Raw genomic sequence first — 288,358 nt, forward strand, 5'->3', positions numbered from 1 at the left:
CTGCCTCTGGAAGTGATACGAGACATCCCATGTCCTTCGCTGAGACCACCGATTGGCCTCATGGCCCACACAAGACAACAACAGACCGCCAGGACCGGACCAGACCACCCTGGGAAGCATCAAAGCACCAGGGACAGGTGAGTATGATTTTTTTTTCACCTATCCTGGCTTATTTTTTTTAAAAAAACTTTTTGGGCGGACAACCTCTTTATGTTAAAGGGGCTCTATAAGCAAAATCATGCTGATAGAGCCCCACATATGCGTGAATAGTCTTTAAAAAGGCTATTCAGGCACCGTAAATGTTATATTAAACTACCCCCCCCCCCCCGTTTTAAAATAATAACCTAAAAAAGAATGTGCTCTACTTCCGCATCGTGCACGCTGGGCGGGCATTCAGGGTGTGTCTTCATCTTCGTCCACGCCTCTTCTTCCTCTGATGTCCTCCGGTCCCGTCCTCCTCCGGCGCTCGCAAACGGACACTGATATAAAAAAAATTGCGTGGGCGCATGCGCAGTAGCATGCGGCTTCTACTACGGCTACTGCGCAGGCGCCCAGGCCATTTTTTTTTATATCAGTGTCCGCTCGCGAGCGCCGGAGGAGGACGGGACCGGAGGATATTGGAGGAAGAAGAGGCGGGACGAAGATGAAGACACACCCTGAATGCCCGCCCAGCGTGCACGTTCGGTAAGTAGATCACATTCTTTTTTAGGGTATTATTTTAAAACGGGGGGGTTGTTTAATATAACATTTACGGTGCCGTTTAAAGGCTATTCACGCACATGTGGGGCTCTATCAGCATGATTTTGCTGATAGAGCCCCTTTAAACTTTGCTTCAGCTATATGATATATACTGTACATAACCCCAACACCATCCCCAATTTATAACAATTGTTGTCTTTGCCTACAATAGACAACATTGCTGAATTTCAAAGCTAAGATTAGGACCCGCATTGAAGTTTCCAATAGTTGGTAATGTTTTTGAACTTTCTTCTCTTCCCCCAACCCTTTCCTTTGTCTCCAACTTCCTTTAACAAAGTTAAATCTGTATCGGCTTCAGCCTCCCGTCCTATTCTCCGTCCCACTATATCAAGCCGCCATCCTTTATTGTAATATATTCTAAAACAAATTTGCTAGTAAAAACTTTCACTGCAATCTTTTTTTTTTTCTTTTGTATTATACACAATATGTATGAAATACTCGGAGCATTGTTTTATATTATTTGACATTTTCAATACAACTCGGCATAAATCTGAGCTCCATCATGTGTATCTGTAACGTATTGTGAAAGTCTAAGCTGCATATCTATTTTCTAGCCCATAAACTATATTCTCACATTCTGTCAGTTTTCATTTCTTTTTGGTTGTCTGGAATTTAAAAACAATTTCAAATCCCTTTGGTGTCTGAACTCTCGAGCCCGGAGCACTTCCAGTCGTAGCCCTTATTGTTACAAATTCTGAAATTTTCGGCTCCATCAATGAGACGTCTGCTAAGACTTTTGGGTCCTAATATATATATATATATATATATATATATATATATATATATATATATATATATTCCCTATCTGGTCTCTTTTGTGAGTCTGTAACCGTCTGCAAGAGTCAGCCGGCTCCGAGTGTACATTAACCAAATGAAAAACAACTGTAATTGGAATAAGCTGTATCCCACCGATTTTATGTGATTAAAAATGACCATTATGTACGAGTGCACAGCTGTAGTCTTGGATCTATTCCATTCCCCCAGCAACGCACGCAGTGAACATTGCCATCATTTTAATAAGCGCAGACATGAAGACTGAATTACAGCCCCCCACCCCCAGAGGCGTACGTAGAACAAAGAAGGTCCCGTAACAGTCATCTCAATAGGGCCTCACTTTTTAGAGCAATGGACACCTATGATATGGAAAAAATAATTTACATATAATCTACATATGTTACTGGTTACTTTGAGGTTGAAAAAAGTTACACTAAATTTTAGCTTGCAATTTCCATTCCATAATTCACTTTCAAACCTCCTGATATGCAGTTCGCAACCTGTTAATAGTATCAGACGTTTCTCATGTGGACAAATTTTGGATGTGAGGACTATGTGTCCAGAATGCAGTTGTCTTTACCAGCTCTCATATGTCAGCACTTCTTCAGTCCTGGAATGCTTTTCTGTAACCTGTGTGATCTGATCTCCCCTGTACCCAATTAGAACTTGAAAATCTTTCTGTGATCTCTCCCTCCTCCCCTGCAGACTCTGCTTCTTCTCTCTCTCTAAACTGATATAATCCCCACCTCCCCTGCATACTCTGCTTCTTCTCCCCTCTAAGGTGATACAGTCTCCGCCACCCCTGCAGGCTGTGCTTCATCCCCCTTTCTAAATTGATACAGACCCCATCTTCCCTACAGATTCTGCTTCATCTCCAGCTAAACTGATACAGCCCCCACCTCCCCTGTAGACTCTGCTTTTTCTCCCTATCTAAACTGATTCAGTCCCTACTTCTCATGCAGATTCTGCTTCTTCTCTCTCTCTAAACTGATACAATCCCCACCTCCCCTGAAGATCTGCTTCATCTCCATCTCTAAACTGATACAACCCCCACCTCCCCTGCATGCTCTGCTTCATCTCCTGTCTAAACTGATACAGTCCCCGCCTCCCCTGCAGATTCTGCTTCTTCTCTCTCTCTAAACTGATACAATCCCCACCTCCCCTGCATGTTCTGCTTCTTCTCCCATCTAAACTGATACAATCCCCACCTCCCCTGCAGATTCTGTTTCTTCTCCCTCTCTTAACGGATACAGTCCCCGCCTCCCCTGCAGGTTCTGCTTCTTCCCCCCTCTAAACTGATACACCCACCACCTCTCTCTGTAGAGTCTGATTCGTCTCCCTTTCTAAACTGATTCAGCCCCTACCTCCCCTGCAGATTCTGCTATTTCTCTCTCTCTAAACTGGAACAGCCTCCAACTCCCCTGCAGACTGTGCTTCTTCCCCCTTTCTAAATTTATACAGACCCTGCCTTCCCTGCAGATTCTGCTTCATCTCCGTCTCTAAATTGATACAGCCCCACCTCCCCTGTAGACTCTTTTTCTCTCTCTCTATACTGATTCAACCCCCACTTCCCCTGCAGATTCTGCATCTTCTCCCTCTCTCAATTAATACAGTCCCCATCTCTCCTGCAGGTTCTGCTTCTTCCCCTTCTAAACTGATACACCTACCACCTACCTCTGTAGAGTCTGCTTCTTCTCCCTCTCTAAACTGATTCAGCCTCTACCTCCCCTGCAGATTCTGCTTCTTCTCTCTCTCTAAACCAGGGGTCTCAAACTCGCGGCCCGGCAAACAGTTTTGTGCGGCCCGCAGAAGCATCCTACGACGCATAATACAGTTTAGGACAGGTCCTACGTCAGCGGTTCTCAACCTGTGGGTCGCGACCCCGGCGGGGGTCGAACGACCAAAGCACAGGGGTCGCCTAAAGCCATCGAAAAATACATATTTCCGATGGCTTTAGCCGCTGAGAAGCCGCGCTGCCTTTGCAGCAGGGAAGATCCTAGTGGAGTGAAGGACCTGTGATGACGTCGGGACCATGTGATCGGACTCTGGTGTGGGCGGAGCTATTCAGTACAGTGCCGAGTTACACAGGAAGAGAAGGCTGCAGTGAGTGGAGACTGGAAGGTAAGATGGAGGGAGGAGACAGCAAGTGTAAGCAAGGGGTGGGAAGGGGATGCAAGCAGTGTTTGAGTATGATAGGAGGGGATGCAGGCTGTGTGTGAGCATGATAGGAGGTTCAGGCTGTGTGTCAGCAAGATGGGGGACATCAATCTTAGGGCAGAGATGGGGGACATGATTCTGGGGGCAGAGATGGGGGGGACATGAATCTGAGGGCAGAGATGGGGGACATGATTCTGGGGGCAGAGATGGGGGGACATGAATCTGAGGGCAGAGATGGGGGACATGATTCTGGGGGCAGAGATGGGGGGGACATGAATCTGAGGGCAGAGATGGAGGGGACATGATTCTGGGGGCAGAGATGGGGGGGACATGATTCTGGGGGCAGAGATGGGGGGGACATGAATCTGAGGGCAGAGATGGGGGACATGATTCTGGGGGCAGAGATGGGGGACATGATTCTGGGGGCAGAGATGGGGGGACATGAATCTTAGGGCAGAGATGGGGGACATGATTCTGGGGACAGAGATGGGGGGGACATGAATCTGAGGGCAGAGATGGGGGACATGATTCTGGGGGCAGAGATGGGGGGGACATGAATCTGAGGGCAAAGATGGGGGACATGATTCTGGGGGCAGAGATGGGGGGGACATGAATCTGGGGACAGAGATGGAGGGGGGACATGAATCTGGGGCAGAGATGTGGGGACATGAATCTGGGGCAGAGATGGGGGGACATGAATCTGGTGGCAGAGATGTGGGGACATGAATCTGGGGGCAGAGATGGGGGGACATGAATCTGGGGGCAGAGATGGGGGGACATGAATCTGGGGGCAGAGATGGGGGGACATGAATCTGGTGGCAGAGATGGAGTGGACATGAAACTGGAAGCAGAGATGGAGGGACATGAATCTGGGGGCAGAGATGGAGTGGACATGAAACTGGAAGCAGAGATGTGGGGACATGAATCTGGGGGCAGAGATGGGGGGACATGAATCTGGGGGCAGAGATGGGGGGACATGAATCTGGGGGCAGAGATGGGGGGACATGAATCTGGTGGCAGAGATGTGGGGACATGAATCTGGGGGCAGAGATGGGGGACATGAATCTGGGGCAGAGATGGGGGGACATGAATCTGGGGCAGAGATGGGGGGACATGAATCTGGGGGCAGAGATGGGGGGACATGAATCTGGTGGCAGAGATGTGGGGACATGAATCTGGTGGCAGAGATAGAGGGACATGAATCTGGGGGCAGATGAAGGGTGTATATGTAACTGGGGGAAAGATGGAGGGGGGACATATAGTTTACGGGTGACTGTAGGAGGATTATACAGTGTGGGGGCACATGAAAAATGAATGGGCGGAGTCAACATAAAAGTGGGTGGAGCTAAATTTGCCGCGGTGCGGCCCGCCGACTGGCTGGGATCTTGCTCTGCGGCCCACATGCTGAGTTGAGTTTGAGACCCCTGCTCTAAACTGATACAGCAGGGGCACTCGATTGTTTTCCTGTTTGGTATTGTATTTTGGTATGCCCCTGGTTGTCACATATAACCCACACCTGGAGATGCTGATCGGAATTACATGCAAATTACATCAACTACTGCAAAAAGACAACCGTCTAAAATCCATATTTCCAGATCCCCCTCTCCTGTGCTACAGACAGCCACCAAACCTCAGGAATATGATTATTAGCAGCTCACTGTCACCTCCAACTAACAAAGGAACATTTCCATGTTGATAGAAGAGGTGCAAAACCTGCCCGCACATACTGACCATGGATAAAATAAAGATTCCATCCTCTGATCAACACTACAAGATCCCAGGTAACTTCACCTGCAGCACACCTAATGTAGTGGGGGCCTGTATGTAGGTGAGACAGGACAGTCACTGAGGATGAGAATGAACTCACACAGACATACGATTAGAGAGCAGAGAATGGACCTCCCTGTGCCAAAACACTTCTGCAATGAAAATCATAATATGACCAAGAATATGATGATCCTGATACTAAGAGGAAATTTCAGAATCAGAAAGGATTGCCGCATATGGGAGATTAAACTCATGATGACCTTCAACACTCTCCAAAGGGGGTTAAATCAGGCACAGGGTTTTATGACGTTTTACAACAACTAGACACCACGTCACTGATCAAAAGAAGCCATAAACCCAGAGAACTTTCCTGTGAACTGATATATATGTTTTTTTTAAACTGTGTATTTACATGTTCTGTTTTCCATCTAATTTGCATCTAACACTCCATTCCTGTATATATATGCCCACCTTCAGAAATTGTGCTATACCATCCTGATGAAGGGACCTTTATAGTAGTCCTGAAAGCTTGATATGTCATCAAAAAATCAACTACTGAGGACTTCTCTCAAAAAAAAATTTTTCATTTCATATCCACTGGCACAGTACAAGGATATTTTTTCTTTTATACACAACCGACCTTTATTTGCAATGTTTTGTACTAGTACAGAATTCTAGGTTGTTTTTGAAAGTCACTTGTAAGTGTAATAAAGGCTTCAGCCAAAAAGTTCATTGTGTCCTAGGCAGATATTAGATGACCAGTCAGGTATAATCTGATTCCACAGTCTAGTCCTATACACACAACACAAGGAGCTGATATAATACAAGTTTTATGAACTCTGCGACCCCCAACTTTATAAGACTTCATAGCCCATGTTGTAAATGTATTCTGCCTGTAACACAGGTGTGCAGTAAAATGACCTCCTCGCTGTTTGATGTATTCGCGCTGCTGTGGGAATATGTTTATAAGCTGCCCTGTTGGCAGGGAGCGGTGTGAGCTTTATGTACAGTACTGGGGAATATAAATAGAATGCTATGAAAAATGAATTTTGCAGGATTGTATTCAAGGCGCGTAATGCAGACACTCGGATTTAACTGCTTAATATCCACAGTGGCGGCGGCATATCAGACGTGGTGGGTGTCATACGGCAGGCATAGCGAAGCTAAGCAAATCATTCTATAGTGCAGTTTTATGGGATGAAAACTATTCTAAAAATATTATACAAATATTCTATATTTTATTAAAAAAATATTCAAAATATTCCAGATTTTAGATTGCAAATGACCATTAGGCGCCTTGTAGAGAAGCAAAGAATTGTGGCATTTTACAGTCAGGGCAAAGTGGATGGGATCTAGTGAATCCCATGCCCACGTTGCGGTAAAAAACGCGCTGCGGACACACTGCTAATTCCAAAATCGTGCCGTTTTTCGAAATCGTAGCATGTCAATTACTATTATTAACGCCGGCAGTTTCCTCATACCGTAGGTATAATTGAAACGGAAAGTTCACAGCGCTGCGGAAAGTGCTGCGGGAAGAACTGCGATGTGTTTTTCCTGCATCGCTTTTTTGCTGCGGGATGCCACGGGGGGCCCCAGCCTTAGGCACGGTTCACATTGTGCATTTGTAATTTTTTTGTATTTTATGTTTTTACCAAAGTTTCGGAACGCAGTTATTGGGCACACTGTTTTTATAGATGTGAAACATATTTTTACAGAAACAATCCCCAAAAAGCATGTCTTACAAAAACTACACCCAAAAGTGGGAGACCCTAGCCCATTTAGGGGCAGTTTCAGGGACCATCTGGGGGCAGGACTGACCACGAGGGAGATGCTACAACCTTTAGTTACCCCAGGATGACAAATAGTGTTAAGCTAACATGGGCACCACCGTGTTATCCATTTGGAGCACTCTTGTGTTGTCCATTTTCCTGGTCTCAGCGATCAGATTGGGGATAAGGGCCTACAGGCGGGAACTTTTTTTTAATTACGGTAGCTGTACAACATGCACATTTGTCTTTTTTCCCTTCCATACTTGCGCCTGGTCAATTGGGTCTCTGGTGCCGGAGTGGGTAGAGGGTAGCGAGCTGCCACCAGACACCTCTAGATCCAGCGTATTTCCTGTGAGAGCAGAAGATCAGACATACTGAAATGCAACATGCCTGATCATTATCTCCCCAGTTGGCCAGTTCCATTGAACTCCTTGGGTTCTGAGGGCTTTGCTCTTATCTGTGTGGGCTCCTTTATTGTTTTGCAGTGTGTACAGACTTCTCTCCCTTGATATAACACAGTGAGTATTGTTGGGGTGACTGTCCCTTTAAGCGGCTCATTATCCTTGTATTAGTCCTCGGCAGCTATTTCTGTCTCAGAGCAGGTTGGGCTGTAGATCTCTATGATCTGACTTCATCATTATGAATCTTAGCTTCCTTCCCGGCCCATAATGAGCATTGTCTACTACCGTTATATTACCTTTCTCCTCCTTTTTTGCCTCATTATTTAGTAACTGATTTCCCTTTCTTTACACAAGCTTCCCTCGAGGCCTCCATTGGCTGCGCTGACTGTCAGTGCTCTTATTAAGCATACATATAATACTGGTGGCAATTTCACAGCGGCGCTGCCAGATCTCCGGGAAGAATAGTGATTCTGCTGAATATTATAATTGTAATGACTATATGCAGATGTAGCAGAGCTGAGCGGATTACATGTCACATAACGGAGTAGTGTCATGTGACGTCACTGCAGACAGCGCCCCCCACACCACAACCATGGTATAATACTGGTGACTACTATGAGACATAAAAATTAGCTAATATTTATCTATTATCATATCTATCTCTCTCATATCTATCTCCTATCTATCTATCTCCTGTCTATCTATCTATCTCCTATCTATCTATCTATCTATCTATCTATCTATCTATCTATCTATCTCATATCTATCTATCTATCTATCTATCTCTCTCATATCTATCTATCTATCTATCTATCTCCTATCTATCTATCTATCTCCTATCTTTCTATCTATCTATGTCTCATATCTATCTATCTATCTATCTATCTATCTCCTATCTATCTATCTATCTCCTATCTATCTATCTATCTATCTATCTATCTATCTATCTATCTCCTATCTATCTCCTATCTATCTATCTCCTATCTATCTATCTCATATCTATCTATCTATCTCTCATATCTATCTATCTATCTATCTATCTATCTATCTATCTATCTCTCTCTCATATCTATCTATCTCCTATCTATCTATCTATCTATCTATCTATCTATCTATCTATCTATGTATCATCTATCTATCTATCTATCTATCTATCTATCTTTCTCATATCTATCTATCTCTCTCCTATCTATCTCTCTCCTATCTATCTATCTATCTATCTATCTATCTATCTATCTATCTATCTATCTATCTATCTATCATCTATCTATCTATCTATCTATCTATCTATCTCAAATCTATCTATCTCAAATCTATCTATCTCCTATCTATCTATCTATCTATCTATCTATCTATCTATCTATCTATCTATCTATCTCCTGTCTATCTATCTATCTATCTATCTATCTATCTATCTATCTATCTATCTATCTCTCTCTCTCTCATATCTATCTATCTCCTATCTATCTATCTATCTATCTATCTATCTATCTATCTATCTCCTATCTATCTATCTCCTATCTATCTATCTATCTATCTATCTATCTATCTATCTATCTCCTATCTATCTATCTCATACATTTATCTATCTCGTTCTTATCTACCGATCTATCTTATATGTATATATCTATCTCATATGCAAGGTTGCAGCTATAGGAAGAGTGGTGGTAGCAGTCACTACTGGGCCCCCGGCCCTGTAGGGTCCCCAAAGATTTCTCTGCAGCATAAAATATACCACTTTTCTAAGATGTACAAGGCAGGTAGAGGTCCCATTATAGATTTTGCATTGATGCCCTGCAACTTCAAGCTATGTCTGTCTATCTATTATGAAAAAACGGCAGCGCTCCATTACTTCCTTTCGTAGTCGTAGTTCCTTTTGTAGTGTTACCGATGTTTTGGCCCCATCTGGAACCTTTCTCAAGCAGCCTGAATTTGTTGTCACTGTTGTCTTCTGAACCTTTCCTTGTCACATTGCAGCTGGATGAAGCTACCGCTGAAGGAGCTTAGTTGTCTCTGAAGGACCTGGTAGTTAGTAAGGGATTACCGCTAATACATGTGAATGTCCTTACAGTCCTCTGCTGCACTATAGTTACAGATGGGTGATCCTCCCAAACCTTGTTTTGCTTCGGGTCGGGGTCCTTGTTTTCTAATAAGTTCGGACAGAACTGGAAGTAAAATTATTGTAATAATCTAGGGACTCCTCAGACCTCAGAGTATACCGTATTTTTCGGACTATAAGACACACTTAGGTTTTAGAGGAGGAAAATAGGGAAAAAAAATTTTGAAGCAAAAACTGGTAAAATATTTAATATATGGGAGTTGTAGTTTTGCAACAGCTGCAAGGCCACATTGACAGGTGACCCTGCAGCTGTACGGGGATGCATAGAGTGGTTTTTTTTGCGGGGCCAGATGTACTTTTTAGTTATACCATTTTGGGGAATGTCTATTTCTTAGATCACCTTGTATTGAAAAAAAAAACAGGAGGTGATTTAGAACTTTTATTTATTTCATATTTTTATTATATATTTTTAAAGCTTTTTTTTTTTATTTTTTTTTTACTATTTTATTCCCCCCTTGATCGCAAGTCCCATAGACGGCAATACAACTGTATTGCCGTCTATGGGCCATTCTGTATATTAGTATTACAGCTGGTCATAGACCCAGCCGCAATACTAATATATAGCAGTGACAGGCCCAGGAGCCTCATTAGGTCGGCTCCTGCGATATCGCCGCGCAGGAGCCGGCCTGCAACTTCACAGGTACGGGGCCGGTGGGGACCGGCCCCGGGGGAGAAGGGGCCACGGATACTGACCCGGCATCCGCTGTACTAGAGAGGTGGATGCCGGGGAGGGATAGACGCCGGGGCCTGAGACATCGCTACGATCCTCTGCCCTGCATGAAGCCAGCGGCGGGGGGACGGAGGAGCGGAATAGCAGCATCACTCCTCCCGCTGCTGGCTTCATGCAGGGCAGAGGAGGGCAGCGATGTCTCAGGCCCCGGCGTCTATCACTTGCCGGCTTCCGCCTCTCTATTACAGCGGATGCCAGGCGCCACATTCAGACTATAAGACGCACCCTTCTTTTCCCCCAAATTTTGGGGAAAAAAGTGCGTCTTATAGTCCGAAAAATACGGTAATAGGTGGAGGCCCAGGAAAGGTGTAAAAAATAATGAAACATTTGTATTTACCTTCCCTCATCTCTTCTGAGTCTTCTTGTGACGTCTTGGCCTCTTGCAGATGTCGTCTGTCCAGGGTCATTGCTGAGCTCTGCCTTGCAGTGACCACATAGAATAACATTCAGTGTCATGTTAGTCATTTATACCAGCTATAAGTATACAGATGTAGCAGAGCTGATTGTGTCATATAGGGTAAATCCTGGTGACATCACAATGTTTGGGGTATTATACAGGACCTTCTATATTACCCTGAGTCACTTCTGAGTTATCAATGTGCACAACAACAAATTCACCTCTGCTACATCTGCATTCAGAATATTTCTTGTCCCTACTACAAACAGACTGGCAAAACACCATAAAAGCTAAAAGAAGTATATACAGCCTACCGAGACTCACAAAACAAAGCATCAATCTTATCTAAGGCGCCGGAGCTCTATGGGGGGCTTTTTAGTTTCCTCCATGTAGAAATGTCATTGTCACTGTTCACACTGCCACAAATGGAGGCAATCTAGTATTGATTCTCTCCTCCTGCTGAGCGCCATTAGCCCCGACACAGTATAGACAGATATGTGCTCTGCCACAGGATCCCAACACCTCACTACATGTATATACCGCCATCATGTTATATCTGAGGATGGAAATATCTGCAAATGAATGTCACGGAATATTATACTGGACAATAATACAATTATACATGTCGTGGATTAGTTATTATGTAACGGCTTATTACCACTGTATAGAACACTAACATATATATATTCGGGTATAGCACCTATCACCTATCTATTGTATCTATTCATCTATCTTTACATACAGTCCTATGAAAAAGTTTGTGCCCCCCTATTAATCTTAATTATTTTTAGTTCTAAATATTTAGGTGTTTGCAGCAGCCATTTCAGTTTGATATATCTAATAACTGATGGACACAGTAATATTTCAGGATTGAAATGAGGTTTATTGTACTAACAGAAAATGTGCAATATGCATTAAACCAAAATTTGACCGCCGCAAAAGTCTGGGCACCTCAACAGAAAAGTGACATTAATATTTAGTAGATCCTCCTTTTGCCTCTAGTCGCCTCCTGTAGCTTTTAATCTGTTCCTGGATGAAGGTATTTTGGCCATTCCTCTTTATAAAACAATTCAAGTTCAGTTCAGTTTGATGGTGTTTTGGATCATTGTCTTACTGAAATATCCATCCCCGGCATAACTTCAACTTCGTCACTGATTCTTGAACATTATTCTCATGAATCTGCTGATACTGAGTGGAATCCATGCGACCCTCAACTTTAACAAGATTCCTGGTGCCGGCATTGGCCACACAGCCCCAAAGCATGATGGAACCTCCACCAAATATTACAGTGGGTAGCAAGTGTTTTTCTTGGAATGCTGTTATTTTTTTGGACGCCATGCATAACGCCTTTTTGTATGACCAAACAACTCAATCTTTGTTTCATCAGTCCACAGGACTTTCTTCTAAAATGAAGCTGGCTTGTCCAAATGTGCTTTTGCATACCTCAGGCGACTCTGTTTGTGGCGTGCTTGCAGAAACGGCTTCTTTCTCATCACTCTCCCATACACCTTCTATTTGTGCAAAGTGCGCTGTATAGTTGACCGATGCACAGTGACACCATCTGCAGCAAGATGATGCTGCAGCTCTTTGGAGGTGGTCTGTGGATTGTCCTTGACTCTTCTCACCATTCTTCTTCTCTGCCTTTCTGATATTTTTCTTGGCCTGCCACATCTGGGCTTTACAAGAACAGTCCCTGTGGTCTTCCATTTCCTTACTATGTTCCTCACAGTGGAAACTGACAGGTTAAACCTCTGAGACAACGTTTTGTATCTTGTATTTTGAACAACTATGTTTAACAATCTTTGCTTTCAGATCATTTGAGAGCGGGCTGTCCATGTTCGGCGACCATCAAACTTAACTGAACTTGAATTGTTTTGTAAAGAGGAATGGTCCAATACACCTTTATCCAGGATCCAGGAACTGATTAAAAGCTACAGGAAGCGACTAGAGGCTGTTATCTTTGCAAAAGGAGGATCTACTAAATATTAATGTCACTTTTCTGTTGAGGTGCCCAGACTTTTGCACCGGTCACATTTTGGTTTAATGCATATTGCACATTTTCTGTTAGTACAATAAACCTCATTTCAATCCTGAAATATTACTGTGTCCATCAGTTATTAGATACATCAGACTGAAATGGCTGCTGCAAACACCAAAATATTTAGAACTAAAAATGATTAAGATTAATAGGGGTGCCCAAACTTTTTCATAGGACTGTATCTATCGGTCTCATCATTTAGCTTTCATCTAAATTGTATTTCATATTTTTCTTTCCCATATCTGTCTATTTAATACCGATCTAATCCATATTTATTTCATATCTATCAATCTATTTATCCAAATCCATAAAATCTATCTATCTATCTATCTATCTATCTATCTATCTATCTATCTATCTATTTATCTATCTACAACCTTCCATTTATATCCATCTGTCGCTGTATCCACCATCTGGTTACAAGCATAGGACTTTGAGATTTCTCAGTTTAACAGGGCCGACATAAAGGATAACCTTTTGCCTTTACAGCCCCATTTTGACTTTCCATTACCCTCCGTTGCCCTTCCCTGTGTATTTTGGGACACAGATTATTCTATTTTTTCCGGGCTCTGCAAGTCTTTCCATTCCCAGCTTGCTCTGACGTTCTAATATTTTACCTGCAAAAAAAAATAAAAAAATGTTCCGTTTCCTTTCTGTCATTGGGCCGCCGCATCAAAGCAAACCCTGCAGAAGGGTGTTAAATGATAGCGGCCCGGAGAGCATTGTATCACAGAATGGCGCTCCTATAGATGTCAGTCTGATTGTATTTGCTAAAAGCACACAGACTCCTCTAAATTACCGCTTTACAGATCAGATCTGTCCTGGCCTTTCTGTGCCCGCTATGTGGATGCTGCGCGGCTGGAGCAAGGTTTTCCAATGCCAGAAACTCTTAATCCAAAGCTGATAAACTTCACAGAAAATCTGACACATCAAACATCTCTCTGAAGCCCGGCACCTCCTGAATCACCAGCGTGTCATCTTATATTAAGCCGTCACTCAGTGCTCTATGTATTATTGTTTACCCAGCAAAGAATATATTGTATATTTTTATGATACACAGTATATACATATATACTGGATATCTATATGGTGCATATCAACATAGATTATATTAAATACCATTAAGTTTTATTTAAAGGGAACCTTTCATCACCTCTTCCCACTCTTTGCACCCCGCTCTACTGATTCCAACGCGGTTGGAATTTTTTCTCTAGCCCCCACCATTCCTGAGCAATCAGTGATGTTAGTTTTAGCAGTGGGCGGTCCTAGACTACCTGCTCCAGCTGAGGATCACCCACCTGATAGAAGAGAGTCCGATTAGAATATTGGGTGCTGAAAGTACCAGAATCAATTGCTCAGGAATGGTGGGGGCTAGAGAAAAAATTCCAACTGCGTTGGAATCAGTGGAGTGCTGGCTATTGAAAGATGCAAGGAGTTGGAGTTGGGGAGATGGTGAAAGGTCCTTCTTAGGGAGCATTCACACGTGTATGCCGCGTGACCCTTTGCGTGCGTACACGCTCCCATTCATTTCAATGGGAGCGGGGAGCGTATGCGCCACGCTAGTTTGCAGCCGTGCATTTATTCACGGCCGCAAACTAGCGCGGCGCATACGCTCCCCGCTCCCATTGAAATGAATGGGAGCGTGTACGCACGCAAAGGGTCACGCGGCATACACGTGCCAAATCTCGCGGGACGTTACGCCGTGTGAATGCTCCCTTAAAGGGGTTGTTTAGCCTTTTCATACTGATGACGATAGGTCAGCATTAGATCAGTGGTGTCTAAAACCCAATAGCCCTTATTACCCATGAAATAATGCTTCTGAAGCTTTTTTTTCAATAACACTGCATTCTGCTATTCCTCTGTTGTTCCTCCTAGAAATTTATCATGATATTGACAAGTGGGTCCCTTCTCAGGGATGAAGGGGGGCTCTACAGTCGGTTCCAATTGGACAATGTCAATTTAAAGCTTATACTCCCAACTGGTAACACCCAGCTGTTTTATAAATACATTTCTAGAAGGAATAACAGAGGTACAGCACTACACAGAGTTCAAGAAGTGCTTTTTTATTACATGGTGAATACAGGTATTTACTACGACAGCTGTGGCAGATGAGCTTGGGTGCCATGATCCCTTTTCTTTTAGCAGACACAGCTTGGGCTATATTCAGGCTTACTTTGATATGGCAGCTCAGCTCGAGTCGCTGGACTGGGGCACAATGGCAATATCGGCAGTAACAGACAGACAACTGTGCTGCCATGTCAGGCATACGTGATGGTAATGAAGAGCTGCACATGTTCAGTGACCCCCTTCATTCATGTAAATGGTGGATGTCCCAGACAGCTGTTGGCTCTTCACAGATCATGTATTTATGGCGTATCCTAGTAATATGTCCTTAGTCAAGTAGACTATTCTCTCAGCGAGTCCTGAAGGGTCACATAAGAAAGGGTATGTGTCAACAGTATACGGCAAAAGGTGCTTTATTAAAGAGGCAGATATAGTGCCCTGTGCTGTCCCATGTGGCCTGCTTCTCAGATGACGGAGCTCATTGTCTTTGTTAGTGAACGGGAACTCCTATAAGAGACCACCTTGGTCTGAGTTCCTTTAGAATGCATTGAGAGTCTGAGTTCCGGTTAACTGAAGAAGACAGTGAGCTCCTGCAATTGGGGCAGGTCTAAGCAATACATTTGTCTGGTTAAGGCATTTAATTCTCATCGTACCCCACTGAACCACCTGTGTATAAACAACGTGGGGAGTGCTTCTTTAAGTACTAGAGGTGAAACAATTCTCGGCCTATGACTAGTTTTCAGATGGACTCGCCAATCCCTATTACGTTTCAATCATTTTAGAGTTAGAGTATTCCTTTTTCTTGTTGTCTACTGTGACCCTCAGCGATCGGGAAAATCCAGTAAGTGTTTCATTTCCCTACAGTGACACCACAGGAGGATTGAGGTATTACACAACACGAACTGAATTCAATAAGCTGTCTCTAGTTACAGCCATGTCAGGTCCTCCAGGGTGGGAGACACTCTTTGTCAACAGTCTCTCTGCAGACTGAGAAAGGTCCAGAAATGGAAATGCTATCTATTATATTATATGTCCGAACCGGGTAAGTAAAGTTGAAGACTTACATCTCAAGTGAATCTTGAGCTCAGTTTACTTCACTCTCTTTCCTACTTTTTCTTAGCGTTAATCTCTCATTCAGTGTCTGTTGACTATCACGTTCCACAATCTTAAGTTTTATCTTAAACGTCCCCAACACCCTGATAAGTTCTTAACGCTACAACTGATATCTATATATGTTATTAATAGTTTATCGCATAAAACTTACCAACGATACAAAAAGTCAGCTAGTCCGCCCAACCACTTCCTCCATACAGAAGCATGCTTGGCCGTCTGAGTGTTCAAACAGATTTATCTTATGGTTAAACCTAAAAGACGAGTCTAAGGTTGAAGCCCCACATCCCAATCCTTATAGAAAACTCATAACCCTTTAAGAAAAAAAAAGTCTCCTATTCATTTCCATTGGAGACTGTTGTTTAATTTTTTTTCTGCACATTGGTTTTAGACCCAGCAATGCCGAAAAAAGAAGTGACACGTCAATTAGTGCGGAATACCGCTGTTTCAATACAAGTCAATGGAAGGCTCAAAAACCTTAAACTGATGGCCATTACAAAAACATCATGCAAAACTTCATATAAAAATCATGGATTTTGGAGGAGTTTTTGAAGTCAACAAACTCTATATGAACATACCCTACGAAGATGACACCATGACATGGTACCAAGTCAGAAGGCAGAGGCTGTAGTCAGACGGAGACATGAAAGGACCTCACAATGAACATTCATAGGTTCGCCTACCCATTTAGTTTTGGATTGAACTTGGTCATGAGATTTTGGGGTTCGGGCCAAGCCAAAATTTTTTGAAATATTCAGGAATTCGAGCTGGTTTGTTCATCTCTAGTGAGGACTGGAAGGGTACATGCACAACAACAGACATGGCAGCGTCAGGATGGGAAGAAGCCAGGTCAAACAAGACCAGCTGGGTCAAATCCAGGAAAACGGAACAGGACATCTTTAACACCAAATGGACCTATTGCTCAGGCACATGAAATGGAAAGGGGACACTAGACACGGTGTTCTAAGACACAAGAGAGTGGGATGAGCCTCTTGAGGCTGAGGACTATGACAAAGAAGAAGATTCTGAACGCAACAGAGTTAAAAACCGTGACCTTGTACATGAAATAATAGTTAAAAATTTTAAGAAAAATGTCCTCATCTGAACCTAATGCTAAATCCAGCTCTGCCTATAAAATATTTGAAAAAGTAAACTTGGATTTAGAATTTAGAATCTTGCTAAAGTTGCAGGATGACGTACGAGATGGGATACATTTCATCTATCGCAGGACAGGGAACACATTCTAAACTGCGCTCTATTAAAGTACATGCCATTCACGGAGGCCGTCTACTTATCTTGACAGACAGTTTTGTCTAACCCGCTATCAAAAGTTATTATGTACTTAGGTTATCCTCCTATTATTTGCTAGCGCTTTGTTCTCAAACTGAAACACGCTGGCAAGATTTGCCACAAAATACAAGACTGGGAGAATATTGGAACAACAAAGCTATTAGAATATAATTTAAAGCACAGCAGAACGAGGACGGGAGACTGGAATCTGTAATAAGGCGCTCCTCGGGTTTCAATTATCAAATTTTTTTTTTTTACAAAAAGAAAATTAAAATGAAAAGAATGGGTTTAGCGGTCTGGAAAAAAAATGTCATCATGACGTCTGCTCCGCTCTGACATTAAGGCTGTGTACTCGGAATATCGCACAAAATCTCGGATCTTTTCGTTAAGAAATACGAAGTCAATTTTATTTTTTGACCTCTGATATCTTCTATCTCTACCAGAAGGAAGGGTGTTGGTTGGGTATTTGTAGACCTGCCTATATGGTCACATCATAAAGACCGTCCATATGGTTGCGTTGGGTAGTTGGGTGCCCATTCTCGGTTGGTTTCATCCATGCGTAGTAGTTTCTTACTTTTCTCTACCCTATTACTAGATGGACGTCTTCTGTTCAGGATCTTCATCTCTTGACCACAATGGAGCAACTTCAAAAACATCTCTTGTTCTAGACATGTCCTGCCCTGCCTTACTTTACACAGACAACTGACGAAGGCGAATGTTGAGAGTTTAAATTCACGAATATTCGCCAGGTTCACCTATGAATTTTGGTTCAGACCAAACTGACCATTCATGGGCTCCACCACTTGTGTTGTCTTCTTTCCCAAGCTTTTCTGTCATCTTCTGGTCCTCATCCTTAGTGGGTGACCACCAAAGCCTACGATTGGGCCTCAGCAGTCGCATGATTTCTGAGGCTTGTGATTGATATCTTTGATAGGTGTCTGGGGCCCCTGGCGTCAAAATGAATAGCGGGATAGACAAAACTGTCTGTCAAGATAAGTAGACAGCCTCCATGAAAGGCATGCACTTTAATAGAGCGCAGTTTAGAATGTGTTCCTTGTACTGCGCTAGATGAAATGTATCCCATCTTGTACGCCATCCTGTAACTTTAGCATTTCCCTATTTGTGAATTTGGCTTGACCATACTCAGGCTGAATGTAGATTAGTGGATGGATGAACCTGAACTCCTATTCACTTCAATGGGAAAGCTGGACAAAGCAGAGTAATGTATTTAGGCTATCTCTGGCGCTCCCACCTAAGTCAATGGAAAAGTAGATTCACCCATCCACCAAGCAACTCACCGACATTCAGCCAGGGTGCAGCCTGGCTGAATTCACAACAGGGGCAAAATACACCCTCCAATCCCGAGAATGGAAGTTTCAGCAGTCAGATCACTACCACCAAGTATATATCCTCTATTCTACGTTTCTAGAAGTCAATGGAAGCGTGGATTCGTCCATCCATCAAGCAACGCACTTATATTCAGCATGACGTCAACCATGCTGAATGTAAGTGTGTCCTTTGGTGGATGGAGAAATCTGTGGCTCCATTGACTTCAATGGGAGCACCGGAGATAGCAGTACTGTAGAAACCCCTACTGATCCTGAGAACTGGGGTATTCCCCCCTTTGTGAATTGACCACAATCATGCTGAATGTAGATTTGTTGCTTGGTGGATGGATGAATCCGTTTTTCCATTGACTTTAGAGTTGATTTGAATAGTATTCGAAACTTAGTTTTGAATTCCTCGCTCCCATAGGAATGAATGGGAGCGGGGGCGAACAGCAAGGGGTTAAGCGCCGGCAGCTCCCATTCATTCCTATGGAGTGAGGTATTCGAATACTATTCGCTCATCTCTAATTGACTTCAATGGGAGCGCTGGAAATAGCCAAAAGTACAGTACTCGGCTATATTGAAGTGAATGGGGGTGCGGGTTCATCCAGCCACCAAGTGACCCTACATTTACCTACCTTTATTCGAAACGGGGGAGACTCCTGTTCTCAGGATCGGTGGCGATTTTGAGCTGTTATTGCTCTGACCAATATAAAGATACATAAAAAAATCAATTAGTCCAGAATTTGGAACCTACAAACATAAAAGGTTCTAGTAACACATACAAACGTGTCCTCCTGGTGTCCACGGTCGATTTTCCATATCTCACTGTTTCTGTGTAAATCCAGAGCCTATCAGGGGTGCAAGAGATCAGGGCGAGATAATAATATGCAAATAACTTGGAAGAGAAATCAATAAATATTTTTTCAACCATTTGAGCTTTCAATTTTGGTGGCAATAACACGAAATTAGTGACAGCTGAGACCTCGGGTAGAAAGTGGTTCCAATAATGTTAATGAAATGCAGACAATAAACTGGAAGGAAATGACATGGTAATAGCAATTATGATATGGTAATAACCACAACAAACTGTATAGAAACGGAAAAAAAAAAACTAATTACCTCTAAAAAAAAAAAAATTCCTTGAATCAGAGATTTTTAGCATTTAACCTATCGAGCACTGAGACCTGTCGCGAAGTCAGACGTGATAAAGAAGACCTGTCCACAAGGTTCTTATAGGGTCCGACCCCCCCCCCCCCCCCCGATCTCTTATGTTACATTACAATAAACTGTGATCCGTGATCATACATTTTCGGGGATGGAGAAATGTCACAACTAGAGATGAGCGAACAGTAAAATGTTTGAGATTTGATATTCGTTTCGAGTAGCCCCTCAATATTCGACTACTCGAATAGACTATCAAACCCTATTATACTCTATGGGGGGAAAATGCTCGTTTCAGGGGTAGGCAACGTTCGAACAAATTATACTCACCAAGTCCACGAGTGAGGGTCGGGCTGGATCCTCCGAGAAGTCTTCTCTGTGCAGCGTCCCCGCGGCGTCTTCCGGCTCTGAATTCACTCTGCCAGGCATCGGGCCTGGGCAGAGCCGACTGCGCATGCCCGCACTACAAGCGGACATACGCAGTCGGCTCTGCCCAGGCCTGATGCCTGGCAGAGTGAATGAAGAGCCGGAAGACGCCGCGGGGAAGCTGCACGGAGAAGACTTCTAAAGGTAGGAGAAGAACCAGCATTGATTGGCCGACTGTATAGCATTCGGCCAATCAATGCTGGTTCTGCATCAAACTTTTACATTCAAACAGTGAGTGGTACTCGATCAAGTACGAGTAGTTCGAATACCGTAGTATTCGATCGAATACCTACTTGATGGAGTACTACTCGCTCATCTCTAGTCACGGCATACGTAATGGGAAACGCAGAATAAAACTGACTGAAGGATATTCGCGGAGAGTAAACTGAACTGGAGCTCCCAATGTCAGGCAGCTGTCGTAAAGCCTAATAGGATTATACAATGCTTTGATCCTAAAAAATAAATAAATAAGGGGGCATAGTCTTTTTATATAGTCTTCTATTTATGGGAATCCCAAGTAGAATCAATACCCTAAGAAGGGATTATTCTATAGAAAAAAAAAAAGTTCACACGTAGGGATTTGCGGCGTATTTTCACGCTGAATTTGACGCTGATATTTTAAGCTAGCAGAAGAATAAGCGTCCTGCTTATATTTCTGAAAGCAGAATTTTTCTGCTTGACAAACTCAGTGTCAAATTTATACGTGAAAAATATGCAAATCTGTTTCCCAAGATGTAAATAGGGAACCAGGGCCTCTGTTTGCTGCTCTCTGTAGCAGTATAATCCCCCCAGTGGAGCTAAAATGGCTCTGTACGCCTGAGAAGGTGGTCTCTCCTTATGGAGTGACATTATCCCCATAACCTGGTCTAGAAGTCTCTCACCTCTGCCAAGTCAGTTTTCCCTACGCTGTGCTGAAGAGGTCCAACCAGATTGAAACAGCTGTCCTCGGCTGAGAGACTGACTTGACAAAATACCGCATTATTGCAGTAAAGGCTTGCTGGAAAGTCGGGCATGATGTTCAAGGGAGCTACCCAGAGGGCAGCAAACAGAGGCACTGGTTCACTATTTACATCTTCGGAAACAGATTTGCATATTTTCCCATAATCCCCCCAGTGGAGCTAAAATGGCTTTTTGAATGACTCCATACGCCTGAGAAGGTGATCTCTCCTTAGGGAATGACATTATCCCCATAACCAAATTTCTACGTGTGAACTTACCCTTAGAGGGTGTATTAGAAAGTCCTCTTGTTGCTACGTTGTTACTACCCCCATGTGACTTATGAGGCCCAATCACAGTCCTCAGCAGTGACCTGGTGGCACAAGACAGCACCCAGAAGGTGAGTATAACGTTATTTTTTTTACACCTACCTCCAGGTCTCCACCTATTATTTTTGGGGTCTGAATATATCGTAAAAATTTCACTTCCAGTTCGCGGGTGATGAACCCTCAAAAATTTCAGATTTGGCTTGAGCTCAAAACTTTTGGAAAACTCGGGCTGAATCTGGTTTGGTCCATACAGGTTAGTTCATGTGCGGGGTCAGCCCTGCAAATATTCAGTCTTTACAAAAACTTGACGTATTTGTCTATAAAAAAACGTAGAAACCATAGAAATTTGAAAACACAGAAGCTGCAAACATTGTGCTAGCCAAATTTTGTGTCCATCTCAAAAATTTTGGCCACAACTGTACAGTGACATAGGCTGAGTTTACCATCAGAGGTATAAAGCGAGATGTGACCATAGCCAAACAATTTCAACCACAGCATGTCTGCTTATAACAACCCACCACGTTCCTAATCTCGAGCTACTTTGACGACTGTTTTTTTGTTTTTGAAGACCATCACAATTCTCTTCCCGTCTCCCTGTCCTTTGCCTGAAGCGTAGGTCTCTGGTTCATATCTCCGTCTTGTGGAGATCAGAAAGTTGAGGGTTAAACTTCAGTCTATTTTATGTCCACATGAGGTGGTGGCTGAATGACACCACTAAATGAGTTTGCTTTCCGAGGGGGCCGATGCCTTAAGGTGAATCTTATGTTGCAGCCATAAAGGTTTGGAGCAGTCAGGCCTGAAGGGTGTCCGTGAAATCACAAAGAAGGTCCTGCGGAGTCCGAGTAGCCGAGAGGTTTATCACTCGTCTCAGATAGTGACAATAAATCCTTTACTTTGTGTTTACTGAACTACCCGGCCATCAGCTCCAGCCGTCATCACAGGACTTGTGTTTTATTATTACTGACTCGCACACAATTTACCTGCATCACCCACAGCTCAGGGGATTGAATTTTGGGGAAATCTACTTAAAGTGATGCAATATATTTTGTTTCTCTACATGTAGAGAGAAAAGTCAATGTGTCCTAAAGCCTATCCTTCCCCATGCTACCACTTGAGATTTTAAGTCAAAGATATATATTAAAGGGGACCCTCACACCTTTAACTCTCTGCATCCTTTAATAGACACAGCTCCACAGATTCAGACGCAGTTGTAATTTTTTCTCTAGCCCCCACCGTTTCCGAGTAATAGCTGTTAGTTTAAGCACCAGATATACTGATTTTAAGCTCGAGTGGGCGGTCCTTGACTCTCTGCTCTAGCCCAGGACCGCCCACCTGATAGAGGCTAATTAGTATATTGGGGCTAAAACTATCAGCAACGATTGCTCAGGAATGGTAGAGGCTAGAGAAAAAATTCCAACTGTTCCGGAATCAGCGGCGAGGCGCCTATTAAAGGATGCAAAGAACTGGAATTACAGGCGATGGTGAAAGGTCCACTTTAAGACCAAAAGCTGCATTTTTTTTGTTGTTGTTGATTTTGATGTGTTTTTCTTGAGCGACAGCTTCAAAAGGAATGTGAAATATAAAAGAAGTGGCTATACTCCCTTCTGCTCCTCTCTACTCCTGGCCTTGATCCAAAAAAATCTTCTCCTCCTCAAGTCTTCTTCACGTAGACATAAATGTTTTTGTAACTGCCGACTCCCAGCTGTTTTTAGAACACATTTATTTCAATGTAAATGTATCTGTTCACAATCTGTGTTTTTTCGAGGTCCATTAAAATTTTTGGCCATTTTCAGGGATTCCTCAAGACAAATGGGTCCCAGACAAATGAATAACTCCAAGAAAAATGGATCGTTCCATGTTTTACATGACCATGGTCGTCTGAATATATTTTCAAGCATAGAATGGGAGGAAATCCAAGCAAACACGAGGAGAACATACTAACTCCTTGCAGATGTTGTCCTTGGCAGGATTCGAATCCAGGACTCCAGTGCTGCAAGGCTGCAGTGCTAACCACTGAGCCACCGTGTTGCCCCCTCTTCTGGGCCTCCTTAGGGCTTCCGGTGCTCTCATGGTGACGCCATTTGCCCAGGGTCACTGCTGAGATCTGTGATGTTGATGCATCATTCCCTTTCTGCAAAATAACAATTCTGAAGCACGTTTTATTTCCCCCCTCAGTGTTCCTCTGTTGCTCCTCCTGGAAACTTATAAATACTATGACTCTATGTGAAATGGGTGTGTCCTGCACAATCTGCAGTGATTGGACGGTGAGATTTCCAGGAGGGATAGCAGAGGAACACCACAATACAAAATGATAAGAAAATAATGCCCCAGATTAGAAAGCTACTAAATTGTTAGACAAAAAAAGACAAGAGAGATGATTGTTTGCCTTCCACGGGTATAACCACCCAGCTTTCTATGACGCCTAAATGACACCTCTAGTAAGTTATGCAGAAATATGATTTGCAAGGCATGGATAGGTCATCAATTAAAGATCGGTAAGGGACTGACACCCAGGCCCCCCACTTACCAGCTTTGTGAAGGGGGTCCAGTGTTTGTATGGGTGCTGCAGCTTCTTCAGTACAAGTACAGCGCCACACATTTTACTGCTGCTGTGCTCGGTATTGCAGCTTAGCAATGGAATTGAACTGTGATCAGGTCATGTGACTGAAGAACATGACGTCGCCACCACCCAACAAACTCTAGGAAATAGACCATAGTATTCTATTGTTTTACGCCCTGGAGGATCCTGTTACACTGGTGGGCAGGCCTGATACTAGACGCTATCGATGGGGGCCATTAACCCCTATAACCCATGTTTTATGGCAGCAGAGCCCCTATCTGAGGTAAGGGCTAGTTCACATCTGCGCCCGGGAGTCCATTTTGCAGGTTACCGTTTCCTGCACAAAACAGAGCTGCAGTACTCTTTCAAACCCATTTCATTTGAATGGGTGAGAAAGCTGTCAGTCCGTGAGCACCAGTGACCGAGTCGGACATGCAGTACTCTGTGTCCGTTTTAAAAAAACGGTTTCACCGCGGAGAGCATAAAACGCTCACCGGCGCTCACAGCCGGACTCGGCTTGACAGGTTTCCGTTTTCTGCATGCAGAAGACGGAAACCTGAGAAAGGAGTGCTGAACGCTGGTGTGAACCCAGCAGAGTAGTATATCTATAAGGGTCATCATCTCGCAGCCATAGTATCGACAGCCACATAATTCATAGATTGTAAGCTCTTGCGAGCAGGGCCCTCAGTCCCATTGTGTGAAATGACGTTCTTTGTTATGTATCTGTCTGTATTTGAACCCTACAAATTGTACAGCGCTGTGGAATATGTTGGCGCTATATAAATAAAATGTATTATTATATAGCCGGCCATATGACAACCCTGGGGTGAGATTATTTTACAGGGATCTGATCCATATATCATGAATCATATCTAGGAATGCACTAGGAATCTTTATGTCCCTGTGCATTTAGGGTGCTCAGCAGGGGGCGTCATTGCTTCTCCACCCCCCTGCTGGCACCCTGCACAGTACAGTACATGTCATCAGTCATAGTGAAGGCAGCCCTGAAGGATCTGTGATAATCTCACCATCTCTGACACATGTAGCCATGTTTGTGTCTTCAGGCAGGTGGACATTATAGATTGTGAAGAATGCCTTGCCCTGTAAGTGACATGTGGTACACTTATCTCATACGTATGTAAAGACCCTGAAAAAATCTGTATTAATCCCCCTCCCTTCTGATATTACAGGGGCCTTCTAAGACTCCTTGGCCATAGTGGGCACATAGTCTATAGCATTAACCCCTTCACCTCTTTTTTTCAATCCTAGTTTTGGCATCAAAAACTGCATTGACAAAACCTGCCCGCGCGTCTTTACCCTTATTACACGGGGCACGCTCGCTTCGGATAACTGGCCCATGTAATACGCCCGTCTGGCCTTTTCGTACAGGGCGACGCTATCAATGATTTCATTCTATAACTGAAAACAACAATGGTGATGTTATCGGACAAGAATCGAGCTGTGGCTGACGCTATCTCTAAGACCCATCTGCACTGCCTGCCAGTAAACTGTAGGATCCTTATCACAGGTGCAGTCCCCATACAGGCCACCAGGAGGCACAATGACCTATAGGCCAGCACCGGGGAGGTGTCAGCGGCTGTGCCATCCTTCTCAGGGTCTGGACTTTATAGCCTAGTCCTTGTAATGTCTCAGCCACTGCTACACTGTAACGCCACAGCCCTAGACATGAACTACAAGTCCCAGCACCCAATGTTAGGACTACACATCCCAGTATAACCCAAAACTGCAATAGCCCAGTGTGCACCAATGGCACTACAAGTCCCAGATAATGGGACTGCATAATACAGCAGCACTTGCAGTAGGACTACAAGTCCCAGCATACTATGATAGGACTATAAAGCCCAGTATAACCACTACTGTAGCATCCTAGTATAAATCATTAGCACTACAAGTCCCACCATGTCCTAACAGTGTAATGGGACTACAAGGCTCAGCAACACTGCAAATCCCAGCCCATAGTGACCAAACTACAAATCCCAGCATCCTCTAAGGCAGGGATAGGGAACCTTTGGTTCTCCAGCTGCTGTGAAACTACAACTCCCATCATACTCCAGTCACTTCCATGGGAATTCCAAGAACAGCAGAGCAAGTATGCATGCTGGGAGTTGTAGTTTTGCAACAGCTGGCGAGCCGTACGTTCCCTACCCCTGCTCTAAGGCTACAAGTCCCAGTCTATCCCAAATACCTAGCATCTTTGTATCCACCAGTGGTACTACTAGTCCCAGTATCTCCTCCATATTCCTACTCAATCCCTGTAATGGGGCAGCAGAGCCCTGCAAAACTCAGCAATCCCTAGGGCCGGACTACAAGTCCCAGCTACAACATATCTAATAACAGGCTAATGGTAGCACAAGTCCCAGTATCTCCTCAACAGCAGTCCCTATAATGGGCAGCAAATCTGATCAAGTCCCTACACATCCTAATACACAAGGTAATGGTACTACAAGTCCCAGCATCTCCTCCATATTCCTACTCAATCCCTGTAATGGGGCAGCAGAGCCCTGCAAACCTCAGCAAGTCCCAGCAGGCTACAACATATCTAATACTACAAGTCCCAGCATCTCCTCAACATCAGTCCCTATAATGGGCAGCAAATCTCAGCAATCCCTGGGGCTCAACTACAACACCCAGCATGTCCCTACACAAGGTAATGGTACTACAAGGCTCAGCATCTCCTTTAATGGCACTACAAGTCCCAGCATATGGTAACAGAGCTGGAGATCTAGGGCAGTCTGTAATGGTACTACAAGTCCCAGCATAGGGTATCAGACTGGAGATATAGGGTCGTGCTTTATCCCAACTATATACCCTCTTTGTGTTCATCAATTGCGCTACAAGTCCCAGCATATGGTAACAGACCTGAAGATATAGGGCGCCCCCAATGGTACTACAAGACTCAGCATGTTCCAGCATATCCTAATGGTACTATAAGTCCCAGCCTAGGGTGACAGAGCTGGAGATATAGGGTGCTGCACCCTCCCCGTATTGACTACAAGTCCCAGCATGACCACACTAGCCATCAGAGCAGCCACTACAAGTCCCAGCATGTGGCCGCCTATCCTAATGGTACTACAAGTCCCAGCATCCTCTGCTCCCAGTAGGAGAGGTTCTGCAGCAGCTGCGGCTCCCAGCGCCAGCCCCCTGCCTGGGACTTGTAGTCCTCCTGAGTGTGTGTGTGAGTGAGGAGGCCGCCCCTGGCAGGGCGCAGCGGAAGCCCCTCCCGGCACGGATGTGACGCACAGCCAATGGGAGCGCAGGCTGCGTGGATAGATGAGGTCACGGCTGCCGTGCGGGGAATGGAATGTGTTAGACTAGTGGAGGAGAGCGCTCAGCCTAGAACCCGGCGGCTCGTGCCGCTTCAGCCCGCTCTAGAACCCCTGGGATCCCGGAGCCGCCCGCCGAGCCCTCAGCACTCCCGCCAGCGCCTGTAGCTCGCCTCGCCGCCGCCAGCAGCGCTGCAGACCCGGGGCACGGGCGGCGGAGGAGCAGCGGGGGGATGCAGAGACATGCAGGGATTCGTCAGCTTACCTGTGAGACTCCCGTGACGGGCGCCGCCGCCGCCAAAGTTGATGAAGTGCCCGCGCCGCCCCGCCATTGTCCGTGAAGCCTCCTCCGCTCTCTCCCTGCACCCGATCGGGATCGTGCGGGGAAAGCTCCGGAACAAAGCAGATTGCATCGCCCAGATCTCGTCGGCCGACTGAGGATGAAAGATCGAAGGGGGGAAAGTTAACTCAATCGCCCACATGCGCTGGATCAGCCCGAGGCTTGGGGATAGGAATCAGCAGAAGGTGGGAGAAGAGAGTTTGACATCTTTCCACTTAGGAAGATGGCGGAGTGGAGCTGAGAGTGTGGACTGGCAAAGTTTGGGGGCTTCTGTCTTTCTCCGCGACCGCCAGCCTGAGCCAAAACGGACACATGCAGGCCAAAAAACGCTACTTCACCCTGCTCTCCGCCGGCACTTGTCTCGTCCTGCTCTTTTATCTGGGGGGGTTGCAATTTCGGACATCCAGGACTAGGGATGACCCCGGGGATCAGGTCCTGCCGCGGGGTGCTGCCGAGCACCCGTGGCCGCGTTTCCCGGACCCCCTGCTCCCCTTCATCCAATGGGATCAGGCGGAGAGCGAGGACTATAACAGTCAGGGGTCCCCTCGCCAGAAGAGGGACGCCAACGCCAGCGTCTACAAGGGCAAGAAGTGTCGCATGGAGTCTTGTTTCGACTTCTCCTTGTGCAAGAGGAACGGCTTCAAGGTCTACACTTACCCTCAGCAGAAAGGGGACAAGATCTCCGAAAGTTACCAAAACATCTTATCGGCCATCGAGGGCTCCAGATACTACACCTCGGACCCTAGCCAGGCTTGCCTCTTTGTCCTGAGCCTGGACACCCTAGACCGGGACCAGTTGTCCCCTCAGTACGTGCACAACCTAAAATCGAAAGTCCAGAACTTGCACCTGTGGAACAACGGTAGAAATCATCTAATTTTTAATTTATACTCCGGGACTTGGCCGGACTACACCGAGGACGTGGGCTTCGACATCGGCCAGGCCATGTTGGCCAAGGCCAGCATCAGCACGGACAACTTCAGGCCCAATTTTGACGTTTCCATCCCACTCTTTTCTAAGGATCATCCCAGGACAGGGGGGGAGAAGGGATTTCTGAGATTTAACACTATCCCTCCTATTAGGAAGTACATGTTGGTGTTCAAAGGGAAAAGATACCTGACGGGGATCGGGTCCGACACCAGGAATGCCTTATATCATGTTCATAATGGGGAGGACGTGGTCCTCCTGACCACATGTAAGCATGGGAAAGACTGGCAGAAGCACAAGGACTCCCGTTGTGACAAAGACAACGCCGAATATGAGAAGTAAGTGGTTTTGGCTAGGAAACCGTACGACCCACCCAAGTCCCCCCCCCTCCTCTATTCCCTTTTATTTTTTTTTTTGCAGCCGTCAGGTACAGTATCCCGTCTCCATATCTTCTGCCTTAACCAAAGACCTGCATTGATTTCCACATGTGTATCCGTCTCTATTGATTTTGTGATTCGACACCCCGGGGTGCTCGGCTGCTTTTTTCTTGAATTGTATATTGATACTGGCTCTCGAGGAGCTGCTCGTCTCCTGGAGGAATGCTTGACCTTTGCCCTGTGCTATATAGAGTGTCTGCCAGGCCGTGATGGTGTGCGGTCTACCGTTAACCGTATACAGGTCTATAGGTCGCCCGTAATAGTGGACTAGTCCGCCAGCTGGTGCAAAACTACCACTCCTATCAGTTTTGCTACAGTTGGTGAGCCCGGACGGTGTGGAAATCTGCTCCGAGTAGCCGGATCGTGGACAAGGAAGAGTTAATAATCGGTGCGGATGATGGTGTCGGTACGGTAGTAACTACAGGGGAACGCTTGCTAAGGCTGTGTTCACATCTGCATCGGTCTGAAGGATGATAAAGAACCTGGTGACCATAATGGGATGATAAAGTCTGACTTGCAGATGTGAACATGGTCTTGGTGTGTGAAGTGCTGCGGCGTGTGATGGCGGTATTTTATTATGATTAGGATTCGATACATTGTTGCTCGGTTATGGTTACATTGTAGCGTTGCCTTGATAAATCGCCTATAAGTCCCTCTAGATACTAAATCTGCAGGAAAAGTCCTGCTGACATCCATATGGCGGTATTTCTCATTGACGTGTAGTATACGCCCCCCCCCACGTTTCTAACCGTTAGTAAAATCACTTCTTCGGCTTCTTAAGAGCTTTGCATGTGTTACCAAGGATGCAAATGAATTCCCAAAAACTCTTGCCTACCCTACAGATCTATATTTGAGTCTACGAGGATATCGACCCCACCGTTGGGCAATTTACGGCGTGTTGGGCTAGCGTCATAAAAAGGAGGCGAACCTCAAGGACTGTAATCTGCTTTAATTGATCAGACACATTAGTCGCTCCGATAATACCGACATTACGCGTAAATAAAATCTTCCTCCTGGAAGCCGCGTAAGGTGATTGTAGGGTTTCCTGTAAGACGTTGGGGGGGGGAAGGGGGGGGATAGTGCCGGTGTTTCCTAATTCCGGAGGCGGTTGCACACACCTGCTCAGGTACAGCCACGCCATAAAAGTAGGTAGCGTAATAGGCGGGCGATTCTTTGAAGTGACGTGGGTGGATTGTGCTAGGGACGACCTTTGGATTTATTGTGGTGTTTGCTTTGTATCGCGTAACGTCACCTTATCGTGTCGTCCTCGTAGGTGATGTTGCCACATTTGCATCAATATGGGTTGAAATTGGCCCTTACGGTGTCCTATAGGGTCATTACACATGTTGTCTATCACCCTGAGGTCATTACAGTTCCATTCTCTGCCCTGGTTTCCTCCTACTTTGCATATGTGTCAGTCTTCACTGTCAATCTGGCATTCTATTCATGAACTAGGATTTGGGTAGTGTCTTTGTAATCTAGGAAGACATCACCTGTAGCCATTTCAGCGTGTTTAGGTTAACATTGACCAGGGCAGGGGGTCGGCACTACAACTCCCAGCACATGCCAGGAAGGTTGTGACCCCTGGACTAGGGACTAGTTTAACCCATGCCCCTAGGACTAGGGGCTACTTATGGGTCGCCAGCTCTGAGTGACCTGTTTAACCCTATCTAGGGTGTATGGTAGTCGTCTTCTGTTTTAGGATTTCGTACCTGTTGTTCTTGACACCTTCAGCCGTTTTTGTGGCTGAAGGTGTTAAAGCGGTAGACCGGATCGTAATTAAAACTCCCGTTTCCGTACCATATTGTGCGGCGTCCCGAGGGCACCCTCGCTCTGGTTCCGTCTGACAAAGGATCAGGGAATTGGTGCTGTAAGGCACAGATGTGGCATCAGCCAAGTCTACCCAGCGGGGAGCGAGAGGGATGTTGAAAGATCAGTTCCTGTAACACGAAGCAGGTATCTTCAGAGAGGAGCCCCTTTGATGTCGGCTACAAGCCCGGGCGCATTCGCAGCACCACTCGCTGTGGAGTGGAGGGGCCGTCGCTGCTGACAGTCTGGGCACAAGGCGTCGTAGTCTTGGTCTTTCTTTGACTGTTTCCGTATATATATGACTGATTCCAACCCTAGAATGTGGTTCACACCTGGTCTGTAACATCCTCGTGTGTTCTAATGGGCGCTGTGGGCTGTGGCACTGTGTGGGAAATAAGGGGTTAATGAGCCTTCACTAGCGAGGCGGATTGTAATACATTTATCTTATGGGGTTCCCGCTCCTCGTCTATGACGTCATGTGATTGCATCGGGACGGCAGGAATGGAAAGTCGCTTGCGGCCTTTGATAGCGGCGATCGGCAGATTTGGAGTCTTTTTGATATAGTTTGACCAATCTGAGTTTCTAAAATTGTAATATTGTAATCTGTCCGTAAGTCATCCACATCAGATCGATGGGGGGATCGAACACCCGAGACTCCCACAGGTCTTTTCACTGAATACCAAGCACAGCGCCATACATCGTGCAGTGGTTGTGCTTGGTATTGCAGCTCAGCCCTATTTTCATGAATGAGAACAGGACACTCGACGAAGAAATGCCTTGAAGCAGCTGATCGTTGGGGGTCAGTATCTTTAGTATAGGTCATCAATATTTACCCCCAAAGAAAATCCCCTTTAAGGTCTCGTGCATGACCCTAGAGTCTGGATGTTATCTGGGTCTGACATCCGTCTTGTCAGTGGATTAAGTGGAACAAGATGCAAAAACAGACTGTTGTATTTTTGCCATTTGGTTCCAATGGTGACCCCGCGGATCTGTAAAAAATACAACCCTGTGCATTGAAATGAATGGCTCCATTATTATAGTTCTGTAAGGGAGTGTACACATTGGGCTTTTATTGTAGCTGATTTTGATATTGATTCCACTTCCAAATTTGCTTCAAAAACATCTCAGTGGGTGGCAGGGGCAAATCTTTTGAGCGAGCAGGAAAAAAGTGTCTTGTCCTATCTGGAGGTGGGGTCCGCCTGAAAGTCCCATAGAAGTGAATGGGAGGTTCCAGACCCAGACAACCATTAGATGTGTCCTCACTACTCTGATGACAGATGGTGGGGGAGGAGTCAAGGATGTTCAATCCATTGATTGGTGGGTGTTGTGGTTATCGGACCCCCACCGACATAATATAGATTACCTATCCTAAGGCTATCAATAAGCCCTGAAGTCTAAAAAAAAATCCCCTTAAAGGGATTCTACCATTAAAGTAAATTTTTTTTGGCGTTCACACGTAGGACTATTCTTCTCCTACCTTTAGATGTCTTCTCTGCCGCTGTTCGGTAGAAATCCCTGTTTTCTTCAGCATGCAGATGAGTTCTCTTGCAGCACTGGGGGCGTCCTCAATACTGCAAGAGAACTCTCCAGCGCCACGTCCATCTTCTTCAGGAACGGGCTCTTCACGCTTCTTCTTCCAGCGCTGGGGGTCAAACTTCTAGGCCCACAGGCCACAAGAAAATGGCCGCTTACCGAACAGCGCCGCAGAGAAGACATCTAAAGGTAGGAGAAGAATAGCCTCTCTAAAGGCTGCTCCTACGTGCGATTGAGGAAAAATTAGATTTTAATGGTAGAATCCCATGGAGGGGGGGGGGGGGGGTCATGGTAGACCATGTGCACCCAGAAGCTCCGCACTATCCTGGTGGAGATAGGAAGTGGAGGCATCAGCAGATCTTCTGGGAATCTTCACTGAAATAAGTCTAAACATTAGAAGTTGGATTCTGGTTCTAATATTCCGCCCCCAGTTTTTCGGACCATTGGGTCATCCAGGCGTCCTGAATTCTCAGAATCTACTGAAGTAGAAGAGAGCCGGTGAAATAGTGTCAGGATCTTCTGAGCGCCGGGGAAGGTATTCATAGTACACCGGGAAGACGCATTCCAGCAGACATTCTTGGAGTGAGTTGGATACCTGCCTCCTGGGGTTTGTCCAGGCTTGATGGAAACCTCACCTTTCACCGTCACCTGACGGGTGTTTCTTCCATGAAACGTATTTCCATGAATTGCAGGAAGAAAAAAAAAACGTGCACAGTAGAGTTCTGTGTGCTATACATGGGGTTCTCAAATTTTTAGGAACCATTGCTGCCAGTAGGCTGAAGATAGATAGATGTATTAGCAATAAAATCAACTTTCACTTTTAAATTCTAGAAAAAGAATTACTACCAAATTTTTGGGTGTCGCGTTTCGCTCCATAAACTGCACAGCTGCGGCGTCACGCAATACGTTTTATTACTGCGTGTGTTTCTCCTAGGTTAAGTGAAAGCTTTTAGGATTGGTATTGTAATGGGGAACAGTTGTCAGGAACCTGAACCCCCTGGGTCACCATGATCGCTGATCTCCCCAGCAGCTGAACGCAAGTCCAGACGTGTTGGCTTTTTTTTTTTTTTCTTTGTGAAATTTCAATTTTTTTTTTTTTTTTTTTTTTTTTTTTTTTAGGTAGATTGTGAGCCCCATATAGGGATCACGATTTATATTTTTTCTCCTATCAGTATATTTTTGTAGAATGGGAGGAAATCCACGCAAACATGGGGAGAACATACAAACTCCTTGCAGATGATGATCCTGGTGGGATTCGTACCCAGGGTTCCAGCATTGCAGGGCTGCAGTGCTAACCATTGAGACACCGGGTTGGCCCCAAATTGCAGAATTTTGTAGAGCATGAATCAGAAAAAAAAAAAGTACAGTCCAAGTTTTTTGGTTTGGCTGTGGTTGTACGTCCACAAATTTTAGATGTGGAATTTGATTGTAAATTTTAATGGCCCACACTAAAATCTGTCTAAGGGCTCGTTCACACGGGACAAGAGGGGGCAGATTTTGGCGCTGAACCACGTCAGAATCCGCCTCCTCGTAATAGAGATCTAGGTAGACCGTTAGGTGGTGTTGCAATGTTCGGGATCCCTGGCGCCTTGTAGCTGTTTTTGTATCCGATGACTCCATCTCTATTACTATCACTGCTTTCCCTTTGGTAGGCGACTGTCACCCGCCACCTCCGTGTCACCCCGTAAATCTCCAGCCGCGGGTCTTTTTGCAACCTCAGACAAGTCACTTTGTGTCTCTCGTACCCCGAGCACCACAACAGATTGTAAGCTCGATTGGACGGGGGAAATCGTGCCTGAAAATGTCTCTGTACAGCACTGCGTAAAATTGCATGCGCTGTGTTAAAATAATAATGCAAAAAGTGTTGACAGGGCAGAAATCTATTAGAAATGTGATATGCTATTATATTGTGTCTCTGGCTGTTTCCAGCTCCCGGCACAGCAGGTGAACCGAACTGATTTACAATGGAGCGGTGACAAGATTGCAGTTTTGGATGAGAAGTGCGGCAGAGATAGATGGGGCCTAATCTGCTTTCTGATTTTCAGGCTGTGGGAGGAAGCACGACTTTGACAGTCGCCCTTGTTTCTCACGTCTTCTACCCCAAAAGCAAGTATCGTGAAATGCATGTCACTGACTTGCGTTCACGGGGCCTTTCTGCTATTTTTAGAATTTTTGGTTCATTTTATACCGAATTTTATTATTGACGTCGTAGGAGTTTTGTATATAGAAAAGTATTGCTGGAGTCTTAAAGGGAACCTTTCACCAATTCTGTCTCATTGCTTTAGGTAATAGTTGGCGTTTCACTGATTCTGGCTCAGTTGGAATTTTTTCTCTAGCCCCCACCGTTCCCGTGCAATCAGTGCTGGTAGTTTCAGCACCCCATAGGCTAATTAGGCTGCCTACAGTGGGCGGTCTAGGACTGCCCACTGACAGTAGAGCCTAATTTGCATATGGGGTGCTGAAGTGAATAGCACTGATTGCTCGGGAATGGTAAGGACTAGAGAAAAAATTCCAAATGGTCCAGAATCGGTGGAACGGAGTCTATTAAAGGTGCAAAGATGTGGAGGTAGTTAAAGTAAAGTTTATTCCTTGTTTTTAGATTTTGATTGACACGTAACGCTCTGTAGGCTGGACACGGATGTAACATGTTGGGATTAAACAGACCATCACCTATATTTGCAGATGTAATTGGAGTCAGTCACTGTTCTAATGTAAAAAACCCAAATTACCCTTTGCTGTGTCACTCGGGGGTCAGAGTTCTTTACTTTAAGACCACCCACAAAGTCCAGGTTTAAGACCACATTCGAATTGGGATTAACTTAATTTCACTTTTTTTTGTGAATCCTGTTCTTTCCCTTCTACTTTAGGCAAGTGTCTTAATTACGGTCAAATAACCCCCCCTGCTCACCATGGTGCGCCTTTTGTTTCGGAAAGGAATAGGATCAAAAGTTAGGGAAGCCCCGTTGTAGTCCTGGCCGGGGAACTACAATGGGGCTGAAGGAGTGTTTTTGGAGTGGGCTTATTGTCCTGGGCTATGGTAAAGTTCTATACACTAAGAATAATGGGCCTTTATTAAAAAGTTGGGCTTTTTTTTTTTTTCGTACTCAAATTTTTTGAAATTTTTTTTTGTCTTGAGCAATTTATTTTATTTTTTTATTAAAGTCTGGTATAGTAGTTCTCCACTTGCCCTTTTCTTTTAATTTGACTTCTAACTTTAAAAAAAAAATTGTTTGGAATTGAGCAATTTAAAAAAAAATTCTAAAAAATTCCATATTTTAGGCTACTTTTTTTTTTTTTTTGCTTTCCCTGTATGGAGGAAAAAAAAGTTTCTGCTTCAGTCCCTTTGCAAATATATTTTAGTTTTATGAAGTTTCTGGTTTTATAAGGTTCCTCGAACGCTCGTGTGTGTGTATATATGTGGCCGTCCTATAAAGTTGTCCACAGCTGACTGGCGGATGACATCATCCCTACTCCAATGAAACCCCCGAGTCTGTGTTCCTCTATATTTGGCTTACAGTTTCGAGCAACAAAGCATTTCCTGCGCCGCGGCATGATGGGAGTATTTCCCAGTAATTGGGATTAAAAGGTATGGCCGGTGTCAGTGTAAATATTGGGAACAAATAATGGATTTTAGTTTTTTTTTTTTTTGTTTTTTTTTTTAATTTTAACTTTTTTTTTACTGTATAGGATCACCTGTGACCTATATAGCAATTCTCTAATTTCACAGTTATATACATGTCTAAATTTTTTTCTGGCAGAAGAGCCGCGGCATACTGTGAAGTCTCGGGCCCGGAGGCAAAAGACAGATCCGAGATAAATTGTAGGAGTCATCTGACTACAGGCAGAAATTTATGTAAGCCGCGCCGGCCCTGCCCATACTTCTCCGTATCCCTTTAGTTATCCGGAATTTTTGATCATCCGGCCCTCTATTAGGTCTCAACTCCTGCAACAAGCGGGTCCCGTAAGAGTCGGCAGATCTCCTGGGCCTAGTAGAATGTTCCCACATCAGTCAGATTCTGCGGGAAGCTTCTATGCCGGTGAAATCCCCAAAAAGGGGCGCATTTCTTGGCCACGTCTTAAGACTTTAACAAAGGGGAGGCGGCTGGATACAAATTTTCAAGATTTGCTTCCACTTCCGGGTCACCTTGGCACGCCTTCCTAAATTTTGGCATGTACGATATTTGAAAATTGCCGTCTTTCGAATACGCTTGAACCCATGAGCCAAAAATTTGTATAAATTTTTGTCAGTTTAGGGTCACTTCTTTTAAGCAATTTTTTTTTTTTTTAAATTGCAAAAATTTAAGCTTTGCTGGCTTTTTATAAAAATTTTGGCAAAAGACATGGCACTCTAATGTTTAAGTAGGCGACTACAGTTTTGAGAGAAGTTGCAGTCTTCACGCTGAGCTATGTGAAGTAGAGTGAGGAAATATAATTCCAGACACCTTTTTTTTTTATTCCCGAATTTTTTTTTTCTAGATTTTTTTTTTTTTTTCCTAGAAACCCATCGGCGCGTACAACCGTAAAGCAGTTAAATAGAGTGGGAACATTGATAAAATGTCTGTTCCGCTCTCTGCACTTCTCAAAATATTTTATACTGATTATATGTCTGAATATGGATCAGGGAGAGCCAAACTCCAGCCATTGTCATGGCAACCTCCTGCCTGAATATATTGAAGCGTTTACCTCATGCTCGAGGAGAAGTGGCCTAGGCCGCTATTACGTCTTAAAGAGGCCTTGTGAAAGGCGTCATCAAAGGGTTAACCAAGTGGGCCCCACCTGGTCCGTGCTTTGTTAGGAGCCCGTCCACCGCTTCGGAAACGGGCACCTAGCCTTTGCTCTGTCAAACGGTCACGTTGCGAGAGCTCTGCGTGAACCGGTTGGAGTCGACCTCCGATATACACCTGCCCTATTGTGCGTGTTCTGTCAATAGGGTAATACCCTTTAATTCTATGAGTGCGCCTTGCGAAGGCACAATATGGCGGCGCACCCTGTTCCTACACTCCTCCCACCCAATTAAAGGGAGCCTCTTACCCAGAACCCGACCCTACAGATAGGTTAGAGTCTCCCGAATGGAACCGTGTGAATTGTTACCGGCGTTGCTGAGGTCGCCGTTTTGGTCAATATGCAAATGAGTTACGTTGAGGGTGTTGCCTCTTACGTCTTCGGAGCAGTGTTAATGGCCTCGTCGCTCCCAATAGCTTATTTGTCTATTGAGGCGCCGATCTACAAGGGGGATACACCGTTTGATTTAGGTGACCCTAACCTATCTCTCTCGGGGGCGGGGTTCTGGTGACGGACTCCCTCTTAAATCGTTAGTATCAATGGTAACCAATTGTCAGGCTTTCGTACCAGGTTCTGTTTCGAGATGCTTTAGAGTAATTAAATTTTAAGGTTTTTTTTAAAAAAAAAAAAAAAAAATGTGTGTGTGTGTGTGTGTGTGTGTATATATATATATATATATATATATATATATATATATATATATATATATATATATATGTAATATATATATTTTTTAGCTTTTTTTTTCTTCATGTCCCCATGATTACGGCTGGAGTCGCATCTCCGCTATAAATCTTGTTCAATCGGAGGCAATGGGGTTGAAGTTCTGTCCATTCTGTCACGCCATGTAATAGATATAGTATGGCCGCCCTGGAAGATGACGCACCTTTTGGCATTCCATTGTGTCCGGCCTTTCCTTCTGTTGCGGCGTTTTTTTGGGTCGGTGTCCTTGCTTTGTCGCTCTGATCTTTTTGTAGGGTGTATTTTTGTTGTCTGTGTAGGGTTCCAGAGATTCTATATGATAAAGATGTAGAGCATTCCTATACTGTGCTCCGAGGGTAGGGGGGAGGACGGGGAGGAGGTGGAGCACACGTGGAAACGACTGATACATTCCACTGGGCATTAGGATGTTTGCGAAAGGCTATTGATATACAGTGTCGCTGTGTCTACAGGGCCAGGCGGGGGAGGGGAGCCTCATAGTGGAATGAACAAGGTGCCGTAATATTGACTTCCCAATTTTTTTTTCCATATGATGGAATTCCCAAACTTCCAATAGACCAGAATGGTGCTGATCTTATGACTTTTTCAGTGCAATTTGTTTTTACGAAGGCGAAAAAGCGTAATGTGCGGCTTTAATAAGGCTGAAGAAGTCATTATAATTTTATGCGTAAGACGCCGTCACTCCAGATGGTGAACGCCGTTTTTCATCTTGTACTAATAAAATGCAACATTAAATCAGTCTCCGCTGTATGAGCCGATCCCTATCTTGTTGCCCCTGTGTAGCAAGCAAACATTTGTGTTCCGTCTCCCAAACGGGGAGTAGAGATGATATTGGTCCCAGACTGCCGATTCCTCGCCCGTGTTACCAATGTGATGATTATACGACTTGTACTTTGGTTATTACAATACATGTAGGATCTGTTAAAGCCCAAAAATTTCAGCTCCGACTGCAGTTAAAGGGGTGGCGCTGGCAGGAGTATTTTCGGCAAATGTTGCTACCTCTGTGGGGGATCACCAGAACTATTTTCTCCAATAGGTGACATGCTCAAAAATGTCCCCATTTCCTTTGGTTATGCTTCAATTGCCGATTTTGTGTTCTCCACCATTTGGGACACTTCGAAGGGAAAATGAGATATGGTGTGATATTTGGTGGGGTGACGTGGTATGTGGTATGTGACATGGGGAAAGCCGTAGAGTCACCTGGGGTTTTCTTACCCTTAGGCCTCTTTGATTGATTAGATATGGACTGGGTGTCAGCCATGTTTTCCGGCCCAAACCGAGCCAGTTCCTGGACACCTAGCATCATAGTCCTTCATACTGCTAGGAGTCCTTGCTTCCCGAGTCTCCACTGTTCCTGTATTGTATGGGACAGTAGAAGTAGGACTCCTAGCAACATGGATGACTAGGGGTCCAGGTCCCAAATCAGGGTTTGGTCCATGAGCAGACCAAGGTCTAGAATTTGGAGACCATTTCGAGGCTGAAGACCATCTCAAACTCCTCCAAATTGTCATGTGACCCTAACCTTGGACATCACTTGCAATAAAGGCAAATTCACGACCAAAATTTTGCCGTGGGATCCTCCACATAATATCCACCTCCCATTCATTTCCATCTTTTCAGCCAGCAGATAATGAAGCGGTCTGCCCCTTCGTTGATCCGATTCTGTCTGAAGAACCTATTGAAGTGATTGGGAGTGGGAACTGTTTTTGCCAATCTTTTTTTTTTAATGGCGGGTCCTACTGCAAAATCCACCTCTTGAGCTTACCCCAGGGCCCTGTTTACGTTTCTCTTTTGCAATGCCATTGGGGTCTATCGGTCACCATTTGGTCCCTTTTATATGACAGATCTAGTACCATGGCTTTCCTTCTAAACAAGTCAGTGTGAAGAGATTTATTTTTGTTAAAATTTTTGAGATTTACTATGCACCTCCTTGACGGAGTCCTTGGAACATTTTTCGTTCAGATCTCTGGAAACAAGTAAACTTCTTCCATACCTATAACCGCCTGGTGACCTCTGGTTGTGGGGGAGTGAAACTGATGGGAGTGGAGGCGCATAATTTTGTGTACATTTCCCAGTAGGTCATTGTTCATTTCATATTTTACTGTACGGCCAGAACAAGGAGCCAGTGTGCGTGTGATTTAACGTCCTCCTGACAACTGGCGTGTATTAGATGTTCACAGTATACTGCGTGTATTCCGAAAGAAATCAACAATGCAGGAATTTCTGTGCAGCCGGCGGTGAAGGCTCTGCCTGTTAAAGAACCCGTCTTCTGTAAAGCAAAGGGTGTCTTATTAAAAAAAGGTCTCCGAATAAATTTGGTCAGATATGTCACACATCTCCGGTATTTTTGTCATACTTCACAAAGTCATTATTGTGCCCTGAATTTTTTCCCCCAAGAATAAATTTTTGAAAAATTTTACGCCGTAGAGATGGAATGGTCATTAATTCACTCTTAAAGGGGTTGTACAGGCTCAGACTAAGATGGCTGCTGCTTTCCAAAACGGCTCTACACCTGTCCACTGGTTGGGGTACTTGCAGCTCGGCCACATTCACTTCATAACCTGCAACCGTTAAACCGGTATGGCATGATGTTTGGGAGCAAGGGGCCCTATTTTTATAATTCTGGGCAACCTCTTTAGGCTACAGTTTAAGGAAAACCGAAAAGACAAGCTGTGATATGGTCCTTGATTTCACAGCCATTTAGCATCTGTGGGGAACCCCTTGCCTTGGACCCCCACATAAGTTTGAGTCAATTTAAAGGATACCGAAAAATTTGTCCTAAAAAACCTGCCATGTTAATACTCATTGGCCCAGAGTTAGACAGGTGGCCTACAAATACACCAGTTTTATCACGGTGACTGATGCTGGGTGATAAATCTGGCATACCTTTAGATCGTACAGTATACGTTTTAGTTGGCGTACCTTGAGTCTAGAATTTTTTGTTCCTATTTTGGTGTTTTAAGCTGTGCTCCCTTTTATTAGCCCAAACTAGAAAGCACGAGCCATTCTACACCAGTGTCTTGTCATAACCACTATAGTAAATCTGGTCCATTGAAATAAAAAACTACAACGATGACCATTTCACGGCGCTTTCAGATATTCGTGTGAATAAGGCTTTAAGGGTAAGTTCGCACTGAATTTTTTTAATTTTTTTTTTTATTTTTTTTTCTTCTGCCTCCTTCACTTTCCTGGGGGTTTCAGGTGGATTGTGCCTAAAGATGGGTCATGACTTTTTTATTTTTATCTTCCTGTAGCTTAAATATTCTCCGATAATCAGGTGATAAGATGACGCTTCTTCCCATGTTTTGTTACTTTTTTATGATTTTTTTTTCGTTTTGTTTTTTTTTTTAAGTTTTTTTAATTGTTTTACTAGTGAAGTGATGTAGACCTGATATTTTATTTTTTTTATTTTGTGCAGTTCCCCCCCAATGGTCCTTCGTCAGACCCTCTCCAGCTCCTTCATGCTCAACCGAAATCACTTCAGTAGACTTTTAATAGGTTTTGACGTAAGACTCGGAGGTAGACAAATTAGGCGTGGGTTTGGTGTCTGGAGCATAGCCCTCTCCTATGTCCACTGATTGGCATCACTCCTGGAGAAGGTGGTTGTCAGATACCGCTCTGCGTGAGTCCGCTCTGTTTCCCATGTCCTGCCGGCTTTGATCTATTCACATCCTCCCCTCCCCCCCCTTGCGAGGAATGGGGGTACTTTGCTGCAGAGCTTTGTAGCCCGCAGATTCCTTTATGTACTAGGTGCTTGCATCACAAAGGCTAATTAACGGGGGACAGTACAGGATGCCGCTTTGATCGGATGTTTACCGGGTCAGGGAGATGTAGAAAAGCCTGTTGGAATTATTAAAAAGCTTTTTACGTTTTCCTTCATCTGCTGCTTGTACCAAGCGTAAAGCTCTCTGGCCCTCTCTTGATATTGCCTCTTGATGTTCTCGTGTATGGCGTCCGCTCACCTGCGGAGCTTTCATATGTACAATTTTTAATGGCGGAGAATATTAAGCTTGGAACTACTTTTTTATTTTTTACACCATTTCACAAAATTTTCTGTGGAAATTGTGTTTTTGTGGCCGTTCAAAAACATCGAGGTGACGGTTTTTCTACAAATAAAAAAACAAAACGACAAACATTTTGACAGAAAATTCAATGAAATGAGGGGGTTTATATATTAAAAAAAAATCCAAATTGAGAAATGTGTGACGAAAACATTGAAAAAGAAAAATGGAGATTGGAGAACGCCAAGGTAATTTTTTTTTTTTTTTTTTGATGGGTGGCACAATTTTTTTTTGTTCTTATAAGTCTAGTATTTTTTTCCTTATTTCCTTTTCTCCTTATGAGTAGATTTTCAATTCCATCACTTATGACATACTGAGCGCCATCTTTGAAAGACCACCCGCTAAAAGACAACTTTTTAAAAAATTTTTTAGATGGTGGTCTGAGATTTCGCTATATCTTGTGCCCGTTTTTTTTTGTAGTGTTGTCTAGAGAATTACCGTATTTTCCGGACTATAAGACGCAGTTTTTTTCCCTCCAAATACGGGAGGAAAAACGGGGGTGCATCTTATAGTCCGAATGCAGTGCGAAGCAGAGAAAGGCTTCAGATAGAGGGTACAGGCGGCGCAGGCAAGTTAGAAGACAGTCTGCGGCGCCCGGACTTGTTTATCATGCCCCTATACTGAAGCCCCTTCCTGACATCTGCCGTTTCATTACGGTAGATGTCGGGTCTTAAAGATGGCGGCCGAGTCTCCCCTGTACAGGAGACCTCATAGCTATGGCAATCACTCTGCAAGAGCGGCCACAAGTCTTAAGAGCTAATGCTCTATCGGTGTTAACCTCCCTCCCCCCCCCCTTCCCCCAGAAAGTTAAGAGACCATCAACGTGTTCCTGTGCCACGCCGGAGCCTCCCCGGCCAACCTCAATAGCAATATAGAGACTTGCAATCAAATGATTGCAAGTTCAAACCCCCCTAGGAGGGGGCAAATAAAATATAAAAAAAAAATAAAAATTGAGATTATTATCATTATTAATGTATGCAAAGTAATTTATTATCCCCGCTCTGTGTGAATGTGGATTAATAATACCGTATTCATGTGTTGTTGTGTAACCTCGTGTTTTCTCCGATTAATAATCATTTTGTATTTTTTTAACATAAAAATATCTCCAGCTTAACATTTTCTATGAAATTACGTTTTCCATTTATTCATCTTTTTCTTTTCTTTTTCTGCTTCTCTTTCCGCCTCTGTCGGACTGGTTGTTATAGTTTTAAGGGAAACTATGATGAGAAATGGGCCGCGTGTATTGGAGAAGACATTGCATTTAGGATGGTGCCATTTTACAAGAGCTCCTGCTTACATTAATCCTAGCGGATATATCAGGTCATATTTCACATTGTACCGAAGGCGAAGTGACGGAGTAGAAGGTTGGCACGGCTAATGGTGGTGTAGTACTACTACTATAGCGTCGGCTTTTAGGGTCGTCGTCGCTGTTCTTAAAGGGGCTGTGTCATAAAGGCAACCTCTATAGATGGAGGTCAGATTGTAAGGTTATGTTCACATGACCATGGCCGTTTAGCAGTTACCGAAAACCGATATAGTTGCCCGTTTTGTTTCGGTTCCATTTAATTTTTTGACATTTTTGAAGGCCGATTGACTTCAATGGGGGCAGCGTGGCTGCCAAAAATAAGGCACGTTCTAATTTTTGATGGGTCTCTTTGAATAGTTTGTCAAAAAAAACACCCAAATCACAGGGATCTGCATAAAAACATTACAGAAGTGGCCATCACACAGATGCATTTCCTCGTCTTGGTGGTGGGCAAAGCCGTAGCCAAATGGAGCGGTGGTTGTTTCCAAGTAGACTGTTGCTCGGTAGAGATGAGCGAGTAGTATTCGATCCAATACCTCGCCGCCATAGGAATGCGTGTAAGCGGCTCAACACCATCGAATATTCGATGCGCTTAACCCCTTGTTCGGCCGCTTACTTGCATTCCTATGGCGGCGAGGTATCCGATCGAGCCCTCATCTCTATTTCTCGGTAATGGTTGTGTGAGTAAAGCCATGTGATTGCCAAAAAATTGTATGGCCAGCTAACCCCCAATTTAAATTGCCCGCACCCAGACCATGTTGGAGTAATTTGACCGCCACTACATGGGAACCCAACCTCGCTATCGTTCTTCCGTTGCCTAATTTCTCCCGTCTTTGTCTGAGTTTCCATCTATGACCCTGTTTTTTGGCTCCAGGAAATCGTAAAATAACCGTAAAATTGAGAGCTAAAAACAAAACAAAAAAAGTTCTAAGAATTTTAATACCACTTTTGAAAAGCTTTACTATAATCTCTTCATCCTCGTATAGAGCTGCATCGCTGATGGTGCGAATAAACACCAGCAGCCAAAACATGGAATTAAAATAAATTGCTCGAGATAAACACCCGGGAGGGGGGGGGAGGACGAACAACAGATATCAACTGAGGATACGCAGGTGCTGATGTCCCCCCTTGTGGAAAAAAAAAAAATTGGAAGTTTTTTTTTCAATTTAAATTCTTAAATTTATTTTTTTTTTCCACAAATCCTTCAACAAGCAGATCACAAAAAACTACTAATTATTTTCCCGACCCTACAATTATTTGCTCAGTTCTGTGTTCGCAGACTACTTTCACAATCGATGTGTTGGGTAACAGTCTAGAAGCGCGTCCAAGCTCCACGTGGGATGCGTCAGACGTCTACTTTTATGTCTATATAAGAAAAACTCGCGTTGATGTATAAAATTGTATATAATTATCCTCGTTTAGTGTTTTTATTGTTTTTTTTTTATGAATGCAGATCTTTCCAGTCTTCTGGTTGTTGACCTCCTCTTTCCTTCGCCAGAGACGCCTTTTTCTTTTTCACGTGGCGAATTGAGCCGCGAGGTGATAAGAAATAAAAACATCCAAAAACTTAATCAAGTCAGTGTTTTTATTGAACTTAGATTTTTAGGGTTAGCTTTTTTTTTTTTTTTTTTACCAGTTCACATCTGCGTTTGGGGAGTCCGCTTGGGGACCCCCTGAACGGAAACCTATACGCATAGAAAAGCGGTTACCTGGGAAAACACGCGGACCCCATAGACTATAATGGGGTGCGTATGGTTTCCGCAGAAAAGTGTTGTTGAGCTGATATCTGCGGTGTACAGAGCCGGAAGCAGATGACTCCCTATACTGTGTAGTGGTCATGCTGTGGTATTGCAGGTTGGCTTCCTATCACTTGAATGAGTTGCCTTAGCAGAGCATGACCACTACAGTGTGCGGTGCCCTCTGATTCAGGCTCTGTATACTATATAGATATCAAGTGACTGGAGAGGGTATGGGACCTTCACTGATCTCATTCGTGACTTACTCGATGAGTAAGCCGTTAGTATGAAGTCTTGGTCAGCCCCTTTAAATTTAGACTTGAAATACCATTTGGTACCCATGGGCTAAGATGGTTCTGAATTTTTTTTTTTTTTTTTAACTGGGTACGTCCAAATTAACAATTTAACCCCCATCCCTAGGATAAGGGATAACTTGTATATTGATGGAGTTCCTCTACTTTCCTCCACACAACGGTGGTTGGACTTGCATTCGTTTCAGTCGGAGAATCCGAGATGGTTGAAGAACATCTCACGATTATCATTGGTGATCCCTTTGAAATGAATGGGTGGCCTGATCACCACTCCCCGCTTCCCCGTTGTCCTAATTGGTGGAGGGTCTGAGTGGTCTGTTAAGAAGGACCACCCCGAACACCCTTGTTATACCGAGGTCTTGCGTCAGACTATCGATGTATGACTTACAAAATTTTTGTTTTCAAACCAAAATAATTCCATTGTTTCCTACGATACGCTGTAAAATATAAAATTTTTGCTCTTTGATGTGCTATAAAGTCTGCAGCAATCTGGGTAACATCCTACGTGTCTTCTATCGGCGGCGGCGCCTCGATGCCGCTCACGTTTGTTGGCCTGCTTTTGATTCGGCACATTTAGATGCATATTAGAGTCATCAAACATCTCTTCAATGCAAATTGTAATCGGCCCTTTAAACCACATCAAACCTGCTCCGTCCCCCCCTCCCTCCATTGTCAGTTCTCGTCTTGTCATTTGTGGTGTTGCCGGTGACAGGGGCCGTTTGGTGACAGCAGGAGGGGTGTGTTCCATTTCCATCTATTAACAGCATTACAAGCGGCTAATTTTAATATTACGTCTCCCCGTTGTCTTCGGAGAGCGCTTTGTGTCAGGCTTAATTTCTGTTACCTGGACTTTCTTGTGCTATTAACGTCAGTGTGAAGAGGGAGCGTGCTGTTCTCCAAGATTTCTGATGTTTTTCTAGTGTGTTACTGTTTGTTCGGTGAATTTTTTGCATTTTTTTCAGTCTCTTTAATTTGGATTTATGTGACATTATTTGTAGTAATTACTTTTTGATAATATAATTTACGTTGGTAGTTTAGGCTCAACCGTGTTTGGGGAAGGCTTTGGCAGCTGCGATGTCGACAGAACATTACTTTTGCAGCATGCCATAAAGGGAGTTGTAAGAGTTGAACAGACTCTTGTTTTACTCCCTCTACTGGTGAAACAATTTAATTTTATAGTAGAAGTGTCTCTATTTTGTTTAGGCTAGACAGAAAATTATTTCCTAACAATACGTTCCCCTTAAGAGATTGTGTCTTCCAATTAAGGGCTAGATTATCTTAATGGAAGCTGAGGTGGTAGAAGAACATCTAGTGATGATCAGTTACAAACAGCGCCCCTCGCATTGGAGGACCTGTCCTGTATTACATATATTAGAATCTTTGTTTTTAATGTGTACCATGCCATGCTTAATATTTCCTGTGGTGGCGCTGTAGGTAGCTTGAATGCTTACCAGGTTTACCCAGCCGATCACTGAGAGGTCCCAGCAGGGGGTAGACTTCTATTAAGTCGTGAAGAACTCTTTGTAACAAGTGGAGATGGTCCATAAGGTGGTTGTTTTTGGTCATGCTGCCTACTCCCATAGATGGACAAAGATGGATCAGAACTGGGAACCATTTTAAGGGGAACCCTTACACCAAGAAAGACCTTTTTAACTCTGGAGCTTTCCTGGTCCTCGATCAGTACCAATATGTACCTACTTAATATCACAATATTACCCATGATTTGTCACCAGGCTACATGGACCAACGCTAATAATTCTACACCTATACCCATCGCCATAACATTCCTTACCTTTATGTCACTAGGTGCTGGAAGGTTCATGGACCCGGGTCAATAATTGCACACCTCTACCCATCACCACAACATTCCCTAAGTTTATGTCAATAGGTTTACAAAGGTTCGTGGACCCGGGTCAATAGTTCCACACTTCTACCCATCACTACAACGTTTCCTATATTTTTTGTCGCTAGGTTTTCGAAGGTACATGGAACATGTTCAATAGTTGGACATGTCTACCCACCACCACAACATTCTCTTTGTCACTAGGTGTTTGAAGGTTATTGGACCAGGGTTAATAATTGCACACATCTACCCATCACCGTAACGTTCCCCATGTTTTTGTGGCTAGGCTTTCGGATGTAAATACTTCTACACCTCTTCCCACCACCACAACATTCCCAATAGTTTTTGTCACTAGGTTTTCGAAGGTACATAGACCAGGGTCAATGGATCTACATATCTACTCATCACCACAGCATTCCCCATGGTTTTGTCGCTAGGTTTTCAAAGGTACATGGACCAAGGTCAATAGTTGCACACAGCTACCCATCACCGCAACATCCCCCATCGTTTTGTCGCTAGGTTTTCGAACGTATGTGGACCAAGGTCAATAGTTTGACATGTCTACCCACCACCACAACCTTCTCTATGTTTGTCACTAGGTGTTTGAAGGTTATTGGACCAGGCTTAATAATTGCACACATCTACCCATCACCGTAACATTCCCCATGTTTTTGTGGCTAGGCTTTCGGATGTAAATACTTATACACATCTTCCCACCACCAATGGTTTTTGTCACTAGGTTTTAGAAGGTACATAGACCAAGGTCAATGGATCTACACGTCTACTCATCACCACAGCACTACCCATGGTTTTGTCGCTAGGTTTTCAAAGGTACATGGACCCAGGGTCAATTGTAGCCTACACCTACCCATCACCGCAACATCCCCCATGTTTTTGTGGCTAGGCTTTCAAAGATAAATAGTTATACACATCTTCCCACCACCACAACATCCATCGTGGTTTTTGTCTCTTGGTTTTCGAGTGCATATGGACCTTGGCTAATGCTTCTTACACACATCTACCCACCACAACCTTCCCCCATGTTTATCACTCTTCTTTCAAAGGCACATCCGTCAGTGGCAATAGTTATATACATCTGTCCACCACCAAAACATTCCTCATGTTCTTGTCCCCAGGCTTTTGAAGACGCATTGAATATGTGAACTGCTGAGATATGTGAGAAGGTATTCTAAAGTAATAACGTCTTACTCCTTCCTGGTTCAGTCTCGACTGTAATCTTCCTCGAACAGATTTTCTCGGATTGAATTTGTTAGGACAAGTTTCAGTTTCTGGTGTGATTTGTCTGGAATATTCGTTGTGCTGTTTGTGCTTTCGCCACACCATACGTTCAAGACTCTGCAACGAAACGCTGCTTGTTAACTCTTTCCTACAAAGAAAACAAGTCAACTCCCTTTTTGAGTATTTTTGAAAAACAAAAACAAAAATTTGGTATCCTTTTTGAAAGGTTGATACCGCAACAATGTGTCACTTCTCATGTATTGAATCCAATGCAGTGCCAAACTACTACCTTAAACGTCCCGCCATGGCAGTGTTGAACCCCACAGGTTGGTTTGGGACTTTATTAGGTACCAAAGGGTAAGTTGACACGGAGATTTTTGGTCTCGATTTTGAGGCTGTATTCAATGGGAGCCATTCAGGTGTTTCCTGGTAAAATAAGCGACGCTCATTCTTCAGACCGTTTCGCCTCGCAGTTCGGCCTGAAGACACTCCAGACTAGGTTGGGCCTAATCCGGAGAGGAGTGCGCGGCTGGATGCTGGTGCAGTGCATCGGCATTCAGTTGCGGCTATCTGTCTTATGGACCGGAACCTGAAGCGGCCTCCGCCTCAGGTTCCGGTCCAAAAAATCCTGTGAGGACTTACCCTTATTGTATATAGATGGTGACGCCTAATAATTTATTCACGCCTCCTGTATGAGCTCCACGTTCACAAAGGGAAATATAAGCATCTGCCAACAGATGTGCACTGACTATATGTACTCACACCCTTCTGTGGGCTGAGGAATACATACTCCTTAAATCATACGAGAGAGAATGTTTTTGGGACATCTGTTCTCGTTCGGCACCAGATGTTTGTCTGGTGTGAGTTGGACTTTAAATGAATGCGTGTCTTCCAGGAAAGAATTTGTCAGGGCCAACTCTCAGTATCAGTTCTGTTTTGCAGTGTTCTTTTTATATAGCCTTCTTTCGGGAGGCCATTTTTAAACTTTTTGGCTTCTGGTGACCCATTCCCACCCCCCAACCCCATTGACTTCCTGGCGTCAATAGTCCCATAGTAAAGCGAATTCTACAACGTAAGTGTGAACTGAGCTTTAAAGGAGCTTTCCGCATGATTGACATTTATACGCTCTCCACATAGAAGTGAATGGTGTGGTGGATGAGCGTGTAGACTACAGCTCCATTCACATGGAGCACCTGGGAACTTTTTGCTCTGCATTCTCACAGTGGTCTGACACTTTTTAATCCTATGGATAAGTGTTTGGAACTTCTTATTTTTACATAAATTCGTTACAATATGATCGGTGAGGCTCCGACTTCTTCTAGATTGGTGAATGGTGGGACACTTTCCTGCACAACAGCGCCCCTGGTGACCAGGTAGCGGTAGTGCAAATCCATTTTATTTGAATGGGTTTGTGTTGTAGATCCCTTCCAAGCAGCTGGATGGGATCCACATTTCTTAAGTGGTGGTTTAACCCTTTCATTTTATGGATTTTTGGGGTTCCTACCAATCAGACCCACATGACACTAGTTTAAACTGCTTTTAGGTAAAGTTAAGGAATTTTTTTGGTCCTAACCCCATTGGCCAAATCTCCTGGAACGTTTAGGAGTCTCCCGAAATAAAGTGACCTTCTGGAAGTACCGACAAATCTCCCCCGGCTGGTGGAATGCCCCCGAATTTACCGGGCTCTCTGCCATTCTCTACATGACAAGGGTGTGGGTTATGTGTTGGACAGGTTCCAAAAAGGGACCACAAAAATGGGCATGGTCTTTTGGAAAGTGGGAGAGTCTACACATATTTTCCGGAGTGATGGCCAGCAAATGCTGGCTGGTTTGGTCTTCATACCGCTATAACCCTACACACAGACTGTGTTAAATTCAGCTCTACGACCTCTGTAGATAGACGCGTATTCTTGGACAGTTGCGTTCCTTGCGTACCACGTGGTGGTTATTTATGTCACCCCCGGAAAGCAGATTGTTCGGCTGATCATTCAAGTATTACTTTAAATGTAATATGACAACATAATGAAGCGGAAATGTTCCCCAGCTATAAATTTCGAGGAATTACCATGAAAAGTTATCCCGTCTCGCAGATGAGCGAATTCTTGGTTGAAGTAGAACTGGTTGAAATATGAGAATGTGGAATAATTTATTGTCGAGGCTCTATTTTCACTGAGTGGTTTGAATGCTTTCTACAGGAATGTTTGGTCTAAAAATACTTTTTGTGGTTCTTTACGGTAATTGGAGAATAATTGGCGACTTATTCACTCGTACATGTAGACAGGTTTTTGTTTTTTTTCGAAAAAAAGAAAATATAGACTTAATTTTTTTTTTTCCGCGCATATGCATTGGAGTCCAATAGTGGGGTAGTCTCGAATACAGTTTGGTGACTGGTTATAGGAGACTCATGCGGTACGTTATCAAAGGCAGCATAGACTACCAGGCCATGACTAATATGGTAGGTCACTATGTGCCTAGATATCGGGACGTGGATTTGGTAAGTGAAACCACCGATTTCCAACTTTGTAAATGGCTGAAGGTCTCGGGCCAGTGTAGTAAAGCTCTTAAGGGCGGGTTCAGAATTTGACACGGAGGCCGCCTCAGCTTCCGGTCCAAAAAATGGCTAGCCGTATCGGGATCCAGTAGTGGTATTCCAAATGAATGGGCTGAGTCGGGAGGGAGGTGTTACGAGGCGGATCCTCTGCGGCTGAATCAGCCGTGGAATCCGCTTGAAGAAGGGGCAGGTTGCTTCTTTTTTTGAAAACAAAACGAAATGACCGGCTCACCATTGATTTCAATGGAAGGTTTTGGTTTTTTTTTTTTTTTTTTTTTTTTTGAGCGGATTCTGGCGCAGATTGCGCGTCAAAATCCGGCCCAAAAAACCCCGTGTGAACCCGGCTTAAGTCATGATAAAGCTAGTGATTGTATTCCTATGCATGTAACTTTTTTTTTTTTTTACGACTTCAAACTTACCCCCTTTCCACAACTTTGACTCCTGACTCCATAGCCATGGTAGAAATGTTCATTTTTTTGGTGCCTAATTTTTGTGCCGCCCGCCACTGTACCCATAATAGGGTTTAACGGACCATAAAGTCTACCTTGATGGTGGCCAGTCTTTGGCCCACTGACCTGGGTGGGAACGTTGCTGTTGAATGTTTTTGTAGACCGTTGTTATGCAAAATTTTGACTTGTCTGGGTTAGAAAATCTATTTCGGGTTCCACTTACCTCTTTGAAGCAATGGCATCCCCTTGGTTGTTCCAAAGACCTTGTTCACCTATTGACAAAAACGGCAAGATCTCCGCAACGTGGGCAGCGATTCACGAGAGGAGAACTCAGTCTACCGAGCTGAGTGGATATACCGAGTTCCTGTGACCCTCCCTTTAATTGAATGTACCCTTTGGCCAAGTGAAGATGGCTGACCTTTTAATGTCTTAAAGGGATAGCCAGGGCAGATCTGTAAATTGGGGAGATCAGGAAGTCTTGGCCTATACGTAAAGGAAGAAAAAGGTTGAATGGGTTTTTCTTCCCTCCGTACAGTCTGTAATATGTTGGGATTTCCCGTCTGTCATGTAAATGATAGAACATATTTTTTTTTTTTGCCGCTCTTACAAAGGCTTCAGTAAAAAATGGGGAAAGGCACATTTGTAGAAACACTGGTTCCTAGAGCAGAACCAATACCCAGAGGCAGCAGGAATGACTAATCTGCGTTTCCTGTCGGTTTCCTCTTCCTCCCGTCCTCTGTGTGTTACTTATCGTAGATTATTATGTATCTTATTATAACCGGATTGTTCTACTCAGGGCAAAGCCATCGACGCCAACACGTTGATTGGAAGCCAATGGCAGCGACGCTTGGCCGCAGCGTTTGATAGACTTCCTGGATAAATTACTGTTTTTTGCTGATTAGAAGTAAATCACGTTTCGCTTCCAGTCTTTATCTGTTACTTGCTGCTTTGTGGTGGGAATAATAGAATGGAATGAATGATTGCAGCAGCAGGGGAGGAGCGAGTTGGTCTTGGGGGGAGGCAGTGACCTATGTGCTTATAGGTGGTTGTTGATGAGTACCAGATTGCGGGAGAAATGAATAAAAATGCAGCAACGACCCTATTTTTTTTTTTTTTTTTTTAATTTACAAAATTCTGCTTGACGTGTGTCTTGTATCGCTTTATGGCATGTTGCATTTCTGATCTGCCGTAAAGCAAAATTGTTAGAATTTTTGTAAATCAGATGAAACGTGGGACTAATATGTATATATCTATATATATTTAACATGATGCATGACTTGTCATCTGATCAGTCCTTTTTAGCGTGATGAATTTTGAAAAAAAAACAAAAAAAAACCTTTTATACCGCATGTGAATATAATAGTCTTGAGTCCTGGTTCTACCTGGGCAGGCCGCCTAAAGTCAAATGATAGATGGAAGCATAGACTTATATTATATCTACTGGCAAAAAAATTTAGTGAATCACTTACCCACTTTGAGATTAAAAACCGCAATGCGGATACACTGTGATTTCCAAAACCGTCATAGTTTTGGAAAGCGCACCATGTCAATTATACCTACGGAAATGCCAGCGGTTTCCCCATAGGTATAATTGAAGCAGTCCACAGAGGAAACACGTTACCGGTGCGGTGGTTCCCGTTTTTGCTGCGGGACGCCCCATGAGGCCTTAGCCTAAGGCATAGCCTAATTTCATCAAGGCCAAGTGGTAGAAAAGCAGCTTTTTTTTTTGTTGTTGCAAATTTTGCTGCAGTTTTTTGTGCCAAATTCAAGACTGGCTATAACAGGAGTAGAAAATACTTAGGGCTCGTTCACATGGGGCAAGAGGGGGCGGATTCTGACGCCGAATCCTCCTCAGAATCCGCCCCCTCACCATAGAGGTCTATGTAGACTGTTACCTTCCATTTTTCCGTGAGCCGGAACATGAGCTGGCCTTTCTTCAGGCGGATTCCGCGGCTGAGTCAGCCCCGGTGTCCGCCTCGCGACAGCACCCTCCGGACTAGGCCCATTCATTTGAGCCGACTTCGGAGGGGGAGGCCACGACTGTCGGAAGCCGTGACAGTCGTGGCAGGTGCATTTTGGTCCAATTTGGTCCAAGTCAAGTCATTGGCAGAGCATCCTGGAAGTGTCCAAATGGACTCGACAAACTTTTTTATATTTTTTTTACATTTTTTTTTTTCATATAAAATAGAAAATTCCATATTTGATTTTGGGGGAGAAAATAAAAAATGAAATCAAAGTCTCATGTATTGGGTGGGCTTACGAAATCCTCACGCTTTGCACTTCGCAGCAGTGACCTCTTTGTTGTCGCTTCTGTACTTGGAACATTGCAGCTGCTGAACGTTGCTTCATTGAGCAGCCTCATAAATAATATACATGTGAAAAACACCGCTTCCAGCAGCCGCTCTCTCTGCCTTTTGTCCTGGTGTTAACTGTAAGAAGTTTACTCAAGCAGCGCTGGAGATTGTTTTACTTCTCCTTGGACTTTGGCCAGATTCTTTGCTTCCTCTCGTTGGCCTCTCCGGCCTTCTTCTTCCACCAATCAGATTTCCCCCTATGTGACAAGTCTTGTGTTTGAACTACAATTGGGCACAAAAGCTGTCCGGCGGCTTCACTTAGGCCTTGCCGAGAATTGAATTCTTGACACTTCGTGGCCCCGTCTTTATGCGGTGGTGGGGGAGCTGGGAGAATGTGGAGATTCGGGAAGAATAAGGAGCTGAAAGGGCTCTCTGTAATGTAAATGAAGGTCTGAGAGCAGTGTATGTTTTCCTGGGAAATGCACATTGACTGATATGTAATGCTGTTTGCTCAACGTTGTGTGTGAAAATAAATTTGTTTGCGTCGTCTGACTTTAGACCCTCTCCGTTACCTTAAAATGGTCATACGTGGTCCTATGTTCAGCCTCGACAGGGTGGAAAACCGGCCATGCGGTGAGAGATGTTGAGAACTTCGGTAGTGATGAACCTGGAAGGTGACAGAAATCTAGTAGATGGTTTTTGAGTAGGGTTGAGCGATCGGGATCGGAAAAGATCGGATTTCGATCAGCGATCGAGTAAATTTCACGATCGCGATCGGAATTCCGACCCGATCTTTTCCAGCGGGATCGAGATCGGAGGTTTTCTCAAGATTGGCTCAACCCTAAAAGTGACTTTTCCCATAGAGAAGCATTGACTAGGGTCGAGGATCGGGTTCGGAAAGGATCAGATTCCGATCGGCGATCAAACAAATTTCACGATCGCGATCAGGATCGAGATCGGCTGGAAAATGATCGGAGATTGGATTTTAAAATCGATCTTGAAATCTTAAGATTGGCTCAACCCTATTTTTGAGTAGTCCTGATCTGACATGACTTTAATGAGCCCACATGGCAGATGAGGTCTGAAGGTAGGCAGATGTCTTACTGGCTGTCTGCTGATTGGTTGGGTTGGAATTCATGTTACGTTGTCTGATTTTTTTTTTTTTTTTTTTTTAGACCCCCTGTGTTACGTTAAGATGGTCATACGTGGACCTAGGTTAAGCCTCCAGGCCATGTGGTGGGAGATGTTAGGAACTTCGGCAGTGATAATGAAATCTAGTGGCCGTCAATGTATTATGGTTGATGAGTTCCGAAGGCGGCCAGATATCTTACTGGTTTAAGGATGACTTAGTAGGGATATATATTAAGACTAGCATTTCCTACGCTAGACTGGTACAGAATGCAGCAGAATTCGGCCTTCGGTCTCTTAACCCAAAATTGAAATCTACACCAGCCAAGGATTGATGAAAATTTCATATCTAACCCATGCCTGAATAGTAAATATGACAGGCCGTGGCATCTCCAACCTGGTCCAACTTGGTCCCTGCCCAGTTTCTTAAGAATTTTTGGATGTGGCTTAAAAAAAACAGTGGCACATCTTTGGAGCAAATATGGACCATGAGTGAAAACTGCACCACATCTCCACCATCTTTCTGGTGTCAGTGGATTGGTAGATTCCACCATCGTTCTTTCCTTGATAGTAATAGGATCCAAGACCTATTTGAAGGACTGATGGATATAAACTCCTTTCCCAGAGCTGATCCAATTTCTTTTGAGAAGTATGGCGTTCCTCAAACTATTTTTGGCTAGTTCTACCCCAGATGTTTGGTAACCTTAAAGAGTTGGCACGAGATTAGATAGGAGACCGAGGTGGTGGTTCTTCCAGGAGAAACCATGCCACTGGTGTCCATGGACTTGGTCAAGTATTACGGCTCGGTTTTATCCACTGCTGAGATGTAATACTCATTTAGTAGATTTCTAATGCCCTTAGGCTGTGGCCTGTTGTGTCTAACACGGTCCTCCTTTCACCTACTGAAGCATTTGTGAAGTCAGCCGTGTTGTGTAAAGGATGGACAAAAATTCAGTCTGGGCCCATCCTTTGCTGTCTCTGCAACTGTTAAACATGTCTAATGTTTCCAAAAATGGTCCAAAAAGTTTTTATATGTTTTTAACTGTTAACGCAAATTGTTTTGGGTTCATCTATGTTGTGGTGGTGGTGGTGGGGTCTATTGTCCAGTATGGTGCCTCTTCTTGCCATTTCATGTTATTTCTAGTCTGCGTTGAGCCTTATCTGTATTATATGTGGTGTCCCCGGACACGGCGGGATGCTAAATCTCATGTCAGACGGCAGGTGGGCTGTGAATCCGTCCATCCTACTGGTAGACCCTCACTAATGCTTTAATGACAGCTTATCTTGTATCTCTTGAACTGTATTCTGGAATTGCTTGCTGAGTGACAAGATCTTCTCCAAGCTGGATATATTATCAGTCGCGAAGACCTTTCGCTCCTCCATCAAGCAACATATTTCTCCTGTGTTTTTTCTCGATTTATAGGTCTAGTTTATATCGTTCTAATCTGACATTTGATGATCCAAAAATTCTGGATCAGAATGAGAAGACTGGACCAGTTAATGAAACTCTCGTATAGTAAATTTTTGGACATATTTTATTCTTGCCCATCTGTTTTTAGTGTTTTTTTAATTTTTATATGGCCACCTGAAAAGTCCAAATTTCTGATGATCCATTACATATTGGGAGAATTTGAGAATAGAGTCTCCTACATCCCAACTGGCACCAAGCACACCTGAAATGAAGACGCTCTTGTCTTTTCGGTCAGGCTACTCCGGTGCGCCAAGGTTAAGATCTACCCCAGTCAAGAATTGGTGTACAGTTCATGTAACACTCATGCCAAAATTCAAATTCTCCAAATTTGTCAGGTCAAGTGGTCCCCGACCCACTTTGCTCTTTGCCTCATTCTACCCACTTTTTCAAAAATGTCGAGCAAGGTGGAGAACAATGTGGCACATCTTTTGCCGCAAAAAAGGGTTGCCCACCAAAGATGCCCTCATCTACGCGAGTAGACGTCAAAGTTGGATTAATAATTCCCCCCATTGTGTCATGTTGATAATAGACTAAAAAAAAATAAAAATACTACATTTTAAAAAAACTGCAAATTTTTCAAAATTTTGTAAAAATATAAAAATTACACTCAAATGTTAGGGCGAAAACCAATATAGAAATTTTTGAAGCTCCTGTGAACAACTGCGGAGTTACTCTGTGAAATATTTGTATTTTTAGCAGGTTGTGCAAGCTTAGAATTTTTTTTATATCTTTTAACCATTCCCCCCCCCCCCCCCTTTAAGATTAGCATGTATCGCATTGTGTTCCGGATGATAATTATGTTTTTAAGTAAATGTGTCCACCATTATAACACCTCCCAGCGGACTGGAGCCTGGGGCAGAAATTTTTCTCCTAATCTTCTGCAGCAGACTTTAATGGTCAGACTGAATCTGGACCATTTAGATGTCAGCGCGAATAAAGCGCGGGGTAGGATTACAGTGTGTCACAGCTGTTACTATCATTAGATAACAATCCATATTAAATGACCCTGGAGATGAGGCCCTGGCACAATTATTCATTCTTTCATTATGTTCTCAGCCTGTGGATGGCAGGCAGGCAGGCAGGCGTGGAGCGTACAGTGTACCAACCTGCAGATGTCGGCCCTCACTCATAGGTTGGAGGTTTGCGATTTTGTAAACCTTGGACTTGCGGTCCCCTGTGCCCTCTCGGGTGCGTCAATCAGTGGGTAATTGAAGCAGTCGACATATACTAAATATAACAGCAATACACTGGTGTACGGATCCCGACGCCCTGCAGGTAGTGGCAAAAAAGTACTTGCTGGAAAATGTCTAGAATTTTAATGACTTTATATTTTTATGCATATTAAAATATTTTGGATTTTGTATGTTTTTTGAATGTGTTTTTTTTCTGTAAATTTTTCTGACATTACAAAAATTAAGTGTTCTGGTTCCAGCAATTTTGCTAATTTAGTTAATACTTTAAAAAAATAAAAAACACATTGAAGGAAATTTACTCCAAACATATGCAAGGTGCCCCATAATTATGTAATTCATGTGCATCTAGGGGCACCAGAACGAAAATCTATGCTAGGCAGGAATTGGTGTCAACTTCTAGTGGGGGGTATAGTACCGGTGAATCTGATGGACCGGAACATCGGCCCATTTAGATCCCCACTCTGTTCCACCCACTGTCCAAAAAGAAAATTAGCGAGCCGTGAGAGCCGAAATGCCCCATTGTGTGCCAACAAAGTGCCATTTTTTTTGGCCATGTTTTAGGCGTATCCTGGAGATTTGTAAAATGTGTGTGAAACTTTTTTTTGGTGAGGACTCTCACCGGCAGCCGGCCGGCGTCACAGGTGCTTCCATTCATTTCTATGGGTGAGTGCTGTTCGGATCGGCTGATCCGAACAGTGTTCACTCATCTCTAATGCTCATACTTCAGGCCGTTTCTCCTCGCGATTCTGCCTGAAGACACTCCCGACTAGGCACATTGATTGAGCCTAATCCGAAGTGGAGAGCGCGATTGGATTCCAGTGTAGTGTACCGACACTGTTCAGTCACAGCTACCCGGCTTTTGGACCGGAACCTGAGGCGGCCTCTTTCTCAGGGTAAGTTAAAACAGGGTTTTTTGGACCGGAACCTAACACCTAGTGCTGCAAGCCTGACTTTATTTCATCGAGCAATTTAAAAAAGTGAAAGTGGACAAAAACAAAAAACACCCATTGAGCCTTATTATAGCAGTGTCTGTCAAAAGATAGACCGTGTTCTTGTCCTACAAATGAATATGAGTATGAATTTTGTGCAACCCTTAATCTCTTTTTTTTTTCTTCACAAGATTACAGGGCTCTTAAAGGGAAACGTTCCAATTATTTACTGTATATACGTCATATACTTCATTGAAATATCTGCCTCCAGGACGTGTTATTTTTATTATCTCACACCCTTTTTGCCCCGGGTTAAGGGAAGGGATTTGTGTGAAAAGGTCAATGGTTGCTGCCACGCCGCTGACTCCCTCCCCCCAGGAGAGGCCCCTTCATGTCACTAGGCCTCAATGCGGTGCAGGCAGAGAAGCAAACGCTCGCTTTTACATTCAGCAGATCTGCAAGTCGGATAACACGGTGGCGATTGATCAGAAACGGTCAGAAGATTAAAAAATCTCTGCTAATCACATGCCAATCTTCCCCATAACTTGCGCCGCGCCGCCCTGTGACACGAGCGCAATTTAATTAGATTAATTCCATATTTTTCATCTTAAAGGGATAATATTTGGTGCACTCCCCTCCCCCCTACTGTGATAATATCTCCCAGGAGGTTGTAGGATGTTTTCCTTTAAAATTTTCTTCATCCTTCTTTCATTCAGACTTCAAATGTGAGATCAGATAGGCCCGCCGCTGGCGAATGCCCAGTTTCGTTTCTCTGTTATCTGTATGAGATAAGGGGAAAAAACTGGTTTATTTGAGGTCGCTCGCGGTGATATCTTCATCCTGCCTTAAAAGTACAATATTTTATTGTGGCGTGAAGGAATTGGGTTTCTTTTTTTGTTTTTAAATATAAATTTTTCCATCGTACGAAGGCGCTCTGCGGAGATCAAGGGATAATCTGCGCAATTTGTGTAATTTTAAGGCTCGTGTGGACTATTTTGGTGCTATAGGTGCTCCGATTATCTACTGGTGCCGGTTTGATATTGGTGGCATTGCTGAACATTATATATATATATATATATATATATATATATATATATATATATATATATATATATATACATATATACATATACATATACACACACACACACACACACACACACACACACACACACACACACACACACACACACACACACACACACACACACCATACCCATTGTACATTCGAGTGGTCATATAATTCAGTAAATTGTTGTCACGCTTCCACTTAGACCCGCCGACTAGTTATAGATATACAAATCATATATTTTTTTTAATTTTTTTTTAAATACATTTTTGTCCATGTATGCTAAAACATGGTGGCAAGTTGGCCGCATCTTGCCAACAACGGAGCCGAAGTATTGGATTTATCTATAGCTGATGTTCCTATACGCATTGAGGTCCTCCCTATGACTTGGACTTCATATAGACCCATGTAACCCAAAATATTCTGCCGCTCTTTCGGCCGCCATATTAGCGGTAGTACCGTGCCTTACAGAGTATGACACGGCCTCCATACAGGCTGTTTACTTGCTTAGCCCCTCTCCCTTTGATTCATGACTGGTTCTCTCCCATGGCTGCGTTTAATGGGCACTTACCCCTTTTTGGAATTTTTTGTAAAATGAAATTAAAAACAATTGTACGATTTGCAACGTGACGCGCGATCGAGCTTTAGATAATGTTGTGCTTCCATGACTTTGCTGCTTGGCCACACCAGCCTGCTGGGATTTTTTGCGTTTGGAGTTTGTTTTTAATTTTTATTTTTTTCTTTTCTTTTTGTGAAATAATGACTTTCGTTTCTTTGCTTGTGACAATACGAGACGGCCGGCGCTGTAAGAGCTGTTTGTTTGATGCATGAAAAGGATGTTTGTTTTTGTAATGCGGAGGGATAAAAGCTGGAAATCTGATTTTATTTTGCCATCTTTTGTTCTGTGAATCTTGGACGGGGGGGATAACAACCAGTACATTGTTGTATACGCGATTTTTAGTTTTGTATTTTTTTGAGATAGAAAATCTGCATACTCTAAACCCGTTGTACCCCGATGTCCTTTTTAATGGACAAAAAGGCGCAGTGTATCTGTAGGTTTATCAATCGGCATATGGCGGCCATTACAGGTCTCTTTGGGATTTTCACATAGAAGTTTCGCCAGGCTTTAGGGTACGTTGGTTTTGAATGTCAGCTTGAGATCTATCTATCTATCTATCTATCTATCTATCTATCTATCTATCTATCTATCTATCTATCTCCTATCTATCTATCTATCTATCTTTCATCTATCTATCTATCTATCTATCTATCTATCTATCTATCTATCTATCTATCTATCTTTCTCCTATCTATCTATCTATCTATCTATCTATCTATCTATCTATCTATCTAATATCTAATATCTAATATCTATCATCTATTTATTGAATTGGGTAAACACCAAACAGGCCTTGAATCGAGCTAAACTCCGAACAGGCCTTGTTGCCCCTGGCGACCAATCAGAACCCAGCTTTTATTTTTTAAACTGCTCTGGCAAGATGAAAGCTGCACTGTGATTGGTCCGGCTGTCCATCGCAACCCATCGCAGTGCTGCATTCACTTCTAGGGCACTAGAGGTGAAGACGATGGTGCGACGACGTCCATGACTAATACATAACAATGGGGAAGAGTCTCGCTTTGTTTTTCTGGCCGCAAGGGAAGTGAGGTGGTTTCCTGTGCCACTTTTTGAATGAACTTGGTGGTTTTTGGGTTATTTAAAGATATTTCATCACTGGGATGTTCCTCGCACTTTTCAAAGGTCATAAAGTTAATCTGTATAGATCTCTTTAGGTTGCAATGGACACAGCCAGGTTGTCGCGTTTCTAAACGTTGCGTGTCTGTTGTCAGATCTCTATAGGATACGCTTACCTATGCACCAATTTTATTCCCCCCTTATTGTATCCTGAATGAATCCACTCTTATAGTCTCTGGAAAAATACCCCCCCCCCAAAAAAAATGTATGCAGCTTCACTTCATTTTGCATGAATGAATGTAATAACAAATGTGTAAAGTCTGGTAGACTACTGCGACCTGTCCTGTGAGACCCAACAACTACAAACCCCTTCCCCCCCAAAAAAAACGGCGTCATTGTACAATTAGTCGTGAATGTTTTAAGCAACCGAGATATATATAAAAAAATACATCAGGAAAGCTCTTAATGTTTAGCCTGAGGATGTGAGAATTCTTGTTTTCCTGGAATGCTTTTGTCTTTACCACCTATCAGTATAAATCCACGGCTGGTAGGCATCTCCACCGAGCGCTGCGAGACGTGTTACCTGGAGGGCAGCGCTGACAGGCTTCCTACATAGCAACTGGTTGGCTTTGTACAGGGAGTATTGCGGCTTCCATTAGGTATGCTAATAAATAGCAGCGGTATTGCCCTTACTCTATGGCGCCCCCTACAGGGAGGTCTAAAAATTACACTTGTCGTATGTAAATGGATGTGTCTTGGGCAGTTGCAAGCTCTCAGTGTTCATGTCTACTGCTATGTGTACAGGCTTGTTCATAAGGGTCAAGGGATGTATACTTATATATAACCCGAATTTAAAGGGACAGTCCACGTTATATACCGTTAACTGCTGGTAAACCTAATGATTGATGAAAGGTCAGGGCAAAGGTGAACCCTATTGCACTCATGAATAGAAAGTCAGATATGGTATATGGGGTTTACCTTTTACCCATCATACATTTGGTAGCGGGGTGAGTATCAATCCAATCCAAATAGACTAAGGGCTCATTCACATGGGACAAGAGGGGGTGGATTTTTATGCCGAATCCACCTCAAAATCCGCCCGCTCACAATAGATGTCTATATAGACTGCTAGCGTTCTTTTTTGCGCGAGTGGTGTGTTCCCGCTCGTGCAAAAAAGAAGCAGTCTGCCCTTTCTTCAGGCAGATTCCGCGGCTGATTCAGGCTTGGCGTCTGCCTCGCAACAGCACCCTCCAGACTAGGCCCATTCATTTGGGCCTACTCCGGGGCGGGAAGCCGCGACTGTCTGAAGTCGTGGCAGTCGCATTATAGTCCCATTCTGACGTGGCTTCCCGCTCAAATCAGAACCACTAGCCCTAAAGCCTTATGCTCACAGCAGTGCTGTTTTTCTTGGCCTTTCTTCACTTGTACGTGAATTATGGACTTGCGATGACGGTCACATGGCCATTATAAAACCCATGAATTTCATTGGGTCCCTTCACATGGCACTGTCCGTTTTTGCAGACAAAGCCTGCATGTCAGTTTTTTTTTGATGGCCCATTAAAATCGGCCATGTGAATATACACATTGAGTTCAATGAGTTGATGAGTTGTCAAGATGGCCATTGCAAAAACAGTCATTATACAGCCATTTTTTTCAAGTCATGTGAATTGACCCTCTGTCTGTCTTTATTGGTGGCTAATATTTAACAATAAATCTGGTACATCTTTAGACTGCCTATTAGTTGGCTCCATTTTCGACGAAAAAAGGTACTAAAATTTTGGCAAAATTTTCTAGGCTAACAATATTAATGACCTTTCCTAATGATGGGTTATCAATATCTGATCGGTGAGGTTCTGACACCTAGCACTTTGTTCTCAGCTGATACACACTGGAGCAGGAAGCAGACAGCTCTGTTCTCTGTGTAGTGGCCAGAACAGGTACTACAGATCCACTCGCATTCATTTGAAATGACTTTAAGCTGCAGCGGCGCCTTCTTCAAGGTCCATTCACCCTATGGGGTTTGGCAGCTGTCAGGCCCCCACTGATCTGATATTAGTGATCTGTCTGTAGGATATTGTTTATCCTGGAACCCCTTTAAGCCTTTCTGATAACCCCCACGTCCTCGTCTGGTCAGAGGAGGCTTGCTGTAACTACTGGGAGGTACTTGCTATTAAAAGGGGATCCTCATAGAATAAAGTGAGACTACTGTAAATGTGGGGCCTACTGCAGAAGTGGGTGACTCTTCAAAGAGGGGGGGCGCTGCTGTCTGCCCTGCTCTGACTACTATGGGGCAGAACCAGTGACCTGTGAACCCGGCTCTACGTTGTTCCATCTCTAACTCTGAGAATAGGCAAGTGTTCCAGGCGGTCGACTGTAAGCGGATATCTCCTACTGCTAACCTATTATTAGCTGGATCTTGACTAGGGTATATCTTAAAACTTTTTTTTATAGTTTAGGAGGGTTTTCCCCCCCATTCATTCATCGCCAGCTGTTCTCTCATAATGAAATCTCTGTTCGCTTCGTTCCCCTCCCAGTTAATTTGCTTTCTCGCTGCTTCCGGTAAGTCAGATCGTTGAACGTGTTCTCACAGGTGACTTTTTTTTAAGTATCTGTCTGGTGGGTGGAGTCGTTATCGCTGTGCCCTCCATTGTAAGTGCCTAGAAGGCGAGGGGTTAATACTAGCGCTTTGTCGTGTGTTTGTGAATTGATGGCGTGCGTCAGCGACAAGTCCCAGCAGTCTCCTCGCTCGCTTCTCACAGCTCATAAGATGTATTTGCTCACTCCTGGTTCATGCGCTGATCTCCTGTGCGTGCAGGTCCATGCCATGAGCGTGCCCATCTCTGCCGTTCCCTTGTGCCAAGAGATTTGAGCTTTCTTAAGGCGACTGACAGCTCATGCGGAATGACTGGGGTTGGCTTGCAAATGATCTGTCATGTCTCGAAAATTAATGGAATGTAAATTTAGAGTATATTCATACACCGCGGACTCGAAACCAGTCAAGAGACCAGGACTACTTGTATCTATGATGGCGGTCCTGCCCGTGGTTCTACTGGCTGTTCTATAGACACATAGGGACTCCCACCATCATCGATAATCTAATATGTTCACCTTTAGGCCAGTGCACAAATACTTGGTCTGTATGTGGCCCATATTTCTCTGACTCTTTCTAGAATCCTAGACTTGGAGTATCCTACCTAAGTATGGTGCTGCGAGTCACTGCTCCACCTTGGGATACTGTAACCACGACAGGACAGTAGCCCCGCAACAAGTCAGTGACTAAGGGCATCATGGATGACTATGATGCAGAGTCCAGGTCTCCAGATGCAGTCTGGGAAGTATAGCCGAGATATAGGGTGCATATTCTGGCCCACAAAAGCCCGACTGTGGCTGGCCTTAAAGTTTATATATAGATATAATCTAAATAAACTCTATAATTCAGAGCTGTAATCACAATTCTGCTATTGGAATCTGTCAACGAGTTTGTTGTCAGACACATCCTTGCTTATCGAAATCCTATAATGACGTTGTGATCCCTTTTTTTTGTTTAAATGGTCCACGTAGATATGAAACCAATGGGATGCTGAGTGATTTCAGCTCTGAAGCCTGCACCAATCTGTGAAGGACTTATTATGGGAAGAATATGCAAATCTGTCTCCCAAGATGTAAACCGGGAGACAGTGCCTCTGTTATGCTGCCCTCTATAGCAAGTACCCTGAACAACATGCCCGACTTCCCAGAAGCCTTTGCTGCATGATGCGAGGTTATAACCAAATCAATTTCTCAGGACTTATTAGACAGAATATACATAAGGCAGAGCACAGAGCGTTCACCTTGTTGTACGTTCCTTCCAATGTTTTTTCTCTGCAGCATAATCGGTCGGCGAATGTTCACTGTATCTAGAACGTCCTTAGTTTACACTGCTTTAAAAAAATAAAAATAAAATAAAAACACACAAAAACGTTGCACTTTCTATTGAGAGCCATATGTTCACTCACATCGTGTAGGCAATGTTATCTTAACCTGGCTTCAAATAGACTGGTGACACTCGGCACTTATTGTCAAGAGTATTTTTATCTTCCTGTCAATACGCCTGTAGGAGTGTTTTTTTTTTTTTTTTTTTTACTTTTCACATTTGTACGACACTAGGAAATAAGCCGAGTGCGAAGGGGACGCTCGTATCTACCATTCCTTGTGGCCGTCCTGGATTGTTGAGACCAAATTTTTACATTTAGTGATATGGGGACTAAGGGTATGTCTATCGGGAATGGATAGAATCTTGGGTAGAAAATGTTGATTATTATATATTATAATTTCGAGTCATTTTATTTTGAAGTAGGTCATTTATTTTCCAACCCACTCTACCCAAAACTGTCCCAGACTCTGACTCCACAGTCCTGCTCGACGTAGCATCTCTGTGGCCCCCGCTGCATAAGGGATCTATAGATTTGAAGCTCCTTCGGCCCACCTTTACCCACAGATACCTGGCATTGGCATGACCTGTATCAGAAATGACTCCCAACACAGACTTTATAAGTTTACCGTTTTGTCGTATACAGATTCATGGGCAGGTCCTGATATAAAGGGGCACTGGTGGATCACTCAATGGACAAGGTTCTTGTAGATGAAACTAGGGTGGGCACTAGAGTAGAGTATATAAAGCCCTATAAACCCCAAGACTGGCTTGTAGGATCGGTCTCACATTATGTAAGCAGGTGCTCGTTGGGACATCTTCTTCGTCAGTCTTCGTAAGCAATGACAAGTGGCGGTTTTGGGACCTTGACAAGTTTCGGAAGCAAAAATTTCCTTGCAGGGTCCTCTGCTTGGACTAGAATAACTACAGTGTGTGCTCCCTTTTATAGCCCCATTTGGGGAAGTGTGTCCTATTGATCGGTCGAGACGGTAGGTAGACGACTACTCTTGTTATCCTCCACATTGTACAAGTGAGAGTCACCATCTCCCCCCCCCCCCCCCCCAGTGCAGAGACCCATACGGGCAGATGCAGAATATGCCCCCTTGTGCCCATATTGAGCATTGCTTCTGTATTTCCATGTAACGCAACCGTTTGGCTCCTTTATGAGTACGCCGTACATGAAACAGTTGCCGAGTGAGCTGACAGCACACTGAACCGCGCCAGACAGCTCTGTGGGAAACCTTCCTATTGTCGCAATTAGAAGCAGCCAACATTAAAGAGCGATGAGACATCTCTGGTTCCTTTAATCCCCCTCCCCAAATAGCTCCACTTTTCATTCCCATTCAGATTGTGTGCACATGTGGTGACAATGGCCGTTACCCACAATGCCGTGTGACTCTTGCCCGGTAGCCGTGTGAGCCATGGCCGGCTATGGACTGATATAGGCTCCTTTTTATCTCATTTTTAACTCTTTGTTTCGACTGTAAATTGTTACGTGACCACCTGCTGGTATTGGCGTCGTTTTTTGAAGGTAATGTGCCCGGCGGTTTATTACGTGCGCCTGTACGGGCACACCGCTGTGTTCCAGGATTGTGTTATTCTCCACCTGAATTGAAAAGAAACTTGGATGAGTCATTTACCTGCAGTAACATGTACAATATTTCTAATTATTCTTCGGCTTAATAAATCCTATTTTATGAAGTACGGTTATTAGAGGGGATTTGTCACCAGATTCAGCTTTTCGTGTTAAAGGGAACCCGTCACATTGACAATCTGCAGGCAGCGTGTTATAGAGCAGAAGGAGCCGAGCAGATTGATATATATTTTATGGGAAACAATCTTGTAGAACTTATTTATCGGTCTAGACCTCTGCTTATTCTTAGGAGTCCAGTGGGCGGGCCTACTCACTGGCAGCTATCTCTGTATACACACTCCTACAGAGAAGGCTTTCCGTCAGTGTAGGACCGCTGGGTCTAGAATATAGCAAAAAAATTAAAAAAACAAAAAACAAAGAACAAGTGCTTCTAATTTCACACCCAACTGCCCAGTTTCGGAGGCTTCCAAAGCCACCACCCTTAGGGAAAGTAGCCATCTCCAATTTTCCTAAATTTACATTTTGTTTTATTTTTGTACTAGGTCCATGTTTGAACCTATACTTTGAAATCCTATGCGAATATTTTACACTTTTTTTTTTTTTTTGTAGTCAACTCTCCCTTCGAAATTTTTTTTCTTTTTGTAGATTGTGAGCCCACATAGACCTCACAATGTATATTTTTTCCCTATCAGTATGTCTTTGGAGTATGGGATGGAAATCCACGCAAACACGGAGAGAACATACAACCTCCTTGCAGATGTGTTTTTTTTTGTCCTTGATAGGATTCGAACCCAGGACTCCAGTGCCGCAAGGCTGCAGTGCTAACCACTGAGCCACCGTGTGGCCCCACCCTTCTAATGTTTATGCCCATTTGCACGGTTAGATCAAGGCTTGCCTCTATGCAAGTTAGCAATGTTCTATCCCTAATTTTCAATTTTTTCAATTTATTTTTTGTTTATAATTTTGCACTTGTTTTTGCACTGGGTCCATGTTGAAACTCCTACTTTTCTATCCTCTTCGCATATTGAATTTTTAAAATTTTTCTATGAGGTCCCTGTATATTGGTCCCACTACCAAATGCCCTCTTTGGTTCTCCGCGTGCTAACTGCTCTTTGAGGAGTCCAGTAGTTTTTGCTTAATCTTTTTTGTCGTCTTCCTCCCAGTGGTGCGGGGCCCGCACTTCTCAAGTCTCGGTGTAATCCCAGCTTGCATGAGACTAGAAGGAAATAGCAGCAGGTCAGTTATGCAGGGAGCGGGGCCTGCAGAGACAATATATTTTCAGTAGCAATTTAGTGCATGATTGATCTCCCTGATACGGTTAGTGTACGCCTCATAGCCGCTCAGGTCCACGAGCGAGAAGCATGTAATGTGGGGATTTGATAGAAACCATCAGCCATTGCAAACAATGAAACGTAATGGGTTTTAATGTTGAGTTATCGCTGTGCCAAATATGTTTACATCTACCAAGGAAAACCGACTTCATTAACTTTTTAATGACACGTTCTAATCTGTCGAGCTAAAACGCCACAGAATTGGATTTACTGTAGCAAATCCGCCTTTCTTGGCTTATGTTTTTGTGCTAATATTCACAATTTGCATGGGCTTTGCACCCTGTGTCCTTGGATACAGACGATTGAGGGTGCTGCAAGGCATATGGAAATGGAGGAGCGTGTTTACATTTTTTAGACTCAGCCAATTTATATCTCAATTTTTGCCATCTTTGTGTTTTTGGTTTTTGTTGTTGCGTGCTGTACTTTTGAGTATTTTTGTCTTTGCTAGTAAGATTGTCACCTGATAAATAACGGATTTGTGCCCTTTATGCCAAAGCAGACATAGGGGGGTGTATGTATATAATTTTTTTTTATTATATGTGTGCATTATATTATGTGCATATATTATTCTTCCATTATATGCATTCTTACTTGCATTCTTAGATTTTTTTTTTATTTGTATTTTTTTCACTTGCTCGCTCTTGAACTTCATATCTTTTTCTTTGCGCTAGTTTCACCTGTGCCCCATTCGCACTCCTCTCCTGATCTGTCTCTGCTCTTGTTTCACTTGCTAACCATCTGCTTTCTTGCTCTCTGCCCTCTTGCTCGCTAGCTCTTTTCACTGGCTTGCTTCTCCGCTCATGGCTTCATTCTTTTTGCTTGCCCTTTTGCTTGCTCTTTTTCCTTGAGTTCGTTTGCTTACTCATTTTCGGCTGTCTTTTTACCTTCTTGCTTTCTCACTAACTTTTTTTTTTTTTTTTTGTTGCTTGCTTCTCTGTCCTCCAGTTCACTTGCCCGCTTCCTGTGTCTCGTCACTTGTTTTTACTTGCTATTTCTCTCCTTTTTTTTTTCTTTTGCTTGTTTATGCAGTTTGCTCTTCCCTTGTTTTTACTTGCTCATTGTCATTTTTTTCTACTCCTCTTTTTGAACCCTCTTTGCTCCCAATTTACTTTCATCAGCTTTTTTTTCCCCCTACTGTCTTGCTTGCCCCCTCTTTCCCCCCTACTGTCTTGCTTGCCCCCTCTTCCCCCCCTACTGTCTTGCTTGCCCCCTCTTTCCCCCCCTACTGTCTTGCTTGCCCTCTCTTTTCCCCCCTACTGTCTTGCTTGCCCTCTCTTTCCCCCCCTACTGTCTTGCTTGCCCCCTCTCTGCTCACTATCTCGCTTGTCTCGCTTGCTCCCTACCTCACCCTCTGCTCTCTTTAGTTGCCTCATCCTTTTTGCTCGCTCGCTGTCTCACTCCCTCGTTCACTTGCCTGCTCTCTTTAATTGGTACACTTAACTTGCCCATTGGGCTCGGGTTAATGATGTCAATATTTGAGCGGTGGCAGGAAGAGGTGGCATGACATGGCGATATTATCACCTCTCGGAGTACATGTCGCAGTTTTCACTTCTGCGAAGTTGTAAATAATCCTCACTTTTTGGATTCCTTCCCTCGATGTCGGAGGTGTGATCATTTTTGCTCCATAGCTGGTGGATCTCGGCGTTTCTGTATCCGTCTTGCCTGGAGAATAACCTGTTATTACCAGGGCAAAGGTTACAGATAAATGTACAAAATGTTTTATGTCCGGAGCCTGGGAATGGAAGACTTTGTTAAGCAATATCCCTGACGCCAAGATGAGACTGGCTGTTCCTCGGCAAGGCCACATTTTCCGACCCGGCTGATAGCTTGTGTCTCCGGCTGATATTTATGTTTGTGTTTATTCCTATTTTTTTTATCCTTATTGTTCATGTTTTGGACTACAAATGAGGGACCGTGTAACCCCCATTATCTGTAACCATCGGAGTCCCAGTGATTGGTCTAGTATATTCTTTGTATATGTGAGAACCTGCTATTCTTAGATATAAGGGGCGGCCTAATACTCCCCATTTCACATCAAAACAACTACCTAGCTTTACAGTAAATCTTTTTTTTATTACATTTTTGTACATTTTAATGTTTCAAAAAGGGCAAAATCTTTCACTATTTTTAGATTTCCATTGTAGTTGACCATTAGAGATAGCTATCTTTCTATGCAGGCTTCCTCCAACAACAACTCTGTGTGTGCTCTATCGGCAGGGGTAGTCGTAGGCACAAGCTGCTTAGTCCTGATAGTGTCCAATATATATTAGCCAAGTCCTAATACCTGACAGAGGAAATTGTGGGATTTATATGTATTTGTGACTCTTGTGTAGCAGAACGTGCCAACTTATCACAACGCATCAGCCGGTCAAGTGTTACAAGTAAGACTGTCAGAAATGTTCCAGTAGGTGCATCACGAGAGTCCAGCCAAACCGATATTGGTTCTGATCACCTGAAGCAAAAAATGTTTTTCCCTGCGTTGCTGAGTAGGGTTGAGCGATTGGGAAAGATCGGATCCCGATTGGCAATCGAGCAAATTTCACGATCTAGATCGACTGGAAAATGATCAGAAATCGGATTTTGAAATCTCAAGATCGGCTCAACCCTACTGTATATATAATATAAAGTTAGGGTTGAGCGATCAGGAAAGATCGGATCCCGATCGGCGATCGAGCAAATTTCACAATCGGGATCGACTGGAAAATGATCGGAAATCGGATTTTAAAATCGATCCTGAAATCTCAAGATCGCCTCAACCCTGTTACGCTTGCACCAAAGGAACACAACATTTCCTTCGTTGTTCCAAAGAACTTTGACAAAAACTTTTATAACTCAGCAACGGAGGCAGTGATTCACGAGAGAATAACGTGTTTTGCTTCGGATGCCCCTAACCTATCTATCTTTAGGGCTGGGGAGATAGGCGGGGCAGATTCCCTAAACACTGACTGGAGCGTTTCTAACTAGGGGCCCTTGTACTCGCTAAACACCTCTTGCGACCATTGGTTTACTTAAAAACATGCGCTATATATACACAACGCCATCTGTTCTTGTTCCTGTGAGCCAAGAAGTTTCTTTGGATTTGTTCTTCCGTGTACTTGTGGATTACAAGGGGCATCGTATAACAAATTTAGAAGATAAGGCAGCCCCTACTTCAGAGAGCTGGCAATCTGTTCAGTATGTATTTATGGATTTGCATATGTAACGTCGACGCTCCCACGGCTTCTCGTGTGTTCAGTATGTTATCATCGCGCTCATTCTTGTGGGTTTTTTGATATTCCATGTTTTTTTTTTCTCTTTTCCTGTACCAGTTTGATTAAATGACAGAAAAATTAGGCTGCGATCTCCTTGAGGCAAGGGCTTCTTTCTCTGATGTCCTACCACGTTTGTTTCACTTGCTCTTTGATCGCGGGGGCAGCATATGTCGACTAGCTTAAGGGCGTAGGCACGTGTCCAGACCTCGAAGCCGGGATGGGGTCTCTCAGTAAACACGGCCTTGGTACAGACAGCATCCTGAGGTGAATCTGTTATTTCCTCTCGCTCGTCATTTCCAATGAGGGAAATTTGTATAAGACCTTATTCGGGGGGGAGCTGAACAGTTTCCAAGTTGCAGTCACAGGTCTTTTGGAAATTGTGCTAATCTGTTTGCATTCTGATGCGACCATGTCCGGCCTTTAAAACACAGCTCTATTATTCATGCTTTGTGAATTCTCCATTCTAGCACAAAATGAGTTTGTGGTTTCATGGTACGGGGACCACTCCAACCAAATCTGCTAATTTTCGAGGCCTTCTGTCCTGGGAGTGAACTGAACAGCAGTTATTTTCCTGTCAGGGGTGTAATTCACGGCTGCTCTCTCGCCGCCGCTTATATATTGGAAGTATAGAGACTCGCCTCTGACGCGGCGGATTCATTTTGTAGCTGCCCACAAAGTAGATTTCGAGTTGGCGGAATTGTTGTTCATAATTGAAACGGCTCTCTAGGAAGATTGTAGGGTCTGTCAAGCGCGCTCATCAATTTTTGTGTTTCCCTTGAAAGTCCATTGTATGATACGACGTAGCGGAGTAGGGCCAAGTGTTAGGTTTACAGGTAGTATTGAGTTTTCGTTGACTTATTTGGGGGAAGTCAGAAAGCCAATAAATGTTGTACATCTTTGACATATATCCTTTTCTTGTTCCTTAGGTGCACCAATTTGTTTGTTCTGCTACCCAGATGTCCACCTTGGCTTACAAAATTGGGTGGAACGGGGCAGAGAACAAGGCGAGCTGGGGTTGCCTTGACCCTTGACTGTCACCAAATAAGTGGCAGTTCCTTCAGCCAGAGGCGACTTGCGCCAGCTAGCTATATTACACTCGCGTGAAGGACTTGGAGATCCAATCCTCTTTCTATTGGTGTTCCTTGGCCATGGTTCTTACTGGACCTTACAGGACATTGGCTGGCTCCAATGGCAAAAAAATAAGAGTTCAATAACTGAGGAATCTTTACTGTTCGAATAGGTCATCCATGTATGGACATGGGTGAATGTCACACCCCTGGGGTTCACAAAGACTAGCTGGAGATCTGCTGTCCATTCAGTATGCTACCACTGGCCTAGTAGACTGACGTTGTTGGTGTATCCCATTGAAGTTGGATGTATCCAATAATACGTCAATGGCCAAAAGATCTTTACTGTTAGTACAGGTCATGTATGTATGGTGTGAATGTCACACCCCTGCTATTTAGAGATTAGAGATCACCGTGCTACCACTGGCCTTAGAAGACTAATATCGTCTGTCTATCCCATTGAAGTTGGTTGGATCCAATGACAAAAATAACACATCAATGGCCAAAGATCTTTACTGTTAGTACAGGCCATGTATGCATGGCCATCAGTGGATGTCATACGCCTGCTATTTAGAGATTAGAGATCACCATGCTACCACTGGCCTAGTAGACTAATATCGTCGGCCTGTCCCATTGAAGTTGGCTGGATCCAATGACAAAAATAAGTCTTCAATGGCCGAAGGTCTTTACTGTTAGCGCATCCCATCTATGTAGGGGGCATTCCTGGGAATTGTAAAGATTAGCTGGCGATAGACGACCCTTTCGCTATTTTGTGTTGGGTACCACTGTAAAGGGTCTACGGTGCTGCAGAAAACATAAAAATATCCCCTCGTTCCTACTACGCTATATAATAGTCTTACTATACTTCGCTTTTTTTGTTTGTCGAAGCATTTACGGTTTTATAGAACTTCCTAAAACCCCGGGCTGATTTATACAATGAGCTCTATTATCCTTTATCATAAATGTACAATAAAAGCCATTTATTCTCCTCACATCATTTTTGACCTTTTCTCTTTTTTTTTAAGACTTCTCCAATAAACTTTTTTTTATGTTTTTGTCTCCCCACGTCGTCTTAGATTAACAGTTATAAATATATCTAGGTGTTTCTAGGACTGTAATGGAAAAATAAAATTTCATTTAGTGGTTTATGTTGGCGATAACAGTCTTGGTAGTAATCCTCGGTACTGTGTCGCGGGGCGGGGGAGTTTAACCTCTTGAAGTGCGAACTGTTTGGGGATCGGATGGAATCCCTAAACCGGGTGTCAAGGAAGCAAAGCAAAAACTGGATCCTGGTTCTTATATGTATTTGTCATGATGTTTAAGGTTTTTATTTATCACCCCAGCCCTGCAGATAGATAGGTTAGTGTCACCAGAACCCAGCAGATCACCCCAGCCCTGCAGATAGATAGGTTAGTGTCACCAGACCCAGCATATCACCCCAGCCCTGCAGATAGATAGGTTACTGTCACCAGAACCAGCATATCACCCCAGCCCTGCAGATAGATAGGTTACTGTCACCAGAACCAGCATATCACCCCAGCCCTGCAGATAGATAGGTTACTGTCACCAGAACCAGCATATCACCCCAGCCCTGCAGATAGATAGGTTACTGTCACCAGAACCAGCATATCACCCCAGCCCCGCAGATAGGTTAATGTCACCAGACCCAGCATATCACCCCAGCCCTGCAGATAGATAGGTTAGTGTCACCAGAACCAGCATATCACCCCAGTCCTGCAGATAGATAGGTTACTGTCACCAGACCCAGCATATCACCCCAGCCCTGCAGATAGATAGGTTACTGTCACCAGACCCAGCATATCACCCCAGCCCTGCAGATAGATAGGTTAGTGTCACCAGAACCAGCATATCACCCCAGCCCTGCAGATAGATAGGTTACTGTCACCAGACCCAGTATATCCCCCCAGCCCTGCAGATAGATAGGTTAGTATCACCAGCATATCACCCCAGCCCTGCAGATAGATAGGTTACTGTCACCAGACCCAGCATATCACCCCAGCCCTGCAGATAGATAGGCTAGTGTCACCAGAACCAGCATATCACCCCAGCCCTGCAGGTAGATAGGTTACTGTCACCAGAACCAGCATATCACCCCAGCCCTGCAGGTAGATAGGTTAGTGTCACCAGAACCAGCATATCACCCCAGCCCTGCAGGTAGATAGTTTAGTATCTCCTGCATCAAACGGTCTTTTTCTCTTGTGAGTTGCTTTTGTGAATATGCAGCAGAATTCTCTGGGCGCTGCCATTGCTCTAAAGAGGTAAGCGACGTCTCTGCAACAGAGGAAATGATTCACATGGGTGAAACACTATATATTTGAGGTGACCTTAACCTATCTATAGAACATTATAGTACTGTAGACTCTGCTGTCCTTTCTATCAAGACTTGCTCTTCTGGCAGGACCTAAAAATCACCAGTGTGAACTGAGTCTTACAGTTTGCGGTTTTTCTCTTTTTCTGCGCTGAATTTCTTGCTGGGTGACTCCTCCAGGTCAGCGTATTGTATATTAGACTAATATTACTCTGCATCTTGTTTATCTGTCCGCAACGCCTGCGCTTATTTACTGCGTGAACGGTTCAGTTTATTACATGATCATTTGTGTACTAGATTATATCGTTAATGACCATCCCCTAAATCCGTCATGTAACTGTGAACCGTGAGGGGCCCGGCTTCAGGAAAGGGGAAGCTCGTCTGGTCTGTGGTTTGTGGTCTTCTAATAAAATGTTTCGTCTGCTCATGAGCCGTAGGAATGGTGGAGAATGAAGTGCTGCGAACGATGATGGATGTCAGGCCGGAGTGCGAACAAGCCCTCAGATGGCCGTGCACGAGGCAGGGGTCCAAGCCATGTGCAGATCAGCTCTATGAATTTTTAGGGGTAAAGTGAATTAAACGTCACTCGTGCTTTTCCTTTTTAGATCCAAGCGCATAAGACTTAAAATCAGAAGTGCTTGTTATTTGCAAGGCACGGATCACTGCAGGTCTAAGTCCTGCCATGGCGTACGTCCAATTGTAGGGAATCAGATCACATTGAGTTTTATTCTCTGCATGGACTGGACAGTAAAGCCCACAGTACCTGTACAGTCTACTCAATCCTAATACTCAGTACTCGTGTATGTGTATACTCAATATATGTGTATTTATGTTGTGTATGCATATTTAATGTTTTTTTTATACAATATGTATATACACACACTCTATATATACACACACGTATATGTACGTACTGTGTGTGTAATATATGACAGCCATATATAAATTTAAAGGTGCTCTTTTGCCCCCTTTCATTATCCCAGTTTTAGTACATTTAATATTGGGCCCCATATATGAGCACGAGTTTTAGTTTTAGTTAGGAGACCAGGCCCATCTGTATGTTACTTCAGTAACCGTTCCTTTGACTGGTCACCATGTAATACCTAATTTTCCCTGTAGTGGCCGCTGCAGGGAAAATGTGTGGCTTACTGAAGCTTTCCTTGAGAAGAGTCGACCACCAGGAACTTCTTAAACCATGTCAACTTTATTATTAGTAGGAGAATCCCTCTCAAGGAGATTAAGGGTTTGTTCACTCTCATGCCATCTCCAAGTGTTAGCCATATAGTACCTATAGCACTACTGTACCCTGTAGATTTTATTCGTGCCATATTCCACCACAGTGACTGTCGCCACCTAGGCCTAAGCCTCCATACTCCAGAACCATAAGCGGACTCTTGTGTCAAAAGTGGACTCCATGTACCAAACCTGGTCTGAAAGTTTTATTTTTGATCTGTTTATTTAAGGCATGGCTTGCAATCCCATGAACATGTGATCACTCCTAAGGGGGCGCCAACGAGTATGTGAACAGGATAACGACAGTCAATTTTTGGCAAAGGGCGAGGATTGCACTATTAAATAAAACAAAGGACCGTGGACAAAAGAGTTGGCTTCACGGGTTTACATTACTCATCCCAGCTAAAGCATCCAGTATTCTTACCATTATCTGTGCTGGCTATCTGACAAGGCCGCAGTAATGTAAGGTCACAGGAAACCCAAACAGTCCCGATCTCCGCATCCTCTTCGGAAATTAAAAACCTTGATGGGCAAGATGATGGTTAGCGTTACCTTGGGGCTAGAAACTTTTTTTTTTTTTTTTTAAAGTAATATTTTAACCACCATCTGTTTTTTTTTTTTTTTTTTTTTCTATTTTATTTTGTTTTTTTAAATATATATATTTATATAAATAATAAATATAGATTTATTTATATATTACCGTATATACTCGAGTATAAGCCGAATTTTTTAGCCCAGTTTTTGTGCTGAAAAAGCCTCCCTCGGCTTATACTCGAGTCAGAAAAAAAAAAAATTATTATTTTTTTTTTTTTAGGAGGGTGAGGGGGTCTATGACCAGCCACAATATCAATGTATAGAATCTCCCATAAAATAGTGCAAAAAAAAATAAAAAAATAAAAGTTCTTCATCCCTCCTTTCCCTAGAATACATACAAAAGTAGAAAATGACTGTGAAACACAAACACATTAGGTTTCCCTGTGTCTGACAGTGCCCGGTCTACTGAATATAGGGGATCTCCAGTGTTCCTGTTCTGTCAGGAAGGGGTTAATAGGAGCACAGCAGATACCCTATAGTCAGCCAGGCTGAATTCCACGTGGGGGAAAAAAAAACAGTCCTCAAGCTCAGGGAAGGGGCAGACAGACAACCAAAACACCCCCTCACCTTCCCCAGCATCTACTGCACCCAAAAACTCCGACCATTTTCATTTTTGAAATTTTCCAGTAGCTGCTGCATTTCCCCCCTAGGCTTATACTCGAGTCAATAAGTTTTCCCAGTTTTTTGTGTTAAAATTAGGGGGGTCGGCTTATACTCGAGTATATACGGTAATAAAAATGCATATAGAATAAAAAAATAAAAATTATATATATATATATATATATATATATATATATATATATATATATATATATATATATAAATTTTTTATTTACTATATATATATATATATATATATATATATATATATATATATATATATATTTTTATTCTATATGCATTTTTATTAATATATACATCTATATTTATATTTGTATTTATTTTAGTTGTGTAGCGTGGCGCTCGGCCCCGGTGGTCACCTTACTGCTTGAGTGCCTATGGATCTGCTGACACAAACAAGAGAGGGTAGAATTAATGGGCTCATGTCATCCGGGCATCGTCAGTTTCCATGGCGACCGCTCCGTTATGGCTTATTGGCCTGCTCCTTGTATGATTAATATTAGCTGCGGACACTCGGGTGGAAGAAAAGCAGATTAAGTCAATTTAAAGAGGACGGTTATTGTGGCCATTACGTTATGTCGTACTAGGCCTCGACGTCCAGCCACAAATGTAGATTTTTACAGCTCGTCTCGATGAGTTTGTAAACCTCGCCACTGTTCGAAAATCAATATTTACTAGCGTTGGGCTCGTGACTTGCAAGTGTTTTTTTTCTCCCTAATAAGTTGCGTTTCGTTTGTGTTTTGGCTCCATAAATAGAATGGAGATGGCACTGTAATACCCGGCTCGGCGGCTGCAGCCACTTTAGGAGAAAGTCGTTTACATTATTAATCTCCATCTCATTCCATTCCCTTTGATATAGTTTTGTTCCGAGCCACCTGCTGATAGAAGAGAGGAATCGCTCTTTAATATGGCATGTTTTGACATGGAGCGTCTTTCACAAACATAAATTAAAGTCGTATTTCTCATTTGCAGACCTGGCAGTAAGTGATCCATGGTTTACAAACAAAAAAAAAACAAAAAATTGGATCCGCCAAGACGCACGTAATAGTTGGCGATGGGATATGAACAATATTAACCCCTTTTCTTCCCATTTCTTGACGTTTTCCTTTGGTTGTTATGCCTGTTGTATTACTTGCGGTTTCTTAGCAATTACTTGATATCTCCCATCTTTCTGACCACCGTCTGAGGTCGTGTAGTCTTAGTATAAAGAAACGGGATATCGTCACTCTATAGGGAGAGACCACCATATAGGTGTGTGCAGTCTTATTAAGCCATGAGCGCTCCACTGCAAAGGAACATGGGAAGAATATGCAAATCTGACTTCCATGATGTAATTAGGATGCCAGTGCCTCAACTATGCACACCAATAGAGGGCGCTGACTGAGAATGTGCAAGTCTGACTTCCATGATGTATTTAGGAAGAGAGTCTCAGTCAAATACACCTATAGAGGGCACTCCCTTTAACATCATGCCGACCTTCTCAGAGGCCTTTGTTTGCAATGATGTTGGGATTATACCAGATAGTCTTCTCAGCCAAGGACAGCTGTTTCGATGTATTTGCATCTCATCAGCTTGGCGTAGAGAGGACTGATCTGGCAGAGGTGAGAGGCTTGCACTTACATCCTAATTTCATCATGGAAGTCAGATTTGCATATTCTTCCCATATAAAAAAAACGCTCACGGAACGTTCTATCTCAGGGGTCCTCAAACTGTGGCCCAAGGGCCACATGTGGCCCGCCAAGCACTTCTGTCTGGCCCCGCCGACAACGCCGGAAGGCGTGCATTTATAATGACGCTCCTGGGGAGCTTGGGCCAGGCCATGGAGTGCACTTCACTTTACCTATTGGAGGGCACCACTCCCGATGTCTGTGAGACCTGCTCTGCCTCCGGCCCACTGTTTAAAAAGTTTGAGGACCCCTGTTCTATCTGATACGCTAGATTGACAACTTATGGTGCACAGACTTTTGTTAGATCAGTCACCCGGAACCATAAGAAGAATGGTTTAGGAAGTTAGTCATGCTTGTAGGTGGGGATCTCGAAGAGAAGCTTTCACCATAGGCTTGGACACCACCTAAATGACTCTTCAACCTCTAGTTGGTGTACAAATGGACTTTTTGTATCGAAACTTTCGGAAACTTGACGTTTGCCGCAGGGTCTTGGAATCTTGGACTTTGGGTTAGTTTAAGGTGCATAATTTGTTGCCCACTTACATCAATAGGACTTTAGTCGCTAGATTTTTCATTAGAGGAGCCTCTGACTGACCATGGCTGTCAACTCTTCATGAGTTGGACTATGGAAAAGTGAGTCTGAGTCGGTGGTTTGGCCTACCGCCCCCACAGCCCAGGTTTTAGGTCTCAGTCACCAAGAAGCACAAGAAGAATAGTTCAAGAAGTCATTGCCATGCTTGGAGTTGGGACATCCAGGTAGAGAAGAGGACTCCAGGTGGTGCACAAAAGTTTGGGAAATTTGACGTTTCCTTGGAGGTCCCTCTTTGCCTCAGCATCTTTCTGGAGAGATTCCGATGCAGTACTGAAGGATTATAAACTCCATAGTCACTTTCCAAAATCTATTAAGAATCTCAGGGAATTGGGGGTGATGGTTCTCACTGAGAAGATCAAGTGGTGGAGGCTTTATTTTTGGATGGTGTGGTCAAGTTGGCTCATTTTCACCAAACCAGAGGCTCTTCCATTCTGAAAAATAGCTTCAAAAAGTTCCATCGTTCTTTTCAGTTAGGCTACATTCACATGACTGAACTGATTCTTGTCGGTGTTTGTTTTTTGTTTTTTTTCCCCCTCCACGGCCAAGTCTCCATCAGCATGGCCTCCTTTTTCTTTCACTGATTCATTGACCGTGAGTCAGGACCATGAAAACGGAGCTGTCAAATGGTAGCGCATGTTATACTTTTTCACAGATCAAGGGCACCACTGACCCGTTAACATGGGTAATGTGACTAGAGCCTAACTCCTATTCTGTGCGCCATCTCCGATGACTATGGCGCAACGACCACTTATGGTCTACTTGGCATATTCTTTCACTTAACCATGAACTGGAATGTTTCCTTAAGTGCCTGATGTGTATTAACCTCTAACATACCAGCTCTACCATCTTCTAAAGTCCAAACGGCATGATCTCGCTTTACCCCCTGCTGCGCTTGACTTTATAGGGACAGGTTTTTTTCCCATCCTAACTCTTACTTAATTGGTTGGGGTCAAGCAGAGGTTGCGGTTGTATTAGGACTGAGCGCATGAGTGAGCTTTAAGTCGGGATCCAGCAGTGTCACATGACCACCGCCTCCCCCTTGTCTGGTTGATATATGTGCGGTTGGTAAGGACTTTCTCGAAACATTTACTTTTCTATGTTTTTTGACTTGACTAGGGAAGGAGTAATAACAAACGTCTCCCACAGCGCAGCGTAAAGGGAGTCTTATTTATGTAGCCGTGTGGTTATGGATAGTTAATGAGCGCCTCTTCTCAGATTTTCCCACAGTGGTGGAACATTTAGTTTGGAATATATTTTTGAATCCAATTTTTAGATGGGACGGGTCTTTGTCATGAAATTCCGACTGTAGTTTGTGTTTGAACTGTAGATAATTGGGGGTGACTGATGGGGTCGTTTAGTTTGTCGTTTTAAAGGGGTTGTACAAAATTTGGCAGATAAACAAAAAAATCTAACACAAAAATACTCAAATTTTTTTCCCCAAAAAAAGTTGAATCCTCAAGTATGAAGAGGATATCCAATTTCTTACTGATGGAGAGCCTATTTTGTGTTGCATTACGATCATAATTGGGAGATCTCTCCAAGAGACCACCTCTTTGAGAAGACCACTCCATCCAGACCACATTTTCTGTGCTGGATTTTTAGTATTCCATCTTAACCATTTTGTTTGAGAAGAACACCCACCTTTTTGATGCATTTTTGGGTGGTTGTCTGAGGTTTCACTGTCTATGCCCAGCCTTATCCCCTTTCCTCCACCTCACAGTCCTGTAACTGGCTGCAGCAGGAGCCTCTCCCCCCTCCTTCTCTACAGTAGGTTTAAGGCCTTCAAGATGGAGCAGATCAGCAGTAGGTTAACCCCATTACTCTTCAGGATATCTACAATATAATGTGGCTGACACGGAGGCCTATGATATTTCTTGTTTACTCTTATCCTTTATTTCTAGTTTGGGTCTTATTCCTTTAAGTCTACGTTCCCCCTGCTTCTAGATTCGATTTTGTCTTGTTTACGTGGCTTTTCGACAGTCAGAATAGTGTTAATGGCTCCATAGATGGGAAGTGACAGTGTTTTTGTGGTTTTTTTTTCTTTTCCTTCCCCATCCATAAACCCGTTCTTGTCGCTAGATATCTCTGCGCGGAGATTGACAATTTGTAGGAATGTTTTTGTATGATTTGTTAGGGATAATTGTGGCTACTTGGCTCCTGTGACGGAAATAGACATGGCCTCTGGAGAGTTTCTTCCAGGCCTTGTGGTGTCTGAGACACAGCAGGCAATTAATGATTCTGTCTGTGCGTATTCCACTTGTACCATAGATAACCGTTAGCACGTGAAATGAGATCCACTTGTAGCCGACTTGTCCCAGTTATGTGGAGGAAGCCTCTCGCTGCGGCACCTGTCCCTCATTCCTGTGCTATGTATGTTCTGCTGGCAAAGCTCCGCGCTACTTAAATGTCAAAACAGAACGATGAGCCAAGGCTTTTACAACCGGACCGTCCCTCTATATCCCTGCACGTTTCGTCATGGCTGACTGTCAGATATAGCGCTGTGTTGACGGAACAATCTATATAAATGAGGTTGTCTAGTTTAGAAAACTCCTTTTCGCATACCTTATTAGGGAACCCTTCATCGGGTTATAAAGAGTGTCTCTTACTCTGGAGGACCTTTCCTGACCTCCGTTAGACAGACAGCTCAATAGTTAAATGGACATGGTGTAATACGTGACTTCTCCAGTGGTGGCGCTGCAGACAAATTGAACACTTAAACTGAAGGTTTCTTCACAGATTAGAGATGATCGGTAGGGTCTCAGGACCCATTGGGGGAATTTATTAAGACTGTCACATCCATGTGTTACCCTTTGTTGTGAGCGTTGGCATCACAATTGGGAGGCTCTGACCGAAATTGAATACTATACCAGTTGGGGACTGATGTAGATTTTTGGTACAAATTGGATATATTTTCTGCCTATCTTGATCCTTGCCATGCCCCCCCCCCCCCCCTTTTTTTTTCCCTTTTCTCAAAAATAGTGATCAGTGCGGAAAAGTAGCACATTTGTTGGCGCATACTATTGTGTGCCAAACATCTGCCTCTTTTGGCGCCAGAAAACTAACTATATTAGTACATTTCCACCAGTGTGAACGACTTACTGTCAAGTAAACCTAATAAGACAGGTTTTTTTTTTCAATGTTATATTTCCACCGTCTTCCTACTCCAACTCTTTGCATCCTTCTATAGACTCCGCTCCACTGATTCCATCACAGTTGGCATTTTTTCTCTAGCCCCCTCCATTCCTGAGCAATAATTTTGGGTATTTTCACCACAATCATGCGCTCTACTGCCAGGTGGGCGGTCCTAAGCTGGGACAGACAGCCCAGGACCGCCCACCAGTCAGCAGAACGCAAGGTTGTGCTGATAGTTACAGAAATATTTGCTCAGGAATGGTGATTGCTAGAGAAAAAATTCCACCTGTCCCGGAATCGGTGAAGTTGCGACGATCGAAGGATGCTGAGAGGTTAAGGTGGTGAAGGGTCTCTTTAAATAAGTATTGATTGACAATTATTGTGGGCTATATACAATACGGTTTTAAATACTTGTTAGTCTATCCAACCATGAAAGCAATTTTCGGTAGCCAAACCCAAAAATTTACGGCGCCGCCAACTCTGTCCCCGAAAGACCTTACACATTGGATCATTACGTATGGAAATTTTATTTTCACATTTTATGCATATTATGTACCATTCCCTTTTAATCTAATGGTGTGTAGCTCTTTTTTCTTTCTATTTTTTATTTTTTTTCCTATGTCTGATCTCTAAGCAACAGAACTAGAAAACAAGTCGGTCCAAAAGTTTTCTGTAATTAAGAGCAGGAGCTTAATTCAATAAACCAGCAGCCTAATATCCACAGTCCTGCTCAGAATTAAATTAGTCTGACTTGATCAAAGAACAGAGGACTGCATGGCAGGTCTATGACTAATAGGCAAATCCACAAAACTCCCCGACAGATTTTTCTTTTTTCTATTTTTTGTCTTTTTGGTTTGTTTTGGCTGCCCTTAATCTTTCCCTGATAGGTGAGTCATGAGGTGAATGGGAAAAATCAAGGTTTTTAGGATTCCCCCAACACCCATGGAAAACGAAACGAAGCCCAAACAGTGTTTGAAAGGATCCTGGAAATAATGCGGTGGTTTTTGTCTTTTTGTTTCCCTTTATGTATTTTTTTTTTTTCTTCAAGATTATCAGTTAATTATAGTTCATTCAAGGATAGAGAATCTCACATCTGGAGAGTTCATCTAACCCGCACCGTGCATCTGTCATGGCCTGTCTTGTATTGAGCCAGGGTCTGTTTTCGACAGTCTCTGGTAGTCTTCATTAAGGGGTCATCTGGTGACCTTGTGGAATCAGGTTATCTCATCTAGGACTATTTAAGAACACCCGCTCACACCAGTTTAAATATTTTCTGCATATCAACAGTGTAACGTGAACCGCCTGACTAAAGGGAGCTATTCCTTGTGTTGAGACCTCTATCCTCTTCTGTCTTGAAAGATGCCCATTAGTCTTGAGATGGTTGTCTGATATGACCGAAAGTGGGAGACTTTTCTGAGGGTCTATATTTTAGACATTGATGGTAGTAGGTTTAGAATTACATGGCCATGGATTAGTCCAGAATTGTCATCTTTCTGTATCAATCATAAATGGATCGCTCATAGGGTTGAGCCGATCTTCAGGATCGATTTTTAAAATCCGATCTTTTTCCAGCCGATCGTGAAACTTGCTCGACCGCCAATCGGGATCTGATCTTTCCCGATCACTCAACCCTGTTCATAATATATGCATGAATAGGGTTGAGCCGATCTTGAGATAACCTCCGACCTCGATCCCGCTGGAAAAGATCGGGATAGGAATTTCGATCGCGATCGTAAAATATACTCGATTGAGACCCGATCTTTCCTGATCGCTCAACCCTATTAATGATATATACGTGAATAGGGTTAAGCCGATCTTGAGATAACCTCCGACCTCAATCCCGCCGGAAAAGATCGGGATCGGAATTTCGATCGTGAAATATACTCGATTGCTAATCGGAATCCGATTTTTTTTTTTTTCCAATCATTCAACCTTAATCGCTGAAGATGATCCCGGTGGTGGCCATAGACCCCACGATCGTCCAGTCGGAAGTGGACAGTCAATGAAACCTAAAAGCTTATCTAAATGCAGTGGTGACCTAAAAGGTAAATGTTCCTTATTTATAGTGCAGAATGTGTGTATCGCGTGAGAAGTCCTGCATTATGGCTCTAGCATCTACTGAACACGATATGGGCCGTTTAGGTTGTCGAACTTCAAGCGATTTTGTGTTTGTTGGTTGTGTTCGTGCTAATGGAGTCCTATGTAACTCTTGTTGGATAACGTCTTCATTACTCAACCAGAAAGTTGATTGCTATAGAAACAATTAAGTAGTAATATATACATTGTCACTATTTGCTCTTACAGTACAGGGATGACGGTAGTATCTGTGACCTTTTAATTAGACTTTGCAGCCAGCAGCCTGAGTTATTTCCAGTCATCTAATTGAATTTCACGGCAGAGAAGTATTGGGTTTTAATGTACAATAATGTGGCATTGAGGAGGTGGGAGACGTTATGCAGCAGTATTATATAGTTATATTACTGTTCATAGGAGCAGTATTATAGTAGTTATATTCTTGTACATAGGAGCAGTATTATAGTAGTTATATTCTTATACATAGGGGGCAGTATTATAGTAGTTATATTCTTGTACATAGGAGGTAGTATTATAGTAGTTATATTACTGTACATAGGAGCAGTATTATAGTAGTTATATTCTTATACATAGGGGGCAGTATTATAGTAGTTATATTCTTGTACATAGGAGCAGTATTATAGTAGTTATATTCTTGTACATAGGAGCAGTATTATAGTAGTTATATTCTTGTACATAGGAGCAGTATTATAGTAGTTATATTCTTGTACATAGGAGCAGTATTATAGTAGTTATATTCTTGTACATAGGGGCAGTATTATAGTAGTTGTATTCTTGTACACAGGAGGTAGTATTATAGTAGTTATATTCTTGTACATAGGAGGCAGTATTATAGTAGTTATATTCTTGTACATAGGGAGCAGTAGTATTATAGTAGTTATATTCTTGTACATAGGAGCAGTATTATAGTAGTTATATTCTTGTACATAGGAGGCAGTATTATAGTAGTTATATTCTTGTACATAGGAGGCAGTATTATAGTAGTTATATTCTTGTACATAGGGGCAGTATTATAGTAGTCATATTCTTGTACATAGGAGGTAGTATTATAGTAGTTATATTCTTGTACATAGGAGTAGTATTATAGTAGTTATATTCTTGTACATAGGAGCAGTATTATAGTAGTTATATTCTTGTTCATAGGGAGCAGTATTATAGTAGTTATATTCTTGTACATAGGAGCAGTATTATAGTAGTTATATTCTTGTACATAGGGGCAGTATTATAGTAGTTGTATTCTTGTACACAGGAGGTAGTATTATAGTAGTTATATTCTTGTACATAGGAGGCAGTATTATAGTAGTTATATTCTTGTACATAGGGGGCAGTAGTATTATAGTAGTTATATTCTTGTACATAGGAGCAGTATTATAGTAGTTATATTCTTGTACATAGGAGGCAGTATTATAGTAGTTATATTCTTGTACATAGGAGGCAGTAATATAGTAGTTATATTCTTGTACATAGGAGGCAGTATTATAGTAGTTATATTCTTGTACATAGGAGCAGTATTATAGTAGTTATATTCTTGTACATAGGAGGTAGTATTATAGTAGTTATATTCTTGTACATAGGAGTAGTATTATAGTAGTTATATTCTTGTACATAGGAGTAGTATTATAGTAGTTATATTCTTGTACATAGGGAGCAGTATTATAGTAGTTATATTCTTGTACATAGGAGCAGTATTATAGTAGTTATATTCTTGTATATAGGAGCAGTATTATAGTAGTTATAGCCTTGTACATAGGAGCAGTATTATAGTAGTTATAGTCACGTACATAGGAGCAGTATTATAGTAGTTATAGTCACGTACATAGGAGGCAGTATAATAATAGTTTAGTGCCAGCAACTAATCTTACCCTTTTCCACTCCTTTATTCAAAACTCTTGAATCTTGACAGATTTATTTATTTTTTTAAAGTTCTCCTTTAAGAGACAAAATTGAGGGTTATGACCGCACTCTGGTATTATAATGAACTAGTTTGTCGCACAGTTGTCCTACTTCATGTTGATCTTCCACTCCATTTTTATTCTTCGTCTTTCCTGCAGCTCCTGGCATTGAGTACACAGATTTAATCAGTGTCTGTTATCAATTCCGTGACTTGTAGGTTATGTTTTCTTTTAATGCGAAGAACATGGCACACGTGAAGATGTCATTTTATTTTGTTTTACGCTTCTCTAAGCACTCGAATGCCGAGTAAGTCTTGAAAAGTGGATGATGTCAGAGCCTAGCCGGGTCCACTCTACTCTGCAGTCTTGTACTCCCCGCACACACTAATTGAGTTGGAAGGCGGGTTCCCGGGAGGCGGCTGCTGTTGGTTTTGCATAGAGTTACAGAAGCCTGCTTTTTCCTTTGGCTCTGAAGTTATTTATCCCCAGTTGTTGCAGACTGTAAATGTTGGTAATCCATGTCACATGTAATAATTTTAGTATTTGCTGCACTTGCTGTTGTTTTTTTTAATTTTTTTTTTTTTATGTACTCCGGCAGTAATCTTTTGGTGCCCGCAGTAGCGGTTATAGATCTAGACTGTAAATTTTAAATGATTTATTAGATTGTATTAAACGATCCGGCTCTATTGATTAGATGAACCTGCAAGGATTGCATTGTAATGAAGCCTGGCACAGGATCGGCGCTTACAGAAAATGTAGCAGGAGATTTAGAGGATGTTTCTGAAGTCAAATGCTCTGCTGCAAAACCCGCTCTTGGAAGGGCAGGCTTCCATTTGCTACGTCAGAAATTTATTTGAGTTTTGCTATGTTTAAAGAGGACCTTTCATGTCCTCCTGCACATGCGGTTTTATATACCACTAGCTGAATTCAGTGCACTGTCCGCTTTCCTATTATGTGCCCCGGGCGGGAGATATAGGTGCTGTTAGTTTCAGCGCCGATCTCTGCCCACTGTCAGAAGGGCATTCCTGACAATCTAGCTGGACTGTTAGGAACGTCCCCCTTACAGTACTCGTCCATAGCCCTATACAGTCAGAGGGGGCGTTCTTTACCACCCAGTGATGACACTGAGCTATCAGGAACACCCTTTTCCCCCAGTACCAGTCTATGGACAGCTAAACTATCATATGCCCCTGGGCGTTCCTAACGGGAAAGTCAACAGCGACACTGTCGGCACAAAAGCACAATACGGACCTCTATACATCCTTAGGCCCTCATATTAGTAAGCCCTGGGCACGGAAGCGTAACCGTTCCTGTTTTGGATGTGCCATATTCACCCTTAAAAGTATTGCTCTTAAAGGGGTTTTCCAGGCTAAAAGGGATAGGTCATCAGTTCAAAATGGTGGGAATCTTACAGCAGACACTCACTGATCAGCTTTTCTTAATAGCTGCTACACAGAGAATAGAGCAGGAAGCAGACAGCCCTGTTCTGTGTAGTGGCTAAACCAGATTACTTCATCTTGGCTCCCATTCATGTGAATGTAAGCTAAGCTGCATTGACCTTGTTTGATCACTACACTGAGAACGGTGCTGTCTGCCTCCTGCTCTATTCTCTGTGTCCCAGCTAGCTAAAAAGCTGATCTGTGGAGGTGCTGGGGGGCCCTCACTGGTTCCATTGGGATAGGCAATAATTTTAGCTTGGAATACCCCATTAAGGGAGAATATCTCCTAAATCTGGTATTCCTTGGGTCACCATATGGTCTCCATAATGTGGCTATTAAAGGTTCTGAAAATGGGTGTTATTTTTGTTTGTTTTTTCTTCATGGCATTGACATGGAGACCATCAGTCTGTGTTGATAATGGCCCCGCATGTGATACAGAAGTAGAGGGTTAAAGGGGCGCTCTGTAATTATGGTGTGTTGATTGTATTAGTACATCACAGGTATGTGGTTGCGATCCATTGAGTGGTTTCCTTGGGGTAGTATGGCTGCTGATGGACACTAATGGAACACAAGGTTATTTCACAGTTCATCGGCCGAGGACTACGAGTACTTATTATGTGGAGTGTAAATGTGTGTTGTTGGTTTCCTCTTTGTAAGGATTCCTCTTAGATTCCCTTCTCCTGCATCACCTGGTAATTTTTTTGTGGACACGACGCTTTATTCCGAGAATTATCACTTTCTTCCCCCTTTAAGCTTATTCTTCTCAGCATAGTGAACCTATTATTAGAAAGTGACCGGAGGACTCGGGGCTGAACGTCACATCTCCTTCCAGTTCTTAAAGGAGATATCCATTTTCTGAGCACCGATTTATAGAATTATTTCCATAGAACTTGGTCTAAGGTCTCATTTTTCATAGTTCAAACCCGTATTTCAGTTTTCTCCCGGTGGTTATTGGAAACAGTCTACAAGCATGTTGTCAGACACACCCCTAAGAGCTCAGCTAAGTTCTTCTATTAAAGTAGGACAAGATCACTGGTCACATGACTTAGCTGAGGACCAGAAAAGAGCGGCTAACTCACAAATACGGGAATTCTACTTTTGTTTTTGGTTTTATTTTTTTGCAAGTCAGTGTCTCCTTCTAACCTTGAAAGAAATACAGCCAAGCTCGGCGTTGTCTATGGCTGCCGGGTGAAGGAATGGCAGACGTCTTTGCTCTTGGTGACTCGTGTCAGGATCTTGAGCATGAATATATAATGTCTTCCAGAATGAGGTCTTGATTGGAAACCTGTGAAACCCGAGCGCAGCGTGTCGCAGGCCCGCACGGTTAATAATTGATCTCCTAGACCTCAGGAGGTTGTCACACCCAAGTGACAGGTGATTTTCGATACTGCTCCTTTGTTTACCTGATGGGGTGACACAATATCCTCGGTTTCTTGGCTGCGAACGTCGAGTACCGTTTGCGATAAAGATATTTATTCATTGTACGTTCTTTTGTGGAAAATCTTGTATATATGTTATGACTGTAAATACAATCAGTATATGACCAATTAGGATCCATAGTTGGTGGCTGACCAGACGTCTGTACTTACTTTTTGCTTCAGTTTGTCTTGTTTTTTCTCATGGCAGTGTTGTCTGTTTTGCAGGTTTTTACAGACTATCTAAAAAAAACAAACCCAAAAACCTGATGCCTTTATTTCACTGCTTAGGGTCCAGTGCTCTTGGAATTTTTTGCAGGCAAATTTTGATTTGCCGATTAGAGTCGATCAGGAGCGGGATGCTGCAACGGGATGCCGAAACACTACATTGGCGACTAGCCGTGCAGAGAATTCACATGCCGGACAGGGTTTCCGCCGTGTGAACAGATCCTTAAGGGGTGTTCACGCATAGGAATTTGAGCCTGAAACGGAAATCGAAGCAGATTTAGTTTTTTCTTTTTTCTGTTTGTCAAAAAAACAAGGATTTTGACGCTGAATTTGGAGAAGTGCCACTGTATGGTGCCTTCATTAGGACAGAGCCAAATTCTGCAAATGTATTCTGACTAATTCTACATCCAATTCCGCGCCAAAGGTCAAGGTGTATTTTCCGCCTCCCATTCTTTGCGGTGGGAATTCTCAGACGCGGTCGGTCCACCGGAAACACTAACTCTTATTTTTCTCTGCTAGCTATTGGTTCACGTTGAAATGAATAGGATTCAGCATCAAATTCCTATAGGTGAATACACCCCCTAAGGTGACGGGACATGTGCAGTGCAGATTTCATAAAATTCTTTGGATATATGCCTAAAAACCTAGAATTTAGGAATACAGGATACCGGATCAATCCCGGGAAAGCCAACTGCGACACAAATTTGGCTCCCGCTACGGTTCTTGGTTTGCGACTAGACTCAATGTCCTACAAGGAGCACATCTAGCACTAGACTACTAGTATCCTTGGATCTGACGAAGGGCTATATCCCCGAAACGCGTTATCCTAACCATTAAAAGTTCTACTTCTACATTTGCGTCCTGAGGTGTGCGCCACCAGGTTTTTTTTATCTACTTTACAAATTTGGCTCCATATTGCATACCCAAGGACCCCTAGTTAGGGTCACCCCTGTATATTCTAATGCTGACCATGGCACTAGCGCAGGGTTCCATCCATAATCCCTTTTTATTATAGGTTTTTTTTTTTTTGTTATTTTTCTGTATTGTGCGTCATTTTAGAAATTTATGCCGAATTCCATTGAAATGGTTAACTGTCCCTTGTAATGGTTTTGGGCTCTCTTGGCGTGCGTGCAGGAGTTCCCTGATATCGTAAGAAGCCGTATACTGCATCACCGAGCCATCTGAGATGTGAAGCGAGGAGGGTGGAAAAAAAAAAACTTGGCACCATTGTGTGGCACGAGATGAAAGTAAAAATCACGAAATCGAAAACCTAATAAGTTATACGTGTCTTAATTAGTCTGCGCCCGCAGCGATCCGCACTGGCATTTATGTGTTTTTTGGGAGAAAGCATTATAGCACTTGAAAGTAAGATGTATGGATATTTTTTTTTTTCCTGAACTCGGCCTAGCAAGCAGATGGAGCTGGAACGGATCCATTGTAACATTTGGTTGGTCTGAACGAAGCCAAAATTTTTTTCCTTGTAATTAGAATGGTCCTCACACCGTCAATCGTTCCCAATGGGCAAAGCGTCTGATGTAAAGCCTGCTCTGCGCGGCGTATGATGATTCAATCTATCCCTTTAGAAAGTGAGTTCTTTTTACCTCGGCGGCATCCATTTTATAGGCTAGATGTATATCTACATATGGCGACCATGTGCTGGAGGGTGGCGCGGCCTAGACGTTCCCCGATCAGTGAAGTAGCGTTCAGTCTTCTGATGTTACTGAAAGGAGTAATACCAATCAAATCAAAAAATCTGGATATACATATAAAAGAAAAATGGCTGCTTCCTTCCAAAAACAGCGCCTCACCTGTGTTTAGTATTGATGTGAACGGAGCTGGGCTGCAAAACCAGACACGGCTCATGGGCAGATGTCGTCCTGTTTATTGGAGAAAGTAGTAACTTCTATAGACTTAAAGGGGTTTTCCAGGTATTATAGCAACCTTAGGGTCAGGCTGGGTGGGTGTAAAACCGCAACAAAAAAAATCATGGCTCTGTTGTACACTTCCACTCCTCTTTCCTTCCTTCACCAAAGTGGGGAGGCTTTGGTTTAGGGACCATTGAGGCCTGTCAGACCAATCACTGGCCTCAATGGTCCTTGGAGACTGATCGGTGATGTCACTCAAGTATGTTAACAGTTAAAGTTCTATTGGTCTCAACGGGCATGTGACCCTTGCCCTGCCCCCAGGAGTCCCTCGTCCACTCGTGATTGGATGTTGAGATCCAGGGCGTTATTGGTCTTTTCATCTACGTTTCCACTTTGACCAGGAAGGGCAGGGAGAGAGGAGTATGTGTTTGCTTTTTGTTTTTGTTTTTTTGTTTTTTTTAGTTTTATACCACCCCCGACCAATTTTTGTGGTGGTTTTCAAATTCAGAGTATACATTTTTATTTTATTTTATTCATTTTATTGTGGTACATTTTTACGAATACCAATAATAAATATATATTTTTTTTTTTTTACATTTTTTTTTTTAGATTTTTGATTATGATCTTGAACCAACTCCCCTTTGACTTCCAGGACTCCATAGCTACATGTGCCCTGACTCTCCACAGTTTTTTTTTTTTTTTTTTTACATCTCCTTTTCATGCTGATTGCATATGTCATTGTGAATTTCTCCATTAACTTCCCGCCGCATAGTAAATTAAATCATATTTCCATGGCCCCCGGAGGGGCAGAATGGCCTCGGCAGTGAATTTTTAAGGAGCTGTGTGTGCTGTAGCCGGCTGTGATCAGTACAGTAACATAATAAATGCAATGCTCACCATCACCTGGGCGTATGGCCCTCGTGTCGTATTAGTTAGGAAGAAAAAATATGGAATTTCCTTCTTATTTCTAATTATTATTTCCTTGACTTGTGCCTTTGGGATAAATCATGTGTGTCCATATACATGAAGAGAATAATTGGAGTTCTGGAAGATGATGAGCACTTGAAATCTTGTGGAAAATTCAGTAGATGATTGTTATGGTTAACGTTTATATAATGCCATAGTGGGCAGTATAATAGCAGTTCTATTCTTGTACATAGGAGCAGTATTATAGTAGTTATATTCTTGTACATAGTAGTAGTATTATAGTAGTTATATTCTTGTACATAGGAGCAGTATTATAGTAGTTATATTCTTGTACATAGTAGTAGTATTATAGTAGTTATATTCTTGTACATAGGAGTAGTATTATAGTAGTTATATTCTTGTACATAGGAGCAGTATTATAGTAGTTATATTCTTGTACATAGGAGTAGTATTATAGTAGTTATATTCTTGTACATAGGAGTAGTATTATAGTAGTTATATTCTTGTACATAGGAGCAGTATTATAGTAGTTATATTCTTGTACATAGGAGCAGTATTATAGTAGTTATATTCTTGTACATAGGAGCAGTATTATAGTAGTTATATTCTTGTACATAGGGGCAGTATTATAGTAGTTATATTCTTGTACATAGGTGTAGTATTATAGTAGTTATATTCTTGTACATAGGAGCAGTATTATAGTAGTTGTATTAATGTTGATAGGGCTAGTATTATGGCAGTTATATTCTTGTACATAGGAGCAGTATTATAGTAGTTATATTCTTGTACATAGGAGCAGTATTATTGTAGTTATATTCTTGTACATAGGAGGTAGTATTATAGTAGTTATATTCTTGTACATAGGAGTAGTATTATAGTAGTTATATTCTTGTACATAGGAGCAGTATTATAGTAGTTATATTCTTGTACATAGGAGCAGTATTATAGTAGTTATATTCTTGTACATAGGGGCAGTATTATAGTAGTTATATTCTTGTACATAGGTGTAGTATTATAGTAGTTATATTCTTGTACATAGGAGCAGTATTATAGAAGTTATATTCTTGTACATAGGAGCAGTATTATAGTAGTTATATTCTTGTACATAGGAGCAGTATTATAGTAGTTATATTCTTGTACATAGGAGCAGTATTATTGTAGTTATATTCTTGTACATAGGTAGTATTATAGTAGTTATAGTCTTGTACATAGGAGCAGTATTATAGTAGTTATATTCTTGTACATAGGGGCAGTATTATAGTAGTTATATTCTTGTACATAGGGGCACTATTATAGTAGTTATATTCTTGTACATAGGGGCACTATTATAGTAGTTATATTCTTGTACATAGGAGCAGTATTATAGTAGTTATATTCTTGTACATAGGAGCAGTATTATAGTAGTTATATTCTTGTACATAGGAGCAGTATTATAGTAGTTATATTCTTGTACATAGGAGGTAGTATTATAGTAGTTATATTCTTGTACATAGGAGCAGTATTATAGTAGTTATATTCTTGTACATTGGGGCACTATTATAGTAGTTATATTCTTGTACATAGGAGCAGTATTATAGTAGTTATATTCTTGTACATAGGAGGTATTATTATAGTAGTTATATTCTTGTACATAGGAGCAGTATTATAGTAGTTATATTCTTGTACATAGGGGCAGTATTATAGTAGTTATATCCTTGTACATAGGAGCAGTATTATAGTAGTTATATTCTTGTACATAGGTGTAGTATTATAGTAGTTATATTCTTGTACATAGGAGCAGTATTATAGAAGTTATATTCTTGTACATAGGGAGCAGTATTATAGTAGTTATATTCTTGTACATAGGAGCAGTATTATTGTAGTTATATTCTTGTACATAGGAGGTAGTATTATAGTAGTTATATCCTTGTACATAGGAGTAGTATTATAGTAGTTATATTCTTGTACATAGGAGCAGTATTATAGTAGTTATATTCTTGTACATAGGGAGCAGTATTATAGTAGTTGTATTAATGTTGATAGGGCTAGTATTATGGCAGTTATATTTTTGTACCATAGTGGTCAATATTATAGTAATGTAGATGTGAAAAATCACGAATATAGAGACTTGGGTTCATATGCTGTCTATGGTTAAATCTGTTTGGACTCTGTTGTCTCCCATTGGTTTTCTGAACCACAGCATATTGGTGAACAATCTAACTTGTCAGCGCTGTTTTGGTAATTGAAACTAAAATGACAAGTTTTCTAAAGGACAGGGCCACACGGTGGCTCAGTGGTTAGCACTGCAGCCTTGCAGCGCTGGGTCCTGGTGTTCAAATCCTGCCAAGGGCAAAAAAACCCATTTGCAAGGAGTTTGTATGTTCTCCCCGTGTTTGCATGGATTTCCATCCCATATTCCAAAAAGACATACTGATAGGGAAAAAAAAGTACATTGTGATCTCTATGTGGGGCTCACAATCTACATAAAAAAAAAAAAAAAAAAAAAAAGTTTTCTAAAGGACTTTTTTCTTCACAGTAAAAATTGTTTGCCTTGTAATTTTAGGCTGCTATGATCTATTATTTCATGGTCTCTTCTTGACTAAAGAAGTGAAATGCATACAGAGACGTTTTAATGTCTATACAATATGTATACAGGTCAATGTTTTTGAAAAATGTTGGGCAGACTCGTCCCCGGGGAGCAGCAGGTGGCAGCACATTCTTGCTGGCTGTGCCACGTCTCTATTTTTCATACGGTGACCTGCACATAATGCGGAGGGTTTTTTATTCTTGGGTTTTGCATACCGTTTATATGTCTTGTGTTCTCCATTATTTTTCCTTTTCCTCCCGTCTAGTCACAGACTGAATCAGCCCCGAAAACAAATTCCTTTAACTTGATGCAGGACAGGCTTTTCAATCATTTAATGGCTGTATATGGTATTAATACACTCTGCTTGATACGTGGACCCCGGTGTGTATAATTGAAAGATCCTTGCTTTGTGGCAGTGAAGCGTATTCAATTTCTTTGCATTCCCCTGCTAGGTAGGAGTCAGTCACCCAGAACAGACTATGAATATTATGCAGAAAATCCCAAATTTATTGGCACTTCATAAATGTAATCCGTTCTCTTCTATAAGAGCCTTGTATAAATTGTCCACATTGGACATGAATAGACTGGATGGTATGCTGTGCGTTTTTGGAGAAGACCTTGGTACACGCACATATCACACATGTAATATAGTATAATATCTCAGATCAGCATTATCACAGTCCTGCACGTTATAAGACGACCACCAACTTCACCAGGTAAGATGATCGTCCGCCATATACAGATGCGTCCACCCATAAGTTAGACAAAATTTAGTTTATGGATAAGTTCACACGGAGTTGTTTGGTCCGGAACCTGAGGCGGGGGCCAAAATACGGGTAACTGCGACTGACTGCTAGTGCAGAGCATCGGCATCCAGTCGCGCACTCCGCTCCGGATTAGGCCCAAATGAATGGCCTAGTCGCGAAGGAGTGTCTTCAGGCGGATGATGTGAGGCGAATCCGCCTGAAGAATGAGCATGTCGCTTCTTTTTCCGGACACCAGCTCCCGTAAAAAAGAACTGACCGGCTCCCATTGATTTCAATGGGAGCCATCTTTTTGATCAGGATTTTTAGGTGGATACGGACTCAAAATCCTGACCCCAAAACCCCGTGTGAACTTACCCTAAAAGTTCTCCAGGGAGTCTCTTTTTGTTACTTCCTCTGGGCGTTTTTAGATGCTGGGCCTAGGGGTTACTTGCTGGTTCTGAACCTTGGTCATGAGACTGAACCCATCATCTAGCCCCCAGGTCACTTCACCGCCTCTCTCAGGAGCCACTTACAAAATGGAGGGTCTTACTCGAGTCTAAGAGCTCCCCAGCCATTGTAACTACCTACGATCACTGGGATCAACACCCCAGATGGGTTTAATCACTTGACCATGGTTTGGGACCTTCCCAAAACCCTTAGGTAGAGCATCCAAAACCATCTGGAGGAAGTAAATGAAGAAAGACTCCGTGGAGAACCACATTAACCAAATTTCAGCTAAGGTACGAGTGGACACCGATGTATATGTCACTATTGAACATCTCGTCTGGAGAAGCCGGGGGTCTTCTTAAAGAGAGTCTTCTATGCCAGGGCTATCATGTTATCGACTTCTAGATGACCAAATTCAAGAGTAGGAAGTAAATTTTTAGTTTTTTTTTTTTTTTTCATACAGTAGCGGAGCTATTTTTGTTCCTGAATATTTTATTAGTCGACATTGTGGTTTAACAAATAATAATCAAAGTATTTTATGTTACTGGTATAGAAATGGAAGATTTTGCCTGAGGCAAAATCCATCTGAGAATAAAGATTACTAGTGGGTGGTCTTCATTCTGTCACAGATTTCCTGTCTGAACGCTCGGGTTTGTGACCTGTCAAGATATTTTATAGACTCCTACAGGTTTGCATGTTCCGTAGGCTTGAAAAGAAACTTTTGTTTACTGCCAGATTTGTAGATTTTGTATGAATTATTTTGTACAAGTGCTCTGTGCTTATGTACATGTACAATGGAGAGCAATCATAGTTCATGCCGCTTGCCTTGTTGCCTTAAAAAAATGGAAAATAATTGCCCAAACGGAGTTGTGCGTGGTGTCCTATATGGGCTGTGAGTTGCCCCCTCACCTCCACAAAAACACAAAACCTTTTTGTTTTCCCGATGTCTTATATGAGCAAGAACACACGAGCAGCCTACAGACTGTCACTGTGAATCCAGGGCAGATTATTTATTTTTTTTGTGCCTTGGATCTGGGGAACCTGCAGGTTTAAAACTAGGTTAATACATTCATCGAATATCCTCCTACCAGAGGTGTGCGGCACAGGAAATTTAACTCGTGCCTCTCCTCTTGTAGATGAGTGGTACACGGATTATATTAGTCCAATTAAAATTTTTTAAAAAATTTAATTTCTAGCCAAATTAAAAAAAAAAAAAAAAAATTGCAAAATTTGTTTACAAAATTTAATCTAATTTTTATAGATTTCAAAAATTTAAAGCTTTCAAGTTGTCTTTTCTACTATTTAGTTGCTATTCCCAATGACTAGGACCGCAAAACTTTATGTATCACAAAAAAATTGACCACTGTCTTTAGATATATTTGGTTTAAATTTTTAGAATGGGGGTCGACTCAAAAATTTAAGTGGAATATGTTCAAACAATCGATATAATGCCCTAAAGACCTGGTGTATATACCGAGGACCATTCTGTACCAGGATCTGGCTTCTACTTCATTGTGTATCTGTAGAGGAAGAACAGTTGCCCCTCAAGATGTTTCCACTCCATTTGCTTAGAAGAATGTAAATCTTTATCCAGTTCCTTTTAAGGTCTGTTAGTTCTCAGAGGCCAAAGAGCAGGAGTATCTTCCATCACCGTTGGCCTGCCCTTCTGTCCCCCGCTCATTGGGGCTGGCCGCACATTAATTGTACCTTGGCTTACGAGACTTGTCCATTGCTTTACTAGATTGAATACCCCGCTCTGCCACACAGGCTGACCCGGTTATCAGAATTAAAGAAATGACACTTTGATCGAAAAGGATATTACTGAAAAGAGCAACGTGGAAAGACTATTAGTTAGAAACGTGTCGCTCAGGATGATAGAAAGATACAAGTATTAAAGCAGAGTCCCAATTATCCTCTTACAAGTGCCCGGGATACTGGGAGATATCTCAGAGGTAGCTCAGTTGGACGCAAAGGAACCAAATCTGATTTTCTTCTATAATCTATATACGGTATATATATTTTTAAACAAAAAAATAAAAATCTCTAAATTTCTGCTGTTTACTTGGTATACACCGTATCATAGAAACCAAGAAAACAGCGCCCCTGGCTTAAAAGTCGATTAAATACAAAGAAAAAAAATTATTCAGGGGTATTTTGGAAAATTAATTGTTCTTGAAATGGCTTTGTTTTGTGTATTAAACAATATACAGACTAAAAGATATAGATTAAAAGGGACATGTCACCATGAAAATGTTATCCAATCCATCAGGGGCATGTTGTAGAGCAGGAGGAGCTGAGCAGATTGATATATAACATTATAGGAAAGGATTCAGGACAGTTTGGTACTTATTGATTGAAAGCTGTGCTCTCTCTATGCTTAGAAGTTCAGTGGGCGGTGCTAATCAGTGATCGACTCCTCTATGTCCCGCCCACACGGCTGCTAACCATAGAGAGAACAGGGATTTCAGTCTGTAAGTATCACGTTATTATGAATATTTTTCCTATAAAGTGATATATCAATCTGCTCAGCTCCTCCTGCTCTATAGCATGCCACCTGCAGATCGGACTGAATTTTTCAACGTGAAAATTTTTCTTTTAATACCCATCAAATAACAGTGAACCCTTGGCTTTCTATTGTTGAATTGTGTGTACAGTATGATGAAACCCGCGCTGCTCTTCTGAAATTAATGGATGTCTGACCTGTAAATAGTACTTGAAGCTAATTAAAAAACCTAAGATGATTCCTATTAGTCTTTGGGTAATGAGTTTCCCGTTCTTGCTCACAGAGGAGCGCCGAGCACTTATTGCAGATCATCTTTCTTCTGTTTACATCACACATGGCACCAGGAATGTTATCAGGATGATATATGGGCGACTTCTCCCCTGTGTTTATAGGCAGCCGAGTATTTAAAGTATGTGGAAATCTGTACCTGCGAGTTCTTGGAAAGCTTCTAGTTATGCACGGACTGCTAGGAAGAGAGCAGAAATCCATATACTCAATAACGGTGGAGGGTTCTTATCTGATGTGTAATAATGAGATATTCAGCGTGATAAATACTAGTACTTTGCATTTTTTTTGCTGCCAAGGCTCCTAAATTATTAAGACTCTCTGATCGCCCAGTTCTGATGCATCTTGGGAGGTCCCACATGGCAAAATTGAAGGGACTGGCGTAGAATTCAGATAGAACTCCCACGAGCTTTATGGTTAATTTGTTGGACCGAGACGTGACCTGTCCGGGCTGCTTTGGTGTCCGTTGCTCACTTTTCTAAAGTGTCAAAGGTCATAAAATAAAAAAAATACGCCACTTCTGTACAAAATGGGGTGCCTCATTTAGTAATTTACCCCCATGTCTCTCTTAGGGTAAGTTCATAAGGGTTTTTTTTGGTCCGGAACCTCCGGTGCATCGGCATCCAGTCGCGCACTCCGCTCCGGATTAGGCCCAAATGAATGGGCCTAGTTGGGAGGGGAAGTGTCTTCAGGCGGATTCGCCTCGCGACAAAGAATGAGCATATTGCTTCTTATTTCCAGGAGCCGAAACAAACGGCTCCTGGAAAAAAAGAACTGACTGGCTCCCGTTGATTTCAGTGGGAGCCGTCTTCTTGCTCAGGATTTTGAGACGGATACGGCCTCAAAATCCTAACCAAAAAACCCCGTGTGAACTTACCCTTAAAGGGGCTGTTTTTTTAAAGACAATTTTATTCCAAAAAGTTCCAGATGAACCCTTTAATTTTATGGTCTAATTTTATTTTGTTTTTTTGTGAAGGGTGTAGGACTGACAAGGAGTCAAATTTTTGTGCTCTTATCTTAATGAACATCAGTCGACTTTTATGTTCTTGAAGTGACAGGTTTCTTTGAATGGAAATAAATCAAATTTTGGGAAGTTTAGAAGAAAGGGCAAATAAAGTATAATTTGTGACCTGGGTTTCTAAATTTGTCGGTTTTGAACTCTGGAGTGGTGGAGAAACTGGTTTCAGGGAATCTTAGAATATATGCCCTGTGGCTATGTAAAGGGAGGAATGTGCAGTCGCATGCATCATCCGTGGTAGCAAATCTTGGAGATGACATCACTTCAGGGAGCTGTGAATGTACTGACAGCTCGAGAAGTGGCTGCTTATCAAGACCTCAGCAACATGCTGTATATATATATATATACTTCTGGGAGGAGTGAGAGGCCATATGTTGGTGTGAGACCCGAGCTCGTGCAGGAATTAACAGGATGGCCACAATTTTTGAGTGCAGACATTCTGTTTTGGCATGGAATGGATGAATCCTTAGGAAAACCACCAAGAAATTTAGATTGTTTGCTTTTGAAAATCTATTTTTGTTGCAGGGTTGCCTGGTCACATGGTGTTGCGCCAGCACCTTCAACGATCAGCTGTAAACCATGGATGAACCTCTCAGCAAGTGTTTGGTTTGCCTACAGCACCTCCGGTGGTAAAGTGAAATATTACAGAGTACACTTTGACGTTATTATTGGGTCCTCCAGAATAAGAGAAGCTTTTTCTAATGGAGATTGGTCAACACTTCAGCCAGTTTTTGGTGGTCCAGGAAGTAGAGTAGTAAAGGTTGGGGGTTTGGAGGTCATTGAGGTGTGAGGTATTGCATCTTTAAAGGGATCGGCCCAATATTTTAGCAATCCACATAAAGGGTGGATTACTTGCTGGTTGGTGAGTGATCACAAGAATGGAGGTCCCGTTTCCTTGGTTGAATGGAGTGGCAGCTTGGGTTCTCAACTGTTTGTCAGTCCATAGCAAATTAATCCTGTGCCATTCATTTAGGGTTCACCACTAGGGTTGAGCGATCTTGAGATTTCAGGATCGATTTTAAAATCCGATTTCTGATAATTTTCCAGCCGATCCCGATTGCGATCGTGAAATTTGCTCGATTGCTGATCGGGATCCGATCTTCCCGATCGCTCAACCCTAGGCAGAGAACCCAAGTCATCGTAGGAGTCCCAGTGGTCAGACCCTCACGGTTAGTTATTCCTTATCCTCTGGATAGGAGACAACCTTAAAATTTGGGCCATTGCCTATTGGATTTCCCCTCCTAGTTCTGAGTAAGTTTACTTGCCGGAAAACCGCTTTAAGACGGGTAGTCGCTTCTGACTAGACAAAGGAATTTCTGAAGAATACACTTCCGTTTTTAGTCATACTTTCCAGCATTGTCTCCAATATTTCCCAGTCTTATCTCCTCTCAAAATTCCAAATTTCTAATGACCATGTGTCTCCATTTAACTTGTGAAAGTGATGAAATCTGTAGGGACTCGGCGTTGGCTGTGTTCATTATCAGCCAACGTGGATGTGCCGGGTTCACGGCGGCCTCGGCTAAGATACTGGGAATAACAGTGAGTCATAATGAGAACATGTGGTCTCTACAGGAAGACGTCTAACCTCATTTTGGCTTTGGTTAGCTCTGAAGAATCTTAGACTCATATTAACTTGTTACATCATTCTTCTTTCCTAGTCATTGTTTGCTGAATGTAAAATTAGTCACAATGCTTGTATATCGTGGCGTTGCTGTGACCCGAAAGGTCACCCTATATAGTAGCCCTATATACAAATTACTGTTATTTACGCGCGTAAACTTGCGGGTGAACGTCTACCGTGTAATTTTTAGGTCCAACATTGAGATGATTGATCATGATATCCTTCTGTAGTGGTTGAAGTCCATTTTCTGATAAGAGTGCCAAACTATTATGTAAAAGATTACATTCTGGCTGCCTACAAGTCTCCATTAGGGGGTGCTAAAAGTAACGCACTCACAATTTTATTTTATTTTTTCCTCTGGCCCATTAGAAAGATGGTAGCCGATGCAACGTAGGCAGTAATCTTCTCTGGAAGCTGTATATAGGAGTTATTCCTTCCCTTCAGGTCCTCAGCTGGGTCATGTGACCAGCAATCCAACTCACACAGCCTTCCAATTGTGGACAGGAAGTCCGTTTCTCTACTTATTCCTATTAGACTGTCGTAGGAGTCAATAGAGAAACTGACTTCCTGTCCACACATTGTGCTAGCAGTAGCTATATTTGTGAGTTATCCACTTCCCTCTGGTCCTTAGCTGCGTCATGTGACCAGCAATAAGCCTCTCCAACTGATGGCGCCTTATGTGTGGACAGGAAGTCAGTTTCTCTACCTATTCCTATGAGACTGTTGTAGGAATCAATAGAGAGACTGACTTCCTGTCCACACATTTGTTCTTGCATTTGAGACTTAGCTGTAGCTATATTTGTGAGTTATCCACTTCCTTCTGGTCCTTTAGCTGCGTCATGTGACCAGCAATAAGCCTCTCCAATTGATGGTGTCTTATGTGTGGACAGGAAGTCAGTTTCTCTACTGACTCCTATCCTCCGAACTGACTTCCTGTTCACACTAAAGACGATCTCAATTGGAGAGGCTTATTGCTGGTCACATGACACAGCTAAGGCCCAGAAAGAAGCCTGCACACATTTTTAAAGGTGAGGGCTAAGCAGGCAACATGGCCGAAAGGAAGTGACAGCCGAAGCCACCTGATTGGTTACAGAACAGGATGTTTCTTTTTTTTTTTTTCTATATTTTCTCATTTTCTTTTTCTTGTAAGAAATTGTAATTCACAAATCCAGCTACTGCTAAGTCTAAAAAGTAGCAGTGCCCTTAGTAGTCAATGCCTCCATATTCACAGTGAAATCTTCCTAACCCCGACTCTCTGCTTCGGCACAGCCATTTTGTATCTTGACAAAATGGCAGCTGACGTTCTTGGGACCCCGTGGCCAGAGATGAGCTATGCGTTATACTTCTAGCGTGCTCATTTACAATGGCAGTCAGCGCTGTACATCCTTTTCATTCCTCCAAATACTATTCCTTTTAATTAACCTCCCTCGAGCAACTATCCTCTTATAGACAAGGCTGTTAATTCTGGTGAGTGATGTCCGTCCAACGCGTTATAATGTTCAAGGCCGCCGCACGCCAAAGGGGTTAATTAGAAAACCAGAGGTTTTAGTCGTCTTTGTCTTTTATATCCCGCTGCTTGTTTTGAGGTTTTCACGTTTTGCTGTCTTTTTTTTTTTTTTTGTATTTCTTTTTGATTGAAGACTCCTCCAATTTATTACCCTGACAATGCTGCAACTTGTGTGTAATCCGAAAGAAAAATCATGCCAGTGTTTAGGTGCCCTTCTTGGGGTATATATTGGGTATATGGAGCTTACCAGCTTATTATAGGACCTGTCATTTCTCCAGACTTATGTTCATTTTAGTCTTATACTATTCCTTAAAGGGATTTATCACATGAAAAAGGAAGTATAATCTGCCGGTGGCATGTTGTAGAGCAGGAGGAGCTGAGCAGATAGATATATAGATTTGGGGGAAAATAGTCAGTAGATCTGGTCATTTTCTATGCTGAGAAGCGAAGGAGGCGGTCCTATCGGTGGTGGCTGTCAGTTACTGATGGCTCCGCCTCCTTAATGGTTCAGTTTAGAAAGATTCCACGTTGGTTTTCATGAACAAAATAGGTAAAGGACTTGGTATATTGAGAAAATTTCTGCAGGAACTAGAAAGGTTGTTCAGTATCTATTCATTTCAATGAGGATAGTGTGATGCATCAGGTGCCCTCCGGGGGCGCTGTGGGAGAATTGAGTACTTGTTGCCGGGCTCAGGTGACAGCTGATTGCTGGAGTCCTATTGGCAGGAGATGCATAAAGATAGTCCAAAGTGTACATGTTATATAATCATTATATCTATATGTGATGAGAGATATAGAATATATTTAGTGTGTAAATTTTTTATTATTTTTTGAGTCTTTCCCGCTGCTGTAATTTCGCCATCTTGCTAATACATTCAGGAGAGGCGTTTGATTGCACGTCTTCCTTTCTCGGCCTCGTAAATCACCGACCCGATGTTTGCAGCAGTCTGTTATCCTGTAATATACAGTGTGATGAGGGAGGGGATATAAATCACGGTGCGGGGAGAGCGCAGGCTGTGGATGTATGTGACACTACTGGAATTAAACAACTTTATTTATATTAGTCGTGTACGTATACAATCCCTGGGCCGCACCTGTGTGACGATAAACGACTGGTGATCTATGGTGGGTTCCATGTATACATCTCTTCTGGAGGTCGGGATCATTTATGCTATCATTAGGGCCTCTGGCGGTGTTTTTGGCAGCAGATATAGTGCGGTACGCAGCGTTGCAGTCAAACCGTGGAACTCAACAAACCCCAGTGAGGCCCGTGAAGCTCCGTAGTACTCTGACACAGCGTTGAGGCTTCCATTATCAATGACCTTGTATGTGTATAACGTGACCTTGAGTTTACTAAAAATGGGCAAGATGAAAGTTGAAACCATTTTTGGGAGATTTTTTGAAATTCATGGATGGCACCACCTAAAACTAGCGCAGGCTTAAAAACATGGCAGATTTCTTTATAAAACACTCCAAAAATGGTAATGTGATTTAATTTAAGATTACTCATGTTTGGGAGACATCAATTTTTTTATTTTTTTTTTCTCACCATTTTGGAGTTTTTTTTGTTTTTTTTTTGCTTTTATTTATACAAGTCTCTACATGTACAGAATATTGGATAATATTTATACATTATGAGGTGGATACATATTCATGTGGGTAACCACTTGGGAATTGTTCTAGAACTTGGAAACCAATAATATAAAAAAAAAAAAAAAAAAATCCATGATCACAGGATTTTATTGCCTTTTTTTAATGGTGTAAAAATGTCTTCGATCCTTGACGTTGAGGCACCATGTATTGGAAAAAAATCCTATTTTTAATGTATATAATATGTATATTATTACGTAATGTTAAAAAAAATATTGCGTGTGTCAAAAAATAAAAAAAAGATTGTTTACCCCGTTACCACCTCAGGAGTTGGTAAAAAAAGAAATGTTGGCAGTTTACACCGATTTACAAGACGTCTCCAGATTCACAGCTTGTCATCTCCCTTAAAAGGCCGATAATGAAGAAAAAAAAACTCCGGAGCCATATTCTTGTGAACCGCAGAGTTGTCCTTCGGTGGTCGCTTTCCTTCACCTCCTCCTTGTCAAACCTCCTTCCATACTGTGACACTTCCACGGCTCCCCGCTGCAGCGGGATGAAGGCAATCCAGCATGTTCTGATTATCTTGTCATAAGACAAAGGGCCTACAAAGTAGACACAAGTGAAGAATGGGTCGTCGGGAGCCGAAAAAGGCCTGGGGAGCGGATGCAACATTAACGTATGATGCACATAAAGCGCAGCTTTGTTAGGGAGATTTATAGGTCTCGGCAGAGCGGAGTAATCAGAGCAAGGCGAGATGCGGTCCGGCGTTCTGCATCACCGTATTCATAGGCCTCTCAAGTGTCATGATTCGCGAATGCCTAATTTAAAAAAATAATAATAATAAAATATATTTTTTTATTAATTTTTTTATTTTTCACGTCTACAATTAGACAGCCATAAATATTCATTGAGCGTCTTAATATACAAAATAACCGGTGAGACGTCTTTGTCTATGAAGCCATCTCGGATCGAGGCCGCGAGGAGCGGATTCATTGGTTTACGCTCATTTGTATGTATTTATACAGAGTCTATGTGTATTAACAATAACCCGCGCTCGTGGGGGGTGCATGGCGGTTCCGCTGGAGAATATTCTGCTTTTGTATATAAAGTATGGGGGGGAGAAGAAGATTGAGGAGATGCGTTAACGCAGTGAATTACAGCGGGAACAGATACAGTGTCACATCCTTAATGGCCTCGGTGACCTTGTTTGAGTCAGACGCTGCTTTTTTGGTGTTTTATACGTCGCACATCTGTTTGTGTTGACGTTATGAATGTTCCAGTCTGTCTTGCGCATGATAGGCGTATTATGCTCAGCCGGGGCATTCAAGGTTAAAAACCTCTGTTCTGTGGCTTATTTATAGACTGTGGAAGCGGCAATAAGTTAAAAGAACAAAAAGTAGACGAAAAACGGGGAAGCGGTGACTAAGAAGGTTGTGGTGCTTCGGCGTGGAGACAAAAGGCCCATTGACACCGGGCGAAAACTGAGCAAATGTTCATCTGCGATCATTGCCCAATGTCACCAGGACTCAGTGCCAACCCAGAGAGGGTCCCCTGAAATGAACTGTTCCTCTCGCCCTGTGACCCTGTTGCCAAGATATTGCTATTTTTGTCAACATGCAGATGAGTTCTATGGAGCAACAAGAGCGTCACCACTGACTTGTTCGGGGCAATGTCAATGCCATAGTGCGCTGTTTGATTTGGGTAATCCTAACTCATCGAAAAGCAGATTCTGTCCCATGTAAATGTGCTCTAGGAGACTCTTGAGATCCAGTGCTTATGCCACCCTCATGGTCTTAAAGGAGAAGGTGCAAACATTTTGTAGCGTATGGGTGCATTCACATCAATGTGAAGGCAGTCCTGCTGGAGGACCAAGCAGTAAGACCTCATGGACATCTGGACCACCACTGATATCAAGTGACCCCATTGACTATTGTACCTGGCAAAAAGTTGCAAGTGCAGGAATTTTTTATCCACAGCCTTCTCTTAGTTGGGTGGACTGTTGTATATTTACAATCCACTGGTCGAGTTGCTCTTGCGTCGGCATGTGTGTCGCGATTACCGGGATCATCCATATTGTTCTTTTTGGTTTAGTTTCTTGTGTATTTTTTTTTTGTTTTTTTTTCCCCCCCTCGGTCTGCAAACCTTTTTGATAATGATCAGAGCTCCAGCACACAAACCTAAACCTCATCCAGTAAATTTGTGCCAAACTGTGAGAAAATATGGCGAAATTTTTTTGCAATTATTCTTTGTAATATTCATGAAACTTCACAGCCTTGACCCAAAACTAACTTGCCTTGTATCATGATCCAACGTGTTCTGGTATGCCGAAAGATGTATGTAGTCCGGGCAATCGGGCACGGTTCTGTACGCTGCGCCCCGATCACAGAGTCTAGCGAAATATTTTCAGTTTCCTTTTTCTGTAAATCCAATCCAGTGGAAAAATCAACATGTGGAAGCGCCGACAAAAGCTTACGAAACCACCCAAAAGCCTGCTTTGTGCAGTGGATTTGGGATTTTGCGACCATCTGGTAACAATTGGTGCCAGTAAAGAGAGTGTGCCAGGGATGGGGCTGGCTGTCAAGTACAATTTTTATTTTTTTTTTGTACTTTTGTTTTTGTTTTGTTTTTATATACTTTTTCCTTTCTGCTGTTCATTTTTTGTTTCCAATAAATTAAATTCTCGGAAAGTTTTGCAATTTGTTCAATTACTTCTGCCGATTTTTTTTTTAATTTTTTTTAATTTTTTTATACAAGCTGTTTTTGGATTATTGGGCACATATTTACTTCACAGGCTAGTGAGGATTTTACGCAACTTTTTTACGTTACCATAGGGACGGTACAATCGAGCCTGACACGCTATCAAGGGGATGACGATAATGGTTTCCGTCTGGTATAGGTCTGTCGTGCTAAACAAAAAATAAATGAATAAAAAAGCAGAATTTACAGGATTTTTGTGAGTTTTGGAAAGAATTTGTGTGACAGGCTCCAAAGAGAACGCAGCTTAAGTGAATAATTCTGGGGCATTATTGGTTGGAGCTGTGCTCAGTTTCTCTACGGTTCCTCTGGGAAATGTATACATAAATTGAAAACTGGATGTTATCGTTCCCCTCGCCCACAGGACGCGGCCTTACGCTTTCTGACACTGTCTATCAGCACTTCATTGGGTGGTGTCAGAATGTATAGTCACGTATCCCAATGACAAAAGGAATGGTAAGCGTTCCAAGAAGAGTAACTGAGGAACAGTGCTGAATTCTTAGAAAATTGGCTTTGTTGTTTTATGCATAGTCTCTTCTAGTAAAATCCGTACGTCAGGAGTGCTGACGGATCCTCTTTAAAGGGATTGTGTCTCCAGACCCCAGCATATCAATCCAGCTCCACCGATAGATAGGTTAGGATCACCTGAATCCAACGCAGTTTTCCCCGCCTGAATCGCTTCCTCCGTTGCAGAGAACCCCTTTTTATCAATATGTAAATGAGCTCCCTGATCAATGGCGGCGCCCTTGTTCCTTCAAAGGCTTTATTTGCACATTGACAAAAATGGCAATAACTCTGCAACAGAGGAAGCGATTCGCGAGGGGAAAACAGTGTTTGATTCAGGAGACCCTGACCTATCTATCTGTGGGGTCAGATGGATAGGTTTGGGGGTCTGATGACACTCCCTTTAAGTAGAATTTCTGTGTGTCTGTTTGTTTTGTTCTTCATTCACAATGCGGTCATAGGTAATGATGATTCCGCAGCTAATACCATTATGCACTGTTAATGTATCCTCAGCAGTTACCACTAATCAGATATTAAATATGATCTGTGAGGCTCTAATTAAGGCCAATTAAGGCAAATCTGACTGAGAGTTCTCGGTGCATGCTATATGTGTAGGCTCGGTGGTTACTGGGCTCGTGTGCTTGACGGTCTCTGCTATAGTATGTTACTCCAGTGCCCAGTATTATTCCAATGGGAATTTTATGGATTAAAATTTTTTAAATTTTTTTTTTTTTTTTTTTTTTTTTTAATGTTGCGACTGGAAAACTTTACAATTATATCGTTCCTTTTTTTAACAGTCCTAAGCGGCCATTTATAATGGTTTCTGAGTACAGTAAGACAAACCCCTAAGGGGGCATTCACACGGAGGAAGCTGGCGCCGATACTGGCACGGAACTAAAGCCTTCCATTGACTTCATTGGGTTCCATGCAGAAATCGGAACATTGAAGTCAATGGGAGGCTTTATTTCCACGCCGATTCTGACACGGGTTATCGTGCCAGAATCAGTGCCAACTTCCTCCGTGTGAATGCCACCTTACCCAGGTTTTCAATTTTCCATACTAAGTATCCTCTTTGCGAAGACCACCGCCCCTAAAAGACCACTTTATAATGCAATTTTGGTAGATTGTCTTCATGATGTTTGATTATTGTTAAAGGGAATCTGTCATTGCCATTTGGGGCACTAAATCACCCACAGATCCTAGTATAATATAATCGCCCACAGGTCCTCATAGAGCAGGGTGTCCCAAATCGCCCTGGTGTAATGCCAACTGTGCCTGCATTAAAAAAAAAAAAAAAAATTCTTGCCCTCGCGCATGTACAGTTCAATAAAGACCGCATGTGCCGTATCTCTGTCACTTGCACAGTGAAGCTAGATTGTACGTTGTGTTTCACTGAAGAACTGCGCATGCGCCGGGAGCACCAGAGAGGAGTCTGACACTGACATCGGACTCATCTCCAGGTATTATTATTATTATATTTTTTTTTTTGTTTTTTTTTGTTTATGTAGACAAAGATGCAGGTAAAGCCAGGGGATTTGGGACACTGAACCCCCGCTCTATAAGGACATTGTGTAATCCCGACAAGTTCCCTTTTATCGCCCGCCCCACACACATGCAATTTTCTTTCTGTACAAATTAATTTTTTCCTATGCTGTTCAGTTTACCTTTTGACTTTAAGTTTGAACTTTTTTTTTTATTTATTTTTTTTATTATCGTCACATTTTAGCAGCGACAGCCTTTCATATGCCATCAGCAGAAATAATCCAAAATAATCCAAAAATCTAAAATCCAATTGCCCCCGGTATTCTGATGCCTCAGTTCAAAGGAGCGCGCCGGAGTCGCCTGCACTCGCTGATATGACAAGTTATGAAATAATCATTAATGGTAGGTTAGATTGTGCGTCACTGACAGTCGCCTGTGATGTCGCTCTGCGGGATAGTAGCTTCAAAGTCACCGAGCGATGTAGGGGGGGGGTTTCTATAATGCATTTTATCTTTGTCATTTGCTATGGGTTATTGGTAGAGTTTATTCTTATCCAGGCATAACCGAAACCTAATCTTAGGGGTCAATACAACCAAGCAGAGGAGCGATTGCAGCAAATGCACCGCAACCTCTAATGTTAGAGCCTGACTTTACATCTTAGTCAGATTATAGTCTTCCTTAAAGGGAGTGTGTCACTAGAAAATCACTAGTTAAACATCTTTTAAAAGAATATTTTTTAATTTACATTTTTCATGCCTCTACTGTATCCAGCAATTTTCACTCTGGCCACTAAGCCTAATGATACACTAACTTTGCTGATTCTGTAGAGATGTTCTTTGCAAGAGTAACCTCATTTACTATAACTATTCCAATAGTCACAGCAGTAGTCATGAGGGAAAAAATTAAATCAGAAATATTTTCTTTTTTCTAGTTTTTTGGGCTAATTTAAACCTTCATTGGGGGGGGGGGGGGGGAAACCCTCACTTCCAGCACTCAGTTTGTGCATGTCCCTTGTTTAGAGGCTTGGGCCGGGTTCACACAGGGTATTTTGAACCGGAATTTGACACGGAGGCCGCCTCAGATTCCGGTCCAAAAAACGGGTAACCCTGACCGGATGCTGGGGCAGTGCACCGGCATCCACACATGGCACTCTGCTCCAGATTAAATGAATGGGCCTAGTCGGGAGGAAGAAGTGTCTCACAACATCCACCTAAAGATTGAGCATGTCACTTCTTTTTTTGGGAGCCGGAACAAACCAGAAAAAAGAACTGACCAGCTCCCATTGATTTCAATGGGAGACGTTTTTTTTTTTTTTTATCAGGATTTTAAGACCGATTCCGCCTCAAAATCCTGACCAAAATACCCTGTGTGAACTCGGTCTTTGGAGGCTTCTTTGTCCAATCACCGCCCCCAATTGGTCACATATTGGATACCGTTGACATATCAGTAGTGACATCACCAGCACCCATCATCTCCAATCGCTGGTCTCCACCGTCTCCTTGGGCCTCTACACTTCTGGCCAAGACAGTCCGTGGATCGGAAGGAACAGGGTAGACACTACCAGAACTGAAAAGTCCTAGGGTTCATGAGTCTTGGTGGAAACGTCTTGCTTTAATAAAGAGGCGTTCAGCAGCTCGATATAATCTGCACCGTCTGCCATTTAATTGTATATCTGCAACAGTGAACGTGCAAATACTTAGATTACCTTCCCTAAAGCTTCAACCACTTTGCTCTTTTTTTTCCCCAGTCAGTTGGCGTTCTCGGTAATATTTTGCGCGTCTTTTTTGGGGGTCTTACGTGTGACATTGTGGCGGTTAATTCCACTTCTGTTCTCCCTTGGGCAGAAGTTTTTGTTCATGACTTAAAAGAGCATCACTGGTTTAGTATTACTCTAAGTGACCTATGGGGTATAATTCAATTGCTAGCCTTTAATGCTTGGTGGTTGTTCATATAGTCATAGCGGGGGTCTTCACATGAGACTCAAGAAAAATGCAAGGTAATCCTATCCAATTAAGCCGGGATTGTGAGTCAGGGCTGGAATGTCTTAAAGTCGATCTGTCACAAATCTGATATTAATCAAGCCGGGTCCTTATGTAAATGACTAATTTGTTTCTGGCTAATATTCTTGGCTATGCTTCCCGACGGCTACGTTGATTGAATTTCTTAAAGGGGCTTACCACATCAGTTGTCGTCTGTATACCGCAGTAGAACTAATTTTTGGGAGCCTGGGTGCCATATACCTTAGCCGTGTGAAGGACAGTGTTAGACTATTGCCATATGAATGTTAAAAATTGCCACGTGAGGATTTTTTTAAATTTTTTTTAATGCTCTGTTTTGGTGGACCGTCCAAAAGTAGTGTGTCCTATTTTTGTCCATTACTGATCCCGCAGTAGACTCAAGTCTATTATAGATCTGTGAGAACTGGTCCCAGACAGAGACCAAACAACTTGCCAATCACTCCATCACCACTACAGATATTGGGATTCACCACTCGTGGGCTCCCACTATTATCCACTTGGTATTTTTTCATGAGCAAGAAGGTTAAATTGTGGGATCAATTGATGGTCTCATGTACATGGGGGCAACCAGAAGGGGAAGGTTGGTGGGATCTTTCCATTCCTTACCATACCAAGCATTTTGGATCTGACCATGCCTGATCCTTTACTTTCACGGGAGATTGGTCCCTGTCAGAGGTATCGGAGTGCCTTTCCCCATAAAAAAAACCTGCCTTCATCACAACGCCTATATCGTAGAGGTTGTCAAGTGGGGAAAATCTCATCTGAATGAGCTAATATTCAACAGTTCTTTATAGGGGATGTCCCTGGTCCCCTATGATTAGGCCCATAATAGAATCATATTGGTTGGAACCCACATGATAAAATCACTAAGGGTCCAACTAATGGGATCCCCACTGATCATAAAAATGAGGGTCCCAAGTCGCCCACTTGAACATAATGTGCATTGCTACTGTACTCAAAATCTATGGGGCTCATGAAGATGTCCATGAAGATGGGCGCCCCCTTCCCACTGAGCTATCGGTATGTAGTGAAAGAATCCCTTTAACAAAAAGGAAAAAATTGGACTTGAATGTTGGATTATGAATGGTCAGTGGTCATATACTGTAGCCCCTATTCGCATGACCACTTAAAATTTCCGTAAAAAGAGTATATTGTTGGTGACGAGGGTATACACCGGCCATGAGAAATCTGGTCTAAACCAGGGGTAGTCTTCTCGGAGGGATTTTTTTTATTGGTGGATTCATTCTACTCCACGTTAAAGTTGGCACCAAAGTTGCTTCTGAATACATAGATATCGCTTGCCCGACACCGCTATTTGATAGTACGAAAAACTCTTCTTTCCACTCACCAGATGCCTGTAAACGGAATAAAGTAAAATCCTTTATATCGTTGAAGTGTGTACAGTACTAGAGGAAACACAAAGATCCAGCTAAAACTGTGACCCTTGTCCATCAATATTTATAGCTGCGCGCCGTTCCTTATCTAGCCCGAGGGCAGTGATATGGCAGCTTCTGTTCTTCTGCTTCGTCCTACCATCTCCTCTTACTCGCTCTAATAGCTCTGTAAATTGAGGCCCTACAGCCAATTTCTGAATCTCAATACAGCAAATATTATAGACCTCTGTGTGTTTGTTTTATTATTTAACCTTGGCAGCGGGAGTAAGGTTGCACACTTGGCAGAGACCTCTCCGACCGTGAAAAGTAACTTTGAAAAGAACTTTGGTCTTAAGAAAAGTCACAGTGACCTAAAGCAACTCTTCGTTCACTAGGGGCATTGTATTTTTGAAGTCAACCTAGGATCTACACCAGTGGTATTCAATTATATTTTTTGTTAGTTAATATATATTCGGTGCCCTAAATGTAAAGTTGTTCTAGATACCATATTATGGACCCTTCACCGACTCATTTTAATAGGCGCCGCTCTACTGGTTCCTACACATTTGGAATTTTCTTTCTAGCCCCTATTGTTCCCGAGTTATCACTTGTTCCAGCATCCAAATGCTAGTTACTATTTCTGCTACCAGGGGGCGGTCCCAGACTACCTGCCTGCTCCTGCTCAGGACCGCCCTCTGGCAGTAGAGAGCCTTTGGGTGCTAAAACTAACAGAATTGATTGCTCAGGAACAACTGGGGCTAGAGAAAAAATTCCAATTGTTCCAGAATCTTTGGAGAGGAGTCTAGTGAAGGAGACACAAAGTTGAAGTTGGTGAAAGGTCCCCTTTAAAAGAATGTTCTGACCATTGACCTTAAACATTTCCATAGATTGTCATGTATGTCGGCAAGATGAAAAAAAAATTGGATCCAAATAGCAGTCCCGGAGCTGATTTTTTTTATAGTGGGGATCAATCGCGAGGACCTTGTGAAACTGCTTAGGTGTGAATAATGTGATTTACTTTCTAGTGGATTAATATGCTGAATGCATAGCCGGAGGGTTGACACTTGTATTTAGCAAACTGATAGGCTGAATGTTCGCAGTGGATTATGTTTAATTTTTATTAGTGGGAACGTTTGTTTGGGAAAGTGCGTATTTTATAGAATGTAATGCTTACATTTCATGGTGTCTTACAAAGCTTAGGTCTATATTTACTGAGGCTTGTTGAAAGGCGAGCTAAAAGTGCTGAGGTAAATGTCTGTGTACAGATTTGCGTTCTTCTTAAAGTGTACCTGAACGTTTCGATCATTTTTGGTTTTCTGGCAGCATTTGTCATAAATTTTTGGAACCAATTTTGGCTTCTTTCTATGAAATCTGTTTTGTTGCTCTATTGCCAGCAGACATTTGTACAGCACTTCTCCCTGGAGTTTGGGGTTATGGGCTCTTGTAGAATGCAGGGACCCTGAGGCTGCGCAAATCACTTATTTCAGACACTATAAAACCTAGAACAATGGTTCCCGTGTCCTATCGAAAATTAGATTCACCGATTTCATATGGTACAAAGATGGCACATACGGTACCTGTATTTTGGGAATTGGGAGACTCCTACATATTCATGTCAGGCCCAACAAAATTTCGTAGCGACTCAAATGCTGCCAGAAAATCAAAATTTGCTCGAATTTTTGGAAATCTGTGCTATCCAAAGCAATATGTGTTAGGGTGGGATTGGTTGAGCAGGTTCATGGATTTATAGTGTTGTGGGAAAAGATTTTATATAATTTGTAATATTGATGGAATCCTTGCTTGTTTCGCTTTGGAGTCCATTGGGTGGTCCAATCGGTAGAACATATCCTCTCCTATAGGGAAGATGGACAGATTTTGAGCAGGACCACACACTAGACTCCTAAGCAGGACAGTATGACGGGTTGTCTTTACAGGGAGTGACCCTTGCGGCAGATTGGCTATATGTGAATTTGGTAAAATACAAATTTTGCAAAATAGCATGGTTTCCTAGGCCTCATGCACAAGGCAGGCCTATATACCATGGAGTCCACTTAGTTGCTGTATGGGACCATATTGTGACTGTACAATGCCATGTCATAGACTTAATTCTGTGGTTTTTAATGGGTCAAGGCAGAATTTTTTTTTCTGCCTCGAAGACCTCTATAGGTGTCATGGTGGTTGTATGTCGCCATATTACTATAACCTACATGAGCCCTAAAACACAAAGCCTAATAGTCCACGGCTAAACCTTTTACCATAAGAATCGTTGCCAGATTTTGAATATAAGATTCTATATTGACAAAGAATTTCCTCACTGAGTGTGTTAGAGTCGGCTGACATTCACAGAAAACACGAAACTATGCGTTTCCCGGGCCGGAGTCATAACCCCTTTTTTGCATCGTCCAGTCTCAGTATATAGACATGTTAATACCTGCTGATCTCTAAGGGAAAAGCTGCCAGATCCTCTGGATATTTTCTAAATGCTTCAGAGCGCTCATGTGGGATTATTTCGAGTGAATTTAATATCTCTGGCATGGAGTAAATTGGTTTTAGGAATATAAAAAAGGTCGGCAATCCCGAGGTAAACGATCTGTGCGAAATTTTCTGTTTAAATGTCTATATCTAATGAAAATGTGCTCGGTGTTAGACCGGCATCTGCGGTTTTACGGGACGCACTATATGATTATTTGTATTGAGAGACGAATATTGCCGCAAAGCCTGAGTGCTTGGTGTGTAGAACCAGAAGTACCACATTAACCGTGATCTCGGTTACACATACTCGAGTATAAGCCGAATTTTTCAGCACAGTTTTTGTGCTGACAGTGCCCGGTCTACTGAATATAGGGGATCTGCAGTGCTCCTGTTCCGTCTGGAAGGGGTTAATAGGAGCACTGCATATACCCTATATTCAGCCAGGATGAATTCCAAGTGGGGGAAAAAAAACCCCAGTCCTCAAGCTCAGGGAAGGGGCAGACAGACAACCAAAACACCCCCTCCCCTTCCCCAGCAACTACTGCACCCAAAAACTCCCACCATTTTCATTTTTTAAATTTTCCAGTAGCTGCTGCATTTCCCCCCCTCGGCTTATACTCGAATCAATAAGTTTTCCCAGTTTTTTGTGGTAAAATTGGGGGCCTCGGCTTATATTCGGGTCGACTTATACTCGAGTATATACGGTACATCAGGAGAGTCGGAGAAGCCTGTATATGCGGGGAGCAATTCTTACCATAATTTTGCCTCTTTATAGAGGGAACCTTCCCAATGATATTTGAAGTACATACGACCCATCCTAAAAAATACAGACCCAAGACTAGGATAAACCTTAAAGAATAACCCAAAAATATACACCAGTCCAGACCCCTTTGAAGCAATATGGACCCTAGACTAGGACAAACCTAAAGGAATGCAGACCGGACCCCGTAAGAAATTCGGATCCAGAACCAGACCCTCCTAAAGGAATACAGACCACGAACCATATTCCCGAAAGCAGTACAGACCTCCGACTGGATCGCTAAATTTATACAGACGCCAGACTTTGCCAATACCAACCCTATTCACACCTTGTTGCCTCTACTGGGGAATCCTTAAGCCACCCTGATGAGTTAAAAGGTGACTTTAGCCAAGGTGCCCGCTCAACCCTTTTTGGGTTTCCTGGACTGTTTTTGAGAGTAGGGTAGTATAACTTTAGTGGGATGAGGACCTGATGCCCCTCTTTTGAGGTCCTCAGCTGTTAGACCCTCACCAGATCCTTAGACATTTATGGCAAAACCATAGTATATGCCAATGTTGGGTAAACTTCAATCTATGGATAATATATAGGGCTCCAAGTTGGCATTCTTCTATGAGAAGATGGAAATCTGACCGTTCACGCCTATGGCTTTTAGTGGTTAAACAATTTGTCTGTGAAATATGTTGACTACCTGGCAATCGGTGTCCTCCCGACGCCCCCCACGGCATGAGGATGGGATGCTACCTAAGTTCAACATGGCCCAAGGTATTTCTTGTAGTAAAAGTAGGAATTTCACTTATTTTGTGTGTGGCGGGGGGGTGATCTCAGTGCCGCGTGTTACCGGCCATGGCTGTGTAGTAGTATTGGCGTGTTTGGACAAGACGTGTAGGGAGGATGTGGCGTTTGTGTGATTTTAGCCTCCCTTTTCCTCTTAAAACCAGTTCTGTAAAGTTGCGAAGTGGAATTTTCATGTGTGAGAGTGAAGTTCTGCTCCACCCATCGCTTTCTCCTTCAGTCTTCATTTACATTCATTTACTGTAGAGTAAAAAAAAATCAGCAGAAAGGAAACTACCACAATTTTTTTTTTTACATTTTTATTTTATTGTAGAGTTCCTCAAGTCTCTTGTATATGATTCTGGTATTATGTCTCCGGCACCTCCAGGGGTTTATGGTCCTCTTTGTCCAGTTCAGTAGATCGGTGACAGATTATGGATATTGTGATCTTAAAAAGTTGGCTTAATTTTTAGTAGTAGACTTATAAGAAAGGCAGAAAATGCCCTTGGTCTACAATATAAAAGTATTATACTGTGCTGAGATATCACTTGAAATTACAGGCCCTTAGCCTGAGGCTGCACTACTGAGAGATTCTTATGTCCTCGTCTGTTTGCTGTCAGGTTTAGTCATGTCATAGAGACCTTGTGCGACTTCACACCACAACTGTAATCAGTATTCCCACACACACACTCCATCCATGGTCCTTATTCCCTTATTCGAGCCTGGTCATCTGCATCGGTAATCCTTTTGGGTGAGTCCACATGGGGACCCGCCGAATGGACTACCAAATATTTTGTAAGCGGTGTGCAGTGAAAGAACACGGACCCCATGGACCAGGGGTGCCCAATACGTCAATCACAATCTACCGGTCGATCGCAATGGACGTATGGGTCGATCGTGGGATGCAGCCAGGGATCCGTGGTGTCTTCTTGTTCACAGTGCAGGCTGAGAGTCGACTCTCAGCCTGCACTGTGAACAAGCACTCTGGACACTTGCAGGCCGCTCTTAAGGATGGAGGGGGCCGGGGTGCTGTTTGTTCACAGCGCAGGCTGAGAGTCATCTACGGACACAGGCAGGCAGACCCGCCCTGGCCCTCCCACAGGCCCGCCCCGGCCCCGCCCACAGGAAGTGGGTAGATCTTTTGATTTGGTCATATAATAAAGTAGCTCACATGCTGACAAAGTGTGAGCACTCCTGCCATGGACTATAATGGGTTCCGTGTGCTTGCCGCGAGATCTCTGCAGGGAACATGCGAACAGTAAAGTACTTCACAATCTACTTTCTTCTCCACATGACTCGTGCGGAAAGCACATGGACCCGATTATAGCCTATGGCGTCCGTGTGCTTTCACTGCATACCACTTGCAAATGCGTTTTATAGTCCATTTGGGGGGTCCCCATGCGGACTCCCAGAACGGATTACCAAACGCAGATGTGAACCAATGAACCAAGGGTTACTTTTGGATATTTTGCTTCAAGATAAAATCTAAAAATTTTAAGGTGTTATTTGGAAGGCCAAACCCAATCGTGTGTTAATAAAACACCCTGATTGCCATGTTTTCTTTGTAATTCTCCATTTCACCTGCGGGGGTGCTGTAGGGAAAGGAAAAACTTGCTGCCAAGTTTCCCCACACATCAGAGTTTGTCAGCAGGACATTGTGGCATCGGCTTATCTTTGGAAATGACCCTGCTAACTATATAAAAAATAAAAAAAATTGGGCAACCTTCTTGATTTATAGTCATGGCAATCACATCCACTCCACACCCTGCAGCATTGAACGTCCTTCAGCTCGAAGGTTTGTTTTATAAGAAAAAAAAATGTAAAAAAACAAAGCAGATATTTTCGTAAATTTAATTTTGCCGTCCTTTGCGATGAGCTTCTCCCCTGAGAATCGAGTTTTTTTTCCCCGTGTCTGCATTTTGACGTAACGTCCTTGATGTGTAATAGAAAGCGATCGGAACACATCCTCGCTCCTCGCTGAACCCACAGCCTTTATGGAGAATACTTAGTGTTTAACTTTTTAATGGTAAATTGCTTGAGAAAGTAATAAAAAAAATGAATTCCCCAGCTGCGGCCGTGAGGTTTTAGGTTTTAATTAGTTTTAGATGTATGTTGATCGGCTTTGATAAACTAGTAAAGAAATGCTTCACGGTTGAAACTCACGTCCAACCTTTTCCCCTCATCTGAATAACACAAAAGAAGCAGCGCGCGGTCCTGGGTGATTCGCTGCTAATTCAATCTTAATTGCGTTTCTGTCTGGCAGCGGCTCGCGGGGGATCTGCAGGGAGCGGTGGTCTCTGACCTGTAACTCTCCAGCTGGTGCAAGACTACAACTCTCGGCGTGCGCCAACTGGTGTAGTTTCAGAACAGCTGATGAATTACCCCCAACCTATGTTATTGGGCAAGGTGTAATGTCCATATATAGGGACAGGTAGTCCAGGACACAGTTGACCTTGGCCTAGTTTGGTTGACGGCTCGAACACCAATTTTGGGCCAGTGGAAAAGTACTTGGTAGAGACACTTTTTGTATCCAATTTTTTTTCTTTATTGAGAATAGTTTTTGCTCTTTAAAGAGGACCTTTGTTCACCTACATCTTTTTTTCATCCACTGATTCTAGCACAGTTGGAATTTTTTCCTTCGCCCCCACCAGTTGTTCTTGTTCTGCAGGCTCTGTGCTCTCTTCCGTTCCTGGATTTCTCGGCACATTGGTGGTCGGGGTTTCACTTGCTCTGCTATCTGCTATGCATTACCACAGTATAAAGCTGATGTAGAAACTGATGTAGCAGAGCTGGATTTGAGTCAGAGGTAATGGAGTCCTTATCTCAGGCCTTATCAGCCAAATTCAATTAAACCGGCTGATAAGTGGAAAAGCTGAAGATAGCACAGTATTCCCGGAGCTCTCACCTCCCCCTCCCCTATCTGAGGAGCTCCATTGCTTGTCAGCCCCTCCCCCCACCAGAGCAGGCAACTACATCACTGGGAAAGTAAGTAGATAAGCCCAGTGGCCATAGAACCGCAGAGTCAACAATGAAGTGAATAAATTAAGATAGCGGCCAAACAAAGCTGTTTTGATAAAGCAATGTATTTAGGAAAAGTCTTAAATCCACATAAACTAGCAGTATAGATAGGATGCTTTTCATGGGACAACCCCTTTAAGGGAACCGCCACATCTCGACCGCTTCTTTCCATTTATTCTACTAGGGCAAATGATCAATATAAAGAGGGGCAAGCGTAACCCATTCAGATCTCCCTTCGTGCCAAACCCAAGAGAGTCACTAGCCGCATCTCTTGCTCTGGTAGGTCTGAACTGGCCTTGTATTTTTATGTATTGCCGGTTGGATCTTCCCCCGATTAAAACAAACTGTTTACCCGGGTAATTGCCTCTAGTGGTGGCATTTTGAGTAATACCTGTTGCAGCCCAGTGTACATGGAGGTACCATGAAAATCAGGACATTTTAGGTGTCCTATTTTATTGGTTTCTCTGGTGACCTCAAAACTATAATATTTGTGTGTTTCCCTTGTTCCTAAATGTCCTGCACCCCTCCATATACCATCTTACACAAGTCCTCCTTGCCTTCTAGAGGTATATAGGTCTCACGATCAGACTCGGTATTAGAGCACGTAGTAGTTATTACCAGTAATGTTGTGCTATTCCGATGAAGAAATGCCACCTGATTTTCGGCTCATTTACTGGAATGACATCCAGTTATTCTTTATGGTTCCTGTTGAGGTTGTGATATTTTTAGATCTGAAAATATTCAGAAGCAACAAGCAATTTGCAGACCTAGTCGTCGTCTCATTGTCTTTGTGCGCGAAAATGACCTTGAGGTTTGTCGTATCTGAGTTTGCGTAGTGTAGCCTAGTACTCTACCTAGCCATAGCCAGTCCTCGAAGGGGCCATTGAAATCGGCACGGTCATGGGACTATAGCCTTAAATATCACTTAGAATTTGCCTTCCCCACTTGGTTGGCAGTGTCGCCTCCATCGTCATTGAGAGTCCATCCAATGTACTACGAAAGGTAGAGTTCCAGATCAGACCAGGACTACCCTACTAGTCATAGCAGAGCTTGCACCCATTTCCATAGCCTACACGTATGAGGTTGTACGGTTTTTTTTGGAAACCAGCTCTAAGTAAAGCCGAAAGTAAGGCCAGTCAACAATTTCTTGACTCTTATGGTACTTTTGTAGCCAGGTAACAAGGCAAAGTGGCTCTAAATAGTTCACGCACCCCAGGCTCCTAATAAAATAAAAGTATCCGATGGAGAAGTCTTTAAAACAATAACAAATAACCGCTGCGCGTTTTACGGGCATTATTAATTTACGCCATTTTCATTGCACTTCTTAATTGAGCAATTAGTAGTCATGAACAGTCGCAGAAAGCCGAGGACAAGCGCTCGCTTTGAAGATAAGAGGACCATTAAGTCCTTTCCTATTCCTATTGGTAGAACAGGCATTGGGGGGGGGGGAAAGGGGTCGGAGGAATCTGCACAGGTGCGCGCAGGTATTCCTGGAGCTGGGGAGCCAAATGCCATTACCTGATGTAGAGGAAATTTTATCCACCTGGGATTCAGGGATTAAGTCTTGGATTGCAACCATTTGCTCAAATTTCATTTCCTAAACCTTATCTGCAAGAATGTCTTTTTGTTCTGAAGACGGGGTGGTGGGGGGGAGGGGGGATGAGAAGCCGCGGCTGTCTGGGTCACAAAGACCCTGATTGTGTGTTCCAGTTTACAGAGGGAGCCAAATGCTGGTATTACAAGTGTGGGCATGGAGATAGGAGGCAAGGAGGAGATACCGATGGGCACAAGGAGTTCAGGATTTTTTTTTCTTCCCATTAATTGCAGACAAAGTGTGTTAATTTAGAGTGGTTTCTTAGACTTGCGTATTGAGGACCTATTCTTGGATACCCGAGGCCCCCTCACGATCAGCTTTTTGAAGATACTGTGGCACTCATGAGTATTGCAGCCTCTTCCCTGTGCCGATGACATCACATGGTATGGCAGTCAATCTCGCTCAAGTGAGTAGGCCTGAACTGCAATACCAGGAACAGCCACTACGATATGTATAGTGCTGTGCTTGGTATTCAATGAGGAAGTCAAAGTGGATATATGCAAATGGATATTGGGACCAGTAGGGCCTCGTTCACATGGGGAGCGGATTGGTGAATTTTGGTCCTGAGAGTGACGCGGGAAGCCGACAGTCATGGCTTCCTCCTCTGGAGTAGGCTCAAATGACTGGGCCTAGTCCGGAGGGTGCTGCCACGAGGCGGACGCCGGGACTGAATCAGCCGCGGAATCCGCCTGAAGAAAGGGCAGCTCATGGAAAAAAGTAAGCTGGCGGTCTACATAGACCTCCATTGTGAGGGCGGATTATGACGTGGATTAAGCACAAAAATCCGCCACCTCTTGCCCCGTGTGAGCCCTAAAAAGGAGCTTTTGGATCAAAATCCAAGATGGCCTAACATCAAGTCCAGTCAAGCCCTAAAAAGAACTTAATATCTGTGATTCAGAACGTTCTCTGTGTAGCTAGATGGTGAGGTAGCTGTGATTTGATTGTGGGTTTTGATTTTTAATGCAGTACCTGCAAACTTGATGGAACCCTCTTGCAGTAGTGTCAACAGAAACTAAAGATACCCATACATCTCCAAGAGTAGTGGCTGTTGGCTGATAGTGTTTCCTCCCTTCTCCCCCATTCACATGCATGCTCAGATTGGCCTAGCATGCGTGTGTTCCAAACGGTCACTTAAGAAGAATTAGTTGCTATTATCAGGCCAGCATGCAGTGTATAGTAACTTACTAAACCATGCACGAACTGCTGAGAATTATGGGAAAGGAATATGAAGATTGGTGCAAAATAGAACTTGCTCTAGAGCCACCTATTAGAACGCAGCCACCTATAGATCAATGCTTGCTTTTGCAGAAAGCTGGTGATATAGTCTGGGAATAAGGCCAAGGTATCCACAGACCGCTATTTTGGGGTTATTGCCCCTCGTCAGTGGGTGAGAGGTCATAGCTGTGGGTCAGAAGGAGATGTCGCCTTTATCAGGCCAGCATACAATGTGGAGGGACTCGGTAGACAAAGTAGGCCAAAGGCTGGAGGTGAGTTAGTAACTACCTGATGGCATTATATCCGTCCCTTCTTTCCCCAATATCTTTCGGGAACAGTCGTAATTGGGGTTGAGCGGTCGGGATTGGAAAAGATCGGATTCTGATCGGCGATCGAGTAAATTTCACGATCGCGATCGGAATTCCGACCCGATCTTTTCCAGCGGTATCGAGATCGGAGGTTATCTCAAGATCGGCTCAACCCTAAAAGTGACTTTTCCCATAGAGACTAGGGTTGAGGATTGGAAAAGATCGGATTGCGATAGAGCAAATTTCACGATCGGGATCGGCTGGAAAATGATCAGAAATTGGATTTTAAAATCGATCTTGAAATCTCAAGATTGTCTCAACCCTAGTCGTAACCTTCACACACCTCTGATGGGTCAGACGACTCTGCTGTTGCTTAAATGGGCGTGTAAGTTATATATCGGGAGAAGAGGACAGCCTGGACCTTAAAGGGATATGCTCTACATTATTATCCCAACCCGTTTTCCATTTTCCTATTGATACTATAATTGAATATCTCCTTATAATGAAGATTTATTTTCCTGCGGAGTACAGACCCCCCCCCCCATGTGACACAAACTCCACAAGAGGCAAAACAGCATTAAACTCGTTATCAGTGTGACATTCACGCGGCATAAACCAGCGACTGACTGAAGTGTAAATAGATTATAACACCGCCTTATCGGATTACACACACGGTATTATAACGGGCCCAGAATGACGCTCAATAATTCAATTATTAAGATTCATTGATACCACCGACCCGCAGCCCCGCACCAGGGAAAGGATCGATTCCCTTGAGTCGAACTAAAACATTTTACAGCAGTGACTGGACATGGTGGCTACACAAAGTTGAGTAGATTTCTCTGGTACATGATGGTGCGCCATTTTATTTCCTCTATAGTTAATATATCATATAGTCATTTCCCAGTAATGACCGTTTTGGTTTTTCTGTTACAACACAACACTGCCCCTAGTGGATCTTATAGTGTATTGAACAATTTTTTTACTTAAAGGAATTTTCCATTTTTTTTATGTGGCATTGAAAAACGAGCTGTTCATTCCGCTGATCTGTCTATTTTGGCAAAGACTCGTGAAATAAAAATTCTGAAGCCATTTTTCTCAAAATCTGAGTAAATATTCAGCAGGTCGTTGCCATTTCTCTTGGCAATGGGATAAATCCCTAGACTTTTGCACTCATTGGACAATGTCAGACTTTGTAGGGACATCGCCCCCCAAGATGTTAGCATCCATTTTGCAACCAATTTATACATTTTTAGGAGGAACCCAGCATATCAACCAAACTCCACAAGGAGCAACATTGCATATTAACGACAATATCTCAGCAATGGAGGCAGCTGAAGGAAACTCTGTTCACACGGGGGGTTTTTGGATCGAAACCTGAGGCGGAGGTGACCCTATACTATCCGTGGGGCTTGGTAGGTGTTGACAGACTCCCTTTAAGGAAGGCATAGCTATCTAGTAAGTACTCTACTCTTTCTACAGTGGGGTCTTCAGTTTGCCTGATGTGATTGCATCCTTGTCTAAGGCAGCCCATACTCCTTAAATATGTCGGCTGAATGTGCCAATTTCAACACATTCGGTCTACCCATCTGCCGTATATGGGGGACTCCCGACCTCCCCCATTAATAGATGTCGGGAGTAGAGATGAGCGAGTAGTACTCGAACAAGTAGGTATTTGATCAAGTACTACGGTATTCGAAATACTCGATCGAGTACCACTCACTATTCGAATGGAAAAGTTCGATGCAGAACCAGCATTGATTGGCCGAATGCTATACAGTCGGCCAATCAACGCTGGTTGTTCTCCTATCTTTAGAAGTCTTCTCCGTGCAGCTTCCCCGCGGCGTCGTCCGGCTCTTCGTTCACTCTGCCAGGCATCGGGCCTGGGCAGAGCCGACTGCGCATGTCCGCTTGTAGTGTGGGCATGCGCAGTCGGCTCTGCACTGGCCCGATTCCTGGCAGAGTGAATTCAGAGCCGGAAGACGCCGCGGGGAAGCTGCACGGAGAAGACTTCTCGGAAGATCCAGCCCGACCCTCACTCGTGGACTTGGTGAGTATAATTTGATCTAATGTTGCCTACCCCTGAAACGAGCATTTTCCCTCCATAGACTATAACAGGGTTCAATATTCGAGTAGTCGAATATTGAGGGGCTACTCGAAACGAATATAGAATCTCGAACATTTTACTGTTCGCTCATCTCTAGTCGGGAGACACGAGGATTGGCCAACTGCAGTTTGACTGCCTGATCCTTTTGTTGATGGCAAGACAAACCTCTGCAAGAGGAGTCTAGAACCTGCTTTCTCCCCTCTCCTTTGGTCCATATGGTATGGTCCATACATCCCTTTCTGCATCCTTCCACTTTTTGGACAGGTCGTCAGATTTATATAAGCTATTAACTAGAGCACTTGGTGGAGCGGCGGCGGCGGCGCCGGTGTAATAGATAGGCCACAGTTTGTTGTCATTTATCTTTACCTGTGCAATGCTAAGTTGCTCTTGGCAGAAGAACAAATAGAATATATTACGGCGCTCTATGAGCACGGATCGTAGCCTGAAACCAGCAGAAACTATTACGGGGAGATATTTTATGGCTGGTGATGGCTTCCTTTGATTAGGAATTAATTGGCTTGCGCTGGATTGACTGTAAATAACGCACCTACTTCCAAGAAACATATGGCATTAAATGAAGACGTTGTCGGTTTGAAAACCTTTTGTCTCTTTCGTTGGTTTTCACATGTTCTTCGCAGCAAATGGATACAGTGATTGGAAGCGCAACGTCTCCGTCCTTTGTTCTATCAGATGATGAAAGGAGGTTTCTGCCGTCCGTGTTGGAGAGGCATTACTGTACATCACACAAGGCTTCCCTATAGTGGTTGGGCTGCGGGGGCTGGTCAAGGCGATCTTGTTTTTTATGCTTTTGGGGCGATCGGGTCGGAGGTCTCCGGTTATGTTATCTGTATTGAGTTGGTAGATAATAACCATTGTGGGTAACGTTGCAGTCGATGGCATTTATTGGGTGTATGATACATCTATAGCACAACATGATTGTCCAGGGGGGTTAAATTTACCTACCCGTGATGGTTTCTTCATGCTGGACCCAGGGAATCCAATCATGAAACCAGCCCCTGAACCATGGGTCAGTTCACCCCATCCCCCTTCTCCTGGTTTGTCCTACATTGGGGGCTATATTTAAGCATAGGTAAATCACAGGAGAGGAGGGAGGGGGAAGAAAGACCGTGGAGAAGGAGGCTGGTTCTGATCACGTGATCCGGGGTCGGAACCAGCATGTGAAATTATTGGGTGAAGGAAAGTAAATTTAACTCCTCGCCACCCACTTTAAGGGCAATGTGTCACCAGATAATATATTTTTGACGCTTGCAAATATTGTAGGGGTTTTCATTGCAGCAGTTTCCAGACAGAATTAAAATAGGAGATAACACCTCCATAGATAACACCACTGAGCTCTCATTAGATCCAGTACTGACCATAGATGATGTCTCAGCTGATCTCCTCCTCCTCCAACCATGTCTCAAACTCTACCATTGACCTCAGAGTCGGCTCCAGATTCTTGCTGCCTATGGCCATGACTGTGCTGTAAAGCAGATCACTAAATGCTGTTAACAGAGCAGAGAAGCTCCGGCAAGATGGCCGCCCCCATCATGTACATTAAATAAAATGAAAAAATCTACAATCAGAAATGGGGTTGAGCCGATCTTGAGATTTCAGGATCAATTTTAAAATCCGATTCCCGATCATTTTCCAGCCGATCACAAAATTTGGTCGATCATCGATCTGGATCCGATCTTTCCCGATCGCTCAACCCTAGTCAATGCTTCTCTATGGGAAAAGTCCCTTTTAGGATTGAGCCGATCTTGAGATTTCAAAATCCGATTTCACGATCATTTTCCAGCCGATCGCGATTGTGAAATTTGCTCAATCACCGATCGGGATCCGATCTTTTCCAATCCCAATCGCTCAACCCCAATCAGAAAATTTAAAAAAGATTTTGCTCTCTGGTTTAAGTAAATAAATTAAAATTCCTTTAAGTAATTTGAGGAACTTTTCTTCTGGTTCACGTTGCTCAACCTCCAAGTTTATTCTTGCTTTTCAGTGGAACTCCCTCGTGACCTCTGTGACCAGGTCAAGTTTCGGGAACAGATTTCTGATCATACAGCGTATTTCTGGACACGTCGGTGCGCACATTACTCTCCTATGGAACGTGACCATCATATGATTTCTCATGCAGAATAGTAATGTGGTAGAGGACGCGTCCCGTTCCAGCCTGTAGTCTAGCACAGGACGGCCGGGCTAATCTTCCTCCTTTCATGCATGGTTGGTTTGGTCTCCTTTAATATAGCTAAGAGTTGTGACCTCTGACCGCCGGTATAAGGAGCAAGTCATATGATTGCTTGTGATCATGGAAGTGTGTATGATCGGTGTAGCGAGGCCTGGTTTGGCGATTGATCCAACTTATGCTTATCTCATGATGTGTAATATCCACTATAGTAGAAGACGTGGAATCTCAAGAATTCAAGGGTTACTCCGACCAGATGTGATTATCACATCTCTGCTGAACACACATCAATTTACTAAAATAGGGTCGCCCACATTGCTTGACTTCATTTTCATCTATGCCATAGACTTTGGAGTGGTTGACCACTACTCCTATGTGTGGTTAGAGAAAACCTTGGACTTGGAGGTCCTAGTCTGGTAATTATTGCTGGTCCTAGTAGTTGGACCTTTATCAATCTATCAAGTATCACTGTGCCTAACATGAATCAATACTTTTAGATCGTTGGGGATCGACACTTGGCCCCTTACCGATCACCTGTTGGGTTCATAGTATACAGAGCCATCCATATACTGTGCTCAGAACAGCTGATCGGAATGGGTCGGGTGGCGGATTCCCACCACCTGATGACCTATCTTGTGGACAGGTGGCTAAAGGTGCGATTCATGATTTGGGATTTTATGGCCTATCCTTACAGCATAGCTCTGGTCCCTTTCTAGTGCATTACCAACACCTGGCTACTATATAGGGGTCATATCCAGCTGCTTCTGGCGCAATGTTGTATATGGTACGAGTATCGTAAACTGTCCCGCATATTTGATTGGTGCAGGGGGCAATCCATTACATTTTTAAGTTCTTGTGTTTCTACAACCGGATGCCCTATACCCGTGATGGCGAACCTATGGCACGGGTGCCAGAGGTGGCACTCAGAGCCCTTACTATGGGCGCCTATCCATGGAACAGATCATACTGTGTGAGAGCCACCGTGGAGCAAATTGTACTGTGCGGGGGCCACTGTGGAGCAAATTGTACTGTGCAGGGGCCCCTATGGAGCAAATTGTACTGTGTGGGGACCACTGTGCAGCAGATTATACTGTGTGGAGGCCACTGTGGAGCAAATTGTACTGTGTGGGGACCACTGCGCAGCAGATTATACTGTGTGGGGACCACTGTGGAGCAGATTATACTGTGTGGGGGCCACTGTGCAGCAGATTATACTGTGTGGGGGCCACTGTGCAGCAGATTATACTGTGTGGGGGCCACTGTGCAGCAGATTATACTGTGTGGGGACCACTGCGCAGCAGATTATACTGTGTGGGGACCACTGCGCAGCAGATTATACTGTGTGGGGACCACTGTGCAGCAGATTATACTGTGTGGGGGCCACTGTGCAGCAGATTATACTGTGTGGGGACCACTGTGGAGCAGATTATACTGTGTAGGGATCACTGTGCAGCAGAAAGCTCTATAAAGCCCCATTCGTAAGCCCATACAGGTCTGTAATTGTTGATCTGCACATTATTAAGCTTAAATTGCCGTGTTGACACTTTGTGATAAATTCGTGGGTTTTGGGTTGCAGTTTGGGCACTCTCTCTCTAAAAGGTTCACCATCACTGTCCTATACAGACAATTAGTGGGAACCCAAGAATAAATCCTCCACCAGTCTATCAGTTACCACCGATCCCGTACATGGGTGATAATGTCTTCCGGTCCGAATACCCCTTTAAATGACACATTCAACACTACTACATCTACACTGTGGGATTGTTTTCCTGCTGCGAAGGACTGCTATCCATCACACGTGTTAGTCGGGATTGACGGCATGTTGTTTTCTGAAAGTGAGGTGTAAATGTAGCGTTTATCGTCGTATTTTCCCCGTGTATAAATTATATGTAAACTTCTTTTTCCATTTCCCGACTCCGGCTTCCAGTCGGGTGCTGTCTGTCAAGATTGTTGTGGCGTTTCAAGAACCGTACAATTAGATCATGGCGTACTGGTTATATACACTTCTAGACGGGAGGGCGAGGACCTGGTAAATACTATGTTAACTCCGTACGCTGCTGTTAACATATTCCTATAACGTGTGCTTATATTCTACTTCTGATGTACGTCATTGACGGTTATCTGTCACTATGGGACCAAATCAATGGCCTCCTAGGGTCTCATCAGAACCAATTTGGAGAACTGAGGCCTATAGATTTCTGTGCTGCCATATGCTTCTTTCTGATGATGTAATACAAGTGGTACTGAGCACCATATGGTGGCACACATCCAGTTTCTACAAAACAATGTAAATGGTTGGACTTGATGGAATTATTGGGTAGACAGTCGCGGACATCGACTGCGTCTCATACTAGATAATTGTAAAATAACCTTCCGTCAATATTTTTGTGGTCATTTATTAATTCTGTCTGGAGTGGATGGGCTTTGAGCGGGTTTATTGTAACTGCGTGTTTGTTTTTCCTTTTTACATTAGCGTTAGGAGTACGAGAAGAATTATGTATTATTGAGTTTCAGACATGGAAATATTCTGTCTGCTTACATTGATCAATGAGAATAGTCATTTACAGTAAGCCTTTGTAGTCAGACAAGATGTAAGAAGGGGAAAAAAGAGATTGGATTTTTATTTTTTCCTATTGTAATTTTTTTTTTTATTTTGTCTCTGAACAAGATGAGAAGCTTTGTACAGGGTTTCTATCCTTATTTCAAGACTTACCATTGCGTTACAATGGATTTGGCTTGGGGCTAAACCTGGGAAGGGAGTTCAAAAAATTCCCTGTACAGGAATCTCCTTGTCTCGAAATATATGAGTAGTCTCCATTCACAATAGCTGAAGTAAAATGGAGGTGGTGACACCAGGACATAGTGTGAGGTAGACGGGAAGAAGACCTAGTCAATGGGAACTGGGGTTGTGGCACGCAGCAGAGGATGGGACTGGCGAGGCGGTAGACATGGTCAAGTAACTGGATCTATGTGATGAAATCAGGTTAACTTGGCATAGGTTTGAGACCTAAAGGACCTTATTGTTGGGAGAGGTCCTCAAGAAGCTGCAGAGCATTAGCTGGGACAAAATGCCACCAGAGTTTCCAACTGGAGGGCAGTGATGGTGACCAAAATGAGGAGGTAGGGCAGCTGGGAATAGGAGAGTGGGCAGAGACATGTGGTTGGTTGCATGTTGTTTCAGCCATTTGGAATTTTCTTCTCTAGCCCCCTCCATTCCCAAGCAACAAGTGCCTGATGTGTTTGTAATGTCAGGAGGGCAGTGTCAGGCAGGGGTGACTCAGAGCTCCAATCAGAGGCAGACAGTTTTGACTCAGAATCACTCCCCTTTCCTGCCCCTGCCTGACTCCACCCTCCTTGACAGTACAGAACTTAAATAGTATATCAGGGACCAAAACTAACAGCAGTGATTGCTCAGGAACGGTGGGGGCTAGAGAAAGAAAATTCCAACTTTACCAGAATCACTGGAGCGGCACCACTTATATGATGTACTTGGACTTGTTGGAGGTGGTGAAAGGTCCTCTTTAAATAAGAAAAAGCAAAACTTGTTCCATTCCGGTTCCTGGATGATGGGCACATTTTAGGTAGAGCAATCAGTTATTTGGACATGTAAAAATTTGAAGCACATTCAGCCCTCCAGCAAAAGTACACTTTCATCGTGCCAGTCACGTCTCCTTTTCCAAAATGTTCTTGCTAAACATTTTAGCTGCCAGTTACGGGAAGATACACGTCTGAACAAGGTCTTCTCCTGGCTTTGTTTTTCCTCATTTGAGTTTTGCACGCTATTCAGAACATATCCAATTTTTTTTTTCAGACTTGTTTATATTCCTGCTATCTCGTTCCTTCCAGTTTGCCCACATTTGTGTGTTGGATTCTTCCAAATTTTTTGTGCGTAGGGCCTTATCGACGTTGCACCACCTCCCACCCGTGGTCTTCGATCAACACACGTTGACTAAATTTTTAGCTTTGTTGTTTCGTGTTTTCTAAGACGTATAGAATCCATTCAAGAGTTTCTCATAACTTCTGCCATATGTACCTAGAAGTCCCCAGTGTTTACCACCGGAACCTATAATTTCGTGCTGCAATAAGCCTTGATTATAGACATTTGATAGCGGTGCCGGTGTAATCTGTAGGAGCTAAGAAGAGTTGTAATTAACCATTTCAGAATATGATAGTTTATATCCAATTACTTTAATGTGAAAAGATTAAAATGATCCCATCCGTTTAATCCTTTTGTGGTTTAAGACTGCACAAATCTCATTTAAATATAAGCTCTTTTCTATATTTACCCAGAGATGGGAACGCAGGAGCATATGCTTGAAAACTCTGAACGTACCATAAATATTAGTTGGTTGAGCAGATTGTGGCCAGATCTGTATAAGGTGCGAAAGCATAGAAGTTTATCCAAGTTTTTATGTTCACACACTTGGCTATTTTCTCTACTTGAGTAGTAAAGTTGGTTCATCTGTTCGTAACGGGCTATACTTAGTAGGCGGACAAGTTTGGGGTTCCTGTGGTTAACATTTGGACTGTATGAGGTAGCTCTTCCTCTCCCTCTACCAGCAGGAACTCCCAGCACCTTCCAAAACACCACTAAACTTCATCCTTGTCTCTTTGTTTCCATTATTAAAAAAAAATAAAAGCTACTACTTCTGTGTAAATTTTTTTTCAGCCTTCTACTAGTTTGAGAGTCATAAGAAGACTCCTTGGAAAGCCGGATCAGTCCTGACCCTGTTCTGTTTTACACTCTTTAGGGTTTGCTCATACTTGACATTCAAATTACGATTTCCCCCCCCCTCCCCCCCCAAAAAAAAAAAAAAAATGGAGCAAAAACTACACTGGCTTGCCATGTTTTCCGAAAAACTGTGACTAGAGATGCGCGAACACTGTTCGGATCAGCCGATCTGAACAGCACTCACCCATAGAAATGAATGGAAGCACCTGTGTCGCCGGCAAAGTCAGCGTCACAGGTGCTTCCATTCATTTCTATGGGAGCGTTCTGTTCGGATCGGCTGATCCGAACAGTGTTCGCTCATCTCTAACTGTGACATATTCCTATTTCAGATTTGTAAATCCATGTGACAAGGCTGGTGTCCACTAGTTTCACACTAGCACTGTGCTCTCCATTGTTCAGGTGCACAAGCTGGACTCCTAAAACAGCCGTTACACATGAACACCGGCCAACCCCATTGACTATAAGAGAAAACGGAGAGTCTAATGGATACTTTGGCGCGGATGTGAACCTAACCTTAGCGGTAAAGGGGTCCTCCAGGCAGTATTTTAACTTACATATGGGTTTTTTAGATGCTTCAATTTGGGGTTCCAGACTGGTCCAACTCTGGGTCGCATGATTAGGACCCTTCCCTTGCCCTTGGGTCGCCCCACCTGTTCTCTCTCATTCCGTGGGTAGGTAGGACCTACCCTAGAGAACCCCTTTATATCCGCATCCATACCTCTCTTCTTTCCCTCAGATCTATAGTAATGAGATTTCCAGCTAGGACGTCTCTCAGGGCTAATGGTTTACGTACTGATCTATCTTAGAATAATATGTATATTACAACATGATATTGCTGTCTGCTTTTCTCCTTGTGTAGTCTGAGGGAATCGTAGATGTACAAGTCAAGGTTACATATGGTGTATTAGTCATAGATAAAGCGAAGTACAAATTGTGATTCCTTGGAGGGGCGAATTTCGCTGAGAGAACCTTATATTCCCTCTAACAAGGAATGGTCTATATCAGGAGTAGGCCTTGTAAATTGGCAGACACTCGCTGTGCATTTTTCTTGGCGTGAAAGGCGTAAATTCATTATCTCTTGGTCTCTGTGTATTAGCAGCTGTCAACTATTGTGGTTTTCTCACAGTTTTGTAAGGGTGTGTCTTAGAAGACCGACCTGATGGTTATGTATTTTTATTCCCTACTTTTTAATAACTTGGCGATTATCGATAGAAGGGAAGGACTGACCAAATACCAGACTGTTGTGAATTTATAGCTATCTATATAGAGATATATAAGTTCAGTGCTGTAATAGGAAGCAGTAATATGGGAGTAATAACCAGGGAGACCTGGACAGGGTTGGATCTTCCAGTTGGCCACTAATAAATCGAGGCCCCAAGGTCCAGCAGAAGACAACCTCATTTAGGATCCTGGGTATACATGTTCTGTATAGTCGGTGGGCCGAGGGAGTTCATGTCCAATACTGGTCCTAGAGGAGGGGGCATTCTAGCCATCAGCAGTCTTCATCCAGCCAATAGGATAAAAGGTAGGTCAGATCATACACTCCAAAAAGTTGACCCCAACGCTGCTCCATCCACCCTGTACCAAATATCTTTGCACAAATCACTGGAAGCGAGTAAAAGGCGTCACACTGAATTGGATGAACGAATCGTAGGGATATATTGTTGTCACACACAGTCATGACCAATGTAGAGTAAAGTTTGAGCAATGTACACGTTTCTCAAGTGACCTTCCTCAGACTCCAAGTCCAAGAGTAGGTTGGAGAAGCAAAGGAGTTGATTCCAAGATGGAATAAAGAAGGCGCATAGAAGAGTGGTATGACCAAAGTAGAAGTCACCTTCTACTTGCGATTTGGGGCCGGAAACCCTTTTAATTCTTGATAAATTTTTGAAAAACGATTACATCATAGCTTGATCAATTTCCACGGACTTCTTCCACCCAGACAACCACCTACAACTAGATGACCAGTATTAACATAATAGTATTAATAGTCCCCATGGCGTAAAATAACGGTAGATCACCCCTAAGTCTTGGACACCCATTTGCGTTTGTCAAGAAGTCAACAAAAAGACATCGGGCCTGAGCTAACAACACTTGTCTACCATTCTAAGTAATGAACACGAGTCTTGTTTACCGAGAACCTTAATCTTCTCGGTACAAGCCGTTAATGAATCTGGTTTGCGTCATGTGATTGCTGCCGCCTTGATAAACATTATATTTGGCTTGAAAAAGGTCAATTAACTGGTCTTATCACTATTTTCCATCCTCTGCGCGAGCCGAGTGAGAATTTCATCTAGACGGTGAATGTTCTAATCCCAAGTAATTGACTGGCTAATATCATACTTGAGTGCAGAGCGACCTGACACAGCCGGCTAGCCGGGAAAATTTCTGCAGCGCTTTCGTAATAGATTAGATGAATAGTGATATCAATCAGGTTATCTTAATTTTATGCTGTTTGTTACCTGCGGCAACAGGTGCTCCGGTCTGCGGTGTAAAACGTATGTGCCTCCCTTCATTATTGATGATGGAACTGTTAGACTGGGGAGTATCTGGACATACACAGCTGTTATTACATATGTTGTGTTAGATTTCTTCCGGTTCTAGCTAAGCGGAGGAGCGATTTAGAAGATCACGCTTGATAATATCACTGACTTCATACTTATTATTAGGAAACCACCTGGGCTATCAGGCTATTGTTCTGAAAGTTCTGCAGAAATTGGAGGCTTAGTTTTATGTTTTTCCGTTTAAGAAATAAGAATGTAGTTTGGACATAACTATCTAAGCTTCTCTAGAAAAAATAAACCCACTATGTTGTAAAAGCTGCATAATTTCTATAATACTGCCCCTATGTACAAGAATATAACTGCTATAATACTGTCCCATATGTATAAGAATATAACTACTATAATACTGCCCCTATGTACAAGAATATAACTGCTATAATACTGTCCCATATGTATAAGAATATAACTACTATAATACTGCCCCTATGTACAAGAATATAACTACTATAATACTACTCCTATGTACAAGAATATAACTGCTATAATACTGTCCCATATGTATAAGAATATAACTGCTTTTTTACCGACGTGTAGAAGGCTGATGGGGATTAGACAATTAAGTGTTCTAAACTGGGTTAAAGTCAGTAGTATATAAGAGATCGAGGCAACACATTGTGTAGGCTGTATTCCGCTATGATTAAGGGACACTAAAAATCTGTCCTGAAACGCGTCAGCGGTTTTTGGTTTTATTTCCACATTTTTCTATCTTTTTCTCACTATGCTCTGTTGTTAAACCTCTGAATGTATTCACCCACTTGGGGTGAGTCCTTTTAAAAGTATGAAATAAAGTTTTTTTGAGTTTTAACCTCCTCTGAGCTGCAGATCCTTCAAACTTTGTTTGAATCCTTTTTGGAATTTTTTCTCAAGAATATAACTACTATAATACTACCTCCTATGTACAAGAATATAACTACTATAATACTACCTCCTATGTACAAGAATATAACTACTATAATACTACCCCTATGTACAAGAATATAACTACTATAATACTACCTCCTATGTACAAGAATATAACTACTATAATACTGCTCCTATGTACAAGAATATAACTACTATAATACTACCCCTATGTACAAGAATATAACTACTATAATACTACCTCCTATGTACAAGAATATAACTACTATAATACTACTCCTATGTACAAGAATATAACTACTATAATACTACTCCTATGTACAAGAATATAACTACTATAATACTGCTCCTATGTACAAGAATATAACTACTATAATACTACTCCTATGTACAAGAATATAACTACTATAATACTACTCCTATGTACAAGAATATAACTACTATAATACTACTCCTATGTACAAGAATATAACTACTATAATACTGCTCCTATGTACAAGAATATAACTACTATAATACTACTCCTATGTACAAGAATATAACTACTATAATACTACACCTATGTACAAGAATATAACTACTATAATACTGCTCCTATGTACAAGAATATAACTACTATAATACTACCCCTATGTACAAGAATATAACTACTATAATACTACCTCCTATGTACAAGAATATAACTACTATAATACTACTCCTATGTACAAGAATATAACTACTATAATACTACTCCTATGTACAAGAATATAACTACTATAATACTGCTCCTATGTACAAGAATATAACTACTATAATACTACTCCTATGTACAAGAATATAACTACTATAATACTACTCCTATGTACAAGAATATAACTACTATAATACTGCTCCTATGTACAAGAATATAACTACTATAATACTACTCCTATGTACAAGAATATAACTACTATAATACTGCTCCTATGTACACGAATATAACTACTATAATACTGCCTCCTATGGACATTTACTGTACTAGTCTATATAGCGCAGTATATTCACATTCATAGGGTGTATTACGGTAACGGTCTTGTAGAATTTGCTTACCTGGCTAATGTTGCGCTTCTCATTTTCAGACCTACGCTCTATAATGTTCTCGGCTATACGTTCCTACACCTCATGGGAAATGTAGTTCAGCGTTTCCGTAGATTTTAGTCTACGCGGAGTGTGTAGGTGGTTGATCAGCCCCATTGTTAAGGTCGTGATCACTGTGCAGAATGGAGCGCTATGAGTGAAATTTAAGGTTTATGGATGCTATTAGATTTAATGAAGCCATAAGACAGAATGTTGTTGGAGAAGGAATGTGTTACTTAGGTCCATTATAGGGTTATTACTGTAATTTGGAAGGAGCCGGGATTAAATCAAACCTTTCTATTATGGAGATTGGGCTGATCTTTTCCGGACCCGCTCCGTTATTGCTTCTCTTCCAGCTAATTTGATTAGCACAAATTGTTTCTGAGCAAACTTGGCCGGTTCCATCCCCGGCTGCGGTGGGTGTGCGGGCGCTCGCCGTTACCTGGTAACTTGTTTCCTTTATAATGTAGCATCGCAGCGGGCGTCATCTTCTGCCGTGTTTGCTTCCAGGATCTTATCTCAGCCTGGGGTGGCATTATCTTTACTTTTTTTTTTTTTTTTTTTAGGTCAAAGTAAATGCTTAGAAATTCTAGTGAGCACCAGGGCTCGCAGGAAGAAGGTGGGAATCATAATCCTCGGGTTTAATTGTTGTTTGCTAATGGGCAAACAGTTTGACAAGAGGTTGCTTTGTGCATTGACGCTTTGGCTTTGGGCCAGGGTACAATTGGCGAGCCAGCCGGAGGGCGGGCAGTACAGGGGGAGGGGAGGGGGCTCCCAGGGAACAAATTCAGTCAGATTTAATAAATGGGAGACCCAGGGAAGTTCCAGTGGAGCTGAATCGGTGCCAGCAGTCAGCTATACGTCATTTATCTCGCTCAGACTGACATTTTAATAGCTTGATTAGTTTAAGAAGAATACTGTTTTTGTATCTGCCCTCCATTATGCCCCGGATTATAGGAGCGGGCTTCCTCCATCGGGGCTTCGTCATGATTGGTTATTAACCCATTGGCATTGTTCTAACTGGTCCGCTAATGGGCGTCTTCTCTCCGGAACATCCTCGCTCGTACAACAATAGAAGGTCCAGCCTTTTTTTATTTCAAAAGTTTTTTGTTTACATTTTTGTAACAGTTTCGCACCATTAATAAAGCGGAGACTTGCTTTAGGTAGCGTGATACGTAGGAAGGATATAGCGTAGCCATGTGTTTGGCACTGTTTTTCAGAATTAAAAAAAAATAAGTAAAATCCTGGAAACTTTTTTTTTTTTTTTTTTTTTTTTTTTTTTTTTGCTCTGTCTATATGGTTTTTTTTTTTTTTTTTTGGGGGGGGGGGGGTGTAGAGTGTGTGGTTTTTTTTTTTGTTTTTTTTTTGTGTGTTTTGTCATGTTTAGGTTGTACCTCATGCCTGGAACATTAACATCCAGTGGCCACTGGTAAAATACTGACCTCACTGGCTCTTGATGCGATGAATATAGAGAAATCTTTCAATAAGTGGTAAGAGGAGCCCACTACTCTGGAGTATGAGGAATCTTTGCTCAGCATAGGGAGCAATCTGCCAATTAGTCATAGGAGGAGCCCACTACTCTGGAGTATCAGGAGTCTATGCTCAGCATAGGGAGCAATCTGTCAATTGGTGGTAAGAGGAGCCCACTACTCAGGAATATAAGGAATCTATGCTCGGCATAGGGAGCAATCTGCCAATTAGTCATAGGAGGAGCCCACTACTCTGGAGTATCAGGAGTCTATGCTCAGCATAGGGAGCAATCTGTCAATTGGTGGTAAGAGTAGCCCACTACTCAGGAATATAAGGAATCTATGCTCGGCATAGGGAGCAATCTGCCAATTGGTGGTAAGAGGAGCCCACTACTCAGCAGTATGAGGAATCTATGCCCAGCATAGGGAGCAATCTGTCAATTGGTGGTAAGAGGAGCCCACTACTCAGGAGTATGAGGAATCTATGCTCAGTTTTTGATGCACTAAATAGGGAGAAAGCTGTCTATCAGTGGTAGGAGGAGCAGACCACTGATTGCAATTTGTGCCACCACTTTCACTTCTGATTTTTGTTTCAAATTTTCCATTTTTTTTTTTTTAAATCAAATTTTATTTAGGCTTTTCATCCAGCTCTATTGACCCCGATAGTGACATTTCCTCAGTTATCTTATCCTTTCGTACAATCTTGAATCCCGCCTCTTTGCCTTCCTCCTTCTTCCAGCCCTTCGCACCATCATTTTTTTTCATGTGACAACCAGTAACTGAATTGTCAGTGTAGACTATGCCCTCTATTGTATGTGGGTCAATTTTTAATAAGGATCCAGAATGGGCTTCGTTTTTTTTATATATATTTTTCTTCCTCCTTGTCAGAAGCCATAGCGTCTACGTGTGCCTGATGATTTAATAAGAATTTAGTAGATATTTGGCTACAAAGGAAGCGACTATAATTGGGAGCGTGGAGAATAGAAGACTGTCTTTATGTGGTTGACTGGCCTAAAATAGATCAATGTTGAGGTGAGAGGAGCGGTAGACTAACAAGATGGCTGACAGCTCCTTCACCTTATGGTGGAGAATGAAGTGAAGTGAAATCGAACACGTTAAAGTCTCGCTTAGTAAACCGCCTGAAGGTTTTTTTTGGTGACGTAGGGGGTTAAATTTGTCAGCCCCCGCCGCCTCTGAGCTTGTCTTGTAGACAAAGTACCTCTTTCATAATCCCTTCTGTATGATGTAGAGCATGGTCCCCGCACGACCTTTGACTCCCTCAAAATATCTTCCATCTTGTTTCTCCGAAACACTAATCACTGGCGTGTTGATGTATATCTCATGTCCACATATTTCCCCGGCATTGTGCAGATAGAGATTTAATCCACATATTAATCTGTGTGACTGATGAGAGACTTGCCAAGCCACAGACGATCTGTCATCCAAACTATGTGAGATATGTCTTTGGCCATCCATGAAGTATTTTAATGATTTTTTTTTTTCCTTTTTGTTTTTGTCTTTTTTTCATCTTTGTGATTGTCCGATAGGCGTGGGAATATTCTTCCAGAGAGACAAATATTTCATTTTTTTTTTTTTTTTTATTAAAAAAAAAAAATTCCAAAAAGTTCACAGAAATTAAATTAAAATAAATTCTGCTAAAAATATATATATTTTTCACAAGATTTTGTGTTCACTTGTTTTTAATCCTACAATACAAAATCTGATTTCTTAATTTCTTATTTGCAATTTTTTTGTTTTTATGTTTGTGTATATATTTTATTTTATTTTATTTTTTCAGTTTTGTTGTACTGCCAGCACCTGAAGACAATCTGAGGAAATATTTTTGCGACTCGGAAGATAAAACATAAAAGCAAAATCTTCTCTTTGGTGATGAAAACAGGACACTTTGTTTCTCGAGAGCAGCGATTCCGCCTCTGAATTTCCATTTTCCATGCCATTTACAAGAGATTTATTTTTGCTGATGGCACAGTATTCAGACATATGTCACTGGCACACAACATGTTCATTCACAAACCCTAATGATCTGGGAACACGGCGTTACTACAGGAAACAAAGAGCTTTGTTTAGTATATTGTTCAACTATTTTTTTTAAAAAAAAATTCTATGTAAAATCTTTCTATACAAAGTTTTTTTTTTTTTTTTTTTTTTTTTTAATTTCTACATTCTTAAAATATAAAAGGAATTTTCTGGACCCCCATTAGTTTTTCATACTGTTGAACAATCCACAACCTAGAAAGGATATACAGATTGGATTTGGTTCTAAGGCAATTGCTGGACACGTACTGCTTGGCCTGAAGAAGACACAGGCCGGTGTTGAAACGCGTAGCCGGTTCATGTCCTTGGAGCAATAAACACAACCAATTAATCGTAACCACCCACATCATTTATTTTTTAAGTTTATTAAGGTTTTTGCTGCCATTAGCGCTCTATCATTTCCTGGTTTTTCTATATATCCTTTTTATTTTGCATCACTCGGTGTCCGGGTAACAGCTGCAATTGGTCTGGTGGGCTCCTGACTGGAGTCTAGGATTTCCATTAGATGGGCGCCAGGTCACCATTTTTAAATTTCTCTCAGCAATCCACAACATAGGTCATCAGTGTGTGATTGGTGGGGGTCCGAGACTTATGGTTTTGGAAGAAGCTCGGCTCCTATTTAAGTAATAGGCACAGAGCTGCAGTATCCTGGCGCCGCTACTATACAGTGGATGGAGCCGATAGCTTTGATCCTGTTACTTACATGACTGTAGCTTCTGAAACCTGGAGGCAATAGGATCAGCAGCTGATCAATGCCAAGTCAGGGTGTTGAAGCTCCACTGATCAGATGGGTCAACTGTATGAAAAACCACTGAAGACTTTAGTTTTGGTGGAGGCAAATATTTTTTCTTTATTTTATTAATTGTGTTAATCAATGGTTTTTGTTTTTTAAGATAACTTGATGGGTTCCATAACCATATGGTCTTTGAGTAGAGTAAAATTTGCTTTGTTGAAGAGCTGATGAGAGCCAACTTTTTGAGCCTGAATGAGTTAAAGGGGTATTCCCATGTCGCATACTCACCAGTCTTCACTGCTGTAAAATCTTCTTTCTTCTTGGTTTCTTGCATCATTTGGTGGGCGTGGTTTCATATGCAACCTGCTGTTTAGCTCCGCCCCCAAATTTGTGTAGCTCCGCCCACCCATATTGGACTATGAAGTACAGGCAGCAGCAACTCCATTCTGTGTTACATACAGAGACTGCCTGTCTCTGCCATAATGAACACAAATGAGTTAGCTAGCCTGATAACTGGGAGAACAGAAGACAGTTCAGAAATTAATGCAGCTCCTCTCCTCTATCTGAGAGCAGGAAGCTAGGTCACGTGGTGTAGACACAGGAATAGCTAGAAACATAGGCTCGCTCCCGTGCACTTAGCCCCTCCTCCCTCCCCTTGAGAGCAGCAGATACATCACTTGACTTTTGACCAGATAAGTCAAGGGATGTGTCAACAATGAAGTGAATAATGTAAGATAGTGGACAAACAAAGCAGTTTTGCTAAAGCAATGTATTTAGGAAAAGTCTTACATCCACATTAACCAGCAGTATAGATAGGATCCTTGTGATAGGACAACCCCTTTAAATCCCTTTAATAATAAGACTGAATTGAGTAAATATAATGCGTACCATTTTTTGGCACTTCATGGAAGTAAATTAAATAGGTTGACGCTATGGATCGTAGAAGCCAAGATTAAGACTTGATTACCTGGTTTTGATCAGTGACCATCCCTTTGGACTCCATGTTACTTTTCCATTCAGTCATGTAGAACTTCAATTTTTCGGTGTCTTTATCCGTTGAGTTGTATTTTCTTCCTAAACTCAATAGACATACTTGGAACAATCATACAACATCGTAAAATCCGTAGAGGTACCCCACCCCCACCCCTGCGGCTGAGTTATGTTTTGAGGCTGGAGTGATAAAACCAGCGAGGGTGATATACTGTCCCCTGGCCGGCTAGAATATATGGTCTATGATTTTAGTACTTGGATTTAAATTTTACCGTGAAGACAATTTCTTGGAAGCCGAGATTCAAGGTCAGCTCAGGTGATTCTCAAACAGGGGAAATGGTTGTAAGGATGGCTTCCGCTTGATATACGGCTTCTAGCTTCCCAAAGGCGCCGTGGCCCAGTCCCTGGGTTAAAACATCTTCTGAAATAGTGTGCTTAAGAAGACTAACACTCCTTCAATGGTTGTGCACATGCATATACATTTCTTCAAGATTTCATGGGGTGTGGAGCGAGTCTTAAAATTGCAGGAGCTTTAGGACAAATAATTTGCCGGCACAAGGGGAACCGTATTATAACTAGGGCAGTAGAGTATTTTTTATGACAAGTGCGATGATTCTTTTTAGGTGGCTTTGTTCCTGATCATGGCTGTCAACCATTTATGAAGGAGATGGAGTAGGAGTCGGACGGTGTAAAAAGTAAGGAGTCTGTGCCGGGGCTGTGACCCACCGACTCCATAGCCCTGCTTTTGTCTATGGTTGACAGTGGAGAACCCTTGTGTGGGTGACCTCAAACAGATTAGTATCTGAGATGTTCTTGATCTTATCTTCTGGACTTTCCCTCCTCTTGTTTGTCTTGATGTAGACATGCTCACCTCCCATATCTTGCATCATTCTAGAAATCTTGAGGCTTTCTCAAAATCCTTCCACCGAGTAAGCCTAGTTGACTCTGTCCAAACACTTACCTTGTCTAGTGGGGAACATCATACCTATAACCTTTTCCCTTTAAGCTCCTACCAAGTACAAGTACGACTTGTTTGGCCAGTCATTTTTGGATTTTGTTTTCCATTTCGCCTACAAGTGAACTAGAATGATTCCCAGTCTTCCCCGGGGCCGAACATATGAACATCACTGTTTACATTGCATTTCAAGGCTTGTGAGTTCATTCTGCTAGACATTGGGCTTAGTGTGCTCGTGGCGAGACGTGAGTCACCAGGTAGGTGTTCAACCATGAGTGACCATTGACTCTCACGATCATGAGAAAGTAAAGAGCAAACTGCAACTTTTCGGAGGGCGATGGAACTTCCAAAGATCTTAAGGCTCCTTTTGGCCTTGCATTCACCTTGAAGGGGAAGTTGATGACCCTTAGTCTGCTCATCGCTCATCCGTTTTCCTTCGCCGCTGCTATATTTATATGTCTGGACTATATTTCTTCACTGTATTTTTTTTTTTATAGCTTGGAGACTATGGGAAGAATTTAGGGTAATGGAGAATGTTCTCTGTGAAGATATAAATAATATGTAGTGTAATGCTGGAAGCATTCACATCTTACTGCTCTGTTGTTCATATTCCAGGGAACAAATCTTGGGCACTGTGGGAAGTCGGAAGACGCGTCTTGTCTTACACATATTAAGATGTATTCTAAAACAATTTATAAGAAATGTTTTTGTTTATACATCAGTCTTTCGGAGTGTCTTATTAAGGGATCGTTCACACGGGGCAAGAGAGGGCGGATTTTGACGGATTTTCCACCTTAGAATCTGCCCCCTCACAATAGATGTCTATGTAGACCGCTAGCTTACTTTTTCCCGTGAGCGGTATGTTCCAGCTAACGGAAAAAAGTGAGCCGCCCTTTCTTCAGACAGATTCCGTGGCTCATTCACCCTGGGATCCGCCTTGCGACAGCACCCTCCGGACTAGACCCATTCATTTGGGCCAACTCTGGGGTGGGAAGCCGCGACAGTCACGGTAGGAGCATTTTCACCCTATTCTGATGCGACTTCCCGCATCGGAATCGGGACAAAAATTCTTTGCAGCAAAGTGCTAAGTTAAGACTTCCAGTGTTTAAGTACCATCATGATACCTGGGCAAGGAATTAAGACCTTCATGAAAAATACAATATTAAAGCTCCACGTAGCTATGTTGACTTGGCTGGTCAAGGAAGGTCACTTTTTCTTAGATCTTAGTATTTATCTAGTTCTTGACTCGAGATCTGCATCTTGCTATGGCGTCTCCAATGCATATAGGTAGGGAAGTGTTCAGATGAGAAAATCCTTTAAACTTAGAAGATTTGAGTGGTTGTCAGAAAAGAATAACCCCATATCCATAGACCAATGTCTTCCACTGCTCCAACTCAGCAGATCAGTATATAGTCCTCTTGTAGAAATGGGGGTGATCTCTTCTTGGCTCATCACATTCGAGACTTGAAAGACTCGTGCAGGATATATAAGATAGTGTACTAAATATTGATTTATATAAGGATACCATTTTCCTGTTTTTCTTTCAAAAAATTGCCACACTTTATCCACAGGTGGTCTATGGTATTGCACCTTAAGTGGACAGGTGTGGCACGGTAGCAATGTTTTTGTTACCATCTACAACCCCCTACGTCCTATCTGATATTTCTAACCTTTAGTTGGCCACGTAGTCAGATCCTACCGTGCACTTTTGTCACATTTGTGTTCTGTAAACATTCCGATCGATTCTACCGCACTTGGCCAACACGGAGTGATGGGAGACGGGCACTCGACATAAATCTGTGCTCCTGTGTGATGCCGCATTGAATTGCTTGCTGGTAGCACGCGTCGGAGAGATGTCTTTTCAGTCCACTTGTTTGGGCCTGTAATAATAATTTTTTTTTCTTCCAATGTGCATTTAATCGAACAGACCAGTAGGAGGTCAGGCTTCACACCGCACCACCGTAATTACCACCAAGTGAGCCGAGGGCTTGAAAGTCCATTTTCTGTAACCGGCAAAAGTCTCTCTTTTTTTTTTTCTCTTTTTAGCTGCTATTAGCTGTATCAGTGGCGAGAGTCGCACATGGTTAACACCTCAAACGCAACAGATCGCCCTAATAAATATTAATAGGATTGTACTGTTCTTTCAGGAAGACGACATTTCCTGCCGCTGTAGAAATCTACTGGATACTTAAAGTGACAGTTACAATTTTTATAAATTTTTGAATATTTTGCATATTTTTTTTTAGGAAAAAAAATATCTTGGGTTTTTCTTCTTGGCTTCGAGTCTGGCCCCTGTCTTGACCCGCCTTCCTCAGGCTAAAAAACTTGCGCAAAAGATGTGTCCTTCCTACCTTCATCTTGGCTCGAGGTGTTCTGAGATGAGCTGGAATAGAATTGGTTGGTTGGTTTGGCCATTTTTGTAGCAACGGACCAAAGCCCGCCCTAAGGTCAAACATCATGGGAAGCCAATGGAAAGGGGTTTTCGACCTTCTTAAAATGGTGGTCTATATTAGGAAAGTCAGTCAATTTTAGATTGGAGGTGAGCTGAATGTTGGGACTGGTGCAGATCAGCTATTTAGTAGGGGTGCTTTCCGATACTGCAGTGGTTATGCCATGGGACCCCTATCCAACACTACGGCGTGCGACTCGTAAACGTGCTACTGATCTATCCCGGACAGCCTGTCTGTAATGATGACAAGGTGGATAACCCTTGTTTTTGAAGTTTGGGTGGAAAGCCAAAAAGTTTTTGGTCTTCTCATCCTGCTATTAATGTATTTTTGTAACCAGTAGGAGACGACCAATCCTAAAGGGTTCATCCAAAAACACATTTCCATAAATCTTTGCAATTTGTTTAAATGCTTGGCAATACCAAGTACAACCCCCGGATAGGTATACCACGGTGTTGGCGTTTTCCGTCTGTGGTACAAAGCCTCACGTTACGTGAGATTACAGCCTGAACGCTAGCACATCTGCTTATATGTGGTGTATTTCATCATGGAGGTAGCTCTTCAGGGGTTCACAAAATATGGTCTTTTGCGTAATTGTCGATTTCTATACGTTTTATAATCACCTGGGTGTCTGTTTTAGAATGTGGATGTAACCATACAACGGATCCTGGTGAGTATCTCGGGAGACGCGAGCGCATTGCTGACCCTCTTAGAACCCGTTTAATTCCATTTTAATTAGTACAGGAAAACAACTGGAATGTCCCCCGCAGGACAGAATCCTACCCATCAATTCAGAGGAATGTTCCAGGAGTTGCGCTCCAGCTAGGAAGCGGAGAATGCTAATTGTGGTTAATTATGCTTTTGTAATGTGAACAATACCACTATTTTTAGAAAGCCTGGCTTCCTCACTGTATGGAATTGTCTTGTTTTTTTGCACGGATCCAGAAGTGGTGTGTTCTAGAAATAGCTGGTTTTCGTTATCCATACAAGAGGTGATTGGACATTTTTGGGGGGCACTTCAAAATAAGGATTTGGTCTACTATACTGATGGTTTATAGAATCTGAATACTTAGGCCATACCATTCATTAGTGTGACCATTTTAGTGGCCCATCCAACCATCTAAGGTGGGTGACAGTCCCACGTTGGGAGATGTTTGGGAAGAGAAGGACCTGATAGTTGAATTCAGTATGGTCAATATTGGTCTCAGGAGAGAGAAGCCATCGCCTGAGGCGTCTAACTGTGGATTACTCCCCCTCTACGAGATATGCTTGTGTATTGGAGTGGGAAGTTGGTTAAATACCAGTCTGTAATCTAGATGCATTGCTGTTTGGGCTCCAGGTTTTGGCTGGCGACCTTTTGCTGTTGACTGGCTAAAACAGACACCTCAACCATAGTTGATGACCAATAGCACAGTATTGACCCACCTTAAAGAAAGAGTAAACCTATACCTTCCCCTTAAGTCAAGAGGGTCATCCTGAATTGTTTCATCTGCTTATAAAACCGAATGGTCCTTCTTGGGTCAGTCTAGATCTCCTGCATATATTGGTCATATGGGTGGAAACGGAAAGGATAGGTTCTTACACATGAACTAATACTACTTGTAGTCCTTAAAAAATTGTATTTAGTGCCATTCTTGTCTAGATGTGCTTAACGTTACGTAATTGCCACCCCATTGGGGTTGACCCCTCTACTTTTAGGTTGCAATGACCTTTCTTGATGATCTCGTTCTAGGTGGTGCTATCGATGGGAATTCTATAGCTTCTAGATCAGTGTATTCCATTTAGGCTCCTTTAGAAACTTACTACGCGTTTCCCAAAAGCCCACCAAATGTCATCTTTACCATAGGATGAGAGAGTCTTCTTATAAATGGAAGAAAATTTAGTCAAGGGTTCTACTGTAGTCAAAAAGTTGCAAAAGACTTCTCTTAATAATAAGAGTTCATTTCCACGTCCTCTTTCCATTCTGACTCCTCAGTCTTGTTTCCATTCTCCTGTAACATTTGCGTATCAAGAAAAAAATAAAATATTAATTGACTCCCCTGCCCTTGTCAGTGGCGTATGTAAATTCTTGTTATTGTCTTGTCACTTGTCACTTCCTTTTTGTCTTGTCACTTGTCACTTCCTTTTTGTCTGGCCAGTTTACCACAAGTGGCATTTAATTCCAAATTAGATCTTTGTCATGTTTTATAATTCCATCAATCACGGCGCGTTTTCAGCTCGGAGACGTCTGTTTTCCTGCTGACGTCAGGCTCTGTCTGTCTCGCTTGGGATAAGTATTTATGGTATGTCTAATGTCGGAGTTAATTTTTAGAGGACACGGACAAGTCCCTTATCGGCATGACAGCGTTCCAAACAAAGAGGAATTACTGCGCAGGACTCAGACAAACCTTATTAATCTCACCGCACTGGCGCAATGACCAAACTTGTTTTCGTATCCATTAGCGTAGCCAAGACTTCATGAATAAGTGGTCTCGTCTTCCTAGGTTTATCGTTTTGTAGCATTCATCAACTGCAAATCGCAGATTTTTTTAAAAAAAAAATTTTTGTTTTACATTTTTGAAATTCTGAAAAATCTGATAATTTAATCTACATGTGTCAAACGCAAGGCTCACGAGCCAATTCAACGAGCCTTGTATTTTGCGGCCCATAACTCAGGGCTGCGTTTAATTATAGGGCAAATGATAAAGCTGCGGGGGTCCCGCTTAAGCCGTAGCACGTGATCTAACTCCGTTTGGTCTGTCTTTAGCTGGAAGGTCCTCAGTATTCTCTAGATATAGCTAGTAGAGATGGGCGAGTAATATTTGATCGAATATTTCCCCTGCATAGTTATTGGTGTAAAAAAAGCGCCAGGGAAGGTGGGAGGGGCATCGAATTTTACCGTGTGGTATTCGACCGATTACACCAATACCTATGCAGGGGAGGTATTCGATCGAATACTACTTGCTCATTTCTAATAGAGAGCTGGGGACCTTTAGGCCAAATACAGAACAGCAGTCATCATTGCAACTAGGCCCCAGGTGGCCTCATAAGCCCGCTCACCACACAGTCTCCAGATGTAGGGAATTTCATATTTTTTTCCTGCAGCGGCCACTTGAGGGGAAATGTGGTATTACATGTTGGCCATGTCATGGCCAAAGAATTTCTTGGTTGCCTGGGCCCACCAGAACTTAGGCCTGCTCATTGTACGTCTTAAGTTGAAGACTCCTTCTTTATTTTATCCACAAGCGACACTACCCTTTTAAAGATGTTTACAAAATTTGTGCAAAGGGTCAGAAAAGCATTAAAAAGTGTAGAAAATTTGTCCTTAAAACCCCACCTGGTTCATTTCATTGCTTCCCAGGTCCCTAAATGGTGTCTTCTTCCCAGGCCCTCAACACACAGGCCTTAACCACTTGGACAGTCACTGGTGGAGATGAACCTTGACTACGGCCAGTGAGTGTCGAGATGGTCCTCAGTAGTGTAAATTGGGCGGGGAACCTTTAAAGTCTTGAGACGGGATTGGTGGGGGATCAGTTAACGTTACAATTTTTGCTTTTTTTAAGGCATTATTTTTAATAAACCCAAAAACTTACTGGCCCTTACGGGAAGACCATGTGGACCGAGGTTAAAATGATAAATCCTGGTTAACGTTATGAAACGTACCGGAGCTGGTGTGAAATAGCTGAATAATGCTAAAAAAAAAAACCAAAAAAACTTGAGAGCAAATAACCCTTACACTTTCAGCATCTTAAAATCTTTTTGAGAGATTTTCCGAGTTTTCCGTTGGACATTTTTAGCAATCCGATTGATGCCTTTGTAAGACATTTTTGCTGAAGTATTAAGTACTCGGAGTATTTGTATTAGCGTGCGTGTCTCAGCCGTGCAGACCAGACCTCCGGAGACCGCTGTCTCAATTACGGTGACCTGTAAATGCCCTCGTCTCTTTAAAATACCTTTAAAAAGGCGAGAAGAGGAAACATTTGCAATGATGGAATTATCGGCCCTTTTAATGCTGAGGTGTCAAGGAAAATAAAGCTTTTCCATTAAAGGAGCTCGGTAAATCACACGTCGGGGTGACAGCCTTGTTAGCATGGGCAAAGTTAGGATAATTTATGTGGAACTAGGTGCGGCTTGTCAGGACTTGGTATAGTTTTTAACCAAAATTGGCACCGATGTCGGGTCTCTAAATTGTGACTTGTCTCTAGACTAAAAGGTACAGTAACCGCCTGACAAGTGACCGGTGTGTTTTTATGGTTTTATCCTACTCAGGGCAGACCTTTAGTTACAGCACATACTTTAATTCTAATAGATTTGTGTGCATGTATATGAATATCCTTATACACAATGTATACGTATGACCTACACAAACCTATACATATATACAGGGAGAGCTGTCAATTATATTGTGTGGGTTGAATAAGCCGGACTCGTACAGTCTCCGAGGAGTCCTGATATACTCTAGATTTTACTCAGGAATCACAGAGCTCAGCTTCTCTATCCTATAACCCTATATATCACACAGCTCAGCTTCTCTATCCTATAACCCTATATATCACACAGCTCAGCTTCTCTCCTCCATACTATAACCCTATATATCACACAGCTCAGCTTCTCTCCTCCATACTATAACCCTATATATCACAGAGCTCAGCTTCTCTCCTCTATCATATAACCCCATATATCACAGAGCTCAGCTTCTCTATCCTATAACCCTATATATCACACTGCTCAGCTTCTCTCCTCTATCGTATAACCCTATATATCACAGAGCTCAGCTTCTCTCCTCTATCGTATAACCCTATATATCACAGAGCTCAGCTTCTCTCCTCTATCGTATAACCCTATATATCACAGAGCTCAGCTTCTCTCCTCTATCGTATAACCCTATATATCACAGAGCTCAGCTTCTCTCCTCTATCGTATAACCCTATATATCACAGAGCTCAGCTTCTCTCCTCTATCCTATATTCCTATATATCACAGAGCTCAGCTTCTCTCCTCTATCGTATAACCCTATATATCACAGAGCTCAGCTTCTCTCCTCTATCGTATAACCCTATATATCACAGAGCTCAGCTTCTCTCCTCTATCCTATATTCCTATATACCATAGAGTTCAGCTTCTTTCCTTCTATGACGATTTCTTCCCTTAGTTGTGCTCTCTACAGAAAGGATGAGACAGTTATGGTGACTGATACAATTACAAGTCTGACAACCTTTTTAGGATTCATTATTGCTTTCTGAGGAGACTTGAAGTAATTCAGGCCGGGTCTTTATTAGCTGTGAGACGTATTGCTTAGCCGCCATTGCCTAAGAACAGTATCAATAATTGTTTCATTAGTTCAGGCGCTAAAGATTAAAAACTGTACAGCTGTATCGGATAATCACGGCCACCGGTTTTGCTGGGGAAATTAGTAGCGTGATCATTGGCGGATCGATATGCAGATTGATTTGAAGCTAAGGCAGCGGGAACGAATTTGTGGAAGACGGAGAAAACATTACAATTTCTGCTCTGCCTTTTTAACTTTCTTGCCTTTTTCTGCTTGAGACCATATTTAGTTCATTGAGGCCCGCTTTATTAGCCAGTGCAAGGTCCGCCACATTGACAGCCCATTGATTGCAATGGATAATTGATCGATCACCTTGTAACATCACTGTCTGAGAAGCGAAAAGTCGGGGGCTCACTAAAAGCTTGTCCCCAGGCCACCCCATCAGCTGTTTATTGGGGCTTTTCTGGCTTAGTACATTTTTTTTTCTTCTTTACAATAGAAACAGCGCCATTCTTGTCAGTTGGCTGTTTCTGGTACTGCAGTATACCCACATTCAAAGGCAAGCGGCTGTGCCACAATACCATGCATGACCCATGGACTAGAGAGGCGCTATTTACAGGGAAAAACGAAACCAACGTTTTTTAAACCAGGACTGAGATGGATTGAATCAGCTTAAAGGGATCCTATCGTTGGATACTCTTATTTTTTTCTCCCTGACGCGTAGGAATAGCCTTAAGAAAGGCTATTCTATTCTTCTCCTACCTTTAGATGTCTTCTCTCTGCCACCATCCAGTAGAAATCCGGGTTTTCTTTGGTATGCGATGAGTTCTCTTGCAGCATTGGGGGCGGGCCCGAGCGCTGAAACAGCACTGGAACACTGAAACAGTGCTGCGAGAGAACTCTCCAGCGCCACCTCCATCTTCTGAAACGCCCTCTCCCTATGGCTTTTTCCATCCTGGGTTTCAATCTTCTTGGCATTGGGCAGAGCCAATTGCACATGCACGGGCCAGAAGAAAATGGCCGCTTACTGTGTAAGCAGCCATTTTCTTGTAGCCCAGGCATGTGCAGTCAGCTAAAAAAGGGTATCCAATGATGGGATCCCTTTAAAGAAAAAAGTCACCAAAAATTATTGTATTTTTTTTTTCAAAACAATTAAATTGAACATATTTATGAAGACTTAGTTCTTGATTCTTGACCCCATCAAGGTACATTATACTTAAAATCGGGACATTGTCCGCACAGTTACCCCCCGCCCCCCCAGACTCGCTGCTACCTCTCGCTGACATCTTGTCGTTACTACTTGGGGTGTGTCCCTATGCAGTCTGTCAGTTTATTCATAAATTGCCAGGAGGAGTAAGAGAGGAACAGCACAACAAACAGTGGTAAGAAGAGATACTCCAGAATTATTTCATCGTAATTACACGTATGTATTAAAACAGACGTGTCAGCGAACATGACAAGTCCCCCTACTGATAGCCAATGATTAAGGGCCTGTCCTAATCTCAAACAGGGCTATATACAAAATTTGGATAATTCAGGCAAAGGTCCTTGACTGACTCCTGAACTATTTCTATGCACTGGGGAGGGAGATAGATCAAATCCACATCTAAATGCATGGGAATGCTTCTGTAGTGTGAGCACGTCCTATATCAAAGAGAACGATTGCAAAAAAGCGAGCTAGATCATTTTAACATTTTTTTTCCGGTTACGGCCCCTTTAAAAAAAAATGCAAATCAGGCAGTGATCCAGGTTGGCTCAGAAAGCAAACTGTGACTGAGCATAAATCCCCGCACTTCGCAAATGAAAAATGTAATTTATGCAGCTACTGCTGAGAAACAAACAGGGGCCGCGTGGCGGTGGGGGTCGGCGTATGTACTTTACATTGTTGTTCACGCGCTTCCCATGTAGACATATCTGTGCTGGATGTTGTCAGGTGCACCTGTATGAGCGATCACCTCCCGCCGCTGTGCCCATGTGTTCTCCTGGCTCCACCACCAACGTGTTGATGAGGCTGTAGATTGTGCGGCGACGAGTCTGAGTAATGTGCCAAGACGTTCGCGTGACACGTGAACTTGTTTCATTAGCTGCGTCTCACCGAAAAAGACTCTTCACGGGGAAGGGTGTTTAATACTTCTGCAGTCATAAAGCACATGCTACACTGCAGAGTCTTCGCAGCACTCGTCTCGCTCAGTAAGTGGGTGGTACGCTGAACATATGGTAGGTTTAACTATGACTAAATATACCGCGGGTCTATGACAACCAGGTCACTTACAGTTGTTTTTGCCGTACAAATCAGTAGCTCAACATTTATTCAGTGTATCAGCGTTGAGTTTATACGGTTTTTACTCTAGAGTGGAGTACGCTACGGTCTTCATACATTTGTTGTGGGGGTATATAGGGACTAGATGTATTCGGTATTGTCCCAGGTTTAGGGGTATTCCACCACTTTCCTCTTCCGACTGCTCATGAGGCTATGGAAATCGATGACTTTGGAGGTCACGGTTATCTTGACCAAAAAAGAATCAAAACGTGATTAAGAGCTTTACCAAAAACATCCATAGCTTGGAGTTTTTGAAAGGACTCCCTCTGGAGGACTCTAATTGATCTTGCTTGACTTGGCGCCATTGACTGTAGAGAGCTTCCTCGAGGATTGGTAAATTTGTCTCTAGCTCTGAAGTGGTCCAGAGACTTTAGCACCTATATTTTGGCAAATGGTGGCGCTCAACACATTGACATCCTGAACATCGACTTGGTAAAGGCCTATAAGGAGAAATTCCCCTTTTAAGGAGGTTGTCATGTTTATATGCCCTGTTGGGGCATTTGGATTATGTCGAGGGGGAGGTCCCCTGTTCCAGAGAAGAGAAAGGACCTCTCTAGGAGTGATCCCGCTTCTGGTGGAATGAAACAACGGTGTACTACATGGTTAGCCTTGTGTAATGGTCGGAGATTTGCCAGGTTCTGGGGCAGTCAGCTGAAAGGGTGAAGGCCACCCTTCATGAAGGCCACCATTAGATTGAAGGCTAGTTATACGCTACTGCAGGGAACTAGCTATAGGGCTGCAAAGGTCCCAATTACAATCTGCTCATGGCGCCTCTATATTAGATTACTGGAGCTTCAAGTTTAACCTCTGAGTGGATCAGAATTCCTTGCCAAAACTGTATAATTATGGCTATGAAATGGATCTCCTCCTAGTATTTTGTACCAAGTCCGCGTATCTCTCTATTTTTTTAGTGGATGCCAAGTAACCCAAAGCATAGCTCTCGCTGCTCATGTTGCACGTCCATTGGTTTTCGCCTTGCTTCTCAGCCCTGGATGTCGACACGTGTGACGAAACCGGAAATCCAACTCCTTGTGCTCATATGTTTGTTAAAAACCTAAAAAAAGGAACTTGTGGGCTCATTGGTTTTGGTGTGCGCTGATAACGTAGATTTCTTCCTCCAAATTTCTTAATAAATCTGCAAATATCCCCTGCTCTTGACTATCATTGTTACCAAAATTCTGTCTTTTTTGATTCTTCCCTTTTTAAGTTTTTGGAAAATTTTAAATTTTATTTTCTATACTAAAACAGATCTGTACGGAGAGGTCACCACTTTTGAGTCCCCCTCCCTAAACCACAGACTCTGCCAGAGAAGTGACAACAAATTTAGTTAAGACTGTCTCCGAAATTTTGACCCTCAGGTCTTAAACAATGGCTCTATCCCACCTTTGCGTTATAAAATGTATAAAATTGGAGAATTACCCTGGGTGAGGTATGGGAGGGTTTACTGGTGAAAGAGCGAGACCCTTCACTGGAAGATGGTCACCATTCAGCTCAATAAAAACTTTTTGTTGGTCATGCTAGGCCTAACATCAACCATGGTGTCGTACCTAACCTAGTCTCATCTTCACCGTTCAGGCAGAGTCTACAGTTTGATGGACAAGGGGTTCCACTGGTGACCACTAACTTTTAATAAAACCGATTTCGAGCTCTGTGTCTGAAACGACCCGATGCTAAAAACTTTTTAGGAAATTATTCCACACTGAAGGTTGCATCTGTTTGGGCTGAAGAAAGTCTATGAAGATGAAAGAGGGGCATATCTACTTTCACCATAAATATTTCCATAATGAGACGATATTTCGATGTTCCTCCGTTCTCCTGTTTAAAAATTTGCATAAGTCCTAAAATTGCCTCAGGCTTTGGCATTTCGTGGACTCTCTTCAGCCAAGTGAACGGCTGCTACGACGGTCTGACAGCTCTCCTCCGAAATTCCGTAGCGTTATCGCCTTCACATAGAAACATCACTGTGCTAAACCGTATTGTGTTCTCTCTTCCACACCGCGACTGGCTGCCGTATCCTTGCCCTATTTACGCCTGTCTCCAGCTTGAGAGACCAGAGACTTGGCAGCCGAGCGGCCTCTCTTTTGTTGTTTAGCATCTGTCAGAGCACAATATTTTAACAGGTAGATGAATACGTCTTCAGTGATCGAATTCAAGTGGTAGCTGGCAGAGGGTGCTTTTTGGAAGCAGGCAAAGATTCCCCCCCACCCCCATCTAGAGAGTGCCAAGTTCAACAGCATGCCATTTTATTACTGTATTTATGACTGAGCAGCCTTCCATAGTTTATCTCTCGCAGGAAAGAGACCGTTGTATAAAAAAGGGGGGAAAAAAAATTAAATAAAATCAGATGCAAATTGCTTCATTACACAGCAGAGGATGTGCGGAGAGATGGAAGGTAGCAGCGAGCCGCTGCCAGGCGGGCGGGGTAATTGTGCGGACAATGTATTCTTGCCTGATTTTAAGTATAATGTACTTTGATGGGGCCCTTGTTTTAATGAGACAAAATTATCAAAATGTCCATTTCTGGACTCAAAAATCTGTAATTTTGAACCTCTTATCAGTGTGGACGTCTTATTTATTTTTAATATTTTGTTCTCCTGGTGCCCAACTGTGCCCATTGACTCCAGCGTCAGACTGGCCCACCAAAGTACTGGTATAGCAGCTGGATTTCTTGGCCTGAACTGAGACGGGAGACCAAGACTCCTTGCCTCATGGTGATCCTTGATGTTGGGAGTATATTCCAACTTTCTATAGTACAGACAACGAAGACTCGAGTAGGCAGGGTCTCTTAGGACACTATGATGGGAAGGAGCCCCAGTCTTTCTACTGGGTTCTTTTTTGGATATATGACCGATGTGAGGACCAAATTCTGAATTGCCCCATTTACATGGGGCCTTAGAGTCTTCTAGGTTTGTCAAGGCTTCTTCAGAAAAGTTATGGTCACTCTAGTACATCATAAGGTGGGGGGGAGTTACTCTGTAAATCACGGTCCAATCCTTTAAAAAGGAGTTTTTCTACCTCTTCCAACTTTAACTATTTTCACCCTAAAGTAGATGTACCTCTCATTTTGGCACACTTGGAATTTTTTCTCAAGCCCCCACCTTTCCTGAGCGAACAATTCCGTTAGGTTTAGTGACTGACATGTTAACTAAACTCCCTAATATCAAGTGGGTGGTGTCAGGCAGATGCAGGAAAGGGGGTGTGCCTGAGGTCTGATGCTGTCTCTGATTGGAGCTCTCTGAGTCACACCCCCTTACCTGCTCCTAGGTGATATCACCCACTTGACATTAGGGAGTTTAGTTAACCTATCAGTCAGCAAAATTAACTGAATTATTTGCTCGGGAACAGTGGGGGCTAAAGAAAAAATTTCAAATGTGCCAGGATCAGGGGTGCACCTATGAAGCACGTTAAAGTTGGTGGGGGTGACAACATTCACATGGCTAAGAATATAATCCAACCGAGAATTCTTCTTCGTAAGGAAAATCAACCCATCTTCATCAGTGAAGGTAATGGAGATCTGGAGGTCACATTGCAGGCGGAAAGCGATAAGCTGGTATGTGTAGTTCCTCCGGCAGTCACAAGGTGCTTAACATAGCAGAATTAGCAGGCTTTTTATGCGAGTGTTAATCATATCGGTGTTAGATTGCCAGGCGCTCGCACCTAAAGTATCCTTGATTACGAGCGGATTGTCTGACAAGCTAATCACACTTAGATGGTGCCGCTTAGAAGGCGCCCCGTCATTGTGACGGCTTGACTGGTAAGAGCCGCTCAGTAAAAAAAAAAAATCATACATAAAAATCTATATTCAGATGCAAGTGAATGAATGTGACCTTCTACGTGGTGCGTATTGTTTGCACAGCGACAAAGGATCTGGCGGTAGAATGCATAGTAACGTATAGCTGTTTATTGCCAGATGGTGAACTCAGATTGAGGACTCTCCCGGTTAGATAAAACGCTCTCATTGCGGAGGCTTGTGCTCGAGGAGCTTTAATTTTCCCCTCTGCATCTTGTGTAGTTATAGAGAAGACGGATATTACCTCATTACTGGTTAATTGTCTTAAATCTCCGCCATCCCTGACACATCCCTGCTATGTATATTCTCCGGGAAACGCAACAGAGAACGGCGGCTCATTTAGTTAGTGACTGCGAGGATTGTCGAAAAACTTCAGATGTCACCTACAACATAGAAGAGTGGGGGAGGCGTCAAAACTTGGGCGAGTAGTTGACATCCAATTAGGTTATAGTTTTTCTTCAGGTCCTCTCTAAAATAGGAAGGGGGGGGGGGGGTGTTTATGATGGGTTGTCAATTTTGTCGTACCATTTTAACTCCTCTGCCCCTGGCCTTATACTTGTTATAGACCTCTGTGGGGTTTTGCTTTAACACAGAAGTGTATGGAGGAGACTTATCCAGAACAGTGGCCGGCCTCAATCCCTAGGCCACAAAAAAAATTGCCTATTTTAGAACAAGGTGCAAGTTTCTTCTTAAAAGGAATCTGCCATTAAAACACATTGTTTTCTCATTGACATGTAGAAATAGCCTTAAGAAAGACTATTCTTCTCCTACCTTTAGATGTCTTCTCCGCGCTGCCGTTCGGTATAAATCCCAGTTTTCGTCGGTATGCAAATGAGTTCTCTCGCAGCACTGGGGGCGTCCCCAGTGCTGCGTAAGAACTCTCCAGCAGCGCCTCCACCTTCTTCAGGAACGTCCTCTTCACACTTCTTCTTCCGGCGCAGGTGGTCAAACTGGTAGGCCTTGGGCAGAGCATGCTCACAGGCCACAAGAAAATGGCCGCTCACTTACTGTGTTGTGGTCCTGCCTGGTTTAGGGGTGGTCTCAGGGGTGGGACTGTGATGTTCCACTTCTATAGGTGAAATGTTGGTATCTATGGCGTGCTACATCGTACATGGCCCTACATACCATCCATAGATGTTCCTCCATATGTCCTCAATTCCTTTTTTATATGGTGTTTCGGTCAAATCGAACAGGAAAAAGTAAGATGTCTTACTGAGTAGATACTTTACGTCTTTCAGATCTAGGTCCGCTTTTTGTTTGGAAACCCCCAAAGAACACCCACTATCAGGCCACATATGCACAAACTTGTCCCTTTTTTCTAGCCGGGGCAAGCCAAATTTGCTAAAAATTCAGGACCGTCCCAACAAATTTAGGGACACTTTCCTGCCAGATAGAGTAGGCCTATTGCGTTACAATGGAGTCCATGACACCTCCAAGGCCTTAGTAGTAATGTCCTAGTACCTTATGTAATCTGATGGATACTCGGCAGGTTTTAGGCAATCCCCACTGTGTGTGTTTATAGAAGTGGAGAGTGTACTTGCCAAAATTTGTTAGACAGACATTGCCATTCGGTCTCCTAGAAAAGCTGGATGATAACCATCGTGGCCGATGAATGTTATCACGTATCTGTCCCAGACGTCTGGATATTTCCTCTATTTTTTTGACAAGAGGATGACTCGAGGATTTATATTTACGGGAGATTTTTTTTTCATCACTGTTTGGTGCTTGGCGCGGTAGTTTATAATACTGTACCATTCATCTGTGTTTATTCTGCAGAGGTGGCGGTACATCTTGTCACATGCTGCAAGCATTAATATCTGACTCAACAAACTAGAAAATTTGCAGATTTCCCTGTTGAATTTTACGCTTTCTAAATTATGTCTGTGTTGCGGCGCCGGTCTCTTGTAAAGCAGCGGTTTAATCTGCCGGATTGCTTATTGTCGGATGCAGCAGAATCTCTGCCGGAATTAAAAAATAAAATAAAATGACTGTACGGTATTGGGATTGACTCGGATCGGGCGGCGAGGTATCCTGGGTAAACCTGGCTCCTTACAGGGCGCAGGGTAATAAATACTAATGGATCGTTTCTGCAAGGGACATCGCTTTTCTATAGACCAATACTGGTATGGCGGCACGCTGGTTGGCATTGCTACATTAAAGTGGATCTCCGCCTCATTGTGACCGTTTAGGTCCAATATTTTCTGCTTCATGGTGTTTGGAGCTCCATTATTCTGATACAGAGCTCCAAATCCCCTGCATAGATACGGAAGTGATTTTCTGGGCCTCATGCACACGGCCATGTACGTTGTTAGAGTGCTAGCCGTGTTTCTCACGACCCATTCATTTTATGGCCACGTACTGCATTTTCCCGGTCCCTTGTATGGGGCTGTGAGCCTGGGGGTAAATTCAGGACCAGCCCTATTAGCCAGTACACACGGACATCCATAAACAGGGCCGTGACATGTCAAATTACATATTGATGACCTCTGCTTATGACAATGGGTGGGGTCCCGACACCCGAGACCCCCATAGATCAACTTTTTGGAGATTCTGTGGCACTGATGTCATGTTAATCAGTCACATTGTACAGCACCAGCTCAGTCCCATTCCAGTGAATGGGGCTGAGCTGTAATACCAGGCATAACTGTGCTCGAGCGTCGGACCCCCATAATCATAAACTGATGACCCGCCCATAGGGTTAAGGTCATCAATTTGAACGTCCAAGAAAATCCCTCTAAAGATAAAAATACTGCCTGCTTGCAGTCACCACTAGGAGGAGCTAGACATGGTGCATATTTCCGGAACAGATTTGCACCTTTTTTATAGATGTTTTATTGTCCCTTTACAACTTGATAGCGCGGTCATCAGCAAAACACCCCGGGACTTTTCTACCATCATGGTCCTCCTCTTAAAGTGGGGGCTGCATTACTTGTTCTGCAATTATCCGATGCCGTTCTGTGTGAAACCACGTGTGCATGACAAACTCGACTCTGCTACATCTGGATCTGATGACATAAGCTTTACCAGGGTTCTGCACTGAAGAGTTGAAGCGATGACTTCACTGAATCTGTCCGCACATGGAATCCCTCATGCTCGGCGCCTGCCAGATGTGCCGGCCCCTCCTCGCTTGTCTACATGTGTCGGCCAGCGCAGTGACTGCGGGAAACCGAGCGCCACTTCTGATTTATTTGAGGATAGAATGAAAATCAATAACAATTAGCAGCGCCAATGTTCGGGCCTCACAACATGCACATCTGATGACGCCACAAGGTGTTGTATGACCGTGTATAGCTTTGTATCTACACTGCTTTCCAGCTGTGGGTAATCGGATATGTGCGTTCTTCCTAAAATCCTTCACCAGCGCTACACCCCCCCTCCCCGTGACCGGAGAATTTACCTTTTTTTTTTTTTTGCATCTGACTGTGTGTTTTTGAGTAAGCCAGCTCTGAGCATCTGGAGTGCGGCAGATAAATTTTAGTAACTTTTATTACTCTTGGCGCGGGGATGGGAATGAGTTTTGGCTATTGTAAATTAGGAAATTTCATGTTATGGGGTTGGCCCGGCTTTCGAGGTCATAAATCCCTTCTTTAATCAATGTCTCGGCTTTATATATTGTGATGGATGTCAAATCCATAAAATACGTTGTTAGCGATATTGCGGTATAGTTAAAGGAGACCTATACATTCGATGAACGATAATAGTATAAGGGCGTCCCACCTCAACAGGACCCTTCTCAATTGGGCTAGTGTCACATCTACTCTTTGGTCAGCAAAAAGTCTACAAGCGGGATTTCTTTTTTTAAATTCCTATCAGTATGTCTTTGTAGAATGGGAGGAAATCCATGCAAACACGGGGAGAACATACAAACTCCTTGCAGATGATGTTCGTGGTGGGACTCGAACCCAGGACTCCAGCGCTGCAAGGCTGCAGTGCTAACCACTGAGCCACCGTGGATATTTTTGTCTTGCAATGTCGGTGAGAAAACAGATACCAGGCAGACTCCATTATAGTCAATGGGGCCCTTGGTGATCTTTCTAGTCTTACAATGGGCAATAAGAATGGATAAAGGGACACAAATGTGAACGCAGCCCTAGCCAGAAGATTGGGGTCTCTGCATTACCTGGGCACCCAGTAATTTCAAGTAAGCTCTATGGAGTGGGGTAAATTAGCTGGTAAAAGTGGGCAACTTTGGCCATTGACAGTACCCAAAAATGGCAAAAATTAAAATGACGTTCAATGGAGTCCAAATCAATAAGAGACCATCTAGAGACCTATAATGGGAACAAGAGATTACCTCTGTGGCCCCGAGCTAAGAAGGTGCTAGAGAAACGGGCACAGACTTGGCAGCTTTTGCACGTAAGAGTCCAGGAGCCCTGGAAAATATCCTGAAACTGACAAATCAGGATAGCAGGCCGTCCCTTGACGTGTTTTTGGAAAAAGTAGCCATGTTTTTCTAACTCTTGATAATCCCTTTAAGAAACTGGACACCTTTTATCTCCACTAACATTATTCTGAGAACTGACCAGGATCTCGTTATCACGGCCCGGACGGACTCTGGACTGTTTTTCTTGGCCCCCCGAGCACGGCTACCAAGGACCCGAGTGTTTTTGTTCAGTGCTAGGTATCTTTTGGAAGCTACATCGGTGTTCTCTGTATTTTCCATGTCCGGCCACCTCTTTTATGTCGGGCTATCTGGACTACTTCCGTCCGCTAGGCCCCGATACAGCTGGTCACCTCCTAGGACTTGCGGCCCGGCAGGGCGCTGCAGATGCTGAAGTGCTAAACCCTTTTTTTCCATGACTAAAAGCAATGTGCGCTTGTTCACATCTCGCTGTAATAATAATGCCATGTTCACTTAGCCTTCCTCCTGGGACCTTGAAAACCTCAGTCTTGTGCAGCACTGATCTCTCGCTGCCATATGGCTCTATCTGTTTATCTAACCCTGCGGTTTAGAAACTGAGGATTTGACTGTTAATGGAGACTCGTAGCTTCTATCTAAATTTACCACTCTCCCTCTCGGAAGGATTTAACCTTAGCAGCAGTGAAGTCATTTGGCAGATTAGGATCCTGAAGGAGAAAAAACGTTCTCAGGATGTTTGTGATGTCAGCATGGCTTATTGCTTTCTACAGGGGAATCGTTTCGGTGCATAAAATTGTAGTTGGCGTGGGCGTCGGACTTGTCCAGCAGATCGTGTGTTAATCATGGTGTAGACTTTCACTCAGCATTTCGATAAATGTATATTGGAGATCTGTGCGGTACAGGTAGAGTCAACGGAGCAAAAATAGTTACCGCCAAGGCGTCCACAATCAAAAAGGATTCCTAGGGGCTGATTTATCGAGACTTCTTATCTTGTGCCGCCACCGTGTCATACATTTGTGGTTCGTTCACCTAGACAGAAGTCTATGCCAGCACCAAAAAATGTTAGATCTGATGGCCTTGGCCCCGTCACGTGCCCTCTGAGACACGTGGCATGTGGGGTCCAAAACGTACGTCACATTTTTGGGTGAGAATAAGAGTTTTTGTGCACGCAGTAAGTTAGCCGAATGGCCCCCAAGATCTTCACCTCTACAAATTGGATCATACATGGTGGCATTTAGCAAGGTTTGGTGGTCTGAGTAACCCCTCGTTCACTTCTTCGTTTGGTAATCCGTTCGGGGAGTCCCCCCCCCCCCCAACGGAACCAAACGTATTGGCAAGCGGTGTGTAGTGAAAGCACACGGACCCCATAGATTATAATAGGGTCCATGTGCTCTCTGCGTGCTACCTGCACGAATCATTCGAGCATGAATGTAGATCACAAACTACTTTTCTGTCCGCATGTTCCGTGCAGAGAGCACATGGACCCCATTATAGTCTATGGGGTCCATGTGCTTTCACTGCACACCGCTTGCCAATGCGTTTGGACCCCCCACCCACTCCCAACCCCCGAATGGATTACCAAACGCAGATGTGAACGAGAGCTAAGGCCATGTCACATGTTGCTTTTCACTCCATATGCAAAGTCGTATCAGCCAAGCATGCATGTTTATCCAGTATGAAGAGGGGAGATCAGGCATGTTGAAATCCAATTGAACCTTCTCTTCCCCGACATCTGTCGTGGGGATAGTCTGGACACCACCATACACGTTACAAGGTTGGGGGCAGATGCAGTAGTCACCACCGGGCCCTGGACTCTTGATGGGACACAGTAGGGAACCCAATGCAAAATCTCTAATGGGGCTTCACGTTCCACCTTTGCTTGTCTTGGCTCAGCTGACATCCATCTAATATCTATGGCCAACTACTAATGTACTTGAAAAATTTTGTCCACGAGGCCGCCTTCACGTAAGCAGCCCCAGTAATTGTATTGTAAGGCAATGGGGCGTGACGCTGTAGCACTTCTTGTTTTGCATGAGTCACAAGAGTCGTATCAGTTTATGATTTTCCACTTGACCTTGGCATATGTTGGTGCTATATATAATTTCGTCCCTCCATGTAAATTCAGACTTTACACCGTAGGCTTTGTGCTTGGCGTAATTCGCCGGCACATGGAGACCAGCGGATTGTAAATACTTTCAATCAAGGGAGATGATTATAATCAAACCCACTTTGTGTCGGCTCCTCCGAGTGTTTTCTTCTCAAGGGCATTTAAAACAAAGGAGTGCAAGCTTTTTAGTTTTGTAAGCAGCATTTTTATTATCCTATTAGTCAATTATGGCTTTTTGAGATGCCGGAATAAGTGACAGTGCAGCAAATTACTGCAATTTGCTTTGTGTTCCCCCGCAAGCCCCCCAGCCCTCTCGTCGCCAGCCCTGAACCTTGTTGTATAAGGCGGCTACATTGTAACGCATGTCGTTACATTCCAAGTTGTAATCAGAATATTTGGGATCCCCCCCCCCCCCCTACTGCTTTGGCTGGGCACTCCTCTCCGTCTGTGCCGGTTCCTCTCGTCGCAGATGTGCTGCCGCCTGACTGTGCGATCATAAACCCCGTCCTGCTCCGTGTCCTGACATCTTTTTGCTTATGAAGAGCATATTGAAGAAGATATTGGGCAGTTCCTAAATCTCACTTCCGTATTAACAGACACTGTGCCTGAAAATGCAGCAGATGTGTTTAACGGGACTAGAAAAATATGGCTGCCTTCACCCAAAAATACCTCCACGCTAGGTTTGAGCGATTGGGAAAGATCGGATCCCTTAAGCAAATTTTACGATCGGGATCGGCTGGAAAATGATCGAAAATCGGATTTTAAAAACGATCCTGAAATCTCAAGATTGGCTCAACCCCATCTGGGACATGATGTACCAGTAGGGTTGAGCGATCAACCCTACTGGTACATCATGCGAAAGATCAAGCAAATTTCACGATCGGGATCGGCTGGAAAATCGCATCTTAAAATCGATCCTGAAATCTCAAGATCAGCTCAACCTTACTCCCCACTGATCTATGGATTGCCTGGTATTGCTGCTTGGTAGACGATGGAATGGAGTGGGTTAAATATAGTGTGGCCTGGTATTCCGTGGATCCAGTAGGTGGCACTACCTCCCGTGTCCTATGTATAAGAAATAACCAACCCCCTAAATGCCCCCCGAGTTCCTGATTTTTGTCTTTCGGTGATTTATGGCATTGTTACTACTTCGAGGTCCCCTGAATCCAGAGGGTTGACTTTCGGCTGCTCTTCCCGTCCCTCCGCTCCCTCCAGTATCTCGGCTCTTTGTTTAGTATTCCGATCATATATAATTGTACCAGATCAGCAGACGGCAAAAAATGCAAGAATGATTTTCAGTGATTCTCTGCAGACTCCGGTCTTGCTGACTGGCAGCTTGATCTCCTTCATTCCAGTCTCAATGATTTCCGAACTATTCCGTCTGCTTTTGTCTCTGCCCTTTTTTCCCCTCCGCAATGAGCTGCATTACAGAATGTGAAGAAATTGCTTACATAGCCATTCCCCCAGTAATGTTCTCGTATCTCTGGAACTGCAGGTCGGGGCCAGTAATAATCTGCTGAGGTGCTGCTGGTGGATTATTACATTCCCCACTATCTCACTTAGTCCTCACAGTCCTCGTTATTCTTATTAGAATTTTTCTCTCATGTACCATCCGTGTAACTTTCTCTTTCCTTTTTGTTGGACCCCATTCATTTCCCTCTACCCTTTATGCTTAATATCCTTCTCCTGCTTTTTGTAGATCCCCTTATACATGGTCCCACTGGGATCCACTACTACTTTCAACTTTTTGTGGGTCCCCTTTTATTTATTTCTTTACTCACTACTTGGATTCCATTATCCTTCTACTTTTTGTAGATTCCTTTTTCTTTTAACCTTTGTTTAGATTCCCTTGGTTTTCCCTTTTATATTGTGGATCCCTTTTTTCCTACTGCCTTGTTGTGGATCCCTTTTTTCCTACTGCCTTGTTGTGGCTCCCTTTTGCCTACTACCCTAGTATAGGCCCCATTTGTCTTCTACCCTATTGTAGGCACCTATTGCCTTCTACCCTGTTATATAGGCTTCTATTGCCTACTACCCTGTTATAGGCCCCTATTGCCTACTACCCTGTTCTATAGGCCCCTATTGCCTACTACCCTGTTCTATAGGCCCCTGTTGCCTACTGCCCTGTTATATAGGCCCCTATTGCCTACTGCCCTGTTATATAGGCCCCTATTGCCCACTTCCCTGTTATATAGGCCCTTGTTGCCTACTACCCCGTTATATAGGCCCCTGTTGCCTACTACCCCGTTATATAGGCCCCTGTTGCCTACTGCCCCGTTATATAGGCCCCTGTTGCCTACTACCCTGTTATATAGGCCCCTATTGCCTACTACCCGTTATATAGGCCCCTATTGCCTACTACCCTGTTATATAGGCCCCTATTGCCTACTGCCCCGTTATATAGGCCCCTATTGCCCTGTTATATAGGCCCTATTGCCTACTACCCTGTTATAGGTACCTGTTGCATATTGCCCTGTTATATAGGCCCCTGTTGCCTAGTACCCTAGTGTAGGCCCCTATTGCCTACTACCCTGTTATATAGGCCCTATTGCCTACTACCCCGTTATATAGGCCCCTGTTGCCTACTACCCTGTTATATAGGCCCTATTGCCTACTACCCTGTTATATAGGCCCCTATTGCCTACTACCCTAGTGTAGGCCCCTTTTTCCTCCTATCATATAGTAGATCTCTTTTTTTTCCTACTACCTTGTTGTAGGTCTTTCGCCTCCTCCTTACCGTTTCCCCCATTCTCCCGCTCCTTTCTCTATTCCTATCCTGCTAATACAGACATAAAATTTCTTCATCCCCTTTTTGGTAAAAATCCACAAAACTCCTTATTTTCTAAACCTGTATCACACGTTATCACAAATACATAGTCACATAATATTCAATACGTCTATTCAATTAATAAGATTAACATGGTAGAAGTTTTGTAGTGACCTACGAGATCCTGCAACGTGCAGATATGGAGGGAGCAGTTCTTAATGTTTCCGCAGCTTAATGTGCCTCGAAAATGCTTCTTCACCACATACATTTAAATCCTCTGGAAAAGGCTTTTTTTTTCCCCCCCTTTTTTTTTCCTCGTGCGATTATTCTGCTTTGTGTCCATTTATTGGCGCCTAATCTCTTTAGTTCAGGCATTGTGAGCTCAGGCCATTTTCTAAAGCGCTGCTCTTTGGTCGCATTATATTCCGTTTTACCGCAAATGTTTGTCACAAGTGTTGTGATAATCTTATTTCGGATGGTCCGTTCACATCCTCATTCCCAGGTATTGAAGTTTCTGTGAAGTCTTTGTAAACTTAATGGGCTCTGGATTGTCCATCTCGCCTCCTTATTATCTCATTATGGAGTTGGCCATCACAAGGCCTTTTAGACACGGGAGGCTGAAACGTCAGTGATGCACAATGTCGCAACTTTTTGTTCCTAGAGGGTGCCAGGGGTGATGTGGGAGTACTCAATTTGACAAGACGAACCAGTGGCATCTGAGTTGGGGGCCACGTTTGGGTGAAGTCTTAAAGCTACCAACAACGACTTCAAAATATTTGAGTTGTAGTCGTAGTCAGACTGTGGTAAATTGGGGCTTGTTATAGATTTGCATGGGAACCTATAAACGTCATGGTACACTTCTGACTGTATTATATGTACACTAAAATTTACCATCAATTTTCCTCTACCCTTACCGGATAAAATTAAGAATTTTTCTATAAATTTTTTTGTTTATTCGGAGGTGTATTACATGAACATGGGGAATTTTGAAAGCCGCCATGCCCACCATTGTAGGTTCCATCAAATTTCACAGAAATATATATTGTATAGCATGCTGTGGTGTTTCGTCCTCCAACCATTGGTTTCACTAGGCCTGTGTAATACCTCATTTCTCCTGTGGTGTCACTGCAGGGAAATTGAACAGTTTCCTTATAGAATCCGAGTGATCGCTGGCGATCCCATAATCAAGAATTGCCTTATTTTTAGGGGAACCCTTAAGAACCCCCCAATTTCCCTCTCCCCACATCATCCAGTTTGTCGACGGTAATGGATCTGCATGACGGCAGTGATGCAGCTGCTGGAATCCGCCCCAGTTCTCCATTAATCTCACCATTTTTGTCAATTTTTCCCCTCAGATTGCTCCTGAAATAAATCTGCTAAATATAAACCATATAATTTTAGTTTTCTAAACCGTAAAATAAAATCTCCAGCCGTGTCATTAATCCTCCTCTTTAGTGTTTTATTCCCCTTAAGATAGAATTAATATACCTCTCAATTTCTCAGGTATTTTCTTCCCTCTTGATTAACTTGTTTACTTCCAGCAAGATTCATTGCCCGCAACCGCTAAATAATTTTGGTTGCAATAAAGCGTGGAAGGATTGTCAAAGATCTGAAGAACAGAAGTTTGCCGTTTGCAGCATATGGCAGTTTCCTCACATATAGCCCTTTCTAAAGTCTATATATCAGCGGCGTACGTGCCGGTTCTATTCCGCGCGACGTAACTGGAATTTTATAAACTTCTTCAAAACAAATTGGAAAGCAATCTGTATGACTCGCTCTCTCGTTCCGGCTGAAATCTGTCGCTGCTGGAGTCACTTATTTTTGGATTTTGTTAAAAAAAAAAAAAAAAATTCTACAAATTTAGAAATTCACTGAAATTCTTTTTTATTTGGAATCAATTTTTTACAAAAATTTTTTCTATTACATTACTTTTTCTTTATTAATAATTGGTATTTTATTCTTGTTTCCTGAAGTTCGGTAACGTAAAAAGACAGACTCATGTTCCACCAGATGTGAACAAATTCTTGCTCGTAATGGTTTATGGCTGATTTTGAAGGAAATATCTCAATTTTACCCACAATCCTAGTGACCATTGGGTACCACAGGTGGACCAAGCTTCCGATGCACGCCGTTACCAGAACTTGAGTCCATACTATAAGGTCTTTCACACACGGATCCTCTAGCACTATGGCACCCATAATAGTCTATGGATTCTTACTCTACTTAAATTCGGGGGGGGGGGGATTCTTATGGAATCTGACAATAATTGCACTTTACTTAGGGTTGAGCGATCGGGATCGGAAAAGATTGGATCCCGATCGGCGATCGAGCAAATTTCACGATTGGGATCGGCTGGAAAATGATCGGATTTTGAAATCTCAAGATCGGCTCAACCCTAAAAGTGACTTTTCCCATAGAGAAGCATTGACTAGGGTTGAGCGATCAAGAAACATTGGATCCCAATCGGTGATCAAGCAAATTTCACGATCGGGATCGGCTGGAAAATGATCGGAAATCGAATTTTAAAATCGATCCTGAAATCTCAAGATCGGCTCGACCCTAACTATACTGCATTGCTTGGCATATTTTCCCATAGAAGCATCGTTCTTGTGAAGCATACCTCCTTTAAAATAGCATGGTGACCCCTGCACCAAATTGTTATAGAGACTCTCTTCACCACTACCTACACTATCATACAGTCCATACAGTGTCGATAAAGTTCAGTCAAACTTGCCGATTTTGTTGGGATCAACAATAATATGTATTGGCGCACATAACAGAAGATGATAGAAAGAAGGATCGAGCATATTGGATTTCAACATGTCCAATCCTTTATCATAGGAGTTGAGCGACAAGACAGAGATTCTGGTCTTATTCTCGTAAAAAATAAGTATTTGACTAAGACCTATTAAAGGTATACAGCCACCTTTTAGGTCTTATGAAGAAAATTTAGATATTTTTCCTCGGTAATAGAGAAAATTCCATAATCTGCTACCATTGTATCCAAATGTGTTGGGTATATATAGACCAGAAATACAGCGTTCTGAATTTTTTAAATTTTTTTTGTTTGAGTTGCGCTTAGAGATGATTATTGTACTATCCCTTTAAGACGGAGTATATAGGAGTCACTTTCGGTGCATTCCTTTTTTTTTATTGACTCTATCTACCACTGGGGTAGCTTTATGTAACCCAAGGGTAGTGAGAAAGTAATCTGTATACTAGTCAATGGGAATGGCCCCTTAGCTAATAAATGACCTGAGCTCGTACGATGCGGATTATTTAATTATACACAATCCTGGCGATCCGTCATATGTAATTTTTCTTCTAAAAACACTATATTATCAAATATAAAAAAATTGAAAATTTTTAAGTTGCATAGAATGTGAATTAATGCTTAGAACGCCCCTCCTTGCTCCCCCTATGTTCTGTGCCTAGTGGTCTATTCCACAATGGCGCCTCAGAGAACCCAGTTACTTGAGGATTTCTCGATGCTGTATAAAGCAAAGGAATAAAAACAGACCAATAAAGTTATTACAAAAATCTTTCTCTGAACCTCTTCTGTTTAATTAGCCCGTTTCTTGTAAAGGCTGAAGTTCCACTCGAAATTTCCTTTTTCTGACGGTTGCGCCCCTGTCCATTTAGCCGCGTTGCTAAGTAACAAGGGAACATGACGCCACCGCTATAAATTGCTCCCAGCAAACACTTCAGATATATGTTTTTAATTGTTTTTCGACACCTCAGGGTACAGTTGATAGCCCGTCTTGTCGTGGTATCGATCTCACTTGATACCACAAAGCAGCCATTTTAATAGGATGGCCAGCCGCTGACTTCTGCGGCCTCTGGGGGGATATTGCTGGGAGATATGTGATCTATGTGTGACCGTAAATGCTCTTTCAGCTTTAGAGATTTGGAAATCAATATCATGTGCGTGTCATCACTCACTTTCGATATTTATATCTTTGTGTGTGTGTATATTTTTTGGGTTATATCCAGGATATGTGAATATTTATTAAAAAAAATAAAAAAAGTTACTAAAACCTCTCTTTAATCCAGCAGTGACTAGAGTTCAGATAAGATATTGTATATATGGTGGTTATGCTCTTCATAGAAAGAAGTCCCTCTGTTGATCAAGTGATCGCCACCATCTCTGCTGATCAGCTCATACCATTGATCGGCTCATACCATTGATCGGGGGGATCCTTGTAGCCACTTATAGAAATCCATATTACGTAGCAGGGATAATTACAATTTTGGTTGGAGTCCACTATGCAACTTTTGCAGCAAACCTGTCCCATGTGACCTTAGGTTTAGGGTGTATTCATAGGCTTCAATGGGAGCCGTTCACGACCTGCGACCTCCCCTTTCTTGCCGCAAATTCCGTGGCGGATTAGCGCGACACCTCCCTCCTGACTAGGTTCATTCATTTGGGCCTAATCCGGGGTGGAATGCTGCGACTAGTTGTGGCTAGCCGTTTTTTGGACTGGATTCCGAGGCGGCCTCTGCGTCAAAATCCGGCTTAAAAAACCCTGTATGAACCCAGCCTATGAATACACCCTAAACCTAAGGCCACCTGGGACATGTCTGCTGCAAAAGTTGCATAGTGGACTCCTCCACAGCAGAGTCCAATCAAAATCGTTTGGTTTCCTCGGCAGCTATCACTTCTGCATAGCAAAGGTTGAAAGTCACAGCTGGACCTGCAACGAGAAGTCACATGGTGCAGGTTCAAAACACCTTGCACAAGACTCCATAGACATGGAATCCATTATGGCTGACCCGCTGCAAACTCCTAGGCTATCCTGGGCCGGTGGGATTATTCTAGTAAACTGTCGTCAATGCTGCAAGCCCCTGTGTATTTTGTTTTTTGGGGGTTTTTTTGCATCAGAGTTTTACTTTAACTCCATTAGTTTGTTGAAAGTAAGAAAAGTCAAACAAGTCGATCTTCAATAAATGGTCCTTGTTCTGTGATTCTCAGGCACGAGTTCTTTTCGTTGCTTTCCGGCGGCAGAGCAATTATGTGATCACTGCTAATATACATTTCTCTCCTCGTGGAAAGTTTGTGTTGTGCGGCTGCTCGTGCTTCTCGGTGCCACAGAGTTCACAGAAGACATATACATTTAGAAATTGGAATTGATAGCTGCGTTTTGCTTCCCCTTCAGTAACAATGTTAGTGTTGATTGTATCTGCTTTGCCTGGTCCGGGGCTTCCATCTTCATTACCGCAAAACACTGTGATCCTGCGCACGGGGAGAAACTCCAAATGCCCATGTTCCAAAATTAGTTTTGCAAACTGAGTTCTATCTGCCGGCAGCTCGGGAGGAAGAGGCGGGTAGAGACGGATTGTGTTTAAAGGGATCACACCGTTCTTTATGCGGAGGTGGCGAATGACAAACTCTGCTCTGCTACATCGCATTGTGATAGAACATGATGTATGATTTATGTATGATTTAATGTAGGTAACTCTGCGACTTATTACGTTAGTGTTATGAGAATGATGGTTAGCAGAGTAAAGGGTTAACAAAAAAAACAAAAAAAACCACCCCATTCAGCTTTGCTGCCTCCGTGGTCACCCTCTGGATTGTGTCCGTATCTCCAAAAATCATCATCGTGGCAGAATCTTGTAATCGTAGTTTTATATTAAAGGGATTCCATAATTAGGTCAAGAGGGGACGGATTTGGACGCGAAATCCACGTCATAATCCGCCCCCTCACAATGGTGGTCTATGGAGACTGCTAGCATTTGTTTTTTGTTTTGTTTTTTCTTTTTGAACGGCTAAGGCTATTCTTCTCCTACCTTTATTATTCTGATCCGCGCTGGCGTTTCATTTCTTTCGCTGTATGCAAATGAGTCTTCAGAAGACAAGGCGGTGCTGTCCGAAGACTCTCCAGTGGCGTCTCCATCTTCTTCTCCCGACCGCCTGTTCGCCACGTCATCGGCCGCGTCTTGAGCTGACAGCGCCTGTCCATTGGCCATTTTCCTGTGGCCTCTTACATGAGCATCCGTTCGGCTACAGGAAAATGGCCGAATGGACATGTGTAGTCGGCTCTTCCGACTTGGTGAAAAGACGGTCGGGAGAAGAAGACGGAGGCATCGCTGGAGAGTCTTCAGACAGCACAGGAGATACCCCTTGTGCTTTTTGAGCAAAGGGGAACGCTCCCTGTGCTTTCTAAAGACATATTTGCATACGGCGAAAAAACAAAATAACATCGGAACGACGGCGCGAATCAAAATAATAAAGTTAGGAGAATAGCAGCCTTTATTAAGGCTATTCTGACGTGGGCTTAGTTCATAAAAGGAGTCTAATGATAAAATCCCTTTAACGTGTCCATATTTTACCAGCGTAAACGTAACACTATCATGCCACCGAAAAAGTTTCTATATGAAGCATATGTAAGAATTTTTGGTGACCTTTTACTGGTAATTCTCCTTTTCGCGATCTATAGTTAAAAAATAAAAAAAATCACACTATCCTGCAATTTTCACTCTGACTACTAGACCTAATAGCAAACAGATACTCTTCAATTCTGTGGAATTTTTCATCGCGGCAGTCTCCTCATTGACGTCACCAACGGGATTATAATAGAAGATAACACCTCTATAGAGAGCAGCCGTAGTGCCCCATTATTACACCCACTGCTGTTACCTCCAGATCCGTGTTTTATTACATGTATGGAATTTGCAGTAATTTTTTTTTTTCAATTATACTTAAGACATTTTTTTCCGCTTTCACATGTCTTCACTTGTCATCGTGATTTGTGTCATTGCTGGAAATGAAGACATTTGTTGGAATAAGCTACAATAAGCCGGGGCCTGGGAATAGACAGTAACCAGAAACTTGGCTCCTAAATTACCCGTGAAGGTTTCTAGAAATCCGTCATTTTCTGCCCTGTCATCGGCTCTCGCTCACTTCTATAGGACTGTGTTGAAAGTTGTAGAAGTTACAGTCGGAAAGTCTGAATTTTTTTTCCCTTTTCCTGACCACTGGGGTTTTGTTGTTGCTGTAAATAACAACCATTGGTGACCTCATGTTCCTATGATGTCATGTATCCCGCGGTGGTCGCCAAAGTGACTGAAATACATTCATGAGCATTACAGTATGGAGCTGTGATATGGTGCATAGCTATACTGCGCTGTGATGTCACAGTACGGGGATAATACACACAGTGATGTCACAGTACAGGGATAATACACACAGTGATGTCACAGTACAGGGATAATACACACAGTGATGTCACAGTACAGGGATAATACACACAGTGATGTCACAGTACAGAGATAATACACACAGTGATGTCACAGTACAGAGATAATACACACAGTGATGTCACAGTACAGGGATAATACACACAGTGATGTCACAGTACAGGATAATACACACAGTGATGTCACAGTACAGAGATAATACACACAGTGATGTCACAGTACAGGATAATACACACAGTGATGTCACAGTACAGGGATAATACACACAGTGATGTCACAGTACAGAGATAATACACACAGTGATGTCACAGTACAGGGATAATACACACAGTGATGTCACTGTACAGGGATAATACACACCGTGATGTCACAGTACAGAGATAATACACACAGTGATGTCACAGTACAGAGATAATACACACAGTGATGTCACAGTACAGAGATAATACACACAGTGATGTCACAGTACAGAGATAATACACACAGTGATGTCACAGTACAGAGATAATACACACAGTGATGTCACAGTACAGGGATAATACACACAGTGATGTCACAGTACAGGATAATACACACAGTGATGTCACAGTACAGGGATAATACACACAGTGATGTCACAGTACAGGATAATACACACAGTGATGTCACAGTACAGAGATAATACACACAGTGATGTCACAGTACAGGGATAATACACACAGTGATGTCACAGTACAGGATAATACACACAGTGATGTCACAGTACAGAGATAATACACACAGTGATGTCACAGTACAGAGATAATACACACAGTGATGTCACAGTACAGGGATAATACACACATTGATGTCACAGTACAGGGATAATACACACAGTGATGTCACAGTACAGGGATAATACACACAGTGATGTCACAGTACAGGGATAATACACACAGTGATGTCACAGTACAGGGATAATACACACAGTGATGTCACAGTACAGAGATAATACACACAGTGATGTCACAGTACAGAGATAATACACACCGTGATGTCACTGTACAGGGATAATACACACCGTGATGTCACAGTACAGAGATAATACACACAGTGATGTCACAGTACAGGGATAATACACACAGTGATGTCACAGTACAGGGATAATACACACAGTGATGTCACAGTACAGGGATAATACACACAGTGGTGTCACAGTACAGAGATAATACACACAGTGATGTCACAGTACAGGGATAATACACACAGTGATGTCACAGTACAGGGATAATACACACAGTGATGTCACAGTACAGGATAATACACACAGTGATGTCACAGTACAGAGATAATACACACAGTGATGTCACAGTACAGAGATAATACACACAGTGATGTCACAGTACAGGGATAATACACACAGTGATGTCACAGTACAGGGATAATACACACAGTGATGTCACAGTACAGGGATAATACACACAGTGATGTCACAGTACAGGGATAATACACACAGTGATGTCACAGTACAGGGATAATACAAACAGTGATGTCACAGTACAGAGATAATACACACAGTGATGTCACAGTACAGAGATAATACACACAGTGATGTCACAGTACAGGGATAATACACACAGTGATGTCACAGTACAGACTCTGCTTCACAGAACCCTGTTTATTCTTTGGCCAGGAAAATCCCGGGACCCGTTCCCCATAATCCTTTATAACTCAGTGCTGTTTCTGCAGGTTTCTTCCAAACACAACGGGAATTTTTATTTTTTTTTTCTCGGTCTCCAAAGAAGAATAATTGTAATCCTAAGTGCCCTGAGTGGCGCTGGCGACTATGACTGAGGTGTATCATGAGCTCCTGACGGTATATTCATGGCAGTAGAAAATAACACAACAGTTTTACTAACTGGGTGTAATCTGTTACCTAAAAGTCATGTGTAATGTGCCGCAGATTTTTTTATTTATTTTATTATTACATACATAGTATTTTTATATATACCGGTATATATTCTAGCTTCATACTTGGCCGCTTGAAAAAAAATCCGATTTATTTCCACATCTGTTGAAGCTCTAGAGGAGCTCATAGTCTAATTTCCCTACAGACACAGTAGGAAACCTACGTTAGGGCCTTCGTGCTACCTAAGCAGGCCTGAAATTACTTTGCCCTAGGCCCTGAGACTCTAGAAGTCCTTGGTTAAAATTACCCCCCTCCCCCACACTTAGTGAATATTAACCTTTTTTTGGTACAGAGCTCTGTATCCCCTGCCCATAGAATTAATTGACTATATTCTGTCCTCCTGCAGCCACCACTTGAGGGCGCTCAGTAGCTCTTGCTGTATACCGTTATCCTAGCTGCAATACACTTGAGTGCCACAAGAGCGGCGCTGTTCATAGACAAAATAACTTTATGTAATAACCTCATACAACCCCCAACCACAATGATATTTTCCATAGCGCGTTGATCTCGCTCACTGTGACATACAATTATCTGTACCGTGTGATTATCTTGTGTTCAGTCTCTACAATCACCTTCCTTAGAGATTATCCAATTTTATCACAAGATTGTTAACCGCTAATTAACTTTTGACTGCGTAAATGTGATGACATTGTGCAAATATATACCTAATGCCGGCAATGTGCTGTAGACGACTTTTGGTCGACAGCCATCTTACACGACTCCTCCACACACATGCACACTCGGTGCTTCTTCGTGGTGCATGTGTATTAGGTTTATGTCCACGAGGATTGGGTAGATGAAGTCCCATTACCCAGCCCTTTATCTCCCTCCATACAAATTCGATATCTAATGCATAGGACCAGCTTAAAGGGGTTTTCCGGCGGCAAAAAATGTGAAACCAGTTATCCATTACCCCATAGGGTATGGGTTAATCTGCTGATCAGTGATCGTCTGACCACCGGGTAACTGGGGACTGAGCAATGCTTTAATGGAGGCCTGTCACCAAATCTGAAAAGCCCACCGGCATCCCTTGTCTGATCGGCGCCGTCACTCTGAGAATTTTGATGTTTTGTTTGTCCAAATCTGCTCCACTATTCTACAGATATAGGCCCTGTTAATGTTGATGCAGATTAGGGCCTACGAGCGATGTGGGCGGTAACACTGCGGTGTCCGTGTGCTGTAGCTAATAAAGCTAGTTTGCACCAAGACTAAAAAGACTTATCTTTGGAATAACCTCAACAGATTTGGATAGGCAAAATGGCTTAGGCTGACGGCGCCGTTCAGATTGGACTCGTGTCATTGGTCTCTTCAGACCTTATAAAGGGGTTTTCCGGGCTAAAAATATTGTCTGATTGGTGGCCCTCTATAGCTCCCATTGTCCCCATTGCCACCGGAACGTACAGAACAACCAATAGGTGTCTCCGTTCTTTGTGTAGTGGCCAGACCGGGTTACTGCAGATCAACTCCGTTTTGCCACTCGGATGACGGATAAGGTTGGATGTTTTTATCTTTTTCCACTCCATAATTTTTTTTTAATTTATTTCATAAATTTTTGCAATATTTAATTCCATGTGTTTTCCCTAGATCTATTTTACTATACTATTTTTTTCTGTTTTGGACCGCCCCTGTCTCCGCACACTCGCAGGCCTGTTATTTTTCAGGTTATTCCAATCCCTCGACGCTGAAAGTGTTAATCTGCAGCTAATGCCTGCCCTGCCAATCACCTATGTATGAAATATTTAATGTTTTTGTGGCGGGATTAGCAGCCTACGTTTTTTTTTAGGTGGCCTGGGACTGAGAGACAGGTGTTAAAATCCACTCCGTTTGTCAGGGATTTGTCAAGGAAAAGCTGGATTTGATATGCGGTTCCCGGGATGCGCCCATTTATTTTTTTACAAGTCACCGTCCCATATGCAGGACGTGTCGGCAAATCCTCTGCTGGCTCTTCACCCTTCATCACCTTCGTCTCCTATTCTATATCGTTAGGTGCCGAAACCTAATCCCGAGCATTATATCGCTGACTGGCTGCCTGCCTGTGGAGGATTATAATAATTTCCCGTGTGCCGCAGACCTCATCACAATCTTCAGCAGTCAAGGACTTGGTGAATGTTTTAAGCATGTGCTCGCCTTTAGGGCACGAGTGAAATACAGAAGAGGATGGAGAACTTGTGTCTGATTTATGGCTGGCTCCTGTCCATCGCCTCGTACGGTGTCCTCCTGCTTAAAGAGAACCTGTCGGGACAATTCGGGACACCACTGTTCCTTTATGGGCCCGGGCCTTTAGTATCCCAAGTACCATAAGTGGTGTATTTTCCGCCTGCCATTCATTCCGGTCGGGGTTCGCCGGCCTAAAGAACGAGCAGAACGCTTATCAAGGCTGAGGCCCCACGTTGCAGAAACGCAGCTCCTTTGTTGCAGAGGTCGCTGCGGTTTTTTGAGCCCAAACCAAGAATGGCTACAACAGGAATGGGAAATCTATAGGAAGTTTTTATACTTCTCCCTACTGCTCAATCCATTCCTGGCTATGGCTCAAAAAAGCGCAGCAAAATCTGCAACCAAAAAAAAAGCTGAGTTTCTGCAACGTGGGGCCTTAGCTGATTTTTTTTTTCCAGCTAGCTGAATTAGGCTCCCATTGCAATGAAGGCGTAGCTGTTTTGTGGCAGATTCTGCCTCAAATTCTTACGTGCGAACACCTCCTAATACTCATTCAGCTCCTGTACTGCCAATTCCAGGGCTGTTCTTCAGCGACGCCAGATGAGTATACCTTAGATTCTGTGCGCATGCGCCGGACTTCAAGCGCACCCACAGTACAGATGGGGTGTATATCAACTACACCGGTGCTGGGTACACCAAAGGTGACTAATTGGACTCGTGTCTGGGCAAACATAAGGGTAGAGTGTTTTGGTTTTGGTTTTTGATGCGGGCACGGATGACTCTACTGCGGATCTATTTAGGACATTAAACGCCTTGCGGATGGTTTAGTACATATCTAACTGACAAGTTCCCTGTAGCTGTAGTAGCGCACCATGGCCACTACACAGTCTTTGTCCCCGTCTACAGCAGAATTTTTTTTGTAGCTGAAAAACTGGATCCAATACCGATCCCAACCCACATTTCCTGAACATCCGGATATTAGACCTGTATTATAGCGTGCACCGATCTTATGTATTTTTCCGACTTTTTGGGCCTACCTCCAATCTCGGCCACTTTAACAAATTTCACTGCCTCTCTGTGTCCCACGTTGGGGGAAAAAAAAAATAAAAAATTAAAATTTATCCTCTTCAAATTTTTTGCGGCATCTGCTTTGTGCGAAACCGTTTTTCGCATCATTTGCTCAAATTAATCCATTTTACAAGATATTGTGTTACCCTCCGGCGGTTAAGTATCACGTCCTGGGCTAGTAATTGGGTAATTAGTAATAATTGACCGGCTTCATGATGTATTGTTTAGACCCGCCGTACTGTAGTTGCGGCCGTGCTTACTCCCTCTCTCTCCCCTCACGCGGCGAATGGCGCGCGGTGCCGTATTTTCCGCTAGTTTTCTCCAGCTGCGGTGGTTTGCAGATGTATGGCGCGTTCATTGAGTTCTCTATGCTGTTTATAATTCAGGCATTTAAGAACAACCTAGCAATTTGCCTTGCATGTTAAATTACACGTCAGGGTTTTTCCTCCGGTACAGTCTGGCGGTTGACCCAGTAGGATATGTTTCCTAACCTCGTATCTCGCCTGTACCAAGCACATAATCCACACATACTAGCCTCCCACTATATTTTGTAGCTGCAGTAAAGGAGAAACACTAGACCTTGTAACACATTCTTTTATTGTGTAATGGATGTTTTACCTTCACTGTTTGCAAAAGCAGGAAAAAAAAAAAAAATCTCAACGCTAAATGGCTGCGGACCATAAATAGCAAATTACAGCAAATATTCTGAATCCGCATACGGTGCCGTCAAGTACCGCCGCGGCAAGTCGCAAGAAGAATTATGTCTAAATATATATATATATATATATATATATATATATATATATATATATATATATATATATATATATATATATATATATATATATATATATATATATGAGCCGCCATATGGTGCTTCCATACGGCATGGTAGCATTCCAATGGGATAATATGGCCTACGATGGAACCTGCAAATTTAAAATTCCATTATGGCCATGAATTTTTCTGCCGATGTCGGGTTACAGATGTGTGAGGTCCAAGGTGCAATTCACACAACCATAGTATGCAAATATTCCACCGTTATAGATATCTATGATGTATGGGCTGAGTTTGGGGCCTTAGGCTCACAGGACTTGCAGCTGTTCATATATTACAGGCCTTATTCGCGCGACCGTTCCATTTTTCACGTGCCAAAATACACATTGGTCCATATATTGGTCCATACAAAATACACATTGGTCCATATTTTTTTTTTTTGCTCCCCCTATCAGTATGTCTTTCGAGTATGGGAGGAAATCCATGCAAAAACGGGGAGAACATACAAACACTTTGCAGATGTTCCTGGCAGGATTCGAACCCAGGACTCCAGAGCTGCAAGGCTGCAGTGCTAACCACTGGGCCACCGTGTTGAACTTCTTAAAAAGTAGCACTATACTGCGACATGTAAACCCCAGTTTTAGGATGTCCTCCAGACATGCCTTTTTGGCTATAAAGGTTGTCACCTCTCCTCCAATGGCAACGACTATATACCATCAGGGCAAAGAATGACCGGTAAAGAGGTGCTTTTATTGTGGAGGTCCTTTTGGTGTGTAGGTCCTTTTTGTAAGGAGGTCCTTTTGGTGTGGAGGTCCTTTTAGTAAGGAGGTCCTTTTGGTGTGGAGGTCCTTTTAGTAAGGAGGTCCTTTTAGTAAGGAGGTCCTTTTGGTGTGGAGGTCCTTTTAGTAAGGAGGACCTTTTAGTGTGGAGGTCCTTTTGGTGTGTACGTCCTTTTGGTGTGTACGTCCTTTTGGTGTGTACGTCCTTTGGGTAAGGAGGTCCTTTGGGTAAGGAGGTCCTTTGGGTAAGGAGGTCCTTTGGGTAAGGAGGTCCTTTTAGTAAGGAGGTCCTTTTTGTGTGGAGGTTCTTTTACATCTATGAAAAGCCTGTGGCATAGGCATATGTGCCGTCCTCCTTATCTAGGGTGTCATCACCTAACCAAATAAAAGGGCATGTGAGTGAGCCTATAGTCACGGTTTGGCGGTACAATACGGTACTGAAAAAGGGTCATTTGGGGTATTTTCCTCGGGCTGAGCTTAAATATCCCAATTTTTGGGATTTTCAGCATTGGTAAATATGAGTGTGGCACAAAGGGCTCATCAATAATGTGTGAATTTGTTTGTAGATTGTTGGCTGTGCCTTAGGACTGTTCAGAACCTACATTGCCCGATAGGCTTTGGCCCTTGTACCAATGGAATTTTTCAGTATTCCTGTCGATATTTGACCACCTTATTAATGTCCCGTGAATAGTTTGGGGGAGGGGCTTGCTTCCTTTGCAGCATTACGCTTTCCTGAGACTTTTATGCTGTGCTTCCGCAGCCGTGCCAGTTAATCGATAGTATTTATCTCAGGTTTACCCAAAACATGGAAAAACAAATTAAAATGATGGAAGTGCAAACACATTTTCTCATTAGCGGTGACGGGAGTGGGGTGAACGGAGAGCAAATACCATTTTTATCCCCCGGTTTTGAGTAGTGTTTGCTGTTAATGAAGTCCTCTCCCTGTACTTTGCATATGGTTCACTGTCAGATAATTTAACACCAGGAAATCTGCCTTGAATAAATTAGAATATATTTGCAAATTAATTGGTTAATTAGATTTTAGACATCTCCTGGGGACAGGGCGGATACAGATGTGTTGCTTCAGGTTCTGAACGAGGGAGAAGTCTAGAGCAGGTATGGCTGAGGACCTGAAGGTTCTTGGGTCAGGGCCCGTTTCATAGTCCTTATGAAGTTCTCAGGAGACCATTGTGTTTGGACTGAACTGCGTTGTCGTGGTCCATGGACGTGGTCAAGGTGCCAACAAAAATAGTGTTCTATGGTTGTATTGGGCCCGTTACTGGAAATGAGTTGGTCTTACTACTATGTTTTCTATTGCCTGACCTTATGGTCCTTGTTATTGCTGAGCCTAACCTAAAACCGTAGACCCACCAGAGAATCTTCTGTGATAAATCGCAACTTTTTGGATTTTCAACTCATTCCGCAACATCCTATAGAATTAGCATCATAATATCTAGCTGCCCCTTTCTATCATTTATTGGAAATTTTTGGAGTTTTTTTTTGGTTTTCTTTATTATAAATGGTAGACATTTTTTAGATGCCGAATAGGTTAAAAATGAAATGCGTCGCCCAATATTTTCTATAGAAAGTTGCCGAATATTTTTGAAAAATATCCACCTCTCCTTCCATTCAACGGGGTCGCCCACCAATCCCTACTTCGTGGTCCCTCTAGATAGAAAATCTGACTATTCCGACACCTCTTTTGTCAATGATGGGTTGAATGATAGTGGTGACGTTTTCGGTGTTGTCAGGAAGAAGTAGAGGCCAATGGGGCACCTGTGAAGGGTTGAAACTTAATTTTGAATTTTTTTAAATTGCTTAAGAAATTTTTTTAAAAAAATTAGAACATAGACGGCCCCTTTAAGGAAAATTGTAATAAATTGTGGGGGGGGGGGATTGTGTATTTTTTAGATCTATATTTATATCTGTTGTTGAGCGATTTTTATTTTATTTTTTTCTTATATATGGCGCCTATAACCCGCTTTACCTAATTGCCTGAAAACTGACAAAATTAATGATTTTTTTTAGGTTTTTCTCCCCAGAATTGATACAGTTTTCCCTTCTTGCTTATCTCAGCAGAGATAAAAATTTAAATTGGCTTCCTCAGCTGTAAAATGGCGTTCCCCGGTGGCATGCCTGGGTATTATATACAATCATCATAATTGTAATGCCTAGGAAAAAAAAAAAAAAAAAGCATCTAGCGAGCTTTCCTCTGTTCCTGACACACATCCATGCCGCACGATTTAATGAAACCCCTTTATATGCCAGGATTTTTTTTTCCCCTTTCCTACCATATTACACCGTTAAGGAAAATGGTATTCTGTATTCCCTTGTTAGCTGAGAAATGTGTTTCCACCATTACAGGGTCAGAGGCGGAAGGGTTTCTGTCACTTAATTTGTGTGCAGTGGCCATACTGCAAACCGAAAAACACTGCTGACAGAACGGATCTGTCATACTGATGTATGGAGAATGAAGTATGAGGAGGTAGTTATAGAGGATATGTTATTAGGGAAAATCCAAGTGACAAAAGCTCCCGCTTTGTTTGTCCCTCAGTCCTTTAAGCAAAAATCACATTTGCGGAGTCTTAAAGGGGAACTCCTTTTTTTTATTTTACGCTGAGGAAGCCTTTGATACCACTTTTGGGCCTAAAATGTATATATGGGAAATGTGTAAATCCCTTATTTTTTATTTTAGAGTGGTCATAAAATGCCATCTTTTTTCAAATCTTTTACTGGGTGGAGCTTAATAGTCACATGACCTTAAAGGGATCCTATCCTTAAAACTTTATTTTTTCTCTCCAACACGTCAGAATAGCCTTAAGAAAGGCTATTCTTCTCCTACCTTTAGATGTCTTCTCCACCCCGCTGTTTGGTATATAATCTGTTTTTTGTCGGTATTTAAAGGAGTTCTCTCATAGCACTGGGGGCGTCCCCAATGCTGCCAGAGAACTCTTCAGCACCGTCTCCATCTTCTTCAGGAACGGGTCTTCTTCCAGCAGTGGCTTTAAACTTCTAGGCCTCAGGCAGCCAACTGCAAATGCCTGCCGGTCACAAGAAAATGGCCGCTTACAATACAGTGTAAGCGGCCATTTTCTTGTGCCGGGCAGGCTTGCACAGTCGGCTTTGCCTGAGGCCTGGAAGTTTGAAGCCAACCCCCGGAAGAAGACGCGAAGAAGACCCGTTCCTGAAGAGGATGGAAGTGGCCCTGGAGAGTTCTGGCAGCATTGGGGACGCCCCCAGTGCTGCGAGAGAACTCATTTACATACCAACAAAAACTGGATTATATACCAAACGGCAGGGCGGAGAAGACATCTAAAGATAGGAGAAGAAATAGCCTTTCTTAAGGCTATTCCTAAATGGTAGTGAGAAAAAAATTAAGTTTTAATGATGGGATCCCTTTAACCTACTAAATCAGACCATACACTTTCTATAGCTTTTGGCTGAATGATGTCTCTGCCAGTGACTATTCCTCCCAAAATCAGGCAAGTGTGCATGTCCTCAATGCAGAAAGGGAGATCGGCATCTCTGGCATCAACTTATCTTGCCTGAGGACAGAAGTATTGGGCATGTTGAAGTCAATAGGTCCAATCCCTTCTGTTTTTCAGAATGCGTCCTTCTGGGGAAAGGCAGGACACCCCACAAACACATAGTAAAGGGTTATAAACACATGGCTGATACCTTTACTGATTTGAGGGGGGTGGGGCCGCCGACAAAAAAAATAAAAAATAGCCAAAATGTATTACATTAAAATAAATGGGAGGCCATAAAGTAGACAAGTGTTCGTTGTAATCCTGAGTTCAAGCTCTGAACCAGATTAGGACCCCACTCCTTGATGCCCATGTACCCTAATATGGGGCACAGAAAGACGTTACCTTCATGAGACCACCCCCTTAATTAAATAAAATGTATTAACAATTACGGTAATTTGTTAATTTTTTTTTCGCATTTTGTTTTTAGGATTCGGTGCCACTATTTGTGGGCGGATGAGGACATGCATTTATTTAGGATATTTTACCAGAAAAGTTACTTTGAGCCGCTCATCTCATTTTAAGTATAACCCGGGGCATAATACAGAATGGCATACACTACGGAAACCGTAATCAACGGCTACAAATGGAGGTCTCGCCTGACACCGGGAAGCCGGCGAGGGCAGATTTACAGGCATTGGCTGGGGAGCAGAAAAATCCTACATCATTCTGATCACCCCGGCCCGGGAGCTCTCGTAGCCAACACCTCTTAGTCCGGGCCTCGCGATCTCAACAACTAAACAGACACCTGCATAGCAATATATATATATATATATATATATATATATATATATATATATATATATATATATATATATATGACACCATATTCTAATAATTCTATATTTTTATTTTTTAAAAAAGTAAAAGATTATTAAGAAATTCTGAGCAATTTGAGTGATTTTTTTTCCTCAGTTGCTATACTAGTATTTTACATTAGCAATTATGAAGTGTCTCGTCATGTAGAGTAGAAAATATATTAAATACTGTATAGAGTTTCCCAGTATGTAAAAAAAAAAAAAAGGCCCTTGCTCCCACTCGGGGTCCCTAGGCCCTTGCCACCACTCGGGGTCCCTAGGCCCTTGCCACCACTCGGGCTCCCTAGGCCCTTGCCACCACTCGGGCTCCCTAGGCCCTTGCCACCACTCGGGCTCCCTAGGCCCTTGCCACCACTCGGGCTCCCTAGGCCCTTGCCACCACTCGGGCTCCCTAGGCCCTTGCCACCACTCGGGCTCCCTAGGCCCTTGCCACCACTCGGGCTCCCTAGGCCCTTGCCACCACTCGGGCTCCCTAGGCCCTTGCCACCACTCGGGCTCCCTAGGCCCTTGCCACCACTCGGGCTCCCTAGGCCCTTGCCACCACTCGGGCTCCCTAGGCCCTTGCCACCACTCGGGCTCCCTAGGCCCTTGCCACCACTCGGGCTCCCTAGGCCCTTGCCACCACTCGGGCTCCCTAGGCCCTTGCCACCACTCGGGCTCCCTAGGCCCTTGCCACCACTCGGGCTCCCTAGGCCCTTGCCACCACTCGGGCTCCCTAGGCCCTTGCCACCACTCGGGCTCCCTAGGCCCTTGCCACCACTCGGGCTCCCTAGGCCCTTGCCACCACTCGGGCTCCCTAGGCCCTTGCCACCACTCGGGCTCCCTAGGCCCTTGCCACCACTCGGGCTCCCTAGGCCCTTGCCACCACTCGGGCTCCCTAGGCCCTTGCCACCACTCGGGCTCCCTAGGCCCTTGCCACCACTCGGGCTCCCTAGGCCCTTGCGCCACTCCTGAGAGCACCACTGCTATTATATTTACTGTATATCTTTTTTCTGCTTTAAGACAGTACCTCTCTTGGTATAATTTAAAAAAAAATATATTTTTTTTAATTTCTTATACATTTTGTAAATTGTACATTTTTTTTCCCTCACCTCCGAGTGGGAGATTTCACTTTCACCTGCCGTGTCGTCTTATTTTTACCACTCTTTCAGTAATTCAGTATTATTTCTAAGGTTAAACCTATTCACTTACTGGAGCAAATGATTTCTCCATTAGTGATTGAAAGCTGTCCATTGACATTATTGATTTGTGTAGGAAGGCTGGAGCTTGTTAATTGGGCCCCTTCCTGGCTTCGGGGCTTGTGGACAACGATAGAAGATACGGCCGCTGAGGTATTTCATCAGTGCCGGTAGCAATATCGATATATGTTCTAATTATAACCCTTCTATAGAGACCAGCTTTACATTTATGACCTTAAAGGGGTCGTAAACTTTTTATAAACAAAGCTCTCTGGTTGCGAACTAGCGATCGTGTGATATACCGTAGACCGCTCTCCGAACCCCCTTTAAATCGCCAGCTGTCGGGGCCTGCTGGCACATGTAGTCCGCCGGCAGCTGTGGTGTTATGGGTTGACTACGTCTGTGTGAAGGAAACCTGACTCTGAGATTCTGAGAAGGTCTCGGCCATCTGTACTGTGGGAGAGGGAGATGAGAGGAACATCTGTTTGGAAATATAGCTGGAATATTTTGGCTCTCCTGAGTTAGTGCCTCAGCGGGAAAGCGAGCGGTGCAAACCTGAGGTGGAGGAGAATTGTGTGCAGAATTGTGCAAGGAATTCCAGGGCAAGGGCCGGAACTAATGGCTTACTGACAAGGAGAATACTCTGAGACTGAAGAATATACAGATACAAGCGCACAGATGCAGATACGGATTTTTTAGGAATTTTTTTATACATATAATTTTATTTTATTTTTTAAATTTTTTTTGTATTTATATATGCATCAAAAAAATTTAAGGGGGTGGTCTCCAGTATTGGTCAAGAGTAGAGATGAGCAAGTACTGTTCGGATCAGCCGATCCGAACAGCACGCACCATAGAAATTAATGGATGCACCTGGTACTTCCGCTTTGACGGCGGCCGGCCGCTTAACCCCCCGCGTGCCAGCTATGTCCATTCATTTCTATGCGAGCGTGCTGTTCGGTTCGGCTGATACGAACAGTACTCGCTCATCTCTAGAAGAGTCCTTGCATCTTTAAACCACGCCCCTTCCCTTAACCATGCCCCTTTTCTACTAGGCCATGCCCCATTGTCAAACAAGATGTAGAAGTTTCTAAAACTTTTTGGCAAGTTACGATAGAGTTCGGATTTATTTAAATGGGCTCTAGCATTAGATTTTCCAGTTTTTAGATAAACACATGCCTGAAGGCTAATCAGAGGAAGCAGCCCCCCCTGGTTTTTCTGAATTGTCGTTAAAACGTATATGTAATTCAGTCCTACCCTGCACAGTGGGCTTTCTGTGCACCCCCCGCATCATAGCTTGTTCACGCCCTCCTCTCTTTTTTTGACTGCCTCCTCCTTGCGATTCACTGCGTCCAGCCTGGCAGTTTCGACTGAAATCTCGCACATGCGAAGTAGCTAATGCGCACGCTCCCGTGCAATTTTTGCGTAGAGAACTGCTCCATTCCCCTGATAACTACGCGAGCGTGCTGCGCATGCGCAGTACGGTTGCAATGTTCTCTACAGGAAAATGACGCTGTAGCGTGCGCAGTAGCACTTGGGAGGGAGCGCTACTGCACATGCGTGAGATTTTGATCGAAACCGCCGGGGGGGGGGGGGGGGGGGGTGTTGGGGTGTAAGTTTGCATGGAACTCCCACTGTGCACGGCAGGACTGATTTACTTATGTTTTAATGGTAATTCAGAAAAAATGGGGGGGGGGGGGGGTTCAAATACGATTGGCCGCCTTAAAGGCTATTCAGGCATATGTTTATCTAAAAACCGGAAAATCTAATGATGGAACCCCTTTAACTAAATCTATCCCCGTCCCATGAAAACACTTTGAGGGGGTGCTCCTGATTCTTTTATTCTTTTTACACTTTTTTTTGCTTGCTGCATATTCCTTACAAAATTATGGAAACGATCAAATAATTCCCATTAGTGATGATATGTGCTCCCCGTCCCCTACAGCTTTTATTGCGGGCCTGTGTATTGAATCACTCAGTAGAATGAGCCATTGACACGTTTCGTTCTGATCTCAGGCGGTCCACTGCTCTGGAGAAGCGTCAGTTTATCACAAAGATGACCCATTGATTTTTATAGGCACGTGTAATACTTCATTTTCCCAGTGGTGGCACTGTAGGCTCATTGAACACTCGATGCCAAGTTCCTCCCAGATGATCGTGTTATTATCAGAGTTTACACCTATATAAAAAGCGTATAGATCGGCCCACCCCTTTAATTATATGTTTTTGCCACGTTTTCCAAGCAGGGAAGGAACCTTGATGTGATTTGTGGCCTGTCAGTGACTACACTTTAATTGTCCATGGCGTCTTGTATACCGAGGATACAGCTTTAAATGTAAGACTTGTTTTTACAGCATCGACTTTTTGCGCCTGTGCGTTTGGGCGAAAACAGACTCTTGGTGATTTTTTTTTTTTTTTTTAATCCTTGTCCCAGGAGAGTGATTCTCGGAGAAAGACACAGCAGATAATAGAGGACTGTGGGAATACCCGTGTACCACACAGGCTATTTTTGTGTGATGAGCTGTCACAGTGTTTTACCTTCCTTGCCAGTGGATGTACCCCGCTGCTAGGCCGAGCCTGTCAGTCATTGTGCCCTGAAGGCCTATTTCACGCCCTCTTTTCCAGCCAACATGAAATTGCATTAGAAAACTCTGTGAATTCTAACTCCCAGTACAGAAATAATGCATCAGTCAAACAGCGCAAGGTTTTAACCTCCATATTCGGGATGCGGAATTTGTTTTCATAGCCCAGAACTGGCGCCCACATAGAGCGACGGCAACGAAAAGCAAATATTCTGTTTAATATCCCTTCAGTCTGTATTAACCTGAGATAACTTTTAGGAAGAACAAGTCTGTCCGGGTCCTCCTGTCACTTTACTGATTTGTCAGCGCGTCTTCTTGAAGTGGTCACACGGGGTTAATGCGCAATTTGGCAGCGATTGGGAGTAAGGGACGTCCAAAGCGGTCTTGAAGCCTCGGAATACTGTGTATAGAAAATCTAGCAGTAAGCTGATCAATTCCCTACATGGATACGGATGTACAACTGTGTCTTAAAGGCAATGTTCACCTTCTGAATCTTTTTGGTTACTCAATGGGAAATAACAAAAAAAAATAGTTTAGAATATCCATTTGCAGGACAGGTTATCCTCTATTCAGGATTTTGATCTCATGGCCAGAGCGGGAAGTGGTTACTTTGTGGTAGTACACCAACAACCCACTGTGCAATGTTTAATTTCACCTGCGGAGGCACTGTAGGAAAACTGTACACTCACTGACAGATGTTTCCACAGATTACAATGGAACCCTGTGAGCTCTAACAGGATGGCACTTAGTCATTAGGTCAAGTAGGGATTGTCCTAGGTGGAAAACTCCTTTAAATTTGCAATCCGTGACCTTCTATCCGCCGCTTTTTCTGCGAGAAGCCGGAAAACACCGGCCTATTTTACATAGGATTAGCATATCACTTAGGCAGTGGAAGAACATCTTGATCCCGAGACTCGAACGTCCCTGCAGTTCAGCTACTCAAGGCTGGAAAAAAAAAATCTTACAATTTGCATGATATCCTTCATGTATGTAATTGTATCCGGTACGGCTTGATATTTGAGCGGCTGATGAGCTTCTGACCATGTTAAACCTCATTACAATATGTTCAGCGGGATCAATTATCAATGCTTTTAGAGCGCGCAATCAACGCGGTTCGGAAATGGCTCTGCGGTCAAGGAAACCCCACTGGGTAGAAGAGCTGTGCCGGCAAAAAATAGCGTGAGCCTAGCCGTAGCCTAGCATGAAGTGGCAGTGCGATTGATATGAATGGTGAGAAGTGAATGATTCCTCCTATAATCATGCTCAAGGGGGTAAGCTGGTAGAAGCTGTGCCTGGTCTTAATGAGACTCGGCTACGTTCAGCATACTAAGTTTGTATGTTCTTGTCAGACCTCTAGTGGTGGTTTTTGGAATTGCGAGATCCTTGAAATTTTTTAAAATCTTTACCATCGTACCCGTTCCATTGAGTGTTTTTGCAAATTTTGAGAAGTCCATTTTTTTCCACTCGATTATTTTATATAATTTTATCATTTCTACTAGACGTATTTCTTATACTCCTCGAAATCTCTCCACCGAATATCGGATCAGGTCTTAATATGCGACCGAGCGAGCTTATAGGGCAAGATAAGAAGCGCCAGGTCCCGGCCCTCAGGTCCCGGTGTATTATGAAGCTCTTCGATGGACGGTATATTAATGGCCGCCTCGAATAATATATATTATACCCCAGGCGTTTGTCTGACATAAAGCAGAATGCTTGTGTTTCTGCTCTGTCAAGCAATGGGATTTGTCAAGGAGATCTGGTTTGAGGATGACAAATCTGACCCTTTGCTTAATAAATGATTGAAATCTCGGCTGTTCTGCTGGGTAAAGCTTGATAAATAATGGATTGGATTGCAGGGAGACTTAGCACATGTAAGCGCACGGTGCAGAGCTGTGAAGGGACTGCGTCTCTGCTTAGGATGAAGAATAGACCTTCTTTGGACACTTATCTTCCAAGCAGAGCATATGACGAAGCAAGCGTTTGCACTTTTTTAGTTGCCAACCTATAGATCGGCACCGAACCTGTTCTGTGATGATAAATTAAAGGGATTTTGTGGCTTAAAGGGGTTTCCAGGATTTGGAGAAATCTCAGGGGCAGCTGGGATTGGTGTAAAAGAAAAACAGACCTACTAACCTATGGCCAGTGCTTTGTTGTCTGGTCCCGATACCCCGTCCTACACGTGCTGGACCTAACATGGTGGTTTGGTGGTGGCACCTTATGGCATGAGTGTTATTTGACCGGCATGTGATACAATTATTTATAAGGCATTGTGCATGGCCATCCGGTGTAAGGTTGTCTGGTCCCGATACACCTTCCTTCACGTCCTGGACCTCACATGGTGGTTTGATGGCACCTTATGGCATGAGTGTTATTGGACCAGCATGTGACACGTTTATTTATAAAGCATTGGGCATGGCCATCCGGTGTAAAGTTGTCTGGTCTCGATACCTCTTCTTTCACGTGCCGGATCTAACATGGTGGTTTGGTGGCACCTTATGGCATGAGTGTTATTTGACCGCCATGTGACATGGTTATATATAAGGCATTGGGCATGGCCATCTGGTGTAAAGTTGTCTAGTCCCAATACCCATTCCTTCACATGCCAGATCTAACATGGTGGTTTGGTGGTGGCACCTTATGTCATGAGTGTTATTTGACCAGCATGTGACACGGTTATATATAAGGCATTGGGCATGGCCATCTGGTGTAAAGTTGTTTGGTCCCAATACCTCTTTTTTCACGTCCCGACCTCACATGGGGGTTTGGTGGTGGCATCTTATGGCATGAGTGTTATTTGACCGGCATGTGACACAGTTATTTATAAAGCATTGGGCATCGCCATTCGGTGTAAGGTTATCTGGTCCCAATACCTCTTCCTTCGCGTGCCGGACCTCACATGGTGGTTTGGTGGTGGCACCTTATGGCATGAGTGTTATTTGACCGGCATATGACACTGTTATTTATAAGGCATTGGGCATGGCCATTCGGTGTAAAGTTGGCATATATGCTCCTATTTTTGTATTCCTATAATGGTGTGGTCTTTGGCCTTCCGTGACATCATGTGTGCACCATTGGTGGACTTCCATGTTGCATGTCCATGTTGTTTGTTAATTTTCAAAAAATCCTATGGGTTTTCTACAAAAAGTTGAACGGGGAAGACACACATCTCAAGTAGACATGCCACTCACTAATTCAGTACTTGGACCATACCATGTCCATATTCTGGTTTTCCACTTCGAGACACATCTCCTGTCTCTCTTTCCTTGTAGAACTTGTGAATGAATTCATCCAAAGACCCCGTATCAAAATAGAAACCTGGACTACCGGTGTCACGACCTCTTAGCTACACCTCTCCTCCATTTCTGAGATGTCTTCCAGAATCTGAACCTTGAAGTCGATCTATTCCGTCTAGTCGAAGGCTTTAAAATGGCCCTGTGATGTATTTTTGGAGATAATTCTAATCCCTCTTAATATTCTAAGCCTGAATACATTTCATCACATTGCCAAGTGATTTTTTATTATTTTTTTTTCTTAAGTTTTCAGAACTTCAATTTGCATTTTAAGCATGGAGACGGAACATTTATTGAAGAACCAGATCTTTTTATTTCTACACTCGCATAGAAGGCACGAGTCCTTTTAGTCGATGACCTCTCTCAATATAGACGTCGCGTTGGAGCCGAAACGCCAGTTTTCTCGAAGCAGGAAGGGGACGGAATCTTCCACTAGCTTCCCTTAAGCAACCTTTAATTCCTTCGGCTTATTTCAAGGTCGGCAAATACCATTATAGAGGAGCATTAAAATTTCCGCAGAAAGGAGGCAGTATGTTTGATTTATGGAATAATTATCTAGCTTTAGCTCGGTCTTTGCCAGAAAATTACATCCATTTTTTTATGGGACCGTGAGGTATTATCTCCAGGAAAATGATAATTAAACACCTGTGAAATCAATTAGCCCTTTGAGCGGGGAGAAAAATTGTATTTCGAATGATATTTTGTCACTTGCAAAACTTTTTGTGGTTTTTGAGTTCTTAGAATAACACGGTAAGAGGAATGGCTTCCTGCGCGTCTGTGATAAAGTTGACTCCGGTGACTGATATTTATGGTCGCGCTAGAGGAGTCATTTTACTTTGCGGCATGGATTATTAAACATCTGTTTCATTAAAATGCATGCAAACGCTTTATCAACAGGGTTCTCCGTGTCGGAGATTTTTTTTTTTTTTATGACTGTATAGAGATCAAAAATGTCTGCCGCCTGTGCTGTGTTTTGAGGAACAGAGGCATAGCCAGTACTGAGTGGGGCTTGTTCTACTTGTGTCCTTTTAAAGGGGGTGCTTTGGACATAGATCCTCAAAAGGAGGATTGTTCAGGCTTCGGTCATCAAGGATATTGGTTCTTAAGAAAGGTTACTTTGGTCTGCAAAGAAGGCCGTTATGGGTATTGATCCTCAAGGAACATTGCTTCTCTTACCAATGCATTGGTCATCAAGGATGTTTTCAAGGTGTTGCTCCTCGAGGAAGATGTGTGGGCATTTTTCTCAAAAACGGTTAAATTGGGCATTGGTGCTTCAGCAAGGTTGCGAAAGCATTCCTCCACTAGACTTGCTTTGGGCACTGATCCTCGAGGAGAATTGCTTTTGGGCTCTGATCCTCAAGGAGAGTTTCTTTTGGGCACTGATCCTTCACTAGACTTGCTTTGGGCACTGATCCTCGAATAGAGTTGCTTTGCACACTGGTCCTTGTGCAGAGTTGCTTTTGAGCACTGGTCCTCGAGGAGAGTTGCTTTGTGCACTGGTCCTCGAGGAGAGTTGCTTTGTGCACTGGTCCTCGAGGAGAGATGCTTTGGGTACTGATCCTCGAGGAGAGTTGCTTTTGAGCACTGGTCCTCGAGGAGAGTTGCTTTTGGGCACTGGTCCTCAAGGAGAGTTGCTTTGGGTACTGATCCTCGAGGAGAGTTGCTTTTGGGCTCTGATCCTCACGGGGAGTTGATATGGGCACTGGTCTTCTAGGAGAGTTACTTTGGGCTCTGGTCCTCAAAAAGAATTGCTTTGGGCACTGAACTTAAGTAATATTTCTTTCAACACTGGTTCTCAAATATATTTTTCAGGTACATACAAATTTTGCAAGAGGGTTAAGGGTGCGCTATAGACCGTCATGTATCCAAAGTCCTAACAAGGTCCATATGACCTTCAGGACTGGGTTAAAATCCTTGCCGGGACTGAAATTTCCCCAAGGTGGGACTATTAAAGGATTATCTTATCTTATATGCTGCTGACTTTACAAGGGGGTAATCCAAGGGTTGTGTTTAGAAGAATTCCAACTCAGAGATAATTTACCTGTGTTCTCGAAATTCTGAAGAGGGAGTAGTGTCTTTTTGTTTTTAGGTCATTTTACCAGCAAATAACATGGAAATATTCAGCGTTTTGGGCCAGTTTGGGCAATCTATTATATCTAATAAAGTTACATCACTCATACACCTTCTATTTATGCATCAGTATATGCTGAAACAATTTTGGCAGACCCCTTGGCCCTGCACCTGGATGCATTTAGTCATTTCAGATGCGGAATTAAACATTGAGGATATGATCTAGCACACTCCATGATCCCAATGTAATACCTTCCACAAGCGTCTTACATTTTGCACCCTGCGGGTCTCGTCTGATATGTTGGCGGCCGTGGTCACCGTTCCAATCAGAGCTCTTAGTTCTCACATTCCCGCTCTGTTCTGATTGCTGTTCATTAAGGATAACAAGGTCGTTTTCAAGGCATACGTATCACGTCTATATTAATACTCGACTTTGCTTTTGCTCTTACAACCCAAGGTGACTAAAAAGCCAACTGAAGAGAACTTTTTTATTTTTTAAATTGATCCAAATTATTAGTCAAAGTTTGTAAAATTAGGAGGCTTCTAATTTATGATGAGTTATTCTTGGTTGATATTGATGTATTAAAATTGTTAAAAGGGTCACTTTGGTGTGAGTCGAGGGGCCGGAAACCCCTGAAGGTTGAAATTTTAGGAATGCCGGTTCTGTTTATTCCTCCTAAAAAATAAAATAAAAAATAAAAATGTATGGTAAATAACGGATTAGGGGGAAGCCAGGGAGTGACCATGATTTTATGGCATATACTAGAGGCAACAACGTAAGATAACACCCGTCTGTGCTGGAGTGATGACCTCTAGGGTTGAACCGATCTTGAGATTTCAGATTTCGTTTTTAGAATCTGATTTTTAAACATTTTCCAGCCGATCCTGATCGTGAAATTTGCTCGATCGCCGATCGGAATCCGATCTTTTCTGATCCCGATTGCTCAACCTTAATGTTAGCTTTTCCCACAATGATTGACCAGTAGCCAAGCATTGTGGGAACTAACGTGAGACCTCGATCCCGCCTAAAAAGATCGGGATCGGAATTCCGATCGTGAAATTTGCTCAATCGCCGATCGGAATCCGATCCCAATCGCTCAACCCCAATGACCTCATATAAAGCACCACCTAGGTGGCTTCCATAGGTCCTAATTGTTCCTGGTCCTCTGCATATTCAGTGACATCTATGTTATCAAAGTCATCCATACAGTTAAAAATTTGTTCTCCTTTGGGTGACCACCTCCACCACCGCCATAGCTTGATGAAACCAATTGGACCCATCTTCGATTTGGGTTTGGTATTCCTCATTGGTTTCCAAGATTCCTGTAGATCGGTGACCTGATTTGGTGATTCGGTTCCTCACCAACTAAGAGCAGAATCCATCGTTCCTTGGTTGCTTTTTTCCCCAAAAATAGTGTCACCTTTATATAGGTTGCATGTTTTTTTCAGCTTAGTCCTATTTGTTTCCGCGGACTAGATCTCGAATACCAGACCCAACGAATGGATAGAAGAAACAGCACCAGCCATGGTTTTCTAATCCTGAACAACCCTTCTTCATACAAGGTTGCGTCGATGGGACCGTCAACTCTCATGTGAAATCTCCGTAGACTGAAGAGATCCCATACTGTGCCTCCACGTACATTATCTCTTCTGTATCGGACGCCTGATTCGGTTATAAAACTTTGATAAGAATAGGCAGTGAATGATGACTAAGGCTGGGAAAATAAAGGAGATAAATTGTGGATTACGTCTAGTGTAGTACAAGCTACGGCTCCCATGGCGCCTTGGTTAGTTTCCCATCTCTTAAGTGCAGCGACTTGGGAGGACAACGCTAGTAGGAAGGCATGCGGTGGCTGATTAGACACTGCAGGGTCTCTGCAGACAGCCTCTGTTACCAAGGATAACGTCAAAAGCAGAGTCTCAAGCAGCTGCTTAATCCTTACATTGATTGACAAGGTCGACACATCAATGCAGAAATTACAGGAGAACCATTTTTCAGCTGGATATTCTTTGAGGGAAAGCAGATTGGCAATGTTCAGCCTCCAGGAAAAGGGTTAAAGCTACTTGTACCACGTACATCTCCCAGGAGCCGAGCCTTGAATCATTTTATGGGGAAAAAAAATAGTGTCATTGGTCGTCTCTCGTGTTAATTTTTGATATGTTTGAAATGTTTGCCGTCGTTTAAGCAGGGTTTCCGCCGACACTTCTGCATTAAACATGATCTCTCCCATTAATCTGATGTAGACGTCCTAAACCCCCTGACTGGTTTATTGGTATTTATAGTTTTTGGAATTCGGGAATGTTATCTGTAAAGGAGGCAGTCATGTTTTTTACATGCCGAGACGGCTCTTGAAATACGGTAGGAAATAAAATAAACATGGGGCTTGGAGGATTTTCAGGACAGACTTGGGTTTTCAGCCATTACCTTTTAGTAGTATTGATTTTTATGAAATCTGGAATGAGATGCAAAAAAAAACCCCACTATTTTCAGATGAGCGACCCTGTCGAATGTTACTTTGGGTTGTCGCTGCGGAATGTCAAAAATATCTAAACTTATTGTGGACACCTATAAATCATCTTCACCCTTCATGTAGTTGAATTGTTCTTTAGGAATTTGCTGTTATGGTATTTTTACTGTAGCAATCGTTGCACTTGACCCACCATCATTGCAGTTGACCCAGCATTGTGGCACTTGACCCCCCCCCCCCCCCATCATTGCAATTGACCCACCATTGTTGCAATTGACCCAACATAGTTACACTTGAGCCACCATTGTTGCACTTGACCCACCATTGTTGCACTTGACCCACCATTGTTGCACTTGACCCACCATTGTTGCACTTGACCCACCATTGTTGCACTTGACCCGCCATTGTTGCACTTGACCCACCATTGTTGCACTTGACCCACCATTGTTGCACTTGACCCACCATTGTTGCACTTGACCCACCATTGTTGCACTTGACCCACCATTGTTGCACTTGACCCACCATTGTTGCACTTGACCCACCATTGCTGCACTTGACCCACCACCGTTGCACTTGACCCACCACCGTTGCACTTGACCCACCACCGTTGCACTTGGCCCACCACCGTTGCACTTGACCCACCACCGTTGCACTTGGCCCACCACCGTTGCACTTGACCCACCACCGTTGCACTTGACCCACCACCGTTGCACTTGACCCACCACCGTTGCACTTGGCCCACCACCGTTGCACTTGACCCACCACCGTTGCACTTGGCCCACCACCGTTGCACTTGACCCACCACCGTTGCACTTGACCCACCACCGTTGCACTTGACCCACCACCGTTGCACTTGACCCACCACCTTTGCACTTGACCCACCACCGTTGCACTTGACCCACCACCGTTGCACGTGACCCACCATCGTGGCACTTGCGACCCAGCTTGTTTTACCAAATTGGTTGTGTACATTTCCAATTGCTTCGAAATTCGTTCAAGTTTTTAAGGGAGGAGGCTCGATCACCATCTAATGTCTGTTGGCCGTAAAGTTCAGATTTCTAATGGTGGAGAACCTTTGATCCAGACAAATTGGAATTTTACTTGTCAGGTCATACATTTTATGCCAAAGTAAGCAGAGCAATGTGTTGAAAGGCGTGGGTAGCTTTTGGCTGGTTGCTCTCCGTGGGCAGTGTAATGTCAGGATTGCTCATTGATTTTGGCCAGCTTCAACCTTTTAACAAATGCAATAAAAATAAAATTGTGATCTGCATTTTTTTTTTTCCCTTCTGCACATTTGAATCTCTTCACCACTAAATATTTCTCCCAAATCTTTACCCTTGATTTTATATAACCAATGCCTCCCAGCTGTGGAGACTTCCTTAGATCCATAGAGTCGTAGAGGAGTAACTTGACCAGAGCCCGACCATGTGATATTTATAATACTGATCTCGATGCCCAAAGCGGGCCCAAATACTCCTCTGCCTCATAAGGTCATGGTATTACCATTGCACCCTCTACAGCTGCACTCATGGAGCTACCAAACCTATCGAGACACTGATGGCCCTCATTTTGACCCTACACTTAATCCCACCATCGATGGCTAAACCGTCTGATCATGGGGCGATGATGATCAGTCAAGTGCAACCGATCAGGCCAAACACTTGTAATTTCGTTCCACAGCCAGCCAAAAATATCCAAAAAGACAGATCTGATTTCGGCGTAGGGAAAGCCTATGATGGCCTCATTGTACAGATGTTCAACTGTATGTGGGCATTTGTGTTCCTTGCGGCACATTTTACCAATATTGAGGCCAATGAATCTTTTTGAGTCTTTTTTTCTTCTTCTTCTTCCACAAGTATCTGGTCCATTCTAAGTATCCGGTTCACAATGCGGTAGAAATGTTCCTTACACACTTGGCGATTGATTTTTGGATTCTGTCTACATAGCACATATACAGTAGTTTGTGTGAACCATGTGTGTCGGCATTATTGGCTCCTGACAATTAGAGCTCCTCACCATCGTTAATTGTACCTTTCACCCGTCACACATCTCATTATCTTTCTGCCGATTGTAGACAACCATGGCTTTGGCAGTAAATTGAAGCTTCGGATACTTATTAGCATGGGAGATGTATTCAGCGTTTGCGAATATGCAGATACGTTTTCGTGACAAGTCCAATAAGATTGGACATCTGCTCGGAGCCGCGCTCCTCTTTTCCAGACCTTGGACTTAATAGGTTAGGAAAGCGCAAATGGCGTTGTGTTTTTTTGCAATTTTTTTTGTCTTCGTCGTGTCTTAGCTTTATTTTTTTTTTCCCCTATTGCTTATTACCTGTGCATACTTGTTTAAGCAAATGATCTTTTTGCAAATTGTGTCTTTTTCCCAGTTATGGGCTGAAGATTGTCTGACACCTATGTATGTAAAAATAGGCTGCGTCTGCTCTAAAAATGACTCCGGCTAACGAAACAAAAAATGTGATGCCTGCAGGCTGCGATTAAATTAGTCTATTAGAATTCTGAAATTTTATCGTTGTCTTTTTTTTATTGTCAGCCAGCTCCTGTCTTGGTTTTGCGGGTGGTTCTGGAGAGGAAGGCGGCAGGTTGGCGGTAGGAATGACAGCAGTAGTGGAATTCGAGGCTTCAAAAAGATTTTGCCGCAACGGCTTCGAAGTTTCTCGCGGTGTTGGAATCTTTTTCACTTGTCCGAGACACTTACGGCCATAATTTGATGCGTTATAATGACGCTCTCTGTGAGCCGTTATTATGCACGGCAGTAGCCATCTCTGAACGCTAGATCTTTCCTTTAAAAATTGGAAGGCCGAAAAAAAATTTTTGTACAGTCTTTCAAAATCAAATGTCTTTCATTTGGGTCGTGAGAGATTACCATACAGGAGCGGTCTATGGATGGTTTGCAGTTATTTTATTTGGCACCTCCTCCCTTCCACGCCCCGAGCATCATACAGTGAATTCAATTTCAATTTTTTGATTATTTTATGTCAATTTTGAAATTTCCTTTTTGAAATTTTTGTTAAAAGTGATTGTTAAAACTTTGTTTTTTTTTCTCTCTCTTTTAGGTATGATTATCGTGAAATGCTGCACAATGCCACTTTCTGTCTCGTCCCCCGTGGCCGCAGGCTTGGATCCTTTAGATTTCTGGAGGCTCTCCAGGTAAGTTTTTTTTTCTAGACTGGAGATTAAGGTGCAATTATGACATTTTAAAATTGAACGTCTTCAGTAGTTGATTTTTATTTTTTTTTTACTGGATAACCAAAATAATGACAGATTGCAAGCTTTCGCGGCTGCTTAGGCCCCTTCGTCAGGCATAGCTGAAGCACAATTTCTGAAGGATGGGAAACCTAGGAGTAGATTGTTTGGTGGGAGAGTAGATGGTAATTGGTACACACAACTATGCCTGACGAAGGGGCCTAAGCAGCCTCGAAAGATTGCAATCTGTCAGCATTTTGGTTAACCATTAAAAAAGGTATCAACTACTGAAGACTCTTAATTTTTAGATTTCATATCCACTGGCTAACATGGTACTAAGATATATTTTTCCTCCCCCTAAGCCTCTCACCTCTACCAGGTTAGTCTTCTCTACATCGAGCTGACGAGATGCAATAACATCGAAACGGCCGTCCTCGGTTGAGAGACTATACCTGGTAATAATCCCAGCATCAGTGCAAAACAAAGGCCTCTTGGAAGGTCGAGCATGATGCTAAAGGGAGCAGCCATTATTGGGCTATTTCACTGAGATTCTGTCTTCCTAATTACATCAGGGAAGACAGGCTTGCATATTCCAGTGAGCGCCCTCTATTGGTTTGCAACACTGAGGCACCTGACTTCCTAATTACATCATGGAAGACGGATTTGCATATTCTTCTCATATTTTTCCTGGTGCAATTACGATTTGCCCTATGTGGACTTTCATCTCTTACCTAGTGAATGGGGAAAAGCTTCAGATTTTAATTAAAGAAAATGTTTATTACCTAAAGAGGTTTTCCCACAATCCTAATATGCCGACTCTTCATAGGATAAGAAATAAGTGTCCAGTGGCCGGGACTCCACCGATCTGTGTCGCACACGCTCTCTCCTTCTGTGTTCAATCTCCTTTGGACTAAAATAGATAGCCATGTCAGTCCTGTATGCGCACGCGTACGCATTCTATGGATAGACAGAAAAAATTGCAATTGTGGGACAACCCCTTTAATTAATCGACATGATAGCCTAGTGACCAAAGTTATCAAGTATACATTTGATAATGGAAAGTAGGACTCATGGGGGTCACCTATTTGTTACCATCAGGAGAATGAAGGCAGCAGCTACTATAGATCATTGCACCCTATAGAGTACAACACCCCCTAGAGGGCTGTTGGGTTTTAATGAAGGTCAAGAATGGGAAAGGAGCTCAGAGATCCTATTAGGGATACAGATGTGTCCTTCCTTACCTTTCCTCTTGGCTGGAAATGTGTTCACAAGATGATCAGCTTTTCAAGATAACATTATTTTGCAATATTGTGTCACTAAGTGGTATGCTAGATGTTTGTGTGGCCACCCAGTGGATTTTTTTGTGAATTGCAGCCTGTCAAAGGTTTAGCTAGCATGTCACGATATTGAATTGAGAAATTGGAGTCCCAAGCCAAGTTAAAGGTGACACCTCTATCATTTTTGGGAATTCTGGGAATACTTATTTTGTTTGCTAGGCTTGTTACTATAGGGAATGAAGCATGGCTATATTGCTAATGATGTCTGACTTGTCGCGCAGGCTGCCTGTGTTCCAGTAATGCTGAGTAACGGCTGGGAGCTGCCATTCTCTGAAGTGATCGACTGGAACCAAGCTGCAGTTATTGGGGACGAGAGATTGTTACTACAGGTAAGAGCAAGAACGGGCCCGATGGTAACCATCACACTATAGTAGGGGAGAACTCTGATGTCATCACTTATGACGTGTGTTGTCATAGTCAGACCTAAAACAGGTTTTCCCATGGATTTAAAGGGGAATTCCACTTTTGACTACTTGTATCACAGTGCAAGCTTGTAAATCTATAACATTCCTTATCTTGTATGATTTAGGGTTTTACTCCGATAGATAATTCTATTTGTTTCCTGTTACCAGGGAGCGATGTGTCACATAATAAGAGCTTCGTTATATTTCGGACACTGATGCAATTCTGAAAATTTAAGCGTTAAAAATTCCTAGAAAAAGCGACTTGTGTTACAAAAATTCTCTCCGCTACATAGCCGATAACTTTCTGGCCCCCTGCAGCCTTGGTGATGGAAAGCACAAGAGCTTGCACTGGCCGAAACAAGAGTCACCACTAGAGGGAGCAGTAGTCCCGTGCTCCCTCTAGTGGTGACAGAAGGAAGTGAACATGCCTTGTTTGTTAGTCCAGAGGATTTGGAGCTCTGTATCAGAAAATTTTACGTTATGACGGCCATGAAGATATATAATAACAAATTAAAGTGTAATTGTGGACGACTTGGTGAGGAAATATGTATAATACAGGAAAAACCGTGCCATTGCCTGGAAATAGGCTTGTGGAAATTGCAAATGACCTCCTAAGAAATGGCCTGTGGATGTTAATGGAAATTTTCTTAGGCTAATGTCTGGTTTTTATTACGGTAAATCATAGAGCAGAGCCTAAGGGGTGAAACCTTATAGCGCCCCCTTTCGATGTTATTTTCTTGCCCTTTCTATGTATAATATGACTCCTCCATCACAGGCTCTATCACTATCTACCAGGAACAATAGGTCAGCTATACTTGTCAGTAAGACGGGCTCCCTAACACCCCAGTAGAGTCCGTGGGGTGGTGCTGATGTCCATCCTAATAGATTCTGAACTTTATTAAATCCCTTTTTCTCCTCTTTTGATGAAACCGTAAACCTTGACAGAAGTGTGAACAAGTCCTAAGGAAAGTTTGGTTTGTTTATGGACATTAAAGGGGTTGTCTTGGATTCGTATCGTGTCAATTAATGTCAGATTGGTGGAGTTGCGACACCTAGCCCCCCCCTACTGGTCAGCTGTTTGAAGTGGTCACAGCGCTTGGGTGGCCGTCTATAATCACATTTATCCACTGCATGGCCTGTTTGCAGCTCAGTCTCATCCAAGTGAATGGGGCTGAGCTGCAATATCAAGCACAGCCCCTATAAAATGTATAGTGAAGACCCACAATTCTCGTCCGAATGCTACAGTCTGAAAGGTGGTCTTGCTGGTTGTCAGATCCCACTGATCTAATAGTCCTGACTTCAATATCGAAGTCCTGGAAATCCCCGTAAAAGAAGCACTGCAATATAATTGTATTGTGTACCTGTAATCCATTCAGTATTACCTAAGTTAGTTATTCCTTTCTATCAGTCATGTGACTCACTGACCTGATAACATCTAAGGAAGTGAAAGTGACTTCCTGTATGATGGACTGTACCACACAGTGTCTCCAGAGGGGGGGAGACGCAAACTTTTACCACTAGTGACTGAAGAGCAGACAGTTCCTGTCACACAGCTATAATGGACGACTCACAGCTCAGCCTCCATAACCATATACTTATAGTCTGTTAGATTATATAGGAGACTTTAGAGAGGAGAGGATTGTGCTGTTCCTCAGCAGGTACATAGAGTACTGTCTCTAGCTGCCCATGTGTCATTGGATTGATAATAAAGCAGAGAGAAATATAAAAACCAAGATGGTGTTTGCACAGTTGGGACAGCAGGGATATAAGGGTAGTATACATAATGGGGAGTAGTGAGTGTGTGCAGAGATGAGAAATGCGTGTTCAGGAGTTTGCTGATAAAATTTGTTCTTTTAATTTAATGCACAAAATACAAAAATAAATAAAAAATAAATGCAGACTGTACATCATGCAGCTCAGATCCCGGCGGGGGCGGCAGGTCGTCTTTATAGCGCTCTACCTGAAGGCTGCAGAGCATTGACCTTTAGTGCTAATCCCTACCGGCTTCGGCTTCCTCTGGAACCTGCCAGACCTGGGAATAAGAACATATTGGAGCCGATGCATTAACACCTTCCCTTTAATGAGAGCAGGAGATGTGTTAATTCCTTGGCTGCCTCTACATTTCACTCTCCCGGCGGTGTTAGCTACCGCATTAACAGGTTTCTGGCTTTTACTGAGAGATCCCTCCTATGGCATTGTTAGAAAGAAGGAGGAAAAAAAATAATAGCATTTTAGAGAAAATCGGACTTGTAGGATGGCAAAGCCTGAACGCAAATGGACTGAGCGGACGCAAAAAAAATTGCATTTGATGGGGTAATAAAACATGATCATTTTTGTTTTGGAAAAACTGGCAATGAAATTTTAAAAAATTTTCAGCTAGGTACTTCTAAAATACAAAAATTCTATTCAATTTTATTTTTTTGTTCCTTCTGTAGACCTTGTATTTCTATCCTAGCCGCAGTACCATTTGCCGGTAGCCGTACAGGCCATGCCCCCTTTCTACAAGGCCGAACCCATTTTGGATTGCTTTCCACAAACCTTTTTATTACACGAGCACAATGTGCCGGCTGTGCCTCTTATGGTGGCCTGACTATACTGTGTCCCCTCACACTGTTATTAAGAGGTCCGCCTGAACCAGGAGATTTACTAAGTCTTATGGAAGTCCTGGAGGACTCCCCTTATTTTGAGAGCCTCCCCTACATTCCCGTTGAGTGCCAGGAATACTAGAAACAGCTCCACACTTGTCAACAGGTTGAAGATGGTACTACAGCATAGTCTTGTGAACTTTAAAGGTGATGTATTGCAATACCAGTCACTACAGATGAACAGGTGGGGCATTGTGCCATGTTTTTTGAATTCTAAACAATCCCTTTAAGTGGTTCACACTACGTAGGTCCCTGATCATAAGCTTATCTTAACATCATTTATATAGTGCTAACCTATATTACACCAATAGACAAATATAGGCATTTGTTCTACAGCACATAAGATATCCTAGTTTCAGTCTTATAGATTTCCTGGCCATCTTGGCTCTCCTATAGCTGGGTTTCATGTCTAGCAGTCACCCATAGGGTCATACCCCCACTCCTCTATCTGACATCTTGTTATTCCCCACTCACATCCATCTCATTATTCCTTAGCATGTTTGCAAGAATCTTTTCATGTAAATTGTGACCTTTTGACGCCAATCAAGTACTTATTTATCAGGAAATATCAGACCGGCCTTAAATTGGTCCGAGGTCTAGGCCATACGTTGGTCCGAGGTCTAGGCCATACGTTGGTCCGGGGTCTAGGCCATACGTTGGTCTGGGGTGTAGTCCACACGTTGGTCCGGGGTGTAGTCCACGCGTTGGTCCGGGGTGTAGTCCACGCGTTGGTCCGGGGTGCAGTCCACGCGTTGGTCCGGGGTGCAGTCCACGCGTTGGTCCGGGGTGCAGTCCACGCGTTGGTCCGGGGTGCAGTCCACGCGTTGGTCCGGGGTGCAGTCCACGCGTTGGTCCGGGGTGCAGTCCACGCGTTGGTCCGGGGTGCAGTCCACGCGTTGGTCCGGGGTGCAGTCCACGCGTTGGTCCGGGGTGCAGTCCACGCGTTGGTCCGGGGTGCAGTCCACGCGTTGGTCCGGGGTGCAGTCCACGCGTTGGTCCGGGGTGCAGTCCACGCGTTGGTCCGGGGTGCAGTCCACGCGTTGGTCCGGGGTGCAGTCCACGCGTTGGTCCGGGGTGCAGTCCACGCGTTGGTCCGGGGTGCAGTCCACGCGTTGGTCCGGGGTGCAGTCCACGCGTTGGTCCGGGGTGCAGTCCACGCGTTGGTCCGGGGTGCAGTCCACGCGTTGGTCCGGGGTGCAGTCCACGCGTTGGTCCGGGGTGCAGGCCACGCGTTGGTCCGGGGTGCAGGCCACGCGTTGGTCCGGGGTGCAGGCCACGCGTTGGTCCGGGGTGCAGGCCACGCGTTGGTCCGGGGTGCAGGCCACGCGTTGGTCCGGGGTGCAGGCCACGCGTTGGTCCGGGGTGCAGGCCACGCGTTGGTCCGGGATCTAGGCCACGCGTTGGTCCGGGATCTAGGCCATTACAAGCTTATGGTTCTGACTCTGAATGTTATATAGTATAATTTTATGGAGATGTAATGGAGACAGGAAGTAGCTAGCTTCTCCTCCTAACTAGTTTTCAATAGAAATGTCCCAGCTTTATTGACAATTGAAAGGTAAACATGGCAAGTAATGGAGCAGTTCTCCAGTCTGGCCATATACACGAGAGGCAAAGCTTTAACGCTGCGCTCCTAATGATTCCCTGCGTGGTGTCAATGAAGTAGAACTCGGCTCCGGTTTTCGGGGTGTTCTCATTTCTGACCCCTACGTTCCTGAATTATACCGCTTCATTTCTCTCTAGCTGCTCCATTATTGAGCGACTGCTGTTCCATAATTAACAGTGTTTTTAAGGAGCTGGCAGCCGGCCCAAATATTCGCCCTGGGAAATGATTTTTTTTTTTCCCCTGTAGTTACACATTTTCATTTCCCAGTTTAGACAGAAGGGGAAGTTTTGCGCGGTCCCTGTGCGGTGTAATACCGCCATTTGTACAAGGACCTAATCCCTTCTCTCTACTTCACTTTATGATTATTTTTTTTTTCCTGCGTAATGTTCTTATATGATTATTGCATCGGCTAATTACTTTTTCGGGGCAATTACCAAATCCTAATTATTTCTGTGGAATTTTTTTTTTTTTTTTTATATATGAATATTATTTTTTTGTTTTTGTCACTTCCTCAGATCCCATCCCCCACTGAAATTTTATACATTCAGTCTAATTTTTGTCATGCATTTAACCCACCCAGTTATTGGTTTGACTTCCATCACATTTTGTATCTTGCAAAAATTGCGCCACACCTGACCACAGGTTCTGTGTGGTATTGCAGTTTAGCGGCATTCACTTCAACAGAGCTCAACCCATAGACTGTTGTGGCCATTTTTTTTTCTATTTTAGTCCCAGTCAACCCATTTTAACTTAGATTGCCTTATACTCCATTCACATCTAGAGCTGCATTCAAGATTACTCAGGCTGGTAAGTATTGCTTAGGCATGTCAGAATCGGACCCCTCCCATCCGTACTTCACACTGATCTATAATACGTATTAACAATGTACAGTGTCTGTTAATAAAACCACACTTAAAGGGATAGCGTGTAAGGAAAATGTGAAGGAGAGAGTACTGGCAGAATTCTGAATTCAGCTCTGGATATGATGGATTAAGTGACTTGTTGCATTAAAAAAAAACAACTTTAATGTACTAGGACCTAGCATGTATGCCAAAACCCTTTCAATCAGTTAATATGCCGGGGTTCCCAAGGGTCAGACCTACAGTCTAATACTAATGGCCTATCTTAAGGACAGGGCTCCATGAGACTGAACCACCGTTATTTGCTCACGGCGGAAACACTGCAGGAGAAATCGCAGCGTTTTACAGTCTGGGCAAAGTGATTGGGATTCTAGCGAATCTCATGCCCACTTTGCGGTAAAAATGGTGGTGCGGACACGCCGCAATTTCCCAAACCAACGCAGTTATGGAAATCGCAGCATGTCAATTATATCTACGGAAATGCCGGCAGTTCCCCCAGGAAACTGGGGGCAGACATGGAGGCGGCACATGAAACTGGGGGCAGAGATGGAGGGGGGACATGACACTGGGGGCAGAGATGGAGGAGGGACATGAAACTGGGGGCAGAGATGGAGGAGGGACCTGAAACTGGGGGCAGAGATCGAGGAGGGACCTGAAACTGGGGGCAGAGATGGAGGAGGGACCTGTAACTGGGGGCAGATGTGGAGGGGGACATGAAACTGGGGGCAGAGATGGAGGGGGGACATGAAACTGGGGGCAGAGATGGAGGGGGGACATGACACTGGGGGCAGAGATGGAGGAGGGACATGAAACTGGGGGCAGAGATGGAGGAGGGACCTGAAACTGGGGGCAGAGATCGAGGAGGGACCTGAAACTGGGGGCAGTGATGGAGGAGGGACCTGTAACTGGGGGCAGATGTGGAGGGGGACATGAAACTGGGGGCAGAGATGGAGGGGGGACCTGAAACTGGGGGCAGAGATGGAGGAGGGACCTGTAACTGGGGGCAGATGTGGAGGGGGACATGAAACTGGGGGCAGAGATGGAGGAGGGACATGAAACTGGGGGCAGAGATGGAGGAGGGACCTGTAACTGGGGGCAGATGTGGAGGGGGACATGAAACTGGGGGCAGAGATGGAGGGGGGACATGAAACTGGGGGCAGAGATGGAGGGGGGACATGAAACTGGGGGCAGAGATGGAGGGGGGACATGAAACTGGGGGCAGAGATGGAGGAGGGACCTGTAACTGGGGGCAGATGTGGAGGGGGGACATGAAACTGGGGGCAGAGATGGAGGGGGGACATGAAACTGGGGGCAGAGATGGAGGGGGGACATGAAACTGGGGGCAGAGATGGAGGGGGGACATGAAACTGGGGGCAGAGATGGAGGGGGGACATGAAACTGGGGGCAGAGATGGAGGGGGGACATGAAACTGGGGGCAGAGATGGAGGGGGGACATGAAACTGGGGGCAGAGATGGAGGGGGGACATGAAACTGGGGGCAGAGATGGAGGGGGGACATGAAACTGGGGGCAGAGATGGAGGGGGGACCTGTAACTGGGGGCAGATGTGGAGGGGGACATGAAACTGGGGGCAGAGATGGAGGGGGGACATGAAACTGGGGGCAGAGATGGAGGGGGGACATGAAACTGGGGACAGAGATGGAGGGGGGACATGAAACTGGGGGCAGAGATGGAGGGGGGACATGAAACTGAGGGCAGAGATGGAGGGGGGACATGAAACTGGGGGCAGAGATGGAGGGGGGACACAATTTACGGGTGACTATAGGAGGATTATACTGTGTGGGGGCACATGAAAAATGAATGAGGAAGGGCGGGACAACACAAAAGTGGGCGGAGCTAAATTTGCTATGCGCAACGCAGATTTTGTCCCTTTTTCTCTTATTTGAAAGTTGGGAGGTATGCATAGACTTGTTGAATACTGAATATTGAAGTAAATGGAAGTCGGCTGTAATACCTGGCTCTGCCACTACTGAAAGCAGGGTGCTGTGCTTGATAAACAATTACCAGGTCAATCGAGACATCAGCAGATACATAAGGTCTTTGCGCCATATTATCATATAACCAGGACGGACTAAGCCAGACATCAGCACTCCAACGGGTGTGAAACTACAACTCCCAGCATGCTCCGGTCACTTCTATGGGAGTGTTGAGAAGAGCTGAGCCCAAGCGTGCATGCTGGGATATGTAGTTCCCCAAAAGTGAGTGCGCTGCTCCCTGCACAGGCTGTTTTTTTTTTTTTCCTTTTTACTTCCAGCGAGTTTTGCAGCCCATAGATCCTTGCTATGATTTGTTCTCTTTGGGACGGGGATTTGCACAGAGCAGTTGAACAATCATTTATTTTACAGTATTTTTGGCAGTGCGCTGTGAACAGACTATGCCCGGGGTGGGTTTTGGTTGCTAAGTATTAAATTGGGTTTAAGTAGCCTTTAAATGTATGCCGCATTAGGATGGCTGCCCGGTATTTAGTTAATGAACAGCTGTTTCACGCTATCTGTGTAATATTTGTAAGTCACGGCGCAGAATTTTATTCATCCCCTCGTAGCGCCGTGACGGACGGCTCGCCGCTTTACCCTCTCACTGTTTGCACTATTGTTTGTTGGGTTGTGTCATTTGCTATGTCGTAAATTGGAGCGTTCATCATTTTTATGCCTGTAGTGAAGGCGTTCAGTTTCTCCACGCTGTGATAGTCTTAAACCTGTATCCTAAGACTGGTGACAAACTTCCTTAATTCACCAGGAGTCGCCTTGGATTTGGAAAAACGTGGCTGCTTTTTTGTTTAAATAGTGCCACATGTGTTCGCAGGTTGTGAGTAGTATTGCAGCTCAGTTCTGGTCAATGTCAGGGACTTGTCCTGCAATACCGGACACAACCAGGGACAGGTGTGACGCTGTTTCCTGGCCATCAATGTTTTTCTAATCCTGTATGACCCCTATGAATAGTCTCTCTCCTGTCTGTGGTACCGACTTCCACATATTAGGGAGGTGCCGTAGGTGCCAAGTCCTGATGAACGTAAACTCGTATACCCCAAATAGTGCCGCATGTGTGCTCAGGTTGTGAGTAGTATTGCAGCTCAGTTCTGGTCACTTTCAGGGACTTGTCCTGCAATACCGAACACAACCACAGACAGGTGTGGCGCTGTTTCCTGGCCATTAATGTTTTTCTAATCCTGTATGACCCCTATGAATAGTCTCTCTCCTGTCTGTGATCTTTTTGGTCAGGATTTTGAGGCGAATACAGCCTCTAAACCCTGCCCAAAAAACTCAGCGTGAACTTAGCCGTAAGCCTCCTGGAACATTGACAGGTGGGAGTGATAGATGTCCACCTGACCCCAACAACAAATTGATCTTTCGTTGAGATTTGCTTTGAAGACTTAAAGAAAAATTTTCTCCACAAAATGGCCGCCCTCACAACATGTCCACTAAAGGCCGGCTATAAAGCTTCTGTAAAAGATCTATCTGGCAAGCGTATAATCTGTGTTTCTGTCATGACCCGTGTAACCTTTATTTCATCCATCCGAGGAGGAAGGCGCTTTTCATTTTTCATCGTGGCAAGGAAAATTATTCAACAACAGGGTCCGGAGCGTTTCCATGTTGGAGGTGACCCCTGCTGACAGATTGCTTTGGTTCAATAAAGTTTTCTATTCGGGGCAATTTACTCGCAACGTAGACTTTTATTTATTTTTGTATTATTATTTTTTTCGCCCTCTTCTCTTTCCATAACCCGTATTGTGTCCTCAGGCACTTGTGAGCGCCGGCGTCCTATTCCCCGCAGCGGGTGAGTCTGATCAGGTTACCGTGTTTGGTGCAGACGCTGATTGTTGTGTCCTTGTCTTACAGATTCCTTCTACAATCAGGTCTATCCATCAGGATAGGATCCTCGCACTCAGACAGCAGACGCAGTTTTTGTGGGAAGCTTATTTTTCCTCAGTGGAGAAGATTGTATTGACTACACTAGAGGTGAGCAACCGATATCCCATTCTGGTCACTGACCTTTGTGTTGTCTGTCGTTACTTACATTTACAATGCAGAGGGTCCTTTCTTCATGATATTGATTTTGGTTTTCCGGAATAAAATGACCTCTACGTAGCAAACAAATGCACTGATGAGCCATAACATTAAAACCGCCTGACTATTATTGTGTAGATCACCCCCAATGTCATCACTGTACTTCCAAAACTGCCCTTTGAGCAATGAATTCTGCAAGACCTTTGGTATTTGGCAACAAGATGTGAGGCTTCTTCACCTCAGTCTTGCAGATAGATAGGTTAGTGTCACCAGACCCCAGCATATCACCCCAGCCCTGCAGATAGATAGGTTATAGTCACCAGACCCAGCATATCACCCCAGCCCTGCAGATAGATAGGTTAGTATCACCAGACCCAGTATATCCCCCCAGCCCTGCAGATAGATAGGTTAGTGTCACCAGAACCAGCATATCACCCCAGCCCTGCAGATAGATAGGTTACTGTCACCAGACCCAGCATATCACCCCAGCCCTGCAGATAGATAGGTTACTGTCACCAGACCCAGCATATCACCCCAGCCCTGCAGATAGATAGGTTAGTGTCACCAGAACCAGCATATCACCCCAGCCCTGCAGATAGATAGGTTAGTGTCACCAGACCCAGCATATCACCCCAGTCCTGCACATAGATAGGTTACTGTCACCAGAACCAGCATATCACCCCAAGCCTGAAGATAGATAGGTTACTGTCACCAGAACCAGCATATCACCCCAGCCCTGCAGATAGATAGGTTACTGTCACCAGACCCAGCACATCACCCCAGCCCTGCAGATAGATAGGTTAAGGTCACTAAGACAATCATATCACCTAAGCTCTGCAGATAGATAGGTTAGTCACCTGAATCACACAGTGTTTTCCTATATTGAATGGCTGCCGAGGTGTCGCCTTTTTGTCAATAAGCAGATGAGCTCTTTGGGGCAGTGAAGGTGTTGCCGTTCACCTCTTTGGAGCAATGGCCGTGTTCTTATTGCTCCAAAGAGATCATTTGCATATCAACAAAAGGTTATTCCTTGGCAGTGTTTAGTAATGCACCAAATTGACTCTTGTCTATCTAGGGGGGGAGAGTTGATATGTTGGGTTCTGGTGACAGACCCCTGTATAGGGTGAGGTGGGGCCTCCATGGATCGTACTTGTGTTTTCAAGACATCCCACAGACATTCGGACACATTGAGATCTGGGGAGTTTAGAAGTCAAGTCAACACCTTCTTACATGTTCTTCCAAGCATTGGATTGTTGGCAGGATATGTTATCTTGCTGAAGGAGGCCACAGCCATGGGGGCAATTCTGTTATGAAGGAAGATATTGGGTGTGAACATTGTTTAGGTAGGGGGTACGTACATCAGTGACATCCATGTCATGTCAGAAACCAAGATTTATTTCTAATCCATATTGCATCTAGCAGTACAATGCATACGTTTCAGCTGAACACAACACAATACATATCCATGTGAATACATCCGCCTATATGTATAGGTATGTACTGTATCTTAATTTTTAGAATTTTTCACCCTCTTTCTGTATGTTGAAATGCTAAATATAAAGAAATAAAAGTGAAATAAAGTTTTCTGAAGTTTTCCGAAGTCCCTAGAATCCTCCCGGCACTGGAGAGCGGCCTCTGTGTGTATCAGACATCAATCTCTGCCGTGACAGTAAAACTTTTCCATAAAAGAATGTGAAAATCTACTGATACTTTATCGACTGTAAACAACACTTTCAGGGTTTGCTCGACCTCTGGGACATCAGGCCTTGGACGTGTTGGTATAAAGCAGTCCTAAAATGGCTCAGAATATAAATGTGGCGCAGAGACGCGGGTGGCACAGGGGCGCTCGGCTGTACAGAGGCCCTACAAAGCTGAGTGCTTGTTTGAGGGGCTTTTTAAAGGGACCCTGGTGCGGGGTTTGGGACCACTACATCACACTGCTGGGCAGATGGGATTTTACTTTCTAAAGAAGGGATCTATTTAGGCAGCTATGTCTGTGCATGCGCCTGTTGCCTTGAGACATCTTGATGACTTTAGGTGAACTTACACAACCTATTACTAAATCATGTCAATATGGCCAATTTTGAGGAATGTTCTTTAGAAAGTTGAACTTCAGCCGTATAACAGACTTAAGGATTTATAGGCCTGAAACCTTTAGACAGGTTCTCTTTAAGCGGTAGACATAGACTGAAGCTTTTGGGCCTCAATGCAAAGTCCACAATCACAAAATAAAATAGAAAGGATAGATAGATAGATAGATAGATAGATAGATAGATAGATAGGGAGATAGATAGATAGATAGATAGATAGATAGATAGATAGATAGATAGATAGATAGATAGATAGATATGTGTGTGCACTGATGGCGGAGTGACTGGGCCACTGATGGAGAGGCAGGAGAAGGCCGCAGAAGGTTCTAGCTGTTGCACGTCACTATAGGTGACATATAGCGCATTGCGAATCCTCCCCGCTCATACATATACATTACAGGTGTCCATACTGCTGCACTCTATACAGATAACTACAGCGGTTTCTATCGCTATTGCCTAGCACCATGTTAATAAATCATTCACACTCCATTACTGGAAGATAAACGGAGAGGTCACCCAGCGAGCCACGCACAGAGGTCACCGCCTGGGCACGAGCTGTTCTACGTGATACATATCTCTGCTTTCCATATTTCCTCCCCCCCCTCCCCTCTCCGTTTGCTCATAGACTCTCACCATTTACCTTTTCACCCGGCCAATCAATGAAAATTGAATTTTTCAGTTTGAGCCTTTGGCCTTCAGATGTGTTAGTCGGTGAGCGAGGCCGATACGTGGGCCGAGGACGGCTGACCGCAGATGGCATGCCATGTTAATTCTGCCATCGAGTCGTGAACTCTGCACCCGGATACCAGGCAAACTAATTATTTGTACAAATTGGTTTTCAGCGCAGTATTTATACTTGGCCCTGCTTGTTACGGAGGCCCGAGCTGCGCAGGTTAAAATGTTAGCGCTGTAATTACTGCATTGGGGGATAGTGGGAGAATGAAATGGCGTAAGATCCGACATTGCACTGTTATTATTTAAGGCCATAAATCTGTAGTCGAAAAACCTGGGTATTAATGTGGCTTATTTTAATGTGTTCTGCATACACGGGCAGCGCGGTGCGGCTCTCCATCAACTTAATGACGTATTAATGTACTGTAAATGATTTAGGACGTCGCCGGCTGCGTGGCGGAAGCGTGACTTTTTGCATATAATACAGATATTTCAAAAGCTGCTTTAAATACGTGGCGCTGGGTCTCGGAGCTCCACTGCATTGATCTTGGAGATGGATAAACCAATTGGATCGCGCTATTGACTAAAGGCGGCCGGCACATACATTATCATTATTATATTCATCCCTTTCCAGGAGAGAGGAATCTTCCTACCATAAGGGGTTTCTATTTTTTGTATTTTACGCCTGAATTTTTCAATAATTTTTTCTCCTTTCACCAATCGTAGTGCTAATACTAAGGCTCTGTTCACATCTGGGTCGGAGGCTTTGTCACGAGAATCCATCATAAATTCTATCTCATTCGCAACGTATAGTATCCCCCACTCCCCAGAGCCAGGGGAGGGGAACCCTTAAACACTTTATGGAGGCAAAAGGGGGTCATTATGTGGTGCTTGGGGCCAAAGGAACCGTTATATTATGTGTGAGGGCAAAGGGTGGCCATTAGATTGGGTATGGGGCAAAAAGGGGCCATTATACTGTGCGGGGACAGAAGGGACCCGTTATGTGGTGGTAAAACGGGACCATTATATGTGGGGGGCATAAGGTGGCCATTAGACAGTGTGTCGGGTATTCAAAATCTAGTACACGTACTCTACAAATTTGGCGACTGTTGCGGCTTCCTGCTCCGGAGTAGACCCAAATGAATGGGCCTAGTCCGGAGGGTGCTGTCGCGAGGCGGACGCCGGGGCTGAATCAGCTGCGGAATCCACCTGAAGAAAGGGCAGCTCACTTCTTTTTCTGTGAGCGGTCTACATAGACCTCTATTGTGAGGGGGCAGTTTCTGAGGTGGATTTGGTGTCAAAATACGCCCCATCTTGCCCCGTGTGAACGAGCCCTAAGGTGACAAATGTAGGGGAAGAGGAAGATCAGGTTGTGTTTTATCAACGTGGCGGATTCTTTTCTTTTTGGAGGAATTTAGCAAATGCAAGGTGTCTGGCTGCGCTTTGCCTCCTTCTCCCCATTCAGGAGACATGCATGCTTGGACAAGCCAAGTGTGCACACTTTGAAAGGTTGAAAGGGAATACTTGACGATTCATGGGAATATTTGGTGACGTCACTAACCAGATCCAGTGCAGAACCCAGGTGGGGGCCTCAGATCAGCAACGGAACAGAGGATCGGGCGGGTACACTTTGCTTTCAAAATAACGCCCGATTCTTTACCTTAGCCCAGTGGAGGGGCCCACGATGACCTTCTAGAACAGGGGTAGGGAACGTACGGCTCTCCAGCTGTTGCAAAACTACAACTCCCAGCATGCATATTGCTCTACTGTTCTTGGAACTCCCATGGAAGTGAATGGAGCATGTTGGGAGTTGTAGTTTCACAGCAGCTGGAGAACCGAAGGTTCCCTACCCCTGGGTTAGATTAACACTCTTTATAGAAATATTTGTTGGGGACAAAAGCAATTTTTTGTATGTGTTTTTTCCTGAGGGCCCTGCTCTGTAATGATTCTCCCCCCCGGCAGTGATGCTGGACCCGCACATGTCCCATTATCCATCTACCCAGTTATTCAGCAGTTTGACAAACACAATAGGTAAAAACAGTGTCCGCGGCCGCTCTTGTGAAGATCTGTGATTACGATCCTTAGCCAACTGCTGATTGAAGAGGACGCTCGAGTGAGAGGCTTGAACTAAGAGCTCCTTTCAGTTTTTATTTTTCTTCCCTTTTTAATCCCTCCATCCAACTTGTCTTTCCAGATAATTCAGGACAGAATTTTCAAGCACATATCACGCAACAGTTTAATATGGAACAAGCATCCTGGAGGACTTTTTGTGCTGCCCCAGTACTCATCATATCTGGGTGATTTTCCCTACTACTACGCTAATCTAGGTAAGTGCTTTCGTCTTCATGATGATGTTGATGGGGTCGCTGACTGAATACGTCCATCCTCTTAACCATCAGTGACGGGGCCGATGTACAGATTACTTACAGAATGCTCAGGGATACCCTGGATTGGATTAACAGGCTGGAGTCAGGCTGGCCCTGACTGTAAGATTTTTTTCTATTATTTACTTCATTTCACACCTAAAGGGATCCTATCATTAAAACTGAATTTTTTTTCTGACTACCACGTAGGAATAGCCTTAAGAAAGGCTATTCTTCTCCTACCTTTAGATGTCTTCTCCGTGCCACCATTCGGTATATAATCCGGTATTCATCGGTATGCAAATGAGTTCTCTCGCAGCACTGGGGGCAGTCCTCAGCCTTCAAACAGCACTGGGGACGTCCCCAATGCTGCGACAGAACTCTCCAGCGACACCTCCATCTTCTTCAGGAACAGGTCTTCTTCCGGCGGTGGCGGTCAAACTTCTAGGCCTAGGGCAAAGCAAACTGCGCATGCCCGTCAGCCACAAGAAAATGGCCGCTTACACAGTATTGTAAGCAGCCATTTTCTTGTGGCCAACAGAAGGAAGTTTGAAGCCACCGCCGGAAGAAAACACGAAGACCCGTTCCTGAAGAAGATGGAGGTGACGCTGGAGAGTTCTCTCGCAGCATTGGGTACACCCCCAGTACTGTTTGAGCGCTGAGGACCGCCTCCAGTGCTGCGAGATGACTCATTTACATGCTGATGAAAACTGGATTATATACCCAGCGTTGGTGTGGAGAAGACATCTAAAGGTAGGAGAAGAATAGCTTTTCTTAAGGCTATTCCTTGCGGTAGGCAGAAAAAATTCAGTTTTAATGATAGGATCCCTTTAAAGAATTAAAAAAAATAATATAAATTCAAATCGCCCCCCTATTTTGCTTAGGTCACATATAAAAATTAGAAAAACATGTACTCCCTATCCAAAAATACCCGTCTAGCAATATATTAAGAGTGAATGGGGGGGGTCCATATTCAAATCAGCATTTTATGGTGACCTGCGTTCCAAAAAAATTGGATAAAATGTGATAAAGTTGTATGTACTTCCTAATGCTACCAATGAAAACGGCTCGTCCCGCAACGAAAATCTGTACACAGCTCTTTAGATAGTAATAATAACTAAAAAAAAAAAAAAAAAAGGTAAGGGGCGCTCACAATTTGGTGGCGAAAATGGAAATTCAAAATTCACAGTAGAAGAACGGGGTTAAAATATATATTTTTAAAAGTTTTGGCCATCCCTGCTTGGTATTGTACACACTAGTGATGTATTGGCCAGCTTCATCTGGCTCCGCGAACCATGTAATGTGCATGGGGGCCTACTATCGCTGCGGGACATAAGGTTCTGGTTGAGGTTGTACGCTGGTTTTAGATATTCTGGAGGCTCTTTGTGCGCCTTTTGTTCCCTTTTTTTCCTCCTCTTAACACATTCGGGCTGCTTCTTAGCAAACTAGGGCACTGCTTAGCAACCCAGCAGGCTGGTGACAAGGCCGAATCCTCGCGCTGGAGATCAGGCGCTGTCATGTAGAGTTCTGCTTCACTCTCACAGTCACACCGCGTGATGAAGACCTTACTGACTGACTTGTGGCCTTTTTTTATGTTCCAGGTGTAAAATCACCAACAAAGTTTACCGCAGTCATCCATGCTGTGACGCCGCTGGTCTCCCAGTCCCAGCCAATTCTGAAGCTGCTGGTCGCTGTAGCAAAGTCTCAGTACTGTCATCAGGTACAGAATCGGAGTATTCCGTCCCAATGTGTTAGAAGATGTCTCATTATTTTATTCCTAGTGTATTATTCACCTATATAGTAGTTTATTAGACCTGTGTTATGTTAGAAATGATAGATGAGCTTCTTCCGCAACATGAGCCATTAAAGGGATCCTATTGGAGATGAGCAAGTACTATTCGAAACGGCAGGAAATGAATGGACGCAGCCGGGGCCGGCGTCCTGCCGCTTAACCCCCAGCGCGCCGGCCGCTCCCATTCACTCCTATGGGAGCGTGCTTTTTGGATATGCCGTTTCGAATAGTATTCTCTCATCTCTAGATCCTATCATTAAAAGTCATTTTTTTGTCACTAACACGTAGGGATAGCCTTAAGAAAGGTTATTCTTCTCCTACCTTTAGATGTCTTCTCCAGGCCGCCGTTCGGTATATAATCCAGTTTTCGCCGGTATGCAAATGAGTTCTCTTGCAGCACTGGGGGCGTCCCCAATATTGAGAGAGAACTCTCCAGCGCTGCCTCCATCTTCTTCAGGAACAGGTCATCTTCGCGTCTTCTTCCTCAGTGGCTTCAAACTCTAGGGCTAGGGCAAAGCCGACTGCACATGTCCGCTGGCCACAAGAAAATGGCTTCTTACAATACTTTGTAAGTAGCCATTTTCTTGTGGCAGGCAGGCGTGCGCAGTCGGCTTTGCCCTAGGCTCAAGGTCTAGAAGTTTGAAGCCACCGCCGAAAAAAGACACAGACTGAGGCCGTTCCTGAAGAAGATGGAGGTGGCGCTGGAGAGTTCTCTGGCAGCATTGGAGATGCCCCCAGTGCTGTTTGAGCGCTGAAGACCGCCCCCAGTGCTGCGAGAAAACTCATTTGCATACCAGCAAAAACCGGATTATATAACGGCGGCCCGGAGTAAAACAATAGCCTTTCTTAAGGCTATTCCTACGTATTAGGGACAAAAAAAATTACTTTTAATGATAGGATCCCTTTAACCTTGGGGTACAATCACGTGTCAGAGGTGCAAAACATCCTTGAAAAAATTATTTTTTTCACAGCCATCTTGCACTTGTTTTCACAAATCCTACTGTACATATCAGTGTTCTATGGGTTCTATGAAAACCGCAACAAATAGGGTGAGTTAATGTCTAGTGACCCAGCCTGGCCCCTTCACAGAGAACAAAGCCTCCTGCTTTTGGTCTGTTCTCTTTGCATTTTCCATGTTTGCCATAAGTGGCTGGTCATGGCGCTGCTGGGTCCTGGACGCCCACCAATCTGATATCGATGACTTAGGCTACAGATAAATGATGGCCTTGAAGACCCCTTTAAGCTGAGGCGTAAGACATTGTGAATGTTTCCACCTTCAAAATGGCTGCCTTAAAGGGAATGACCACCTTTGAGCGCCATTTTGGTTATTGTTGTCGAATTTGGTAGTGACCTATTTATTGTATAAGGTATCTTTACCAAGATGGAGCCCAATCCCTTGCATTGACCAAGCCAAATGCTACATTTCTTGATGCCTACACCTGCCACTAGAGGGAGCTTACTGCATACTGTTTAATTATTCAGTATATTTATTACAAGATCTCCAGCTCCCTCTACTGGTAGTCAAAAATTTATGATGTGGCTTTTGCTGGTCTGTGCAGAGGGTTTGTAGCCATGTACCCAAAAAAATGCTTCATATATTGTTTAGTTATGTTAAGAAATTGGACATTACCAATACTTGACCCTAAAATCATCATGGCGTTAAAAGGTGGATATTCTCTTTAAGTTTGATTCACTTTTCTTCCCAGGTTTTTTTTGTTAAAGGGGTATTGCCTACTGTGTACACTAATTTGGGGATAGCAGGGGCATAGTTTTAGGGGGTGCAGTGGTAGCGGTCGCCACTGGGCCCCAAACTCTGAAGGTGCCCCATAACTTATAGTATATAGCACTAGTCTATATAGTCTAAGGTAAGTAGCTACGTGATAAGCGTCTGACCATTGAGGAACCCCTCCCACGGATTGTGAAAATGGGGATCATGTGCCCCAGTATGACTAGAGCCGTAGGGGGATAACCACCAACCAAAGTGTAGGGGACTGACAAAGATGGACGAAAGCCGAACGGGATCTTTGTCAGTCCTTTATCATTTGACGTGGGACCCCCCCTTCTAGTGACTTGTAGGGGGTCCCAGGGATGAGACGCTTATCACCTGTAAATACTCTTTTCCTTTAGATTTCTGCTTGCTTTTCTTTTCTGTCAACCTGTGAGCGAAATATCTTGGTTTTTCTTGTTTTTGACACTTTTCCAGAGATGCTTTAATTTGGGAAATATTCCGTAGAGAGGAGCTGACTGCTGGAATATTTATGTATCTGTTTATTATATTTTTCCAGATCATAGTCTTGTGGAATTGTGACAAGCCGCTCCCTGCCAAACACCGCTGGCCTGCCACTGCTGTGCCTGTCATAGTTATTGAAGGGGAGAGCAAGGTGAGACAATTCTGCCGCTCAGCCCTTTTATCCACTGAAGACAAGCCAGGCCTTTATTAAAAATGAGAGGCCCCGCATTTATGAACCTGTCTCCTCTGTGCCGTGCACCAGTAAAAGGGGATTTACTTACTGGGTTTATACTGGAATTATTGCAAATTAAAATATATATATATATACGCATACACGCCCATCTTATCTAGTGACACCAGGCTGGGCAGGGAATTGCAGCTGGCCCCATTCACTTGAATAGCTTTTCAATGCTGTTCCCTGGTCAGCACATGGATGGGTTGAAGGATCTCTAGTACTGTCAGGATGGGTGAAGGTCCCAAAAGTCAGACCCCACTGGTCGTAAAATGGTTCCTTCATTCTCAGAATGGATAAAGGTCCCAGAGGTCAGACCCTACTAATCATAAATGGATAGCCTATGAGATGCTGCTGTGCAGGGAACATTCATTCTCCGAATTTGGGATTCCTTGATTTTCTGGTCATGCCATATCTACTTGACAGACTTGAATCTTCCATTTATTATGTGGCAGCCATTCATCCTAATGACTACCATATGTAGTACTAGTTTTCCCCTGTAGTGGCCGCTGCAGAGGAAATTATTCACTAAGACAAACTCTCTCTGGTAAAATCAAACGATCACCAGGGATCGTAGCTGCCAAATCTTCAATGATCTGTCTCATGACAGAGACAGTCAGTACATACAACTCCTTTCAAGGGAATCTGTCAGTAGTCATGAGGAGTCAAAACTGATGACATATCAATGTGATGTATGTACTCTAAATATGAATGGGTATGGTTGATGGGAATCTGAAGAAGGACAACGTTAGATAGTTAGGGTTTTATACTCCTCGGACACACTGTTAGAAGGCTACCAGCCAGCTGTTTATGCACCTGAGGAAGGGCTACTGCCTGAAACGCGTAGTGTTTGATACCATTAAAGTTTTTGAAGATTTGTTGATTTGGTTGTCGGTCTATGCGCGCTTCACCCCTCACCTCCCACCCAAGTGGTCTTAGACCCTGAGGGACTCTTCTCCATTATTGTGCGTACCCTAAGTTGCGCAAGGGGAATTAGCTGCTGCCGCCACGATCATTTGTTGTGTGTTTTGGGTGTTGTGGTTTATCACAACCCGACAAGGTAAGTATCCATCAATTGGTCCAAATTGCCAATACTGTCACTTCGATTACTACACCATATTGGCGCTCGGTGTCTCTCTCTTCTTGTTTGTTTAACGTTAGATAACTTATCCAGCTTACATCTTTAAAGGGATCGGATACCCTTTTTTTCTCAATAACACGTAGGAATAGCCTTAAGAAAGGCTATTCTTTTCCGACCTTTAGATGTATTCTCCGCGCTGCCGTTCGGTAGAAATCCGGATTTTCTTCGGTATGCAAATGAGTTCTCTTGCAGCACTGAGGGCGGTCCTCCGCACTCAAACAGCACTGGGGGCGTCCCCAATGCTGCGAGAGAACTCTCCAGTGACACCTCCATCTTTTTCAGGAATGGCCTCTTCCCTACGTCGTCTTCCGTTCTAGGTTTCAATTTTCTAGGCCTCAGACAGAGCCGACCTCGCATGCCCGGGCCACAAGAAAATAGTCGCTTACACCAGCTTACTATGTAAGTGGCCACAAGAAAATGTCCGCTTACACCAACTTAGTGTGTAAGCAGCCATTTTCTTGTGGCCTGGGCATGCGCATCGGCTCTGCCCGAGGCCTAGAAGATTGAAACCCAGGACAGAAGAAGACACAAGGAGAGGGCGTTCCAGAAGAAGATGGAGTCGGCGCTTTAGAGTTCTATCGCAGCATTGGGGACGCCCCCAATGCTGTTTGAGCGCTGGGGCTCGTCCTTAATGCTGCAAGAGATCTCATTTGCATACTGAAGAAAACCCCGATTTCTACTGACTGGCAACGCAGAGAAAACATCTAAAGGTAGGAGAAGAATAGTCTTTCTTAAGGCTATTCCTACGTGTTAGGGAGGAAAAAAGGGTATCCAATGACAGGATCTTTTTAACTTTGGGATTGAAGCACCATCTGGAACTTCAGCCTTGAGCACCAAGAGAGCTTTTTCCACCCCTCGAATACTGGTGGTAGGTTGCAGGGTTTTTGTAGGTCACCAAGCCTTTCTATTGTATGCATTTCATGGAGCAGTGGTTGAAAGGCCTCAATCGTCTTCCCGTCACAAGTAAACTTCTTTTTGTGAGAGACTTTGTGGCTGGAATGAAGAACAGAACACAATCCTTGTTAAATTGGCAGCTAATGGTTTCTGCCTGCGCCAGTGGACATGTAAACTGCATCAGGAGGGTTTCTGGTACGCTGAGCCCACTTGGATATTTCTCTTTAAGCTATGCAGGCACAATGATCCTTTTAAAATTCTTAAGCACGGCGCTTCTTCACCTTGTGTAAGTACTGACCTTGATGCTGGTTTTTTTTTTTTTATTTTCCTTCCACAAACAAGTCTCCTGTGTGCACCCAGGCATGGGGCAGCGTTCTGCGTCTTCCTTCCATCGAAGCCTCTGCTCTATGCCAGGCATCAGCAAACACACACACGGGCATTTTGGTGGAAAGAAATTTCGACAGCTGATGGTCAGAGTCGTCAACCCTCCTATTAATATTCAGATTTTAGGACTTTGTTGCACTCGAGATTGAATCCTCTTTTTCTTCTCGTTATTTTTGTCTTTGGTGACGTTCAGCTCTGACACGTCTCATCGCCTCGTCACTAAAACCTTACTTGTGGCTCTCTAGAAGTAAATTTAGTAGAATTATACCGTGCTGTTTTGTACATTACCATTCCTATAATTGATAGAATAAAAGAAGTCAGATTTTTTTTCCCAAAAATATTTTTTTTATGGTACAAGGCAGTCTTGAACCAACATGACGGTTCCTAGGATTGTGGACTTTAATGTTTGGCACATGTTGGACCAGTATTGGTGCGTTCCAGAGCTACCATGCATTGCCTTATGTAGCAGAGAGGCTCTGGTACCTTGGAGGCCCAAATGCCCTGGTGTGTCATCTGCTACCTCAACACCTCCAATACCAAATCCTTTGAAGGTGTAGAGTTAGAACTCAACCCAAGGCTACGTTGTTGTGAGGTTTGCATGTTCCTCAGAAGTAGAGAGAGGTTTCCCTTTGGCACCTTAGAGTGCAACTGAACTTACCTATTGCTAAGTCAGTAGTTTTTGATAGATATGGGGTCCTAGTGTGTGTTTTTGGTAAGTTAGGGTAAGTTCACACAGGGTTTTTTGGACCGGAACCTGAGTTGGAGGCCACCTCAGGTTACAGTCCAAAATATGGGCAGCTGTGACTGGATGCCAGTGCAGTGCATCAGCATTCAGTCGCGCACTCCGCTCCGGATTAGGCCCAAATGAATGGGCCTAGTCGGGAGGAGGGAATGTCTTCAGGCGGATGTCGCAAGGCGAATCCGCCTGACAAAATGGGCATCTCACTTCTTTTTCCGGGAGCCGGAACAATGACTCCCGGAAAAACCTTCAGAAAAACCTGAAGAACTGACCGTCTTCCATTGATTTCAATGCGACCCGTCTTTTTGGTCAGGATTTTGAGGCAGATACGGTGATAGTGTGATTTGGTAAGTAGCCCAACCTGATGTCCACCCTTACCTTAGCAAGAAACCTATTCAGTACATTCTTGCCAAACCCTATACAGGCTGTGATTCACACCACCACCACTAGATAGCCTCACATAGACGTAAGATAGACATGTCATGATCAAGTATCGATAATTCATGTGTTTTTCCTTTTTTAAGAAAAATCTCCTCATGTTCCATACATCTTAAAAGGGGTTTAGACAAGAGGAGACGTAAAGAAGGAGTGTTTTTTTCCTTGTCCATCAAAAAATTTGCAAAAACTCCCCAAAATACATCCATGAATGATCACCTTCATGGGTATAATATCTTGTATATATAGATTGGTCTTCATCCTGATTCAACAGATACATTTGTCCACGCCATCTCCAGTCCAGACATCTCGTCTCGAAATCCATTTCAGCGGAGCGCGTCTCTCCTGATTACAGGGCTCAAGAGGAGTGATGGACCGTCTGTCACCCTGTCAGATAGCGGGTCATTTCTGAGACGTTAATAAATACATCCTGGAACTTTTCCACGCCGCTCTCTGACGTTTAACGGAAAGGTCCAGCAGCTGGTGGCCTCCGAATTATTTAATCCCATAATAGCTGCCGTAGGATGAGCAGAGACGGGATCTGGTCCATGGGAGGCCCCTCAGTAACAACATCATTATAGCTAGTGATCAGGTTACTGCAAAGTGCTGTGGTGCAGACGCCATTTATTGGTAACTTTTTGAATTTTTTTTTTTTAATTGAAAAATTACTTTTTTGGCAATTTTTTTAAAAAATAATACTGCGATGATTTCTACCGTAGTTCACGTTGAATGACATGACTATATTCGTAAGCAGTATTACCTTTTTTCTTAGGCCTGGTTCGCAGTATCGATCCCAAAAATTTGGATCTTAAGGGTTAGGGATTAGAGATGAGCGAACACTGTTCGGATCAGCCGATCCGAACAGCACGCTCCCATAGAAATGAATAGAAGCACTTGTGACGCCGGCCGCTTCCATTCATTTCTATGGGAGCGTGCTGTTCGGATCGGCTGTTCCGAACAGTGTTCGCTCATCTCTATTAGGGATGCTTTTGTATCACAAATAGCACACGGCTCCATTGAAATCAATTGATCTATTCATACAACAGTGTTTTATACACTCACCGGCCACTTTATTAGGTACACCTGTCCAACTGCTCGTTAACACTTAATTTCTAATCAGCCAATCACATGGCGGCAACTCAGTGCATTTAGGCATGTAGACATGGTCAAGACAATCTCCAGCCGTTCAAACCGAGCATCAGTATGGGGAAGAAAGGTGATTTGAGTGCCTTTGAACGTGGCATGGTTGTTGGTGCCAGAAGGGCTGGTCTGAGTATTTCAGAAACTGCTGATCTACTGGGATTTTCACGCACAACCATCTCTAGGGTTTACAGAGAATGGTCCGAAAAAGAAAAAACATCCAGTGAGCGGCAGTTCTGTGGGCGGAAATGCGTTGTTGATGCCAGAGGTCAGAGGAGAATGGCCAGACTGGTTCAAGCTGATAGAAAGGCAACAGTGACTCAAATAGCCACCCGTTACAACCAAGGTAGCCAGAAGAGCATCTCTGAATGCACAGTACGTCGAACTTTGAGGCAGATGGGCTACAGCAGCAGAAGACCACACCGGGTGCCACTCCTTTCAGCTAAGAACAGGAAACTGAGGCTACAATTTGCACAAGCTCATCGAAATTGGACAATTGAAGATTGGAAAAACGTTGCCTGGTCTGATGAGTCTCGATTTCTGCTGCGACATTCGGATGGTAGAGTCAGAATTTGGCGTCAACAACATGAAAGCATGGATCCATCCTGCCTTGTATCAACGGTTCAGGCTGGTGGTGGTGGTTTCATGGTGTGGGGAATATTTTCTTGGCACTCTTTGGGCCCCTTGGTACCAATTGAGCATTGTTGCAACGCCAAAGCCTACCTGAGTATTGTTGCTGACCATGTCCATCCCTTTATGACCACAATGTACCCAACATCTGATGGCTACTTTCAGCAGGATAATGCGCCATGTCATAAAGCTGGAATCATCTCAGACTGGTTTCTTGAACATGACAATGAGTTCACTGTACTCCAATGGCCTCCACCGTCACCAGATCTCAATCCAATAGAGCATCTTTGGGATGTGGTGGAACGGGAGATTCGCATCATGGATGTGCAGCCGACAAATCTGCGGCAACTGTGTGATGCCATCATGTCAATATGGACCAAAATCTCTGAGGAATGCTTCCAGCACCTTGATGAATCTATGCCACGAAGAATTGAGGCAGTTCTGAAGGCAAAAGGGGTCCAACCCGTTACTAGCATGGTGTACCTAATAAAGTGGCCGGTGAGTGTATATATTATAATATATGATATATGGCTTTCCCAGGGCATGTAGTGATTCTTAAAGGGATTGCCTGTTCGTTGTTTTGGTTCTTAAGGCTCAGCAGAATGTGTTTAAAAAATAAAGTAAGCGGTACACCTCTTATCTACATTGCTCTCATTACAGTGTTTATTGGGTCCCTGCTGATCTCTACTTCCTGGTCTGTCTCAACACACAGGAAATGCCTGCTCAGCCAATCACTGCTTGAGGCGGGGCACTGCTGTGGCTTAGTGATTGGCTGAGCAGTTATTTCCTGCATGTTGAGAGGGACCAGCAGGAGGGTTGGTAGAAGCAGTGGCCCCAGGGGCAGCAGATATATGTATGTTGAGTAATACTTTTTATTTAACCCATTTTGCCCCTTTTTCTTTGGCGAAAAAAAATAAACAAAATCTTTATTACAAGGAGTTGAAAGTATAAAGTACCCTAAATATCCAAGAAACTAATATATACACCCCCCCCACCCCCCCAAAAAAAAGATGTATATACACACATATATACACATACATAGATATATATATATATATATATATATATATATATATATATATATATATATATATATATATATATTATATGTGTGTGTGTAAAATATATGTGTGTGTATATATCTTCTTTTTTTTTTTTTGTGGTGGGGGGGGTGTATGTTCTATAAATACCATTTTTAGTTGGGTGCTGTCCAGTATTACTTTATCATCTCCACTCCACATTTCCTCCTGTGGGAGCCCTGCTCTGCGGGAGGCCGGTATTCCACCTCATGCGCGGCTTTGTTACTTGAGATGTGTACTGCATGGCGTTCATCCAGAACCGTAAATCTGCTTTGCGCAGAGGTCTGTGACCTCCCGGTGATCAGTGTTCCCTAGCTGCATGCTGTCTGCCTGGAAAATACAACAGATCAGAGGCGATGATGACGGCCGCACACTGAATGTTATCTTTTTGGTTTTGTTTTTGCTTTTCTACTCTTTCTATACGGTCTTTTTAATGACTCTCTTCCTCTTCGTCTCTGCAGGTCATGAGCAGTCGTTTTCTTCCTTACGATAACATAGTGACTGATGCCGTACTCAGCCTCGATGAGGATACGGTGCTTTCCACGACGGAGGTAAGTCCAAATAACCGTCCAGTCTGTAGCACTACAAGTCATTTCATTCCTTATGTACGAAGTTTTCTTCCATCCACCTATTACGGTACTTATATTGCGGTATTATAGAATGATGGCTTAACCTTCGATACCATTGCACCAGATTTTCCGCTGTATTAGGTCTGTACATTTTTAACCCCTGGATGTAAATAAAGGTATATTGATCCATTCACCGCAATCTTCGAGGAATTAAAACGCGTCGGGTCACGTTTCTCGATAGCTTGAGCTCTGGCTGCAATTTTACCTGTTAGACCATTTTGATAGATGAAGCCCAAAGTGTATTAGAAAGTTGTAGAAGTTTTCATTATACAAGGATTAATCCAAAAGTTTTAGGCATGTGTTAAAAAAAAAAAAAAAAAAAAAAAGCTTTGAAATAGAATGAATAAAGTGAATGAAGAAAAGAGAAATATAAACCCCATCAATATTTGGTGCGACAATCCTTTGCCCTTCCATCATTTCTTCTGGGAACTTGCAGACAGTTCTTGGCAGATCTCGGCAGGGAGGTTGTTCCTTTATCTTGGAGAACTAAGCACAGGTCTTCCGTGGATGTAGACTTGCTCCAATCCGTCTGTCTCTTCATGTCATCCCAGACAGACTGGATAATGTTGAGATCACGGCTTCACTATGCAATATCTAATTAGCCCCCGCCTAGGGGGTTTGAACCTGCAATCGTAAACTGCAGGAGCCGGCCTGCAACTTTAAAGGTATGGGACCGGCCCCGGGGGCTATTTTTAAACTTTGGGGGGGGAGTTTAAGTACTAATGCCCATGATCAGAGAAAACTCTGATTGCGGGCATTAGCTCTGGTGTCTCTGCTGTATGTTACAGCGGGAGACCCGGTTGCTATTGCGGCCACCATTATCCTTATAGCCCCGGCATCCGCTGTAATAGAACGGCAGATGTCGGGGAGGGTTTTAGCCGCCGGGACAAGTGCCAGGGCCCGTAGCATCACCACACTCCTGCCGCTGCAGGAAACCAGCGGCACCCAGAGCGTGGCATGCTGCAATTCCACTCCTCCACCCCCCCATTATAGTCCCGATTCGGACTATAAGATGCACCCCCATTTTCCTCCCAAATTTGTGGGGGGAAAAAGTGTGTCTTATAGTTCGAAAAATCCGGTATATGTACGGTACATTATCCTTCATTTCCATGTAAGTTCTAATATTTGTACAAGTTCTCTCTGTATATAATATTGCGGCGGCTGATAACGCTGGTGGCGCCGTCAGTCACGTTTGGTCCTCGCAGAAACCGTTCTCCGACATAATTAAGAGTCACATTGACAGAACAGAGCTGATTTTCTGGTTGTTTATTTGCTGAGATACCAATATAAGGTGGTGAAGGACAACAACATGACACCAAGGCGAGAGAGAAAAACACTTTCAAAATGATTCGACAAAAACGAGAACATTGTATGAATGTCATTTACAAGGAAGCTTTATTTAAAAAACAAACAAAAAAACCCCGCAAAACTTGAAACTTTTCAGTACTTTAAGTGGGAACTTCCTCTGTGATTTTTTTTTTCCACATCATGTCATTCTCTCTCATTCTCTCTCTCTCTCTCTCTCGATATATATATATATATATATATATATATATATATATATATATATATATATATAATTAGCCTCCGCTCGTGACTTTGTCTGCGAGTTGTTGGCGATTACCTATATCCGCCTGTTCTGACATTTCAACAGGTCTCAAGCTGTCCTGCTGCTGAACTTGTTCCTTGCACCGTGCCTGCGATTGTTCCGTCATCTCAGCAGCTCTCTGGGATGCCATATAATGAGCGTGTTGTTGATGTCGATGATCCTCCTGTTCCAGCATTTCGGCAGCTCTTAAGCTGTTCTGCTGCTGGACTTGTTCCTCGCACCGTGCCTGTGATTGTTCCGGCATCTCAGCAGCTCACTGGGATGCCATATAATGAGCGTGTTGTTGGCATCAATGATCCTGCTGCTCCGGCGTTTCGGCTGCTCTAAGAGCTGCTTGGCAGCCTGCTTGCTCAATCCTCCTCATCTCCGCTTGAGGAGAACTCTGTGACATCTGGCTACCTTCATAGCTCTCATTTTTTGAGAATTTTGCAACAAATTAGATTTTCGTTTGTCCGGCATGTTTAAAATTGGGAAACTGACAATTTGGATTAAAGGTTTTTTCCCATCCAATGTGTCAGCACTGCCTGGAGCAGATGAGATAGTATGCAAATGCTTGTACACAATGGACTCAGTGTTATCTGTGTGTTTACATAGCGAGATAACAGACCTGGCTTTATCAACATTTTTGCTATATGATATTAAGGCTGGTCTTACACCCCCGTAGTTTAAGACCGCAAATGGTCCGCAATAGCGGGTTTTACATTGCAAACCATTTGCGGACCCAGTATTTTCTATGCGGCCTTTTACACCACCGTAGATTTTGTCCGTGGTGTGGGGTGCCGTAATCATGGTCCGGACAGTATACCGCATGTCTGTAATGGTCGTGTTTTTACGGCACGGACTGTCCTATACAAGTCTATTGGTGTGTGCAGTTATGCTCTGAACATACATCAGTGTATAGCCGCAATTGCGGATGTCAACATTGCGACGCCAGGCAGCTAAACAAGAGCAGGACAGATCACAGAACTGTCACAGCAACACAGAGTTAACACAATAGATGTGCGCTGGGATGGGTCTAAGTAGTGACATAATTTTTTTTTTTATTTTTTTTTTTGAGGAGGTGTTGGGTGTGTTTTGTTTTTTGCAAATCCGCATAATACTGATACGGAGTTTGCGGATGCACATTGCGGTTGAGCATGGACGTCTGCCGTTGAGTAAAATTTCTATTGCGGACCGCAAAAACCACTACGGTCGTGTAAGACCAGCCTGTAACTCCAAAGTGTTGTATCCCGATATTTCATGTTTTATCGTTTTTTGAATTTTCCTATAATTTTTTTTTTTTTTTTTTTTGATTACTAGATCCTATATTTTTTTTAAATTTATTTTAATTTTTATTTTATTAAAAATCTTGTCACCTCCTGCCAGTGTCAGGGCCTGTATATTATTTTATTTATTGGGGTTGGTTTTTTTTTGCATGCGTTAATTGGGCTCTTCATTTGCATATCGCACTTTTTCATATAATGTCACCACACAGAGAGAGAGAGAAGGAGCGCGTTCCATATTATCTGCTCATCACGTCATTCCCAGAAACGCTGTCTTCGGAGGCATTTATTTCACTAATTAATGTTTTGTGAACAGTATCTCCCATCTCGGGCGCAAGATTGGATTATCCATAACCAACACAAAATCAGACATTTCCCATGGAACTTAAGATGTTTGCATATGCCTAGAATGTGAGCGGATAATTACACCGGGAGAAGAAAAGAGCGCGGAGATGGAGTCCTGTAGGCCAAACGAGATTCCATTCTGTTAATTACGGAGATGGCAAAGCCGGGAAGGGTTCAGAATACTGAGCAGGGGAGAAGCTATTCCTTTGCATTGCTCTAGTTTTAATGAATTATCCCATTAGGCGGTATGGAAATATAACAAGGTGAGACGGGGTAATGAAATTAACTCTGCCACCTACTACTTTATTAGAAGTCGCCAAGATAGCTTCTTCTTTTTTTTCCTATAAATTACTTCTTGTAGTCTGTAGATGTTTTTGGACTTTTTCTTTTTTCTGTTCAGGATTGCAAAAACAAGGCTGACTTCTTCCAGAAATAGCGCCTCTCCTGTACACAGGAACCTTGCGGTATTGAGGGTCAGCCTCACCTACTCAATTCTGATGCAAACTGTATATAGGCGGCACTAGTACATTGCTTTTTGAGCAATGAGGGCTTCGTAGGTAACGTGTTTGGAGCAATGGCACCTCCCGCATTCCTCCAAAGAGGACAAGGACAATGGATGTGCTGATTCGCAAGGGGGAAATATGGTTTAATTCTGGTGACCCCCAACCTATCTATGGGTGGAATGACATGCTGGGCCCTGATGACCGTGCCGAGCCGAGTACTTTTTCATGGCAGAATGTCACCGAGGGTCATCCGTTTTTAGAGATCCCTCATAGATGCCAGTCTGGTGAGGGATTCGTGAACTGACACGTTCTGTATGTTTTTGGATTGTCCACATGGACCGTTAAAACAATGGTCCTGTGAATACATCCAATAAAGTCTTATGAGGCCATGGGACACGGCCGAAGAATCTTAGAGACTTCCAATCCAGGACATTTATGGTGTATAATTCAGAGAAGAAAAGATGGTGAAACTGCAGCAACTTATTAGAAGGTATGCTAGAAGGGTCCGATGGGTTTGGGTCTTGCCTCTACAACCTGCACTGTTGAGAACAGTGGTCCTTGGCCACTGGTGAGGTGGCAAATGGACCTCACATCTAGGTGGGAGAAGGAGAAGTAGGCACACAATCGGGGCTCGCTCTTTTATAAGTATGTTGAAAGTATGCTCACACAGCCCCCTTCACGAGACTGGTCACGGGGTCAAGGGACCACCATTCTGGAGAGAAATGTAGACCTCAAGTCTAGGCGCTCCACCAAGACGCATCCTGGCAAAAGCCGATATTTATGGTCTATCACTATAGACTCCATACACGGTAAGCTATGGAGATCAGATTCCTCTATGGGTCCTCCAGAGTGAGGGGCGCTCTTTGCTCTCCACCCTTTATAATAGGTGATGGTCCTAAAAGCAGACCCTTCCCTCTCTATTATCTGAATTTTTCAAGTAGGGTATTCGACTGAGGTCTTCATTACTTCATATTATATCATGTAATACATGAACTTGACTCCCCCCTCCTCCATGTGTTGGAACGTGCGTCTGTAATGCTCATCGCAGGTTGGGCTCGGTCCCAGTTTGGATTAGCTAAGATTCAGGCTTTCGTATACTCCTATTGAGTGTTTATATGTACGTTCCCCATAGAGCACACATGGCTGCCAGCGCTGCGCCTGAGGTACGGCATTTTCCGGGTAATTGTTGTTTTTGACCAGACGAGCAAGATTATCTCTGTGACAAGCGAATCTGCTGCTCGTGTTCTCTCTACCTCTACATTAACCATTGTGACATTAATGGAATGCTAATCCAAAATGGACGCACCGGGCCCATCAGAGTTCAGTGTCCCATGTTTAAATGGCTGTCGAGCTTTGTCATATTTTGTGCCATTTGTGCTATGCTTGTGCTTTTTACACTTGGCTTCCTTTGTCATAGATTTGCATAGCTCTCAAGTGCTGTATCCTCAGAGTGGGTCCCTTTGTAAATTTTAAAGTAGACCCGCCATCTGCACACCTGTCAGCACCTGTGTGGCCTGAGGACATAGTGGCAGGGTGGCGGTATAAGACTTCAGTTAGGCATCCGATTTTCTAATATGGGTTCTGTTGTCTTTCCTTTCTACTAAGGTTACTGTTTCATAGCTGAGAATTTGCTTCAGTGTGCAGTTAAGGCGAGGTTCACACTAGTGTTAGCCCCTTTGCTATTCCGGTCGGATCAGAGGGCGAGAACACCGGAGAGGTGGACCGCAAAAATGGTGGTAACACATGGAGTCCAATGACTTAAACTGAAAACCAGTGGAAAATCGGCCAATTTTCAGGCGACACTGCGACATACTGTTGATGCAGTATGTTATGAGATCCGCACACTACAACTCCCAGCGTGTTCCATTCACTTCCGTAGGAATTCCATGCTGGGATTTGTAGATTTGCAACAGCTGGAGCGTTGAGGGCTTTGGATCCCTGTCGTATGTTGCGTGCCTACACACTGTAGCAAACGGTCAGGGTTCAGAGAAGGGTTTGTTTGGCTGAGTATTGTTGAGGCTGGATATAGTAGTACCAAACCGTCAGCTGTGAGGAGAATTAGGTACGTGCAACAGACCGTAGTGTTCGCCTCTATATTTTGCGGACGGTTTCTACATCCTGGACACTGATTTGTAAAAACTCTGGACGTGTATGAGGTCCATATACTTTCTGCAGTTACAGATCCGTAATTGTGGAAACAATTAGGATCATGGGCGTGAGGCCTACTCCGGTGGTTTTACCCATAGCAATTTTTTGTCCCTAGCACATAGGAATAGCTTTAAGAAAGGCTATTCTTCTCCTACCTTTAGATGTCTTCTCCGCGCCGCCGTTTGGTAGAAATCCCGGTTTTCATCGGTATGCAAATTAGTTCTCTCGCAGCACTGGGGGCGGTCCTCAACGCTCAAACAGCACTGGGGGTGTCCCCAATGCTGAGAGAGAACTCTCTCCAGCGCCACCTCCATCTTCTTCAAGAACGGGATCTTCACATCTTCTTCCGGGAGTTGGCTTCAAACTTCTGGGCCTCAGGCAGCCGACTGCGCATGCCTGCTGTCCACAAGAAAAATGGCCGCTTACAATACTGTGTAAGGGACCATTTTCTTGTGGCCGGCGGGCATGTGCAGTCGGCTTTGCCCGAGGCCTAGAAGTTTGAAGCCAGAGTCGGAAGAAGACGTGAAGAGAGGCCGTTCCTGAAGAAGATGGAGGTGGCGCTTGAGAGTTGAGGACCACCCCCAATGCTACGAGAGAACTCATTTTCATACCGACGAAAACCGGGATTTATACCGAACGGCGGCGCGGAGAAGACATCTAAAGGTAGGAGAAGAATAGCCTTTCTTAAGGCTATTCCTACGTGCTAGGGACAAAAAATAGCGTTTTAATGATAGGATCCCTTTAAGTTTATGGTACTGACAAGTGCTAAATCTCTGTCACAGATTGTGACTATGCACACGTCACACTATGGGGGACGCTAGACCTCCATTCTTGTAGGCGGTATGACTCCCAGCAGTGGATGGCTGTTAGTTGTTATGGGACAACTAAATCAGAATATCTTGATCGCCGGGCTCCATACCCATTGCTCTGTCAGGTAATTCCTTCCTACACAGAGCTGAGAATCCGTTACAGTATCAGGATGCTAATATATACACATAGCTCATGGCCATGATACAATTAACCTCAATTAGACAGAAAACTCCGTAAAAACTCCACGGCTGCAGCAGGTCATTACGCCATAGTGTTTTCCGTGGCTATTACACCCGCAAAATCGTCTTCTCCTCACACGCTGTGCTCTTCCTGCCTGAAGGGCACATGAGCAGATGTCAGGGAGCGCGCTCCTGCAATGCCTGCCGTCCGCTGGGAGGACGAGGAAAAGGGCACGGAGAACAACAGACAAGGCGTCTAAAGTACTGAATCATTAAGGGCTTCACAGGGCTGCAGTAACCGGGACTCCAGGATTATGGGTTTTAGGATGCTGTGTGTACAGGCCTCAGACAAGTCTCGGTTGTGGAGCAGATTATTGTCGGGTACAGCAGAGCTGAGCTTGTCATTTGGCACAGTTTATGATGATGATGATGATGTAAGGTGATAGGCAGGAACCACGCGTTATGAGGATACCTGATCTATAAAACCCCCAAAGGGTTAAAGGGGTATTCTCCATAGCAGCCAGGGATCCTGCATTTGGTCAGCAAAGTAGATGCCCATTCCCGCTCATAATAAGGTCTCCTAAGCAGCAACCCCGTTAGGGAAAATCTGCAAGAAAAACTTGCATCGAAATCTGCACCAATTGATTTTGCTGCAGATTTTCATACACGAGCATATAAGGGTTGGAAGCTGTTTGTGGTTTTTTTTAACCCTGCACCAGAAAAAAAAATTATATAGTGAAATAATTGAAACATATAAAATCTGCAGCAATTTCCCTGCGGAAAGAAATCTCTGTCATCTGCATCTTTGAGGTAAAAATGATTGGGGACTTAAATGTACTTTGATTTATCTGGCGGATTCTTCATCATGGATCTTGGGGTTCCGACTCTGAATCGTAATGTTAACCAGCCACCAACCCCTGGAATTGCTTCAGCCCTTCTTTCCTCTCCTGATGGCACAGGTATATTACCCGGGGGTCGGTGGCTGGTTCTGATAATGTGACCCAGGGGTCGGTGGCTGGTTCCAATAGCATGACCCAGGGTTCGGTGGCTGGTTCCATAAATGTGACCCGGGGTCGGTGGCTGGTTCTGATAATGTGACCCGGGGTCGGTGGCTGGTTCTGATAATGTGACCCGGGGGTCGGTGGCTGGTTCCGATAATGTGACCCGGGGGTTGGTGGCTGGTTCCGATAATGTGACCCGGGGGTTGGTGGCTGGTTCCGATAATGTGACCCGGGGGTTGGTGGCTGGTTCTGATAATGGGACCCGGGGTCGGTGGCTGGTTCTGATAATGTGACCCAGGGGGTCGGTGGCTGGTTCCAATAATGTGACCCGGGGTCGGTGGCTGGTTCTGATAATGTGACCTGGGGGTCGGTGGTTGGTTCCGATAATGTGACCCGGGGGTTGGTGGCTGGTTCCGATAATGTGACCCAGAGGGTCAGTGGCTGGTTCCGATAATGTGACCCGGGGGTTGGTGGCTGGTTCCGATAATGTGACCGGGGGGGGGTCAGTGGCTGGTTCCGATAATGTGACCCGGGGGTCGATGGCTGATTCCGACAATATGACCTGGGGTCGGTGGCTGATTCCGATAATATGACCTGGGGTCGGTGGCTGATTTTGATAATATGACCCGGGGGTTGGTGGCTGGTTCCAATAATGTAACCCGGGGGTCAGTGGCTGGTTCCGATAATGTGACCCAGGGGTCAGTGGCTGGTTCTGATAATGTGACCCGGGGGTCAGTGGCTGGTTCTGATAATGTGACCCAGGGGTCAGTGGCTGGTTCTGATAATGTGACCCGGGGGTCGGAACCAGGCCAGAACCCTCAGATTCATGATGAAGAATCTGCCTTATAAAGCATAATAAATATAACCCCTTTAATCCAGATTTTCTACATTGAAATAGTCAGAAAATCTACATGTACAGATATGTAAATCCCTACTTTATGCATATACACTAAAGGGGGCGCTACTTAGGACCCCCTTCATGAGTTTCTACAATGTCCGTGTGCTTGTACCCTTATGATGTCCATGCGCCATGATAGGGGGGGTCTCGTGAGACCGCACCACCAGCAGTTTACGCATTCAGCTCTGCTACATATGTACATAGCCAGCTGGCGTTGTATTTGATACCTGCAGCGCTTTGATACTCCAAATTTGCATTCAACTAAAAATCCTAAATGTAAAGGAAATAACCTTGAAGTTTTCATCTCCGGAAGGTCAAACTAAAAAAAAAAAAAAAGCCGTATTTATCGAAGGGAAAAAAATCAAGTAAAAAGAGGGCCAAGCTATAAATCTGGATGTAATGCTACGGTGTGCTGAACTCCGGCTGATGGATACATTAAAATGTGCATAATTTTAGGTTAGAATATCAAGCAGTTTGGTTAAAAGCAGAAGTGGGTTTTTTTTAGGTTTTTTTTTCCCTTTTGTATGTAGCTTATAATTGGGCCATTTACATTGTTATCACCGTGATGCCCGGCTTAAAGACATTTGAGTAGATAATGATCATTCTGCCTCTCTATTATATCCGTGACACGGTGGCTTTCAAGACAGCCCACAAATGGCGGCTCACCATTGTCTCCAATACATTGTCTGGTATCCGTGTTATGAGGAATAGCTCTGTATAGCGGTTTTATATACTGTTTATATACTATTATATTTTTGCCGTCCTGTGTGCACGAGGGATGACAATAAACCTCAGTATGGTGGGAATAATGACCAATTTTATTTTATTTTTTTCCAGGTGGATTTTGCCTTTACAGTGTGGCAGAGCTTTCCAGAAAGGATTGTGGGTTACCCGGCCCGTAGTCACTTTTGGGACAGCACAAAGGAGCGATGGGGTTACACATCCAAGTGGACTAATGACTACTCCATGGTACTAACCGGAGCTGCTATCTACCACAAGTAAGTGGCTCGTCGTGTGGTGACACTGCGCATGCGCGAGTAAATTATATGTATGTACGTATGTCTATCAATATTACACACATACAGTGTGTGTGTATTATATGTATATGTGTGTATAAATATATGTATTATATGTATATGTGTGTAATGTGTGTATATAGATGTATGTATGTCTATCAATATTACACATATACAGTATGTGTGTATAAATATATGTATATGTGTGTGTATATAGATGTATGTATATATGTCTATTGATATTACATGCATATATAACTACAATATACATATATAGACACATATACAGATCTGCAGACATCATACATACACACATAGATATGGATATATATATATATATATATATATCTATATATCTATATATATCTATATATATCTATATCTCATTCTGCCATCGCTATCCCCCTATTGTGAACGGTTGATATGATTACAGGGTCAGAATACAGGATCAAAGTGGGTTGCTGTCACGGTCCTCGTCTTTGTGTTATTAATTAATCCCTTCCTATACATTTCATGTTATTCGCCATAGTAATTAGCAACAACATGCCTGGAAAATAAGCCCCCCGGGGAGGGTGTTGTTGTTGATATTCTCTGTATACGGATTGTCCACCTTTTTGACACGCAGCCATTTTTAGGCTTTGACATTTATACACGATCAGGACTGCAGAATATGACTGATACAAAGCTCCAAATCTCCTGCATAGAGGTAAAATACTGCCCCCTGGAGGAGGCTTGCTGCGTAGCGGGTTATTGTAGTATGCTGCTAGGCTGCCCCTAGTGGTGGGACGCGCACATCCACTTCTACAATTTAAAGGGGTATCTACTATAAAGATGTCTATATGCATTAGATATGTATGTGGTGAACCTGCCAACCATCTAATATGTATGAGAACATCCTAACACCCCCCCCCCCCCCCCCGGCACACCTCCGAACAGCTGATCTGTGAAGGTGCCCGCTGTCAGATATGGATATGTGTGTATAGAGATAGATAGATATATATATACAGTGCCTACAAGTAGTATTCAACCCCCTGCAGATTTAGCAGGTTTGATAAGATGCAAATAAGTTAGAGCCTTCAAACTTCAAACAAGAGAAGGATTTATTAACAGATGCATAAATCTTACAAACCAAAAAGTTATGTTGCTCAGTTAAATTTTAATAAATGTTAAACCTAAAAGTGTGGGCCAATTATTATTCAACCCCTAGGTGTAATATTTTGTGGAATAACCCTTGTTTGCAATTCCAGCTAATAATCGTCTTTTATAAGACCTGATCAGGCCGGCACAGGTCTCTGGAGTTATCTTGGCCCACTCCTCCATGCAGATCTTCTCCAAGTTATCTAGGTTCTTTGGGTGTCTCATGTGGACTTTAATCTTGAGCTCCTTCCACAAGTTTTCAATTGGGTTAAGGTCAGGAGACTGACTAGGCCACTGCAACACCTTGATTTTTTCCCTCTTGAACCAGGCCTTGGTTTTCTTGGCTGTGTGCTTTGGGTCGTTGTCTTGTTGGAAGATGAAATGACGACCCATCTTAAGATCCTTGATGGAGGAGCGGAGGTTCTTGGCCAAAATCTCCAGATAGGCCGTGCTATCCATCTTCCCATGGATGTGGACCAGATGGCCAGGCCCCATGGCTGAGAAGCAGCCCCACAGCATGATGCTGCCACCACCATGCTTGACTGTAGGGATGGTATTCTTGGGGTCGTATGCAGTGCCATCCAGTCTCCAAACATCACGTGTGTGGTTGGCACCAAAGATCTCAATCTTGGTCTCATCAGACCAGAGAACCTTGAACCAGTCTGTCTCAGAGTCCTCCAAGTGATCATGAGCAAACTGTAGACGAGCCTTGACATGACGCTTTGAAAGTAAAGGTACCTTACGGGCTCGTCTGGAACGGAGACCATTGAGGTGGAGTACGTTACTTATGGTATTGACTGAAACCAATGTCCCCACTGCCATGAGATCTTCCCGGAGCTCCTTCCTTGTTGTCCTTGGGTTAGCCTTGACTCTTCGGACAAGCCTGGCCTCGGCACGGGAGGAAACTTTCAAAGACTGTCCAGGCCGTGGAAGGCTAACAGTAGTTCCATAAGCCTTCCACTTCCGGATGATGCTCCCAACAGTGGAGACAGGTAGGCCCAACTCCTTGGAAAGGTTTTGTACCCCTTGCCAGCCTTGTGACCCTCCACCATCTTGTCTCTGATGGCCTTGGAATGCTCCTTTGTCTTTCCCATGTTGACCATGTATGAGTGCTGTTCACAAGTTTGGGGAGGGTCTTAAATAGTCAGAAAAGGCTGGAAAAAGAGAGAATTCATCCAAACATGTGAAGCTCATTGTTCTTTGTGCCTGAACTACTTCTTAATACTTTAGGGGAACCAAACAGAATTCTGGTGGTTTGAGGGGTTGAATAATAAATGACCCTCTGAATAAACTTTTCACAATTTAAAAAAAAATTAAACAAAGAAATAACATTCTTTTTTGCTGCAGCGCATTTCACACTTCCAGGCTGATCTACAGTCCAAATGTCACAATGCCAAGTTACTTCCGAATGTGTAAACCTGCTAAATCTGCAGGGGGTTGAATACTACTTGTAGGCACTGTATACATACACACACTTTAATGTTACACACGTAGCTCTGACACTTGAGTCCATATTAAAAACATTCCCCAAAATTAATTTTTTTCATGTAAATTTTGATAATGGCGGTAAACGCTAAAGAAAGACGTAGTTTAATCGTTCCTTCGTTTCCAGCTAAGCCTGTCTTGAGCTTGAAGCCCAAAGTAATCGAATACCGATCGGTTGCTAGGAATGTGCACCCTATCCATAGCCACCATACTCTCATGATGACTGAATTGTCTATCCCAAAGCTTTATTAGCACCAGGCTGATGACAGAACATTGTATTTGTGCTATTAATCAGATTTTTCTACATCCGTATAAATAATGTCAGTACGTGTGTGTGTGTGAATACAGGGCTGGTCGCTACTGATATGTGATTATGTATTCCATGTGCGGTACTAATAGGATATATTGCTTTTACAGATACTATCACTACCTGTACACCAATTACCTGCCTGCCAGTCTGAAAAACATGGTGGACCAATTAGCCAATTGTGAAGATATCTTAATAAACTTTCTGGTTTCTGCCGTAACAAAGTTGCCGCCAATCAAAGTGACCCAGAAAAAGCAGTATAAGGAGACAATGATGGGACAGGTATGTTGGCGGATTATTAAAGGGGTTCTCCAGGCTTTCTAAGTAATGACGTATCCTAGGTCCTCAATTAAGGTGCAGCAGAGGTCTGACCCCCGGGCCCCTGCTGATCAGCTGTTTGAACAGACATGATCATGATAGACCTGGAGGTTCCATCCTCGGCACAGCCCCCAGGTCATGTGATTGGAAGCCTCAACCCCCACCTCAGACTGAAGTGCCCCTCCCGCTCCATGAAGGGGCCAGAATCCCCAGGGTCCATCTTCATCATCATCATCATCATCATTATCATCTGCAGGATCAAGTAATCCCTATAAGTGTCAGCGCAGCATCTTAAAGAATTGCTTATCATTCCCTGCTTGTTCAATGTCTTGACACCAGTTACTGAATTGTGCCCTCCAACATGTAATGCCCTAGTTTATAATCCAGTAGATGCTCAGCCCCATTCCACCAGAGACCCACTTTTGGGTTACATTTGCATATTTTTGTCCCTTTGAGGTCTCTTATAAATTACATTAGATGTTTGGATAGTGTGACCGTAACCTAGTGTAGAAACATAACTAGCCCTACATTATAGGACCACAGCCCAGCAGAATTATGAATGCAGCTCTGCAGTACAACATTCGGCCACAACGCTTTTTCAACTGTGATAAACTACATTTACCTGTAATGGAATTTATTTAAGACTCAAGAACTGAGCACATAAGCCAAGCTTCCTCTGTTCTTCCCACTCTGTATGTTACTTACCCCTCACATAATCTTTATTCTGAACCCTCCTGTAAACGGCAGCGACTTTGATCCCTTATGGGGTGCAAGATTTACTCATTTCCTTTTTTTAAGGCAAGTTTCTTGTCTTATTAACTGAAGTAAATGGAACGTAGACTCCATGTTGTGAATGTGGGTGGGTAAAAAGCTTCCGGGCAGCAGAGTAGTTCTGTTAATGCATCCCAATCTGTGGATATGGACGGCCTTCAGGAACAGGCATCGGCCTACCACCAGCAATTACTAATATCTATATGCTCCCGAAATACCTGTGTGACAGTCTGTATATCCTACCAAGTAGCCATTCTAATATATTCCATAATAATCCAAAAGTACAAATGTAAACCAAAAGTTACACTAAATTAAAAAGTTTTTGCTGTTTTTTCTAACTTTTTTTTGTTTAAAATAAACAGGTAATGTTAAGTAGCGTCAAAATTGCTGTTTGTGTAACTCCTTATATGTACAAGCATATAACTATAATACTGCTCCTATGTACAAGAATATAACTACTATAATACTACCATATTTTCCGGACTATAAGGCGCACATAAAATCCTACGATTTCCTCAGAAATCGAAAGTGCGCCTTATAGTCCGGTGCGCACTATATATGGATTGAAGCGGCGGCACGCGAGGAGTTAAGCAGCGGCCGCCGGCAAAGTCTGCCTGCCGCTTCCATACATTGCAATGGGAGCGCGCTATTCAAATAGTATTCGCTCATCTCTAACTTCAATTGTAACTTCTTACAATTGAAGTTAGAGATGCGCGAATACTATTTGAATAGCGCGCTCCCATTGCAATGTATGGAAGCGGCAGGCAGACTTTGCCGGCGGCAGTCGCTTAAAGGGATTCTACCATTAAAAGAAGTTCTTTCCTCTTGACCACGTCGGAATAGCCTTAAAAAAGGCTATTCGTCTCCTACCTTTTGCCATAGCCAGCTGCCGCCTTCTTCCTCAGCTGCGTCCGCCCCTTCTGCGTCTTCTTTGGGCCTCATGGATGACGCATGCGCAGTCGGCTGTGGCTGCGAGAGCCTGTTAATGCCAACTGCACATGCGTCATCCATGAGGCCCAAAGAAGACGCAGAAGGGGCGGACGCAGCTGAGGAAGAAGGCGGCAGCTGGCTATGGCAAAAGGTAGGAGACAAATAGCCTTTTTTAAGGCTATTCCGACGTGGTCAAGAGGAAAGAACTTCTTTTAATGGTAGAATCCCTTTAACTCCTCGCGTGCTGAGCGCTTCCATTCATTTCAATGGAAGCGTGCCATTGAAATGAATAGAAGCGGCTGGCACACGGGGGGTTAAGCGGCCGCCGGCAAAGTCGGCATGCCGCCGCTTTCAATCTCATATAAGGCGCACCGGACAGCGCTGCTCCTTATAGTCCGGTGCGCCTTATATATGAACCTAGACAGGACTATAAGGCGCTCATGGGTAATGCGCCTTATAGTCCGGTGCGCCTTATAGTCCGCAAAATACGGTACTCCTATGTACAAGCATATAATGAATGGGAGGCTTTTTTCCCCCTATTGCTTTCAATGTGATACGCGAGGGCTTACAGTCTATGGGGGAAGGGGGTAGAGACAGAGGGAGAGGGGGAGACTGTACAGATGGCGGTGCGGTGATAGTGTTATTGGAGGTTGTAGGCCTTCCTCAATAGGTGAGTCTTCAGGGCCTTCTTGAATCCTGTGATTGTGGGGGTCAGTCTTATGTGTCGTGGTAAGGAGTTCCAGAGTATGGGGGATGCACGGGAGAAATCTTGGAGACGGTTGTGTGAGGAGCGGATGAGAGCAGAGCAGAGTAGGAGGTCAGTGGAGGATCTGAGGTTACGTGTGGGCAGGTAGCGGGAGGTATATTATGACATTGGAGTACAAAGAAATCTAATATTTGTGTTTTGCTCCCTCTAGACCTCCAGAGCTTCTCGCTGGGCAGACCCCGACCATTTTGCTCAGAGACAGACTTGTATGAATACGTTTGCCAGCTGGTTTGGCTATATGCCGCTCATTCACTCACAGATGAGACTGGACCCTGTACTCTTTAAGGATCAGGTCTCAATCCTACGAAAGAAATATCGGGACATTGAACGACTTTGAGACATAACTGCCACCGGAATGAGCCTTCTGCCCAGAGCGTCTCCATCCACACATGGACAACTGCTTATGAACGGTTGACTTATGCCGCTTCCTCACACACACACATACACGGGATACACAAAGCGTTTGGAACCAGGACTTTGGGCGTCTGGACTCCATTGCACTGGACTGCTTACAACCACCACCGAGCTTTGTCGTCTCAGAACTAGGCTGTGTACAGTTTAATTATGGAACATTAAATAATTATTTTTGAAATGATTGCTATGCAGGTTTAAACTTTTTTAATGAACAAAAACTATTAAAATCAGAGATCTTTCTTTACCCCGTGTTGTGTTTGCCTTAAATATTTCGAAGGTGACTGTACCCTTGTATGCACTCACACTACGTATACATACACTTTACAATCTTAAGACAACTTGTTACAGTAAGGACAAGTTCACTCATAGAAATTTGATGCAGAATTTGTCGAAGCTGATTTTGACGCTGAATTTGAAGCAGAATTTGGAGAAGAGGCTCCATTTCCGTGAGAGAATTTTGACAAATTCTGCATCCAGTTCCTCACTCATATCCCATTCATTTCAGTAGGATTTCTCAGGCGGAATCTATCTGAAGAACGAGCCAGAAGCTCATTTTACCCCTGGCTATAAAAAAAATAGATGGAGGGCAGAATTTTGCATCAAAATTTACGTCAAATTCCAGTGAAACACATCCAAAAAATTATGTTGGGGGGGGGGGGGGGGGGGTTGCACCTTGTATTTTTTGGTCCGTACCATTTCTTCATATTCAATTGACTTGCTGCATTTGTCAGAAAAGTACAAATTTTCCAGAAAGTGGGTGCGGCTGCGGCATTGACACATTTGCACATGAACATTTGCACCATCTATCACATAAATTCTACCGAAGTTCCATGGCAGCCCCATTTTTGTGGTAAGCGTGGTGAGACCCCTACTGATCTGCATGTTATTCCCTGTCCCATGGATAAGGGATAACTTGTTTTGCAGAAAAAAATTATGATTTACCCCCCTACGTTTTTCGGCCATCATAAAAACCGCAACGCTTTACGGTCCCAACAAAGTGAATGGGATTTTGTTTAATATCCTACAAACCTTGTTGGCTCTGCTACATCCGTCTCTAGCACAGCCATTACAATAGCTACAAGCCTCATCCATACGGCCGGCGGTGAGCCTGGGCTGTCGGATCTGCCTAATGTATGTCCTCCATGTATTCTTATTCTAATAAGGAGAAGCAATAGATATGTAAATCGCTGTTTCTCAGCCACTTTCTATGCTCTGACCTTTTACTCCCTCCATTATGTTTTTTTTACCTCTCTGTAATAGCGCCCGTTATGTGTTCATTGTCATTCACGGCTTACGACAACGAATATCCGAAATGTTCACGGCGTGTCATAATTCTTAGCGTAAAGCAGCCAGGAGACGTAATGTGGGCCCGCTCTATTTTTGTTCTGCCATGCTCCCTGTAAAGTGAGGGGATTTGTCTAGATAGAAGTGTCTGTTTTCACAAGGGCAGACGCTTGGCGGTATACGATTACAATTAATTTACTATGGTTAAGTGCTGCTTCCCCAGTATACAGAAGTCGCTGTCACAGGCAATTAAAGGGATCCTCTGGGACGAAGAACTGGAGCGTATGCCGTGTATGGTGATCTGATCCCTTAAGGCGCAGATCACTTGGGGTGCCAGATCCCCCGCCATTGTAATACGGATTTACTTTAGTGGTGTTACGCGGGATTGGAAAACATGGCTGCCTTTTTCTCAGAAAGTGACGTCTAGTGTTGAGCGAATAGTATTCGTCGAATACCTCGCTCCCATAGAAATGCGTGTAAGACGGCCGCTTACACACATTCCTATGGGAGTGAGGTATTCGACGAATACTGTTCGCTCAACACTAGTGACATCATGTCTGTTGGTCACATGACCATGCTACAACTCTATTCAATTCAAATGAATGGAATGGCAATATGACCAACAGACATGATGTCACTTCCTGACAAGAGTAAGTGAAGCTCCTACTGATATAGTGTGGCCATGTTTTATAATCCTGGGTAACCCTTTACGATAAGTCATCGATATTAGATTGGACCAGGATCTGATACCAAGGAGTTCCACCGATCAGCTGTGTGAAGCGACAACAGGGTATCTATGATCACCGCTTCCGTGTCATAAGCCGTGTAATGTCACCTTCATTAGTCTCATGGCCTGTTTGGGGCTCAGTTGTAATACCAAACACAGCCACTATACAGTGTACACTGCTATGCTTGACGCATCCTCAAAAGGTCTAAAAACTGCTGATCAGTATGGGTGCCAGGTGTTGGACCCCTGCCTGATTTTGATGACCTACCTTAAGAATAGTCCATCAATATTTTAGTCCTGGAAAATCCCTTTAATGAATTATGACTCTAGTTTACTATAGCTAAGGCCAGAGTGCTCCATCCCATAGTATATAGTGCATGTCCTGTCCAAGGTCGTGACATCAAAATGGAGCAAACATTACATCCGCTGAAACCAGAGACTATGAAGGCACTCGGATGTTATCGGAGCAGAATCTGCTAAAAATCACACTCCCCCCCCCCCCCCCTCTCGCCCTACACACTGGGTCATGAGCATGAGACTGTTTAGCATACAGATGGGATATGTGGGGGTTCACATACTTTTGGCCTATACTATGTTATAGGGGTTGTTCCATGATGGACGCTTATGTTGTATCAACAAGACAGGGGATAAGTGTCTGATCGCTGGGGACCCGATCCGCAGTGATCAGTAGGATGATCGCCCAAAAGTCGCCCTAAAGCCTCCTTGTCATTGGAGCACTAGTGCGACCGGTGCGCCGTCCTCTTCTGTGGCGCTGCCAGGACTGTAACCTTCAGCAGTGTCAGGTCAGGGAAGCGCCTTCACAAGGAGGACTTTGTCCCGTCCTCGTAATCCCTAGAGTACCTGGTGATCGCCCCCACCCCCTTCCCAGTGATCAGACACTTATCTCCTGTCCTGTAGGTTGGGGATACGTCTCCATAGTGGCACAACCCCTTCTAAGGAGCCTCGCACCGTCTGCCAGGCCTCGGAGGTCTCCTCATACTTTGTGTTATGTGATTTCAGTCTCGGGCTCCATCTATAACTTTCCTTCTGTAACTTCTCCAGAATTTATCTTGTCAGCTCTCCAATGATTTCTGTGAGCGCCGGGCCCTCAGCTCGCGGCTCGCCATTCTTCCTAAATTAGTATTGTTTTCTGAGATTTATATTGTCAGAAGGACATAAAAATAGCAGATGCTTCCAAGTGTAAAGAAGGCAGCGAGCTGATATTCTGAGAGATGCTGTTTTGTGCCCCCCACTGGGATAAATGGAGGGCGCGCACAGCCATTTCTGGAAGTGTTCTCCGCACAATCTGCAAACAGCAACGGCATCTGTGAATTTCTCATTTACTGCCAGTAGTAAAACATCAGCTATCATTAAAGCGCGCCGCTCTGTGCCTTATACTTTACCGAACCTACAGATTTGTCCATCTATTTGCAGGGTGCGTTGGCGGCGGCTTTCAAAATGTGGCCGAGTACGCTGGTGTTTGTAGCAAAGCTTAGTGTGTGCATGGTAGAGGAATCGTGTCCACAGTACAAAACACTCACGCACTATACTGGGGGGAATTTATTAAGACCAGTCTTATGTACAGAGCGCTGTATACACCGCTATGGGCGCCACCATGATGCCGCTCTCCTCTGACCCAGCAGTCACGTGATCCGCCGGGATCAGCACTTGTTAGAGCTGCTGGGTCCTACAGACCCTGGTCAGCTCTATAGTAACATGCGGGAGGCTGGATTCTTCCTGCAACTGGGGGCTAAATGTACTAGTTACGGGGAAAATCAGCCCCCCACCCAACAAAGGGAAAAAAAAAGTGACCTGATGTACCCAAAGGTCTATTATGACTTTATGAAGACACAATGTAAAAAAAAATAGAAAAGTTTTTTAAAAAATTAAATTTTAAAACATAAAATACATCAATGACACACCCTTATTGAAGGTTTTAACCACACCTCTGATGATACCATATAAAATGCAGTGAAAAAAAAAAGCACCACCAGTGGATTTTGTCAAATGTATGCAGGGCCGCCGATAGGCCAGTACTACTGCTACTGGCGTCAGGGGCCCGGCCAAATTGAAAAATGGGGGGGGCCCGGTTTTGGCCCGCCACCGTGTGCCGGCCCCCTGGCGCCTGTAGCAGTCATTGTGTATGTCCTATTTCAACTCAGATCTGCATCCAGAGGACACAGATCTGAGTTGAAGACATACGCGGCTGAAGCAAGGAGCTGACACAGGTCAGCTCCTCGCTTCGCCGCTGCGTGCCTCTCTTTCTGATCACATCGCGTCTACAGTAGCCGGCGGCAGCAGCGAAGCGAGGAGCTGACACAGGTCAGCTCCTTGCTTCGCCGCTGTGCGCCTCTCGCTGTCACATATGCGGCTGAAGCTTCACCGCCTCCGCTACTGGATGAGATGGAGGGACATGAATATGGGGGCAGAGATGGAGAGGACGGCATGACAATGGGGCAGAGATGGAGGGGACATGAATATGGGGGCAGAGATGGAGAGGACGGCATGACAATGGGGGCAGAGATGGAGGGACATGAATATGGGAGCAGAGATGGAGGGGACATGAATATGGGAGCAGAGATGGAGGGGACATGAGTATGTGGGCAGAGATGGAGGGGACATGAATATGGGGGCAGAGATGGAGGGACATAAATATGGGAGCAGAGATGGAGGGGACATGAGTATGGGGGCAGAGATGGAGGGAACATGAATATGGGGGCAGAGATGGAGGGGACATGAATATGGGGGCAGAGATGGAGGGGACATGAATATGGGGGCAGAGATGGAGGGCATGAATCTGGGGGTAGAGATGGGGGACATGAAACAGGACAGAGATGGAGGGGACATGAAACTGGGGGCAGAGATGGATGGGCGGACATGAATCTGGGGGCAGAGATTGGGTGGGAGACATGAAACTGGGGACAGATGAAGGGTGTATATGAAGCTGGGGGAGAGATAGAGGGGGGACATATAATGTACGGGTGACTGTAGGAGGATTATACTGTGTGCGGGCACATGAAAAATTAATGAGAATGGGTGGAGTCAACATAACAGTGGGTGGGGCTAAATTTGCCGCGGTGCGCAATTAATCAATTAATTAATAATGATGTAGGCTGCTATGCTACTAGCATAGCAGCCTGTTTGGGGGTGGGACTTTTACTTTAAAGGAGTGTTCACATTGCGTTTTTGACCTCCCTTGCCGGGATACGTTGGTAACCAGTCACAATCAGCTCCCCACTTATCCCTGCACGGAGAACTGCAGGCCCCCCTTTTTTTTAATGGCCAGTTCTTCGTGCAGGGATAAGTTGACAGCTGATTCTGACTGGTTACCAACGTATCCCGGCAAGAGAGGCCAAAAACGTAATGTGAAAAAGCCCTGAGGATTTATTAGGAGGGCTCTTATAGATGGTGCTGGCTCTCTATAGGCACGGTCACATGTAGCAGATTATACCTGCAAATAGAATCTGATTAAGCCTTGTAATGCTGCTAAATAAAGGGAAATGTAATACAGAATTGGTATGTCGCAAAATAAAGTAGTTTTAAAATTGCGGGGGGGGGGGGGGGGGCAGACACTTAGGCTGTATGGGGCCCCAAAATTCCTGATGGTGGCCCTGAATGTATGGGATGCGTATATTGAGCCCCTGCAGATGATATGTATACCTCCTACTAGGCTATTTCCCCGCTTCACCTTCTGCTATGGGCTGTGAGTAGGCCTAAGCCGTGAACCCCAACTATTACCACTATTATTATTCTCCCGCAGTATAATTTGAGACTTGGGGGAGGTGACAAAACATAAAAAATACACTGTTACTAACTCACCTCTCCTGGATCCGGTGTTACTCCTAGCACAGGCTTTGGGCCTTTGTGGTAATGTCCTAGACATTACATGGACAGTCCACGTGACACCTGGGACATTACCATAGACGCTCAAAGCCTGTGCTAGGAGTAACACCGGATCCAGGAGAGATGAGCTAGTAACAGTGTTTATTATGTTCCCTCACCTCCCCTGAGTCTCCGATTATTACACTCCGGACCCTGCAACCTCTGTTAGCAGAGAGGCTGTCTGGCGCAGCTGATAAAGACTGGAGTGTTGGTCGCCATTTATAGTCATCTCGTGGCGAGTTTTGCTAATTGAATTTAACCATGTGATGGGTGTAGCAGCTCCTTAATATGCAATTTTGGCCAGGTAACACATTTTTGGACACTACATGACACAATATATTTTTGCCAACCACATGGGGTCTTTATAACGGTTTAGGTATCAGAAGAAGAATACGGCTCTTGTCAGCCATCATCGAGGCCTATAAGCGGATCTTCACTGCTGCGTCTCAGATGTGCTAATTCGGGTAACCCGCAGGCCGAGCTTGTACCTGTGATCTGCTGCAGGAACAGAGGCTGGAATTCAGTTTAAGAGCTCCATTGCCTGTTCCTATTATGCAGAACATCATTTCAAGGAGCCGGCAGCCATTTAATCGGGTGTGCAGGGCCCTGAGGCTATGTATATTGCACGCAGCCTGCATAGATAAAATGGCTGATAGCTGCTAAATTGAATTTCTGTCTGTAGCTGCGGCAGCAAATACCTCACAAAGTGTGACATAGTGTGCAGTAACCGATAGAAGGGGAGGCAGCGATGTGTACTGCTAAGTAGCGCCCGGGTAGTCGCACTCCTCTTTGCAGCCATTAAAATCTGTTTTGTGCAGGTGACTACTATGTAAACAGGTGGCTGCTCCGCGGCGCCCTCTACTCTCACAGCAACAATGGACTTCATCTTCTAGTTAGTGATTTCCAACCAACCTAGTGCTCTCCCTCCCATATAGTGTCCTGAACTACAAATAATACCTTACAGTGCGCAGTGGCGTAACTACCATAGAGGCAGCGGAGGCGGCTGCCACAGGGCCCGGGCCATTAGGGGGCCCGGTGACAGCCGCTACCGCTGTGGTTTTTTTTAAATAGGCTGTTACGGGCCCTATTCACTTGCCAATCCTGGCTGAGGCGGGGAGCGGTAAGTGACACTGCGGGCCCCACAAGGGCTATCATTATACTCGGGGGTCTTTGCAGACCCCCGAGTATAATGACCGGCAGATCGGGAGAGGTTAGAAACATAAAAAACTGTTACTTACCTCTCCGCGATCCTGCCAGGCCTCCGTCCTACTGTTGTCTGACGTCACATGAACCCGGCATGCTTCCCGGGTCATGTGACGTCCATCGTCATTAACGAAGGACGCGAGCGGTGGTCAGCACAGGAAGACAGCAGCACAGCACAGGAGCCGGGGAACAGGTAAGAAGCAACAGTGTTTTTTTTTTTTTTTTTTTAATGTTTTTATTCCCCGGGTCTCCGATTATTATACTCTGGGGTCTGAAAAGACCCCAGAGTATAATAAATGTTTATGAGTGTCCACAAAGGGACACTGTTGGGGTTAATTCTGTGTGCAGGGGACACTATTGGGGTTAATACTGTGTGCAGGGGCCACTATTGGGGTTAATAGTGTGTGCAGGGGACACTATTGGGGTTAATACTGTTTGCAGGGGCCACTATTGGGGTTAATACTGTGTGCAGGGGACACTATTGGGCTTAATACTGTGTGCAGGGGACACTATTGGGGTTAATACTGTGTGCAGGGGACACTATTGGGCTTAATACTGTGTGCAGGGGCCAGTAAGGGACATAATACTGTGTGCAGGGGCCAGTAAGGGACATAATAGAGTGCGGAGGAGGGGGTCGGTCGAGGTCTTTGGCGTCAGTTGGGATGGGGGGGGGCCATGTCAAAAGTTCGCCACGGGGCCCCGCCATTCCTAGTTACGCCACTGACAGTGCGGTATTATAAGTGGCTTCAGTATAGTGCCCAAATAACACTTCCATACAGTGGCTAAAATAACAATCCTATACAACATGCACTGCAACAATAATATTATAACCAGCTCATCCATGGGGGTCCTGGGTGTAAGACCCCCACACATCTCCAATTGATGAGCTATTTTAAGCACAGTAGTGGAGAACCCATAGCACTCACTTCATTAGATGCAATGAAAAAGATTTATTGTTGCAATATAAGAAATTTGCGTAATTGTCCACCAATGTATAACAATGTGACCACGTTTCAGTTGCCTGAGCAATCTTTATCAAGCCCATTCTGTAATATGGAGAGGATATAGATTGTGGTGGAGTCATGTACACCGGGGCGCATGCACCCTTTTTCCAGGAGTAATGTGAGTAACGTGAAACCGCTTTCAGTGCACAAAGTCCTGCATGTCCGACTTTGTGTCTGTGCAAAAAAAAAAGCAGTTTCACTGTGCTGAGGCTGATTACGGACACCGGCAGTTTGCTTTAAAAACACCTTGAAATTAATTCACATTTTTAGATTTTTTTGCATTAGGACCGGATTCAGGAAAAGATCAAATTTAGGCGACATTGAAAACTGGAAACAAACAGAGTCTTCTATAAAGGTAAGGAAAATCCCACAACGGTGACTTTAAGGAAGTAAATATTTCTTAAGAATATTCCAGGGATGTGACCGCTGGGTCAGTGCTATTTAGCTGAGTGCAGGATGAATCCGCAGTGGTTTCACCCAGACATGATGAAGGGGGATTACGGTATGGCTTGTACCTCGCCGTGTCATAGGGTCAAATATGGAAATTGAAAGAGGGAGCAGTCACACATGGTCCAAATGTATGTGTCAGCAAATGGTGTGTGACAGCTGGAGATATGGAAGGATGAATAATAATATGGCCGCGGGAAGCTTTATGGGTTTACATCATGTATTATGCAGGATTGCAATATATAATGTCCAGTATGGTTACCAGGGGGTTACTTTGTGCTCTTTCTGAAGCAGTTTAGTTGGTGTCTTGGGCACTCCTTGGAAGGGTAGAGCTCTGCCATGGTCTTCTCATCTTTCAATATAATTCTGGACGAGGAGTTTATGGCATTTCTGAAATTCTCTCGATATTATTGAACTCAACAGGCGCCGGATACAGTGATCGCCCCCTACTGGTGAGTCATTAATGGGGCTGGGCCATGAAAGCTAGTTATGGGACGCTCCATTAGTTCCATAGAGAATGAAGGCAGCGACAATGCCTAAGCATGACCTTGTCTATTCCACACACATTCCAGGGCGCGCCCTCTATTGGTTTGCAATACTGAGGCAGCAGCTGACTTCCTAATTACATCATGGAAGACAGATTTGCATATTCTTCCCATGGTCCTTTGTGAAGTAGAGTGCTAAAGGCTTAATAAGCCTCCACACACCTATATGGTGGTCTCTCCCCAAGGAGTGACAATATCCCCTTAACCCTGTCTAAGCCTCTCACCTCTACCAGGTTATAGTCCTCTCTACATCGAGCTGATGAGATGCAAGTACATCAAAACGGCTGTCCTCAATTGAGAGACTATACCTGGTAATAATCCCAGCATCATTGCAAAACAAAGGCCTCTTGGAAGGTCAAGCATGATGCAAAAGGGAGCAGCCATTATTGGGTTATTTCACTGGAATTCTGTCTTCCTAACTACATCAGGGAAGACAGGCTTGCACATTCCAGTGAGCGCCCTCTATTGGTTTGCAATACTGAGGCAGCAGCTGACTTCCTAATTACATCATGGAAGACATATTTGCATATTCTTCCCATGGTCCTTGTCTATTTATATAAGGTAGTCGGGACCCCATTATGGGGATTGATAGGGACCCCAATATTGGGATTGGTAGATGTCCCAAGGGTCGGACCTCCACTAGTCGGCAAACTATGACCTGTACGGTGGACAGGTCATAACCATATTTGCCAACTCTCCCAAAATATCCTGCAAAAGGGATTCCTGGACTCTATGGGGATGTCTACATTGCCCAGAGAGATGTTCACATCATGGGTGACATGGTGGTCATGTCACAAAAAAAGCGCGTGACCGGAATATTTTGTGTGCACCTCACAAATAGGGGACAATTTGCACCTAAAAGAGGTAGAATTTTTTCAAAAGGGGTGAAATTTTCATGGACACGTTGCACAACAGTTCTCCCAAAACCCAGCAACTTGTTCTGGTGGCACAATCCCTTAAAACGCAAGCAAGTGGAGCAATACCCCTACTTCTTTGGGCACGAAAGGAGTTGCTTGCTCTGTCATTAGAGAAGGCATACCCTCCCCCCAGTGAGCCCACCAATATGTGGTAAATAGGGGTAAGAATGTGGTATGGACCAGTTATAATCGTTGGTAGCCAGAACGTGGTCACATTTCTATATACGAAGCGTTTCAGTCTCCAGGGGTGGAGGGTTTGGAGATCACAGATATTTTTACAGAAACTTTCACACGACCAGTCATTCCCGTCACATAATAGATGAAGTCTATTACCATAAGCAAACTTTCAAGCTTTTTTTCCACTTCGTACATACTAAACCAGCAAATTGTCCAAGACGCATTTCTTTGACTATTCCTCTTGCTGGCAGTGTGAAGAATTATCCGGATTTCTCTGCCGTGACCTATAAGGGCTTTGTCCAGACTGTTGGGCACCTACATTGATGGATTGTTGGTGTGCAGCTGGCATGTAGACATAAACTCTGCTCTAGTGCTGAAATATCCTCCAGAAATCTTGTAGATTTGTAATAATAAGGATAAGAAGGTTTTTTTCTTTTGACATGGATATTTACTAGACTTTGGATTTCTTTGGAGGAGAAATTTCTGCAACCAACCTACTTGGTTTGCCCTGGACAATTAGATATGATGGTAAACTGTTCTTCTGGAAACCTTTCTACACGAATTCTATGTTATTATGGAACTTATGCAGAAGATTATTCAATTGGTTGGACATAACAGACTTTCTCCAGGATCAGAGAAGACTCCAATCTTTGCCATTTATCCCCCTTCTACGTTGCAATCCATCATGGCACTCACAATGGAGAGGACACTCTTTCTCACTTCCCGGCCAGTCCTGCTATTGTGGTTGTCCGATCTGACAACCATAGTTGCTTTAGACCAGTTGAAGAGTCACAAGTTGGAGACCATTGTCTTACTGAGATGAACAGTCTACAAGCTTGGCTCAGTAGAATAAGAGAAGAGCGTATTCTGAGCTTTGTAGAAATTGTCACCATGAATGGTGAAGGTTAGGGTGGCGAGAAGACTCTGAACCTAGTAGACTGATGTCAGTCTGAGAGGTTACAGGACTCTGATCCTAGAATAATGAGGTCAACATGAAGGTGAGAAGACCATGTACCTAATAGAATAATGTTCTTTGAAAATTGATGTCACTTGGGGAGGTGAGAAGATTCTGAACGTGGTGGAATAAGGTCACCATGGCAGGTGAGAAGACGATGAGCCTAACAGAGTGATGTTTGATGGACACTGAGCCTAGCAGAATTATGTCAGGGAGGCAAGAAGTCTCTGAGCCGAGCAGAATGATGTCACTATGGCAGGTCAGAGGTCTCTTAACCGATTAGAATGATGTCACTAAGGCAGGCGAGAGGTCTCTGAGCCTATTAGTATGATGCCACTATGGCAGACGAGAGGTCTCTGAGCCTAGAATAATTTACCATGGCAGGAGAGAAGAATCATAGTGTAGAAGACTGTTCTTAATAGAATAACGTGACCATGACAGGTTGAATGATGTGACTAAGTATTGAGACAAATCTGATGCCATCATGAGAGGTCAGAAGAACCTCAGTCTAACTTAGTTATGTCTTGTGTGCCTTGTAGAACTGTATCACCATGAGAGGTTATCAGATCCTGAGCCTGATGGAGTGATGTTTGGAGGACACTGAGTTGAGTATACAAATGATATCATTATGAGAAGTGAGAAGACCCTGAGCCTCTTGGAATGACATCATCATGAGGAGTTAGTGTTATCAGGCTCTGTTCCTAACTGAATTACAGTTAGGGCCAGAAATATTTGGACAGTGACACAAGTTTTGTTATTTTAGCTGTTTACTAAAACATGTTCAGAAATACAATTATATATATATAATATGGGCTGAAAGTGCACACTCCCAGCTGCAATATGAGAGTTTCCACATCCAAATCGGAGAAAGGGTTTAGGAATCATAGCTCTGTAATGCATAGCCTCCTCTTTTTCAAGGGACCAAAAGTAATTGGACAATGGACTCTAAGGGCTGCAATTAACTCTGAAGGCAACTCCCTCATAAACCTGTAATCAATGAAGTAGTTAAAAGGTCTGGGGTTGATTCCAGGTGTGTGGTTTTGCATTTGGAAGCTGTTGCTGTGACCAGACAACATGCGGTCAAAGGAACTCTCAATTGAGGTGAAGCAGAACATCCTGAGGCTGAAAAAAAAAGAAAAAATCCATCAGAGAGATAGCAGACATGCTTGGAGTAGCAAAATCAACAGTCGGGTACATTCTAAGAAAAAAGGAATTGACTGGTGAGCTTGGGAACTCAAAAAGGCCTGGGCGTCCACGGATAACAACAGTGGTGGATGATCGCCGCATACTTTCTTTGGTCAAGAAGAACCCGTTCACAACATCAACTGAAGTCCAGAACACTCTCAGTGAAGTAGGTGTATCTGTCTCTAAGTCAACAGTAAAGAGAAGACTCCATGAAAGTAAATACAAAGGGTTCACATCTAGACGCAAACCATTCATCAATTACAAAAATAGACAGGCCAGAGTTAAATTTGCTGAAAAACACCTCAAGAAGCCAGCTCAGTTCTGGAAAAGTATTCTATGGACAGATGAGACAAAGATCAACCTGTACCAGAATGATGGGAAGAAAAAAGTTTGGAGAAGAAAGGGATCGGCACATGATCCAAGGCACACCACATCCTCTGTAAAACATGGTGGAGGCAACGTGATGGCATGGGCATGCATGGCTTTCAATGGCACTGGGTCACTTGTGTTTATTGATGACATAACAGCAGACAAGAGTAGCCGGATGAATTCTGAAGTGTACCGGGATATACTTTCAGCCCAGATTCAGCCAAATGCTGCCAAGTTGATCGGACGGCGCTTCATAGTACAGATGGACAATGACCCCAAGCATACAGCCAAAGCTACCCAGGAGTTCATGAGTGCAAAAAAGTGGAACATTCTGCAATGGCCAAGTCAATCACCAGATCTTAACCCAATTGAGCATGCATTTCACTTGCTCAAATCCAGACTTAAGGCGGAAAGACCCACAAACAAGCAAGACCTGAAGGCTGCGGCTGTAAAGGCCTGGCAAAGCATTAAGAAGGAGGAAACCCAGCGTTTGGTGATGTCCATGGGTTCCAGACTTAAGGCAGTGATTGCCTCCAAAGGATTCGCAACAAAATATTGAAAAAAAAAATATTTTGTTTGGGTTATGTTTATTTGTCCAATTACTTTTGAGCTCCTAAAATGTGGAGTGTTTGTAAAGAAATGTGTACAATTCCTACATTTTGTATCAGATATTTTTGTTCAACCCTTCAAATTAAACGTTACAATCTGCACTTGAATTCTGTTGTAGAGGTTTCATTTCAAAACCAATGTGGTGGCATGCAGAGCCCAACTCGCGAAAATTGTGTCACTGTCCAAATATTTCTGGCCCTAACTGTATATCACCTAGGGAGATGAAATGGGACCATGCCAACCAAAAGGACTTGTACAATGATGTGACCGTGGGCTGAACAGTTTGATATCATCATGAGAGGTGAGGAGACTCTCAGCGTAACAGAATAATGTGGCTCTGGGCCTAGTTGAATGACGTGACTATGACTAGTGAGGCGATGCTGAGCCTAGTAGAATTATGTGACCTTGGAAGGTGAAAGAACTTTGGACCTCGCAGAATGATGTAACTATGTGACGAGAGAAGACTTTTGGCTGAGCAGAATGACGCCATTGTGCGAGGTCAGTTGACTTTGTGTCTAGTAGAATGATGTCATCATGAGGAGTGAGACAATTGTGAGCCTAGTAGAATATGACCTTGACAAGTGAGAGGACTTAGGGCCTTGTAGAATGATATGACAAAGAAGACTTTGGGCCAAACAGATTGATGTCATCATGACAGGTGAAAAGACCCTGACAGCTGAATGGACTCTGGGCCTAGTTGAATGATGTCATCACGACTAGTGACATGATTCTGATCCTAGTAGAATGATGTAATCTTGACAAGTGAACGGACCTGGGGTCTTGTAGAGTGATGTGGTCATGTGGCGAGAGAAGACTTTTGGCTGAGCAGAATGATGTTATCATAACAGGTGAGAAGACTCCGGTTCTATTAGAATGATGTCATCATGAGGAGTGAGAAGACACTAGGGTCTAGTAGAATGATGTCATCATAAGAGGTGAGAAGACTCCGGTTCTACTAGAATGATGTCATCATGAGGAGTGAGAAGACACCAGGTCTAGTAAAATGATGTCATCATAAGAGGAGCGAAGCCTCTGGTTCTACTAGAATGATATCATTGTGAGGAGCGAGGCAACGCCGGGTCTAGTAGAATGAAGTCATCATGAGGAGTGAGAAGATGCTGGGTCTAGTAGAATGATGTCATCATAAGAGGTGAGAAGACTCTGGGTCTACTAGAAGAGTGAGAAGACTCCGGGTCCACTAGAATGATGTCATCATGAGAAGTAAGAGGACTTGTAGAATGAGGTGACCCGGAGAGGTGAGAGGTTTTCGGCGTTTACACATCTGGCGCCATATAACAATTGACATGACATTGCTCTGCACGTCTTGACTCCACCACATAACAAACTTCTTTTATTGACTTGAAGCTTCTCAGCTAAAGTTGCAAGTCGCCCCGAGGAGACTTATATAAATAAATCCAATTCTCCAAGTAGTAAATTATTCCTGAGTCACTTCTTCCCAGACAAGTGCAATTGTCCCCTCAGTTTTATATTTATTTTTTAATAACGTTTTATGAGATAATATTCTCCTGCCATTTTACAATCCCTCCTTCTTGCCTGAAATTTCCTATTGATCTGTTCTGTTCCAGATGTCAGTGTGGCATATATCTCGCCTTGTACAGCTGACAGGATGTCTATACTGCCAAAAAAATCCCCATTTCCCATAGATGAGTCTGAAATTTAGGTCACAGTATTGCTGTTCTTGGAAGCTTCCAGGGAGCGGAGCGAGGCCTTCACACAATATATCATGCATATATTTGTGTCTCATATTCTAGGACACTGACGGCTCCGTCCCCGCTATACAGGAGGATTGTATTATTAGAGGGATGTCAATCATGGATGCAGCTTGTCATCCCCTATATGTACAGCGCTTAGTTATGCCATAAAATATTTATAAACTGTAATGGCTTCTGCAATAGACCTCAATGACATCGCTGACTCCGGAGAAGCTCAGGAGATGTGGAAGAAATGTTTCCAAGAAATCCATGGATAGATTAGGTTATTCTGAGAAGGGGGCACCCAATTCACGACCGTCACCTCTTAGACATGGCAGAGAGCGGGTACTAAGACCAATACTTACTCCTGAGAACCCAGAATGTGTAATACATCCTATCACCTGTGGTGTCACCGCTGTGCAGATTATAATAATATAACCCTATATATCACAGAGCTCAGCTTCTCTCCTCTATCATATAACCCTATATATCACAGAGCTCAGCTTCTCTCCTCTATCATATAACCCTATATATCACAGAGCTCAGCTTCTCTCCCTCTATCATATAACCCTATATATCACAGAGCTCAGCTTCTCTCCTCTATCATATAACCCTATATATCACAGAGCTCAGCTTCTCTCCTCTATCATATAACCCTATATATCACAGAGCTCAGCTTCTCTCCTCTATCATATAACCCTATATATCACAGAGCTCAGCTTCTCTCCTCTATCATATAACCCTATATATCACACAGCTCAGCTTCTCTCCTCTATCATATAACCCTATATATCACACAGCTCAGCTTCTCTCCTCTATCATATAACCCTATAGATCACAGAGCTCAGCTTCTCTCCTCTATCCTATAACCCTATATATCACAGAGCTCAGCTTCTCTCCTCTATCATATATCCCTATATATCACAGAGCTCAGCTTCTCTCCTCTATCATATAACCCTATATATCACAGAGCTCAGCTTCTCCCCTCTATCATATAACCCTATATATCACAGAGCTCAGCTTCTCCCCTCTATCATATAACCCTATATATCACAGAGCTCAGCTTCTCTCCTCTATCATATAAACCTATATATCACAGAGCTCAGCTTCTCTCCTCTATCATATACCCTACATATCACAGAGCTCAGCTTCTCTCCTCTATCATATAACCCTATATATCACAGAGCTTAGCTCCTCTCCTCTATCATATAACCCTATATATCACAGAGCTTTTCTCCTCTCCTCTATCATATAACCTATATATCACAGAGCTCAGCTTCTCTCCTCTATCATATAACCCTATATATCACAGAGCTCAGCTTCTCTCCTCTATCATATAACCCTATATATCACAGAGCTCAGCTTCTCTCCTCTATCATATAACCTATATATCACAGAGCTCAGCTTCTCTCCTCTATCATATAACCCTATATATCACTGAGCTCAGCTTCTCTCCTCTATCATATAACCCTATATATCACAGAGCTCAGCTTCTCTTCTCTATCATATAACCCTATATATCACAGAGCTCAGCTTCTCTCCTCTATCGTATAACCCTATATATCACAGAGCTCAGCTTCTCTCCTCTATCATATAACCCTATATACCACAGAGCTCAGCTTCTCTCCTCTATCATATAACCCTATATACCACAGAGCTCAGCTTCTCTCCCCTATCATATAACCCTATATATCACAGTGCTCAGCTTCTCTCCTCTATCATATAACCCTATATATCACAGAGCTCAGCTTCTCTCCCTGTATCATATAACCCTATATATCACAGAGCTCAACTTCTCTCCTCCATCATATAACCCTATATATCACAGAGCTCAGCTTATCTCCTCTATCATATAACCCTATATATCACAGAGCTCAGCTTCTCTCCTCCATATCCCTATATATCACAGAGCTCAGCTTCTCTCCTCTATCATATAACCCTATATATCACAGAGCTCAGCTTCTCTCCTCTATCATATAACCCTATATATCACAGAGCTCAGCTTCTCTCCTCTATCATATAACCCTATATATCACAGAGCTCAGCTTCTCCCCTCTATCATATAACCCTATATATCACACAGCTCAGCTTCTCTCCTCTATCATATAACCCTATATATCACACAGCTCAGCTTCTCTCCTCTATCATATAACCCTATATATCACACAGCTCAGCTTCTCTCCTCTATCATATAACCCTATCAGCTTCTCTCCTCTATCATATAACCCTATATATCACAGAGCTCAGCTTCTCTCCTCTATCATATAACCCTATATATCACAGAGCTCAGCTTCTCTCCTCTATCATATAACCCTATATATCACAGAGCTCAGCTTCTCTCCTCTATCATATAACCCTATATATCACACAGCTCAGCTTCTCTCCTCTATCATATAACCCTATATATCACACAGCTCAGCTTCTCTCCTCTATCATATAACCCTATATATCACAGAGCTCAGCTTCTCTCCTCTATCATATAACCTTATATATCACAGAGCTCAGCTTCTCTCCTCTATCATATAACCCTATATATCACAGAGCTCAGCTTCTCCCCTCTATCATATAACCCTATATATCACAGAGCTCAGCTTCTCCCCTCTATCATATAACCCTATATATCACAGAGCTCAGCTTCTCTCCTCTATCATATAACCCTATATATCACTGAGCTCAGCTTCTCTCCTCTATCATATAACCCTATATATCACAGAGCTCAGCTTCTCCCCTCTATCATATAACCCTATATATCACAGAGCTCAGCTTCTCTCCTCTATCATATATCCTATATATCACAGAGCTCAGCTTCTCTCCTCTATCATATAACCCTATATATCACAGAGCTTAGCTCCTCTCCTCTATCATATAACCCTATATATCACAGAGCTTTTCTCCTCTCCTCTATCATATAACCTATATATCACAGAGCTCAGCTTCTCTCCTCTATCATATAACCCTATATATCACAGAGCTCAGCTTCTCTCCTCTATAATATAACCCTATATATCACAGAGCTCAGCTTCTCTCCTCTATCATATAACCTATATATCACAGAGCTCAGCTTCTCTCCTCTATCATATAACCCTATATATCACAGAGCTCAGCTTCTCTCCTCTATCATATAACCCTATATATCACAGACCTCAGCTTCTCTTCTCTATCATATAACCCTATATCACAGAGCTCAGCTTCTCTCCTCTATCATATAACCCTATATACCACAGAGCTCAGCTTCTCTCCTCTATCATATAACCCTATATATCACAGAGCTCAGCTTCTCTCCTCTATCATATAACCTATATATCACAGAGCTCAGCTTCTCTCCTCTATCATATAACCCTATATATCACAGAGCTCAGCTTCTCTCCCCTATCATATAACCCTATATATCACAGTGCTCAGCTTTTCTCCTCTATCATATAACCTATATATCACAGAGCTCAGCTTCTCTCCCTGTATCATATAACCCTATATATCACAGAGCTCAACTTCTCTCCTCCATCATATAACCCTATATATCACAGAGCTCAGCTTATCTCCTCTATCATATAACCCTATATATCACAGAGCTCAGCTTCTCTCCTCTATATCCCTATATATCACAGAGCTCAGCTTCTCTCCTCTATCATATAACCCTATATATCACAGAGCTCAGCTTCTCTCCTCTATCATATAACCTATATATCACAGAGCTCAGCTTCTCTCCTCTATCATATAACCCTGTATATCACAGAGCTCAGCTTCTCTCCTCTATCATATAACCCTATATATCACAGAGCTCAGCTTCTCTCCTCTATCATATAACCCTATATATCACAGAGCTCAGCTTCTCTCCTCTATCATATAACCCTATATATCACAGAGCTCAGCTTCTCTCCTCTATCCTATAACCCTATATATCACAGAGCTCAGCTTCTCTCCTCTATCATATAACCCTATATATCACAGAGCTCAGCTTCTCTCCTCTATCATATAACCCTATATATCACAGAGCTCAGCTTCTCTCCTCTATCATATAACCCTATATATCACACAGCTCAGCTTCTCTCCTCTATCCTATAACCCTATATATCACAGAGCTCAGCTTCTCTCCTCTATCATATATCCCTATATATCACAGAGCTCAGCTTCTCTCCTCTATCATATAACCCTATATATCACAGAGCTCAGCTTCTCCCCTCTATCATATAACCCTATATATCACAGAGCTCAGCTTCTCTCCTCTATCATATAACCCTATATATCACAGAGCTCAGCTTCTCTCCTCTATCATATAACCCTATATATCACTGAGCTCAGCTTCTCTCCTCTATCATATAACCCTATATATCACAGAGCTCAGCTTCTCTCTTCTATCATATAACACTATATATCACAGAGCTCAGCTAGGCGTAACTCCTTGGCTCCAGTGCAAAATCTGTGATGGGCCCCCCACTTATCCTGTGCCATCTTTTTATGTTTCCTAGAGTCCTTTATATATATATATATATATATATATATATATGTATATATTTACACCCCTGAGCAACAGAAATCACCAGAACAATCTGAATCCTTGTATATTTTAAGTTGATTCCTGGAAATGTAAAATATTATAAATTGCAATTTGTATAAGAAGTGACAGGAGCCCTTTAAGAAGTTCAGGACAGGACACTTTGTCAGTCACTAGTAAAGCACCTTCTCACTATGACACACACAATCTATTTATAACATTGTATTTTTATACTTATTTTTAGGACTTTTTTGGCTTCTTATAAAAATTCTGCGCATCTTAATGTGATTCATATTCAATGACATATCCGCAGTGAGAGCACCTTCTGCTTTATATATATCTAGAATCCCAGGATCCTGTGAGCGCAGCGGCGCTGGCTGGAGAATGTGACAGCCCTGCGGGTACAGAATGCCATATTGCACCAGTGACATTGCCTCTAGGAAGATGCAGCCCTATGAATAGATATCTCCATGGAGGGAACGCTCTTGTGTCATAACCCTTTGTGTACTGGCCGGGCACACGGCTCCAGGAATATAGCATGGTAGATGATCCAGTACAATGGATTTATAAGATGATTCCCTATTAGGTCTGGTGATTTATATACATATAGCACATTCCCTTATAGGCACCAATTGTGATAAGTATGTGAACCCCATGGCTAAGTAGAGGGTCTCTACTCCCAGAAAATGGGCCATGGTGGTAACTGGAGATGGGTTTGACCCCAATATTCCAAAAAACCGAACAATTGGCGATTTGTCTTGGACAAACATACAACATGGACTGCAGTCCATTATTATACTCTCCCGATCCCGATCGTTGAACTCTAATCATTTCATTAGTTTTTCAGTCCTTTTTTCTTATCCTGTAGACTTAAAGGGGTTGTCCAGAATCTGACGATATGTCAGGAGTATCAGATCGGTTGGGGTCTGCACCTGAACCCCGCACGGATCAGCTGATATGGCTGCAGGTTCCCCGGCGCCACCACTAAAGGTCATTAATATCTAATATCTTCAGATCCTGGACAACCCCTTTAAAGGTGATGGTCCAAAAGAGAGAACTGCGTATACCTGGTTACCTCTCCACTTATGGTAGCCATGAGATGAGGGTCTGCTCTACCCCTTTAAGATTTATGTATGGAAGCAATACTAACCATCCCATCTATAGGAACAAAGAGCCATTGTCCTTGCCTTTAAGAATAGATTTTTTAACAAAGACACTTTGATTCTTTTGTTATTCAGAATTGTAGATTTAGATCAAACCAAACTTCCAATGCGTGGGGGCTATAGAAATAGGCAGGCGATTGTAAGATCTATTTTCTGCAAGAATTGGCTTAGATACTGTAATTCATGCAAAAAAAATCTGACAATACTTATCACATCTTACGAAGTCTACACCGCCGAATAGGTCCTGCTTTTTTCTCTCTGGAATCAGTGCCACTCTTGTCTAGTGGCTGTATCTGGTATTGCAGCCCATGGAGAACAGTAGTGTTGCAGCTCCTATTTGCTAATCGTGGACGATCCCTTTAAGAAGACAGATTTCTATGTGTTGGATTGACAGGTGTCATACAGAAGGCTCGGGTACACGTCATCCCCCTTCTCCGCTCCTCTTCTGTAAGCTCTCCACTGTAATTTTTTCTATACGCGCAGTCATGCATTATGTGTGAAATGTATTTTGCTGGTTTTGCTAATTCTAATTGTGCAGCGGGCATAGCTAATACATCTGTAGCCGGGGCGAACAATCGCAGGTGCCATGCATATTACACAATGAATCACCTATTTGCTGTCATTATATTCTCGGCGCTCGCTCAGCAGCACAAACGCTTTCTGATTTTGTGGCGTTTACGTAAAGTCTTCTGCTATCGTAATTGCCGCGTTGATTGGCACTGGGTGGGCATCTCTTATTGCTCGCTCTACCAGAATGTGGGGCTTCTGACCCGGCTCGTAGATGCAGGATAGTGATTATCTGCCAGGTGGCTACAGCTCCTTGTCTCATTATATCTATGGATGGAGATAAGCTGCTGCATACACATCTGGCACCACTTATCTCCAACAGCAATAGGATCAGAAGGTTAGAATCCCACCTGCCTCATCTATGTGAAATGATGTTCTATGTCTCCATCAGCACCACATTAGTTATTGGCTGGCCATGTACAGCTTTCTGGGATGTGAATATATAAATCTTGGTAGAAATGCAGAACTTGCTCTAGCGCCACCTGCTCCAAAAGAAAGACCCCATGCAGACAAGGCAAGGCAAGGTTATTGGGTATTGGCTGGCTGGATGCAGGAGAAGTCCTAGACATGGGCAGATGAGATATAACTGTCTGTGGATATTCTGTCTGGCCTATTTTCCCAAATTATATCAGTAGGTTTCAGTAAAACCAGGCATTGATCTATAAGGATCTACCTTCCAAAAGGTGGCGCTAGAGCAAGTTCTACATTTCTACCAAGGAAGGCGTATTTACATATTATTTTCGCAGAACTCTTAGCAGGGTATACATGGTCTAATAAGTTCATGTACACTGTAAGGTGATGGCTCCTTACAGGGATGTTCAAATCTCAAGGATCCTATCTAGCTTATGTAAATTGAACAGTTTCCCTAAATAAATGTCTTGCTATGTGAATTTATTCCCCTTATTGTTTACACATTGTTTCCATGGAGCGGGACCTGTCTGATAAGATAGGACAAATGATGTGAGTAATTGCTCTCTGGAGGGGCTGAGTGCTCTCACTGTTATCTAAAGCTCTGCTGACAGGGCAATCAGGGCAATCAGTTCAGCTAATGTTAGTTTGCTGATAAAGCCCTGTCTGTTATCTCTCTGTGTAAACACACAGATAACATTGAGTCTGTTTTTTTTTTAGAAGCATGGTGTTCTATACAAACCTGTGTAATGTAATATGCATTTACTGTGCATATTATTTAATCTACATTTATATTAGATTTCTAGTATTCAGAATAAATAATCTCTCATGGTAAAGGCAACGTCTATATTGTAATACTTTATAGTGTCCTGTTTAGCAAGCTGGGGGGAGGCGGCTTTGACTCCCATCGGACCTATCACAAGCGTGACCTTTAGTGACAACTTTTTGTAGCTCTACTGATTGATTTTTACCTATATAATGACAGCTCCAACACACAAGAAGACAGGGGCGGATCCAGGACTGGGCGAGCCGGGCAACCGCCCGGGGCCCCGCGTTTAGCGGGGCCCCGCGGCGCGGCCGGGACCTAACAAAATGGTCCCAGTCGGCATGTCCCGACTCCAACTGAGCTCAGCGTTAAAGCAGGAGCTGAGCTCACAGCTCCTGCTTTAAACGCCTATGTATTTCAGCTCATCGGCGGTAGGACGCCGATGAGCCAAATGCATAGGCGTTTAAAGCCGGAGCTGTCACAGCTCAGCTCCTGCTTTAACGCTGAGCTCCGGCCTCCGGCATTTGTAGCCGCGATGTGATGACGTCATCACATCGCGGCTACAATATGTGTATGAGGGAGAGAGCTGCGAGGGAACGAGGAATGGTGAGTGTGTGTGTGAGTGTGTGTGAGTGAGAACGGCATGACACTAGGGGCAGATGGAGGAGGGAGAACGGCATGGCACTGGGGCAGATGGAGGAGGGAGAACGGCATGGCACTGGGGCAGATGGAGGAGGGAGAATGGCATGACACTGGGGCAGATAGAGGGGGAGAGAACAGCATGACACTGGGGCAGATGGAGGGGGAGAATGGCATGACACTGGGGCAGATGGAGGGGGGAGAATGGCATGACACTGGGGCAGATGGAGGGGGGAGAATGGCATGACACTGGGGCAGATAGAGGGGGGAGAATGGCATGGCACTGGGGCAGATGAAGGGGGGAAGAACAGCATGACACTGGGGCAGATGGAGGGGGGAGAATGGCATGACACTGGGGCAGATGGAGGGGGGAGAATGGCATGACACTGGGGCAGATGGAGGGGGAGAATGGCATGGCACTGGGGCAGATGAAGGGGGGAAGAACAGCATGACACTGGGGCAGATGAAGGGGGGAAGAACAGCATGACACTGGGGCAGATGGAGGGGGGAGAATGGCATGACACTGGGGCAGATGGAGGGGGGAGAATGGCATGACACTGGGGCAGATAGAGGGGGAGAGAACAGCATGACACTGGGGCAGATGGAGGGGGAGAATGGCATGACACTGGCGCAGATGGAGGAGGGAGAACGGCATGACACTGGGGCAGATGGAGGAGGGAGAATGGCATGACACTGGGGCAGATAGAGGGGGAGAGAACAGCATGACACTGGGGCAGATGGAGGGGGAGAATGGCATGACACTGGGGCAGATGGAGGGGGGAGAATGGCATGACACTGGGGCAGATGGAGGGGGGAGAATGGCATGACACTGGGGCAGATAGAGGGGGAGAATGGCATGACACTGGGGCAGATGAAGGGGGGAAGAACAGCATGACACTGGGGCAGATGGAGGGGGGAGAATGGCATGGCACTGGGGCAGATGGAGGAGGGAGAACGGCATGGCACTGGGGCAGATGGAGGGGGGAGAATGGCATGACACTGGGGCAGATGGAGGGGGAGAATGGCATGACACTGGGGCAGATAGAGGGGGAGAGAACAGCATGACACTGGGGCAGATGGAGGGGGAGAATGGCATGACACTGGCGCAGATGGAGGAGGGAGAACGGCATGACACTGGGGCAGATGGAGGAGGGAGAATGGCATGACACTGGGGCAGATAGAGGGGGAGAGAACAGCATGACACTGGGGCAGATGGAGGGGGAGAATGGCATGACACTGGGGCAGATGGAGGGGGGAGAATGGCATGACACTGGGGCAGATGGAGGGGGGAGAATGGCATGACACTGGGGCAGATAGAGGGGGAGAATGGCATGACACTGGGGCAGATGAAGGGGGGAAGAACAGCATGACACTGGGGCAGATGGAGGGGGGAGAATGGCATGGCACTGGGGCAGATGGAGGAGGGAGAACGGCATGGCACTGGGGCAGATGGAGGAGGGAGAATGGCATGACACTGGGGCAGATGGAGGGGGAGAATGGCATGACACTGGGGCAGATGGAGGGGGGAGAATGGCATGGCACTGGGGCAGATGTAGGGGGGAGAATGGCATGACACTGGGGCAGATAGAGGGGGAGAGAACAGCATGACACTGGGGCAGATGGAGGGGGAGAACGGCATGACACTGGGGCAGATGGAGGCGGGAGAACGGCATGACACTGGGGCAGATGGAGGGGGGATAATGGCATGACACTGGGGCAGATGGAGGGGGGAGAATGACATGATACTGGGGCAGATGGAGGGGGTAGAATGGCATGACACTGGGGCAGATAGAGGGGGAGAGAACAGCATGACACTGGGGCAGATGGAGGGGGAGAACGGCATGACACTGGGGCAGATGGAGGGGGGATAATGGCATGACACTGGGGCAGATGGAGGGGGGAGAATGACATGACACTGGGGCAGATGAAGGGGGGAGAATGGCATGACACTGGGGCAGATAGAGGGGGAGAGAACAGCATGACACTGGGGCAGATGGAGGGGGGAGAACGGCATGACACTGGGGTAGATGGAGGGGGGGAGAACAGCATGACACTGGGGCAGATGGAGGGGGAGAACGGCATGACACTGGGGCAGATGGAGGGGGGAGAATGGCATGACACTGGGGCAGATGGAGGGGGGAGAACGGCATGACACTGGGGTAGATGGAGGGGGGGAGAACAGCATGACACTGGGGCAGATGGAGGGGGAGAATGGCATGACACTGGGGCAGATGGAGGGGGGAGAATGGTATGACACTGGGGCAGATAGAGGGGGAGAATGGCATGACACTGGGGCAGATGGAGGGGGGAGAATGGCATGGCACTGGGGCAGATGGAGGGGGGAGAATGGCATGACACTGGGGCAGATGGAGGGGGGAGAATGGCATGACACTGGGGCAGATAGAGGGGGAGAGAACAGCATGACACTGGGGCAGATGGAGGGGGGAGAACGGCATGACACTGGGGCAGATGGAGGGGGGAGAACGGCATGACACTGGGGCAGATGGAGGGGGGAGAATGGCATGACACTGGGGCAGATGGAGGGGGGAGAATGACATGACACTGGGGCAGATGGAGGGGGGAGAATGGCATGACACTGGGGCAGATAGAGGGGGAGAACGGCATGACACTGGGGCAGATGGAGGGGGGAGAACTGCATGACACTGGGGCAGATGGAGGGGGGAGAACAGCATGACACTGGGGCAGATGGAGAGGGAGAATGGCATGACACTGGGGCAGATGAAGGGGGGGGAATGGCATGACACTGGGGCAGATGAAGGGGGGAGAACGGCATGACACTGGGGCAGAGATGGGGGAAATGAAACTGTGGGCAGATAAAGGGGGAGAATGGCATGAAACTGGGGACAGAGATAGAGGGGGGGGACATGAAACTAGGGGTAGATGAAGGATGTATATGAAAATGGGGGGGGAGATATAATTTACGGGTGACTGTAGGAGGATTATACTGTGTGGAATCACATGAAAATTGAATGAGAATGGGTGGAGTCAACATAAAAGTGGGTGGGGCCTAATTTGCTGCGGCGCGCTGTGCGCGCCGCACATTTTGTTCCCTCTTTCTAGTTTTCAACAGTTGGGAAGTACAGGTTAGAAGTGCGAGACCCCCAGTAAGTAGGGCCCCGCCAAAGTCAATTGCCCAGGGCCCCGCAAACCCTGGATCCGCCACTGCAAGAAGATTCTAACAACTCAATGTTCTCATTTGGACTGCAACTGTAGCTAAATAGATCACAGTGCAGCCCTGGCCTATGTGTAGTCAATAACATATAGGGGCTCCAAAATGATGTCATTGAAAAGTACAACTCCTCTCACAAAAAAACAAACACTTAACCACTTCTGCACCATGTTACCTGTATTGTTCCCTTATTCAGGACTGGACATATTTTCAGGGTTCTTTCTACATGCGATTTTTTTTCCGTTCAGTTTAATCAAATAATTTTTGTGTCTTTTTTTGGTGATATGGGGCTTTATTTTTATGTTATTTGTATGTTTCTATGGGTTATATACTGTATATATATGAAAAATTAACACAAAAAAGGAGGGGAAATGTGTCCCATTTTTTGTTTTTTTTATAGCAAAAAGTGCTCTTAAAAAAACTTTTTAAAATAGTTTTCCATGTCCGTTGCGGTTCTTTTTCTGTAGTGTTGCGTCGCTGGGGGCGGGACTAGGATCTGCCATGTGGGAGTGGATTTGACTTTTTTTAATTATTTAATTAATTTTTAAAATACATTCTATACCCGGACATTCCCTTTAAGGAGCCATATCTCCACCATATAGACAATAGAGAGGGATCCATATGAAAGTATTTCAGCCTCCATTGGGTAAAGCTCATACCTCCATGCAGGAAAGTTCACCTGTCGGCCTCTGGCTGTTTCTATGGGTGCCTAAAGGGCAAAATTTCTCAAAAATTTGGAACCTCTGTGTTGCAATGACATCAGAATCTCACGATTCCTCCCGCTACCACCCCCCAATATTGCCACCTGTCTTAGGCCGTCCTAGGCCGCTCCTCGGAGGGTAGCTTGTACATGTCCTACCTCTCCAGGGTTACCATACAGCAGGCGGCACGCATTTTTTTGGATATTTATGTGAACTATATAAGTAGTAAAACACACACAATGTTATGTATGCAATGAAACAGGCCTGACTTACTTCCCCAGATGGCGGCATTAAACATTGCACCTTCGCAGCGGCGTTGACTTTTTATTGGCTGATGAATCAGTCCCTTTTTTTTGTACTCCAATATGACAGCAACTTATTTTTCACTCTGTAGAAATCATACACCCGGAATGTTCTATGGATGCAAAAGTGCCGGCGAATTCATCATCCGGGCTCCCCCCCTCCCCCGACTCCCCCGGCACTCACTTTAAGATGGCCCTTACTCTTTATTCTCAGAAACACGTGAAATACATCCGGCCATTTAACTCCAGCCATGTCCCATTAATATGTTTAACTGGAAATCCATTCATCAGCATATCGCCACCGCGCCGACATTGTTTAGGATTAGAAAGCGATATTTTGTTGCGCGCTATTCAGACTACGCTAATAAATACAAATGTCTGTTTAGTGATTTTTTTATTAGCTGTAATATTGGTGGAAGGATGAGCTGAAAGCCGAGCAACATCTCCGCTGTGACGGGAGGAATCACACAAACGGGCTCTTAAAGGGATGATCTGAGGTTGCAGCAGTGATGACCTCATCAGTAAAGCTTCTTCATTGTTTACTCACCATAGACAGCACCATATGTGTGATTGTGGCTGAACCTGGTACTGCAGCAGCCCAATCCAGTCCCACGGACAGCACCATATATACAATGAAGGCTGAGCCTGGTACTAGCAGCTCAGTCCCAGGGACAGCACCATATATATGATTGTGGCTGAGCCTGGTACTGCAGCGGTCCAGTCTAGTCCCAGGCACAGCACCATCCATGTGATTGTGGTTGAGCCCGGTATTGCAGTAGCCCAAGACTGATCTCAGCACCAGCTATAGTAACAATTGTATATGAATTAGACATGTTGCGTGTTTTTTTTTTTGTAACTCAAACTTTATTGAAATTTTTTTTCTTTTTATACAATAAGAAAAGAAAAAACAATTACAAGTTACAGGGCGAACACCCGCCCTGCGAACAGAAAAAGCACACAGTGCAACACAAAATACAATCATAGAAGAATAAAAAAAAAAAAAAAAAAAAAAATTAAAGACAAAGAAAACAACATAGAAAAAAGAAAAAGGGGGGGGGAGGAGGAGGGAGGGGGTTAGTGGGACAGATGGGTGGGGGAGAGGACTAAATGTGGGGGGTGAAAGGGTAGGTAGGGGTGAGTGTGAGCAGTCAGGAAACCAGTGAGAGCGCTCGTCAGGTCATCCATACCACAGCCAGTTGGGAGGGGCTCGGGAGGAACCACTGGTCAAATACCTGAGACGAACAACAAGAGTATCAATCAGAGGAGGGGTCAGAGCCCAGGAGCGTCCGGTACTCTGCAGACTGTTGAAACCTGAACCAGTAGAACCAGGTTTTGATGTACGCCTCAGTCGTGCCATGCAGGAAAGACGTGAGATTTTCCATGCGCATTATCTCGTTGACCTTCGAAATCCAGAGGGAGAGAGGAGGAGGATCCACTCGTTTCCAAAAAAGGGGGATACAAGCCCGGGCAGCGAGGATCAGGGATCTAAGTAGGGAACGCTTAAAGACCTTTACAGAAGACTCACAATGATTAAGGAGGAACAGGGCAGGGCCCAAATGGTGAGAAGTTTCAGTAAGCTGGAGGGTTATCCGCTTGACCCCCTCCCAGAAGGACGAAAGGGCAGGACAGGACCAAAAAATGTGTAGCAGTGTGCCTTCCTCGTCGCCACAGCGCCAACATAATGGGGAGACCTGAGGAAACATAGCATGGAGTCTCGTAGGAACCCTATACCACCGGGACAAGATTTTGTAGCTGGCCTCCTGGTGGCGAGAGCTGATGGAAGCAGTATGAGAAAGGCGAAAAATGCGCCTACGCTGCTCCTGAGAGAGGGAAAGGGACAAATCAGATTCCCATTTCAGCAAGAACGGCGGAACAAAATCCTCTGGAGGTTCAACCAGGATCCGGTAAGTGAGCGAGAGGGAGTGGCGAAGGGGGCCAGCACCAACACAAATCTTCTCCAAGGGGGTAGGTTCGACGCGGAACACTGCAGGAGCAGGGAGAGAATGTAAAAAGTGACGAAGTTGCATCCCCCGCCAAGCATCCAAAGGGGGCAGCTCAGGAGGGGCCTGGGAATTCAGAAGTGTAGTCCATCCCCCTGCGTCCTGGAAGTGACAGGCACGGAAAATCCCATGACGGCGCCAATTACGAAAAACTCGGTCAAACATTCCAGGTGGAAAGGCAGGATTGCCCAGCACTGGAAAAAGAGCGGAATCCTCACGAACAAGGCCTCTGGAACAAATCCGAAGCGTGGGACCAAGGGTAGGGATGTTGCGTGTTTAATTAATGAACCTATAAGAAGAAATGTGAATTTGATTGTTGTCAGGCTATGATTGAGGAAGGTTTTCCGAAACGCATCAGCCAGGCACATTTCCTTTAACTACGCACGTTTGGATTGTTTTATGATTAAAAACTAAGTCTTATCTTGACATCTCACTTTGCTGGATTACTTTTATCTTTGGATAAGTGTGAACCTAGCCTAACGTGAAAATTTGGTTTCACCACCTCCACCAACTCCAGCATTTGGCATCCTTCTATAGGGGTCACACCACTGATTCCAGCACAGTTGGAATTTTTCTCTTCTCCCACCTTTACTGAACAATTGGTGCTGGATGTTTTAGGATCCCATATGTTAGCTGGGGTCCCTACTGTTAGGTGGGTGGTCAGGAGCTAGAGATGATAGTCGGAGACCTCCCACTTGACAGTACCAAGTCTATATAGCATATTAGGTGCTGAAAGTACTAGCACCGATTGCTCAGGAATTGTTGGGGCTGGAGAAAAAATTCCAAATGCACCGGAAACAACAATGCCTATTGAATGATGCAGGTGATGAAAAGTCCTTTTTCAATGGATTTTCCAAGACTGTTATATTGATAGCCTACCCTTAGTACAATAACTTAAGTCAGATGCAATATCAGGCACAGCCACAACCCAATGGACGAACCTGTGTATGGGTGCAAAATGAAAAGTAAGAGGTGCACACTAAAGTTCTGCAGCTACTAAATTGGTGGGCTTGTAGTACGGACATGCGCAGTCGGCTCTGCCCAGGCCCGATGCCTGGCAGAGTGAATTCAGAGCCGGAAGATGCCGCGGGGACGCTGCACGGAGAAGACTTCTCGGAGGATCCAGCCCGACCCTCACTCGTGGACTTGGTAAGTATAATTTGATCGAACGTTGCCTGCTCCTGAAACGAGCATTTTCCCCCCATAGACTATAATAGGGTTCGATATTCGATTCGAGTAGTCGAATATTGAGGGGCTACTCGAAACGAATATCGAACCTCGAACATTTTACTGTTCGCTCATCTCTAATGGCCACAAAAGGAATGGGACATATACAGGACGTTCTTATACAACGACCTTCTGCTCAATCCACTCCTGACTTTAGCTACAACAAAACTGCAACAACAAAAAAAAGTTGCATTGCCGTAACGTGGGTCCTCCAGCCTTAAGCCTCATTCCCGCTCCTGCACCCTCTCCCTTGTCCTCCTTGTTTTATTACCTGTACTTACACGACTCCTCGCGCCCTTTCATAACACCGTCACTTGTTCTCGGCCTTGTTTTGCCTTTTAAGTAAATGGTAACTAATTGGATTTGCTTCGTGAGAAGAAAAAAAAAAAATCAATCCTGTGACTGTCTTTGTTAATTATAAGGTAAAGCGTTGCGACCAGCCAGAATTAGACAAAGTCCATCGATCGAGGCTTATTGCTTCAGTCACAGGTCACAGGCGCTGCCGTCTCCATCACACAGCAGTGCTGTAAAAACAAAAATAAGCAAAAAAAATCTGAATTTTTTTTTCTTTCTTTTGCAAGGTACAGTCAGTGCCGAAAAAGTAATAACGGAATAAAACAAATGATTGCATCTGCCGAAACAGTGTTCTAACTTTATTACAACTTAACGGAACAATATTATATTTCCACAGCAAGTCATTGACAAAGAAAGTCAGCGTAATGCGGCGGCTGATGGATGCGGCCCCCTCATCTAATGTGACTCCTTTTTAATATATTTTACAATGCGGTGAGAAAGCGATGTTTACCTGCACGTATCGCCACATTTATTTTACATCAAGTTTTATTACCGCTTAATGGCTTAGACTTTGCAGGAAGAAAAGCAAAAAAAAAAGCAAAAAAAAAAAAATATATATACATCTGCCCGTCCGTCTTTGGGAATTGTATTATATTGTGGCGGAGCCGTTGCTGCATTGCTGATCATTAGAAATTCTTGGAATCCAGACTAATCTACATTTCCCATAATGCATTGCCTGACGGATGGGTGTTCTTCGGCATTAGATGAAATTCATGATGTGTACATTCATCTCATCTCAGCTCTTACGTGCGGTAATGATGTTTCCAAGATAGGGAGAAGACTCACATAGGGTTGAACGATCGGGATCGGAAAAGATCGGATCCTGATCGGCGGTTGAGTAAATTTCACGATCGGGATTGGCTGGAAAATGATCGAAAATCGGATTTTGAAATCTCAAGATCGGCTCAACCCTACTGTATATATAGTACTAGCTGGTAACCACGACTTTGTCTGCGGTGATTGTAGCAGTGGGTATATACAGGCGCGGGTAAGGTTTTCGTACTGTGTATAAGGTATGGGATATGAAATGTAACTTTGTATCTTGTTTTTGCTGTAATTCAGAGAATACGTGAGACTTTTGTGTTGCAGTTACTTTGTATTAGAGCTGCTATATATACGGTGTTGTGAGAAACTTTACATAGTGACTTTGGGACAGAAGTATTTGAAGTTAACCCTTTCCCGCCGATGGCATTTTTTGATTTTCGTTTTTGACTCCCCTCCTTCTAAACCCCATAACTTTTTTATTTCTCCGCTCCCAGAGTCATATGAGGTCTTAATTTTTCCTGGGACAAATTTTTCTTCATGATGCCACCATTATTTATTCTATATAATGTACTGGGAAGCAGGGAAAAAATTCAGAATGGGGTGGATTTCAAGAAAAAATGCATTTCTGCGACTTTCTTACGGGCTTTGGTTTTACGGCGTTCACTGTGCAACCAAAATGACATGTCCCCTGTATTCTGTGTTTCGTTACGATTCCAGGGATACCAAATTTATATGGTTTTATTTACATTTTGACCCCTTAAAAAAAATCCAAAACTGTTAAAAAATTATTTTTTGAAAAGTCGCCATATTCCGACAGCCGTAACTTTTTTATACGTCCGTGTACGGGGATGTATAGGGCGTCTTTTTTTGCGGGACCGGGTGTACTTTGTAGTTCTACCATTTTCGGGAAATGTTATTGCTTTGATCACTTTTTATTCAAATTTTTAGCAGAATCAAAACAGTGAAAAAATGGCGGTTTGGCACTTTTGACCATTTTTTCCGCTACGGCGTTTACCGAACAGGAAAAATATTTGTATAACTTTGTAGAGCGGGCGATTTCGGACGCGGGAATACCTAACATGTATGTATTTCACAGTTTTTAACTACTTTTATATGTGTTCTAGGGAAAGGGGGGGTGATTTGAATTTTTAATCCTTTTTATTTATTTGTTTTTATATTTTTTTTACTTTTTTAAACTTTTTTTTTTTTGCATTTATTAGACCGCCTAGGGGTATTGACATGGGTGGGCGGTGTCGCGGATTGTCAGAGCGGTGGGGGTCGGCAAACATGGCTGCTCCAGAGCGTTAAAGAGAGCCTCCTGGAGTATCGTTAAGGTGAGGGGCAAAGTGGTAAAGTATATGTATATGTGATTGTGTGGGGTTAGGGGCGAGGCTGTAGAGGGTAATATGAATTTTGTGGCTTGCTATGGTCCAAAGTGTGTGAGATTGCAGAGATGGTGGTGTGAATTTGGGTTCTGTGGGGGTCCTGGCACAAACGTATGTGCGCTATTGTGACGAAAAGTAGCCTATTGCGCAATCGAGTGTAATGACTATGTTTGTGGAAAATTTCAGCCAAATCGGTGGAGCGGTTTTTCCGTGATTGAGGAACAAACATCCGAACATGCAAACATCCAAACACACAAACCCACAAACCCACAAACTTTCACATTTATAATATTAATAGGATACAATTAGGGTTGAGTGATCGGTATGGGAAAGATCGGATCCCAATTGGCGATCGAGCAAATATCACGATCGGGATCGGCTGGAAAATGATCGGAAATTGGATTTTAAATTTGATCCTGAAATCTCAAGATCGGCTCAACCCTAGTCTCACATTAAGCTCAAGGAGGCGGCATCTTATAGAGCATATTGATACAGTACATCATGTTATAGGGAAATATTCAGCACTGGTCTAGGGGACTCCTTATTTTGGATTTAGGAGTCCAGTGGGCGGTCCTATAGTCTTGTGCAGAAGGCAAGTGTGGAAAAAATTCTGCAAAGTAAGAATGTTTTGGAGTTTTGCTGCGGGAAACATTGCAATGGTAACACATTGTGGTTCTTCCTGCGGCGCTTTTGCCAGAAAGTTGGCAGAGGTTTGCTTTGCAGACTTTCTAGATCCATTATACCTATAGAAAAACCGCTGGCGTTTCCGTAGATATAATTGACATATTGCCATTTGCAAAACCGCAATGGTTTTGGAAATTGTTGCGTGTTTGCAACATATTTAAACACAAAGTGGTGGTGGGATTCGCTACAGTACCATCCACTTTGTTGTGAGGTTAAACTCAAAACTTTTGGAGAGTTCGAGTTGAATCTGATTTGATATGAATGAGTTTGTTCATCTTCTTTATCTGTAACACCTTCAGCCCATCTTAATACAATTTCCCTTTTTTTCACTTATTCATGAAGATGGGTTGTTAGAAAAATCCCTGACGTAGTTATATAAAGTGAAGCGGTCCTCGCGTCTTCCGGTCAGATATACATTACCAAGTTGTCCATCATGTCCTGTACAGAGGATTATTTGCTGCGACGACCTCCAGCGCTGACCCCGGCACCTCTGATAGTCTCTAAGACGTCAAAGACCTGAATCCTAAGATGTCCCAGAAATTATCCCAATTACTGAGAAGACGCTGAAGGATTCTCCATCCTGTTCCCTGTGACAGTCGTCCGCTCTTCTCACTTCCAGTCTTGGACATTATCAGTATTCAGCATTAGTAGCATCTTAATCCGCACTAATCTTCAGTCTCCACCAGCCTGAAAAATGTCAAGTTGTTGCCGGAGTCCTTCTGCTTTTTATTGAGAATTGTCTTTTTCTTTCCTTCTGTTTAACCACTTGCAAACAATATAGAAAGTTATAGGACTCCATATAGAGAGAGAGTTATAGGACTCCATATATAGAGAGTTATAGGACTCCATATATAGAGAGTTATAGGACACCATATAGAGAGTTATAGGACTCCATATATAGAGGGTTATAGGACTCCATATAGAGAGAGAGTTATAGGACTCCATATAGAGAGAGTTATAGGACTCCATATATAGAGAGTTATAGGACACCATATATAGAGAGTTATAGGACTCCATATATAGAGAGTTATAGGACTCCATATAGAGAGAGAGTTATAGGACTCCATATAGGGAGAGTTATAGGACTCCATATAGAGAGAGAGTTATAGGACTCCATATACAGAGAGTTATAGGACTCCATATATAGAGAGTTATAGGACTCCATATACAGAGAGTTATAGGACTCCATATATAGAGAGTTATAGGACTCCATATCTAGAGAGTTATAGGACACCATATAGAGAGAGAGTTATAGGACTCCATATAGAGAGAGAGTTATAGGACTCCATATATAGAGAGTTATAGGACTCCATATAGAGAGAGAGCTATAGGACTCCATATAGAGAGAGTTATAGGACTCCATATATAGAGAGTTATAGGACTCCATATAGAGAGAGTTATAGGACACCATATAGAGAGAGTTATAGGACTCCATATATAGAGAGTTATAGGACTCCATATAGAGAGAGAGTTATAGGACTCCATATACAGAGAGTTATAGGACTCCATATATAGAGAGTTATAGGACTCCATATATAGAGAGTTATAGGACTCCATATAGAGAGAGTTATAGGACTCCATATATAGAGAGTTATAGGACTCCATATAGAGAGAGTTATAGGACACCATATAGAGAGAGTTATAGGACTCCATATATAGAGAGTTATAGGACTCCATATAGAGAGAGTTATAGGACACCATATAGAGAGAGTTATAGGACTCCATATAGAGAGAGTTATAGGACTCCATATAGAGAGAGTTATAGGACTCCATATAGAGAGAGTTATAGGACACCATATATAGAGAGTTATAGGACTCCATATATAGAGAGTTATAGGACTCCATATAGAGAGAGTTATAGGACACCATATATAGAGAGTTATAGGACTCCATATATATAGAGTTATAGGACTCCATATAGAGAGAGTTATAGGACACCATATATAGAGAGTTATAGGACTCCATATATAGAGAGTTATAGGACTCCATATAGAGAGAGTTATAGGACACCATATATAGAGAGTTATAGGACTCCATATATAGAGAGTTATAGGACTCCATATAGAGAGAGTTATAGGACACCATATATAGAGAGTTATAGGACTCCATATATAGAGAGTTATAGGACTCCATATAGAGAGAGTTATAGGACTCCATATAGAGAGAGTTATAGGACTCCATATAGGAAGAGTTATAGGACTCCATATAGAGAGCGTTATAGGACTCCATATATAGAGAGTTATAGGACTCCATATAGAGAGAGTTATAGGACTCCATATAGAGAGAGTTATATGAGTCCATATATAGAGAGTTATAGGACTCCATATAGAGAGAGTTATAGGACACCATATATAGAGAGTTATAGGACTCCATATATAGAGAGTTATAGGACTCCATATAGAGAGAGTTATAGGACACCATATATAGAGAGTTATAGGACTCCATATATAGAGAGTTATAGGACTCCATATAGAGAGAGTTATAGGACTCCATATAGAGAGAGTTATAGGACTCCATATAGGGAGAGTTATAGGACTCCATATAGAGAGCGTTATAGGACTCCATATATAGAGAGTTATAGGACTCCATATAGAGAGAGTTATAGGACTCCATATAGAGAGAGTTATAGGACTCCATATAGAGAGAGTTATATGAGTCCATATATAGAGAGTTATAGGACTCCATATAGAGAGCGTTATAGGACACCATATATAGAGAGTTATAGGACTCCATATACAGAGAGTTTTAGGACTCTATAGAGAGAGTTGTAGGACTTCATATAGAGAGAGTTATAGGACTCCATACAGTGGCGTAACTAGGAATGGCGGGGCCCCGTGGCGAACTTTTGACATGGGGCCCCCCCCCCATCCCAACTGACGCCGAAGACCTCGACCGACCCCCTCCTCCGCACTCTATTATGTCCCTTACTTGCCCCTGCACACACTATTAACCCCAATAGTGTCCCCTGCACACAGTATTAACCCCAATAGTGTCCCCTGCACACAGTATTAACCCCAATAGTGTCCCCTGCACACAGAATTAACCCCATAGTGGCCCCTGCACACAGTATTAACCCCAATAGTGGCCCTCTGTGGACACCCATAAACAATGATTATACTCTGGGGTCTTTTCAGACCCCAGAGTATAATAATCGGAGACCCGGGGAATAAAAACATTAAAAAAAAAAACCCTGTTGCTTCTTACCTGTTCCCCGGCTCCTGTGCTGTGCTGTCCTCCTGTGCTGACCAGCGCTCGCGTCCTTCGTTAATGACGTCGGACGTCACATGACCCGGGAAGCATGCCGGGTTCATGTGACGTCAGAGACGTCAGACAACAGTAGGACGGAGGCCTGGCATGATCGCGGAGAGGTAAGTAACAGTTTTTTATGTGTATTACCTCTCCCGATCCGCCGGTCATTATACTCGGGGATCTGCAAAGACCCCCGAGTATAATGATAGCCTTTGTGGGGCCCGCAGTGTCACTTGCCGATCCCGGCCCAGCAAGTGAATAGGGCCCGTAACTGCCTATTGAAAAAAAAAAACGCAGCAGTAGCGGCTGTCACCGGGCCCCCTAATGGCCCGGGCCCTGTGGCAGCTGCTACTGCTGCTACCACGGTAGTTACGCCACTGACTCCATATACAGAGAGTTATAGGACTCCATATAGAGAGAGTTATAGGACTTCATATAGAGAGAGTTATAGGACTCCATATAGAGAGTTATAGGACTCCATATAGAGATTTATAGGACTCCATATATAGAGTTATAGGACTCCATATAGAGAGAGTTATATGACTTCATATAGAGAGAGTTATAGGACTCCATATAGAGAGTTATAGGACTTCATATAGAGAGAGTTATAGGACTCCATATATAGAGTTATAGGACTCCATATAGAGAGAGTTATAGGACTTCATATAGAGAGAGTTATAGGACTCCATATAGAGAGTTATAGGACTCCATATAGAGATTTATAGGACTCCATATAGAGAGTTATAGGACTCCATATAGAGATTTATAGGACTCCATATAGAGAGTTATAGGACTCCATATAGAGATTTATAGGACTCCATATAGAGAGTTATAGGACTCCATATATAGAGTCAGGATGTTGCAGTCCAGTTCCATCAAGAACATTCCACTGGACCAGGAAAGTAAGTAAATACTCCCCAGACAAACCCTTTAAAAAAAAAAAAAAAAGAACTTTTTTAGTATTATTTTTTTTTATTACTATTATTTTTTCTGGTATTTTTCATTGATTGGTTGTCCCACAGTTTAGCTCATTCAAGTAAAAAGGGCTGAATAGAGATTACCCAGAGACTAGTGGCCCCTGTGCGCAGTGCAGATGTGAGTCCCACATCACACATTGATGGCCCGCCCTAACAAAATTCTTATATTGTATCATTTGTGTGTGATCTTACAGCGACTTTTCATTGACGTGAAGGGGACTAAGTTGTAATACCACTCCCAGGCTGTGGAGGTGCTGTATTTTGGTATAAACTATCATGCTTTTCCAATAGTCTGAACACCTTTAAGATATCCTGAAGAAATACGGTGATCCTGATGTGGTTAATCATTAATGACACCGTCTCTTCCTGAAAGCTATTCTTTTATTCTAATCTCTTCTCGTACTTCTACATTTTCTAGCACGGTCCGAGCCAAGAGCTACATATAAGACTTATAAATATTTTTAATGCCACTTAATCTTAACATCTGTGATCCGCCCGCCATTACTCTGAGTTATACTGATTATTACTGTGAATGATATCTTAAAGTCTCTGCCTTCAAGGGAAAATGACTCTGGAGTTTAATCTATCATTCAGTCCCATTTTATATAATCTTTCTGTATCCTCTTCACATAATCTTTAGGACATGCGGATGAAATGTGCGGAAGGAAGGGTTCACATACTTATAGTGATACGGTTCACAGTCATGTACCGGCCAACGGGATGTATCCAGAAACTGATCCAAGGCCTGAAGATGTCCCAGTCAGAAGGCAATGGGGACTGGTGGGGCACTGACTCCTAGTGATGACATGATGTGTGTCATAGCGAGCCAGAGTAAGGTAAAGGGTCCTGTTACCCTGAAATTTTAGCAATTCTGCATCATGTTATAGAAGGGGGACTGAACAGATTGGTATGCAATGTTATAGGGAAGTATTCAGTATAACCTATTGTGATGCAACACCAGGCCTTCATTAAAGTAAATAGGACTGAGCTGCAATACCACTCCCAGCCTGCGGAGTTGCTGTATTTTTGAATAAACCACTGTGGTTTTTCTATATTGTACAAACCACTGTGGTAAACCTCTGCGAATCTTCTGTGCAAAGCTCTGCAGGAAGAACAGTGATACTTTGCCGTCGTGGTTTTTCCTGCAGCATTTTGTTTGCTGCAGGACACCGTGTGGGGTCTTAGCCTAAGTCAGGAATTCTGAGCAGAAATCTGACTTGATAGATTCAGTTTGTTGCAATGACACAAAGCAGGGTAGGTCTTGTTCTATCCGACTCCATGTCATCACAATGGAATGGAGTGGAAGCCCCATAGACGTCAGTAACAGAATGTCGGAATGAACTCCTAGTGTTCTCTGAGTGCAATGTGCTGCAATCTCAGCCCCATACAGCAAGGACACTCGGTGGTGTGCATGGGGTCTTAGTTGTCCACATTCAGTACAATACCCCCATATAGTATAATGCAGCATTAGTGGCCCCTCATAGTATACTGCTCTCTTAGCAGCCTCTCACAATATAATACCCCATTAGTGGCCCCCTACATAGTATAATGCCCCCTTATGTCCCTCACACAGTATAATACCCTTCTAGTTTCCATTACACTGTATAATGCCCCTTAGTTTCCCCCTCACACAATACAGACTTGGCACCCATTAAAGTTCTTTCTACGTACTGTCTTCTATATTGTAGAGAGTACTTTAGGCCCCCGGAGACTCCACACTAATATAATGCCCCACTAATGTCCCCATACGGTATAGAGGCTCAGCCTCCATTTACAGGTCCTTCTACAAACACTCTTTTTATATTGTAGAATGTATTTTAGGCCCCTGGAAGTTCCAGAATTTGCTACCTTTGCACCCCCTATAGTTAGGCCCCTGGCCACATTAGTCTGATACGGTCACAATTGCGTTTATGACTAAATGACCAATAATTCTGGGTGTCGTTGTCCTAATTAATCAGGCTGAGTGCCAGGCGGTAAAGAAGTCACACCACTCTGTATTGGTATTCGTTCTTCTCTCGGCTGTGGAATGTGTGCTGACGCACTTTTTTATTAAAAATACAGGGGTTAAATAGTAGCAGTAGAGAAAGGAAGATATAACAACAACGTAAGGTTTCATATTCATTCCTTTAGATAGTCCTCTGTGATGATGCAACAGCCAGGACCTCTGCAGATCAGCTCTTCCAGGAGAGTGTGGCTACAGGTAATGGTAACATTTCTAGGAGCCATGCTGATCACTTTCCATACAGTGTGTAGCAGTAGGTTTAGGTAGTGTAGTGGTGCACATCGTATGGTGGGTGAGCAGCATGGCTCCCAACATGTTATTACCTATAGCCACTCTGTCTCGGTATCGCTGGTCTGCAGGGGTCCTGATGATGGGCCCCTAGAAACAATTCCACTGGTGGGCCCTAGATACCCCAGTCCAACACTGTGTGTGTGTCTCTCAGTAACCTAGGGGCAGAGATGGAAGGGGAACATGAAACTGGGGGCAGATGGGGGGGGGGGGGAATGAAACTGAGGGAAGAAGGAGGGAGGGATATGAAACTGGGGAGAAATGGAGGGAGGGGGACATAGATGAAGGGGGGCACTTAAACTGGGGACAACTGGAGTGGGCATTAAACCATGGAGGTAGTTGGAGGGGACCTGTCTGCCTCTAGTTGCCCCCAGTTTAATGTCACCCTCCAGCTACCCCTACAGTTTAATGTCCTTCTCCAGCTGCCATTAATTTATTGCCCCCTCCGACTACCCTCACTGTTAACATTTCATGTTGAAACTGGGGCACCAGGGGAGGGACTTAACACTGTGGGGCAGTTGAAGGGGAACATTATAATGTGGGGACATATAATGTACAGGTGACTGTAGGAGGATTATATTGTGTGGGGGTACATGAAAAATGAATGTGAATGGGCGGGGTCAACATAAAAGTGGGCGGAGCTAAATCTACCGCACGCTACGCGCCATACATTTTGTCCCTCTTTCTGTTCTTTAAAAGTTAGGAGGTATGCTAGATGTCTGCCAAATTCTCTGGGCAATCAAAAAAGTGCTGGAGAAATAGAAAGTTCTTCTCATAGTGACATTATTCCACCCAGACAACAGCAGCCAATATCCCTTTAAGTCGGAAGTATGACAGGAACACGATCCTTAAAACTCCTCCATGTGTATGATTTAGTTTTGATAGGTTGCCTTTTTGGGCATGTGCGAGGACCACCGTGCTCAGAAACTTCCCTTTAACATCCTTTATTGCCCCCTGCAGAGCAGACTCCCCTCCCTACGACCCATAGGGCACATGTACATTGGTTTCCCTATGATGTCTCCTTCTGACCGAGCATCAGATCCTGTTTCATATATATTATAATGTGGTGGTTTCATTCGAGACCTGTGACGTTTGCGTCCTGCGACACCTCTGCCCTCTCGCCACAGTTTACAGTGTCAGCTCCCCGCTTGTATCGTTACTTAGAACGCGATTACCTTATCCACTATTTTTTCTTCCTTGGCAGTGAAACTGAAAAAAGTGTCAGATGTTGCAGCCATAAGACGGCCGGTCGATGGCGCTGGTATTGATTTCTTACATAGAGATTATGTAACCATGTCGGAGAAATGTTGAGGAATTTTTTAAACCGACGCTCCACTTAACAAGCAGAAGCCATTTGTGGCTCATTAGAAGTTTTAGGTTTCATTACACGGGTCCAGAAACATTAATGAACCTCAGACGCTCGAGTTACAAGTCAACAGATAGGAAGAAGGAGAAGATCATTAGCAAAATGGCTGCAAAGCGATGGATACAGTTATTTGTCAGCACCAATCCGAATTATGATATCAAGCAATCCCTTAACATGTGCGACGTCTGGAAATGTCTCTCGGACCAATAGCTTTGGTGAAGCAGGTGCAAGTTCTGGGCCAGGTCTGGCTGATTGGACACGTCCCATAGACATGGATAAATATATATATGAGACACAAAACCGACCGCTCGTAAACACTTGTCCTACTGTGTGACCTGGCAGTCAGGTCCATTGGCTAGATAACCGAGAGCGTCTCCTCCCATCATGGCCTCTAGCTTCTTCTGTGGTCCTTCTGTTTAGGTTGCAACCAGGCGCGTAACTGTAGAGGTGCCAAGGTAGCCCTGGCGCTGGAGTGGGCCCAACATAGGAAGACTCCAGTATTATAGATAACCCTTGGTAAATGGAGGTCTTATTACAAATCTTGCATTGTGGCCCGGGAGCTTCAAGTGACTCCTCTGACTGGAAAACTATCAATATGCTACACAGCAAGAGCTTGTTGCCAAGATTTGATAGCCCATATGATGGGTACTCATCCTAAAATGGTTTGCTCAGTTGTTAAAGTATGCACATGTTATAGTTCCTGCACATTGCTACTGCTTGTACCTGACCCTGACCTTGTCCTTGTTCCTGACCGTATTCCTGTCTTGTCCCTTGGATTATCTTCGGTACTGTACTTGGCATTGGTTGTCCAATTTCTGGCCCTGACCTTAGGCTACAACCCTGACTATTCTCTAGTGTTATCCACTGATTTGAGACATTCTGATGACAACCCATGGCTATATTCCAGTCTAGCCTACTACTGCATCAACTCTACTGACGTCCATCCATGACTATCTGCGGATCTCCATGCAGAAAAGTCCATCCTTGATCTTCCTGTGTTTGTCCAAGATTATAATGGGAGCTGAGCTGCAATAGCGTAGCACGGCCACTGCACAAAGGATGGCGCTGTCAGCTAGTTCTGTACACTGTGCTCTAAACTGCTGATCAGTTGGGGGGCCAAATGTTGGACTCCCACCAATCTCATATTATTAAACTGTCCATAGTTAGCAATTTTTTATAATATTATTGGTGGTTTTGGTGGTTTTTCCAAATACTCTAACCCAATGTGAACAGACTCTTATGGAATCTCTCCTGCTGCCAATAGATGCCATTATGTGAATTCCAAATATGTTGTTTTAAGCAGCTCCAAAGGAGAGACTTCACTCCCATAATCTATATGTTCTATATCATATACCCCACAGATATCGCAGTATCGTTGCTTGGGAAAAAGCCATAATATTCCCCACTAACCAGCATGTATGACAGCACTGAGCCAGAATTACACGTCGCTGAAGAGTCGTAATGGCGAATGTAGGAAATGTCTGGTTAGAACAACGGTAATATATGTTATTGTCTTCAGATCAGCGCCATGCTAGCTGGCTTTTTTAGAAAAATGGAGAACAGAGGGTTAAAAGTACACAAATCATCAAAAACATCATGTAAACAAAATACCACATTTTTCGCCTATATTGTATGACATTTTTTACCATTTTCGGTTTACCCCTTTACAACTATAGGGCTATTGCCTGTCATCTTTGGTTCTTAAAGGGGTTTTCCGTGCTTAAAAATTAATTTTTCAAAAAAGGTGAGTTATTGCTATTAATAGGTTAATAAGTGCACCCAAATACCTTTAGCACTGTTTTGAGTTCAAGATTTCTCTGGGAGCTCTTGACATCCTTTGCCCTTGTTTACATGGATATCTTCCTGCTTTGTGTTTTCCTACAACTACCATGATGCTCTAGGCTTCATTCAGAGCTGACTCATGCCACCTTCCTCTTTCCCTCCCCTTGTAATACCTCATTCCTCCTGTAGTAGTCACTGCAGAGAAAGTATAGGGACATATCAAAGCTCAGGGCCGATCAAGTGATCAAAAATGACAAAAAGGAGACAATGTCTCTTCCAAATCACTGGTCAATGCAGTATGAGGTGGTCGTAAGAATGTCCAGCATGTAATACCACATTCCTCCTGTAGTGGTCACTGCAGATAAACTATAGGGACAGATCGAAGCTTTTGACCGATCAAGAGATCAAAAAATGACAGAAAGGAGGTGACAACTGTTCCTAATAACTAGTCAATGCAGAGAATTAGATTTTCTCCTGCACATATAGGAATTCTCATGGACCACACCAATCCATTGTCGCCGGTAATATTTTTATTAACTCTACCCCAGTCCATTTGTCCCATTAGAGCATAGGGATACCAAAAGTTGGTTCTCCTTTAGAAGTCAAAGCAGAGAACTGATAGATGAGAGCAGGCGCCTATGTGGTTGGCTTGCCCTGTTCATACAAGAAATGGGTGGTCATTAGAATGGCCAGCATGTAATACCTCATTTCTCTAGTAGTGGCCACTGCAGACAAACTATAGCGACAGATTGAAGCTCTTTCCCGATTAAGTGACGAAAAAATGGTAAAAAGGAGATGACCACTCTTTCCAATAACTAGTCAATGCAGAAAATCATATTTTCACCTGCACATATAGGAATCCTGATGGACCGCGCCAATCCATTGTCTCCGATAATATTTTCATTAAGTCTACTCCGGTCTCTATACCCTATTAGAGCATAAGGATGCAAAAAATTCGCCTTTAGAAGTCAAAGCCGAGAGCTGATAAATGATAGCAGGTGCCTATGTGGTGGGCTTGTCTTGTTCAAACAAGAAATGGGTGGTCATAAGAATGTCCAGCATGTAATACCACATTCCTCCTGTAGTAGTCACTGCAGAGAAACTATACGGACAGATCGAAGCTCTTGGCTGATCAAGTGATCAAAAAATGACCACTCTTTCCAATCACTAGTCAATGCAGAGAATCAGATTTTCTCCTGCAGATATAGGAATCCTCATGGACCGCGCCAATCCATTGTCTCCGGTAATATTTTCATTAAGTCTACCCCAGTCCATATGCCCTATTAGAGTATAGGGATGCCAAAAATTGGTTCACTTGTAGAAGTCAAAGCAGAAAGTTGATAGATGAGATCATGTGCCTATGTGGCGGGCTTATCCTGATCCTACAAGAACCGGATGGTCATAAGAATGTTCAGCATGTAATACCACATTCCTCCTGTAGTAGTCACTACAGAGAAACTATAAGATAAGATAAGATATTCCTTTAATAGTCCCACAATGGGGAAATTTCAGTGATACAGTTTCATAGATGGTACAGTAGTATATAACAAGAGAGAAACACATAGAAGCTCATGGCAGATAGAGAAATCCTAGGAATCAGAGCAACTAAAAAAGAAAGAAACACAGACACACTGCAGGATCATTTAGTTCTCTGTGCAGATTGATGTTAATAATAATAATTATAATAATAATAATAATAATAATAATAATACAGCCGACTTGGTTGTAGGACACGAGGAGGGGGGTCACAGCATGTGGATATAACAAGCAGAAATTTTTGCAGAGGTGGGGGACATATGCAGCTATCATGATAACATGTGGCAGTTCCTTTGGTAGGTGGTGAGATCTCCTGCTCACAGCTGATAGTTCGGTATCTTGCATCAGCACTATTGTCCTTTTAACCACAAAAAATGCCCCAAATGTCCTTCATCACAAGCCCTCCTCCTCCTCCTTACCACAGTGTTCTACTGCCCCAAGGAAGTCAGAGACCATCCAGGCATACATGGTGCTGCTCTCTTGCCAAGCTTCCATAACTCCTGGGGTAGGTGGGTGATGGTAGGTTCCCAGGTTGTAACAGTGTCCCACGTGTCCATAGTAATAGAAAGAAATACCAGTCCGCTGTAGCATCTTCACACATCAGCAATTGACACCAGAAATCATCTCCTTGAACGAAGAAGTCCGCATTTCCATGTAGGTTTCTCTTCCATGCCGCATGTTGAGCCATGCTGTCCTAGCTGGGGGGATGGTAGCAGGCACATGTGGAAACCAGCTGAACCAGGTCTTGAGTCCATGCTTTACAATGGAAACAAAAGGAACAAAAAACTCCACAGGGTCTTCCATTCGATTTATAGTTGCTAAATTCATAGTGCTAGATTGCTTGGTTACCGGATTCTTGAAGATATAGAGAAAAAGAGTGAAAAAGGAAAGAAAAAGTTTGCTCCCAGCTTGGAGCACTGCATCAAAGGCAGCCAGCCTCTCAGGGGGCGGCGCCAAAAAAAAAAAACAAAAAAAAACAAAAAAACCCGGACAGATCGAAGCTCTTGGTCGATCAAGTGATGAAAAAATGGCAAAAATTTGATGACCGCTCATTCCAATCACTAGCCAACGCAGAGAATCAGATTTTCTCCTGCACATATAGGAATCCTCACGGACCGCGCCAATCCATTGTCTCCGGTAATATTTGCATTTTTAAATGAGGTGTTGTTTCCGATGAGGATAAATCACGTTGTTAGTCTAGAAATTTTGCAAATATTTTTACAAACCACCAGAAAGGTTAATTACATGATAGCATTTAGCAGAGCGGCGTCCCCCCTGAGAGCGGCAGGATTTTAACCAGCTTCATTTGCATGGTTTAGCAGCTTACGTTCCGTCCATTCATGCAGTTAATTGCTGAGCCGTACACGCTTTATCACTAATAAATGGCAGTTAAATGACTTAGGAATCAAATTCATCTGTGTCCGCCGCCACCGCCGATATAACACGACTACGCGGCTGCCATGACACCCTGTACATCTCACTTTGCATGCAGGTTGT

At 43.6% G+C, this 288,358-nt stretch overlaps 1 protein-coding gene across 1 annotated transcript; it reads left to right on the forward strand.

The window, feature by feature from the left end:
• The first annotated feature begins 27,392 nt into the window (after positions 1-27,392).
• Positions 27,393-242,246, forward strand: EXT1 (exostosin glycosyltransferase 1). Its single transcript, XM_075270249.1, has 11 exons — positions 27,393-29,004; positions 198,652-198,745; positions 200,340-200,447; positions 209,486-209,605; positions 214,610-214,742; positions 216,380-216,498; positions 218,856-218,951; positions 225,936-226,025; positions 235,696-235,856; positions 238,914-239,085; positions 241,740-242,246. Exons 1-11 carry the CDS (start codon positions 28,055-28,057, stop codon positions 241,923-241,925), a joined length of 2,229 nt encoding a protein of 742 aa, XP_075126350.1. The 5' UTR covers positions 27,393-28,054; the 3' UTR covers positions 241,926-242,246.
• Positions 242,247-288,358: the final 46,112 nt, after the last annotated feature.

Source organism: Leptodactylus fuscus, chromosome 4 (assembly GCF_031893055.1).
Source record: "Leptodactylus fuscus isolate aLepFus1 chromosome 4, aLepFus1.hap2, whole genome shotgun sequence".
In the NCBI taxonomy this organism is placed as follows: Eukaryota; Metazoa; Chordata; class Amphibia; order Anura; family Leptodactylidae; genus Leptodactylus; species Leptodactylus fuscus.

Bases quoted from the DNA above. Each gene is read 5' to 3' on its own strand.
- EXT1 (XM_075270249.1), top strand. From the start codon at position 28,055: ATGCAGGCCAAAAAACGCTACTTCACCCTGCTCTCCGCCGGCACTTGT. The intron at 29,005-198,651 runs GTAAGTGGTTTT...TCTCTCTTTTAG, and splicing joins GACAACGCCGAATATGAGAA to GTATGATTATCGTGAAATGC. The intron at 218,952-225,935 runs GTGAGACAATTC...TCGTCTCTGCAG, and splicing joins TTATTGAAGGGGAGAGCAAG to GTCATGAGCAGTCGTTTTCT.